This window comes from Balaenoptera acutorostrata, chromosome 13, assembly GCF_949987535.1.
Source record: "Balaenoptera acutorostrata chromosome 13, mBalAcu1.1, whole genome shotgun sequence".
Taxonomy (NCBI): Eukaryota; Metazoa; Chordata; class Mammalia; order Artiodactyla; family Balaenopteridae; genus Balaenoptera; species Balaenoptera acutorostrata.
Window position 1 is genome coordinate 45,212,151 of NC_080076.1, and position 283,884 is coordinate 45,496,034.

Sequence of the window (283,884 nt, forward strand, 5' to 3'; positions counted from 1 at the left end):
ATAATTCCTTTCAATCCTAAATGAAGGCCTTCTTTGTCATAAACAGGACATTCAAAAAAAGTCCCCAAAGTTGGGAAACATGTCTAATTTTTCTTTTTCTTACTTCTTAAAATTCTGCACCAGAAATGATCTCCTAATAGGGTATCTGTGACACTTTTCTATTCTTGCCATTTTAAACACTGGGATGATTCATTTGGTAGGGAATGCAAACATTATAGCACACAAACCAGGTACAGACCTGGCCCATACTAAGAAGACTCGAGAGTTTTAATTTAAGTAGTATCAAAAGAGATTAGTATATAATCTGAAACCTAAAAATCATGTGTCAAGTATCAAATGGTCAAGGAGTAACATTTTTAAGTGCATTGATGTCTTGGTAGATCCTGGCTTGGATCTAAGATGTGTGGTTTTCTACTGTTACTCCATGATTAAAATATGTTCCAACTGGATTATGACTATTCCCCTGATGCCTCCTAGTCTTTAATGGATCCCGACTCACCCACGCACTGTGCCAGAGGAATTATTCATTTCCAAGTAAAAGTTAAGTAACTAGTTTGACAAATCAGAGATCAAACATGTAAACTGTATGGAGCTTCTACTGAACCTTTCAAAATTCACGTATAATACAACAAAATTAACATTTCACAATTGTCTGAACAATCATGTTAATGTAGTTGACACTCAGATGTTTGTCCCTGTGCAAGGGTCGAGACAGGGATTGGGGCAGTTTAAAAACATCAGGAAACCATTCAAAAATATTTCTAATGCTTTGGCTAAACCCTGTGTTTTTCTGTAGAAACCCATCACTACTCGGGCTTATAGCAGAATGGTTAAAAGAACAGGCTTTGGAATCAAAAAAGACCTGGGTTTACTCTTTCATTTACTGTGACTTGGACCAATTATTTATGCTCTCTAAGTTTTAGTCTACTCATTTGTAGAAGGAAGATGTTAATCCCACCTTATAAAATTATTGTGATGGTTAAATGAAAAAATGTATGTTTGTAAAACATATTATTAATAATAATACCAACCACTCATGACACTCATCAATATATTCAAAAAATATTTAAGTAGGACCAAATATGTGCCAGGTACTGTCCTCCACCCTAGTGGTACTGAGAGGGTATCCTCTGACTCTGGAAGAAAATAAATTTTTTTTTTTTTTGGCTGCACCGTGCAGCTTGCAGGATCTTAGTTCCTCAACCAAGGATGGAACCCGTGCCCCCTGCAGTGGAAGTGCAGAGTCCTAACCACTGGACTGCCAGGGAATTCCCTAGAAGGAAATAAACTTTTAAGTAAATGGTGCAGTCAAGTATGCCAGGTTGTGTAAGTCTGTAATGGGTTCATTGAGGGCACCAAACTTTGATTCTACCCCAGGAGGCAATGTCATAAAGAGACAATTAGTCAGTGTCCCAGCAAGAGAGATGGCACACTCAAAGGCATAAAGGACAAGAGTTTACTGGAAGGACTATTTACAGAGTTGTGAGTAGGGTTAAGGGAACCAAAAGGAATAAGGAAGCCCTTGAGAATGAACAAGAGTGGGAAGAAGTTAACACTCATAGACTGGAAAGGATGGGAATGTTTGTTTCCTGTATCAAGTGACAGCTGTAGCCATGAGTGCTGTGATGTTGTTTGGAGGAAGAAAGCCACTGCCAAACCATAGTCCAGCAGGGATGAAAGCATGGGGAAGTGGAGGGGATAAATACCTAGACTCCTCTCTCCTCCTGCCCTCCAGTCTTTGCTGCTGCCTCCCATTGGCCAACCTCAACTGCAAGCCAACACTCAAGGGAACATGATGAGGAGACCCCCAACATCAGCCCGTGAGGCACAGAGCTAGGAGGGAAAGGGTGAGGAGTAGAGCTAGAAGGGCAAATGGAGACTGTCCAGCACACTGTCACTTGATATGAGGCAAGAAATGTGAGCAGGTATGACTCTGCTTAAGTGCGCTCTTAAGCACACAAAAACAAAAACACAGAGGTGTGAAAACTGAAAGAAACATGTCACATTAAGGGAACTGAAGTGTTGAGACGCAAGGCGGGAGATGACGTAGAAGTCCGATCATGGAGGGCCTAGTATATCATGCCAAGTCATTTAGGCCATATTCTTCATAACCAACAACAGCCCATGCCCCTCAGTGACCAAAGGAATCTGTTGAGTGGTTTAGAACAGATCATATTAAGAAACTAGGCTCTGTGTCTATTTCCTTTTTTAAGACTCTTCCAAACCAAGGCTGCTAATACCAATCGCATATGTTATGGAAGACACTGTATTCCTAATTATTTTAGGGTAATGTATTTAGTTACACAGTAAATTAACACTAATTGAAGTTGGAAGAGGTTCAGAAAGCTATTAAATATTACTTGGAATAGAGTGGCAGAGTAGGAAATGTTGTTCTCTCTGTACAAAATTTGTGTTGAATGATTGCACTGAGTTAAATTGACATTTTTTCCCCCTGAATTCCAGCAAGTAATTCAGTCTCCTTTATTTTTTCTAAATCACATGGAAATGAGAGAAAAAGATGCTAATGTTAAGTATATTTCCCTATTTAGATTTGCCCTTGCATTAGGTATTGAGACTAAAAGCCAAATTAATCTTATGGTGAAGCCTACAAACTCTAAGTCACATATAATGAATCATATGTTTTGCTTCTTTTCTCATCTTGTCCATGGAAATACAAGAGAGATACTCAGAAGCTTGTTCAAAGAGAAAATTGAAAAATAATTATTAAAAAGAGCTCTTATGCACAGTGCCTTTTTTTTGGTGGGGGGGTCCTGTTTACTTCTTATGTGTAAGACAGAGATATAGAAAATACACTAATTCTCTTTGTGTCCAGACATACATCTTATAATTTTTAAAATTTCTGTTCAGAGTCTAAGGCCACAGAGCAGCATTTAACCTTTAATTCCAGCTCCACTGGCTACTAAAATGTGAACTAAAAATTAAACCAATTTATGGCTGTTTCTATAAGTATATTATGTGTTATAGACTAGCTTAATTCATAGGAAATATGTGATGGTATGCAAAACTCTATTTGTTTAGCGTGTATAGATTCTGGAATTGGATAAAAATTAATCTTTAATTAATTTGTTGCATATTACAAAAAGTGTATGGCTGGAAACGCCAGTCTGGTAATTTACCTACTCAGAGATTTCTTGGTTTGGCTGGAATCTGCGGAATAATTAAGTTACTACAGTTCTCTGGGGTATAATGACGATTTGAAAATTCAGAGGAAGATTTGCTCCCTCTCGTGAGGGAGATTTTCTACAGGGAAAAGAAGTAAGAATTAATACTCAGAGAAAATGACTGCGGCAGAGGGGAGAAGGGAATACTTTACTTCAAAATGAGGATGATTTAGAAGAAGACCAGCTGCTCTGAAAACCCAAGAAAGAAGCCGATCATAGACATTGAAGAACTCATAGCACATTTTTTCAATATTAAAGGATTTAAACCAACAGTTACAAAGTCCTATCTCTTAAAGACTAGTAATTCTATTGAGAGACGTCAAATAAATAGTCTTAAAACGATGTGTTAATTTTAAAATAGAATTTGTATAAAATGCTGTGAGAACAAAGAACTGTGTGCTGGAAGTGGAGGAGGAAGTTTGCAGAGGAGGTGACCCTTGAGCTTGGTCTTGAATGAGGAGAAATAGTTCACAAAGCAGAGAAAGAATCAGCTATTTGTGGTTAAGAATCTCCTAAGGGGGAACTGTACCTTCAGTGTGTCTGGAAGGTAGAGTGTGTAGGGGAAAGTGGTGTCAGAATAGGCTGGACAGATGCAAGCTGTTATATACAGAATGGATAAACAACAAGGTCTTACTGTGTAGCACAGGGAAATATATTCAATATCCTGTAATAAACCATAATGGAAAAGAATTTTTAAAAAAAGAATGGGCTGGAGTGCGGTCCTTAGGCAGCATACCAAGGAATGTGAATGTCATTCTGTAGGTGACAGAGGGCCATTAGGATTTCAAGGAGGGAAGAGATTTGCTACAATTCACCTTTCAGAAATATCACCTGGAGTACCATGGCGGCTTGATTAAAGGGGGTGAGCCAGGAAGCATCTTAGTAAATGATACACAATAGTCATAAATGATATCAACTTAGAATATTCGCTATTAACTGATCACTATTAAGGAATAACTCCAAAGTTTTCAAACTTGAGAAAACCAGACTCAGAATACTTTTTTAAAAGAGAGAGGGGGTGAGGGTGGGGGGCACTGGATTTTATAAATTAGAGCTACAACATGAAACAGAAGGAGCATGCTAATTAGGATAATTCAAGGCAGGTTCAGCAAAAGGACTATTTACAAAGTCATGGGCAGCGCCTAGGAAAATAGAATGGGTAGCTCAGTACCCAAGGGCTAGTAACGGTGTAGCTGTTTCCACCCCTAGGCTGAAGGATGAAGGGAAAGAACATCATTTCTATGACATCAGGAGGCTAAAAAGATCAGGAGACGGTCTCTGCTTCCAATTTATCTCCTAACCTCTGCCAAGAGAATAAACTAAAAATCCTGACACATCCTGGCTAGAATGGGAGAGATTAGTCCAATTGTTATACTCCCATTTATTTTACCAGTTTGGCCGTTGGAAAAAATGTATAGATCATGGCAAATAATAGTGGACTAACACACACTTAACCAAGGGGAAACTCCAGTCTCAGCTCCTGATATTGAGTATATTAGAGAATGCATTCCTTTTAATATCCATAAGAAAGGAGAATCCAAAGCAATTCAAACTGAACTGGGATGGACAGTAGATTATATTCATGGTCTTGTCCTACAGCTCTCCTGTCCTTTATCATGATATGATTCAAGTGGACCTGGACCATCTGAACATTTCAGAGAATGTCACATTGGTCCACTATACTGTTTTTTTTAAATTGAAGTATAGTTGATTTACAATGTTGTGTTAGTTTCAGGTGTACAGATTCTTTTCCCTTGTAGGTTACTACAAGACATTGAATATAGTTCCCTCTGCTATACAGTAGTATGTCCTTGTTGTTTATCTATTTTATATGATAGTAGTGTGTATCTGTTAATTCTAAACTCCTAATTTAATCCTCCCCCGCTTCCCCTTTGGTAACCGTAAGTTTGTTTTCTGTGTCTGTGAGTCTATTTCTGTTTTGTAAATAAGTTCATTTGTATCATTTTTTTTAGATTCCCCATATAAGTGATATCATATGATATTTGTCTTTGTCTGACTTCAGTTAGTATGATAATCTCTAAGTTCATCCATGTTGCTGCAAATGGCATTATTTCATTCTTTTTTATAACTGAGTAATATTCCATTATATATATATAATGGAATATTACTCACATACCGCATCTTCTTTATCCATTCATCTGTCAATGGACATTTAGGTTGCTTCCATGCCTTGGTTATTGTAAATATTTCTGCTATGAACATTGGGATGCATGTATGTTTTCAAATTAGAGTTTTCTCCAGATATATTCCCAGTAGTGGGATTGCTGGATCATATGGTAACTCCATTTTTAGTTTTTTAAGGAACCTCCATCCTGTTCTCCACAGTGGCTGCACCAATTTACACTCCCACCAACAGTGTGGGAGGGTTCCCTTTTCTCCACACCCTCTCCAGCATTTATTGTTTGTAGACTTTTTGATGATGGCCATTCTGACTGGTGTGAGGTACACTATACTGTTGATATCATGTTAACCAAACCTGATGAGAAAGAAGCTAGGATGGCTTGGTGTGGTGGTTAATTTTATGTGCCAAGTTAACTGGGATAAGGGATGTCCAGAAAGCTGTTATACATTATTTCTGGGTGTGTCTGTGAGGTTGTTTCTGTAAGATATCAGTATTTAAATTGATGAACAAAGTAAAGTTGACGGCCAACCCCAGTGTTGGTGGGCATAATCCAATCCACTGAGAGCTTGAATAGAATAAAAAGGCAGAGGAAGGGCAAATTTGCTCTCAGTGCTCGAGCTGAGACCTCCATCTTCTCCAGTCCTGGAAGAGGATGTCAGAGCTCCTGGTTCTCAGGCCTTCAGACTCAGACTGAATTACAACACTGGCTTTTCTCGTTCTCTAGTTTGCAGATGGCAGATTGCGGACTTTTCAGCCTCCATACCCACGTGAGCTAATTTCTATAATTAATAGATAGATAGACAGATACATAGATAGATAGATAAAATAAGTATATTGGTTCTATTACTCTGGAGAACCCTGACTAATATCCATGGTAAGACACTGATGCTCCAAAAATATATGGGCTGCCACATAAGTGAGCTTTTCAGGGGTCCAATAGTCTGGGGCATGCCATGACATTGCCTCCAAGGTAAAGGGCAAGTTATTGCACTTAGCACCTTCCAACAATATGAAGCGTCGCACGATAGGCTTTTTCATGTTTGGGAGGCAACATACTACATTAGGCATACAGTTCCTATTCATTTGTCATGTGATGCAGAAGGTTGCCAGTTTTGAGATTGTCTGGTAGGATTGCAGTACAAGCACAATCCAGGTTGCCATACAAATAATTCTATTGCATACACCACATGACACGGCAGATCTCGTGGTACTAGAGGTATATGAGATAGTTAAAGAAACCATGAGGAGTATTTCTCAAGACAAAATAGGTAGTTGCCGCACAGCCCTCTAGGGTTCTGAATCAAGACCATGCACTTGTAGCACAAAACTATATACCATTCATATAATAACTCCTGACATGATACTGGGTCCTGGCACAAACCAAGCTGTGATCACAGGTCACCAAGGGGCTGTGTGACTAGAAGTACCCATTTTGAACTAGGTGCTGTCAGATCCACCAAGTCATACGATTGAGTAGGCCCACCAGCAATCCATCACACAATGGAAATAATACACCATGTATCAAGCTGAGGCAGATCCAGAGGACACAAGTAAGCTGCACAAATATGGCCCATGACCATTCCACCTACACCTTGCCCTCAGCTTATTCCTATGGCTTCAATGGAGTTCCCTAGAACAGCTGATGAAGGAGGAAAAACCCACAGCTGGTTTACTGATCGGATGGCTCGATGTTTTGGTATGAGCTAAAAATAGACTGCTATTATATACAGCCACACCAGGGGGGGATCCTACAAGACAGTGAAAAGAAGTCCTCCTGGTGGGTAGAGCTTTGGGTAGAGAGAGAAACGGCCAAACTAAGGATATATATGGACACAATGCCAGCACACCATGCAGAGTCTGAGCCCACATCTTTTTCTCTTCTGTTAACTCATCATAGAAAGAATTGAAGGAGAGAAGGGAAAGCAGCAGGAGAAGGCCCCATGGGATCCTGAGCCACTGGCTCTGTTTGGACAGTTTGCTGTGCCTTTTGGACCTTCTTGGGTCTGGTTACATATACACCAGGGGTTGGCAAGCCACAGCCCATGGGCCAAATCCAACCCACTACGTGTTTTGTAGCTTGCCTTCTTTGTAAGCTGAGAATGGTTTTCACATTTTTTTTCTTTTTTTTTTTTAATTTTTATTGGGGTATAGTTGATGTACAATGTTGTGTTAGTTTCAGGTGTACAGCAAAGTGAATCAGTTACACATATACATATATCCACTCTTTTTTAGATTCTTTTCCCATATAGGCCGTTATAGAGTATTGAGTAGAGTTCCCTGTGCTATACACTGGGTCCATATTAGTTATCTATTTTATATATAGTAGTGTGTATGTGTCAATCCCAATCTTCCACGTTATCCCTCCCTACATTTTTTAAAGATTGGAAAAAATCAAAATCAAAATAATATATACACATAAAGTGATATGAAATTCAAATTTCAGTGTTGATAAAGTTTTATTCGAACATAACCACACTTATGCACTTACATATTGCTTCTGACCACTTTTGAGCTATAGCAGTAGAGTTGAATGAAACCATACAGCTTGTAAAGTCTGAAATACTATCTGGCCCTTTATAGGTAAAGTTTGCTGACTTCCATTTTATAGTGGAATGCACTGTGCACATCCAATTTTATGGTTCAATGAATCAGAAAGCACAAGTTTGGCAATTTGGATATCCTATGGTCAAGAATTCAATCTGTCCCAAGACCAGCGGTCAGTTAGGATCTTCCTTTCTAATGAATAGTTGTTGGCAGAATAAGACATAGCCTTATTCCAAAGCTCTAGGGTGTCTGTTGTCATTCTACTGGGGCTTGGCAGATGCTGTATAGCATCTCTGCCACTGACAGGAAGAGCAGACCATTGATTTTGCTTGGTCACAGGGTCCCTGTGGCAGGATTGAACTGCAGCCTGAACTGTTTCAGAGCTCTTTGCTATTTCAGGTCCCACTAAAAACTGTCAGCTTATGGAGTTACCCGGTAAATGGGTTGGTACAGCACACCTAATTGTGGTACATATTGTCTCAAAAAACCCAAAGAGGACCACAAAACATGAGTGATAAAACGTACAACAGCTTCTCTCTCACTTCAGAAGGGATGTCCCAATATGCTCAGACCATTGGTTTCCTATAAACATCACTGATATTGTAGGGTCTTGAATGTTCAGAGAGTTTTTCTCTCACTCTTTGGCAAGCATATGTCTTATCCCTTCTATAGGTGTTGATCTCTAATAAACATCCTGAACACCAAACTCCTTCTCAGAGTGTGCTTCCTGGAGACCTCAACTTGTGACCTTCTAGAGCAAGGTTGAAATGGTGTACTGTTGTCCCTGCTATGTAAACGCAAGCTGTTTCTGATTTCACATACTGAAGAAAATAGAAAAGAAGGTATTTTCATACCAGGTGCTAGGAGATCTGTTGATTTGCTCCAAGAAAAATACCTTACCTGGAACCATACCTATGCTAGGTACCACCATGTAATTGAGTTGACAGCAATTTGCTGTCACTCTCCATACCTACCTTGTCTCTGCCCCAGCTAACAGGTGAGATATATGATATATAGTAGGAACCACAACCTCTGCATCTTTCAAGTATTTTATGATGGCACTAATATTTGGATGCAATATTTTCTCAAGATGCAATATTGCTTTAAGTTTACTATCTTGAAAGGTCAGTTCCAGGGTCTTCCTCTATTCCTAACATCAAAGCCCTCACTCCATGGGTCGGGGAATCAATGTGGGGCTTCTGTCATTTATTAAGTATACCTATTGGTGCTATATCCTCTAAGATTGGGGGGAAACCACATGATGGGTCTACAGTCCCACTATTAAACAAATTTGAGCCAAAACTCCATCTATCATTTAAAATCCATTAGTTTCCATCTCACTTGTGGGTCACGGTTGCATTTTGGGTCTCCAGGGATTAGTGATTAAGTTAAAATTTCTCAGGATCACCTATGTCTGACCAAATATTCCCATTTCTTGTCTGAAGATCTCATTTCTTCCCTACCATAAAATTTGAGAGCAAATTCTGTCATCTTGACTGCAGGTCTCTCTGGGTAAGTCTCAGGAGAAGATTCATGATATATATGTGTGGCCACAGAGCAGGGTTCTTCTTTTAAAGGAAACTGGGCTCCTCTCAGGCAATGAGTTCTGGGTGTATGAACTATCTTATGTATAGGAAATTGGTAGCTGTCTACAAAGACCTACCAGAGTGACTCAAAGTAGATTTCTGACTAGCGGTCTTAGAATTTTCTACCTAAATAGGTCAAGCAGCATCTGCCTATTTATTTCATTTCTAAGGACACTCCCTGAACAATTAGTCATTGTAACAAATCCCTGCAGCTCAAAACACTCTAAATATTATTCTGTCCCTTTATTTTATTGTGATAATTGTGCCTACCTTATCTCTGAGATTTAAGCTTGACCATCTGGCCTCTACTAACCCAGAATCCCATTGTTCCTAGTGATATCAGAGAACTCAATCTGTGTAACCCTTCACTATCTTCTCTGACCTGACAGAACAGCCTCCACGGAGCAATTCAAAGATAGTGATCCTCTTCAACAATGCATTTCATAATGACCCAATGAAGGGAATGATCACCCAGGGGATATAGTTAGGGAGTGGTTGATGAGCTCTATGCCAACATTCCCAGTTCCACGAGGCTTTAGACTCACTCCTTCCTCAATAGTATTCCAGAGAAGTTCTGAGAATTTTGACTTCATTAGCTATCGGGTATGGTTCAGTACAAACTTTAATTAACCAACCTAGACAATGATTATGCCACTTCCAGGTGCTCAAGATACATTAAGTCAAAATTCCTGGGTAGATAAATCCATCTCTCTTGGTCTAGCACTTCTGTATATTTTCCTCAAGCTTCTGCTGATTAGAAAGTTTTTGCGACTCTTTCAGTGTATCTTCTTTGAACGGCATTTTGCCTCTCCCTCCATGTTATGCTGGAATCTAACTCTCATTATGGGCTTAGAAGAAATGAGAAGAACTGACATCAATTTGTAAGTTTCAGGGTAATTTTAGGGATCAAAGTTCCCAGACCCAACCATGATGCTGATATGTCCATACTCTTTGTTTCCAAGTCTTGTTTCTTACCCAACAGTTACCTTATTATAATTGTAACCTAGGCTTGGTCCTCAACAATATCTATCATGTAACTACAAAGAAGACTGCCCTAAAGATGCCATGGGGAGTTTCTGTTTCTCCATACATATTCTTTATTGAATTTTCAAAGCTTTTAACTCCTCTTTTTCCCTATGTATGCTCTCTAGGGCCAGAAGAAGCCAAGTGACTCCACAATCTTTATGAGCACTACTGTTGCTATAGTAACTGCGTGTAACAGCCATTTGCTATCCTACAACCCTTGTCTTCCACTGCTCTTCATCCTCTGTCACTACCTGTAATAATTTGAACATAATCAAGACACCACATGCTATTGCTTACCCATATTCCATTTCTCCCTGGAAAAGTGTTTATTTCTGCACTCAAAGTTTTGAGAAACCACTCCCAGAATCCTATTTTGAGGGTCCAGATTCTTGGGTCATTTAAGGAACAAATTACTGTATCAGTCAAAGTCCAAGCAGGAAACAGGTGGCATACACAAATCAGGATAATTCTAGGAGAATTTAATAAAGAAACAAGACATGAAGGTGTGGGCAAGATGGAAGAAAACTACAAGGGATCATAGAACTTTGCCACAAAACTAATACAAGCTCTGGGCCCAAAAGGAAGCAGGGAGAGAGTATAGTTCCTGGAACCTAGAAAGAGTCATGTAGAGGGCGGCCTTGAGAGGAGAAAAGCAGTAATATTGTAAGTCTCTGTCCATTGGCTAATTGGAATATTTCTATTAACGATACTTTACTTCATCAACTATTTGATTACTCTAAGACGCACTTTGTATAAAAGAATAGGCAGTATAATGCCTGACATTTTTCTCTTTATTTACCAGTTTTAAAAACTTTAAATCGGCTCTCCGGTACCTTCTAATTGTCACCAATGAGTATGTTCATGAACTTACTTGATGTATTTCAATCCAGTTCAGATACTGATGTTCAAACTGGCCAGTGAGAGCCTACCAGGTTGGCTCCTGAGTCCTTCTGAAACATCCCTATTAGCCTTGGATTGCTTCCTTGCTTTCTGATATGACAAGATGTTCCAGGCTCATACTGTAAAATTCCTGCCCCAGACCTGTCATCACTCATTTCTTTAAGATATGACTCCTTCCTGTGGAAAGTTGTGCTTTAAGACCATAATCTGAGTGCTAAGGGTGCTGATTGCTACTGTGATTATTATTGTTTCTCAGCCTTTTCAGAGGACAGAGTTAGAAAAATGTATTTTTTTAAGTTCATATTGATACTTCCTATCAAAATCAGGACTACAGGGTTTTTATTTAACCTCTTTGATCTTCTGTATTTCCTTTTTCCCATGCCAAAAATACAAGTAATTAAAATAAGCCAGCATATGTATCTGATTTTTCCCATGATATGCATCAAAAGAATGGGAATAGCAACATCAACTTTTCATGGACACATTTAAAGTATACCTTGAGTACTTCCAGAAAGAACTTTTTGGGAAGTGTCTTTAGTAAGCTGAATATCCTGTCTGAGCTGGTGAAGGCAAGAACATGATATAGGAATTGTCAGATTAGATGTACCATAATTTGTACCCAAAATGTGGTGAGCCCCAGGATAAGCAGGTTATATATCCATTCAATATATTATAGGCCAAGGGCCTTTACCACATCAAGTTTCTATTTGAAAATGCAAACGGTAATAAACAAGCAATTTTCAAATATTTTTAAAGAATAAAATAAATTCATCAATTGAGGAGTTACTATAATATTCCTTTGCCTAATATATATATATATGTGTGTGTATATATATATATGTGTGTGTGTGTGTATATATATATATATATTTTTTTTTTTTTGGCCACACCAAACAGCATGTGGGATCTTAGTTCCCCAACCAGGGATTACACCCATGCCCCCTGCACTGAAAGCACAGAGTTCTAACCACTAGACTGCCAGGGAATTCCCCCAATAAATATAATTAATAAGACAAATCAGCTGCGTAATGTTTATTTTAAAAACATTAACATCGGTGAGCTATTTCTTTTGTGTTCCTAATATATAATTCTATACTCCAAAGTTAAATTATTGGTAGAAAGAGCAATACCATTTTACTAGGCGGCAGGGGAAAAAATGGCTGGCGGACCCAGGGGGAGAACTAATGTGTTTCTTTAGAGCTTGCCCCAAACTTCAATGATGACTATGATGCAAAAGGGATGATCATCAAGAGAAAAGGCAAGAACGCTGCCCAGGCAGTCCCTGTCTGACAGGGTACCCACAGAAGACAGGACTCCTCTCTACTGAAGGGATCTTTCTTCTGCAATGAACAGTGAAGGGGCTAATTCAGAATTCACTCATTTTAATCCCAAGATTTAGATGAATTTTTCTATCATCTTGCAAGCTGGTATCTAGTATGTGTAACTTACAAATTTTTATTGCTGTCTTTAAGCAATTAGCTCATGCCTTTTTTTTTTTTTTTTCCAGTACTTTTCCCTACAGGACTGAAGGTTCAGAAGTAATTTGCAAAGGAAAACATCCCCAGCCATGTGACTTAAAGGTTACCCCGACAATATTTGTCTTCATTAGTCTCCTTGAAAGGCCATGTTTTCTTAACTTTATATCATGCTCTTTCCCCCACTCACTAAATTTGGGCTGAGTCTGTATTAAGGGCTGCGTTGTTGTCTGCTAACTTCCAGAGAAACTGCTAAGCACCGAGAAAGAAAGCACTTAGCTGCTTTTAGTCATGATCAACGGTTTGCTCATAAGAGCCTAAAAGGATCAGAAGGGGTGGGGGGAAGGATATAGAAAACCTCTCATAGATCACCACAGAACTTTTGATTTTGTTTATAGAGACAACACCAGTAATAGTGACTGACAGGTAGTGCTCATAATTGATGTTGCTGTAATTCTAGATGGGGTGCAATTGTATGTATATTTAATGTACAATATATTTATGAAATTTATGTCACATCTGACTCTAATGCTCCTATAAACTGCTGCACAGGAACAGAAGGAAATGACATTTGTTCTGTGTAATCTCTGGGGCATTAACCTCTGCCTGAGGAACGTCTCTACCCATTTGTCTCTGTATTGGTTTGGGAGTAGTACCGAGACCAATAGGTGCTACTAAATAAATATGTATCAACTAGGGCATTTAACCCATATACACGAACCTAATTTACTTATTGTGGTTGGATAACATGCTTTCTGGGCTAATAATAACAATAATGGCTATCATTTATAAGATGGGCACTATCTTATTTAACCCCTAAGGTAGGTATCTTCACTCTTTGTTCACAGTTGAGGAAACTGTGGCCTGGGGAAATTAACTAAACTGCCCAAGGTCATTCAGCTAGTAAGGAATTAGAGCAAAGACTCAAGTTCAGGCATATCAGGCCACAAAGACAATACACGTGAAAAAAATTCTTCATCATCGTCGTCATGTACATCCACGTTCACTACTAACCTTGAATTTGCCTTCAATTCTCTCTTAGACTATAAGCATCTAGAGAGAGATTTGTAGCCCAAGTATCAACATCACGGAATGCTCTGGACAACTGATGGGAGGATCATTTAGTATAATGTGGCGTAATCCCTGCTTTCTAGGTGTTTGGATACTAGGAGGAATACTCATTCCCAGTGGTGAACATGTCTCAAGTAAAAACAATGGTGTACATTCTGAGGTAAACAGTATGATCCTAAAAAGACTCCAGTAACCAATAAGTAATATCCTAATTTCAACATGATGTGCTTTCAGAGGCTGTTGGTAAGTGACGTAGAACATATATAGACTTCATTACGAGTTCACTTTGGTTCTGGGGGTGAATGGGGGTAGCAAGGTTGGGTGAAAGGAGCACGTGAGTTAGTCCCAAATTCTTCATGTACCGATTGCCTGGCCTAGGATGACTGGCTTAACCTCTCTGCCTTTAGTTTTCTCAAACATTAAAAGGGATTAATAATACATACTTTATAGGATTATTATGAAAACCAAAGGGAAAACTTTAAATTTCCTTGCGATGGTCTAAAACATAGTAGATTTTCAACAAGTACTGGCACTTAATTTTTACTCTTTTAAAATCCAATTCAAGAAAGATTTGCTGAGCTTGTATTATATATTATGCAGCAACTGCAAAGCAGATTTAAAAAGTGATTAGGAAACAACACTCCATAAGCTAGAATGGGGACAGATGTGTAAATAGCTACCTGCAATGTGATATAAAAAGTGCTATCTTAACAGAAAGGACAAAGTGGGAACACACAGAAAGGAATGGTTAATTCTTTCTTTAGGATGTCAGAAATCGTTTGCAGAAATGGGGGAATTTCAATCTATATTTGAATGTAAGGAAAGAAATGATAAGAATTTGCAAAGTTTTGAGTGCCGGCAAGGTTATGTAATATTAATCTGCATGAGATTCATCCATCTATTCACTCAAACATTTACTGAAAGACTACTATGTGCCAGGCACTGTTACAACATGCTAGGGTACAAAAATGAGAAGACATGGTTTTTCCTTCAAGGAGCTCACAGTAGTGATTGATACAGAGGGATACTTTGCATTTTTACTCTGAAATTTCCTGTCATTTTTATAAAAACTATTAATAGTACTTAGGCATATTTGTAAAAATGGTCATTGAGGCCATAATTCAGATCAGTAGTAAAGTACAATAGAAATTCTAGCACTGTTGCCATTTTTTTATAATAATTTATGTCACAAGAGGAAAATTTGTAAATTTCCATTATTGGTTTGTTTGTTTTTTCCTTCTTCCCTCCACAAAATCAAGATTTCAGTCCAGGTCAACTTCTGAGCTTCAACTGTATGCACTGAACATATAATTTGCACAAGATACATCTGCCTTTGAAGAGTTTACAATTTAGTGAGGGTGTGAAATTCTCTCTTTGTAGAGATTATGGTAAAATTCCTTCTGAAGATTTATCTTCCATGAAAATTTAGAAGGAAGATAATAGAAAGCAAAGTAGAATTTATTAAATTGTTCTTTTAGAGTACCTGTAGAATCATTTCTATCCTAGTTTCTGCAGGTACACAAGAAAACCAAATTGTGTTGGATTTATTGCCTGCTTTGGGCATCTTGACAGACTACCACGTAAACTTAAGTCTCTGTTTCCTTGGAACTGTTGGACATAGGCATCTTGTATTTCTCACTGAGAAATTTTACACCAAAGAGACAAAGGAGATTAAGGCAATAAACAAATTGGAATGGCTTAAGGAGACCTGGCACTCTTCCATGATATGACAGCTCTCCTGTTTCTCAGACCAGATTGTATTTTTTGAAAATCCAGCTATACATTCTTTTAAGAGACATCCCTAAAACATAATGACACAGAAATATGTAAATAAAAGTAATGGAAAAAATATATTAGGCAAATACCACCCAAAAGAAAGCTGGTGTAGGATAAAAATATCAGAGAAAATAGAGAGTAAGGCAAATAGAGGTAAAGATGGCAACACAATAGAAAAAGGAACAAGCCACCAAAAAGATACGACAATCATAAACTTTTATGAGCCTAACAACAAAACCAAACCAAACCAATGCAGTGGCAAGTAGAAATTGACAAATCCACTATGATAGTAGGCAATTTTAACAATTCTCCATCTGAAACAGACATATCAAGTAGGATAGAGAATATTTCAACAGTAAAATTAACAAGCTTGTACAAATGGATGGGTCTAACACTCTGCACTGAACAAACAGAAATACATATATATTTTTTCAAACGTATTTTCAAGTACACATGAAACATTTACATAAATTGCTCACAAATGAGTCATAAAAGAAGTCCAATATATTTTGAAGAATTATCTACGAAACACATTTCTTCACAACCAAGCAACAAAGTTAGAAAGCAATAATTGAAAAAAAGGCTCCAGATTTTTAAAAAGTTTTAAATACATTCCTAATAAGTCATCAGTTAAAGAGGGACACACAACAGAATTTACAAAATATTTAGAACCAAATGATAACTAAGTGTTATGTATCAAAACGTGTGTGGCGAGGTCAGAGTGGATCTTAGAAGGGGATTCAGAGCCTGTAGATACATTTATTTTAAAAAAATAAAGAAAGAAGGATTGAAAGTAAATGAGTTGACAAATCAATTCAAGAGATTAGAAAAAGAACAGAGTAAACCTGAAGAGAGTAAAAGGTAAAGCAAATAACAGCAATTAATAAAATAGAAAATTAAGAAAAAGTAAATCAACCAAACCAAAAAAAACTGTTTTTTTCAAAACAACAACAGCAACTACCAAATTCATAACTCTCTAGCAAGACTTATCAAGAATTCAAAACAACCTAAAATGTCTGTCAACAGAGAATTATGGACTCTTCATGCAATGAAATGTATAAAAGTTATAATAGTTAGAAAGAAGATTAGAGATTAATGGTCAGCATGGATAAATCTTAAAAACATGTTTGGCCAAAAAAGCAACTTGCAGAATATGTATAAATATATCATTTTTGTAAATGTCAAAAGTGTGCAAATCAGGACTATATTCTATTTATGGGCACACACACACGTAGTAAAAATATGGAAACATTCATGGGGCTAACAAAAACCGAAATCGAGGTAAAGTTTACACCACAAGGGAAAGAGGGAACAAGGGAAACGGGATTGGAAACGGGGACAAGAGAGGGAAGCCTCGTCTGTATCCATAATGTTTTTTCTTTATACACATCTGAAGTAAATAAAGCAAAAAGTTAATATTTGCTTAAACTGGGTTGTGGGTAGACAGGTAGTCATTATAACATTCTCCATCGTTTTCTATGTATTTGAAACATAATAAAATTTTAGAAGTAAAAACTTAGTTAACTTACTTAATCTTTTGTTCTTTCTTAATTCTCTCTCCTATCCTTCTCCTCTCCTACCCCACAACTGTAACACAAAGGTCCCAGGTTTACCAGTTTATGTACCCATGAACTTACACAGATATTAATATATTTCACCTCCACCTGGATATCTGAAAAACCTCAAATCCTCTTCAGGTTTCTCAGGAACTCCCCAGAGATATTTTGCCTCCTTATTCAAGTCACTGCCACAAGCCTTTTAGGGGGGTTTACCCAGAACACCCAGCTCTGTAGGTGAACAAAGAGGTGGGCCAGAAGGTCCAAAGCCACCTTAGGAAGAAAGGGATTTCAGATTTTGATGAGTAAATGACAACCAGAGGTATCTTTCGCTTCAAATACCAAAGCACCATCTCATAGATAAACTCGTCTTATTTTTCTTTCTCTTAACCCACCCTACTCAAGGCACAGTGCAAACAAATCCCCCTGGGATCACTGCCATTGATTCTGCTTCTACCCAGTCTGCTCTCTGACCCACACCTGACCCACAGCCTACCGTTCCTCACCCCTACCCACACCCAACTCAGTCTTGCAGATAAGTAAGAAAAGCAGGAGATGATCTTTCCCCACTGTTCACGTGAAACAGGTATTTCTTCTGAGACAAATGTGGAGTTTCAATCCATCTGGATGCAAGTCATCTAAAATATGACAAAAACTACTACTAAACAATTATTTGCAAGTGGTTCAGATAAAACTCTCATAATTCTTAAAATGGTCATAAATTGTTCATGTTGAGAATTAAAGTTACCTTACACTGTCTTTGTAGAGTAAGGTACTTAACAGCTATACCAGTGCTTTTAATGACAACTTTACTGTATTAATTGCAGATACCTTTCATTGCTTTCTTGAATCTATGCTAAAACATAAAGCAAAGTAAAAACAAAAACAAAAACAAACAAGAATGAGGGCTCCATTCTTAAGCTACTACAAAAATCTTGCTTTAAATCATTATTTTAAGGCAATAGTGTGGTGCCTCTAGGGCACCAAAGGAGATACGAAGGCACATGTAGATTGACGATTAGGACTATTACTTGGATACAAAGGGACTACTCAGGCGAAATAGTATTGAAATGGTGGCTGTTTGGTGTGTTACTTTATCAAACCTTAAACAAATTATATTTCTGTAATCTCACCATTGTAACAAAAAAAAAAGCTAGAAGAATGATTGATTTTGAGATGACTTTTATAGTAACATAGGAAACTCTTAATGTTTTATAACAAAATGCTAACCCAATCGCTCACTGTATTGTCAGGTGTTGTACAATGCAGCCCATATTGTTGGACCAGTAAAAGCTTCCATTTGATACCAGTGGGAAAACATGAAATGTTGTACCTGAGTAATTAAAATGGAATATTTGTTGGCTTAAATTTACTTCTGTATATGTTTGAAGCAATATCCCCACTGGTATATATTACAGATGATTGAAATAAATTTGGCAGGAAGTCTCAGAAACCAATAATGGATTTCTCAGGACATAGGAAAATATTTGCATTCCTGTACCCACTTTCATGCCAGGAAAGGAAAATAAAACTTATTAACACAAATTTGATTTTATCTTACGATTTCCCTTCCCCTCTTCTTTCCCTCCCTCGCCTCCACTCACAAACCCCCCTCCCTCATTGTTTTCCCTTGAGGTTTTCTGCTTATCCCATAACGCCCAGCAATACAGTTCTTGCCCATTTCCATAGCTCAGTCGTTTCCAATAGGCTTTTCCTCAGGCACACACAGCTCTCCATCTTCTTTGTTCCACCTTTACCTTGCTTTCCCATTTTCCCATTTTCAGGTTTTGTCTCAGCTCCTACCCTGTTTCACCCTCTCTGTCTTTTTAGTCTGAAAGGTAATAAAGAGGATATTGTCATCTTTACTTCCCAGGGAGCCCGAGATGGATTCACCCCAGAAGATGGTAACCCTATTTCCTTTGTCAATTTCCATTGTCTATGTTAACCATATAAATGTAAAGAAAGCAGAAAAACCCAAACTGGCCAAATGCACTCTTCTGTGTTTCTTTAATCCTGAGCAAGGTGGCGTAAACTGCCCACCAAAGTTTCCCTGAAAATCAAGGGCACCAAAGCTCACATGTGTATCAATGAGACCCAAGAGCACATAGTTCAAATAAAAGCAAATTAAATATGTTAATGTATATCTTGGCATTAATGAGATTTACTAATAAGAAGAACCATATTAACTCTTTTTCTGGATGGAATTATAACTAATACAAAAAGGTCAAATGTTTTATTAAATTATTGCATCTTCCCTCCAGATGTGGGATTTGCTTTTTGACATGGTACAAGCCAAGTGGCAACACTTAGTTTAACGAAATTCTGAAAGCACTAAGTCTATTTCGACAGGGTTTTATGTTTTTTTTCATGAAATAATCCTTAAGCAAGTATTCTTGTGCTTTGCTTCTCACTTCCTGATTTCATCTGACCTTGTGACACTTTTTTGGCGGAATAATAGAACATAAAATGATAAGATCTCATTTGACCTAATGTCTTTGACTAATACAAATAATGTTGGATGATTCTATATCAAAATAAAAATTTTAAAGCAACTTTCTAGACCCTGAAACAATTTGGAAGTCAATACCTTCCCCCACTGTTAGAAATGTAAAATGTTTTAATATTGACTATGCATCCCCCAGAGAGTTTGATTTCTGGTGAATATGATTCTACTAAAAGATCAAGCCCCAAATAAATACGAGGAGCAATTGAAAACTTTATTACCTTTCCTTACAGAGAAGTATAGATCATATAACATAGACTAAATGAAATGGAAAAGACCTTGGGAAAGACATGGCACCAATATTTAAATTGTCTAGGAGTGGTGATAATTTATTCTTCTTAAAGATCTCCAAGGCAGAAAACTTGGCAATGTCTTTCCATGGTCTATACAGAGATTCACCACTTCATGGTAGAATTCCTTCTTAAGTTTAATAGAAATCTTTGAAATTTGTGCTATTACAAATACATTTCTGGGTTTAATATATCTGTGCATAAAACTTCCTTTCTGTAGTTAGGTTAATTTACTTAGGGCAGTTTCTCCAAATTTAATTGGCAAGTAGGCATTTAAAGCCTCATTGAAAATAGCCAAATGCATAAATAAAGAGTACACCAATTTACATTTCCACCACCAAGAGATGAAAAAGCCCATTTCATCATATCCTTGACATCCAAACTGCTCTTGATGTTTAAAAAAAATGCTTTGTGTAGGAGTAATCCACCAAGTTACTAGCGTTTAGCAGGAATGGGTGTTTTCATCTTCCTTTCTTCAGATGGTTTGGAGAGTACAAAACCGCTTATATTGTTACCAAGGAGCAGTGGAGGGCCAAAGAAGGGCAATGTACTTTGTAATTCTGCATCATTTGTATTATGTGATCCTCCATGTATTTCTATTTACTTAACGAATCTTTGTTTATCTATTGCTATGTTCTAGACTCTGTTTAAGACTCTGGAAGCAAAAATGATGAATACACATTGTTGTTCTCAAGGAGGTTACAGTTATAACTGAGCTGTTTGTCTAAATAGCATACAGTAGCAGTTAAAAGGAGTTTGTATACCAGCCTATTATAAACAATTCTAGGGAGAAGTCTACTAAATTATCTCTGTTGTTGATGTTACTTCTAAATCATATTTCAACAAATATTTATTAGTACCTGTCATATGCAAGACACTAACCTGGGAGATGCAATATGAACCTGAAAATATGTGAGACATTAAGTGTGCCCAAAGGTAGACAAATCTCCACGGGTCTCCAGTGTTTCTGCACATCTTGTGAGCAGAGGCATTGATAGCTTTTGTTCTGGAGCATCCTTTCAAGGATGTATGTATAGCGAACGGTCTTAGAAGGTAGAGGTAATGTCTCCCTGTGGAGCAGAGGACAGTTTCTGTAATGTCCAGTAATAAAAGTAACATCTCCTTCTGAAGAAAAGGTAGGTCAGGTTTGCCTGTTAAAGATTTGGTTCTCAGGGTGTCTTAGCTGTAACACAAATTCACTGTGCATGCAGAATCCACCTGGGCATTCTGAGTCATGCCACGGGACTTGGGGGACAAGGAAAACTGATGTGAACATGAAGTTCATGCTGCCTGATGAGCTAAGAGTAATAAATCCTTTGTCTCTGATCTGGGAGTCTCCTGTCTTCTGCCAGGATCCGCGAAACTGTGGCAGGCTAAATTGTTATTTCGAGAGTCAGTAAAATCTTGATAGTGCCAATCAAGAAGTTTACTATTTAATAAGGAGTTTAAGAAAAGCACACATATAACCATGGTATGTTACAATTGTGGTCATAGTTACCCAAAATACTATAGAGAAGGACAAAATTGGTTCTGACCAAGAGATAGTTTCATGTAGGAAGTTAAGGGAAGGAAAAGGAAAAGACTCAAAAAATTATCATTCTCTTCCTATTTCTCTGACTGGTCTTTCTCAGTATCTTTTGCTGGGTCTCCCTGTGTTGTAGGAACCCCTCAAGATTCTGTCATTGTCCCACTTCTCTTTGTATCTATGTCCTTTGGGAAATTTTATCCATACACATGACTGCAGCTGCCAAATATGCATCTTTGTCCTTAATTTCTTTCCCAACTCCAGCTCCCTGTTTCCAATTGTCTACGTCACATCTGGATATTTTACAGGTGACCCAAATTTAACATGTCCAGAATTGAACCTATTCTCTCATCTTCCGACATATTCACTAGTCTCTTCCTTCCTGCAACTGTTAAAGGAATCATCATTTCCAGGGCCTCACGCAAGAAATCCACAAGGAATTCTCATTGCTAGGCAGGCATGTCGTCAGAACAAAGTCAGTTTAATAGAATCAGCCTGAGGTAAACTATGCCACTAGAGTCTGTTAAGTATTGATACTGTCAATAAAGACTCATTTTGACCTGGGACTTGTCCTGTCTTTTCAAAGTGACTTTATCTCCAATCTGATCCATAATGGATTGACTTGATAGTTCCACGTTATTCTTATTGCAAAGTTCTTGTTGGCTCCTCATCCTTGTGCTTGTGTACAATGTCCTACCCATACTGGATTCTACACAGACCTGCTTGGTGTCCAAGGGATTCATGATCATTTTGGGAGAGTTGTTTTATCCCATGAAGTGAATTAATAAACAAGTTCTGAGGATATTACCTCCTTAATAAATATCCTATATCTGTTCCCTTATTTTCATGTCTAGAATACACTGTCCTGTTTCAACCCTTGATCAACCATCACCAGCTTCTTCTACTGTCTCCTATGTGTCTTCTATTTCTTTCTTTGAATCCATCTTGTATACACTTTCCAAAACATTCTTTTCAAAAATTCAAAGCTGATTAACAAATTCGGTGCTTAAGTCCTTGCAGTAGCTCCCGTAACTAACACCATAGGTCACCTACTACAGGTCCTTTATGATAAGGTTCAAGTTCCTTCACAGGACAGACAAATGTCTCCATGATCTGAATCCTATCGAACTCTCCAGCTTCATCTCAGCCACTCCTTCCTTCAAATCTCAAGATACAGCAAAATCACACTGATTATAGTTCTTCCCATGCAATATGCTGCTTCTCGCCTCCATGCTATTACTGACTTGGCTCCTTTTCTCTAGGGTTCACGTCCTAGTCTCTCCCTCTGTCCTGTCTTGACTTGGCTAATTTGTTCTGTTGCATGCTTCTCTAGTCGGCCATCTTCTCGAAGAAGTCTATGATTTTCTCATCCAATTCCTTGCCACGTAAGAGACTCCCTTCATAGTCTCAAAATATCACTACACATCTCTAACCCCTACCACACTGGATTGTAATTACCTTTATTTCCTGTGTTTCTGGCTCTCTTACTAGATTAAGAACCTTGAGAACAAGAACTATCTTTGCATCCCTATTGGCTTGTGTCTGGCATATAAGTATTCAATAAATATTTATTGAATGAGTGGATGGATAGATAGATAGGTGAAGAGTGGGAGATGAGCTATGAACATTTATGTAGCAATTTAGTCAAAGTACATTTAAAATTTTAATGAATGGAAAAATGGATAGACTATAGTATGGTGCTCTTTTGAAAGGGTATTAGTTACCACAATAAACATATCAGCGATAGAATAGATTTGGCTGCTGTTCCTAATTATTATGAATATTTTCTTTTTCTCCTGCTAAACTCCTGATAAGTTAGACATGTAATAGATAAACTGGAACACAGTCAATATTTTCAAATTGACGTAGTTAACCTTTCTTAAATGATAAATACAAAGCATTTATAATACTAGCATATATAAAGAGCAAAGTTAATATTAACATTGCATATGTTTGTCTTTCTTCTCTATCTTCTTCTCTTCTTCTTCTTTTTAGTGAATTCATTTCCATTTATATCAATTCCAAAATGTGACAAATGACTTGAATCTTTGGAAAAGACTGTGACTTTCAGGTGTTCAGGTATGACTCTGAAGCATGTGGTAAGGTAGAAAAAAGAAACTCCAGAGAATAGATAATATAGAATGATAAAATATTTGAAAATAGCAGGTAAGACTTTAACTTGTTGCTACAAACGAAGTAGTGGGAAAAAAAGGTATTTTAATCATCTGATATACAAAAATAATGCAAGATGAATACATTTCAAAATATAATTTCAATGAGAGTTTGAGAAGAAAAGCAGAGATGTTTTTTACAAGTACAGGGTCAGAACCTCTGAGGAGACTTACAGAGAGTCTGCATAATCATTCTAATGAGACCATCTTCCACTACATTAGTTTGAATAGTATAGAGCCAAGTGGAACTCAATGGTCTTACCCCTCATGAATCCCTAGTGCTTATTCAAATGTAGTGTGATTTCAAGGGTAGATCAACATAAGCTAGATATGTTTACCCCTCTATAGATTTAATGGTGAGGATTAAAAAAAATTAAAGGCATTTATTTATCTACAATAATAAAGTCAAGAAATGGAAAAAATTATAAGCTCAGAAAATACAAATAAAGGTCTTGAACAGAAGCATGAAAAGCATTATCTTCATAGTTATATACATAAATACTTGCCTACTAGTTCTTATTTTGACATTTGATGGACTTTTACTGTACTTCAGTATTTTGTCTGGTAATTGTCTTGTTAAATTTGACCTCCCCAAATATCTTCAAAATTTTTCTTATTCTTCTAGTTATAGGTGTTCTTACTAAATTTAGGAAGAATGATTTATCCAGGGTCTTGCATCTACTATTAAATATTCTGGCCCACTCATAGAATCACATGTAGTAATTGCTAACTACACTCTGTTTTTTTTACTTCTTAGTACTTGTTCAAATACTTTTAAAAGCTTTTGCCTTTAAAAATTGTAAAGGAAAAAAAGTTTTAAAAGGAAAAGATAATGTGGAATCTTCAGTATCCAAGTTGTGGGAGTGAAAATTCTTACATTTTGGGAAAGTAAATTGGCAATATGTATCAAAAGCCTTAAAAAATAAGTTTACACTTTCTAATACAACAATTCTCCCTTATAGGAATTTATATTAAGGAGGAAAATCATGAATATGCCCAAAGATTTACCTATAAGGATAGTCATGATGATGTTATTAATAATATAAAAATTACAAACAAGAAAAATGCCAAATCATAAAGAGTTGGATAAACTATCCAACTCTCTAAGCATGTTTCTTATGTGGAATACTATACAGTTGTTAATTTAAAAAATCACATTTTAGAATACATATCAACATGGTAAAATGAGTGAGAAAGGCAGACTACAAAATTACATTATAGGTTGATCCAAATTAAACAGATACACACACATACATATATACTATAAGTAGAAGAATATGCACCAAATATGAAGAGTGATAAATTGTTAGCAGGGTGATGGGATTATAGGTTGTATTCTTTCTTTTGGGGGATTTTCTATATTTTAAAAATTTTATAAAATAGATATTTAAACACCATTTTGGAGAATTTTAAATTTGTTTCTGAGGTGAAGGAAAGGCATAAACTCTTCAAGAAGTGGGTTTAAGAATGAGTAGAAAATCTACTAGAGAAGTTAAGCATGATCTCAAGCAATTCTACGTAAATGAAGGTGACACTCCAGCCTTCATAAACCAGGAACCTGAGTATGAGAGCAGTCAGGGAAGACAGATGCATCCAGCTTGGACCAGGGTGGTCGGGTGTCCAGGAGAGGTGTCCAGCATAACCCCACTTTCCCTGTCTTTCTCTTTTCACTGGTTACTTCAAAAGAGGGGTGGAAACATTTGATGGACTTTCTTTAGAGGATTTGTCAGCAGGGAGCTAAAATCGCATTATCTTTCAAGGGAGAGGCTTAAAAATGGAACTGCCTCTGACACTAAAACTCCTTTGAAGCTTCAAATCATCAGAACACCAACAACAAAGTTGTATACATCCTCTGAAGACTTTTGGCACTAAGAAATATTTACTAATAATTACTATTTGGGCACTAATAAAAATAAAATGAAAGGTTTTCTACCTGTGCTTTGTCACATTAAATACATTTATTAAGAAAATATAAATTATATCATGAACGATATACTTTTCTAGGTGGAAAGAATCTTAGCTTATCTACTTCTTAAGTGATACAGCCAATTAAGCTATCTATTTCTTTAACTAATATGTTAAATGTATGATTCAAAACAATTTATTAATATATGAAAAATAAATAATTAGTGATTAGTTAGTAATTGTGCTTTATTTTAGTAAAGTACTTCTTGAAACTGCAGAATTGGATAGCTAAACTATGAATCACTTAACCACTCCTTTGGAAAGCCTTTCACATAATTTATAAAAGCACACGGGAGTCAGGACCACTACTCATCACCAGCAGCTTCTCAGACTGACATCTTGTGCTTGTTTGGGAGGAAAAACACCATCTACAAAGAGCTTGCTTCTTCATAAGCCCAAACCTATAACCTATAAAGTTACACACATACACACACACATATACAATGATGATTTTGATAAATTCAATAATTAAATTATCATTTGCTTTTTATATTTCTGATTATTTTTGAATTTTAGAAGCTCCTACAACTTCAGCCCTAATGTTCCCTGCTTTGCTAAATTACAAACAATGCACAAAAAGAACTATTATTTAAAATGATGGTTTTAACACTGTAGCTTGTGTTATGGACTGTGAAATAAAATTAGTGGATCATGACTGATGTTGAAAAAATTAAACAGTAAAGAATAGATTAAAAGATCAGGATTCGGTACACATTAGAAGTACACAAAAAAGTATTATTTTGGAAAACTTTTATTTTGATAATACATGTATGTGTATTCTGGGTTGCAACGCGATACATATTTTTAAATGGGGATATGTTGTATATGGTTTCAAAAAGCGAACATGCCCACAAAAACCAATTTGCAACTTGGAATATTTTTCCTTAATATGGATATTTTCCCTTAATATTCCTATATTGACACTGTAATATACGTATTATTCAATGATCTACTTAAGAAAGGCACATCTTATACCAAAAGCAGGAAAGGAAGAGATGACAAAGTAAAATTCTGAATATGTTTTAAAATCCTTCCTGAAAGTACCCATATGGGATATGCTTCTTTATGGTATTTCGTTTACCCATTTATACATTCTCTTGATAGATAGATAGATAGATAGATAGATAGATAGATAGATGAAAGAGAGATAGATGGATAGATAGGTTGATCAATTTACCTATATAGAGAACTTACTATGCGACAAGTGCTGGGGATGCAAATGTAATAAAGCCAGTCTTTCTGACAGTAAAGTCCTGGCAAAGGAGACCACAAATAAGCTAACAAACAATAAACTAACAATATGCTAACAGTTTTAATGTGTTGTAACTGATGGTCTAGAAGTACATGTCTAGTTCAGTGACAAAATTGCAGAACTTGATTTTAATAAATAAAATTTAAATTTTCAGATGAATGAAAAGAATTGGGGGCCAATCTAATAGTAACCATTGTTGTATGGAATTAGAACCTTGAAAATTTCTAGACCTGATGAACGCTAATCATTTAAAATCCAGAGATGCAGTGTCCTGCTAAATAATACAGAGTGAGAGGATGACTCAGCCTATTGATTATTCAATTCAACATTAAATGAGCACTTTCCATGTGCCAGGCATGGTAACAAGAGCTGGAGAAACAAAGGTGAACAAAATACACTTTCAGTGGCCATGGTTAATTGTGGTCTAGTAGGGAAAGCCAACATAAAAACAGATAATAAGTCAGAGAGCAACTCGCACAATTAAAAGGGTTGGGGGTATTGCCAGGTACATGGTGACACAGGGAAAGGAGTGGTCAGCTCTTTGCAGGAGACAGGATTTCACGGAAGAGAAAGGAAGAAAGGCATTCCAAGCCAAGAGGACCACCTCTTGAAAGGGAAAAGAGCTTAGATACCTAGAAAACCACCGGGGCTGTGAACTTTGATATCACACTTGACCACTAGCATATCATGTGACCCAGGACATTCTGATACGAGGAAAACCAACATGTAATGTTTTTATCTTGCAAAGCTGATAATGCAGAGAATTAACGAGATATGTATGTATAAACAGAAGTTTCACAGTTAGGAAGTCGTGAAATGTCCCTCATAGGAGTCCTACAGTATCATATGCCTGATTCACTCCCGGGCTTATCAGCATCATTAGATCAGCATATGAAAAGTCATCATGGCCACTGCCTGGATCTGTTGGGTAGCAGGGCTGGCTTACTGTGGAATTAGTGTAGAATAACCCCATAGACTCTAGATTTAGGGACTCAGGTCCCACAGCTGGGAGCAGGCACCTGGGTTTCCTGTTTGAGGAATGATGTTCTCTACTCTTTGCCAGATGCAACTGTTCTTCCAAAATCAAATCATTTCCTCACAGCTCCATTTGCCTCTTCATTTCTTTTTAAAATTTTGCCCTTCAAAACCAATACTTCTTTTAATAATAACAGCAAACGCTTCCATAGCCCTTCCTATGTGTCAGGCCCTATTCTAAATGCTTAACATATATTAAAGGATTACATTTTCATATCAACCCTATGAGATGAGAACTATTATTGTTACCTTAGTCTATCTAGGCTGCTATAACAGAATATCATAGACTAGGGGGTTTATAAACAACAGAAATTTATTTTTCACATTGCTGGAGGCTGGGAAGTCCAAGATCAAGGCACTGGTAGATTCTGAGTCTGGTGAGGGCCTGTTTTCTTGTTCAAGACCTAATCACCTCCCAAAGGCACCACCTGGAGATTAGGTTTCAACATTAGAATTTTGGGGGTGCACAAACATTCAGTCTATAGCGATTATCCCCATTTTTCAGAGGAGGAAAGAGCAAGTTGCCCAAGATCCTGAATAGGAGCAGAGTTACTAATGAAACCCATGCCATCTGGCGCTGGAGTCAATATTTTTAATCACCATAAAATGCTGCCTCCCACAAACGTCAATTTAAAAAGGTATTTGGCAGGAACAAGGGAACAGCACATTGAATTCTGCTCTACAGAAAATTTTTCTTGGATGTTTCTTTTTCATAAACTGAAAAATCTCATAAGTTTTGCCCCTGTACCCAGTTGTTATGCTTTTATGTACGTGGTTTGCATTGGCCCAACAATCTTAAGAAACACGCCTCCCCGTATCATGTTTGGAAGTGTAGGTCAGCCAGGCTGAAAGATTACCCTTCTCAGCTGATTTATTTTCCCTACAGTTTAACCAAAGCTCTCTCTGTCTTACAAATAAGATCTTTCTGAAAGAGTTCTGCCACGACAGGAGACTTATATAAGAATTTGTAGCTCATTAAAATTTCTTTCCTCTAATACTCAAGATTGAAATGAAAACTTTTCTGCAAGGCCAGCATTAAGAGCAAATCTAATGTAAGTTCTTTATTGATAAAAAAAAAAAAAAAAAAAAAAAAAAAAAAAAAGGGCTTCCCTGATGGCGCAGTGGTTGAGAATCTGCCTGCCAATGCAGGGGACACGGGTTCGAGCCCTGGTCTGGGAAGATCCCACATGCCGCGGAGCAATTACGCCCGTGAGCCACAACTACTGAGCCTGCGCGTCTGGAGCCTGTGCTCCGCAACAAGAGAGGCCGCGATAGTGAGAGGCCCGCGCACCGCGATGAAGAGTGGCCCCCGCTTGCCACAACTAGAGAAAGCCCTCGCACAGAAACGAAGACCCAACTCAGCCATAAATAAATAAATAAATAAATAAATAAATAAATAAATAAAATTAAAAAAAAAAAAAGCTGATTGCATTAATCTTTTTACTTTTTATCTTGTCTTTCGGTCACAAGTCACCAATCCTTTCATGGGAGGGAACTACTTCTATTTCCTGGAGGTTTTAAAGAGGATATAATAGTCGCAGAAAGTTATTTTTTAAAATCAATCTACCATATAAGGTTTTAGGATCTACAAACTGGTTGAAGGACCCCTGACCCTATCCATTCTTAAATGTTTCTTATATCATTTTTGGACTCAGCTTTATTTCCAGAAATAATTAAATATTTAGATAGAAAAAAAATTAGCTGGCAGTTAGCTCCTTTAAGTTTTTAAAAATTCTTCTTTCTGTGGGCAAAACTTAGAACTTTATGGACCTGTGATTCTGAGTAAAATAGACACTAAAATCTTTCCCACTTTTTTTTCAAGATTTTTCCAAAAACTTAACATCAGTGACAGAAAGGTCAAAACTTTCAGCAGAAGACTTTTGTGAAAATTATCGCCCGTATTTCAAAGTGAGAGGACAGGGAAAGTGGGAGTAGAAGAATCTCCGTGTTTTTCTTCAATTGCTATGGAGAGGTTTATTCACTGGCACAGAACTAAGCCAGCCCACTGAAAGGCAGCGGATGTTTTCCAGTCCCTTTGGGCGGGCGAAGCAGGTGCTGTTTTGTCTTACATGAACTGAACACTGAATACATATTGAAAAATATAAAGAACTGATATGTAACCCTTTCACCTGGCCATCATTCACCTCTGCCGGTGTAAATTAATGCTAAAAAAAAGATTAGCACATAAAAGTCAGGATGTGCCTGAAGAAGCAGGAATCTTACAGCCACCTTTACATTCTGAGCTCTGTCCGCAGTGAGCAGGCCATACTCAATATTGGGGAAAACAGAGTGTTTGTCACGGAAAGCAGACTGTGGGTTTGTATTTCGGCAAGGCTATCTACAAGTGTGTAATCTTGCCAAACTAATGTCCTGGTACGCGTATCTAGAAAGCGGGAATTATTCCAACCTTTAAGCTTGGGAGAGAAATGAGTGAGAAAAGCATGTGAAAACAGCTGGCCCCAGTCGTCTCCCAGTAACCCTTGGCGTGTCCACGGCTGTTGTTGGCCTCATCCTCTGCGGTCTCCAGCAGCTTGTCCGTACAATGAAGGTACTAAACCGACAGTCACCTTCCCCTGCGTGGGTACTGATCATTCATTGCCTTTCTGCTTCTCGGTGCTTCGGCCTTTTTCATTCTGCCAAGCAGCCAAAGTCTAGACTGCTGGGGGTAATTTCCAGCTGCGTTTTTGGAGAATTGTAGGGTTGGCGGGGGCGGAGGTCGGGGTGCGGAGGACACGGCAGGGGATGCTCCCCGCCTGCCTTTCCCAGCTTCGTTTGCCTGTGGCACTCTCAAGAGATGGGCACCAAACAGGTCTCTTTTGTGTCCTGTAGTAGCAACTCCAGTGCTAACAGGGTCGGGGTAGACGGGCGAGTGCCCGACATGACGACTGAGAAAGATTCCTGAGCTCTCTGCGTTCCTCCAGGGCGCCCTTCGGGCAGGCCCTGGGCAGCGAAGGAGTGCGGGCGCGCGGTGGCGCCCGGGCGAGGATGCAGGGCCCCCGAACGGTCGGACGGGGGAGCGAGAGCTAAAGCTTGCGGAGCGCGCCGAGCCGCCTGCGCCGCGGCCAGACTGGGGAGCCGACGCCGAACGGAGCCAGCCGGGCTACAGGGGGCGGAGGCCGAGATGGAGGCGGGGCGGGGCGGGGCGGGTGGTGCAGGGGAGGCGGGGGCGGAGACGGGGGCGGTGTCTCCCCGAGCTGCGCAGGCGTCGCTCGCACCTTGTTGATTAGTCAGTGCTGGGAACGCTGCTATGGCGTTTTTCAGACCCGCGGCTCCTCCTCACACGCTCCAGGCGGAGGGAAGGAGGGGTAAAAGAAGGAGGAGGCGAGCGGGCGGCCGCCGCAGCTGCAGACCCGGGGCCAGAGGAGGAGGCGGAGCGGGAGCCGCCGCATACACCCCGGCCGCCGCCGCCCGCCGCCGCCGCCGCCGGGTTGCTGCGAGTCCTCTCCGGGCTTGAGGGCACGCGGGGCGCCCCGGCCATGTCCCGCAGCGGCAGCTGAGCCGGCCGCGGGCCCCCCTCCCTCCCCGCCGCCGCAGCCGCCGCGCCCCTGGGCTGCCCGCGGCCAGAGTGCCCGGCGCCTTCCGCGCGCCCCAGACCGCAAGTGCGAGCAGCGGCGGCCGCCGAGGCGCGGGTGGTGCAGGCGGCGGCGGCGGGAGCGCGGGGCCGGAGGAGGCGGGGAAGATGGACCCGGCGCCCTCGCTGGGCTGCAGCCTCAAGGATGTGAAGTGGAGCTCGGTGGCCGTTCCGCTGGACCTGCTGGTCAGCACTTACCGACTGCCCCAGATCGCGCGGCTGGACAGCGGTAAGTCCCCGCCCGCGGACCGCAGCCTCGGCGCGTCTCTGCACGCGTGTGCCCGGGAGGGTGGGACCCGGTGGGGAGTGGGCTGCCCGCCCCCCAGCGTTGGACTTGGCTCGAGCGGCTGCCGCAGCCCTGGCACGTCGCTCTCAACTCCCCCCAGCAGCAACTAGAGGTGTGAAAATCAGAGCCCCAGTAGTATAATTTAAAAGGACGCAAAAAAAAAAAAAAAATCAACATAAGGGAAGCCTCTGCAGATAGTAATCTTGGAGGCGAGCTGTCCCTCCTCACCCGCCTGTAAGAATTACTCAACCTGGGAAACCCTGTATGAGTTATCTTAGGCAACTTTCTTACAAAATAATTGTGCTTTGGGTGGCACCTTTATTTTGGATACTCTCCTACCCCTCCGCCACAAGAAGGAACAGATTTTAGGGGAAAGGCTCCTGGGTGACCAAAAGGGATCACATTTCTCGGAGACCTTTTATTACAGCTTGTCTGTTTTGTTTAACTGAAGAGAAAGTAATTTAGGGCTGTGTGTAGAAAATGTTTTTAGCAGAGGTGATGGTATGCTTAAGGTTAATTATTAGCTTAGCGCCTTTCTAGCCTGGAAAAAAATTGAAAATACACCAAAACCTGTATTGACTTGGAACGTGAGCTCGGAACTAAGAAATGCTTGTGTTTCCTGAAATTGACAACCAGAAACCAACCAAACGTCTCCCAGCTGTTTGTTCTGCAGGTTGACATCTGCAAACAAGTAGATGGATGTGCATACTGTCAAGCGAATAGATACCTTTCAGTTTGAGAGTTCTGACATGTAAGGTGGCAGTTTAGGTGTGTTTTGTCCTTTGTGTTTTGGTAATAACTTCAGTTGATTTTGGCTTCGTGCGATTTCAGGCTGTTTGCAGAAACAGGCTTGCTTCTGCTGTGGGGCTGCTAGAAGCACCTGGGCGCAGGCTGGCGGGCAAGGAGATAGAGCTGTGGTCACACAGGCCAAGTCAGAACAGCACTGAGCAGGAAGATGTCATTTCAAGTCACAAGGACTTGGGTTACTCCTTTTGTGGAGTACAGGAGTGAGTAACATGAGACGTATTATAAACGTCCAAAGGCATTTTTGTTCCCGTTCTTTTCTGCGGGGTTAGATCAGACATTTGAAGTAATGATGTGAAAAATAAAGGCAGGAAGGTTCATGAACGCTGGAAAACAGTCTTGGCGTGCGTGTTAGCCTTGTTTGATTGGTGGTGGTAGTGGTGGGCTTTGGGAATAAACTAAGAGTTTTAAAAGTAGTAATGAAGTGCACGTGAGTTCAGGGAGGGTCAGGTGGTGTATTGAGGCATTTCTGCTTAGAGTGGGCGTGCTTTAAATATGCGTCTATAGATCTGAATCAGAGAGAGAGAGAGAGAGAGAGAGAGAGTGTGTGTGTGTGTGTGTGTGTGTGTGCTGACAGTGTTTCATTTACTCTTACACCGTGCAAAACTGTGTATATTGGAAGGTTATGTGAGTCCTCAACTTTTCCTACCGTCTCTCATCTCTGCACACTCCCCCAAAACTTACTAGCTAGGTAGTGAACATTGGTGTGTGCGGTGTAAAAGTCACCCAAAAGTTTCATTAAACTGAAAGTTTAAAGAGGCTGAATACCAGTTGCAGACGTATTAGCTTTATTATCCACTTTCCTCTCTCCGCCATTCATAAAAAGGGTCTGAATCAGCAGTGTACTCATCCCACACTTCTTTTTAAAATTAGGACGTGGGTAGCAAGTCTTAACAGCGTGTCCTTTCAAGCTGTGGAATGGATTTTGATCACTACTTGTAATTCCAATTCTTTATTGTAAGTTTTCTCTTATTCCCGCTTGAGAATCACAGTGGCATACACAAATTTGGAATCATAGCCAAATACTGCTTTATACCTTGCTTCTTTCACTTAATCCCATCGTATTTAATTTTTTTTTTTTTTAAGCTGCATGATGTTCCATGGGAAGATGGCTGTATATCTAGTCCCCTGCAGTGGACATCAAGTGGCTTCATTTTTTACAACTATTAAGTTGTGATGTAATGAATACTCTTGTACATAAATCTGTTTGTTTGGGTTAGTATGTATTCCTTCCCTGCTGAGTAAGCATGTAGATCCGTTTTAAGTCCTTGATACACATTGTCAAATTGCTTTAGAGGTTGTACTCATTTATACACAAATGAGAATTGTGGGAGTACCAGTGTCCCTACAGCCTTAAAATAATAAGTATTTTACAAACAACCAAAAAAAAAAAAAAAAAACTCTGCTAATTTGAAGGGGGAAGTGTTAGATTACCAATTACATTTGGATAGATTTTAAAAGAACTGATGATAGATTCCATGCTTATGTTTTAAAATGTTTCACAACAATGCTTAGAACATGTTAAGGATATGCCACCATGGTATATGTGAAATTTGTGCAGTCATCATTCTGTGTATGTCCTTTTGCCGGTTTTAGTACTGCAGGTACAGTTTATACACGCACACCCTATACTTAGACATGAAAGGTAGTCATTTTCCAAATCACTTGTTTTCAAAGAGGTTAAAGAAATTGAAAAACATAACAGTAGTTGACATTATGTCAAGAGAAAACTGTTGGCTATTTTAAGCAATCATTAAAACCATTAAACATCTGATTTCATAACTATCGATTATTGAAGGCCTACTATGTGCTGGTACATTTCTAAGTGCTTGATGTATTTTGTCTCATCCTTAGCACCCCATTTTAAGGACTTTGCGAGCCTTGAGATTTAGAGAAATTGGGCGACATACCTAGTAAATGGTGGACTGATTTTCAGCTGACTTTCCGATTCTAAAGACGCCTTTTATCTCAAACAGTACTACCTCCTTCTACTAAATGGGAGTAGATTTAGAGTAGGTCTAATGTCTGCTCTAAATAGCCCCACTGTCTCTCTGAGAGCTTGAGGACAGGAAAGTCAATATTTTTAAAAGAGTGTAGACATCGAATTAAGCGCCGGCCTCATCCATCATATCTAGACGATTTTCTGCTTCCTAAAGGAGTGGCTGAAAAGAGGTAAGGGGCAGAGGAGAAAAGAGTACAGAATCTGAGAAAGAAGGAAAAAAGCGGAGTCTGAGGGCTTAGGGTACGTAGATGTGTCTGTTGACATTACTCCTTAGGACATTTGCCATGTTTAACATACTAACTACACAATAAGTAAGAGCTTTCCAGTTCTTTGCCTCATGCATGTCACTAATGAAATGCCAGTCAGACGCATTCAGTATTCCATCCCCAGTGGCAAAATTTGTCATCGTATAAGATAAATACAAAATTAGTGAGCCTTTATAGTATGGTCTCATGAGTCTTTCTGGAGACTAAAAGGAAAGTACTCCAGCGGTTCTCCTTAGGAGTGAGATACATCTCTTCAGCCAGTGTCTAATCCCCGTCAGCAATGCAGTTAAGATCGGATATCTAACTTCATCATCAATCTTAGAAACTTGGCTGCAGAACCAGGTTCAACAAATGTGTTTATGACCAAGAAGAGGGTGGAGAGAATGCTAATCCTCACCCCATCATCAACCCATCCTCGCTCAAAGCTAGGTAGGTGGGGAAATTGTTCTTTCTCTGTCTCTTCAATATTTTGTCTTGGAAGGGCTCTGAAGGGTTGTTCTACAGCAGTGTTCTTACAACTTTTTTGTTCTTGTAGTGCCTAAAAATTCTGTAAAACCCTGCACCCTAAGCACGTTTTTAAGTTCATTGCTAAAAGTTTTCATCCTAAGTTTAAATAGTTGCAAAGGATGTCATTTTTCAGCATACTGTGAATGTTGACTTTTAAAATTGTTACATCATTTAAAAAACTCTATAGTGGGATCTATATTTAATTCCCAGTATCATTCATTTTTAAGAATGCAGGAGTAAGTTCGTAACAGTAAAATTCTTACATCTTTCCTTTTTCTCCTTAAATTCATATTTCCATTTCCCTTCCCCTACAGAATTTTATCCCAATGTAATATAGTTTTTTTGTTTATTTGTTTGTTTTGGTAGAAGGAAGGATTTATTACTTGCGGTAAATAAAGAGAACACCGGAGATCTTTCCCAAAGCAGTGTCTCCCAATGTAATATAGTTTTATGCATGAAAGTGTCTTATTGATCACTCTGTCTTATGTAACAAAAAAGAATATAAGTTGAAATGTAGTATTTTGTATTTCTTTTGGCCTTAAGGCTCTTCTTATTTAAATATTTCAGGTTGTTTAAAACAAACAAGTAGAAATTACCTGTCTTAGAGAAGGAGTTACCCAAATGCTGGAGACTTGACTCCTCAACAGGCATCAGTGTTTTTATTTGTTCCTTTGTTAGTCGCCCTGAGCCCTGTGTTCATTACCCTGGGGTAATGAAGATTAGAAAGATCTGGTGAAGGTGATGTAGATGCATTGCTTTTGTAAAGTGGGAGAAGGACCTTTGCGAAGGGGGGGTGATGAAGGACAGCTTCCCTTCGTCAGGAGATAGATGTCCCTCCATCCCAGTCTTGGTTTCAGGCAGATCAGTTTTCAGACAAGAGAATATTTGGAAGTTGGGGATTTAGAAATTGACTCACTTATAGCTGTGATGGTAAACCCCTTGGGAAGTGTTGGCTTTGCTTCAGACACATATCCCAGTTCAAAGAATGCTGGTCTAGAGCAGTGAAAGGTGAGCTTATGGTCCTGTCTGCTGAAAGAAAGAAGAAGACCAAGGCTGCATGAACTGCCAGGGAGAGAGAGATAAAGATGGTGGGCGTTGGAGGCAGCTGCGTATAAATTAGCAGCAGTCTGTCCCTCCTAGCTTTGCGGAGGAATCAGAGTTGACTCTAAGCCCCAGGTGTGTTGGGACTGTGGGAGCTTTGGTATTTGCTTTCTGCTGAGCTGCTTCTCTAACTTTACCATGTAAGTGCCAGGGGGTCTGATGGTGCAGAAACAAGGTGGACACTCAGATGGCAGTGAGGGTCCACATGGCTGTTTGCAAATGTCAAAGGTGTTTATAGATTCAAGTTTTATCTTTGAAATTAATGTAAATTCCCAAAATCTGCTCCATGACTGGTGTTGCTTTAATATATATTAAAAAATTTTTTCTAAAGTAACTTAATCTAAGTCTTTTTCCGGGAAGATGTGCTATGCTAATCTTTGGTTTCATTTCCCTTGGCATTCTAAATTGTAAGAGGATACATATGCCCCAGGTGAGACAGTTGTTTAAAGGATACTGGATTTGGAGCCTAGAAACCTCCGTTCAGTTACATGCATTGCTGTTTCTTAGCCATGTGATCTTGGGCAGTCTCTTAATCCGTTTGATTGGTATTAAAGTTTTCTCATGCAGAAAAAAAAGTGTACATTATACTTGCCCATGAATCTCATAGTTATTCATTAATCTGTTTATTCAATAAGCTAATATTTATTAAGGCCCTACTATGTGTCAAACCCTGTTATAGGTATCGGGACAGTAGCACGGAACAAATCAGACAAAAACCTCTGTCCTCATGCAGCCTACAATCTTATGTATCTACTTACTGTGATAGTTAAATGCAATAATATATGTGAATACATGTGTATTTTATTATTTTTTTTAGTTAATTTATTGGTTTTTGGCCGCACCACGTGGCTTGCAGGATCTTAGTTCCCCCACCAGGGATCCAACCTGTGCCCCCTGTGGTGGAAGCTTGGAGTCTTAACCACTGGGCTGCCAGGGAATTCCCAATACATATGTATTTTAAAACAATGTATATGTAAGATTGACATAGTGCAGGCTCAGAGCAGTTGATGGGGAGGCTTCAGAAGCCTCCCCTTCTGTTGCCTATCATTTAGGCAACAGAAGTCCAGTGAATAATAAATAGATTTTGCTATCCTTACAGATAAAGAAGCTGAGGGAAACGTTCTGTGTGACTTTAGTCCATTTCCTTCTGAGTATTCCAGGTTATTGACTTAGTAATACACAGGTTATAAAAAGGTGGTGTAAGGTCTTTATCAGAGAGAAAGTCTTGTAAACTAACTCAACCAAGATTGGGTTTGGGAGAGACAGGAAATTAGTTTTAACTTTAGGTTTTAATTTAATCCAGAACCACCTGTGAGCCTGACCTAGTGATACTGAGACACTGGAATCTTTTTTTAGTACATTCTCATCGATGCTTTTATTGGATTGATGATGATTTTCAGAGCACCTATAGTCAGAGAACTGTTAGCAGGAAAGAAGTGCCTAGTATGATGTTATACACAAGGTGGGTTATGAAGAAAGTCTCTTGAATATTCTTTTATATACCATAAACTTTTACTTTCCTCTCGTTGTCATGTATTCTAGTTGGCCATGCCTAAAAATTATGAAATAAGAATAGGAGAGGACCTTGTGGAGGACAGTGGACGGAGGTAAACATTTAGACCCACAAGACGAGATTTGGACATGGCTCCTTGAATGCTCTTGCTTTTCAAGTAAGATGGCTGTTTTGAAAGTCTTAAATGAGTATCCACATGACCAGTAAAAAAAATCTTAAGATGCTCAGTTCATCTGTAAAAAGAAAACTGGTTTGACCATTGCGATCAACTGCAACATAGTTTAAAGAGAGAGTATTTTAGTCTCTTTACCTCATTTGGCTGCCTTGTTGAAATAGCAAGTTCTAGTAGACCAGCTTGTAAACTCGTTTATTTTTGTTTGAGATTCTTGAGGTGTCTGTCTTTTCACTTACTAAGCTGCAGTTCTAGGAAGACTCATAAACTCCCTCTCGTTTTCAGCAGGGCTATCAATCTTAAGAAGACCAGCTATTATATGCAACTTGAAAAATAACTTTTATTGCTGGTTTATGTATTATTTTGTCATACTTGACAAAATATACCTGCTAAAATATTTTTTAAATCTCATGGGATTAACTCCTCTTTTAGATGACATTTCCACATGAAGATGCTCCCCCCACATCTCAGCCTCCACCCCTGTTCCCAGTTTCACAAGATTGTTTACTCGAATTTCAGGTTAAAGGTATTTAGGGTAATTTTTACTGTTTCCCAGCTTCTAAGCACAATGCCTGGTACATAGGAGGCATTCAGTAAGAATGTAATAAATGAATAAGCAAATCTCAGTATTAAAATTTTTAAGGTCCAAATTATCGGTATTACTAAAGCTATGACCTCTGCTAGTCTGACATAGAATTTCACGCTTGCTCCACTTGAGATAAGGTGGTAGGTCCTAAAATTAGCAGTAGGAAAAATAGAGACTGGTAGAGCATCATGATGAAATAATGATTCTTAGGGTCATTAGTTATCAATATTGTAAATAAGTTATTTCTAGAAATTACAACTCATTTTTTCAGATTTTTTTGCTTTCTTACTAGTTCTTTCATTTTGAAATTAAGACACCTTCTTTACATACTACATGTAGCTATGTCATTGAATTTTTAATCTTATATCACCTAGAATACCATAAATCTTTGGAACTAGTCAACTCTTAAAACAATAAAGAAAAACCCGATTGGATAGTCAGCTAGCCATTTAACTATCCGTTGTCTCATCTTCTCAGGGCACCAGGGATTTTACTTCTAAGCAAAACAAGCCATTTGGTTTAAGTAGTGTTACAAAACTAAAACTGCTAATTTGGTACAGTTGTCATCTTCCTAGAATAGCCCCAAGATTGACTTGAAACCGTAGTGTCTTAATCCCAGACAATGAGTTTCCTTTTCTGCCATTGCAGGAGTATTACACAGTGGTAAAATAAAAAGGAAAAACCAATATTCCTGAGCCCTTTTCTAGTTCTGGGGATGAATTACTTTATATATACTTATAGGGCAAGTCATTTTAATTGATTCTGCTACTTCTTAAACCTACTTTGAAGTATTTAAATACCACTTGGGCTTTGATGACTTGAATGGTTGTTTAATAAATATCAAGTTATTGAATTCAAACTGCAATGTGAAGTCTTATAGTTATGAAGCTAGTTGTTATTCAGGCTAATATTTAACGTGTACAGTAAGTTACTACGATTAGCCCTGGTTATAGCTTAGAGAGGAATGTAATTGTGAGCAGTGCTTATGTTTGTATCCTTGTGAAGATTTAAAATAGGTTATGTTCTGTTGTTTTTTTCCACTCAGTAGAGAAAAATTTCCTTGGTCAGATGTTTTTTTTCAAGGTGACAATTTTCTCAATACCAGACTTTAAGATGTTAGAAATGAAAATTTGCTCTTGATAATTAGTTCACATTGACAGTATTTTCCTCCTAGCAGAGAACCAGATTCAAATATCCAAAAGTAACTGGAAAAGGGTAAATATTTACTTTTCTATTTTTAAACATATCTGTTACCTTGTAGGTAATTAGGAAGCACTGGTTATAAGAGATTTTTGTCATCCATTCAAAAAAACGTTAATGAAATGCCAGAGGAAGCTCACTTGAATAACTCCAGGCCATCCATCTATGCAGACGCTATACTCCGTGATTGATATTCACTTTGAATTGCCACTCTCTTCCTTTAGCAGCAATGGGCAAGTAGGAAATGGCTGGAATCAAGGACCTAACATCTATTCCATTGTCATTCCTGGTCCCCAGTAGCTTGTGCTATGAAATCTTCAGTTTGTTTCAGGTTAACATTTAATGTCATGCAGGATCCATTTTTGCCTTGGACCACTGACCCGCAAAATCAGTCAAGCACCAGACCCAAGTTAAAAACAATTCAATTAGTTATGCCTAAAGAGAGCGAGAGCTCTAGAAGGTTCAGATTACTTATTTAAAAATAATAAAGAACATAAAGCTTCATTAAGATATTCTGCTGTTATTTTTTCCTGTTTATTTTGGTCCAGTCTTTGGTCTGTTAAGAGGAAGAGAGCCACCGAGAGTAGACAGGGTCAAGAGAAAAATTTTCACAAGCTCAGCATGGCCAGGTACATCAGTTTAGGTTAATTTCAACTGTGTGTAACAGGGACCAAAAAAAAAAAAGTGGAGATTTCTTTTTCATATAACAAAAGTCTAAAGGAACATGGTCCAGGATGATAGGGCAGATCCACAGAGTCAAGGACCCAGGCTCCTCATGTCTTTCTGCTCTGTCATCCTCAAGAGGTAGTTTTGACTTTATGGTTCTCGGTGGCTGCTAGAGCTCCAGCGATCGTGTCTGCATCCCAGACAGGAGGAAGGGAAAAAGGGTATGTTTTACTGCACCGCACTTACATCTCATTGGTCAGGACTTACACACTCCTATATGGGCAGGAAGGCAAAGAACTGGAGTCTTAACTGGGCACAGTGCCCAGGGTTTTTTATTGCAGGAGAGGTGAGCAATGAATATTGGGAGCCGCCTAGCAGCTTTTGCCATTCAGATTTTTGCTTTGATGCCTTTTCTTTACTTTTTTCTTCCTATTCAAAACTTACTAAAATAGTCATGCCTTGTAAATAACTAGTAAGAACCTCCTGTATAGCACAGGGAACTCTACTCAATACTCTGTAATGACCTATATGGGAATAGAATGTAAAAAAGAGTGGATATATGTATATGTATAACTGATTGACTTTGCTGTACAACCGAAACTAACACAACATTGTAAATCAACTATACTCCAATAAAAATTAATTTTAAAGTAAATAAATAAAGGTACTGTGCATCTTAAGAAAAAAACAAAAGTCATGCTTTGGGCCCTAATTCCTTGACATCTCCTTGTTCAGGTTCTTCCTTAGCTTAGAGAGTAGGAACTTCTTGCTCCAACTTACTTTTCTCTCTTCATCCTTGAGCTAAAACCTTAAAGCGGTTCTATTTAAGAGGCCCCTTATTAGAGGTGGAAGTACTTTATCAGTAAGCCATGAAAAGTTTTATACTCTAAGAAATTTTTGTTAGAAGGCACTCTCACATTCTTTTTTGGTTTGTCTGCTTCTCAGGTTTTGCCCCTAACCTGATATACACAATGGGGATAGTTGTCCAACTTTTTTTTTTTTTTTTTTTGGTTGCATTGGGTGTTTGTTGCTGTGCGCGGGCTTTCTCTAGTTGCGGCGAGCGGGGGCTACCCTTCGTTGCGGTGCACGGACTTCTCATTGTGGTGGCTTCTCTTGTTGCGGAGCATGGGCTCTAGGCGCGCGGGCTTCAGTAGTTGTGGCTCGCAGGGTTCAGTAGCTGTGGCTTGCGGGCTCTAGAGCGCAGGCTCAGTAGTTATGGCGCATGGGCTTAGTTGCTCCGCGGCATGTGGGATCTTCCCGGACCAGGGCTCAAATCCATGTCCCCTGCATTGGCAGGCGGATTCTTAACCACTGCACTACCAGGGAAGCCGTGTCCAATTTTTTAAAGGTGCTTTTTTTTCCTGCTCTATTTCTTTTGCCAGAGGGGCTTGGCGGGTTTTTTTTTAAAACATACTTACTATTTCCCCCCTAGATATCATTGTTATAGAGAATTTGGAAAATGTAGACAGAAAATGACAGAAATGAATATCAGTGTTAATTCCAGAGGTTATATAATTTGTTATGTAACCTTTTTTTTTTAAATTTTATTTATTTATTTTGGGCCGCGTTGGGTCTTCGTTGCTGTGTGCAGGCTTTCTCTAGTTGCGGCAAGTGGGGGCTGCTTTTCGTTGCGGTGCCGGCTCGCGGGCTCTAGAGCGCGGGCTCAGTAGTTGTGGCGCACGGGCTTAGTTGCTCCGTGGCATGTGGTATCTTCCCGGACCAGGGCTCGAACCCGTGTCCCCTGCATTGGCAGGCGGATTCTTAACCACTGCGCCACCAGGAAAGTCCTGTAACCATTATTAACATTTTCCTATTATGCAGGCATGCCATGTAAATGGAGAATATATATAAAAGTGAGACCAAGCTATATGTAAAACTTATAAAATTTTGCATTATATGATGAGCATTTTCTTTCATTATTAATATTCTTTGAAAATAAAATTGTCATGACTGAATGTGATTCTTCTATTACCAATTAACCATTATTTATTTGACTATTTTCCACTTGTTAGACATTTAGTTGTTTTGAGTGTTATGTTTTTGAGGCTATCTTTATGCTTAAATTTGTCAGTTTTATACATCATTTCATTATTTGGGATTCCTGGAAGTGGGATTAAAAAATTTTTATTTTTTTAGATTGTTGATGTGTATTGCTAAATTGTATCCGGGAAAGTTTGTACCATTAGCAATGAATGAGTAATATCATTGTGCATCATTGAATATCATAGGTGTTTTTCAGTCTTTGCTAATTTAGATAATTTAAAAATTGACACTTTTTCTAATTTGTATTGGTTTGATGACTAGTAGAATAAATTCAATAATTTTATCATATTTGTGAATTTTGTGAGTTCTTTGTTTAGTTTTTTGGTAGAGTTTTTTTTAAAGCTTCTGTAATAAAAATGAAATCCTAGTGTCCTTAATTCTTGGTTTTTCTGCAGGATGTTTATAAATAATCTCCAGGTTTCAGGTGGGCTTAATCACTTTATAAACTTCTGTTCTATTTTTTCCAGTTAATGTTCATAAATAGGTATTCTCTTTCTGAAATTGAATAAGTGTGGTTAATTTACTTTTCTTCATCAAGTTGGATATTAGATTTAAATGTTATGTTCAGTGTTGCATTGTGGCCAGTCAATAATCTCATGAAAATCTTGATAAAACCATGTTGTGTGTTCGTAACTATAATTATACATACAGAATTTGAATTCATGTCATGGAGAGTTCCCACTGGTACGTCATTGTTGACAAATTCCTGTGCATTGCATAAAACTAAGCTGACAAACTAGGTTCATCACTATTCGGTTTTAAAGACTAAGAATGAATAGACAAGTTTATAAAAATATTTCATTATTTTTACATGTAATCTATAATGAACCCTGAAGTGCTGCATTTAGGGCAGTTAGAGTTTTCTATTCCATTTCCTATTCTCTCTCTTGTAAGCGTTGGGTTTTGGCAAATTGAGAGCCTGTTGAAGCTTAGAATCTGAGTGCTGATGTGAGAGAATAAATACTAGAGATTCACAGATAACTTCAAGACCAGGAGAGAAGCAAACGTGATAGTTTGAATGTCGTTTCGTTTCCTCTGTTGAATATCTGTGCAAATGTAGACTTTGATGTAGTAATGTTTAAGAAGAAGGGAACCGGAGATAAGAGAAGGAAAGCCCGGTTTAATTCTTTCTACGTATAGACAGTGGTTGATGGAGGAATAAAATACATATCCCACTGCCAACTTGGCACCTGAGGACTCTATAAATAGTTGTCTTTATCAGAGGCTTGAGGTGACAGTTGCTGAAAGCACAGTACAAGATGACTTTAAGAGAATCTTTTAGCGCCAGAGAAGAAGCCTCAAATTAACTTCACAGGGGATCAAGTGGCTTGTGAATTGTACTTGCCCCTCCCCCCAGTCTTCTGTCTTTTTTCTTGACTCTGTTGGGAAGATATCAATCTGAGCAGGTTATATACAGTTGAATACAGTAGCTATCTGAGGAGTTTCGTGCTAATGGACACTAGAGGGGGAGGGAAGAGGAGAAATATATGAACTAAGTTATAAATACCATGTATAGTCTATTTAGGTTTTTAAACCGTCACAATGAAACAAAACTTCATTTCTCCCAATTATAAACATCATGTATTCACAATTAAAAATTTGAGTGCATGGAAATATTCTAAAACTAAAGATAATCTGAGGTCCCACCATCCTAAGATAACTTGGTGACTGTCCTCTCTTGCATCCTCTATTCTCTTTCTCTCTTACACTCTTATAATTTTACAGAAACGAGGCATTTTATCTACCACTTTTGTTTTTTGTTTTTTTACTTTCTCCCTTCACATCAACCCCCATTCCTCCAATCCAACCCTGCCTACCCACACAATCCACTTTAATAATACAGGAGTATCTTTCACATTTCCTCTATGCTCATATAATTCTGCATTGACATTAGATATACAGTCCTCCCTCAGCATCTGCAGGGGATTGGTTCCAAAACCCCCACAGATACCAAAATCTGTGGATGCTCAAGTCCACATAGTAAAATGGCCGTAGTACAGTGGCCCTCTATATCCGTGGGTTCTGCATCCATGGATCCAACCAACCTTGATTCGAAGACAATACTGAAACAAAATTCTGTCATTGCTTTTTAAAAACAGGATTATATTATACATACTTGTATGTTATACATACTTCTTGGCTTCTTGTTTATGTCACTCATGGGAATCTTTCTAAATCATCTGGTGTAAAACAGATTCATTTTTGTTAACAGCTGCATAATAGTCCATGGTACGGGTATACTCATTCTTCTGTTGATTTGTGTTCAACTTGTTTCTAGTTATTGGTCTCTATTAATTATACTTCACTAAACCTCCATGTATATAATGTTGTTAATTTGTTCATTATTTCTATAAAAGTCTGTGGTTTCTCTCACATATCTTTTACTTCTCCCCCAAAACATCTTTGATGGCATTGTCTTCCTGATTCTCTTAATCTCACATGCAAGGACCAAAATGAAATCTTTTTAGAAAAAATTATTTAGGGAAAGTGCGTCTTCTATCCCAGTTTCAGAACCCAATTCACAGAAGTGGAACCGATTTAACAGCAGTTGCCCAAATGCTGTCCAAAAAGTCGGTAACAATTCTCATTTCCATCACTGATGTATGAGAATACCATTTCTCCAAATCTGTGACAACCATTAGATGTTATAAAGTTTAAAAGAAATATTTGCCAGCCTAATGGACATAAAATGAGATCTAACTGCTATGTTAATTTGCATTTGCCTGACCATTAGTGATTTTTGTGCCCTTTTAATATGTCTATCACGTAGACTCGCTCTTCTGCAAATTGACATATTTTTTGCTGCTTTTTCTGTTGTCATTTTATTCTTGCCAATTTCTAGGTGCTGTTTATAAATTATAGAGATTTTTTTAAATTTACATTTACCTTATCTGTTGACTTTGTTTATATTATATGTATCCATTCAAGAGTTTAAAATTTTTACTTAGACAAGTGTCTTCTTTTTTCCTTTTTAGAAATTTCATGTAATGTCTGAAACATTTATATTAACATAATTCCATACAAATAACCTAATGAAAGTTTAGTATTAGTTGTTTTCTTTGTTTGTTTGTTTTTTTATACTGCAGGTTCTTATTAGTCATCAATTTTATACACATCAGTGTATACATGTCAATCCCAATCGCCCAATTCATCACACCACCATCCCCACCCCACTGCGGTTTCCCCCCCTTGGTGTCCATACGTTTGTTCTCTACATCTGTGTCTCAACTTCTGCCCTGCAAACTGGCTCATCTGTACCATTTTTCTAGGTTCCACATACATGCATTAATATACGATATTTGTTTTTCTCTTTCTGACTTACTTCACTCTGTATGACAGTCTCTAGGTCCATCCACGTCTCAACAAAAGACTCAGTTTTGTTCCTTTTTATGGCTGAGTAATATTCCATTGTATATATGTACCACATCTTTTTTATCCATTCGTCTGTCGATGGGCATTTAGGTTGCCTCCATGACCTGGCTATTGTAAATAGTGCTGCAATGAACATTGGGGTTCATGTGTCTTTTTGAATTATGGTTTTCTCTGGGTATATGCCCAGTAGTGGGATTGCTGGATCATATGGTAATTCTATTTTTAGTTTTTTAAGGAACCTCCATACTGTTCTCCATAGTGGCTGTATCAATTTACATTCCCACCAACAGTGCAAGAGGGTTCCCTTTTCTCCACACCCCCTCCAACATTTGTTGTTTGTAGATTTTCTGATGATGCCCATTCTAACTGGTGTGAGGTGATACCTCATTGTGGTTTTGATTTGCATTTCTCTAATAATTAGTGATGTTGAGCAGCTTTTCATGTGCTTCTTGGCCATCTGTATGTCTTCTTTGGAGAAATGTCTCATTAGGTCTTCTGCGCATTTTTGGATTGGGTTGTTTGTTCTTTTACTATTGAGCTGCATGAGCTGTTTATATATTTTGGAGATTAATCCTTTGTCTGTTGATTCATTTGCAAATATTTTCTCCCATTCTGAGGGTTGTTTTTTTGTCTTGTTTATGGTTTCCTTTGCTGTGCAAAAGCTTTGAAGTTTCACTAGGTCCCATTTGTTTATTTTTGTTTTTATTTCCATTACTCTAGGAGGTGGATTTAAAAAGATCTTGCTGTGATTTATGTCAAAGAGTGTTCTTCCTATGTTTTCCTCTAAGAGTTTTATAGTGTCTGGTCTTACATTTAGGTCTCGAATCCATTTTGAGTTTATTTGTGTGTATGGTGTTAGGGAGTGTTCTAATTTCATTCTTTTACATGTAGCTGTCCATTTTTCCCAGCACCACTTACTGAAGAGACTCTCTTTTCTCCATTGTATATCTTTGCCTCCTTTGCCATAGATTAGTTGACCATAGGTGTGTGGGTTTATCTCTGGGCTTACTATCTTGTTCCATTGCTATATGTTTCTGTTTTGTGCCAGTACCATATTGTCTTGATTACTGTAGCTTTGTAGTATAGTCGGAAGTCAGGGAGTCTGATTCCTCCAGCTCCGTTTTTTTCCCTCAAGACTGCTTTGGCTATTTGGGGTCTTTTGTGTCTCCATACAAATTTTAAGATTTTTTGTTCTAGTTCTGTAAAAAATGCCATTGGTAATTTAATGGGGATTGCATTGAATCTATTGGATTTGATGGGGATTCCATTGAATCTATTGGATTGCAATAGATTACTTTGGGTAGTATAGTCATTTTCACAATGTTGATTCTTCCAATCCAAGAACATGGTATATCTCTCCATCTGTTGGTATCATCTTTAATTTCTTTCATCAGTGTCTTATAGTTTTCTGCATACAGGTCTTTTGTCTCCCTAGGTAGGTATATTCCTAGGTATTTTATTCTTTTTGTTGCAATGGTAAATGGGAGTGTTTCCATAATTTCTCTTTCAGATTTTTCATCATTAGTGTATAGGAGTGCAAGGGATTTCTGTGCATTATTTTTGTATCTTGCAACTTTACCATATTCATTAATTAGCTCTAGCAGTTTTCTGGTGGCATTTTTAGGATTCTCTATGTATAGTATCATGTCATCTGCAAACAGTGACAGTTTTTCTTCTTCTTTTCCAATTTGTATTTCTTTTATTTCTTTTTCTTCTCTGATTGCTGTGGCTAAAACTTCCAAAACTATGTTGAATAATAGTGGTGAGAGTGGACATCCTTGCCTTGTTCCTGATCGTAGAGGAAATGCTTTCAGTTTTTCACCATTGAGAATGATGTTTGCTGTGGGTTTGTCATATATGGCCTTTATTATGTTGAGGGAGGTTCCCTCTATGCCCACTTTCTGGAGAGTTTTTAACATAAATGGGTGTTGAATTTTGTCAAAAGCTTTTTCTGCATCTATTGAGATGATCATATGGTTTTTATTCTTCAATTTGTTAATATGGTGTATCACATTGATTGATTTGCATATATTGAAGAATCCTTACATCCCTGGGATAAATCCCACTTGATCATGGTGTATGATCCTTTTAATGTGTTGTTGGATTCTGTTTGTTAGTATTTTGTTGAGGATTTTTGCATCTATATTCATCAGTGATATTGGTCTGTAATTTTCTTTTTTTGTAGTATCTTTGTCTAGTTTTGTTATCAGGGTGATGGTGGCCTTGTAGAATGAGCTTGGGAGTGTTCCTTCCTCTGCAATTTTTTGGAAGGGTTTGAGAAGGATGGGTGTTAGCTCTTCTCTAAATGTTTGATAGAATTCACCTGTGTAGCCATCTGGTCCTGGACTTTTGTTTGTTGAAAGGTTTTTAATGACAGTTTCAATTTCAGTGCTTGTGATTGGTCTGTTCATATTTTCGATTTCTTCTTGGTTCAGTCTTGGAAGGTTATACCTTTCTAAGAATTTGTCCATTTTTTCCAGGTTGTCTATTTTATTGGCATCATAGATTTGCTTGTAGTAGTTTCTTAGGATGCTTTGTATTTCTGCAGTATCTGTTGTAACTTCTCCATTTTCGTTTCTAATTTTATTGATTTGAGTCCTCTCTCACTTTTTCTTGATGAGTCTGGCTAATGGTTTATCAATTTTGTTTATCTTCTCAAAGAACCAGCTTTTAGTTTTATTGATCTTTGCTATTGTTTTCCTTGTCTCTGTTTCATTTATTTCTGCTTTGATCTTTATGATTTCTTTCCTTCTACTAACTTCGGGTTTTGTTTGTTCTTCTTTCTCTAGTTCCTTTATATGTAAGGTTAGATTGTTTATTTGAGATTTTTCTTGTTTCTTGAGGTAGGCTTGTATAGCTATAAACTTCCCTCTTAGAACTGCTTTTGCTGCATCCTGTAAGTTTTGGATCATTGTGTTTTCATTGTCATTTGTCTGTAGGTATTTTTTTGATTTCCTCTTTGATTTCTTCAGTGAACTCTTGGTTATTTAGTAATGTACTGTTTAGCCTCCATGTGTCTGTGTTTTTAACATTTTTTTCCCTGTAATTGATTTCTAATCTCATAGTGTTGTGGTCAGAAAAGATGCTTGATATGATTTCAGTTTTCTTATATTTACTGAGGCTTGATTTTTGACCCAAGATGTGATCTATCCTGGGGAATGTTCCATGTGCACTTGAGAAGAAAGTGTAATCTGCTGTTTTTGGATGGAATGTTCCATAAATATCAGTTAAGTCTATCTTGTCTTTTGTGTCATTTAAAGCTTGTGTTTCCTTACTTATTTTCTGTTTGGGTGATCTGTCCCTTGGTGTAAGTGAGGTGTTAAAGTCCCCCACTATTATTGTGGTACTGTCAATTTCCTCTTTTATAGCTGTCAGCACTTGCCTTATGTATTGAGGTGCTCCTATGTTGGGTGCATATATATTGATAATTGTTATATCTTCTTCCTGGATTGATCCCTTGATCATTATGTAGTGTCCTTCCTTGTCTCTTGTAACCTTCTTTATTTTAAAGTCTATTTTATCTGATATGAGTATAGCTACTCCAGCTTTCTTTTGATTTCCATTTGCATGGAATATCTTTTTCCATCCCCTCACTTTCAGTCTCTATGTGTCCCTAGGTCTGAAGTGGGTCTCTTGTAGATAGCATATATATGGGTCTTGTTTTTGTATGCATTCAGCCAGCCTGTGTCTTTTGGTTGGAGCATTTAATCCATTCACGTTTAAGGTAATTATCAATATGTATCTTCCTATTACCATTTTCTTAATTGTTATGGGTCTATTTTTGTAGGTCCTTTTCTTGTCTTGTGTTTCCCACTTAGAGAAGTTCCTTTAGCATTTGTTGTAGAGCTGGTTTGGTGGTGCTGAATTCTCTTAGCTTTTGCTTGTCTGTAAAGCTTTTGATTTCTCCATTAAATCTGAATGAGATCCTTGCCGGGTAGAGTAATCTTGGTTGTAGTTTCTTCCCTTTCATCACTTTAAGTATATCATGCCACTCCCTTCTGGCTTGTAGAGTTTCTGCTGAGAAATCAGCTGTTAACCTTATGGGAGTTCCCTTGTATGTTATTTGTCATTTTTCCCTTGCTGCTTTCAATAATTTTTCTTTGTTTTTAATTTTTGGCAATTTGATTACTGTGTGTCTCGGCGTGTTTCTCCTTGGGTTTATTCTGTATGGGACTCTCTGCGCTTCCTGGACTTGGGTGGCTATTTCCTTTCCCATGTTAGGGAAGTTTTCAACTATAATCTCTTCAAATATTTTCTCTGATCCTATCTCTTTCTCTTCTCCTTCTGGGACCCCTATAATGCGAATGTTGTTGCGTTTAATGTTGTCCCAGAGGTCTCTTAGGCTGTCTTCATTTCTTTTCATTCTTTTTTCTTTATTCTGTTCTGCAGCAGTGAATTCCACCATTCTGTCTTCCAGGTCAGTGATCCGTTCTTCTGTCTCAGTTATTCTGCTATTGATTCCTTCTAGTGTAGTTTTCATTTCATTTATTGTATTGTTCATCTCTGTTTGTTTGTTCTTTAATTCTTCTAGGTCTTTGTTAAACATTTCTTGCATCTTCTCGATCTTTGCCTCCATTCTTTTTCTGAGGTCCTGGATTATCTTCACTATCATTATTCTGAATTCTTTTTCTGGAAGGTTGCCTATCTCCACTTCATTTAGTTATTTTTCTGGGGTTTTATCTTGTTCATTCATCTGGTATATAGCCCTCTGCCTTTTCATCTTGTCTGCCTTTCTGTGAATGTGGTTTTTGTTCTGCAGGCTGCAGGATTGTAGTTCTTCTTGCTTCTGCTGTCTGCCCACTGGTGGATGAGGCTATCTAAGAGGCTTGATGGGAGGGACTGGTGGTGGGTAGAGCTGCCTGTTGCTCTGGTGGGCAGAGCTCAGTAAAACTTTAATCCACTTGACTGTTGATGGGTGGGTCTGGGTTCCCTCCCTGTTGGTTGTTTGTCCTGAGTCAACTGAACAGTGGAGCCTACCTGGGCTCTTTGATGGGGCTGATGACATACTTTGGAGGGCCAAGGAGTACTTCCCAGAACTTCTGCTGCCAGTGTCCTTGTCCCCATGGTGAAACAGGGCCACCCCCTGCCTCTGCAGGAGACCCTCCAACACTAGCGGGTAGGTCTGGTTCAGTCTCCCCTGGGGTTACTGCTCCTTCCCCTGTGTCCCGATGTGCACACTGCTTTGTGTGTGCCCTCCAAGAGTGGGGTCTCTGTTTCCCCCAGTCCTGTCGAAGTCCTGCAATCAATTCCCACTAGGCTTTAAAGTCTGATTCTCTAGGAATTCTTCCTCCCGTTGCCGGACCCCCAGGTTGGGAAGCCTGACATGGGGCTCAGAACCTTCTCTCCGGTGGGTGGACTTCTGTGGTATAAGTGTTCTCCAGTCTGTGAGTCACCCACCCAGCAGTTATGGGATTTGATTTCACTGTGATTGCACCCCTCCTACCATCTCATTGTGGCTTCTCCTTTGTCTTTGGATGTGGGGTATCTTTTTTGGTGAGTTCCAGTGTCTTCCTGTCAATGATTGTCCAGCAGCTAGTTGTGATTCTGGTGTTCTCGCAAGAGGGAGTGAGAGCACGTCCTTCTACTCCGCCATCTTGTTTCCTCTTAGACAAGTGTCTTTTTCCTGTGTTTTCACTTTTGGCTGAGAAAGTGACTCCTAGATTGTATATGCATTTTCTTAGATATTTTAGGAAGATTTAAAAACAATTTTTTAAAATTTAAGTCTTTAGTCCATCTGGAATTAAATTTGCATATGACGTAAGATTTTTATTTTCTTTCAGACTGTTTTGCCAGCCCATTTATTCAAAAGTATGCTTACTAAATTGAATATCGTTGTCAAATTTTTGTTTTTTAACAGTAGAAAAAACACACTTCATCCACACCTGTCTTTTAGGGATTGCCTTGGGCTGTGATGTAAAAACATGTAGCTTAATGAAATCTGAAAACAGATTTTTTTTAAAATTCTTCTTTTTTTTAATTCTTTTTATTAAAAAGAAGTTGTGGCTAGAGCTGTCCCTAACCTTGATTTACTCTTCTTTTCCAATAGCTGTGGGAGGCCTGAGATTTTTTTCTAAAGAAAATTTTAATTCATTTTAAAGCCAGTGCTACCCTGTCGAGTCTGGGAAATGATAGTAACTTGTTAAGTGCCTTCTGGAAGCATAGTCCAGATGCTTTGGCAATAAGTTGTCTCCAGGGAAGAATTTGTTTTAAAATGATATTGTACTAAGCTGGTGTGTGTGTGTGTGTGTGTGTGTGTGTGTGTGTGTAAAAGAGAGAGTATGTGCCTTGCAAAATTTCAGAAGCATTTGCAAGTTGTGCTCATCTTTTTAACTATTTCATCAATTGAAAGTATATTTACCCCATTATTTTTTGGACAAGGAGCACACTTCACATACTATTCTTAATGTATATCTGTGTTTATTGCTTAAAAATCCCATTATGACCCATATCTGTTTATTTTTAAAGGCTTAAAGTAAATTTCTCTTAATGTTTTCCTTACCTCCCTGCAAATCTTGGTTGGCATTGTCTTCCTGATTCCTCTTAATTTCACATGCAAGGAGCAAAATTAAATCTTTTTAGGAAAAACGTAGGGAAATGTGGACCTGATATCTCAATGTCCCAGACTTTCTGCTTAAAAAAAGGAGAAATAAGTGTGAGAAGAGAACTCATACAGAGATCATTCTTTGAGACTTTTTCTACTGTAAGACCTTTGTGCAGAACGACAACAAAGTCTCAATCGTGCATTCCATAAAGTCCTCCAAACTTTATGAAGTTGAAGTTGGGTGTGTTTAAAAGTTTCATCACTTCTCTTTTTAGGTGTCTTTCTGAGCCATCTGAGAGCCAGGATCCTGTCTTCTCTTTCCATTGTACATTTCACAGGGTCTAGTAGGACCACCAGATGTCCACCAGATGGATCAGAAATCCTGTCGTGAGTGACTCTGCCACAGAGCTCTCTGGACACTCAAGCTTATCCCTAAAGTATTTGCAAGCTCCACCCCCGGACACACACAGGTGTACATACTCTGTTCTTCACCTTCTGACCTTTTAGCAAGTTCTGGGCATGGAAAGAAGTGGTAACTGGTTTGTTACCTTATTTGGAAAAGGGGGTTTTGCAGATGTAATTAACAGTTTTGAGATGAAATCTTCCTGGATTACACGAGTGTGCTCTAAGTTCACTGACACCTGTCATTCGAAGAGAAAGGCAGAGGGGGGTTTGAGACAGATGGAAGAGGAGGGAGAGATTAGAGTGATAGAGCCACAAGCCAGGGTGTTCCTGAAGCCGCCAGAAGCAGCAAGAGGCAGCGAACAGAATCTCCCCTAGAGCCTCCCAAGGAGGCGCAGGCTTGCCGACAGCTTGATTTTGGACTTTTGGCCTCCAGAGCTGTGAGAATAAATTTCTGTTGTTTTAAGGCACTCAATTTGTGGAAATTTATTATGGAAGCCAGAGGAAACTACATATATACATACACATGCACATAAGCACACATACATATGTAAACACACACTCACAAATTTTGCTGACCTATAGTTAAATAAAGTGTCAGATAATTTTTTTTTTTAATTAATTTTATTAATTAATTAATTTATTTTTGGCTGTGTTGGGTCTTCGTTTCTGTGCGAGAGCTTTCTCTACTTGCGCCGAGCGGGGGCCACTCTTCATCGCGGTGCGCGGGCCTCTCACTATCGCGGCCTCTCTTGTTGCGGAGCACAGGCTCCAGACGCGCAGGCTCAGTAGTTGTGGCTCACGGGCCTAGTTGCTCCGTGGCATGTGGGATCTTCCCAGACCAGGGCTCGAACCCGTGTCCCCTGCATTGGCAGGCAGATTCGCAACCACTGCGCCACCAGGGAAGCCCCCAGATAATTTTTTTAACATCAGAAGTTATAAATGTGTCATCTCCTTTTCTGGAGTTTCCCAGTGATAGAGTTTACCCTAACATCCCTCAGTAGGCTGATGGATAAGTGGGAATGTGGTTTTCACAGTGTGTTTGCTGAGCAGCTGTGGATCACACGCTCGCTGTCTTACAAGCACAGTACCAAGTGCCAGGAACGTGAAGGTGAGTACGTGCAGTCCTGACGCTCAAGGACTTCAGAGGCCCACTGGGCAGGTCGATTCTTAGAATTAACTATTATCGTGTAATAAGCGCGGAAATGCTTCATCCCAGAGGTCAGTTAATATTGCCAGGAGCTCTGGAGGCAGGTTTCACAGAAAACATTAATTGACTGCTGAGCTAGTCACTGACGAGTGAGTAGGGTTCCGGTGGGTTTAGAAGAGAGAGGATGCTATTCCTGACAGAGGTTAGGAACATCCTGAACAGAGGCGTGGAAGGGGGTGGGAGGAGGAGATGAGGCCCAAAAGGCAGTGGGGAGCAGATCTTGAAGAGCTGTCACATGTTGAGGTCGGACCTTTATCCTGTGGCTTAGCTGCTGGCTCTTAGCCTTTCCCCCACCTTCTAGGACACCAATAACACATGGTGTTATAACAGACACCACTGCAGCAGAATCCACTCAGGCCCCCAAATTTGATGCACTTCAGAATGAAACAGTAAATAACGAAGTAGAGTGAGATGTTTAGCCTACCTCTGCCAATTCTCAGACCAACAAGGAGTTTTTTCTCATAACACGTGAGCTACTAATATCAGGAGCAGTCTCTGGAGAGGCTCAGTATAGAATCTTGGGCCACGTGTACTTCCTTGCCCAGCTGATGATAAACTGCATCCCATTCTGTCTGAAGAAAACCTACTAGAGTCTGTGAGTCAAGTTTTCATAGAGAAACTTGAGTCCACTCCAGTTTTTACTTTAAGAATAAATTATCTCACAAACTTCATATTTCATCCAGTCCTAGCGTTGAGCAATACTTTCTACAGCCAGCTGTGTCACCGTATCACAATTGCAGATGAGTGTGTAGACGAAGGGCTCATCTTTGTTCCTGTGCTCCCTAGCACGGGCCCTGGTCACAGAAGTGCTCCTCCGATGTTTGTTAATACGAACCGAGGGGAAATGTTGGACGGCTTTCCATATGGGAAGGGCCCAATTATTTAGGCTTTAGAAGGATCGTTCTGGTGTCATTTAGAGCAGGAAAAATTTGGAATTATAGAATGACAATATTTGGAACCTATGGAGTTATAATCAGGGAGAAAGATGGCCTGCAGCCAAACCTAAAGTGGGAGTGGAGAGGAGAGGGTGATACCCTGGAAATATTTTCAAGGTGAGATTTCCAGGACTGATGATTGAATAGATGGGATATGGGGAGGAGAGAAGCACTCAGGAGTCCTGAGGCTCCTGGGGGGCTGATGTCCTTGTCAGAGGTAAGAACACAGATGAAGGAGCAGATTGCAGGTGAGTGCGTTAGTCAGGGTAGACCCGGTGAGGCTGCAGTAACCACTGCAAAATGTCAGTCTTTGAAAATAGCAGAGGTTTATTTCTTCCTTGTGCTACGTGTTTATCACAAGGTGGCCAAGGGCTCTCCTCTACGTCCTCATCCTCCCTGCAGGACCCGGGCCTAGAAGCCCGTGTTGCTTCCACACCTGTTGAGGCAGGAGACAGAATACAGCCTCTCACGCACTGGCCCCTTAAAGATTCTACCCAGAAGCGATGCCCCTCACGTCCCTCTTACATTTCATTGTTGGTGGCAAATCCCATGGCCACACCTAACGTTCAGGAGCGTGGAGATGTGCAGTCTTTCCATGGGCTGGGAATACGACTCCAGTGACTGTTGTGCTAATTGGTGGATATGTTGAGCTTGAGGTATTTATTTAAGGGAAATTCCCTTCAGAAAAAATTACAAAAAAATTACAAATCTTGGCTTGCATCTTGAGAGAGTTCAGGGCTAGAGAAATAGTGTTGGAAGATTTCAAAGTTGTGGTCATAAAACAGGCCACAGGAGTGAGTAACATTGATGAGGAGGGAATAGAACCTGTGCTCATGATGGTAAAAGATCAAGGTTAATAAGCTTGTGTTTCCAAATATTGCAACCCCAAAGCGTATTTTTTTTAGCAGTTTATTTTAACTTTTAAATAATTTTAAGTAACTGTTGACATAGGTGTTGAATTCATCACTTAAACAGAGTTTAGGGCTTCCCTGGTGGCGCAGTGGTTGAGAGTCTGCCTGCCAATGCAGGGGACACGGGTTCGAGCCCTGGTCTGGGAAGATCCCACGTGCCGCGGAGCAGCTGGGCCCGTGAGCCACAATTACTGAGCCTGCGCGTCTGGAGCCTGTGCTCCGCAACAAGAGAGGCCGCGATAGTGAGAGGCCCGTGCACCGCGATGAAGAGTGGCCCCCGCTCGCCGCAACTAGAGAAAGCCCTCGCGCAGAAACGAAGACCCAACACAGCCATAAATAAATAAATAAACAAATACTTAAAAAAAAAAAACAAAAAACAAAAACGGAGTTTAGCTTTTTCATACTCCAAAATCACTGACTTGCATTTAGTAATTTAAAAGGTGCCTTTAGATTTTGCAGTAGGATTTCGGCCAATTTTCTGACCCAGCAGGGAGGAAAAAGTATTGCCAAGGATAGCTACTGTAGTTCGAACTAAAGATCAGTTATAAGTTGATTGATACTAAGATTGCTGAGTCCTCAGAAAATTAGAATACCTTGTAAATTTTTCTAACTGGTTGTGCCTCAGACAGAAAGATACGGGCTTAACCTTGCTCTGATGATACTCTTTTTATAGCTCTGATTACTGGAAAAGGGAGTAGTTAATAGCACTTTTCCCCGGTGGCCGGTGTGCATACATAAGGAGACATGATGTTTCTCTTCTCCATTCTCTTAAAAGGTTCTTGTGCTTCTGCCTGCCTGACGTCCATCGAAGTCTACACCTAAGTTACTCACTTTTTAATCTTTTCGTGTAGACATATGTGATTACCACAAATAAACCCTCCTCCCTTCAAGACTATGCACTTAACAGGAAAGTGAAAAAGCAAACCTGGTTTAATGCATGTCACCATTATTTCTTTGAAGGAAACTGCAGAATTACAGTAGCAGTGATGGTAAAAATTCTGGTCTTCACAGCTGAGGTGAACGAGTATTTGTCAGGCTTCCACTTTTTGTTAGCACTGTATCATGAATGGTTGCAAAATAAAGAAGGAAGCTATACCTTTTACCTTCTTGTCACAGACACATAAAACTATTAAAAGCAACTCTTCCTTATTCCTCAATCAAGCAAAGCCATTGGTGTTTACTCCTGGATGATGATTATAATTAACATTTATTGAGGGTAATTACGGTGCTGGTTATGGTATAATACTTTATATACATTGTCCATTTAATTCTCATAATAGCTCTTTGACGTAAGGCTACCTACCAGGAACAAGAGGCTGAGAGAAAGGGAATAATATGCTCAAGGTCACACAGCTGGAAAGACGGGCAGCAAGCTGCCAGCCGGTTCTGGAGCCCTGCCTTCCCTCCTGTCGCCTGCCTCTCTCAGTTTTCCGACCAATGAGGAGTTTTTTTCCCCCACTCATATTGCACATTACAGAATAAGAGAATCTTCTGTCGATCATCTTTATTAAAAATTGAACCACTCATAGGCAGGGTACCAAGAGTAGGCCTGGGTGCACTAATTGAAGTAAAGAGAGCCACCAGGGCCCCGGAGAACTGTTAGTAGAAGATGGGAACTAAACTGGACACTGGGAATTACCAGCTGAGGGAGGTTTTCTGTTTTAAATGTTTGTTGTCTTCCTTCCCCGTCCTCCCCAACAAGAAAGACTCAGGGTAGAAGTTGACATGTCAAAACCAAGTAAGAACTGTCTTCATTTTTCCTTCTTGGCATCTAAAATGCTTTTTCCTTAATTGCCTTCCATGGTCTATGCAGACGTGTGTGTGCGTGTGTGTGTGTGTGTGTGTGTGTGTGTGTGTGTGTATTTCTATATGTAAACCCACATGTATAGTCAAAGCCTTCGCTTACCTTGGGGCGAGACTTGATGAAACTCCAGCCTTTCGAGAGAGGCTCTGCTCCTGATGTCCATCTGTCAGAAAGCCCACACTTGTAGTCAAATCCCTTCCCTTGAGTGAGGAGGAGTGTATTTTACGGTTACAGTGTGACACAACAAGCACTTTGGAAGCCAAGCAGAGACAGGTTGGTGCCATCAAAGGTGACAAGAAAGAACGTAAGAGATGCAGTCAGGGCCTGTGGTCACACTTAGGCTCCGACACCAACAGATAATCCGCTCCCCACTAATACATATCTCTACTGGGCAGTATTTTCACATTGTGTATTGATTAGGACAACTTTAGCGGTGGTTCTTGCCTAACTTCTTGGGGATCTGATGAAAGCTGCAAATCGACATGTGCACAAACACAAAGTTTTTCACATAATTTCACAGTGTTTGTTATCTGCCCACCTGTTGCCTGAAGCCAAGGGCTCAGAACCGTGAATTAGCGTGTCCTGTCACTGCACAGTATATGGCCACTGTACTGGGGCACAGTCACTGATGGCATTAGGAGGGGAAAGGCAACACCCCATCCTGGAAGTTTATTATTTTATCTTACAATCATCAGTTGACTAGGTAGCATGCTGCACGTTGGAATTTTCTCCGTGACGGAGGGGGTGGCAGGGCCCTGGGGTGGGAAGTGGTGAAGAAGGTTTCTCAGAAGTGGAACTCTGTGCCATTCACACAAATCTGATTTCGCTTTACTTGAGTTCCCCCCACCAGAGAGCACCAACTGTGGCCAGGTCTGGCCCGCTGCCTGTTTAGTAAACGGAGTTTTACCAGCCGCACTGTTCATTCACATACTGTCTCTGGCTGCTCCTGCACTTGAATAGCAGAGTTGAGTAGTTGCGTCAGAGATTGTGTAAGCCTACCATACCTAAAATTTTTTACTCTCTGGTGCTCGACAACCCTTGTCCTAAGCTATCTGTTCTTACCCAGTTTTCTTTGAGATTGGTGTTGTTTATTTACATAGATGAAAGTAAAAATGTCTATAGATTCTGGAAAACGAACTGATGTGGACAGACCAGGCTTATGTACACTCACATTTAACAGTGGTTTAATCAATGGTAGCTATCTCTTTGAAAACAAGGCAAGAGAGCTCTCTAGATAACCCCCTTTAGAAATACAGTAGAGCAGTTCTTGATTATTTGTAGCCTTATCTCTTTGTGAAATGGCTTAATGTTCATGCTAGGCTGGGTTCTCTGGTGCCCTCTCAGAGTATACTTGGTCAACACAAACTAAATTATTTAGTGTCACACTACATAACATAGAATCAGGAAAGCAAAACCACTTCAGTAATCACACACAATGAATTTCAACAACATAACTTCTAAATTCAATTGTGTGTCTCTTGGATTATCCGTAGTACCTCTTTTCATTAATGTCACTAAAAACTGTCTGCAGAAATAAAAATAGCAGTTGTAGAAACATGACTTTGATGGATAAAGCAAATGGAAAGAACAAACTATTATTGATACAAGGCCCCTGACCTCAAGAAATTTAAATTTGAGTACTTTGTCTTTTAGTACTAGCATTATATCAATTTTTACAACTATTCCAGTAGATTTGGATGATTTAAGAAAGAGAACTGAATCTATACCAATCCAGAGAAGTTGTTATTAATCATTTATTGCTTTCCTGTAAAACAAATATAGTTTTCTAGACTTCACCACTACACTGATATGATATGAGAAGAAATGAAAAAGTTACATTAATGTGTATATTTCCTCTTTTTAAAAGTTTGCTTTTCTGTGAAGGCAAAGAATTTTTTTTATAATATTGAGAGAAGGAGTGTATATCATAATACTGGTAGGACTATGACTTAGAAATTTATTTGGTTTTGTTTATTAAGCTTTTAAATATACAAAAGTAAAATTTGAAAATTGAGAATTTAGTTGAATGATAAACAGCTAAATTAACTTATTTCTTATTAGAGCTATACATCCAGCCAGAAAAAAATTGTCTTAAATTTGGTAATACGTATTCAGAGATTCTTTGGCCTAAAACATGGAGGAATAATTTGTGTAGTAAATGTAAATGAATTATCAGAAACCCACTCATAGCTCCCTACTGAATGTAAATGAGATGGTGACGGATACTGTTAATCCGTGTGAAACAGTTGTGACTGCTGTTTGTGCCTGCTTGTAACAGGGGCAGCATATATAGTTTTAAAAGCAGCAAAGTTGCATGTACTTAGTGCTCTCTATGTATTCAGTACAATCAGGGCCATTGATGGCTTGTGGCAGTTGAGCCTACTGGGATGATGTATACAGTAAACATCTCTTAATAAGATACTGCTGCGAAGTTACTGTTGTGAGATTGTGCTTGGTAACACTCACCAGGGCTAGATTTTTCTGTTTTCATTCTACACTTCATAGAGTTTCATCTTCCCAGAGTCTTGAAAATTTAACTTCCGCATTACTTACCTGGCATAATGATAGGAATTGCTAGGGGATTTGAGAAGGTGTTGGTGGAAGCAATAATAGTCAACGAAGGAAGCCTCATACAAGTCATGTTGATAAGCTCACAATTATAGCAGTATATCAAATAAAGAAGCACTGCTACTACATTCGTTGACTTCCTGCTGATTTTTGTATTTTGGTTTTTTTTCTTTTTGGAAATTGTTATTCTTTTGGTCTCCAGTCAGACATGGATTTCAACCCTAGTTCCCTCTTGACCCTGTGTGTGAATTTGAGAAATTAAGGAACTTTTCTGAATTTGTTTCCTATGTGGAAGATCCCGGCTTGCCCAGGATAGTCCCAGTTTGTGTCTCTTGTCCCAGAGTAATTATTAATAGTGCCCTCTCTAACTCTGTGAAGTGCCCTGGTTTGGACAGTAGATTACATGGACATCCTATTTATAGGTGAAGTGGAGGTAATACCTCCCCCCTAGTCTTGTGATATGTGGTGATTCTATGAAATAACGTGAAAATGAACAGCATGATTCTTTTGGTTTACAAAAAAATAAAATTTTTGTCACAGTAGATAACCTTGAATTCTAGAATAATGATGAATAGTTTTATTCATATACATCTTATACATACATACATATTATGGGGAATTTGCGACAGATAAATAGGTAGATGTCATATACATATATACATATATTAGTGAAACTGCTGTCTGAGAAATGGAGAGAATATTTTGGTGACCATTAACGGTGCATCAGGAATCAACACTCTCTGTATTTTGAAAGGAATAATTACTACTGTATTTGTATCATTAGAAATTTCTGCTGCACAGCTCTGTGTATCATTGTTTCAATGTCCCTGTCTGCTATTTGAATTAATTTGAAGGCTGTGGTACCCTTGTGGCAGAGCATGATTTAAAATTTAGAGCAATTCTTTTGATGAGCAGTGTGCATTTTACCTCAACACTACATTTCCTGGGATAACACGGTTTTGCAACTGAAATGATAATTTGTGAGAGTAATTTCTATCGTGCTACTATGATCTTATATTTTTTTGCTAGGAAAATGAATCTAGTTTTAAGACCATATGATTTGATTCTGGGATTATTAAATACGCTAATTTAATATTTGGGGTTTACTGTAGGGATTTTAAACTATTTTTAGAAGGTGGAAATAATTTGTTATGCAATAGTAAGATGATTGTGCGTTGGAATCTTACAAAGCAAACTACACATATTTCTCCATAGAACTTTGGCAGTTTTAACTAAGAGCCTTTAGCTTCAGCCATTGAGCTTGACTTAGTCATCTTTCACCGGAAGATTTCTGGTTTATATTCAAAAGCAAGAAATTATTCATGCATTCTAAGTTATACCATATGCAGTAATTTTGACAAGACTATTTATACTATTCCTTTCCTTTCCTTCCTTCCTTCCTTCCTTCAGTGTGGATGGTGCTCTGGGGGAAATATATGCCTCCATTTGAGGGGCAGACAGCTGTTAAGCATTTCTGATGAACTGTCTTACACATAGATCATAGGTAGTAAATTCTCTTCTGTTCCTAAAAGATGCTTAGAAAGATCTATAATAGTTCTTTGGCCTTTGTGTGTGTGTGTGATCCTGAATGAAAGCTATATATCTGTTTTAAACATTCTGTAATTCACCCTTCTTACTACTGAGTGTAGGTTTTTCCACTTGCATCCCATTAGTCTATATAGGTGGTGATGCCCTTCTCCGAAATGAGGACTATAACGGCAGGCTTGGGATGGGTAGTGGAGAGACTAGATGATGAGGTCAGGGGCTGGAGGTGCGGAGCTTGACTTGCTGATGGCACATGCAGGTGGAGATGTTGCCCAGGCAGTTGCTTGCTCCCATCCACGGGCACAGGTGTTCTGGGCTCACATACAGGCGTTGGGTCCAGATTGATGAGTGGGGAAGGGAGGCAGAATACGCTTCCAGGAGGAATTATTTCCTGTGCTAAATCTTGAAGGACAGATAGGGATTAGCCAGCTGAAGAGGGCTGCTCTGTTTTCCTTTACCTCTCAAACACTTCTTACCCGATGTGGCCTTCTATTAATCTTTGAAAGTTTTACCCTTTTAAATGTTTGTGATGTAAGCACATGCACATTCAATATAGAATTTTCTGAACCAGTCCATCTAGGAAAAGAGACAAAGAGAGTTTTCCCTTGCCAGCGTGAGGTTAATTCGTAAGGGCTGGTTGGAAAGAACTGGGGTGGGATCTGGCACTGTTGGGTGGTTAAAATTTCCAGGGGCAGCTTGGTTCAGCTGCTTTTACTGTTTCCTTTTTGTTTTTAGAAGTATTAACTCTCTTTACAGTTAATCCCTCATGTGATGACTATACCTTAACCAGGATAGAATGTGAAATTTCTGGTGACTCCTAAATATGCTCTGGGATTGTTGCTGTGTTTTGAGATCTGGCTTGATTGTAGGCTTACCTCTTTGAAGCCAGAGAGGGCCTTCTGTCTTAGCCCAGGCCAAGCAGTTAACACCGTTAGAAACTAAGGCTCACAGAGAAACCGGCATTTAACAAGCCTGCGGACATAAGCAGAGCAGGACTTGAGACCCCCTACCTCTGAACTCCATGCTATTTGCACAGAGTAGGTGGTTTTTTAAAAACGCTAACAGCTTTATTGATGCATAATTCACAGATCATAAAATTCACTCTTTTAAAGTGTACAATTCAGTGGTCTTTGGTATATTCAAGGAGTGGTATAACTACCACCACTATTTTATTGCTACCCAGGGAAACCTTGGACCCAGTAGCACTCACTTGTCACCCGCCCTCTCCCTAGCTGCCAGGAACTACCAGTCTTTCTGTCTGTATGGATTTGTCTGTCCTAGACGTTTTGTATACATGGAATCATATAGTATGTGGCCCTTTGTGACTGGCTTCTTTCACATAGCATCATGTTTTCAAACTTCATCCATGTTGTATGTATCTACACCTCATTCCTTTTTATGGTTAACTAATAGTCCGCTGCATGGATTTATCACATTTTATGTATCCATTCATCAGTTGGTGGCCGTTTGGGTTGTTTCTACTTTTGGCTCTTATGAATACTGCTGATATGAACGTTCAAATACAGTCTTTTGTGTGGACATATATTTTCATTTCTCTTGGATATATGCCTACAAGTAGAATTGCTGGGTCATATGGTAACTATATGTTTAATCAGTGGAGGAACTGCCAGACTCTTTTCCAAAATGTCTGCACCATTTTACCTTCCCACTAACAATGTATGAAGGTTCTAATTTCTGCACATCTTTATTGTCTGTCTTTTTTATTATAGCCATTCTAGAATGTGAAGCGGTGTCGCATTGTGGCTTTGATTTGCATTTCCCTAGTGACTAATGATGTTGAGCATCTTTTCATGCGCTTGTTGGCCACTTGTGTATCTTCTTTGGGGAGATGACTATTCAATTCTTTCCCATTTTTAAATTGGGAAATTGTTGTTGAATTACAAGAGTTCCTTATGTATTCTGGATACATGCCCTTTATCAGATATATGTTTTGCAAATATTGTCTCCCATTCTGTGGGTTATCTTTTTCACTTTCTTGATGGTGTTTTTAGAAGCATAAATGTTTTAAATTTTGATGATTTCCAGTTTATCAGTTTTTTTTTTATTTTTATTTATTTATTTATTTATTTATTTATTTATTTATGGCTGTGTTGGGTCTTCATTTCTGTATCTGTTTTTTATTGTCATGTGCTTTTGGTGTTACATATAAGAAATCATTGCTTAATCCAGGGGCACAAATATTTATTCCTATTGTGTTCTTCTAAAAGTTTTATAGTTTTAGCTCTTACATTCGGGTCTATTGAGTTGATCCGTTTTTCGTTGGTTTTTGTATAGATTACTTTCAAATGATGGCTTTTCTGTGCTTCCCAGCTATTTTATCTTTCAAGTATTTCTGGTGTTTCAATCCACATGAAATTACATGAAAAGTTTTAAGAAAAATTCTTTTTTTCACTCTTCTGTGTCTTATGTTTGGTCATTTGAGGGAATCTACTTACTGGCATACAGTGATTAATTTCGACTTTTTTTAACCTACTGCTATTGTGAGCTGAAGAATACACATGTTCTCTTTTACAGTAGCAAATACAAGTCAGCGTAGTACTGAAGACTCTTGCTCTGTTAACCTGAACAGTTGGTCTCTGTTCTAGAACAATATCTTCATTTTCTGAGAACATTTGTTTGGGATCTTTCAATGAAAGCATCTCTCTTTCCATCAGCCTCTTATCTGCACAATGAACAAAGCTACTGAGTAGAGGGCAAAAGCTTAAGACATGCAGGTGATTTGGAAACTGCCACATCCCATATGCTGTAAATGCTGAAAATTTACATCTAAATCAAAGTTGAGTTTGGAAACTTCACAGTCTATTCTACTCTTCAAGTAATATGCTACAAAGTTTTCTTATAATGTCTTTTATTATTTTTATTTTTCATTAAAACAGAATGTTTTTTAGTGCTTTAATATGCCTAGTTCAGCAAGCAGTGATACCGCTCGTTTTGTAAATAGCATGTTTTAAATTTAAGGGTGTCAGCGTCTCTTAAAATATCCTTTATATTTCAAAGAGCTTCAGCTACCTTCAAATATCACACATTGAATGAAAAGCTGCAATGGAATTTTTGTACTGAATTCACGTAAATTGGTTTCTATTCTTTGGTTATTATTTTGGTATACTTAGCTTTTCAGGTTGTTAAGAAAATCATTTTGTTCTAAATAGCTTAGCTTCATACTTTATGGTGATGAATATAAACATTGAGTATTACCTGTTAAATACTGTCGTTGTGATATAAAGGGTAACGGGCATTATATAAAGCCATAAAATAGTTTACTTAGCAGTATTAAATAGAACAACAGATTTTCAATACTGATTTTTATTTTTAAAAGATAGATCAATAATGGTTTTCATGCAGCAGTTCAGTAATTTAGTTTAGTAGTTGGCAAGGCTGCTTCTAGCCACTTCAGAGGGGTTTCTTCTGCAAAAAGAAATTACAGTTTGCACGTGCCGTGAAAATGGATAGAAGTGGGGTTCAGCCTCACGGGATTGCCTTCTGGGGCTAGTTTGTGAACTGCCCCCAGCGCTGTGACAGTGACCTTTCCAAGGAACTCGGTAGGCGGCAGCAGGGACAGGAAGTTTGCTATATTTTGGAATGCAAGCAAAAATATTGGTACATTGTCTCTCCAGATGACTCTCAGAGCACTTTTCTTTCTGTATGGGGTTGGGAGGGTGGGCTGTGTATGGAGAGATTTGCCATGTGGGTTGGCTTGTGTCCGAAGAAGGAACCCTTTCAGATTTGGGTCTGATTACAGAAACGGAGAAATAAAGCTGCAGTGGGGGCTGCTTTCATCTCTGGATATAAGGGAAGGCCTCTGTCTATTGAAACAGTTGCTTGTGTCTGGGTGAGCAGTCACTAAATAGAGAACACGACCACAGAAGTCTGGGTCAAGGTAGCAGCTTTCCTCATCTGCTTCTTCCATTTTTTTTCGAAGCTGTGTTTTCTTGACTGGTGACCATTAGTAGCAGCCTAACATTTATTGAGTGTTTACTCCGTACCAAGTGGTGTGCTTTTCTTTAGCTGGATTATTTAATCCTCACAGCAGCAGCGTGGAGTTAAACACTGTTATCCCCATTTTACAGAGGAGAATGGTGAATCACGGCTGTCTATGGAGTTGGGCTACCAGAGCCCAAACTCTTTTGCGAATTTCGGGAAAAAAATTTTAAAATAGTCTTAGTTACAGTAAATACTGCTTTCTGTATATTTAAATGCATACTATCTGAGATCTTGCTTCTGTACCTCTAGGCTTCCTCAGAGGATCCTTGTCTCTTTCAAAGATACTGTAGGAACTGGGGTCCTAATGTCTCTTAAGTCTTTGATACAGCTACTGCTAGTTATGATTACTAGTTCTGTATTTCATTGAATCTTACAAAATTATCAATTGTAAAAGGCACTATCACTTTATATATAGTTAAGAAAGAAAACAGATGCCAAATAAACTGTAACAGTGCTTTTTATCACCTACAGTTTTATTTTATACTTGTGAAATAAGCTCTTTGAGACTTACTTAGACATAGATTTTCCATTCTTGGGCCATAGAAACAAGAAAATATATGTGAAACAAATTTAGGTATTTCTCAGTCTTCTTTACAATCCAAGTTGAACTCTTCTGCTTTATCTTGCCACTCAGCTGTAGATGTCCATGCTTTTCCTACACAATATGGTCCTCTGTGCAATCAAGAGCATTGCTGAGACGGCATTTCTTAGGAATGCTCTACCGTTGTCTCCAGGATCTTCTTCCAAGCTACAAGTTCTAATGGGTATGCACAGGAAATGAGGATGCAGCAGGACCACCACCTAGCCAGCAGTGATTGTTAAGATGCAGCCCAAGTTTGGAGATGCGTCATAGAATCAAAATAGAGTACTGTGATACTAGAGGAAGAAACAGAATCAAAAGCCCAGACTTCTTAACTTCATCACCGTTACTGGGGCTCATCTTTTTATCTCTGGAATGTGCTTGTGCTAATTATGAGTAATGATAACAAGAATACAGGCAGTGTGCTATTTTCAGTATTACACGTGGCTGGTTGGTTAATTCACTCTGGACAGTTTAATAGCAAATAGCAACAGTCCTGGGATCTGAAGCTAAAACATCATGATGTGGAGAAGTGCCAGAAGCCGGTTGTAGTCATGTGGAAGCTGTGTGAGCTTAAGCAAGTTACTTCTCTGTGCCCCATTTTCTTCATCAAAAAAAAGATAGTTTCCACCTCAGATCCTTTTGCTTTAATGAATTAATTTCTATAGTGCCTTTAAAACATTGTCTTCTCTACCGGTAAGTGCTATTTATGTTAAATAAATTAGTGAATAAACAAATAAATGACTGGTATCATCAGGAAGTGTGGAGCAAGGTGTAAGCAGAGGCCAGCCAGCGAGAGAGGGGAAGGGAGCAGATGTGCAGAAGCTGCGGGAGGGGGCCCATGCTGGCCAGGCGCCTCCTGCCCTCCTGCAGGAACGTAGCGCTGGAATCCCCTGGGTAGGGCTGGGGGCTGGGCTCGCACCTTCGTTGTTTACTTCGTTGTTTATAGTACTTTCCCTGAGTGTAAATAAAGGTCGTATGTGCACGTGCGTGTGTGCGTGTGTGTGTGTGTGTGTGTGTGTGTGTGAGAGAGAGAGAGAGAGAGAATGGGTGCTAAGATGCTCCACCCAGCATGGCCCTCACTCAACTATCTCAACCACTGACGAGGAATCGTCTTACCAAAAATAACCCCACTTTTTAAAGTTTTTTAAAAATTATCATTATTAAAGATGGCTTGGTCATTCTGTGACTTTGCAACCAAAGCATTTTAACTGCTTCTTCAATATCTTTTTGGTCCAGAAATGACCCAGAATAAGACCCAGCCCACAGGTTGTAAATCTGTTGAGCCCTCTTCAGTTGGAGAGGTTTTTTAGGACCGGAGAAGCCGTCTGAAGCATCACCTTATCAGAAGTAAATTTTCCTAAGCAATCTCGGAGTTTCTCCTTTACAAATTTCCGTTTTGGGTTCTTGATGGGCGGGCCAATTCCAGGCTTATCTGATGTCAGCCTGGGGCAGAACCAAGGCTCTTATTCTCACAGAATTCTGCCTTCTTCCTCCATGTTCTTTTGGGGCAAGAACTCAACTTCGCTTCTTTACAACTCCTCACGTTAAATAACCAAACTTACCAGCACAGGGTGAAGAAAATGGGCCTTGGAATTCTGCAGCCTGCCTTCCAGTGCCTGTCAAGTCTTCACACCTCAGTTTTATTCTTTCTCAAATAGGGAGGCTGGTATTTACTCCAGAGAGCTATTGTAAGAACCCTCTGCAATGTTGTAGCTTCACCCCTTAGTCTTTCAAATAGTAGTGCCAGCTCAATAAAGTCAGTAAAACTCGGTCACAATATCCCACCTTTGTCTAAAGCAGGGGTGTGGATGGGGCTAGGGATCAGATGGGGACCTTTTCCAACAATATATACTCCCCACCAAGAGTCTTTACTGCAATGAGCCACTCTTACTCTTTGGGGCCGGGGCAGAAGTCAGAGACGAGGTGCTGCTTCTCTTTCCATCCTCCAACCTGGAAGCTCTTGCGTGGGGGACATCAGGCCCCTAAATTATTCACCTTGAGAAGATTTAACGCTTATTTTGATGATAATTCCTTTAAAATCTTTTTTGGCAGACATACATATCTTCAAAGCAACCTTGGAAGGTAGTATTGTTACAGTTTTCATCTTACAGATAAGAAAACTGAGATTCAGCAGTTAGGTAATTGCCCAAAGATACAAAGTAAAAGTTAAGTTCCATTGTAAACTTATAAATCAGCCAAAGTCAGTTCCTGGTTTTCATGTTTCAGTGTCATTTAACAGGATGAGGATTTGACAAGCTTTTGTTCTTGACACTCGTTTGTTCCAGGGGCAGGAAAGAATGGGGGTCTGTCTTCTGTTTCTGATCCCCCCTTTCTCAGCACAGTTTGTGAGATTCACAGCTCCCTGAGGGGAAGGGTCAGTTTGATAAGGGGTTCAGCTGCCTCTAGGGCTGAGGGGCCGTGTGGAGGAGTGCTAGCTGTCATCATGGGAGCGAGGCACCCGGCCAAGGTGAGGAAAGTGTGAGGGCTTAGTAGGACCTTGTGGAAGGAAGTTCACAGATTGAAGCCATAAATTCGCAGGGCTGGTGGCCATCCCAAGGCTGCTAGCTTGCATGTGAGCTGAGGCTTAGACCAGAGCAAACAGACTTTCTCTGCCAGATAAAGCCTGTTTATTTTTGTCTCTTATGTAGTTGTGTGTTGTAGGCCTTCTCCCTTCCTTATTTTTTGCTGAGAGTAGAAATGGCAGCTGAAGTTCATTCCTTTCCAAGTCAAAAAGATAGCTTTGCAGGGCAGAATTAGAGGCACAGATGTAGAGAACAAATGTATGGACACCAAGGGGGTAAAGCGGCGCAGGTGTGCTGGTGGTGGTGTGATGAATTGGGAGATTGGGGTTGACATGTGTACACTGATGTGGATAAAATGGATGACTAATAAGAACCTGCTGTATAAAAAAACAAATAAAATAAAATTCAAAAATTCAAAAAAACCCAATAAAGGTACGGTAAATTTATAAAGGATCCAAAAAAAAAAAAAAAAAGAATATAGAAACGGGGAAGGGGAGCGCTGTACATGTTTAGTTCCTCATATTTTTGGTGGGAACAGTAGTTCAATAAATTGTTTTATTCTAGGCTTTTTAAGAGTGTTGGGTTTTGGCTATTCTGAGCTATTGGCTATTAGTTTACCATTGTAAAGAGACCAGTCCAGTTGTTGTTAGATGAAATATGAGGGTCATAAACATTGCATAAAGGTAAGCTTGGTTTGCCTGATTTAATGATGTGAAGAGCACAGGAAGAGCGCAGAAATTTCCAAGTAAGTTAGACCTGAAACATTCTTTAAAGCATCTGTTTGAATTATCTGTATCGGATTTTTAAGGAAGTAGATACAGCGACTAAAGCATCATTCTTCGTCCCATTTTCTGGTGTTTGAAAGCCCCCTAGTTTCCACCTGTCTGTATCTGGAGGTAGAGTGGCCTTGACTCGGGGCCATTCAGCTTGGTACCCTGTTTCAACATGTCATCGTCATCCTTGACATTCATCATCCCCAGTGCTCACTTTCTTCTTTACCTCTGAAATACTCTAGAAAGTGAGTTTCTACCAGCATCTCTGGTTGTGGCATTTTAGACACCAGAGAGCTCAGGATCACAGTCGAATGCTTGCAGGCTGGAGTTGCTTTCACCTCCGTCCTTTCGATATAGAACTAATGGCAGGCAGTTTTTATCCCTTTACACATTTTCTCATTCAGCCCTTTCTCATGTCCCCGGTACCGGGTAGCAGAACCCGGGAGCTAGAAGGAAGCCCCAAGACAGTCCTACCCCGACCCCTTCCTGTGATGGAAGAGGCTGCAGGAGGAGGCAGGGGCTGGAAGTGACTTGTCTCCAGGTTGCTGGCTGAGTAATGGTCGAAATATAACTAAAGTTCACGTCTCCCAGCTCTGTCTGGTGCTGTTTCAACCATAGCATGTTACTTTGGTTGGTTGAATTTGTTTGTTGCCTAGCTGTCCCTATTGCCATTTTAATGATTCTATATCATTATAATGGTTTAAAATCTGTGTGTGACATGAACAGCCACGTGTTACTTTCTCTTAACCCATATATTAAGGGCTCCCTGTGTGCAGAGGCAGGGTTGGGAGCTAGACCTGGCATTTCTCGGTTAATTCCGTGGTAACTTTTACAGTAGGTGAGGGAGCTAGGATTTGAATCTGTTTCTCTGTCTTCAAAATCTCTGCCCTCTCAGTACCTCACAGTTACATATTCAGAATAAATAAACCTCTCGCACTTGAGGTTTTTTCAGTTTTAAATCAGAAAATATCTAATCAGAATAATGTGTTTTTCTTAAACTATTATCCTGCTTTGCTTTAATTTAGAAATAAAATTCAAGAGAAACTCTTGGAATGAACAGGGTGATGCATGTAAACAGTCCTAATAATGAAGCTGCTTGACGTTACAGAAATGACATCTGACTTAAGTGGCTTCATCAGGTTGGATAAGAAGGGACATTGATAATTGGCTACAAAAAAAGGCCTAGTTTTTACTCAAGAGTTTATGTTCCAGCTGTTCATTTGTAGTGTTTCTTTTAGGTTAGAAAGATCTAGAAAAAACACATGTCCTCTTCTTATTGTAATAGTTATTTTTCTTACTTGTGAATCTCTACATTTAAATCATTGAAAGTTTTACACACATTCATCTAAATGAGCAGTAGAGCAGTGCTACAGTGATTGCAAGAGTGTGAAGCTGCAGTGGCTCTATGTTCTGTGTTGTTCTGTGTAACTTCCTTGACCTTCAGAGGCACTCCAGAGAACAGCTCCGATAGGGGCTGGTTCTGTGCTGCAGCTCGTACATCCCTTCCCATCCCCCCCAGCCCTGAGGTTCTCATGTGGAGACCACTGATCTAAAACCTCTTCCACCAGTATTTTCCTTTCTCATTTGATGACTTAATTAGTTCTGCCTTCTTTATTCTCTTATCATACTCATTCCCTTTGGTGCCTTTCACTGTTCTTCTCACCCTTTATCTAAGGAGAATGACTCAGTTTTTGTTAGAGGCAGTAAATACAGAGAAAGAGACATTGAAATTAATCAGACCTGAGATTGAAACTCAGTTCTACTGCCTTAACTAGCTGTGAGACCTCACTGACATGTTTTCACTTGTAAAAACAGGGCTAGCAATACCTCCCTCACAAGGTAATAAGAAAGATTAACGAAGATCATGCATGAAAGCACCTAAAACCGTGCCTGGCACACTCTAGGAATTCAAACTCGAGTACTCCTCCCCCTGTTCTTCACCCTTTTCCAGGTTCCATTGCGAAATTAGGCATAATATCTCTAAAGTAATTTCGTGAAATTTTACATCTATAGCAGCATCTTTCTCCTTTTGAAATAGACTGCTTTTCCTCATATAACATTTTTAGACAACCAGATTTTTATTTTATGTCATTATTTTTGTTTAATTACTGCCATTATAACTACATTGATTTCTCCTGTTATGGAAAGAATCTCATTATTGGTTAAATAGACTTTGTGGGATATTCTGCAAACCTATCCACCATGTATAATGTTTCTACAGACAAAAATGACCTAGGTTTCAGACAACCAATTTAATAATGTTAGAAAACTTTTGCTTTGTTTTTTAACTTGGTATTTTGAAATAATTTTAGACTTACAGGAGTTACAAAAATAGTACAGTGAGTTCCCGTATACCCTTAACCCATCTTCCCCTAATAACTGTAGTAACAGTTATCAAAGTTAATATTGGTTCAATACTATTAATTAAAACAACAGACTGTATTTGGATTTCACCAGTTTTTTGGCTGTTGTCCTTTTTTATCCAAGATTTAATCCAGGATCCCACATTACATTCAGTTTTCCACCTCCTTAGGCTTCTCTGATTTGTCACAGTTCCTTGCTGTCTCTCCTTGTCTCTCATGATCTTGACACTTTTAAAAAGTGTTGGTCATTTATTGTGACTCAATTTGAGTTTGTCTGATGTCTTCTCTTGATTAGATTGAGGTAATTTGTTACCGCCAAGGATACTGCAGAGGTGATGTTCTCTTCTGAACACGTGATGGCCACATAGCTTTTTACAGGTCTAACATTAATCACTTGGATGAGGTGGTCTCTGCCAGGTTCTCCAGTGTAAAGTTACTGTTGATCCCTTTGTAATTAACTAATATTTGGGGGAGACACTTTGAGACCATGCATATATATATATACACATATATATATACACACACATATATACATACATACATATATATATATATATGTTTCTGCTTAGCTTTTGCCCACTCATTTTAACATTCATCGGTGGATCTTGCCTGCAGCAATGTTACAGTGGTATTCTAATGGTGATTTTCTTGTTCATTCATCCCATCTACATTTATGAATTGGAATTCTTCTGTAAGGAAGATTTATCTTCTCATATTTATTTTTTTATTATCATTCATTTATATCAGCATGGACTCATGGATATTTATTTTATCGTTGATAAAATTGTTACAGCTTTGGCTCTAAGGAGTTCTCATGGCGGTTTCTGTGTTCTTCTGTGTGCCTTCATCTTTTTTTTTAAAAGCACTTTCTTACTTTCTGACCCCACAAGATGTTCCAGGCTTATTTTCTATTTTCCCTACCTCAGCCCTCACTTCTCCAAGGAGCCCTGATTCCTTTTAATAAAGGTATGTTTATTGCTACTGGAGTGTCACTGCTTCTAGGCGTCTCTGCAGACAAAGTTAGGAAATATATGTATGTAAACTAACAAATGTCTACACACACGTATCTCTATGTATTTTCATATCCATCTACCTGTGTATGAACTGAGGGGGTTCATACTGTATAATCTCTGATTCATATCTAGCACAAGGTTCATTTTAACTTTTCTCTTTTGCTTATTTGTAACTTCTTTTTCCAGCAGTGAGAAGCTGGCTTTCAGTATCAAAAATCAACTGATGGTATCCGTGTGGATAAATTTTTGGATTCTCTATTCTGTTCCATTGATCTTTGTGTCTATCCATTTGCCCATACCACACAGTCTTGATTATAGTGAGTCTTAAAATCAGCCAGTGTGCGTCCTCTAATTTTCTTTCTCTTACTCAAATTGTATTGACTGTTCTAGTTCCTTTGCCTTTCCCTATGAGTATTAGAATCAGCTTGTCTATATTTACCAGTAAAACTCCTGCCAGGATTTTGATTGTAATTGTGTTAAATCTATAAATCATTTCGGGGAGAATTGATATTCCTAACTATAATGAGTCTTCAAATCCATGAACGTGCTATGTCTCTCCATTTATTTACATCTTCTTTTGATTTCTTTCAAAGGTTTTATAGTTTTCCCTGTATAGAAACATACCTGTACATGTTTGGTTAGATTTATACATAAGTATTTCTTTCTTTCTTTCTTTTTTTTTTTTTTTAACAAATATTGTAAATGGTATTATATTGGAAACAGACGAGTGGATATCCTTACCTTGTTCTCGATCTTAGGGGGAAAACTTTCATTCTTTTACCATGATGTGTGATGTTAGCTTTGGATTTTTTTTTTTTTTTGTAATGTCCTTATCAGATTAGAAAGTTTCTGTTCTCTTCCTACTTGCTGAAAGTTTTTATCATAAGTGGGTGTTGTATTTTGTGAAATGCTTTTTCTATATCAGTTGAAATGATCATGTGTGGGTTGTGTTTTTAGCCTGTTAATTTGGTGAATTAATTGGCTTGAAACATTAATCTCGCCATGAATTCTCAGGGTAAACTCCAGTTGAAAGTGGTATGTTACTATTAATGTTAATATTTTGTTGAGGCTTATGAGGGATATTGGTGTCATTTTCTTTTCTTGTGCTGTCTTTGTCTGGTTCTGCTATCATGGTGATTCTGACCCCAGGGGTGAGTTTGGAAGTATTCCCTTTTCTTTTATTTTCTAGAAGCAGTGTAGAATTGGTGTTATTTTTTCTTTAAATGTTTGGTAGAATTTGCCAATGATCTGGGCTTTGGGATTTCTTTTTTGAGAAGGTTTTCTAAGTACAAATTTCATTCCTTAATAGAAGACTGATCAGGTTATATATTTTTTCCTTCAGTGAGTTTTGATAGTTTGGGTTTTCAAGAAATTATTCTATTTCATCTAAATTGTTGAATTTATGTGTGTAGATTTGTTCTTATGTGCTTACTTTGTTTTCCTTTCCATGCCTGCTGGGTCTTATTGATAGCCAGATGTTGATAATTTTTTCTGACGTTGATAATTTTTCTGTCTCTTTTGTTCTTTGTCAGCCTGGCTAGAGATTTATTGATTTTACTGATTTTTTTCAAAGGGTTAAGCTTTAGCTTTGATTGATTTTTTTCTCTATTTTTCTGTTCTTAATTTCATTGATTTCTGCTTTCATTTCCTTCTTCTTCTTAACATTTCTTTGATTTCTGCTCTGTTCCTCCTGATTGCTTTGGGTTTATCTCTCTCTGCTTTTTCTAGATTCTTAAGGTTGGAGCTTAGATTGTTGATTTCAGACCTTTCTACTTTTATAGTACAAGCATTTCATGTTATAAGTATCCTTCTAATTGCTGGTTTATTAGCATCCCACGTACATTGAAAATCCCAAAAGACATTGTTTTAATTTTTGCTTTTAACCACCATACAAATTTTATAGAAATTAAGAGGAGAAGAATAGCATATTCTCTTTTCCCAGATATTTACCATTTCTGTTGCTTTTCTTTATTCCTGTTGTTTCTTTCTGGTACCATTTCTCTGTTTGAAGAACTGTCTTTAGCATTTTTTTTTTTTTTCCTAAGAGGAAATCTGGCAAACAAATTTTCTCTTAGTTTTTCTTCATCTGAGAGTGCCTTTATTTCACATTCATTTGTTAAGGGTATTTTCACTGGATGACAATTCTTTTCTTTCAGGACTTGGAAAATGTTCTACTTCTTTCTGGCCTCCATGATTTCTGACAAAAAGTCAGCAGTCATTTCATTGTTTTCCTAGGCCGTGGGTCCCTATAATCTTCTGCTTTCAGGATTTTTATCTTTGTCTTCAGTGTTCAGCAGTTTGATAGTATGTGTCAGGGCCTGGAATTCTTTGAGCTTATTCAGTGTGGTGTATGCTGAGACTTCTGAATCTGTAAGTTTATATCTACCAGGTTTCAAAGCTTTCAGTCATTTTTTCAAACATTTTTTTCAGCACATGTTCTTTCTCTTCTCCTTCTGGGACTCTGATGACATGAATATTAGACTTTTTGGTATATTCTCATGGGATTCTGAGGACCTGTTCAGGTTTTTTTTGTTTTTTGCTTTTTGGTTTTTTTCTTTCTGTTGGATAATTTCTATTGATTTATCTACAGATTTACTGACATTTTCCTCTATTATCTGCATTCTATTATAGAATCCATCAGTTAATATTTTAGTTACTATATTTTTCAGTTCTAATGTTTCCATTTGCTCCTTTATATTTTCTGGTTTTAGGGAGAGACTTTTTATCTATTTCATGAGTGTTCATTGTTACTTCTTAAACCATAGTTTTAACAGGTGCTTTAAAGTCTTTGTCTCATAATTTCAGTATTTGGATTGGTGTCTGTCTTTTCCCTTCCAAGTTAATGTTTTCCTGGTCATTTGTATGCCACATAATTTTGGTTTTTAAGCGGGACATGTTGAATGTCCTTTTATGGAATTCAGGGTCTTGAGGTCTTGTTTAAATTTTAAGCAGAAAATTGATTTGGGTTCTGCTTTGCGTTAGCAGACATTCAACAGGTTAGGTTCAGGTTACGAGTTTCCACCTGCCTTTTCAGGCTGTGGTTCCACTGACAGTTCAGTTTTCACAACCTTTGCAGTGCTAATTGGATCTGACTTCCTTGTGCCCCACCCTGTAGCCAGGCTGGGTCTGGGCATTGGTGTATGCTGCAGTTAGTGCTGTAGGCGTTTGGTAGGCTGTTGAAAGTCAGAACCATGCACAGCTCGGAGGTGAGCCCAGGAGTGCTGTACAACTTTGCAAAATTTCTCTGCTGAGCTTCCTTCTCTTTGTGATCCTGCTGGCATTTTCTGGCTCCTTGGGACCCGCTTCCCAGTCCTCTAGCCAAGAAGTCCAAGCTCTAGGTTTTCCTCTACCCTGCACTACCGGCAATTGCATTTGTGTCCAGGGGGTTGCTGCAAGAGGCCAGGGAAATAAAAAAGCAACAGTGATTTGCCCATCCTCTTGGGACCACCACTTCTCTGGTCAGAGAGGGTTCCTCTCCTGAGAGTTTTAGGGACCTGCCGGGCTCCTCTCTGCCCATAGACAAATTTAGCAATAGTGTACAGTATTTGTGTACAGGTCTTTGATTCTTTAACATGACAATAGCAAGTTAAAAACATGGTTTTCAAAGCTAGTAGGGTCAGCTCCTTCCATCCCCTTCAGTGTATTTATGTGTGCCATTCATTTGTAATATAGTCAGATTCATTTGGTAAGAATGTTTTAAAGGTTGGGTTTCACATTTTTAAGATACTCTGAGACACCAGCGCACCCTAACGTGACTGCCTTTGGTCTGTTTTCTGGGTCTGAACGCATGCAGAGTTGTGCTTCAGTGTCAGTTGTTTCTTCCAGTCACCAGCCTCCTCTCACTTTGATTTCACTCAGCAGTGCTATTGTCCATTCTCATGGCACTGCTACAGCACAGACTGATTTACAGTGTTCTAGGACTTGATTGGTGATTATGCCATGACAGTTATCCTGTAATGCGTTTGCTAACAGAAAAGGATAAGGCTTCTTTTTTTAAAAAAACATATTTATTTATTTATTTGGCTGTCCCAGGTCTTAGTTGCACATGCAGGATCTTTAGTTGCGGCATGCGGGATCTAGTTCCCTGACCAGGGATCAAACCTGGGCCCCCTGCATCGGGAGTGCAGAGTCTTAACCACTGGACCACCAGGGAAGTCCCAGACAAGTCTTCTTAAAACTTCCAGTGACATCCGTTGTGTTTCAGAATTCAAATGAAGTTACAATGCTGTGACATGCTGTTGGAAACCAAATTGTTACTGTATCAGGACTGGATATAGTAACATGTTACTGGATTTCTTGTTAGTGGATTGTCTATGACAAACCATGATTACTGGTCGTTTTTTGAATGTCTTCACCAATCTTTGTAGTACAGAAAGTGGCCAAGTATTTAGCTGTTTTTTTGCTTTTTTACTTGTATACTCTAGGTCAATAGCAATAAAGATTAAAGAATGTCATTCCTCCCCTGCACCAGGAAGGGGTGAGCTAGAAAGGCTCTCTGTTTAGAATTAAAGTTCACCTCTAGTTGGATCAGTGCTTTTCATTAAAGAAGTAAAGTGTTCTTTATCCACACAGATTAAAATGTTGTCAAGAACCCAGGCCGGAAACCCAGCCAGCGAACTGAAGTGCTCTCTGGCTTCTCTCAGCTTGAAATCGCTTTTAGAATTTGACAGTACTGTGTTGTGAGACTCACGGCAGCACCCGAATTCAGAATAGCATGCAGCCTCTCCTTCTGAGGTGACCATGGCTTCCTTTGCAGAAGGGCTTTGTCTTGTTATGAAAGGTTCAGGCTTGGTGATTTGAGTGCTGAGGACAGTGATTCTGGGAGGTGGACATCATTATCCAGAGTGCTGACGTTGTCTTATGAACTACATATATTTGATTCTTACGAGAGAAATAATCCTAAGTGGCAGATCATTGGTTTTAACGTCACTAAAATGATTTAGAATATCAGTGGGGGGGGGGGTGGAGAATATCAGTGGGAAGATTTAAGAGGAGTGGATTTCTAATAGCTAGTGTAGAATGATATATAGTTTGAATTAGCTTGTTACTGAGATACAAAAACCCTAACAGTGCATACAAATTTGAACTGGGGCATTTCCCTTTATTCTTTGATGGATATAATAAGCCATAATATGGGCAATAGATTCGAGATCTCCAACGTTGACCTTGTCCTTTTTATCCCCCAGTAGTAAAGGGAAGTAAGTGATCACCACAGTCTTCATTTTTAGAGAGTTATCTTTTCAGGGAAAGGGGCAGTACCCAGAGAAACATAAAATTCATTCCATAAATGCTTTTGAAAATGTAAACTTCTGCTAGGGCTTTGCAAATGATAAAAACAAACTCAAGCTGCTTAATCAGGAAAGAATACTGGAGTATCATGAAATCCAAGGGCAAGAATGCAGCAAAGGATGAAACAAGGAACTGAAAAGATGGAAAATGGTCTCATTGGCTCATCTTGGGTTCATGTGTCCTCGCTTGAGCCAATCAGCTGTGTCCGGGCAGTCGGGCATGTAGTCCAAATGTTCTATCTGGGGTTCCTTCTCTGTGGGGAAAGAGTGACATTTATTGGTGAAGGGTTAAACTAGACGGAACCCTCCAAAGTGATCTATTACAATACCATGTTTAAACTTGCCGGCCTATTATAATTAAAACCTCTAATGGTGTGTGGCCTTTAGGAAGGTTACACAATTTATCAAACTTGCAAATATAATAAGCTTTTCAAGCATTTCCCTTCACATGCTGTCATACTGTTCTAACAGTTTTCCTCCAGGTGGCTGCTCTGTATCTCAAAGATCACTGCATTGCTAATTATATATATTTTTTAAAAGTATAATGCCTTTCCACTTACATAATCCACCACCATTTTTAGAACTCTCTATAATGTACTTTTCCTCCACGTATAGTCATATCTGTCATGCAATTTTTCTTAAATTGCCCTGGACCCCTTTTTTGAGACCTAAGAAATTTAACTTTCAGATTTAGAAAATATAGCTTTAATATATTAGTAAATGATGTGGCATTTTTGAAAGGTCACTTTTTTTATGGTTGGAAGGAAAATAGGAAATATTTGTGAGTCATTTTAGCTGTCTCAGTGAATTTAATGCCAGTTTTTCTCTCTAAGGTTAGATGCTTAATTTCAACACAAAGTATCACTTTTCTCCATATGCCTGACTTTAATTTTTGTGACATGGCAGAATAGAGTGATACAGTCCTTTGGAGTAGAAGTTTGCATGTGTGGTAGTGGGTGGTAAGCATGTTGCTTTTACCAGCTTTGCTGTTCGTGCCTCTTACGGTATTGGTGTTACAACCAGACCACAACTACCTTAGATATCACCATGGTCAAGCACTATCGGTTCTCTCTCCAGCTCTGTCATTTATTAACAGAGTGATCTTGGGCTAATTATTTCACCTCTTGGAGCTGTTGTTTTTCTCATCCATACATTTGGAGAAAAGAGTTTTTAGAGCCATTGACTTTTAAAAACAATACTTAACACTGTTCCCGGAAATTCATCACGGCTAACTAAATGGTAGTTACTATTAATTTTTAGTAGATGACGTGTGTTTCTTGTAAAATGCAACTTCACTAGTGCAAAGCTCCTGTCTAGTTAAATTGACATCTGTTTTGTTGCTTTGCAGTGGTACGTGGCTGTCCTAAACTTGGAGCTCCCGGAAGCAATCGTGGGAAGTTGGGGCAATGAGGGAAATACAGACATAGGAGTGAACGGATAAAATAATCGGCAAACTCATTAGCTATTCAGGGAATGTTAAATTGATTGAGTCGATTACTTTGTGAAAGCTCTAAGTAGAATTAAAAAGAGGAATTTCTGTAGAATAAAGTAGTAACACATTGGAAGACTGAAACTCACACGAAGTAGAAAACAGAAATGGAAAGAACAAACCTGTATACAATAAAGTGAACTATAAATTGAAGCAAGAATTGCTGTCATGTGTGTATTTTACCTTACATCCTGAGATGCACATTTTAATATAAGGAAAAAAATATAATTTTTAAGAACAGTAAAACAATCCTGCTTTGCCCGCTGTTGGCCAGGCCATTAGCAGAACATTTTATTTTCTTTTGGGCTCTAGAACTAAAGAAAGAAAACTGGACAAGATCCAGAGAAGAGCGATAGCAGGAACCAAAGGACTATTAAAAAAATAAGGCCCATGAGGAAAGGGTGAAGGAGTTGTGAATCTTTCGTTTGAAGAGAAGTTCAAGAGGCCACTTAATAAGTCTTCGCATATGTGAAGGGTTGTCATGAGAAGGATACTGAGCAGTTGTTTCCTTTCTCACTAAGAACTGAAGAAAGGGGAATGGTGCCAGAGACGCGGGTTAGATAAAAAGAAATACTCCTTGCAGAGAGAGCAAGGCATGAAATCTGTAGTCAGATTAGCTGGTCCACATATCTTTGACTGGACTAGACAGCCTTGGTCCTTGACCGTTTGGCTGTATTCTTTTGAGGTTGGCTACACGCCTTCACTGAACGAACGCCTATGGACTTAAATCTTGGCCACAGAGGTGGCACTTCAAAATCTTGTACCACCTTGAATGTCTTGACTTTTTCATGCCTGTTTCTCTTCTTTATCTGCTCCAAATTACAAGGTGGTACAGAGCACAGAATGCATTCTTGTAGCCACTAAAAGAGACTCTTAGACCTGAATAATGAGTAGACTCGTGAGGCAGGTGTCCCCTCCACAATGTTTCTCATATATACTTGGAATCACTGTTTACCTCAAACAGTATTAAATGACATTTAGAAATAGAAACTCTTTTCCTACTCTTAGACCTGAATAATGAGTAGACTCGTGAGGCAGGTGTCCCCTCCACAATGTTTCTCATATATACTTGGAATCACTGTTTACCTCAAACAGTATTAAATGACATTTAGAAATAGAAACTCTTTTCCTAGGGAGATCTTCACGGTTGTTAATGGGAAAAGTCTCCAAATAAGATTTTGTACCACGATGACAATTTAGCCAATTGGTTAAATAGCTGTGTTTCCTATCACTAAATATGGAAAAGCTTCTTTTTTTTTTTTTTTTTAAGTGAGAGCTGCTGAGTTAATAGAGTTTAAAAGCGAAATGTATAGAAAATTCTAAGCACATTTGTCGTGGACTGTGTAAGTGAGTGGTAACTAACTGACGTATGCCAGCCCACTGGGGTGAAAATAGTGGAAGGGAGGAGCCGGGGGATGATTTGGTTGACATTTTACTCAATCACACAGACACTTAATTGGGACTGGTACAGAATTTTAAGTGCCTTTTTTGGGACTTACTGTTGTGATCTTTCTTTAGAACAGCCCTGATATACCCTTCAGAAGGCTGGCCTGGGAGGACGTTGTCTGTGCCAAATTACAACACAGAACAAGGGGCTGTTCTCTTTCATTTGCTGAGAATAGTGCTTAATAAGTACTATTTGACAACATGCTGAATTAAGAGAATGTTATAAGGATGTTTCACGAAGGAAAGTGGGTAAAACATCTGATGTTTACAAGTTCTATTTACATGTAAGTTGACAGCAGGATAAAGCCATGCTTAAAGCTTTATTTTAAAAATTTTATTCATTCGTTTGAATATATATGCTGAGAGAAAAGGCTTTTATCTGGTTCCAAATATACTTTATATATCTGTATAGTTAATGCCAATTTTTTTCCGTGTTGGTTTGAAATGTATCAGGCCCTGGTAAACTGCTTTATGTTAACCAAATTCATGCAATACTGATTTGTAGCCTGGGATGCATCCCTGATTATTTCCTGTTTCTTTTGACCTTGACTTTGGTCCCGTTCTGGTGTCTTAGTTTATAATCATAAGTAAAGGGAGAAAGAACTCAAAATTTTTAATAATATTTCTATGTATATTTCAGTGTCATAAGCTACCTATCTCAAGTTTAATGTTATCATAGATTGTAGCATATGAAAGTACTGCTGTGGGACACTCAAATGTAGTTCCATCTATTAATACACATCTATAATCTATAGTCAGGTATAACGTATGAAATAATTAACTTCTGTGTTGAAGTATAAAATAGTATAGTGATTTGTGACTTCTTTTCTAGTTAGGTCTCTCACTTAAATATGCTTTAAAAATGGGTTTAGATGACCCCCAGTGCCCCTTGCAACTTGAAGATTCTGTGCTTCCCTGATACTGAGCTTGTGTGAGGCCTGTAGCCTGTCTGAATATATGGGTAAGTAGCAATCTGTGTTATACAGTTGTAGGCTGATGATATACTCGTGACCTTATTTTAAAGAGAGATTTGTATTTTCTCACTGCAATAGAGCCTAAGGAAAAACTGAATTTTTGTGTATTCAAGTAATACCTCCCTTCCTTTTCTTTTCCTTACTTAGGATCTAGTGCAATTCTAATGAGCAGAACAAGTGCTGGAGTAAAAAGAAAGAGAGAGAAAGATATAAGGATAAACAGAACAATTAACTAGGGACTAGTTTTCAATGCTTAAAAAAAATACAGTGTATAGGGAGGGTGGGAGGGAGATGCAAGAGGGAGGGGATATGGGGATATATGTATAGATATAGCTGATTCACTTTGTTATACAGCAGAAACTGACACAACATTGTAAAGCAATTATACTCCATTAAAGATGTTTAAAAAATAAATAAAAGGATACTCTTTAACACTAAAAAAAAAAAAACCAGTGTAAACTAATACCTTACCTTACATTTTATTTTATTAATACCTGACAATTGTGTAGCATTTGTGATTCACAGAATGCACTCATCAACGTCCTCATTTAATCCTCACGACAATTTATGAAAGAGGCGCTGTTCTTTGCATTTCAATTAGAAAACTGCTTCCGAGATTATTGTGACTTAAGTGGGATCACGCAGCTAGTATTGGGTCAGAATTCAAACTTTGCACTCAGACTTAAGAACCAGCTGTCTTTCTTTTCTGTTCTTCACAATATTCATCCGGGCTGGGTTTGCTCTGAAGCTATACTGAGATATACAGTTTAGGTGCACTGCATATGTGCTCGTGTGAAATCTGGGTAAATCATTTATAGAACAGGCCATTTAGTTTTCCTTTTCATCTGGCTTAATGGGATTGCATGGTTTAAGACTAAGAAACAGGAAGTCTTCAGTTGCCACTAACTGACTGGGAACCTTGTGTCCATTTCTTCAAATATAAAATGAAGACAGGTGGCGTTTAGGTTCTCCAAGCTTCCCTCTAGCTCTGAAATTCTGTGATTCCAAATTTATATATTAAAATTTAATTTTTAAATTCATTTAATAATTAAATTTAAAATTCTGCTCCATTCAGAATTAAAAAAAAAAAAAATGTTGCCTCATATGATGAGCCCACCTTTTTACATTAACTTTCTCCTAACAGTCTATGCCAGGGATTGATAGGCTTTGTTTGAGTTTTAGATAATATAGTAGCAAAATCCCAGATTCTATTCTGTAAGAAACAGTTATCACATGGTGAGACTCTCATTCTGAATTTAAAGAGTGAAAAATGACTGCAGAACGCCAATTGTACAGGAGTTTACTCCCCAAATGTAAATTGAGACTTAGTATTAAGTACTTGGGCTGCCAAGACCTTGAGCTCCCAGCCTAGCACGGAAAGCCAGGCCCACAAATGTGAAATGTCATTACAGCTAGAAGGACCGTGGGAAGGATGCGTACAGAGTGCCAGGAGAGTAAGAGAAGGAAACAGTTCCATCCATGGGATGGAAAATGGAAGGGATGCACCAGTGAGGACTTCACCAAGAATGGGGTTTTACCAGATGGAGAAAGGACAGTAGACCATCCTAGGCCGAAGGAAGCATGTAAGAGAAGCAGATCCCTTAAGGAAACTACTTCAGAGAACCCCAGCTAGTTCTGTTTGTGTCACATGCTGGAGGACGACTTGCTGGGAAGGTAAGCTGCACCTAGCATGGGAAAGTCTTGTATGGACTTGAGACTATCCTAGGCATTAAGGAGACATTCGAAGAAAGGAAGGAAGAACTGATGTCTCGCAAAGATGACAGAGAAGGCAGTGTTAGACTCTGAAATTTCTAGCTTGAACAACTGTGGGGGAAGGGCATTCTAGGCAACAGGATGAGCGTGAGAAAAGCCCATGGACACCCGAGATAGATAGCACACAGGGCTGTGCTAGTCTCCATCTATGGGCCCTTCTTTGGCCCTCTCATGCCTCAGACCTTCCCCGTGTGATTGCTGTAGCCAGGTCAGGAAGGGTTCCATGCGGTACTCCATGGATTTTGGACTTTTTTCTCTTAACAGTGAAGAGCCATTGAAGGTTTCTAAGCAAAGTAATAATGAAAGTAGATTTGCATTTGAAAGACTCTAATAGCAGCAAAATGGAAGCTAGGTTAGAGGGATGCCACAATCTAGACGGAAACACCCTCACAATATTCCCGCTGAAAGCTGTTGGGAGCCTGCATTAAGTGAGAGCAGAGGGGATGTGTAGAAAGGGATGGAGCCCAGAGAGACTGAGCTAGAATAATGACAACAATAATATTAGCTGAGATTTATTGAGGGCTCACCTTGTACCACGTGCCTGGTGTAAATGCTGTATATTCACTAATCATGTAATCCTTACAACAGCCCTGTGAAGTAGACACTAGTATTCTTATCATCATCATCATCTACATTTTCCAGCTGAGAAGACTGAAGTACAGAGACATTAAATAACTTGCAGAGTTACCCAGCCCGCAAGTGGCAGTTTGGGGATGTGAACTGAAGCAAGCTGTTTCTAGAGTCCACACCCATAATGACTGCATTCTGTTGCCTCTGGATCAATAGGCACCCATGCGATTTGGTGAGGAGTTGGATGTAGGTGATGAGGGAAGAGGTACCATTGGCAGTGACTGCTTGGTTGACTGGGAGGGTAGAGCTACCCCACACAGAGATGGGAGGAGCCAGGGCTCTTGGAGGAAAGATCATCATTCTGAGATATATCAAGTTGTCAGGTTCTCATGGGGCATTCAGCTGGTGATATCCAGATGGCAATTGGATATATAGACCTGGAGCTCAGGATTGGCCTGTGCCTGACAGTTGCGTGTAATTCTACGTGCAACTGATATCAGGGCAAAGTAATGAACTGGCAAAGCTGAATATAGCTCAAACTATATTCATAATCGCCCTTTATCTGAAGGACTCTGGGTAGAACTTTATGCCCTTGCTGTATCTCCCCAGAAATATTTATAAATATTTCTCTACATAGGTCCATGCAGGTCCATGCAGTAGAAATACTGGGGAGGGAACTCCAGCGTCAGCGTAAGTGGGACTAATCTGGGGATTCTCTGTAGTGAAGACAGCTCCAAGGCAGAAAACGTTCCTGTGTATTGAACCAATGCAGTTAAATGCTGTGTAGCTCTCTTGCATCCAGCTTTGGATTCCATTCTTTACAATCTAAATGGAAAGTACCCTTTACAAACCTCCCAAAAGGTGTGTGGTTTCCTGGTGGTCCTTGGAACAGATGAGTGAGGTGGTGGTTTAATCCCAGCCAGGGTGGCAGTTCAGGGTCAGCATCATGAAATCCAAAAAGCAAAGGAGTCCTTTGGAGCCAGTGCCCAGCAGTAGTCGGATGCATTCAAGGAGGTACAGATGAATGGAGTTCAAGTGGTAGGCACATTTCTCTCCATGTCAGTGGCCTGTACTTGCTTTCCAGAAAAAAATGTTCTTTCCCTCTCTATTCTAGGGTCTAAACGTACAATCAAAGGAATGTAGCAAAGAAACCTTGGGACCTAAGCATCACATATAGAGTAATAATTTTGAAACTACTTAAAAGTTCTGATTATTATATCCAATTAATTTTAAAAAGCCAAGTGAAATTGTTGGATATTATTTTAAACTTTATTTTTAAATACAGACTAATAAGTTTTAGCTGCATTCATTTCTCAATTAAATTTATCTGATTGTTAGATTCTGTTTGTCTCCAGAATCTTAAGTGAACTGTGTTCTTTTGGCCTACTTGAGATGTTAAACGTAAGCAGAGCTGCACTTTTATTTGACTGTTCCACTCAGCTTGGGCAAGGTAACAGCAGTTTCGTATCCTAATATCTCAAAGTATAAATTGATTGTGATTACTTTTACCCATAAAGCCTCTTTGGAAGAGACAAAGTTTACCCATAATACTCTTGACTTAAATTATATCTGCTGTGTGCTGGAATGACCAGCTTTCTTCCTGTATCACTCTCTGTGGGAGGCAGAATTCTAAGGTGACCCCCTTGATGGCCATCCCCTGGTGTTATACCAGATTATGTTATATGGCAAAGGGAATTTTGCAGATGTAATTAAGGTCCCTAATCAATTGACTTTGAGATAGAGAGATTATCCTTAGTGGGCCCAACCTAATCAGGCAAGCCCTTCAAAATAGATAGTTTTCTCTGGCTGGTTACAGAAGAAGAGGTCAGAGATACTCAAAGCATGAGAGGGATTCAACATAAGGCAGGTTCTTGTACCTAAGATAGGGAGGGGGCCACAGGGCAAGGACTTGAGAGCAGCCTTTAAGAGTCCAGAGTAAGTAGTCCTCCAGCAAAAAGAAAACAACTGTAACTGAATTCTTCCAACAAAAAGAATGAGTTTAGAAGAGCACCCTGAGCTTCAGATGAGCACCCAGCCAGCCAGCATCTTGATTTCAGCCTGAGCAGAGAACTCAGCCATGCCGTGCCAGATTTCTGACCCATGTATAAGCTGCTAAGTTTGTGGTAGTTTGTTATGCAGCAATAGAAAACTGATACACTGTCCCTCGCTGCATTTCTCTCTATTAATGCTGGTTACTGGTCTTCAGAGTTGCAGTGTTACCATCTCTCAACTTAGTGTATTTTCCATCTGTTGCCCTAATAGCCACGACTGCATTAAGTTAAGGAGAATCCTATTTCTTTTCCCCTTTTCTCTTTTAAAACCCTGAGCCCAGTCTTACTGGTTCTATCTTACTGTGATTCTTCATCTAGGTTCCAGGCTTTGCAGGGAAATAGGGAAGGACTCACCCTCTTCATGTTGTTAACGTGTCATCATGCTGAAAGTGATTTCAGGATGTAGTCTCTGTTCCATTTCCCTTTATTGACTTAGTTCTTGGCGATGTTATATCCTGCTGTCGAAGATGTTTCTCATGTTATCCATTGGAGTGGGTCTGTTATCTCCATTTCACATGTAGAAAATAAGCTAAAGAGCAGTATGTGGCTATCCCATAGCAGAGGTGGGAGTGGGACCTAGAATAGAAATAAATGTGTGGGACGGGCTGGTGGATGTTTCTAGAACACAGCAACAAAGAGCAGTTGATCAGACATGGATATCAGAGAGTCCCACCAGTGCAATCTGTAAGCACGCTAAACAGAAAGTATCTCATTTTGACTGTCTGACTTGGGGGGAAAGAACGCAGGCTGTCAGTTTTATATGTGTGTGATTGTTCTATTTCAGTCTCCTTGGTTTTATTTAGACCCTCTACCTAGTATTTCTCTTGCATCTAGAAGAAAAATAAATTTTGAAATGGAAGAAAATAATCTCTCTTTTTATTAAGTTAATGGAATAACATTCTGGACACTGGTCCCCCGGATAATTTATAAAATGATTTCTTTATTTCTTAGAGGTGGAAGAGAGAATGGGATGGGGTAGAAAGTTTTCCGTATTCATTTTTATTATATCCACATCATTCAGGTAAATTTCTTTAATTAGCTTTGCCCTTGTCTGAAAAAAATTAAATATATTTATATATTATTAACTATATTCCAACTCTCTGCTATCTAACTCGGCAAGCTTAGAACATTCTGAGTGATTTGGTCACATTCACATAGTGACTCACTGATGGATCTTGGTGGGTGGAGCCCCTTCATTAATTGAGCCAGACTGCACTTTCCCTTATTTGTCAGTGTTTGCGAAACCCTTTCAGATGTTATTTAAATTTAACATAATGTAAACTTCACTAATAGTGACCTTTATGTATAATTGCCAACATAATTTTGATCAGTTAAAATAAATTTCTAATTTTAAAAAGTATATGCGTACATAATACGCTTGAGAACTCTTGGAACTGTATTTTGCCTTTGCTCAAGCCAGCCAAATATTCCATGTCTCAGATTACACATTTAGGAAATAACCCTGTGTACAGAGGAATAAATGTCAAAGTGATTTTTTTTTCGTTACATTTGCCTCAGAAAATTGTACTAATAATTTATCTGTAAGCAGTATATCAATAGTTGGCTAGGTGATGTAACTAACCAAATTAATTGATGATGTCTTTCCATCAATATCTGTAAACTCCTGGTTTTGCTGGGGGGGTGGGGTGGTTATTTTTTTAGATTTTTAGAAAGAAAGGATTTTTTTTGGTTTGTTTTGTTTTCCAGTTCTACTTTAGGAAGTTGCACCCCACTTATCAGAGACATTATGTACTTCTTTTAGGCCTACGATATCTTTATAGACTTGTCTTTAAAATTTGGTGATCTGATTTTTTTTTTAAGTTTCTGACTGTTTATTTCTACTATTTTAATATGGTGTTCTTTCATGTTGAACTTTTTTTTTTCAGTTTTATTTTATTTTTTAAATTTTTAAAATATTTTGGCTGCGCTGTGTGGCATGAGGGATCTTAGTTCCCCCACCAGAGATCAAACCCATACACCCAGCATTGGGAGCACGGAGTCTTAACCACTGGACCGCCAGGGAAGTCCCTGAACTTCTTTATTACATGTATTTTGAAGCCGTAGAGGTAAAGTGTTGTCTAGCTTCTGCCTTCAGGGCAACCCACCTGGAAAAATAGAAATCCAGGTGTTACTTGGCATCTGTATTTTTCATGTTACCCCTCTTTTATGTGTTCAGAAAATTTTTTTTTTTAATTCAGTGGTTTTGTGTGTTGACACTGGAAACATCATTAGATTTTCAACAGTGGCATATGTGTGAGTCTTTGTTTCTTTTTTTCAAAATCTTGTTTGGTTTTCTTTTGAAGGCCATGCAGAATTTTTGGAAATCAACTTAATGGGAGAAAAATTCTAAAAACTGTCATATATAATTCAAATATTTTACTAAGAATGTATCTTTTCATGTAACTTTTATAGCAGTAAATCATTTTTTTTAGTGTGATTCTTCAGTACTTTATATTTTATTTGTCACATAATAAAGCTCAAGGGACTCTAAACCACATTTGAAACTAAAAATGACAGTGAAAATCCTATAAGTTTGACTCATGGCTCAGTTTATCCTCTTGAAATAAAATTGTTGGTTTTTTTTTTTTTATAATTTATGTTCTTTTTTTTAAAAGTGTATTTATTTATTTATTTTTAATTTATTTTATTTTTGGCTGCGTTGGGTCTTTGTTGCTTCGTGCAGGCTTTCTCCAGTTGCAGCAAGCGGGGGCTACTCTCTGTTGCGGTGTGTGAGCTTCTCATTGCGGTGGCTTCTCTTGTTGCGGAGCATGGGCTCTAGGCAAGTGGACTTCAGTAGTTGTGGCACGCAGGCTCAGTAGTTGTGGCTTGTGGCTCTAGAGCACAGGCTCAGTAGTTGTGGCGCATGGGCTTAGTTGCTCTGCGGCATGTGGGATCTTCCTGAACCAGGGATCGAACCCGTGTCCCCTGCATTGGCAGGCAGATTCTTAACCAGTACGCCACCAGGGAAGTCCCAAATTGTTGGATTTAACATGACATTTACACCTGGTGAAAATCATCCCTTTATTTTAATAGTTGATGTGAAGCATACAGTGCAAATCATTGCACATTAATTATCAGAGCATTTTCTCATTGGAGAAAGAAACTGTTGTGTACCTGAGTCCAGCTGGTAAGAGAAAGGGAACTAATTGAGGAAGGAAATAAGTCAAAGTCATATTTTTCATGAGGCTTCTATCTGTACAATACTATCCTGATCCTTTATGTTTATCCTCATCCGCTCATCCCAACTTCCTTACAGTATTATCACCATCATTTTAAATGTGAGAATTCTGAGGCTCAAAGACGTTAAATAATTTGCCCAGAGTCATATAGTTAATAAATATTAGAATCTCAATTCAAACCTAAATCTGGCTCCAACTCTTAGGCTATTGAGATCCCAAACTGCCTTCCACCTAACATGTGGAATCATCATACATTCATTTGAATTAGTGAAAGCAAAGAGCTGGGGGCAGGGCAAGGAGGAGGGATCCTAGGAATGTGCCTGGTGATTTGGCCTTTGCCTGCCCTCCCTTTTCAGAGCTTGGTGTCTGGAGGAGGCTGGGATGATGCCTGCATGTTTCGATGCTTGGTCTCTGCGTGATTTTATGGTATAACATTGCCTCGCACCATGTGATAAATAACACATGTTGCACCAACCAAATGCATCATCTTACGTTCACTGTCCAACACTGGAGAACACACGGGCTGTATCAGACTTATGGAGAGAGGAATGTCTATATTCTGTCTTTTAATGGATTGGCAAAGTTTAATTTTCCTGTGTGAATCTGAGCCCCCTCCCTCGCCTGCCAGAAATGTGATTCCATGGTATGTGCCAGGCACTGTACTAAGAGATTTAGTATATTGTCAGTGTTTGTAGAAATACTGATACTGCAATTGCTCACCTGTTTTTCTAAAAATCACTTGACATAGAATTCTTATCTTTTAAATATTAGGTACAGTATAGTATTTCAGAGCAGAAAATTTCAGATTTGACTTAAGTAGGCATACTTCTGTTTCCTACAGCAGAAGCCTATTATTCCTGGTAAATCTACTGTTGAAAAGGGAGTCCTTTGTCCCAGGGTTCATTTGAAAAGAGGTAATCATATATCCTTAATCTCTCTCTTTTTTAAACATCTTTCTCTTTCGTTTTATACATTCCTTTTTGCTTAGATTTCACCATGAAGTTCTTTGACTCCCTTACCATTTAGTGTTTTGTCTAAATTCATCTCTTATTTCTTTCTCTTCTGGTTGGGATTTCACAGTAAACCGTAAAATGTAAAAACTCTTTCACTTGCTTAGAACCCAAGGTTGCAGTTTTTGGGCCTTTGAACAGAGTATTCATCTAAAGAAGGGATCTTAGTGTAGATTTGTGGATGTTTGTTTAGGGCGGGAAGAGATCAGTAGGTGATACTTGAAAAAACAGCCTTTCTAAATACTCTGCTTTCCTCGAGGGGCTTAAATATTGAATGAGACCGTAGTGCTTAATTTATACTTAGACTTATTTAATGTGAATGCTCACCCATTTCTACCCAAGATTGTTCATTCAGAAAGCGCTTATTATATACCTGTTCTACACCCGGTGGTCTTGTGGAATGCAAACGAGAGGAGAAATAGAAATGATGTTGGGCCTGAAGAGGTGATGATCTGGTTGAGGTGACAGGGTTCCTCGTTTCATGTCTGTGCACTCAAAGTAAGGACAGGTGCAGATTTAATAGTTCTTAGCATTTGTTTCATCTTTCTAAACTTTAGATACTTTTAGTCAATAGAAGAACTAGACATCACTTTTAGATTAGTCAGCATGCTATGACAGCAGATATTTGGCTTCACTTAATCAGAATATTTTACAAGAATAAAAATATCCTGGGGGCTTCAGTTGCTTTCTTTGACATTCTTACTCATTTTCAGAAAACAGGGACCTCTTAATCATGGGTTACACTAGAATTTCTGTGCTGCAGGTTCATGGCCAAAGTGAGATACAAGGGGAGGAGTTGAAGGTTAGTTACTGGGTCTTGATTCTTAGTAATTGGTCAAATGGATGCTTCACCCACAGGCTGTGGAGTGACTTTTCCTTTCTCTGGCACTCAGCAAGTGGTATCATTGAGGTACTTGACATTAAATTCTTCTGTTGATTGTAAATTCTAGGAAATTCTAGGAAAGCTGTTTCACTGTTTTTCTCAAGATTTCTTTTTGCCATTAATATAAGAACACTTACTATTTTTCTCTCTGCATTAGGAATACTTGATATTACCCCATTTAGAGCCATACCCCTGACTTAGATTCATAGATAACTTAGAGCCAAAGCTCATAATATACGTGAATTTAACTATCCAAATGTAAGTTAACATTTAACTCTTATCTGTAATTAGGTACAAGTAAAGAGTTCTATTAAATGTGTGACAATATTTTTAGCAATTTTTGAGTAATGTGCTGGTCTTTATGAAGTAAACTTGAGTTAGTAATAGTAATACAGTCTCTGTACCCACAAACCAGTTAGGAAGCTTGAAAGAAATTATCAAAAGCATAATATTGATGAATGCTGTTTCCTGCAAACTCCGGGGGATTATTTTGAAGTAAAAAATCATTAGATACCAGCCGTTGTTCAGATTTTACAACCGGGAGCTAGGCTTAGACAGTACTTCCTTAGATAGGCATCTTTAATACAATCGGTTTCTTAAAGATGAAAAATAAAAATTATTTTCTGTTTTGAAACTAGTTTACATATTTTTATTGTATAATGCAGGCACCACAATTCTTAATTTATTTTAATACTCCTGTATCATTTTAGGCTTGAGTTTGGCTGCACGTCACAGAGACCCAAAGACCAAAAGTTCAGGTTGGGATGTTGCCCAAGGTGACAGGGGCCTGTTTTTGTTATTGTTGTTGTTGTTTTTCAGTTGCTATGTCATGCACTCAATTTCAGCCCTAAGTTCCCTTCAAGGTCTGAGATGGTCACTACCATTCCAGTTCTAATAATCACCTCCATATTTCATCCATCAGGAAAAATAAAGAGGGAAAAGAAAGGCACATTCCCTCCAAAGAAACATCTTGATTGCCACTTAACGTTCAGTGTGGTACTGGAGATTCTAGCCAGAGGTATTAGGCAAGAAAAGAGGGGAAAAAATGGCATCCAGGTTGGAAAGGAAAAAGTATAACTATATCTATTTACAGATGACATGAACTTGTATATAGAATATCCTAAGGAATCTACCAAAGAAACTATTAGAACTAACAAGTTCAGCAAGATTTCAAGATATAATATCAGTATGCAAAAATCAATTGTTTCTCTACACTAGCAATGAACACTCCAAAAATGAAATTTTAAAATAATTCTATTTGTAATACCATCAAAAGAATAAAATACATAGGAATAAATTTAACAAAAACAGTGTAAGACTTGCACACTAAAAACTACAAAACATCACTGAAATAAAGATTTAAATAAATGGGAAGACATCCTATGTTCATGGATCAGAAACATTAATACTGTTAAGATGACAGACAGTTCTCCCCAAATTGATCTATAGATTGAACACAATCCCTATCACAATCCTAGCTTTTGAGACAAGAACTGGTAAGCCGATCCTAAAATTTACATAGAAATGCAAGGGACCCAGCAAAACCACAAGAGTCTTGAACAAAGTTGGAAGACTCACATTTCTCAATTTCAAAACTTATTACAAAGCTACAGTAATTAAGACAGTGTGGTTCTAGCATAAAGATAGATGTATAGGGCAATGGAATAGTATTGGGAAACCAGAAATAAACCCTTACATTTATGGTCAATTGGTTTTTGACAGGGAGGCAAGACAGTTCAATGAAGAAAGAGTAGTCTTATCAACTGGTGCTTGGATAACTGGATAGCCACATGAAAAAGAACAAAGTTGGACCCCTACTTACAGCATGCACAAAAGTTAATTCAAAATGGATCATAAACCTAAATATAAGAGCTAAAAGCTATAAAATGTTTTATAAAACATTTTAAATCTTCATGATGCATGGGTTATGCAGAAATTTTTCACATATAACACGCAAAGCACAAAATTAAAAATAAATTTGACTTCATCAAAATTAAAAAATTTTGTGGCTCAAAGGACACTATCAACAGAGTGAAAGTATAGTTCATGTAATGTGAGAAAATATTTTCAAATCGTATGTCTGATGAGGAACTTGTATCCAGAATGTTAAAAAAAAAAAAAAAAAAGACTCTTACAACTCGGCATTAAAGACAAGCAACCAAATTTAAAATTGGGCAAATGGGAGGGAGGAGATATGGGAACGTGTGTATATGTGTAGCTGATTCACTTTGTTATAAAGCAGAAACTAACACACCACTGTGAAGCAATTATACTTCAATAAAGATGTTTAAAAAATAAAAATAAAAAATAAAATAAAATTGGGCAAAGGATTTGAATAAACATTTCTCGAAAAAAGATACACGAATGGCCAACAAGCACATGAAAAGATGCTCAACATCACTAATCATTAGGTAAATACAAGTCAAAGCCACAGTGAGACACACTTCACACCCACTAAAATGCCTATAATTTAAAAGATGGATAATAGCAAGTGTTGGAGTATGTGGAGTCCCTGGAACTCTCATTCATTGCTAGTGGGAATGTAAAATGGTGTAGCCAATTTGGAAAAAATCAGGGAGTTCTCAGAAAGTTAAATATAGAGTTACCATATGACCCAGCAATTCTACCCCAGGTATATATCTGAGAGAAATGAAAACATATGTCCATACAAAAACTTGTATACTGATGTTCAAATCAGCAGTATTCAATAACTGCCAAGATTGTAAACAGTCCAACTGTCCATCCTCTGATGATTGGACAAATAAAACGTAGTATATCCATATAATCAGATATTATTTGGCCATTAAAATGAAGTACTGATGCATGCTACAACATAGATGAACCTTGAAAACATGCTAAATGAAAGAAGGCAGACAGAAAAGCTCAAATATTTTATACCTCCATTCATATGAAATTTTCAGAATAGGCAAATTTATAGATACAGAAAGTAGATTAGTGGTTGCCTAAGTCTGGGGTGGGGAGTAGGGAATAATTGTTAATGGGTTTGAGGTTTCTTTTGGGGTGATAGAAATGTTCTGTAATTCAACACTAGTGATGATTGCACAGCTCTGTGAATATACTAAAAGCATTGAATTATAAACTACAATCAGTTAACTTTCTGGTATATTAAAGATTTTAAATCTATATGTATATCTTGGAAGTTACATATACTACTTGCACTACATCCCATTGGCTATAACCTAGTTACTGTGTTACACCTACTTGTTATGGGTCCTGGGAACAGTATTCTGTATTCTGGGCAGCCATGTGCCCAGCTAATGTAAGAGGACTGTTACTGAGGACAAGGAGTGAGTGAGGTATTACTGGATGTCTAGCAATCTTTGCCACTTTTCCAAGTTAAAGGTGAATCATAACCAAAAAAAAACTGCTACAAGTTATTATGGTTAAGTCAAACAATCATGTTGATATAAAGCTTCCTATTAGCCTGAAATAATAACCTGTTTGTTTTTCTTTTTAAAGATTTTACATACAAAGAGGATGCAAAGGGCTCATGAGTACCAGTGATCCCCTGGTGGTGTCTTTATGAAACCTGTTCCTCCCAAAATTTATGGCTGTGGTAACCAAGTTGATCGTTACAGCCTCCTCTACTTTATTTATTGAAAAAGTTCTGACACTTTTAAGAATTTTTGAGAAGTCTATAAATGCCATTTCAGAACACACAGTGAAATCAATAATAATTCTTTTAATTATTGAGATATAATAAATGTCAAAAATAAGGAAAGCATATTGTTTTCTGTATAAAGGAATTAGTCTTTTCAAGTTGTTGTTTTTTTGTTTTTTTGTTTTGTTTGTTTTTTTAGCATTTAAAATTACTAAACCAGGATTAATGGGATGGATTATTTCAGCACCTAAGGAAAAAAACGGGAACATTTTTTAAGTTTCAGGGAATGGATTTCTCTTTTGAAATAGTTTATTGGCTCAAATGCTAAAAAGTTACTTTAGAAAATATTAAAATGAAAAAAATAATTTCATGTGTATGCTATAAAGCTTCATTATTTTCAATTGATTGGGAAATTTGGTAGGAGGCCAGAGAGAACTGGCAAAACATAACATTTTATTTTTTTTTATTGAAATATAGTTGATTTACAATGTTGTGTTAGTTTCAGGTGTAGTTACAATTACACATATGTATATATTACATGTATATGTAATTACAGTTACATGTATTCAGTTACATATATATTCTTTTTCAGATTCTTTTCCATTATAGGTTATTACAAGATGTTGAATATTGTTCCCTGTGCTGTTTTTCTATTTTATATATAGTAGTGTGTATCTGTTGATCCCAGACTCCTAATTTATCCCTCCCCCTCACCTTTCCCCTTTGGTAACCATAAGTTTGTTTTCTATGTCTGTGAGTCTCTTTCTGTTTTGGAAATAAGATCATTTGTATCATATTTTTATAGATTCCACGTGTGAGTGATATCATACGATAGTTGTCTTTCTCTGACTTACTTCACTCAGTATTATAATCTCTAGGTCCATCCATGTTGCTGCAAATGGCATTATTTCATTCTTTTTTATGGCTTAGTAATGTTCCATTGTATATATGGACCACATCTTCTTTATCCATTCCTCTGTTGATGGACATTTAGGTTGCTTCTATGTCTTGGCTATTTTAAACTGTGCTGCAGTGAACATTGGGGTGCGTGTATCTTTTCAAATTAGAGTTTTCATCATTTCCTGATACAAGCCCAGGAATGGGATTGCTGGATCATATGGTAACTCTATTTTCAGTTTTTAAAGTAAGCTCCATACTGTTCTCCATAGTGGCTGTATCAATTTACATTCCCACCAACGGTGTAGGAGGGCTCCATTTTCTCCACACCCTCTCCAGCATTTATTATTTGTAGACTGTTTCATGATGGCCATTCTGATTGGTGTGAGGTGATACTTCATTGTAGTTTTGATTTGCATTTCTCTAATAATTAGTGATGTTGAGCATCTTTTCATGTGCCTGTTGGCCATCTGTATGTCTTCTTTGGAGAAATGTCTATTTTGATCTTCTGCCCGTTTTTTGATTGGGTTGTTTGTTTTTTTGATGTTGAGCTGTGTGAGCTGTTTGTATATTTTTGAAATTAATCCCTTGTCAGTCACATTTTTTGTGAATATTTTTTCCTATTCTGTAGGTTGTCTTTTCATTTTCTTTATGGCTTCCTTTGCTGTGTAAAAGCTTTTGAGTTTGATTAGGTCCCATTTGTTTATTTTTGCTTTTATTTCCATTAGTCTAGGAAACGGATCCAAAAAAATATTGCTGCAATTTATGTCAAAAGTATTCTGCCTATGTTTTTCTCTAGGAGTTTGAGAGTATATGGTCTTACATTTAGGTCTCTAATCCATTTTGAGTTTGTTTTCGTATATGGTGTTAGAGAATGTTCTAATTTTATTCTTTTACATGTAGCTGTCCAGTTTTCCCAGCAACACTTGTTGTAGAGACTGTCTTTTCTGTATTGTATATTCTTGCCTCCTTTGTTGTAGATTAATTGACCATAAGTGCATGGGTTTATTTCTGGGCTTTCTATTCTGTTCCATTGATCTATGTGTCCATTTTTGTACCAGTACCATACTAAAACATATAAAATTTGAAAGGAGATATAGGCATTTAATCTCAAGTACTGTTTCAACAGAGAGATAAATTTATTATTTATTTTTGGTAGTTATGTTGTAGTGATTAAGAGCATAAGCTTTGGGGGAATTCCCTGGCAGTCCAGTGGTTGGGACTCTGCACTTTCACTGCCGAGGACCCAGGTTCCATCCCTGGTTGGGGAACTAGGATCCCGCAAGCTGCAAGGCATGGCCAAAAAAGAACATAGCTTTGGAATCCTTCTGACATAGTCCTGAATCCGCACTTTTCTGCTTATTAAATCTGTGAGCTTAGACTACACTTAGCATTCTGAACCTTAATTTTTCTTACCTGTAAAGAAGGAACAATACCTACCTCATAATGTTACTGTATTACATTGAAATAATATATGCAAAGTATTTAGTGTCCAATGTACTGTTGGCACTTAATAAATGTTTGTTTTATTATCATTGAAATATAATCATTAAGATAGAATGAGGTATTTGAAAATCTCTTTGCAAATAAGTGGGAAACATTTTTATGGAACCCTGTGTACAGTTGTCAACTTGGTATGAAATGCCTTTTTTTATTGGTAACTCAAAAGTGAACTTTATCTCATCTTGGGATGAACTATCAACTTCTCCATTAGTGAAGTTTTAACTAACGAAATTTTATTGCAGAGAATGGAGTAAACAGATGCTAATTCTAAGTTTCTTATATAAAATTTATTTTCTAGGAGAATGCATAGAAGGGCTGCGGGAAAATGACTACCTTCTGATTCATTCGTGCCGTCAGTGGACCACCATCACTGCCCATAGCTTGGAGGAGGGGCACTATGTCATTGGGCCAAAGATAGAGATTCCGGTACATTATGCAGGTAAAGCTCCTTTCAAGAGACAAGAAACAGCTAATGAAGGGTACTTGAATATGCTAATTTTCTCCTCCACAGTGAGAAAATAGGAATTGTCTATAAACTAGAGGGTATAATGACTTAGAAAAAGATGAACGAAACACTTTGGTTATTTTATCAGTGAAAGCTCAGATTCATTTTGTCATAGGCATTTCTAATTAATGCATGTAGTTAAGCGTGGATTCTTAAGCACAGATTCTTATTAGATATTTATAAAATGAAATTGGTACAAACACAAAGATCATCTCTGGAATGACAGTCCATATGCATAGCCAGCCTCTGAACACCAGTATCTCTGAATAAACCTGAGCACGATTTGTGATGTCATGGTTTCACAAGATACCATTTCACAAACAAGCATTGTGGTCTGGTTTTAAAAGTATTGGATTGAAAGGTCAGATACCTGAACATGTCCCTCTTTGCAAGGAAGCGTTTAGAATACAGGCAGCAGAGGTGACCTCACTGCTTAGTTAAATCAGGATAATAGCAACCTTCTTGCCTCAGTTGGAACTCCATTCAGTGTAACAGTGTCATTTAACTAATTTTTATTAAGGGCTTTCTAAGTACCAGAACTGTTCTAGGAGTTTATGATACATCTAGTAGCTTGAATCCACTTTCAATAGTGGCGGCTTACAAATGCAGTTTTTAAAAAACGTTATGTATATATATTTCCTATACTTTCTTCTGGTGCTTATAGTTCATTATGTGAAGGATCTTGACTTTTTCTCTACTGTTGTTAATTTTTCAAAAGTCTCTAGCAGGACACTGTAATGGATTAGCTATAAATTGTATAGCCCTAGACTGCCGTCATGTTTTTGAGTGACTCCTCTACATTGCCCAGAGAGTTGTCTGTTTGGAAAAGAGACCTTGCTCTATCCCCACTGTCTAGAACAGCAGCAAATGGTATGTGTTCAGTAAATATTTTTTGGATGAATGAATGGTTTGGTCCCCCTTTTATTCCTAGGAGTCTTCATTGCTAGATATGACCTAGAGATCACTAAACTTCTCAAAATCCTTCTTATTCCAGAAAAATTATAAGAAAGAATTTCTCTTGCCTGAAACCCTGTCCTGGAATTCTCTTACCCAGCTGTAGGAGTAGACTTCATAGAAAAAAGAGGAACATATAGCTACAGAAAGTATTAACGACTGTGAGATTGGGAGCCAGGCCAAAGGGGCAGAGAATGAGACAGACCCTCCACCTGCCCAGTCTCTCCTGCCAGTGGTCCCACAACAGGTGAGATCCATGCTAGTTTTAGCAGAACCCAAATTCTGTCCCTTGTGGAAAAACCGAGAAGGAAGGTGTAAGATTGTGATTCAAATATATGATTTTACCTAATCTGCTGTGTTCTTCTTTTAGTAGATTGAGTTTTAGTCTTTCCCCCAAACCCATTGCTCCGTGACATAGTTCGTCCCAAATGCATGCTGTCATTTGATCAGTTACTCAGATCTCTTTGGAGACTCCGTATGCCACTAGTCTCTTTGACTTACTTCTCAAAGCCCTCGTAGGGGCTGGTTCTAGTGCATTTCTTCAAACTTACCTTTTCTACTCTGAAGAGTGAGCCTTCCACTCTAGCTAGATTAGTCACCTCACTGTGTCCTGGATATCCTGAGTACTTTTCCATTTACACCATTCCCCGGCCGGAGTTGCCTTCCTTGGCCATGCTTTTATCAGAGCCTGTCATTGCGTCAGGAGGGTGCAGGTACCCCCGACTGTCGCCATATGGTCTTCGATGTACTTACCGTGTATCACATTCGTTTAGCACACGTCCTCAGGCTTCGTTCAGTTACCTTTTCCTACAAGCACACACATCTTCACTTGCCAGCTGCACTGTACACTTCCTTAACAAGTGAGACCAATTCTAAAAACCTTTGTGAGTCCTTAGGATCTGTACACAAAAGATACAGTTCTTTATGGCTGCAGATGCTTCACCTAGGGATCTCAAACTTGGCTGTACATTGGAATCACCTGGGGAGCTTTCAAAATGACTGATGCCCAGTTCCCACGTCCAAGGTTCTGGTAATTGGTTTTGAGTGTGGGCTGAGCATTAGGATTTTAATAGCTCCTCTTGTATGTAGTTAAATTATGCAGCCAAGGCTGGGAATCCTTTATTCTGGAATGGGCATTCACAGTGCCAGATGATAAGATTTCCCTAAACACCTGCAAATATTTGCAAATGTTTTATTGTTCTGAACATTTTTTTAAATAGACATTCACCTTCCACCGGGATAAAAGATATGGTATGTTCAACAGCTTACTCTTTATCTGCAGGGAGAATGATAGTACACTTAATTGGGAAACCCCAGGCCGTGTATTGCAAATGATACTTTTTTTTTTTAAAGTAAAATTGAGGTCCCAAGACTAAAAGGAAACATGAACACTAAGACTATACCACTTTACATGAAAAGAAAGAAAATATATTAAAGGAAGAAAAACTTGAAATAGAACTGTCTTAGTCAGTTCAAGCTGCTATAACAAGATACCATAGACTGGATAGATCATAAACAAAAGAAATTTATTTCTTGAGAAGTCCGAGATCAAGGTGCCAGTAGATCCGGTGTCTGGTGAGAACCCAATTTTCTGGTTTGCAGATGGTCATTTTCTTGCTGTGTCCTCACAAGTTAGAGAGAGAGAGAGAGAGAGAACAATCATCCTTCTCAAGTCTGTTCTTATAAGGGCACTAATATCATTCATGAGGACTCCACCCTCATGACCTAATTATTTCCTGAAGGCCGCACCTCCAAATTCCATTACATTGGGGATTTAGGCTTCAGCATCTGATTTTGGGAGGATGTAAACATTCAGTCCATAGCAAGCAACCAATGGTTTATGAGACATTTGATAAGATTATGTCAAAGAGCATCCTAGGGGATATTTTATTTCAAAGAATTTATTATCAGGTCCAGCCTTTGGAAGAAAGAGAGTATAAAGTAAATTGTGGAGACTAAAAATATCATTTATGTCTCTGGTTTATTAGTGTTCTAATTTTAATTCGTAGAAGAAACCCTTATTCATGCATGTTGTACTAATTTGTTGTAATTTCATTTAGGTTAAGAGTCATCACTCATTCTTTGAGGAAAATTAATAAATAATAATTAAATATGTTTAACATAGTAATAAACTCTACCAGCTTTGTAATCAGCCTAGTTGGATTCCTGGTTCTGCCACTTACTGTCTGTATTTGGGCAAGTTACTAAACCTCTCTGAATCTTAGTTTCCTCATCTGTAAAGTGGGGATAACTATAGTGCCTTTCTCTTCAGCTAGTTGTGAAGATTTAACGAGGTAATGCAAGTGAAGCACCTTTCTGAGCGCTTACTAATTCCAGGTGCTCCATAGTGTTAATGGTGGTGATTATGGTAATGATAGCAGTAAAATGTTTCTAAAGATTTAACTGTGTATTTTGAAGTACAGATTACAAGTTGAATTACTTTTCTGCTCATTAAAGCAGGCTGAATACTGATCCCCTCAATGTTGTTTTGGCTGCTGGGTTTTTTTGTTGTTGTTTTAAACTTTTTACTTTGAGGCTGCAATCGTATGATATATTCCTTTATACTATTTACCCATTTTTACCATCATTTGCCATGTTTGTTGTATTCTTTTTCTCCATCTCTTTCTCTGCACACACACACACACACACACACACACACACACACGCCCATATTATTTATTTATCCCGAATCATTGGAGAGCAGAGAGCACACATCCCCCTTAGACTTCATTATGTATTTCTTAAGAACAAGGATATCTTCTTTTTTTTTTATTTTATTTTATTTATTTATTTATGACTGTGTTGGGTCTCTTAGTTTTCGTGTGAGGGCTTTCTCTAGTTGCGGCAAGTGGGGGCCACTCTTCATCGCGGTGCGGGGACCGCTCTTCATCGCGGTGCGCGGGTCTCTCACTATCGCGGCCTCTCTTGTTGCGGAGCACAGGCTCCAGACGCGCAGGCTCAGTAGTTGTGGCTCATGGGCTTAGTTGCTCCGCGGCATGTGGGATCTTCCCAGACCAGGGCTCGAACCCGTGTCCCCTGCATTGGCAGGCGGATTCTCAACCACTGCGCCACCAGGGAAGCCCAGGATATCTTCTTATGTAACCACAGTACTGTTAACAAATTCAGGACATTTAATACTTTTATCTAATCTACGGTCCATGTTCCAGTTTTGTCACTTGTCCCAATAATATTTTTTCCCTCTAGGACAGCATCTAGTCTGGGACCCCTTATTGTATTTCCCTATCATGTCTCTTTAGTCTCCTTTAATCTGGGAAAGTTCCTTATCCTTCCCCTTATCCTTCCTTCCTTATGTGTTTTATGACTTTTTTTTTTGTTTTTTTTTGGCTGTGTTGGGTCTTCGTTGCTGTGCGCGGGCTTTCTCTAGTTGCAGCGAGTAGGGGCTACTCTTCGTCGTGGCACGCGGGCTTCTCATTGCGGTGGCTTCTCTTGTGGAGCACAGGCTCTAGGTGCGTGGGCTTCAGTAGTTGTGGCACACGGGCTCAGTGGTTGTGGCTCGCGGGCTCTAGAGCTCATGCTCAGTAGTTGTGGCACACGGGCTTAGTTGCTCTGCAGCATGTGGGATCTTCCGGACCAGGGCTCGAACCCGTGTCCCCTGCATTGGCAGACGGATTCTTAACCACTGCGCCACGAGGGAAGTCCCTATGACATTTTTGAAGAATATAGGCAAGTTGTTTTATAGAGTAGCCCTCAATTTGGGTTCCCCAGGCTGTTCATGATTAGATTGAGATTATGCACTTTGGGCTGGTTGTGTCCTCCTCAGGGAATCACATCTAGAGACACGGGATGTCCCTTTGCCCCTTATTGGTGACATTGATGTTGATCACTTGGTTAAGGTGTTGCCTGATTTCTCTGCTGTATAATTACCATGCTTTGTGTTACTGGGAAATTTGAAAGAAGGTTCTATGAGATTCTGTAGGTATCTTATTCCTTCTCTAACTCCCCCCCTTCTTTTGTTGAGCAGCTATTGATGTTTCCTGTCTGATTCAATTTTTACTTTGAAGGTGGCAAAACAGTGCATTTCTAACTTAACTCCATCATTCCTTCTTATATGTGTTGTCATTCTACTGTAAGGAAGAGCTGTTCCTTCCCTCCCATTGTTCAGTTAGTTACCTTTTATTATCAGCATGAAATTATGGATTCTTCCTTCAGGAAGGGGGTCGAAATATCTTCCTGTCCTTGTTTATTTTGATGCTCAAATTGTCTCATATTTTGCCATTTGGGTACAAGCTGGCCCATCTATCTTTATGGCATGCCCCCTTTTCCTTATTTTCTGGTATAGGTAGCAACCATTCTCAGTTAGTGTACCGTTTTCATCAGGGCCACTGCACTGTCCTATTCCAGGCAACGCTCCTTACTTTGTGGTCTCTGTAAATGGTGCCTCTTGGAGTTGTGCAGTGCACGGCCTAGGCAGTCGTACACAGCTCTATTCACATATATTCTGGAAAGTTGCGAAACTCAGCATTTTTAGAAAATCACAATTCAGAGTGCCTTTCCCATATTTTTTATCAGAGATTTTCATGAAATTCCTCATGTGAAAAGAAATAATTTCATAAAATTTTCAGAAAAGAGAAATATGACTTATGAAGTCCTTATCAGAATTATACTCTGATGTGGTGGTAATAAGAATCGCCTTACTCTGAATTCTGAAATTACTAGATGTGCTTTGAGAAAAAAAATAAAGACTTCACTCATTCTGACAAAGTAAGTTTTTTATTTGGGATAAAAGGAATTTTCTTGGTTTAACAAACAATTGATTCCAAGAGAGAGAATGTGTTCAGTCAGCATCAGCATCACATATTTTGCTAACAGCAGGGAAACCACTCAAGAAGAATTGGCATAGTGTTTAGAAAAATGCAGCTTTCAGACAACTTTTAGTCAAAAGGTATCACAGATCAGTTTTATCTAAACTCTGACTTCTTGTTGCTACCGAAAGGGCAAAGATTTCCTAAGGAATGTACAACACAGAATTCGGAATTTTTCTGCATTCTGTGTACTCAGACCATCTAAATTCCTGCCTGGCACTCCATCGGACACTGCTAACTCACCCTGCACGCTTCCTGACTTGTTAAACAAACAAACAAAAAAAAAAATCTATTTTTAAAAATTAGAAAAGGGAACCTAGTGCAACTTAATTATATCCAACAGTTTGTAAAGATGAACGATTTCCATTTTACAATTCACGTTTCTGTTCATCAAGTTCCTTGTGTCTCTGCAGCTCAGAGCGGTCAAGCTCGCGCATATCGCTTACACTAAAGCATGTGTCTCAGGGTTTATGCTGAACCCTTCTAGGGCCTTAAACCTAATTTGGTATTCACAATTTGACATTTTGTCCTTTAAAACTAATATAAACTTCAGGCTCCACAAAAAGCTGGATACGCCATTGCCTCTGGAATTTTATTTGCCCTTTTAAGCTCCAAGTTTCCAACCTATAAAATGAAGTTTTACCTTAGAAAATGTCGTGAAGATTCTCTGCGATCTAACTTGTGCAGCTGACTCAACACTGTCTCCGTCACAAGATGAGTACTAAATAATGTTACCTCCTCGTTATCACCTCTGTCGTGAAAACCAGAAAAAGCTCTCTCTAGAGACACAGCTCTGAGAAATCAAATGAATCAGAAGGAGAGGTGCCTGTACCCGTGATCCACCACTTGGGGAAGTAGTGGAATTCCGACCGGGTTTATGAAAATTTAAATCGGTTGACGGCGTGCATGGTGTTATCATCACCGAACAGATTGCTACTTGAATATAAGCATCTGAGATAAACTCCAGCCACGTTTGGCTTCTATTTTTAAATTCTCATCCTCCTGCAAATCTGGTGAATCTTTAACAAGCTAAAATGATCTCAGTACTGCCCTCCTAGCTACAGTATGTGCAGAAATAGGTAACAGTGGAGCCCAAGGTTGGTTAGAATTGCTTATGAAATCAGCAAGGCCCTTCTCAGCAAGCACCTGCATTTATATCAGCAGTACCTGTTTTTAAAAATGTAGGATGTGCAGTGTCTGTCTCTCGGGCAAAATTATAGTAATGTGGTATTCTAACATAACCTTGAATTGTAATTACTGAACAAAAGGAAATGTCGAAACAAGCTAATTTTATTCTCCTGGGTTGTGAGTTTAATTAGCGTGAATCATCTGTTTACAAAAGTAACTACTTTTGTAGAACATCTTGTGTACTTTCTCTATTACATGGGATAAAGCTTATGTGATAAAATGGAAAGTAACCAAATGGTCTTTTAAAAAGTCCTCAGGACCAATATAGTATGCCAAGGAACATTATCCCAACCAGTTTTGCCAGTAATAAATATTAGCTATCTAAGAAATAACCATTTTTTATAATTGAATCTTTAGGTCACAGATAGCAATAACTCAGATTTATGTAGTGCTTAGTATTCTCTTGTTAACTCAGCATTTTACTTGTGTACTTCTTCATGTAGCTTTCACAACAAACTCATGAGGCAGGTTCTGTTATTATCTGCATTTGTGCACAAGTGCAAACCAAGGTTCAAAGATGTTAAGGATCTTGTAATATTACACAGCTAATAGGTGTGATTTGAACCCAGGATATGCAACTCCAGAACCTGATTCCCTCACCACAATTCTCTGGAAAGTGCTAGAAGGCACTTTGCACAAGGAAGACATTCTAACCATCACACAGAAGAGAGATCTGTTAGAATTTGCTGGTAAATTGAGTAAAGCTTTTGCTTTTCTTTCCTTTCACGCACAGCTCCCCACTTGTAATCTGACTCTAGGGGAAAACTAAGGAAACATATATTTCTCTTGACCTTTTCCAGATTCATAAGTCGTCTGTGTACAGGTGACATTCCCATTTCTAAGTAAATTACAGGAAGGAGCAAAGACAGAAGAGCTTCCAGGAGAGCCTGTGGGAGATCGAGAGGATGCTGTGGGAACCTGGGGGCCTTCCTATCCAAGTCTGGAGGCCGGGGGAGAAGGTCTTTTAAGTGCAACTGAAGAAATTGGTGATATTCAAAAGGACAGACTCGGTGAATAAATGGCAGGAAAATTAGACTTCACCAGGGGATTAAAAATGAGTGGAAGGTGAGACAGCAACACAGATCAACTGTGTGTGTCAGTGTAGTAAAGAAAAGCTAAGGGAGAGGACATAGGAGTGAAAGGCTTCTAATATTCATTTTTTTAAGAATAATGGAGTCGGAAGCATCTTTCTCAGCCGGGGGGGATGACTCAGAAGAGAAAAGGGGGGAAACTAATTAAGTAACGTAATAGCCTGGTGTCTGGGAAATTGTCTCTGCCATTGATTTCCACCAGGGGCGTTGTTACCCTCTCCCTCTCTACTTCTTTGTTTCATGATGTAGTTGGTGTAGCTACTGTAACATAGTGTTTGTGGTCAGAGGTCCGGTGAATTGTATCTTTCACATTTGGGTATTCACCCAGATGTTTAAACTCAAAACAAAAGTAAAGAACTTATGTAAGCATCTACCTTTGATGGAAGAATGACTGGAGGACTGTCGCCAGCCTTTGGTATAGATTTCTAGTTTCACTTCTAAATGCTTAAGTATAATACCCCCAAGGAAATTTGAATATGAATGATATTCATGATGAGATGATTCTAGGGAATTATCTTGATTTTGTTAAGTATTGTTAGGTATGATACTAGTATTACAGTTTTGAAGGAAAACATCCTTATTTTTTAGAGACATAACTGAATTATTTAGGGGAGGGGAATATGATTATCATTTATAAAATACTTCAAAAACAAACAGATCAACATAGACAAATATTGGGCGGGCTGTTAAAGTTGTTCAGTCTAGGTGAAGGGTAGATGGTACAGTATTCATTTTCTGTATGTTTTGAAAATTTTTGTAATAAGGAAAAAAATTGACTCTCTGACGGCAACCAACAGCAAAGTTAATTGTCGTGTATAACTCTTCAGTGGTATTCTTACCAAAACCACTTCCGCCTCATTCCTTGAATCCTACTTATAGTCTTAGTAAGTTGTTCTGTTCCAGTGTCAAGTGTGGAAATAGCACAGTGAAAGGTGAACTCGGAAAGAAATGATTCTGTTTTCACCACATGGTGCAGCCATCCCAGCTTAGCAGCTACCTATGGAGACTTGATTGCTCCCAGCCTGGCCGGTTCCCAGGGGCTGACCCAGTTGGTGGTAGTGATTTAAGTATAAAGAGGGAAGGAGGTGTGTGGGTGTGTGATTTGGAAAGAAAGGAAATTCTTTTTTATTAGTTTCTCCTTAAAATAAGAGCTTTATGGGAGAAATGGAAAGGGGGAATATGAGTAAATACAGGGAAAGTTATTTGGTGTCACACTGTGGCTTTTCTTTTCTTTAAACATTAAAAAAATTTTATGTATGTATGTATGACTGTGTTGGGTCTTCGTTGCTCCACGCAGGCTTTCTCTGGTTGCAGCGAGTGGGGGCTACTCTTTGTTGCGGTGCGCAGGCTTCTCATTGCGGTGGCTTCTCTTGTTGCGGGGCACGGGCTCTAGGCGTGCGGCTTCAGTAGTTGCGGCACGCGGGCTCTAGAGCGCAGGCTCAGTAGTTGTGGCGCACGGGCTTAGTTGCTCCACGGCATGTGGGATCTTCCTGGACCAGGGCTCGAACCCGTGTCCCCTGCCTTGGCAGGCCGATTCTTAACCACTGCACCTGTGTGGCTTTTCTTGATCTATAAACGCTGGTAAAACAACGTTCATAAAAATTTGAGAATCCCTCGATTGCTGTTTTCACATTTTGGCCTGTTTACTCTCAGAATCCTTGAAAATCACACACTGCATCTACAACAGAAACTCTAGGATCCAAAACATAAAACAAAAACTCTGGTACGAAAACAGGGATGGTGTTTGGGGTTCAAAACTCCAAGGCTGTTGTTTTCTAATTTTTTTTTCTACTTCTCTGTCAGTACTGAATGGAAAGTTGGTACTTGAAAGGGATAACTCCAGCTTGAGTCTAATTTAACCTATGAGATAATGTGATTAACATCAGGTGGAAAGTTTAAACAAGCTGCCTGTAACCACGCTGTTAATGGGGTGTTTATAACATGGGTGGGGATGGGTTCGTCTCACTTCATAATTTGATTTCCATGTTGGATTTGTACCTACGAGAGGTGGTGTGACCTTTTAAAATGTTCCCTTTCAGCTTTTAGGGATTGCTTTGAGTTCTTTTTTCTTTGCGGAAAACAGACTTCTATGTTCCAAAACTGATCGCAATGCCGGTAAGTCTTCCTGAAGTCACTTCCCTCCATTTCTTAGAATTGGAATCACTTACCTTTATGACTCACCCTCCAGGGCAGTCGTATGCTGGTCTTCTGTTAAACCGCTTACCCAGCTGGGTAGTTGTCAGGAGGACTTGTCCACAGGAAAACGACAGACCACGTGTACCATGCGAACTTTTCTGACATTTAGGGCAAGAGGATAGATGATTCAGACACTCGCATGTGTGCTTTTCTGGAAGGTATACATTACCAAGGCCTCCAACCTGTTAGGACTGGTTTACAGAACATCATGGGGTTTGTCCCTAAGAGTGAGTCAAGCCAGTGAGTGAGTGTGAGACCAGCAAGAAACACAAAGCTTTTATCTTCTAGACGTTAAAAATCGTTGTAGGTAAATGAAATGCAGAGGTCGCATCAGTGTTTGAAATAGTCCATGTCTCCCCTCGTGTCATTTGCATCCCATGAGCTTAATACCCAGTGGCAGCTGTGTCTTTCCCTACAGCCCTTCACACCGTTTCATCACCCCAGCTTTCTTACTTGTAGTAATGAAGCCAGTCACCCAGGGAGGGAATTTCAGCCCTCCATCGCCTCATGCCCTTTCCTCTTTGCCCCTGAAAGTAATTGTGTGCCAAGTCTTATTGATGCCATCCCCACTGTCCCTGCCAGAGCTGCTTCCCCTTTCCAACCTGCTTTCACTGGGTCTCTGAAGACCCAAGTGCCTCCTTTCCAGCCCCCATCAGTCAGGTTATTTTTTCTCAACTAGAGCTGTTATTTCACCACCAGCTGGGACGTGTCAGAGGTGTCCTCCAGGTGGGTGCAGACTGTCGTCTAATCAGGGCCCTTCTGAGGGCTGACATCCATTCAACTATAAGAGCATGCTCTCCGGTACACACCCCTCTGGGCGCCAGCCCCACTGGCCTGTTTGTTGTTCCCCAGATGGGCCCCACCCACCCTGCCTCACTCTGTGCTGTTTCTAGTCCTTGGACGGCTCACACATCAGTCACCCCCCAGCTATGAGATCCTACCTCAAACACCACCTCCCCTCAAGAAGCTTTTCTCAATTTTCTACAATGTGTGTATAGATAAGGCCCTTCCTGTTTGGAATCCCTATAATAATTTGTGCTCAAGAGTGTTTATGTCTTGCTTTTATTCTCCTCCCTACTGAAGGCTCCTTGAGGACAGTCCTGTCTCTCACAGAATCTAGAACAGGCTTGGATAGTTTAAGAGCTCACTAAATATTTTTGAAGGAACTGAACCTGAGTCATCTTTAAAGAATGAACATTTTTTTTAGTCGGTTTACAAAGATGCCTGAGAATGCCTGGAGAACAGTCTGGTTCCCTTTTCCCTTGAAGCAGGCAAGTGTAGCTCTAAGCCCCTCCATGGATAGTAAGAGAGATAGATGATCATGATGCTGTGATAGAAGTGCAAACTGGTGAGTAAGGAGAGAGCAGTTCTGTCAGGGAGTGGGAGGTGAGGGTCCTCAGGTGACCATGGCAGGAAAGGGAGTCTAGACCAAGTGCCAGATTGAGCAAAGGTTTGGATTATGGGCAATAGTGAAGATAATTTAAATGGTTAGTGAGTTAGAGGGGGAAGGATGATTTAGGAAATAAGTTTCGAAAACCAGCTTGGAACAAATGTAAAGAGATTCAAATTCTAGGATGAATTATGGGAAGAGTAATCTCTATGCCTTGTGGGCATCCCTCCTAATCTGTGTCTCAAAAAGATTACAGGAGGCCACCACCTCCCATGCTGAGCCAGAATGGACGATGAGAAATCAGAGAAACAGGATAGGAAGTTGTTGAAATAACCTGATGAAAGATAATGAAGACCTGACCTAGGCTGGGGGAAGTGCTGATGAGGTAAAAGTTGATATCTAGATGCAGGGGACAAGGAAAAAGGAGAGAAAGATAATTCTGAGATTTTTTTTTTTTTTGGTCCAGTTTTTAAGGAAACAGACTTTTGTTTTTAACCTCCCAGACATAGGCCTTAGCTCATGGACTCTTTTTCCTAATGGCTTTCATTTATTTCTGCCATTTTCTTTTTTGCTAAAACATTCTTTGCCCTTAAAATAAATGTTGTCAACAAAATAAATGTCAACTTCTTCCTCGAAAGAAGTAGAGGAAAGAAGTAGAGTAGGAAAGTAAAGATTCAGATTTCTTTTAAAATGCTTTTGTGATCTTGTTGGGACACTCAGGGCCTTCCAGGAGAAGTTTCACATCATCTCAGGTACTTAGACTTCTTGATTGACAAGAATGTGCTTATCCTTTTAGTTCTTGAGCCTGCCAGGTACATCAGAGATAGGAGTTCCACAGAAAAAATGTGTTTGGAGTAAGGCATCAGGTGATAGGAGGGGAAAAAAAATATACAAAAATCTCAAGGACTAAAAGATTGATACCATAAAGATTTAACAGTTTTGCCTATATCTGGCAATTACTTATTTCCTACATCCAGTAGGAATTCTTTGTTCTATGTGTCAAACTAGGAAAGTTTGACGAATTGAATGAAATAGTCCAGTCGTATATTTTCAGTGCTTATGATAAAGACATTCCTCTGTGAAGAAGAACATGTGTGTTTTGGAGGTTGACTCGTTAAGATCAAAACATCTGTTATGGAATCTGTCACAATTCTTAATAACTCTGTTACTTTCTTTATTTAAGAAAAATAATGTTCGTTTTCTTTCACATAGACCAGTGGTTTTCAACCAAGTTTGAGCAAGCAAGTTGCTCAACCAAGTTGAGAGTTTGTACCCACCTCCCCTTCCCCAGCACATTTGGCAATACCGTGAGACGTTTTTGGCTGTTGCAACACGGGGAGGGGGGCTATTGTGACCCGGTGAGTAGAAACCAAGGATGCTGCTGACCATCCTATAATGCCTGGGACAGCCAGCACTACAGAGATGTCGGTGGTGCCGAGATGGAGAATCCCAGATAACAATAATAATGTTATTATTACGCTGTGTTATCAAAAAATATTTTATGCTGTGTTATCAAACAATCTCATTTTGCACAGAGGCTGCCAGGCAGACATTGTCTAGAAAAAAGTATCAGAGTTGATTTCTAAAACATAACAAGCTGTTGCCCAGACTGAAAAAAACATGTTAAACAGTTTGTGAACAGACATCACATTCTGCACACACTGCCTGAGACTGACAGCAACCATGTGTGTCATGGCAGAAAAATTCAGGGGGCAGCAAAGGAGCAATCCCCTTTCGTTGCAGAGCTTTGTTCATCCTCTAGGACTACCCTGGCCCCTTCCTTCTCCCTTTATCTTCTCCCTTTATATATACATTAAAAAAAGAAAAAGGTGTATGTATCTGTAAATGCCTAGAATAAACAGATTTTAAAAGAATTAAAACAACATTATAAAACCTGGTTTCCCTACTTCAGATTGAAGTATCTATCTACATAATGTATGGTTCTTCAGATACTGTTGAAATTGAGAATTTTACATGTTGTATCTGTGCGGGTCAAGATCTGCACCCCCCACCCCCCGCCCCACAATAGAAGTGTAGCATCATTTCTCTTTTATTGTCCTGTCTTCTCCTTTCCCATTTTAACAAAGTTCAGGTAACTGAATAGGGAGTCCAAATCTAGCAAGGAGAGGCTGCATTGAAGCAGTGCTGCTGCAGGTCTGCGGATCTGTTCAGACGCTGATTGAATAATGGAACACACACGAGACGCTGGGCAGTGGGCACAGAGGGTGGAGGGAGGAGGGCAGCGGAGGGAGTGGTAGCACGTAGGACCCACAACAGTGAGTAGCCGGGAGCACCTGCTGAGTGGGGGCCAGGCCTGTATCCCACAGAGCCATGATTTCATTTCATGGTAGAAACTGTCCCCTTCCAGATGAAGAAACCAAGGCTTTGGGATCTTAGCCAAGGTCCTCCCGTCAACAGGTAGGAGGAGTCAAGATTGAAACCCAGAGCCATCCAAGCGCAAAGCCTACCCACTCCGCCTGCAGCCTGCCTGCCTGCCATGGGGGCCAGATCACAAAGTTCTGATGGGCCTTCTGGATTTGGGTTGCACCTTGTCAGCATGAGCTCACTCCCATGAGTTTATATTTGTGTTTTAGAGATAACCCTTTGGTAGCAGGTGGGGACAGCCCTTGGCGACTAGCGTAAGTAAGGCGGAAGCAGCAAATGACACAGCCCATTGCTCCCAGGGCTGCTCTCGAGTCTTTCAGGGGCAGGCCAGTCTTTCAGGGGCAGGCCAGTCTTTCAGGGGCAGGCCGGGTGAATCATGAAGAGAAGGATATTATCTCAAGGATGAGAAAGCATTTCGATTGGGGCTGTAATTATTCATTCTGTTTTTCCACCTTTCCTTTACCTGGCGCCCTCTTGTCAGCCAGTATGCCCTGGCTGGTAATATTCTTCTGCCCATCTAGCTCCCATCCTTATGCTCATCTAGCAGGAAAAGCTCACAAATTCGAGGGCATTTTGTTCCTCCTCCCTGCAGAAAGGCCTTCTTTGTGTTCCCAAGGTATAAACGAGCTGGGGAAAGAGCAGTCCTTTGGAGCAACGCCCCCATGTCTGGATTAACAGGGCAGACAAGTAGGGAAACGTAAAAAATAAAGGCACTTAAACTGTACTACAGAATTCCTGGCATAGATCACTTCACTTCACCTCGGCCCCGCTCTCCTTAACACACACATATATGCACAGTGTTTCACAGCGAGTGTGTCTTTTTTGTGAGGTAGTGGAAGGAAGATCAGGTGATGCATTTTCCCTGTTGCAGGAACCATTAGGAAACTATATTCTCTTTGATGTTTGGTTCTGGTGCGTTGCTATGTGATGACTGTAGAGCATGTTGCTGTGTAGAGAGACGATGTCACTAGTGCCGCCGGTGTCCAATCATCTCCGTCCACTGTCTTCATGCTTGACCAGCTGGGCACTCTAGACCTTGAATGACATTGAGGTGGGAGGAGCCACCTTGGTCAGCTCTGTGGTTCCTGGCAGACTCAAGGTCATTGCCTCCTGCCTTATGGCCAAAACCAACAACAGTATAGAATCAGGAACACGATGAGGGTTCCTACTTTCACCTCTTCTCTTCTGTGGCTGTCTCAGTCCATTCGGGTCACTATAACAGAGTACCACACTGGGTGGCTTATGAACAGCAGAAATTTACTTCTCACAGTTGTGGAAATGGAGAAGTCCAAGGTCATTATGCCAGCATGGTTGGGTTCTGGGGAAGCCCGCTTCTGGGTTGCAGGCGGCTGACTTCTTGCTGTGTCCACTCGTGGTGGAAGGGGCTACAGAGCTCTGTGGGGTCTCTCTTATGAGAGCACTAATCTCATTCATGACGGTCCCCCTTCATGACCTAAGAGCCTCCCAGACGCCCCACCTCCTAATACCATCACACAGGCTTAGGATTTCAGCGTATAAATTGGGGAGGGGAGACACATTCAGTCCATAGCAGTGGCCTAACAACTTGAATTTTTCTCCCCAACTAGAGTTCGTACTCTACCAAAATGACAATGTAGAGAGGAAGTTCATTGATCTGGCTCAGCTTCTTAGGGGCTATGTGATCGTTTCTGTATGTTGCCTAACTTTCCTGTGCCTCAATTTCATCACTTATAAAATGGGGGAAATAATACCTATATATACTTGTTTTGAGGCTAAAATGAGCTTAGAACTCATGCTTAGAAGAGCATCTGGCGTATCCTAAGTACTGTATAAATGTTCTGTGCTGCTGTTACTGTGTAGTTGATGTAGTAAGACAAAAAAGGAAATGAGATTTCAGGCATTGGAAAGGAAGAGAAAAATATCATGATTGTCTTAGAAAATCCCAGTAAACCAACTGAACCAAAGATTATAATTAATATCAGCATTTAGTGGTCAGATACAAAGTTAGGTTATAAAATCAATAATGTTCTCTAATATACTAGAAATAACCAAGTAGAAAATGTAATTTTTACACAGTAGTACAGAGCAACATCCAGAACACATTCTTGTTTCCCTTGATCTAAATGAAGATAGTTAAGCCTTGAGATGTCAACATATCTATTATTCCATGAGACAAGTTCTTCTTTGTTGGCATGTGAAAACATGTTAAATGTTCTGTATAGATTTGTTTTAATACTTAAAAATGGTCCTCCTGCCTTTACATGGAGGATCTTATTTACAGATTTCCTCCAGAAATCTATTTTGGGATATCCTGAAGAGTTCAGACCGTACTTTTAATTCAGTCATTTGTCTGAACATAATGAGACAGTTTTCTTTTCTTTTTTTTTTTTTAATAAATTTATTTATTTATTTATCTATTTTTGGCTGCGTTGGGTCTTCCTCACTGTGCGCCGGCTTTCTCTAGTTGCCACGAGCTGAAGCTACTCTTGATTGCGGTGCATGGGCTTCTCACTGCGGTGATTTCTGTTGCGGAGCACGGGCTCTAGGCGCGCGGGCTTCAGTAGTTGTGGCTCACGGGCTCTAGAGCACAGGCTCAGTAGTTGTGGCACATGGGCTTAGTTACTCTGTGGCATGTGGGATCTTCCTGGACCAGGGCTCAAACCCGTGTCCCCTGCATTGGCAGGCAGATTCTCAACCACTGCGCCACCAGGGAAGTCCTGAGACAGTTTTCTTAAGATCATTGTCCAGATTTTTTTTTCAACTAAGTATATGCAAACCCCCTGTTAGCAAGTAAGGTTCCTGGAAGTAAGGTTCCTGGCATCTGTGTGTGACTGCACAGTGGCGATTATGGTAGTTCTTGCTCTGGAGTGGCCATATGAAGTCTTGACAAAAATCTGTTGATCACTGTACAGACAAAAGTAGGTATAAATTGGTTTGAAGAGCCAGGTATGTACCATTGTCTTTTTAAGTCTCTTCACTATTGGAATAATTTCCAAATCACTGGATCTAACTTCCAACCTTTGACTTTAATCAAATGATTTCCAGTTGGACTGCCTGTAGGGTGGGCAGGATATCTAGCGTGATATTGCTTTAGCTACATGAGACCTAATTCAAGGAAGAGATCACTCCAGTTGGCAGCTTTTGAATGGATTGGGTTTCTCAAGTGATTCTTGACTCAGTTTAATTGATCTGAATGAGTAAGATGCAAAGTCCCCCAAACTCAGATGAACCTGTGATAAAACCCACACAGCTTAGGAATTAGAATTGCATTTAGAATTGCTCTTTCAGGTATGCAGACTCTGAGGCAGCTGTGTGGGGTGGAATGGGTCTTAGACTTGGAGTCAGAAGTTGTAAATTCTGGTGTTGGCCTCTGCAATTTACATTATCAGCTCTGTAACCTCAAAAAGTGCCTTTATTCTTTCTCAGTTCCCAAGTTTTTAAAATAAGAATGTTTGTGAATATTAAATATATTGAATATAGAAGCTTTGTAAACTATAATGAACTATCCCCTTGCAAAGCATTACTTTTAGTAGATCAAAATTTTCCTGGTTCTTCGTATACTTAGTACCTTCTTTAAGAACAAGTGGGTGTCTTTTGTGCTTAGAATAAATGGTACCTGACCTTCAAGCCATTCTGAATCCTCTCACCTTAAACCCGACTGTTGGAAGTACTTTTTCTTCTTGTAAGTTTCATAGCACTTTATTGAAACCATGTCTGGCACTTGAGTATACATGGCCTTTACATGTATCTGCTACTTTATTTTAGCTCTTAAAAATGACATTGCAGTTATTTAATTATTTAATGCATTATTTATCTTTGCATTCTTCACAGTACCTTGAAGTGTGCCAGGTACGTAGAGATGCTTAAATGGTTGAACAGTTGGAGCTACAGTGTTTTGCTTGAATCTAAGGAAGGGTCTATCATCAGGTGCCTACTTGACTGTTATTATCAGTTTGGTTTAAGCTAGAGGTAAAACAGTATCGTATGGGCACATGCCATCAAGGAGGATATTACTTGCAAGGCAGGTGGAGAGTTAAGTCATGGAACCAAGAACACATAAACTTGCATCTAGAAAACCAACCTGCAAATTAAAGGAAGCACTCTAATTGTACAGAGCAAGAAATGGCATGATAAGTAATGACTGAACACAATGTACAAAACTGACCAACTGCCCAGAAAAGGAATTGATGACCATGTGATCTCACTTTACCTTCAGCCAAGCATCACCTTTCTAACATCTACTTGAATGTTCCTTATGCCTTTGAAGACCACGCTCGAAACATTTGATAAGAAATATGTAGCGTGAACCCTGGGTTCATATTCCTCAGTGGCAGCTGAAGCATTTCACATCAGGGAACTCAACCCAACCTTATCACCATTGTTTATGAAAGCTGCTGAAATCACACACTAGATTTTAAGCATCAAAGCTCCCAAACAGTGTATCGGCAAAAGGAATTCTGTTAAGTACATTCTTCATCAGTAAGAACTCTAGGTTTGCATAGTTTATTTGGGGTGGATATCAATGTGTTCATTTTGCCAGAAATTCTTATCTGTAGTTTTCTAAGGCCGTGAAGTCTAACGTGTGAAAATAATCGAACTTCCCATGACCAGACACCACTGATAGTAAATCTGGTTCACTTTAAAGCAGATGATGGAAAATTACCAGGTTCATATATCTCTGAAGGTTGAAAAACCAGTCAGGACTGACCTAGTGGTATTCTCATGGAAAGGCTGGTGGGCAGCTAGAGCACATCGTGTGACAGCTGTTCTGTTTTGGCATCTTCTCCCAGATGCCTTATTTTCAGGTGGCTTTGCTTGTAAGGATATGCCCTGAAGAGCTGAGAAATGCACTTGTTTTCACTGTTTCTTATCAGTCTTCTTGGGAAAATGTGCAGGAAGAGAAAATAGAGATTTCTTTTTTTCTTTTGTAATTTGACCAAACCAAAAAAATGATACCAAGTAGATTGTTATCCTAAGTCCTCTTTATGTTGTATACCATTTTCCACTTGTTTCTGTGAGTGAAAGTGGGTGAGGGCCACGGTGCCTGTGTGTTCTGTTGCTCCCTGGAGAACTCAGTCAGGGACACTAGGAAGCAGTGTGTCCAGCAGGAAGCACCCATTGTCGTCCCCTCTAATGCGTCCCCTGAAAAAGAACGTGTTGCTTTGGACTTGAGTTCTGCACAGTCTTGTTTAGTGCATCCCAGGATTCCGTTTATAACTGTGTCTGTTCCATGGTGTTAGAAAGACATCCCCTCTCCCCTCCACTCCCGCAAATGGAAGCTAATTTTTACCTAAGTGGATAATATTTCCTTTTATTAAAACGTGGCCAGAAAGAGTTCTGTTTTGACATTATAAACGAGAATTCGGATTATCTTCCAGGTGGATACGGCAATTGTGTGTGTCCCCTCCAGCTAGGCTATTTGACTGTTCAGGTTTTCATTCTCTAGTTAAAAATTAAAATTCAGATATTTATCTACTGTATCTAGAGAGATAGCATTAATGCTTTTAAATCTTTCTACTATATACAAGACTAGGGAGAGTGATTCATACAGAAAAGCTTTATCAAACATGTTCCTTCTGATAACTTCGAGGATAACTTCTATAGAAGGGAAATTGGCATCAGAACAGGGAGAGTCAGGGGTGAGGGTGAGAGGAGAGAGAGCTGTAACCCAATGAAGCTGCTTGGAAGCTGCGGTGTCTGGGTCCCTCCACTAAAAAGAACCTATACAGTACCCAGTTTTCTACAATAAAACCCTATGTCCTGCTCTCTTCTCTCGAAGTATTTAGGGGCTGCCTTTTCTGTGTTACAGTTCCAACCTCTTGCCCCATTTCCTAGTAGAGCGAACCCCAAGCCAAACCCAGTGGCCATTCGGCTGACTGGGCCAGTTTAACCAGTATTCCCAGCTCTGTTGACATTGCAGCACCACACTAGAGAGCTTTGTGTGTTGTTCCTTCCCTGGTGGTGAGACAGAAGACAGGTGTGGAAGCCTCACAGGGTGGAACTTGCCCCTCTGATGACTCACTGGGTGCCACTCTCTGGGTGTATATTGTCAATACCCCCTTGCTAGGAGGTTGTCTGACCTCAGGGGTGGAGCTTCTGGGGCTTTGCTCATAAGGTTGCATGTTTAACCCGCTGGAAACTTTCCAAGTGGGTAATTGCTCTCCACCTTCTAAAATCAATGGATTGGGTGTGTCTGTTTCCTAGGCTGACTGTTCTATGTTAAATTTCTCAGAAGTAAGAAAGAGATTTGTTTTGTCAAAGAGTAGTGTGTGTCACATGGAGATGGTGGGTTTTAATTTAGAAGAAGGACTGTGCTTCTTTTGTGAGTATGCTTGTGATTCTGATAACTTAAAGAGTGGCTTAGGTGTAAAGATACAACTTGTCTTATTAGTACATCATAATTTCATAGACAGTAAATGTTGTTCCTTGTGTCTGTTGTGTTATTAGGTATGTGTATTTATGTACAGGCATAAGTCATTTTATTGCACTTCGCAGATAGTGCATTTTTTACAAATTGAAGGTTTGTGGCAACCTTGCGTTGAGCTAGTCTGTCAACACCATTTTTCCAGCAGCATCCTTTTTAAATTAAGGTATGTACGTTGTTTTTTTAGACAATGCTAATGCACCCTTAATAGGTTGCAGTGTAGTGTAAAAATAACTTTTATATGCACTGGGAAACCAAAAAATGTGTGTGACTCTCTTTGTTGTGATATTTGCTTTATGGCAGTGGTCTACTATCTCCGAGGTATGTCTGTGTATATATGCCCCTGAGTGTGTGTGTGTGTGTGTGTGTGTGTTTACACAGACACACAGAGGAACGTGTGGAAAAAATGGTTACCAAAATGTCAGTGTTGGCTATCTCCAGGTGATTTAAACTGATTTAAAAAGCAAACCAACCCAAGGGCTTCCCTGGTGGCACAGTGGTTAAGAATCCGCCTGCCAGTGCAGGGGACACGGGTTCGAGCCCTGGCCCAGGAAGATCCCACATGCCGCGGAGCAGCTAAGCCCCTGTGCCACAACTACTGAGCCCACGTGCCACAACTACTGAAGCCCGCGCACCTAGAGCCCATGCTCCGCAGCAAGAGAAGCCACCGCAATGAGAAGCCTGCGCACCTCAACGAAGAGTAGCCACTGCTCGCCACAACTAGAGAGAGCCCGTGCGCAGCAACAAAGACCCAACACAGCCAAAAATAAATAAATTTTTTAAAATAAATAAATAAATAAATAAAAAACAAACCAACCCTAGATGCAAACTATTACATTTAGACTGGATAAACAACAAGGTCCTACTGTATAGCACAGGGAACTATATCCAATCTCCTGGGATAAACCTTATGGAGAAGATGATTTTTTTTAAAAAATGTCTATATGTATATAACTGAGTCACTGTGCTGTACAGCAGAGATTGGCACAGCATGGTAAATCAATTATACTTCAATAAAGAAACAAATAAATAACCAACCGAAACCCCACCCTGAACCCTGCTTCTCCATCTGACAGCTCCTCAACCAAGCTTCTCTGCTCCTCACCTCTCCTTTGCCTCATACCCTGCTGTGGTCTGACTTTCGTTCTCATAACTTGGCCGCCATAGCTTTTACTAAGGTCCTTAGTGCATCCTGCTTTCTCCATCTCATGGGCGTTTTCCAGCCCTTTCCTTGCTGGACCTTTCTACCACATGTGAGGCTATTGTTTGTTTTTCTCCTTGACATCGTGGACTGCCAGGACATCACCACTTGCTCCCGGTTCCGAGCTCTGTCTCTCTGTGTCACCCGCCCCTTGGCACTCGGTGTCACCCAGACTGCCATCCTTGGCCCACTCAGCTCAGTGGAGCTCACTCTAAAGCTACCACCTGCCCTTAAACCTGCTCTTCTTCCTGTATCCTGTTTGGTGCCATCACCACCCAAGCCAGAAATCTGGGACTCTTCCCACGACTTCATCCCCCACATCCTGTGATGAAAAGTTCACTGATTCCATCTCCTCTGCATATCAAATGTGTCCTTTTTTTGAGAACACATGTCTACTGCCCTAATTCAAACCCTCTTCATTTTTCATTTACAATGGCCTCTGAACTGCCTCCAGTTTTGTTCCCCTAAAATTCGCTACCCACACAGCAGCCAGAAAGGTCCTTGATATTTAAGACGCATAGGATTTTTAATTTACACACCTTACACCTTTGCTTTAAATCTTTTCATGGATCCCCAGGCCAACAAGAGAAAGTCACTATGACAAATTAAGAGACTCTGACACTTAGGTCCTGCCTGCCCAGTTCTGCATTTGTTTCGTTCCACACCTGCCATGTTCTTCCTTTAGTCAGGCTCTCCTCTCCACCTAGAATGGTCATCCGTCGTCCAGGAAGCCTCTGCTGGTCTTCTGGTGACCCTCTGTCTCTGACGTTGCATGACCACATTTATAATTGCCTTTCCCCCCCCCAGTAGATCCTGAGTTCTTTGAGGGCAAGTACAGATCTTCCTTTGTACCTCTAGTGCTTATCAGAAGATCTGGCGTGTAATAAGACAATAAATCTTCGGATTAATGATGTGCGTATGTAGTTTGAATTGTTGATACGAATTAGGATATATAAAGATTGTCAACAGCAGATAGTTCGTGCATAATCTTAGTGTTAGTGTTACCTTGGCTTCTATCAATGATCGCCAGCCTATGTGGTGAAGGTGAGGATAGTTGAGCTTGCGTGTTTTGAAGTGGCACACTTAATATTTAAGCTTCCCTTGTTGTATGTTTAATTTATTTTGAAATTTTGAATACAAGGGAAACAGAAATTTAGGAATCTTTAAAAAAGTGTGGCTTATAAATTGAGGAACATTGGCTTAAAGAAGTTCACAAAACATGACTGCAAATGTTGGGAGTCATGCCTGTAGTAAAAATTAGTCTTACACTTTTATAAGCATTGTCAATATAAACTAGTTACATTTACTTTAAAATTGCCACAGAGTAGTGTGTAAGCTGTCAGGCAGTGGAAACTTTCATAATTTTCTTCATCTAGAACGTAGATATAGATATAAATAGATACATATCAAATCTTGTCTTAAGTACTTTCTGATGATGCTTATAGCAACTTACAGCTCAAAGGGAAGGGTTATCTTATTCATCCCCTAAATTTCACAGTTGAAGGGAATGAAAGACACACACATCCATATCCAGAGGGAAAGACACCAAAATGATAACTGTGTCAGAGTGATGTTGGAAGAATTCACTGATGTTATAGTTGATTTATTTTTTATTTACAAGATGCCCCATGAAGTGGTTTAGTTAATCAGGAAGAAATTAAATACAAAGTCTTTACTTTAAATGATACCTGACTCAACCCCTGCCAAAAAAAAAAATCTTTGATGTTTTCAACTAAAAGTATTGTTTATTATCAACCATAGAAATCATTCTCATTTTTAAAAACTCCATGGGGGCTTGAGATGTGTGTGTGTGTGTGTCTGTGTCTGTGTCTGTGTGTATTTAACGTGCAACAAATAACATTATCAACAAAGTGTTTGTTAGTGCTGAAAGTAGAAGGAAAGGGTTACAGATTAGTAAGCTTTAAAAACCTCTCTACAAGGCTGATTTCTAACTATCTCTTCTCTAAAATATGCCAAGAAATGTATTTAACATAAGCAGACTTCCAGTCATTTGGATCATTGTTCAAATGATGTGAAAGTTATTGATGTGAAAGTTATTCTGCATCGTCTAAAAAGAAGCATATGGGCCCTGAAATGTGAATCCACATTTGGAATTCATTTTGTCTTTGACTCACTCATTCTCAGGATGTCTGATAACATGTAGTTGTGCCACAATATAGTCATCCTTAGAGCTTATGTGTGGGAAAGGCGGTACAATGAAAGTAACATTCGGATGCCGTTACAGTTCCGATCTGCCTTCACGAGGAACAATGGTGTAGGTGTACCATTCAGACCAAGTGCAGACTAATGGTCCACTTTCAAAAAGGACAATTATTACATTTCATGTTGACTTCCCAAAGTGGATTTTTCCTTGATTAGCGATATTTAAATGAAAGTGCTGAGCAGTAATGCCTTTTGTTTAATTTCACTGTTATTATTGATAGGGAACTGGATTTCTCAGATTCCTGATCAAAATGATGCAAAGTCTCGTTTTGAAAAGCCACATTTTTGTTGTATGTGTTTGGCGTGAGTGGAGGGGGAGGGAAAGGGGACGAGGAGAGGAAGAACCTGGGAATGAATGGGTCGGAGTGGCTGGGAGTGAGCTAGAAACATACCTAGGTCCAGGTTGTGAAGGGTCTTTATAGATCCACTTCCACTCACTAAACTTAATACTTTACCCACCTAGGACTTAGCACCAGGGTCTGCGGAGACTTTATGACCTTAATATATAAAAGATAGAGTTCCCGCAACCTAGAGGTTGTCAGTGAGGCAGTGGAACAGTGACGCAGAGTAGAAAAGGAGAATGCTGTTTTTACCAACTGAAGAAATATCGAGACCTCTCTTTCAATTCTACTGCGTGGCATTTTTGCCTGATTTTCCATGAAAATTACTTGACTGTCACCAACTGTGACACATTGCCAATGGATGTGAAGATCCCACAGATTCATAGAAGTTCTGTCAGGTTTTGAAATAATAAAGAGCTCAGTTTTGATCACTGGTCCTTATTGGCAAGCGACATTGACTAAGCATTTTTCTCCCTGCGGAGGGGCAAGCACTGGTGATACAGGCAGTGAAACTACTCAGAATGATACTGTCATGGTGGATACATGTCGCTACACATTTGCCCAAACCTCTACAATGTGCGCCACCAAGAGTGAACCCTAAGCTCTGGACTTCGGGTGATTATGATGTGTCGGTGTAGTTTCATCAGTTGTAATAAATGTCCCACTCTGGTGGGGATGTTGATAACGGGGGAGGCTGTCCTTGAGTGGGGGCAGGAGGTATTTGGGAAATCTCTCTGCTTCTCGGTTTTGCCGTGAACCTAAAACTGCTCTAGAAAAAAAAATACTTTAAAAAAAAATAGATGGATTTGTCAGGAGTGGGAGATTATCTTAAGAGTGAATACCTCATGTGTGTCATAGTCTTTGTGGCTCTGCTTTAAATCCCCCTTCCCTTCATTCCTCAAGCCCCAGATTAATGTCACCTCCCATGCACAACCTCGCCTGGCTCCCTGGGCAGTTAGTCATCCCTGCTGTGAGTGAGGTTGCTCTTCTCACTTCCACGTAGCCCTTCACTTTGAATGGTTATTCTGTTTCATCTGTGTCTCCCTGGCTTGCTCAGGAGTGGGACTAGACCCTGTTCATCATCCTTGTATCCCTAAAACCTAGGAGGGTGCCCAGCTTGGAAATGCTCAATAAAGAAAATAAAACAGAGCAAAATAAAATAAGAGTTGGACTTCGGCAATGAGGAACTTATTGAGAGCTTGTTCTTCTTGTGTTTGTTTTATCAGAGAGATAATCTGAAAACTAGGTGAAGAGTAAGAAGTGCCTCAAAGGAGAAGCATACATTCTGTAAATCATCGGAATTTGGGTTATCCCTAGATGTTATAAAATCAAATATCTTAGGAGAAGAAAAAGGCTTAGTCTGAGTCTTAGGATCAAAATGTAATCTTAGTCTAAAACAACCAGTTTATTGCCGCTGAATTTATAGTAGGGAAAAGCCTGCTCTTACCCATATCAGCTGGTATTATATGCATAAACATATCTACTAAGCAGTGTTCTTCTACCAGTCAGAAATCAGTATCTGATGTAAACCCTAAGCATTGTTGCTATTTGTTAAATTTTTTTTAATACGGTTTGAAAGCAGTAGTTGATCAGTTTATTTAAATAGAGGCGATTTTCTTGGGCTTTGCTGTGAGGAAGGGATTTACATAGATATACTTTAAAAGAAGTATAAAAAAGTATAAAAGAAGTATAAAAAGAAGTATAAAAGAAGAAGTATAAAAGAAGTGTTTACTGTTTTTGTTTTATGTGGGCTTTTTCTGTTGTTATTTCTGTTGGTTTTGTTTGACAGGAATCAGTTTGAAACTCTGAATGGCAAGGTTGTAAATTAAGAACGGTAGCACTGCTAGAAGGCATAAGGAAGGGCTTAGGGGAGATAAAGATGATGTTCTTGTAGATTCTCAACTTGCCCTTGTCCATGCAGCTTAGCATCAGTAACTCCTCTCCATTTAAAAAAAAAAAAAGTTTTCTTTTTAAATAAAAAGTACTATTAGCCTTCAGAGTAGTTTTTTTGTTCTTTTGTTTGTTTGTTTTTAATGCAGGGTGTTCATTGTGAAGCTCTTGACCCTAATATAGTGATATTTGGTTTCTCAACCTTACATTTCACCTGTTGGCAATAAAAGCTGTATTATTACTGAGGACCTAAATTCCACCCACTGGTTTTTCCAGAATATTTGTAGGACTTTCTCAACCACTAAGAGCTGCCAACCCAGCTTTGGTATGTAGACCTCCCAGCTAGCCGGAAGCAAAATATAATTTAAATCACTCTTCTTTGTTGCATAACTGCCGGTTGACTCTGGTACTTAGTTTTCGTTAATGGCTTTAATCAAACTTTATCTCATGTTATGATGTAGTCATTAGACTTTCTTGTAAAAGTGGATGAAGAAGATGATTCAAAAGCTGCATTGGCCCAGCTTCCTAGTCTCCGTCCCTTTAGGTGTTTGAACGGATGGATCTGAGTGAATAAGAATGTTTCTCTATTATATACAGGTCCCTTCCTATTAAATATATATACATGTAATACACTTTAAAGACTTTTCTCTTTCTTAATTTCTCCTGGGGCAGCCTTTGCCATAACTTTATTTATAAGTTCATTTGTGCAACACGCATTGGGCGAGAACTCTTCTATGCCAAGCAGTGTACCGGTCCCGGAAGCACAGGGGAACCATAAGCCTGCCTGGAAGGAGCTTGCTTACTGTGTTGCACTGTAGCTAAAAAGTAGCACTAAAGAGGGAAACCCGAGGGGCCTCATAATCTAGAAGGCGCTCCGAACTGAACTACGGTATAGTGGGTAGAACTACAGGGTGGTGTTCCTGCCGGGTCATGGGGTGGGGAGAGGAGAGAAGTGTTACAGACAGGGAGAGAGAGCAGAATATTGCACTGAAATAAAATTATACGTTTGAAATGACTGGAGCCAACAATTTGAAAAAGGGAAAACGGAGAGGTGACGCTGAGCTGGTAAACAGGAGCCCAATCTGGAGGACCATGTATCATTTACTAAGGACTTTAAGCAACACCTAAGGAATATTATTTGAAGAGGTTTTGGACACATTCCACCACCTCCATAAATCCTCCCCTACCTAACAGTGGAATTCCTCATTTAACTTTTACTTAACCAGTGCATTACCTCCAGAGATTTAGCTCCTACTGAAGAAAAAAAAAAAAAAAAAAGGCACACTTCTTTTGCATTATTTTAATGGCATTGCTTTCTTTCTAAGATTAGCGCTCAGAGGAAGGCCTTTTGATGAGGTGCTGGTGGCAGAGGGGGTAGATAACCAAGAAGTGATTGGAGCCTGAAGCGGGGGGATCCTAAATGAGACATGGGTAGGGTGAGGCTGGCCAGTGGGGGTGGGAACGAGTCAGGAAGTATGCGGTCACTGTCCTTAAGAGTTCTGATCAACCCCACCTCCTCTTCCATTTCCCCATCGTAATGAATAAAGGATATGTACCTGTTGTGTCCATATTTTTTGAACCAAAAATGGAAACCATGATCTTATAAAAGATTTTTGTACCACTGCCTGTGAGATACTTAGACTCCTTTATTGGATTTACAGGAAATCTCCATGTTCTGTTTGTATAATAAAGAGAATATTCGAAATCAGGATGGTTTCTGTTGCTTTAGTATAGCTGTGGGTGTGGAATAATGGTATTTCATGATGGTGTGGAATAATGGTATTTCATGATGCTATGAATGGCTAATATTTCTTTTCTGTTGAATAAACTAAACTATCTATCATTGCCAGAATAGAACATCAAAGTTAAAGGCAATTGGAGTGATGTTTATTATTTCCCAATAAAAATAATTCTGTATATATATGAAGGTTCTGGTCAATATTCTAAATTACTATTCTGAGCCAGCGTTCTTTGTGAAGTCTAGAAATGAAAATTCCATCTTAATGTCCTTTGCCCACTTTTAGAAGTTCCTGGAGGTGACCAGAGGCACAGGTTTTAAAGAGTCTTGGGTTTTAGTTTTTGCTTTGCCACTCACTACTCTGTGATTTCATTAAGTTAACACTCTGGAGATCAGTTCCCTCCTCAACTTACTTCTTGTGCTCTTACATGTGCCTGGTACATGGTATGCTCACATGTTTTACAACTTTGATCTGATTATCTTTATCTCATGTACTGGTGCACTTTTCCCACATTTTTCTACTGCTGTAACGTTTGCCTTATGTTTATAAAGTAATTTCCTGTACATCAGTCCTATGAGCTAGATTAGAGAATTTTATAAGTGTGTTTTACTAACATTAAGGCATTCACAAGATACAACGTGCTTTTGTTAACACTAGCACATCAGACTTTTATAAAATCAATGAATATAGTTCTTGCTTTTGGATTTTGCTTTTCTCCCACATTTGCTGTTTCTGTGTTGCATGCTCTGTGTGGGGGGAGGGAAGGGCAGGGGAGAACACTTATGGCCCTGAGATATTGAAATTATTCCTTTTATGGTTTCAGAAATCTGACCTTGACCAGAGTGTGCCTTAAAGTCAGATTGGTAAGGGCTTCTCCTGTGGTATTTCAGAAAGTTCCAGGAAGTTACCAAGCCTCTTTAGAACAACCCTCCCTTCTATGTGTTGATGACTGAAAATCTACAAAGGCTTTATCTCTTATGAAAGTTCAGAATGTTCCAGAGCTCCTAGAGTTAGGGGTACAGTGGGGGGGGGAGGGGATTGAGTTAGCTCATTAAGCCATTTCTAACACTTGCATAAAATTTTAAATCCTTTCGTGAAGCTTGATTTGTTAGGAAAGAAGCCTGCGACCTAGGCTTTCAGTGCCCAGATCAAAAGGGATCTCCCACCAAGAGGTGAAAATCTTACTCAATCAGAGAAATTCTTAAGAAATTTTATTTCAGTTTTACCAGCTATAAAAAACATGTAGATGATCATTGATAATTCTAACCAGGATGGTTAAGTGTACAATTATGACACTATATTCATTTTATAAAGAAACAGCGACGAGGTAACATCCAAAAAGTAAATTTACCTTTGCAGAGGAATGAAGCCATGATAAAGTTAATGGCTAGGCAATTGTTTTTGATTTCCTGAAAATAATTGGTGTTGTAAAGGTTTACTGTGTTCTTAAGTAAGATTTTTTTGGCCTTGAAACAGAAAAATATTTTTTCCCCTTAAGAAACATAGGTATGCTTTTGTAGTCATCACAAGGGATATTGTGGTATATCCAGTTTTTCAGGAATATTTCTGTTTTGGTTAAGTCAGGCTCATCAATTGGGACTCACAACCAAATCCCGCATATTCTTTATTGACAGAGCTGAATACTTACAAGCTACAACTGCAGTTTATTCTAATTTAAGCAAATTTGATATATGAATTTAGATATAAAGGTGTATAAATTAAGTGATTGTATACTTGACATTCTGTGTTTGCCATAGACTTTGCCTTGGAAGAACAATCTTAGCTAGTTAATATAAAATAATTCACTATAGATGAAAATGTACAGTTTTACAGAGAGGTACACAAATGGATAACTGTATAATCAGTGGTATATTACTGTTTTCAAAATGCAAACTCTGCTGATAAGCAGCTCGTCTTTCCTCAGTAGTGTACATTCTTTTGTTTTGATGTTTAAAATATCCCGAATTTTCCTCTTTTGAAACAAACTGGAAGGGCAGATTGTAGTATAAATAGATGAAGTTTTTTCTTTGACATCTTGCACAGTGTTAGGCATTTGATCCCAGCTTAGTTATCATTTGGTTAAACCATATACACTTACATCAGTTGCTTTATAGTTGAGGGTTTCATACTTCTCAATAATTTCTTTCTCTTTTCTGTAATTTGCCTTTACAACTGAAGTATGAAAAACTGAGAAAATCACACATTCCATTTGTCCATTACTGATTAGCTACATATATTTAGCAACTAAAGGAACATTATAATTTCAAATATTATTTATAACTTAAAGCACATTTAATTTAGGAATACAGTACGAGTTAGATCCTTATAAACCCACTAAAATTCTTTGAAAGGTTTTCACAAAGGACACGAAAAGGTCTGATCCTAGAAAATGACATGCTCCAGAGAGATCATTTGGGTACCTGAGGGTAAATGTACTAGAATGGAAAGGAAGTATGAGTAGTGAAGGTGATGCAAAGATGAGGAAACTGTATGCTGGAATAGGAATTCTGGGAGCTAGAACATCTAGTATGGGAAATACTGAAGACCATAGCTACTTAGTCCAAATACTGAGGATTTGCATGTTCAATTATGAACCCTCCTTGCCAGACCAGCTGTGATAGTTGCTAGTAGCTATTGAAGGTGGCAGAAATGGTTTATAAACTTTTATTTTTGTACAGTTGCTTGACAGTAGTCACTGTTAAGCAACACATGTAAATGATTCCACTTTAAATGGAGGTACACAATGATGTAAAAACATTCACTGTACTCAACATTTTAATTATTAACCTGGCACATAGGTCTTCAAAAGATGTTTGAATGACTGGTTTCCATTCCAATTTCCATTCCATTCCAGTTTCCATTCCAGTTTCCATTCCAGTTTCCATTCCAGTTTCTACCTATCGATTTAATAACTTAACTGATGCTGATTTTATATGGGGTAATCATAATATACTCTATAAACTCTACTAGGAAATATAACTGGTTTACATATTTTTCTAAAATAATTGTTTTAAACGGGATATTGGGAAATTATAAAATGCTGATGTAAAGTCTTTCATAGAATGTCTTAATTCCATTTGCTATTGATTGGGAGGGGGAGAATGGGATGTCAGATTTCCAAATACTTTGAAAATAATTTTCTATCTGAAATCAAAACTTAGAGAGTTAACTTGTGCACCCAAATGAATTTACACTTAATCATACTATCGAAGTTGTTAATAAGTAATATTTTGGTAGATTCTTCCTTCTTATTTCATTGAAGGGAAACAAATATCCAAAACTATTTTGATTTAATTTGGGGATATCATTATATTTTTGATTGATTTTTGCAGCCAATCAAAGATTTGCCTTCCTCATCATGCTTAACTCGTTCTAACATTAACAATAGCCAGAGTCCTTAGGCTCCTGCCAACAAAAAGTATTATGAGGAGGTGGTCAGGTGTGTGTGGTTATGGGCAGGGCAGGTGCAGGAGGTAAGGAGCCAGTCTCAGATTTCAGGATTATCTCTAGGTGATCCCGGAAGTGGATCGTTTGCATATGAATGTGTTCCTCTGTGGGGTGATGAAGGTGATGGTAGTGATGACAGAGAGGAAAGAAAACTCATGCACCTGAGACCTGATGGGAGTGTGCTTTGTTTTCTTACAGTTGCATGGTAGGATCTAAGGATTAGATAAAAATCAGAAGGCTGTCACCTGTAAGAATTTCAGTATTTTAAAAAGAATATTAAGTAGAAATGTATTTCCACCTAACTGGAAATGCTGCCATAATAACAGAATTTCTGTTTGAGGTCTGAAGCAAAGGGAGAACTCTGATTAAATGTGCCGATTCAACACAAATGTTGAGTGTTTGCTCTTTCCCAAAACCAAGAAAAAACTGAAGAAGCAAATAGGGGGTAGACCCTTAAGAACAAACAGAAGAAGAGAGGAGAGGACAGAGCATGAAAGATATTAAGTCTCTAGAATAAATAATGGAAATTTCACCCATAATCTTCAAATTTTCAGTAGAATGGAACCATAGGGAAGATGAGATGCCAGTATTAAAAACAGGAGTTCTGTGAAAGTCAGAACACCTGGTATAACCCCCAGAACGCTCCCTCACTTGGCTTTGGAGTGTTTGCTGGCCAGTGTAACTCATCCAGGTAGAAGGATTCTCTTTTGGAAAGGTGATCCGCCAGAAAAGGGTCTGTAGATACTAACATTTGGGGGTTCCCTAATGAAATAGTGTGCTCCCCAGCTGATCAGCCTATGGTGAAATTAACAAGTCGGCAAGTCCATTCACCTGCACAGAGCTTCCCATCCATCCAAATTTTAGTGCCTCCCTCTGAGGTGAGGCAACCAAGGAGCATCCGACTGTGGGGAGTGTCTGCAACAAGCCTGTCCAAGCAAACCACATACCAGGCAAAAGAAATCTTGGCACAAATGCCCTCCAAGAATCAGAAGAAAAGTTCCGTGATTGTCTGAAAGAGATCAAAGGATAGAAGATATTTTATTAAACAAAACCAAGGTTGTTATTTTAAAAAGAAACAGAATAAGCAAGCTCTTCTTTTAGAAATTAAAAATATTGCAGAAGTAAAGAAATTCAGTGGAATGATAGTATAACTAAAGATGAGGAACTCTCCCAGAAAGTAAAATTTTGTAAAGGAGAGGAGTATAGGAGAGGAAAGAAGAGAAACAAACTAGACAGCGTGAGGCTCAATGTTTGAATAATAGGTGTTCCAGAAAAGGAATGAATGGAGGTGATCATCAGCATCATTTTTTTTTTAAAAAAGAGAACCAATACCTGATGTGTTTGATCATGTGGAGAGGGTTTTTATGCTTTGGATTAACAAGAATTAGTTACTTAAAACACAAAGCAACCATACGGCAGTTATTTACCCCGGGGATGGGGATTAAATATTGCACAGGAAAGAATGTAATCCTTTTGGTTCTACTGTGACCTGTATCATATAATCACTGAATATTGATTCTAATCCCCAAATTAAACTGTCATGGAACCTAGTTGGGAGGATTGGGACAAGAGAGTGTAGAGTGAGTGTAGGTGGTGTCATAAGCCTCCTATGTGACAGGAAATCAACAGATGATATATACAAGTCATACCTATTTAGAAACGGGGACAGATATCAGAAGAAATGCTCAAAGAGGTAAAAATGAACAGCTCTGGGGAGCAGGCATCAGGTTGAAAGGTGTGAGGCCGGAGCTGTGGTTGCTCTTTTTATTATAACACACTTAGTGCCATTTGACTGTTAAAACTATGGAAATGTTTTACTTTGAAAATAAAAGCAGGAGACAATTTTTTGAACAAAGCCTACCGCGTGCAGTTTTGAAACAGCGTATGGATGTCACAGCAGGAGGGATGTGAACTGAGTGGACGGCTGGGCAGTTTGGGGAAGGTTCTCAGGTCCTCCCCCTTGGGTCTGGCATCCCCGGCTTGCGCAGGATGCGTCCTTGTCATCACAGAGGCCCCACGCCTGGCAGAATGCTCTGCCATCACTGTTTCAAAATTCTCAATAATTTAGGGACAAGGGGCCCCGCCTTTTCATTTTGCCCTGGGCTCTGTGAATTACGTAGCCAGACCTGCTTCTAATAGATACATTGTTTGAATTCCCGGCCTGGCTGAGGTTGCTACTACTTCCTTTGACTCTGACCTTCTAGCGGCCTGTTTTCACCACCCAGGCATTGCTATGGCCACAAGGGTTGGAGTAAACTGACATTCCTCGCAGACGAAGGGAGTTCAGAGAGAGTCTAGCAGTCGTGGATTACATGACCCCCTCCAGAAAACTGTTCTGGCATCTTCTATCAGTTAATTCTTTGTCTTTTTAAAGAAGACATCTGACACAGAAAGAAGTTGTGGTGATGGTGGTTGTTTAATAGACCTTGTTTTTTTTAGAGCAGTTTAGGTTCACAGCAAAATTGAGGGAAAGGTTCCAAGATTTTCCATATACTTCCTGCCCACACATACATGGCCTCCCCCATTATGAACATCCCCCCCGCAGAGTGGTATACTTGTTAAAACTGATGAACCTACACCGATCCATCTTCATCACCCAGAAGCCCTAGTTTACGTCAGGGTTCACACTTGATGTTTGTTGTAGTCTGTTCCGGTGGCTTATAAACAACAGAAATTCATTTCTCACAGTTTTGGACGCTGGGAAGTCCAAGATCAAGGCACAGGCCTGTGTCCTCACATGTGTGAAAGGGGGGAGGGAGCTCTGCAGGGTCTCTTTTATATGGGCACTAATCCCAGGCCCCATCTCCTAATACCATCACATTCAGGATTAGATTTCAGTGTACGAATTTGGGTGGATGGGGGCACAGATATTCAGTCAGTCTGTCTGTAGCAGTATTGTATATTCTATGGGGTTGACGACTTTATAATAATGTGTATCCATCATTTTAATATCATACGGAGTCATTTCACTGCCCTAAGAATCCTCTGTGCTCTGCCTATTCATCTCTCCCTGCCCCCAGGCCCTGGTTATTTTTAATTCTGAACTATGTACTGAGTTAAATGGTTTTCTTAGGAAAGAGTATCGGGGCTGCCCAACAGAGAAGTGGAAAGCTAAGCTCGCAGCCTCAGGAAGAAGTTGATGGTCCCCCTGAGGTGTGAAAGGATCTGCCTCAACCAAGGAGGACACAAGGCTAAAATCGGGCACCTTCTGGCCAACTGGGAGGTCTCACTTGACTTCCTGTAACGAGCAGCGCCCTCTGCAGGCAGTTCTTAGTTCCTGGACCGTCACCGCATGGCAGTTGGCATATCCCACCTGTGTTACTTCCAGGGCCCGTTTGGGAAGCACGCACGTCTGATACGCTCTCTGAAAGGGTCTCCTCTGTCCCTTCCTCCACGGGCTGACTGAACCTGTCAGATCTGCTGCAGCTCTCCTGGCCTGTGTGTGTCACTCGAGCTCAGTGGTGGGGGCTAAGCTGAGTATGTCGTGTGTGTATAAAGGAGGGGACAGACAGTGCCAACGGAAAGATGGTGGCTTGTCGCCATAAAGTGAGGAGGATGGTTTTCCTGTTTAGTTAGTAAATTCATTTCAGAGGCAGTTACCAAAGAGGAGCCTTAGAAATGCCTAGAGCAGTAGCAGTCACAGTGGTCTTTGTGCAGCCGCCCAGAATGATGTGTCTGAAATGCACTGCTAATATGGATATACGCCTTCTGCTGTATTTATGAAAAGTTATTTATAGTTATATCTCATTGATTCATTAAAATTATTTAAAATTGTAGTGTTCTAGAGATTACTGTTTAAGGAAATAGGTGTGACTTGTGACTTAGATGAAATTTTTTCCTCCCTCCCTCCCTCCTTCCCTCCTTTCCTCCTTTCCTCCTTCCTTCCTTCCTCCCTCCCTTCCTTCCTTCCTTCCTTCCTTCCTTCCTCCCTTCCTTCTTTCCTTCATTCCTTCCTTTCGATAAAACAGTTTTGTAAAGAGTGAAAGCTCCCATGCAGGTAACATTGCTTCTGGCATGCCTTAGAGTACCAGGTGGAGCTGATGAAACAGTTGGAGGCTGGCCTTTTTCCTGGTCTTTAGTGGCTCTTCTTGATGTCCATTCAGTTGACATGCCTGACACTGTGCTGGACACTGGAGGTGCAAGGTCAAACAAGATAAAGTCAGACACTGTCATCGGGGAGCTCTCGGTCCAGGGAGGAGAGGCGCTAATCAACTCCACATTGAGATAAAGGCTGTAAATGAAAAGGTCAACATGTCTTCAGAGCTGAAAAGGAGGAGCTACTTTAGGTTCAGTTCAGGAAAAGCCTTTTTGAGGAAATGACTTGTGACCTGAAACCTGAATGATACGTTAGGAAAAAAAGAGTATGGCTGGCACAGGGAACAGAGTGTGCAAAGGCCTTGAGGCAAGATACATGCTCTTTGTGTGAAAGAAATTCACAGAGGGTCAGTGTCCCTAGAGCTCAGAAAGGAAAGAGTAAGGTAGCACAGCACTGAACCCCCCAAGGCAGGGAGGGACCACACGGCCAGGACCCAAAACTCCATTAGAGTTTTTATTTTAAAATCATACATACAACAGAAGCCATTAGGGAAAGGTTTTAATAGCAAAACCATAAGTCTTAGATCTTCAAAATATCGTCATAGTAATGGTTCTCTTAGGAGGTAGCTTTCACACCTTACTGGAGACTTTTGACTTAGTCATATAAACCTGGGTTCAAATCCTGGTTTTGCTCTTTGCTAGCCATATGGCCTGGGGTATATGGCTTAATTTGGTGAACCTCAGTTCCTTACTTGTAAAATTGACATGGTAATACCATATACCATAGTAGAGATCGAAAGACATATATAAGGCACTTGTACAATAGCTGACATCTAATAAGTTCTCAATATGTGGTGGTAGTGGGAATAGTAGTTGTCATCTTTGTTGTTGTTGTTATGTTTTTGAGGAATTTAAACAAGTATAAGTGGGCAGAGGAGCAGAGTAGTAAATAAACTGGCCATTAAATAGGAAAGAGATAAATAGAAGAGCATGTTCTAAGAATCAAAGGAAGGAATGCCCAGAATTACATTTATGTAATTGTGATTGGAAAACTCAAAAAGCCCAGCAGTAAAATTCGAATAATTTCACTCTTTTCCTACTGGGCATTTTTCCTTTGTAGTATTATAAAGTTAAACAGCTTGTAAGAGTTTAGAAAGCAAACATGGGAGATTAATGTGAATGGTCATGAGACATATTCGAAAATCCCTGGTGTATCGTTATCAGTGCATTTTGAATTACTCATTTTCTCAAGGAAAAGTTTTTGGAGACCGTAACCTTTCTTGAAATAGGAAAAAATTGCTAACCTGACCTGCTTCATGGTGATTCATTCTTTTCCCATTTTGCCCCTTAAAACAAACCAAGAAGCCAGATGTTTGGTTGCCTAAGATGAAAGCCGTTTCCTTAGAAATCCTGAATGAAAGGAAAGTGCTTCTCTAGAATGGCAAGGTCTGTTTGGAGGTAATCACGACCTGATTCAGACCTGATTCAGGCAGTAGAATGTGGTTGTAAGAATGTTGCTCGTAGCAACAAAGAGCACTTGAAGATATATTCATTTTCTAAAATAAGCCTTCTCTAATAATAAGTGTGTATGGAATTTTCCTGAACTCTATTGAATGTTCTTTTTTTTCAACAATTGTGTAGACCTAAATCATATTCAGTTTGGTCCGCTTATAATTTTTTGATGACTTCTGTTTGCTTAAAAAGCCTCCATTTCTTTTATGGAATATTTCTTTACCTGCTAACACACTCTTCTTTGTTCTGTCTGTGAATGTAGATCAAACTTAAGGGTGTTAAAGGTATTAGGAAAAAAGCCCTTCATTCCCCTATATTTATAAATATCAGGATGAAACCAGTAATTTTTAGTTGTCATTATTTAAGAAGATAAAAATAAAATAAGAAATTTCCAGTGTGTTTGTATGTTTGTTGAATTTCTTCCCCCAACTCTTGTTAGTGACTGAAACATTGAGTTGTGAAGTTCTGAAACGCAAGTGGAAAGCTAGTAATTTTCCACTTTCCTCTCTGTTCTTGATTTCTTAAAGTAAAATATTGATATATGAATAATTATCATAAACAGAAATCCAGATAAAACAGCCATATCGAAAATGTATCTATTCCAAAGATACAAAATAAGAAAATTTTGTTTACTTATCTAAGTATACAATTCTAGGTAGTGTTATTTTGTTCTTCATCATAAGCTTCTTGTTTTGAGAGTCTTTTTAAAAAGGAATTAGATATAGATTTGTAAAATTGTATACCTGCTAGGTAGTTTTGAAAAAAACTTAGAATACCATCATTAGACATGAGCTCTTCAATATAGATAATGATCTTAGGGCTGTTTTCTCTTGAAATTTTTTTTCTTCTGTCTCTGCTCCAAATTTTCGTTCTTTTAATGCCCTATAAAGACAATTTGTTTGTGGAGTTTTCTGGAACAGAGTCCAGTGACACAGTGATCTCTATGGTAAATTTATCATCAGACAAACACACTAGCTTCTTCTGTCACTCACTCTTCACTTATCTTGCCCATGACATCTGCTTTCTCACAAAATATTTATTTAAACACGGTAAAGAGTAAAACACTGGAGGGAAGTCATAGGACTAGAATTCTAACTGCTCCTCTGCTCTGTTACCTCAAGCGAATCATTTAACCTCTCTGGGCCAAGTTTAATCAGTGAATCAAGGGAGTTGGCCTTTGCTCTGTGGTCTCTTCTAGCCCGTTCTGGGGTGATCAGAATGTCAATCCTGCTTTTGTGGAGGTTTAGAGAGAGTTATAGCTTGTTTCTCTCTTAGCTAAATGTATTAAAGTTTTAAATTTGCCTTGTAGATAGAAAAGAAACAAGTTCTTTTGTGCAGGTAGTGCTGGTGATTTTTAGAGTTAATTTTGGATTCTCCCAGATGAAAACTAAATTCTTCTAGCCATAGCTATCTCTCCTTTGCCTTAACGTTCATTTAGTAATGTAACAAATATTTGTTGACCTAATGTGCTGGGTACCAGGCACTCTTTTAGGCACTGAAATAGAATGTATTATATAATATAGTTGTCTCAAATTTGGCACATATATGTATTTTAATGTTTTTCTTTCATGCGCTCAGATGAAGCTATTAACATTTAGAAGTGCACACAAAATCTGTGAAACTCTTTCACATAATCCTTTGCTAATGTTGTTATTTTTGTATTGTTAAATAATATTTTCACCACTAAGAGGAATTTCAGTGTAAGGTACACAAAACATAAACATGGAGCAGAAAAGGCACAACCTCTGTACTAAATTATTACTTTATTTTTACTGTATCTTGATAGTGCTAATGAATTTGTTGGTTTAGATTATCAAGATGATTTATGCCTCATGTATGTTATCTGTGGTTCTTTGGCTTCCCTAATTAATATTTATCAGTTTCTTAACATAGACCCATCTAAGACATCTTGTATGAGTCATTGTATTATTTGTAATGATTCATTTCTAATTAGTCAATTTATTAATAGAAGACTTCATAATCTTTCTAATGACAAAACTTTGTTTCTTGACTTCTGAGAGTTTTAGTTCTCCCTTATTCCCCCTATCCATTTCCCCCTCCTCCTTTCTTCACAAGTTCTACTACTTCCCCTTCCCTATATTAACTACCCCAGCTCTGTAACAGTTCTAAATCAGAAAGGTCCAGGTTCCATTGACAAGTATTTCCACACACTCATAGGACAGCATGGACTCACGATCAGAAGGCATCTTATAATCCACTTGCCAAAGATGGTGTGATTTCAATGTAGTCAAAGTGATTAAATAGTCATGTCCTAGGGACTTCCCTGGTGGTGCACTGGTTAAGAATCTGCCTGCCAGTGCAGGGGACACAGTTCAATCCCTGGTCCGGGAAGATCCCACGTGCCGCGGAGCAGCTAAGCCTGTGTACCACAACTACTGAGCCTGTGCTTTAGAGCCTGTGAGCCACAACTACTGAAGCCCGCACACCTAGAGCCCGTGCTCCGCAACAAGAGAAACCACCACATTGAGAAGCCCGTGCACCTCAATGCAGAGTAGCCCCCACTTGCCGCAACTAGAGAAAGCCTGTGCACAGCAATGAAGACCCAATGCAGCCAAAAATAAATAAATAAAGTAGATAAATTTATTTTTAAAAAATAGTCATGTCCTAGACAAGTTTCTAGAAACATACAGCCCACAAAAACTGAATCAAGAAGAAACAGAATAGACCAGTCACTAGAACTGAAATAGAATCTGTAATTTTCAAAACTCCCTACAAACAAAAGTCCAGGACCAAATGGCTTCACTGGGGAATTCTACCAAACATGCAAAGAAGAACTTTTGTGGATCCTTCTCAAACTCTTCCAGAAGATTAAAGAAGAAGGAATCTCCCAAAGTCATTCTATGAAGCCACTGTTACCCTGATACCAAAACCAGACCAAGACAGTACCAAAAACGGAAATTACAGGCCAATAACTGATGAATATAGATGCAAAAATCCTCAACAAAATATTAGCAAACCAAATCCAACAATACATAAAAAGGATCATACACCATGATCCAGTTGGATTCATCCCGGGGTCATAAGGATGGTTCAACATATGCAAATCAATCAATGTGATACACCACATCAATAAAAGAAAAGACAAAAACCACATGATCATCTCAATAGATTCAGAAAAAGCATTTGATAAAATTCAACATTCATTCATGATAAAAACTCTCACCAAATAAAAATCTCAACATAATAAAAGACATTTTTGACAAACCCACAGCCAATATACTAAACAGTGAAAACCTGAAAACCTTCCCACTAAATTCTGGAATAAGACAAGGATGCCCAATCTCACCACTTCTCTTCAAAGTAGTATTGGAAGTCCTAGCCACAGCAGTCAGACAAGAAAAAGAAATAAAAGGTATCCAAATTGGAAGGGAAGAGGTAAAATTGTCACTATATGCAGATGACATGATACTATATATAGAAAACCCTAAGGACTCCACACAAAAACTATTAGATCTAATAAATGAATTCAGCAGAGTAGCAGGATATAAGATTAGCATTCAGAAATTGGTTGCATTCCTTTACACTAACAATGAAATATCAGAAAGGGAATGTAAAAAAATAATACCTTTTAAAATTACACCCCCCAAAAATAAAACACCTAGGAATAAACCTGACCAAGGAGGTGAAAAGCTTACGCTGAGAACTATAAAACATTAATAAAGGAAATAAAAGAGGATTCAAAGAAATGGAAAGATATCCCATGCTCTTGGATTGGAAGAATTAACGTTGTTAAAATGGCCATACTACCCAAAGCAATCTACAGATTTAATGTGCTCCCTATCAAAATGCCTATGACATTTTTCACAGAACTGGAATAAATAATCCAAAAATTTATATGGAACCATAAAAGACACAGAATTGCTAGAGCAATCCTGAGGAAAAAAACCAAAGCAGGAGGCATAACTCTCTGAGACTTCAGACAATACTGCAAAGCTACAGTAATCAAAACAGTGTGGTATTGGTACAAAAACAGGCATACGGATCCATAGAACAGAATAGAGAGTCCAGAAATAAACCCACACACCTATGCTCAATTAGTCTTCAACAAAGGAGGCAAGAATATAAAATGGGAAAAAGTCTTTTCAGCAAGTGGTGCTGGGAAAGTTGGACAGCTACATGTAAATCAATGAAGTTAGAATACACCCTGAAACCATGCACAAAAATAAACTCAAAATGGCGTAAAGACTTAAACATAAGACAGGATACCATAAAACTCATAGAGGAGAGCATAGGCAAACCATTCTCTGACATAAACCGTACCAGTGTTTTCTTAGATCAGTCTCCCAAGGCAATAGAAATAAAAACAAAAATAAACAAATGGGACCTAATCAAACTTACAAGCTTTTGTTGAGAAAAGGAAACCATTAAAAAAAAACCAAAAAGACAACCTATGGAATGGGAAAAAATATTTGCAAATGATGCAACAGACAAGGGCTTAATCTCCAAAATATACAAACAACTTATACAACTCAACAACAACAAAAAACAAACAACCCAATCGAAAAATGGGCAGAAGACCTAAATAGACATTTCTCCAAAGAAGACATACAGATGGCCAAGAGGCACATGAAAAGATGCTCAACATCACTAATTATTAGAGAAATGCTAATCAAAACTACAGTGAGGAACCACCTCACATCAGTCAGAATGCCCATCATTAAAAAGTCTACAAATAGCAAATGCTGGAGAGGATGTGGAGGAAAGGGAACCCTCCTACACTGTTGGTGGGAATTTAAACTGGAACAGCCACGATGGAAAACAGTATGGAGATTCCTTAAAAAACTAAAAATAGAATTACCATATGATCTAGCAATCCCATTCCTGGGAATATACCCAGACAAAACTATAATTCAAAAAGAAACATGCACCCCTAGGTTCATAGCAGCACTGTTCACAATAGCCAAAACATGGAAACAACCTAAATGTCCATTGACAGATGAATGGATAAAGAAGATGTGGTATGTATATGCAATGGAATACTACTCAGCCATAAAAAAGAATGAAATAATGCCATTTGCAGCAAAATGGATGCAACTAGAGATTATCATACTAAGTGAAGTAAGTCAGAAAGAGACAAATATCATATGATATCACTTATATGTGGAATCTGAAATATGGCACAAATGAGCCTGTCTACAAAATAGGAACAGTCTCATAGACATAGAGAACAGACATGTGGTTGCCAAGGGGAAGGGGGGGAGGGAGAGGGATGGACTGGGAATTTGGGGTTGGTAGATACAAACTATTACATTTAGGATGGACAGACAACAAGGTCCTAATGAATAGCACAGGGAACTGTATTGAATATCCTTTGATCAACCATAATGGAAAAGAATATTAAAAAAATGTCTCTGTGTATAACTCAGTCACTTTGCTGTACAGCAGAGATTGGACAACATTGTAAAACAACTGTACTTCAATTAGAAAAACAAAAGATATTTTTGACAAACCCACAGCCAATACAATACTCAACGTTGAAAAGCTGAAAACCTTCCCACTAAATTCTAGAGCAAGACAAGGATGCCCAATGTCGCTGCTTCTATTCAACATAGTATTGGAAGTCCTAGCCACAGCAATTGGACAAGAAAAAAATAAAAGGTATCCAAATTGAAAGGGAAGAGGTAAAATTTGTCATTATATGCAGATGACATGATACTCTATATAGAAAACTCTAAAGACTCCACACAAGGGCTTCCCTGGCGGTGCAGTGGTTGAGAATCTGCCTGCCAATGCAGGGGATGCGGGTTCGAGCCCTGGTCTGGGAAGATCCCACATGCCGCGGAGCACCTGGGCCCATGAGCCACAACTACTGAGCCTGCGCGTCTGGAGCCTGTGCTCCGCAACAAGAGAGGCCGCGACAGTGAGAGGCCCGCGCACCACGATGAAGAGTGGCCCCCGCTCGCCGCAACTAGAGAAAGCCCTCACACAGAAACGAAGACCCAACACAGCCAAAAATTAATTAATTAATTAATTAATTAATTAAAAATGCAACTGCGGGGGGAAAAAAAAAGACTCCACACAAAAACTATTAGAATTCATAAACAAAATCAGCAAGGTAGCAGGATACAAGATTAACATACAGAAATCTGCATTTCTTTACACTAACAATGAAATGTCAGAAATAAAAAGTTAGAAATACCTTTTAAAATCTCATCCAAAAAAATAAAATACCTAGTAATAAATCTGACCAAGGAAATAAAAGACTTATATGCTGAGAACTGTAAAACATTGATAAAGGAAATAGATGATTCAAAGAAATAAAAAGATATTCCCATGCTTTTGGGTTGGAAGAATTAATATTGTTAAAATGGCCATACTACCCAAAGCAATCTACAGATTTAATGCAATCCCTGTCAAATTACCCATGACGTTTTTCACAGAACTAGAACAAATAATCTTAAAATTTATGTGGAACCACAAAAGACCCAGAACTGCCAAAGCAATCCTGAAGAAAAAGAACAGAGCTGGAGGCATAACGCTCTCAGACTTTAGCTAATACTACAAAGCTACAGTAATCAAAACAATGTCATATTGGCAAAAAAACAGACATATGGATCGATGGAACAGAATAGAGAGCCCAGAAATAAACCCACACACCTACAGTCAATTAATCTTCAACAAAGAAAGCAAGGATGTACAATGGAGAAAAGACAGTCTCTTCGGCAAGTGGTGTTGGGAAAGCTGGGCAGCTGCATATAAATCAGTGAAGTTAGAACACACCCTCACACCATAAACAGAAGTAAACTCAAAATGGCTTAACGATTTAAATATAAGACACAACACCATAGAACTCCTAGAAGAGAACATAGCCAAAACATTATCTGACATAAATCATAGCAGTACTTTCTTAGATCAGTCTCCCAAGGTAAAAGAAGTAAAAGCAAAAATAAACAAATGGGACCTAATCAAACTTAAAAGCTTTTGCACAAAAAAGGAAACCATAAGCAAAATGAAAGATAACCTACAGACTGGGAAAAAATATTTGCAAACAACGCAACTGACAAGGAATTAAATTCTGAAATATACAAACAGCTCATACAACTCAATATCAGAAAAACAAACAACCCAATCAAAAATGGGCAGAAGACCTAAATAGACCTTTCTCCAAAGAAGACATGTAGATGGCCAATAGGCACATGAAAAGATGCTCAACATCACTAATTATTAGAGAAATGCAAATCAAAACTACAATGAAGTATCACCTCACACCAGTCAGAATGGCCATCATCAGAAAGTCTACAAATGGGACTTCCCTGGTGGCACAGTGGTTAAGAATCCGCCTGCCAATGCAGGGGACATGGGTTCGAGCCTTGGTCCAGGAAGATCCCACATGCCACGGAGCAACTAAGCCCATGTGCCACAACTACTGAGCCTGCGCTCTAGAACCCGCAAGCCACAATGACTGAGCCCACATGGCACAACTACTGAAGCCCCCGCGCCTAGAGCTCGTGCTCCTCAATAAGAGAAGCCACCACAATGAGAAACCCGTGCACTGCAACGAAGAGCAGCCCCTGCTCACCGCAACTAGAGAAGGCCCACGCGCAACAACAAAGACGCAACACAGCAAAAAATAAATAAATTTATATTTTTTTAAAAGTCTACAAATAATAAATGCTGGAGGGAGTGTGGAGAAAAGGGAACCCTCCTGTACTGTTAGTGGGAATGTAAATTGGTGCCGTCACTATGGGGAACAGTATGGAGGTTCCTTAAAAAACTAAAAATAGAATTACTGTATGATCCAGCAATTCCACTCCTGTGCATATATCCAGAAAAGATGGAAACTCTAGTTTGAAAAGGTACATGCACCCCAGTGTTCCTAGCAGCACTATTTATACTAGCCAAGACATAGAAGCAACCTAAGTGTCCATCCGCAGATGAATGGATAAAGATGTGGTATATATACACACAATGGAATATTACTCAGCCATAAGAAAAAATGAAATAATGCCATTTGCAGCAACATGGATAGACCTAGAGATTATCATACTAAATGAAGTAAATCAGATAGAGAAAGGTAAATATTTTATGATATCACTTTTATGTGGGATCTAAAAAAATGATACAGATGAACTTATTTACATAACTGAAACAGATTCACAGACATAGAAAACAAACTTATGGTTACCAAAGGGGAAAGGAGGGGGAGGAATAAATTAGGAGTTTGGGATTAAGATACACACTATTATACATAAAATAGATAAAAAACAAAGGCCTACTGTACAGCACAGGGAACTATATTCCATATCTTGTAATAACCTATAATGGAAAAGAATCTGAGAAAGAATATATATGTATAACTGAATCGCTTTGCTGTACACCTGAAACTAACACAACGTTGTAAATCAGCTGTACTTCAATTAAAAAAAAAAAAGAAAACAGAAAGAAATGGTTACTTCCCCTTCCATGACTCATCTTTGTCTTCTTGCTATCAGACTTCATTTGATTTTCAGTGTACTTTTGAAATGTTACCTAATGTAACTCAGAAGTTAGCCTATGGGTAAGGAAAATCCTTATATAATCAAAGCAAGAAGTTCAATAAATTAAGCCAGTTTAAGTGTGACAAATTCTTTTAGCCCTTATAGTTGGGCCAAGGTCAAAAAAGTTGGCCATACTCTAATGAAATAGCTATTATGTAAATAAATAGTGGTGCTCAAAGGCCAACTAGAAATTGAGAGGATACCTCCTTTATGTGGTAAAGTTGTCACTAAGAAATAAAGTAGCATTTTAGGACTTCTCTGACCCTACACTGCTGTATCATCCCCTACACTGAGAAAATACCTCACACATAACAGGTATTTATTGAAAAAAATAAATGCTTTCGATTTTATTAGCATCTGATTAGAACTTGTTTGTACATTTCTTTATATCCAGGACATTTAAAAATATTAATTTAACATAAATGGAATAAAAATCAGTGAAAAAAGATGTACATATAGGTTCTCATTCTAAATAAAAAATCAGTATAGCTTTTATTTCCATATTAACATCTGACTCTTCTAAAAACTCAGTGCTCTGTCAGAAGCAACAGATGATCTAGTTGGCATATGGAAATTTATAATTGAAAGATTTAGTGTGAGTTGGTCTTCTATTAATAAAAAAAAAATAATTGAACTCATTTGCTTTGTTATTTACATTCTCAGTCCCTTCGTGGTCTCAATTTATACCACGTACATATTAGCAGCAATTCCCAAAGGGAAGTAATTGAGAGTTCCTCTATCCCGTGGCCACAGCTAGAGTTTCTTCTTCTACAGATCCCAAATCAATGTGGAATTCTCCATCCTCCACTCTCATCCTTCTAAACCCATTTTCCATGGAGACTGTTGCCCTCCCTCATAATCACAGATGCTCACAGGTCTGGTCTTTTTAATCCTGGGGAAAGAGAAAGTTGATCCACAGAAAGGAGGGAGGTAAACTCTCGCTCATATCAGTCCTCACTAGCCTACCCCTACACCCTGCCCCCCCTCCTCTTTCTAGTGGGTTGGCCAAAAAGTTCGTTTGGGTTTTTCGTAACGGAAAAAAACCCGAACGAACTTTTTGCCCAACCAGTATTTCACTTTCTACTCCATCTCACCTCCCTACCCCTCGCCACCTCCTCCCACGCTCCCATTCAGCTTGTCATCCCCAAATGCCTGATTCTGCCCCTCATCTCCTGAAACTGTGGTCTCTTAGAGGCTACTCCCCAGCCTTGCCTTACGGAACATATACCCCCAAACCCTCTAATAGTGATTGGCACTGGCAGAGTTCTGGGCCCACGGTGAGAAGCACAGGATTCCCTACTCTCAGACCAGCAAGGCAGCACAAGAAGATGCACCCCAGGCCAACCCTAGAGCAGTGTTCTGTAGAACTCTTGGCCCTGTCTCAGTATTGTTATGTTTTAAATCAGGTTTTGTGTGCTGATCTGGCAACTTAATCCCCAATTTTCATCTTGTTTCTCTGGGAAGATGTTAAAGTTTTGCAGAACTGACTAGTAAATGAACTTTTGGAATAACCATACATTTGTAATTTGGTGCCTGCCTGTTTCTGATAAGAATGTATCCTGCAGCTGCTCAAAAGGGCTTTGTTTGGGATGGGGGTTGAGAAGGAAAAGAGTTACTGGTTTTGCTTTAAACTTTGAGAATTTTTAGCTCTAAAAGCACTTTTTAATCGTTTCAATTTGTAGTATTTTTCCGTTTAAATTTGGGCATATTAGACATAATGCGTTTGCACCAACATGTATTTCAGACACACAGAATTCCGTAAATCTGCATATCAACAGCTGTGTACCTACACTGAAGAAAAGATTCCCTTTCACAGGCATTTCTTTATGGCCTAGAAACTGGTATTTTAATCCATCTTTTCAAAGAATGTACTGAGAATTTTAATGTAGGGTAGCTGGTCAGACTTGAACTGTGGCATCGAGTCATGCCGAGCAAAATTTGGGTTTTTTAGGTTAGTGATGTTTTCTGTTCAAGTACGAGGCCTGAAAAAAAAAAACAAAAAAAAAAAGAGAAGGTATTGCTTTAGAAACACTTACATTTTCATTTTTCAGGATGTTACCTAGAATGTTTATTAACCAGGTTTCCAGGACACTGAATGTTTAAGGTCATCCTTGAACCTAATTATCTCCACACTTCTCAAGGTTAAACTCATGGCTAAATGAAGCATATGTTCGTGAACTTGGTTGAATTGTGTGAAACTTGTGTCATGCAGGCCCTTTAATCCCCACTGTAAAGCTTTTCTTGGAAAATGTCTGAACCTTTATTAATGTGTTATTTATATCAGAGTTAAATTAGGGCCTAGAACTGTAATTGTTGTTCTGCTTACATCAATAGTTTTACATAAGTCTTCTCTACTGATAAATTTGAGTCAGATTAATGAGTAATAAATCTAAAGATAACCTTTTCAAACCATTGGAGAGCCAAGAAAGTGAATATATAATTGTGATTAAAAAGAATATATGACTAAGGCACGCCAATGCATTTCATATGGTGCCTGAGTACTCCTTTCTGGCTTAACACAATTGAATGAAAATTACTTCCTAGTTATATTAAAATAGCATCATTGATTACTTTAAACTCTTTTTTTTTTAATGATGTAAGGAAATACAACAGTGCACTATAAAATTTAAATTTGAGGGGACAGAAGTACCAGAAGTTTAACTAAAAGACTAAGAAATTAAGATACAAGTTTCTAGAAAAATGCTGTGTCAACTTTCTCACAAACTCTTTTGCTAATGTTTGCTCTCTTTCCAGTTAAAAATAGGGATACCATTCAAAACCAAAGTACATTTATCAAAAAAGTAGGAACTTATCTAATAAATCGCAATTTTATTGAAACATCATGCTTTACATTCCTGATAGACCATAAAACTTAATGTGGAACAGAAATGTAAAACCTTGACCAGTGGGGTTTTATGTGTATTTTGAAACTAGAAGGCCATCACTTGGTTTGTTTCTCCAGTATGAACTTTGATGTTTTTAAAACTCACATTACCTTTTTATTGTATAAAGTAGAAATGAAAACTCTTCAATGTATAGTTTGCTAAAATAAAGGACAAACATCCAAATAAGAACTTTAAGAAGTGATTCACAAACTATAAGAGTTGATTTGACATGTAAAGCTATTTTTAAAACTGCATTTAAAAACTCTCTTCACATTTCTTAGAGAGAAGGGGTCTTATCTTTAGTTTGAAGCAGTAACAGCTAGACCTCATGTACTGGCAGAAATATTGACATCCACAAGTTTGAGTAGAAATGTTTATTCTTCCTTATACCAAATTTAAATGTCTTTGTGTCCATACTTACTATCTTAAAGACCCTGACTTAAAGCATTTGGGGCAAGAAGGTACTAATATTAGCCAAAAATCCTAATCAGGGTAGTTCTATTGAATTTGAACTGTTATGTGTTATTTTATTCTTACTTTCTGAATTGTAAAGTGGTTATATTACTTTCATAAATAGGCTTTTTTTAAGTCTCTGTGTGTATGTATATTTAGAGAGGAGAGACACTCTGAATGACTCATTCTGAAGGGGGGGGTCAGTTTTAAACTTTTCAAATAGCTTTCTTTTCTCCTTTTCCCATTTCTTTGCTGAAACTTACCAGTTACTGTACATAAAAAGTGTTCCCTTTCTTTTAACTATCTCTACTGGTTGCCAAGGTGTAAATCAGAAGGCCCAAGTTTTCTGTCTCCCACTTCATAAACAAGACTCAGTTCTGCTTCAGACACTTGGAGCCCTGCCAAAGTTGTCAGGATGATGTCAGTTTACCAAGAATGTTCACATTTCTCATGCTGTGTTCCACATTCCCTGGACTCGAGCAAATGTCCTTTTAGAGCTCATTGAAGTTTTAGGGTTGGATTAAAAAAGCATGCCTTGTTTTCAATACTTTATGCTACCTTTTCAAAATCAAGGATCCATTTTTAACACCATGATGGTTTACAAGCCCATGATTCATTTTGTATTTGTTGGTTAAGAAAATACAGAATGACCAAAAGTTTATCAGGTGGTGAAACCAATAAGATTTGCTAGTCTAGTAAATTGAAATTGTATTAATTTAGTATTCCCTCATTCATCAACTGCTTATTTCATATCTATATTTATAATCCAGTATATTTATTTTAATATAGTTCTTGATTTTCAAATTTTTACAAATAACAATGGCCTCTACCTGTATTTGGAAAGACATAGGTAGACGTTACTCAGTGTACAGAATTCTTAGATATCTTACAGTACTTCTTAGTTCTTGGCTAGATTGGAAATCTCTATGCTGTAGATGGTTATTTCTAGTTATTTAATAAGTGATTTTGGCCTGTAAGCCATAAACATTAGAAAAACCTGACAATTTTTAAAGATTATTTAGAGAAATGGCTGCATTTGAAGGGAGTAGTTTAACTTTATATATACCTGTCCTGGTAAACTTTATGGAGAAGTTATGAGGACCATGAAAGTTTCAGTCCTTCCAACATTTAAAATGTGTGTAAGTTCAGTTTTATGATAACGAGGGTTTAAAATAAAATCTGTTCTATTTTATATCTACTACATTTTGGACAGTTTATGTGTTAGGAAATGGACTAAATATGATAAATTCTGTGAAATATATTTGTCCTCACACAGAATTCTTTGTACACACCAAATAGATGATGTTTACATGGATTTCTTGCAGTTAATGTTCATTAATGACCTAATTAGCTGAAAAAATAAAGTACCAGCTAATAGTTATTTATATTGTAAATATATTTGATTCTTTGTATATCCTATTTGAGTTGGTAAATTACATATTTACAAAGTGGAAAGGAGGATTTTCCTTAATATTCATGTTTAAATTGAACTCTGGTTGACTTTCTAGGCTGAGGTTGCATGTTGCCTACTTTTCATTTCGTTTATGATAATGTGAAGTATAGATAGTTTTCTTGTCATCACCCAGTTTTGATTCATTCAAAAGAATGGGACTTCTTGAGACAGATCCACTAGCCAAATCTAAGACAAGTATTGTTAATCACAGGCAAAACCCTGGCCCTCTGCCTTTCTTTCTCATCGAGCAGCATAATGTAGCCTTTTGATAATTTCTAGAGCATTTCCTCATGGCTTTTTACAAAAGTTTCAAAACAAGTTTAAACTAGGCAAATTAAAATCTAGTTTGAATTCAAAGGTTTTTAAACCTCTATTTTAAGAAATAATTGCAGATTCCAAAAGTAGTTTTCAAATTAGCAAGGAGGCCTCAACCAGTGTTTCCTTCCTGTCGTAGAACTCCCTGTCATGTTCTCTGGAATGTCAGGAGTGAATTTGCAGAGCTAGAATGTCCTACTGGGTCAGAATTCCAGATCCTACCTTCCCGGAAGTTAATTCATGACAGTGATAGATCACAGTTAGTGAATTTTTTCAGGCATGTTTATGTAATGGAACATTGTCGAGGTTCAGACTAAGGAAATAGTTACCTGGCATGAAAGGAGCACCAGGATAAGTGTCTTCTAGCCCCAGGTTCGGTTGTGCTGTTTTCAAGATCACTGTTAACCTCTCTAGGGACAGAACCTCTCTCATAAACCCTGTTGTACACCTTTTTCCATTGTACTCATTTCCAATTTTATCCATTGCACAAAATACATAAATATTTTTTTAATTGACATCGATTTGGTCTTTTCCTGTGATTTCAGTTAAAGTAGTTGTTTGCTTTGTGCATCCTATGGCATTTTCTAAAGAAGAAAAGAGTCCCTCTCTTCCAGAAGTCCCTTCAAATTGACCCAAACTCATCCCCTATTATCCAGTGAGTACAGTTGCCTCCGTTCACCTTTGAAAAGATTGCTTTTCTAAGTTTGGTTCCATTTCATATTTCTCTTGTCTCCTTATTTCCGCCATGAGCTCCCTTTTGTTTCTTTGTTCACAAGCAGCTACCTGGAATCCTGAGAGGGTCTTGCTGCACAAGGACAGGCGGCTAGTTCCTTGGTTGCGGAGCAGTGCTTTCCACAGGCCAGAACCGCACTATGTGTGTTGGTTGGTTGTTTTTAATGTTCTTGCTACTAAACTTCAATCTTTTATTCTCTCAACAATTTCTTTTTATCTTGAACCGTCTTAAGGTCGCTGCTTTTTTTTTATTCTTGGATGCACACTGCTAGCAGTCTGGAGACACAATGTATGCATAGTTACATAAATTAAAGGCCTCAAACCTGGCTCTCGTAGCGGGGGTTTATATGCAGACTTCTCCAGATTCTCTCCAAACAGAAATGTAGCGTGAACGAAGCCAAGACCAGATTGAGCTGAACTAACTGAACTGAGATGGTGCTGACACCCTGTCTCTTGCCTTCTCTTTAACCCGGGTGATGACCTCCTTCCCTTTTGGGGGAAGTGCTTTTCAGACCTGCCGCCTTCTGCAAAGCTTGTTGTCCCCTGCAGTTCAACTCTGCTTTATCAACATTCTTCTAATGTTAAGTTTGTGTTTGGGGAACCTCGGTGAAAGTTCTTGAATCATATTCTGTTAAGTTCTCCAAAATCCAGTGATTCCACGTCTCTTTTCAACGTCTGAAACACAACCAGGGAGTAATCAGTCAATCATTTCTCTGATTCCCGTAACATTAATGCACTAAAAAAAATAAACAGAACAATAAACCATTTGTTCTCCTGACCCCAAAGGAAAGCCCAAACTCTTTGGGTGTATGGGAATTTTATTTTTATATGTGATCTGAAACAAAAGAACCATCAACCAGGGCTTGGATACATTTTCATGTACTAAGTTACCTCTAACAATATCTATCACTTTCTAAGAGGATTTGCTTTATATTGATGAAACATATGCAGAATACTTAAAGGAATTCTCATAAAAGGATGGTCCAGTTGTATTGGGAGTTTGTTTTTGTAGATCTAAACCAGTTAAGGTCAATGATTTTATTTTCCATAAGGGGGCCTCTATCTGTTGTTAATTTAAAATTCTATACTCGCTTGACTTATCTTCTTCAGTTATGTTTAAATTATGCAGTATGTTGATATTGATATGATTTTCAGCTTTTGGTAAACATTGCAATTTATGTGGGGATTCCCAGACTTTAACCCAACACAGAGTTAAAATGAAACCAACCCAGAGTATACTATAAAGTAGACAGTATAACCGTAGTGGAAAGGACATCTAACATTTAGACCAATTCTGTGCTCGTTGCCAATTTCACCAAATTAGCATTGCCTTATCAAGGTTGTAGTGAGAAGACGTGCTAAAGGCTTTCCTATTTTTGTAGTCTATTTTAAGAACTCAGTATTGATTAAAATGGAATTAATATGTCCTTTATCTTTTTTCATATCATAATTTTTTGTTCTAGTTTATCACTGAACGATATTTCTAATTAGCAGTTGAAAATTTTGCTAAATTTTAGTGTTGGTTTAGATTTCAACAATTAAATGAGATGAAATGTGATTGCCGGAGAGGACTTCCCATGCTGTGGTAGTAATACTGGATTCCTAACAATGGTCTTCTAGTACATAGACATTTCACTTATTTGTAGTCATTTTAACCTTGTCCAAATGCCATGACTTTGTAATTAATCTGTCCCTGGATAATCAAGAGTTGACTGTACTCTGTGCCTGTGTTTGACTTGCTCATACATTTTACTTTTCTGGTTTGCATATAAACTGTAGACTATTTTATTGTAGACTATTCATTAGCTCTCTGATCTGTTACTTCATTATTACAAATTTATATATAAGTATATGCATGTGTTTTATCATCTGGTAATGTCTTATTTTGAAAATAGTTTTTGTATCAGTAAGCCTTAAGCTTAATTTTTACCAGTATAATTTAATTTCTCAAAAATTATTCAAATAATTAGGCATTTCTAGATATAGTAAATTGCTGTTTACTCAGCATAGTGAGTAGTTACTTTTTTCCCCACTTAGTGTGATTAGACATAATCATTGATAATTTCTGTGAAGAAGCTAGCAGTACAGGACCAGGTTTCAACAAAAATGTAGCCTTTTCAATCTAAGTCCAGCTGGATGTCTGGGTCCAAAAAGAGATCAAAAGAAACAGGCTGACAGTTGGGGTCTGGAGGTGGGACAGGGGAGGCAGCACAGTTGTGTGAGTATAATGCAGAGGTGGTATTAACACCACTTACCAAGCTGGGCATTTCCAAGACTTCCTCCAGGGTAGATGTGAGAAGACCAGAGTAGGATGCACACAGGTCCCTGGAGGTCTGAGCCTTAGCAGAAACAGAACAGAATTGATACAGAGACCGCCAGTGTGACCAGGAGGGGTCACACTGTGACACACACTCCCCACCCTGGCCCGGCCCCACCCGAGTGCTTGGGTTGGAAGGGAATCAAGACACCAGCCCTGTGTATTCAAGCATTGGGCGGAAGAGCTGGGAGTGGGAGGTGCCTGTGAATATCCTGGACTGCTGCCCCTTGGCAGGCTGCTAGCGAGTGGGTGGCTTGCTGACACTTGGACATACATTCTAACTGCTCAGATGGCTCTAGACAGTGCTAAAGATGGCAACCACTGTTTCCTATGAAGATAAGTAAATGCTTGTTAGGTAAATGGTAATCTGTTACACTAAAATATATAATAACCTGGAACATATCAGATTGATTATATGAAGTACAGGTTTTGCTTTGTTTTCTTTTAACCAGCTTGTTTTTAAAGTGCTCTTGTGAAGAATTCTAAAATTCATATGGAACCACAAAGGACTGTACAAAGCCAAATCAAGCTTGAGAAGGAAGAACGAAGCTGGAGGCATCACAATTCCTGATTTCAAAATATATTACAAGGCTACAGTAATTAAAACAGTATGGTACTGGCATAAAGATAGACATATAAACCAATGGAACAGAATAAAGAGCCTAGAAATAAACCCATGCATATGCAATCAACTGACCTTTGACAAGAGTGCTAAGAATACACAATAGGAAAAGGATAGTTTCTTCAATAAATGGTGCTGGAAAACTAGATACCCACATGCAAATAAATGAAATTGGACCCTTATATTACACTACACACAAAATTCAACTCAAAGTGGATTAAAGGCTTAAACATAAGACCTGAAACTATAAATCTCCTAGAAAAAAAACATAGAGGAAGAGCTTCTGGACATTGGTCTTGTCAATGATTTCATTGATATGACACTAAAAGAACAACAAAGGCAAAAATAGACAAGTGGGACTACATCAAATTTAAAAGCTTCAACACAGCAAAGGAAACCATCAGCAGAGTGAAAAGGCAACCTATGGAATGGAGGAAAATATTTGCAAATCATATATCAGATATGGGGTTAATTTCCAAAATAGGCAAAGGATAAGGAACTCCTACAACTCCATAACAAAAAACCTGATTTTAAAATGGGCTAAATACTTGAATAGGCATTTCTCCAAAGAAGAAATACAAATGTCCAACAGGTATATGAGCAGATAGTGTCACTCATCTTTAGAGAAATACAAATCAAAACCACAATTAGAAATCACCTCATACCTGCTAGAATTGCTGTTATCAAGAAAATAATAGACAAGTGTTGGTGAGGATGTAGAGAAATTGGAACCTTGCACAATATTGACGGGAGTGCAAAATGGTACAGCTGCTATGGAAAACAGTATGGGGATTCCTCAAAAAATTAAAAATAGAACTACCATATGATCTAACAATCTCACTTCTGTGTATTTATCCAAAAGAATTGAGATCAGGATTTTGAAGAGTTACTAGCATGCCAGTGTTCATTGCAATATTCACAATAGGCAAGATTTGGAAACAACCTAAATGTCCATTGACAGATGAATGGATAAAGAAAATGTGGTCTCATATGCCCAAGGATTGCAGTAGGCTCCTAACAAGTTGCTTCTCCCCTCTACCCCTCCCTGCCCCACCCTATCCCTATCCTCCATTTGGGAGCCAGAGTGTGAGAACCTTTTTAAAATACAGTTGGGGTGGACTTCCCTGGCGGTCCAGTGGTTAAGACTGCACTTGGGTTCGATCCCTGGTCGGGGAACTAAGATCCCACATGCTGCACGGCATGGCCAAAAAATAAAATAAAATAAAATACAGTTGGGGTCAGGGGTGCCAAGCATCCATGGAGTGGAAAATCCACGTATAACTTTATAGTCAGCCCTTCATATCCGATGTTCTGCAGATTCAACCAACCGCGGATGTTGTAGTACGTATTTATTGAAAAAAAATCCATGTGTTAGTGGGCCCATGCATTTCAGACCTGTGTTGTTCAAGGTCCACTGTACAAATCTGATCGCCTTACTGCCATGTTAAACAAACTCAAGGGGCTTCTGTTTGCTTTTAAGAGAAATACCAAAATTTCCCTTTTGCAGGAAACAAATTCCAATATATGTCTGTTTTCTTTTATCTAGTTGATTTTACATATTTGAGCACAGAGAAACCTACACAAGGATATGTAAAACACTTTACATCAGTCCTTAATGGAGTAGGGTCGGAGGCAGGGCCGATTTGTGTCCTTAGCACAGTGGCTAAGAGCCGGATTCTAGGACTAGACTGCTTGGGTCCACATCCAGCACGCACTTGCTAACTCTGTGGCCTTGGGCAGGTAACTTAAGCTTCTATGTATTTTAGGGTTAATAGTAGCATGAAAGCATTTGGCAGGTGCCTAGCACCTAGTAAGTACTATATGTTTTCCTCTGTTAATTAACAGTTAATTTTCCTCTCTATTGTTGAGTTGCTATAATAAATATGCTTTACTTTTACAACACATAAATTTAGAAGAAAGTTTTAAAGAAAAGGGGGAAAAAAGATCCAAGGATATCTGGGGACAGTTCTTACTATTGCCTGCAAAGCACTGTATGACAGGCCCCTGTCTATTAGTAACTTCATCTTACGCTACTTTTCTTTACTTTGCTCTTCTGGACCCCAGTCACCCCAGTCTTCTCATTTCCTGCAGCCTGACCTCTGCTCATCTTTCAGGTCTCAGGTCGGAGTGATTTCTCAGGAAGTCCTTTCGTTGGCCCCTTAGACAAGGCCAGATCCCCTTGACCTCATAGAACTTTTTTTTTTTTAAACAGCATTTATCCAAGTTGTAATTACATATTTCTTTGAGTGTTTGCTTAGTGATTGACACCCCATCACTTGACGAGAACCTCTGAGAGGTTAAGACTGTCCATATCACCCACCATTCTATCCCCCGTGCCTAGCACAGCACTTGCCAAACTGAGAAGGAAAAGGGTGTTTCAGAAAACCCACCAGGTCTGTGTGGGGCGCCCCTAGGCTCTATGAGGACCTGGCAGCAGTGACGCTGGAAGGGAGGGGAGCTGCTGCATTTTTAAGGGCATTGTCCTTTCTGCCAAGGAGTTTTAGTTGTATCCAGATATCTTGGAGCCCCCAAAGATAGCTCCTCAAGCATTTTTTTATTTCAGAAGTTTTTCTTAGAGGCCTGCAGAGAAACTCTTACGTACAGAAATGTGAATCCTGCCCTCCAAGATCTGCCTGCAGCACTAGGACAGTGTTTTCACCTAGTAGGTGTGCAGGCATCATAGCAGGTATGCTTCTTTAACCATTCATCATGGGCTGCAGGACCAGCATTCACATCAGCAACTGGCGTGGAAGCAAAGGACATAATACATTTTCATGGTTTAGTGTTAAATAAAATTAAGAAGGGTGAAGCCTAGTATGTTAGTCACGCTTCTCCAGAGAAACAGAACCAATAAGGGGTGTGTGTGTGTGTGTGTGTGTGTGTATGTGTGTAAAATAGAGACTGGTTGGTTGATTGATTGTAAGAAATTGGTTCAGGCAGTTGTGGAGGCTGGCAAGTCCAAAAGCTGGAGGCTGGAGGCCCACGGAGGAGCTGCCTTTTGCTTCCAAAGGCAGATGGCTGGCAGAATCCCCCTTCTTTGGAAAACCTCTGTCTAGTTTCTCAAGGGATTGCGTGAGGCCCACCTGCATCATGGAGGGCAATCTACTTCACTCAGTCTGTTGATTTAACTGTTAATCCCATCCCCAAAAATGCCTTCACAGAAATATCTAGAATAGTGTTTGACCAAGCATCTGGGAACCGTGCCTGAGCCAAGTTGACACACACACGATCAACCATCATACCCAGTAAGCTGCCCTTGCCTGTGCTGTTAGCCTGCTCCAGGAGAGCTCTGAAGTGCTGCAGGTCTATAAAAGACAGCCTCTGCATGAGGTTCAGATTCTAGTCCGATCATCTGGAGCTTATATGTAAGGTGCCCAAAATATCCAAAAGAGCCTTAAAGAACCAGAGGTCTTTGTTACTTACATAAAGTTCAGGAGCTTTGCTGTTGTTTTAGAGGTATTTAAGCATCATGGTTTCCTTGTTTTGTTTTGTAGTTTGCATTGCCTTTCAAACACAAAGTGCATGCACTCACCCCCAGAAATCAGCATCTCATGTTTTTTTCCCATTTTATAGATGAGGAAACGGAGGCTCCTATATTAGCTTTTATGCCAGATTGATGGCCATTAAGTGGCTGGGTTGAACCTAGGTCTTCTCATTTTATATTGAGCCTTTCCCCTCTTTCCCTAACCCCTTGTTCCATAACATCTTATTTCTCAAGGAGGAGGTAGGGGAAAAGAGAGAGAATATGAATGAATATGAAAATGAATATTTACAGAACTCCTACCTGAATTCAGGGTAGGAGAAATAAAAAATTTTACCAGATTATATGCTTGCCTTGAGCCCTCTGGGGCTGTGGCTATTTCAAGCCAGAGGAATTTAGGTTTGCTGTCCATTCCTTTCTAGTTCTGCATTATGGGTGACTATATTTATGGACAAATAAATATTGAAACTCTAAAGAAATCAGCTCCTTCACTCTCTGGGTCACACTCCCTACCACCCTGTAGCATTTAAGAGTGTTTCCACAGTCATCACGTCTGCCAGGCTTGGGTCTTGCGTTACGCCTCCTTCCAGCTTGTTTGGTTAGTTAGCTAATGTGTTTTGCATTCAACCAAGGAAATTCAAAATACTGTCTCCAAGAGAGCCAGCTAGAGTAGAAGTGCTGTCCAACTTGAGAGTGGTAGGCCGGCTGAGTTCTCTGGGTGATGATTGAGCAAACCACCCGCTAATTTTAGGCTGGGAAAGGATGGGGCACAAATTGAGTTTTCAGTAGAAAAATAACGTCCTGCTAAGACATCCTATAACCTTGGAAGTATCTTCTGGCTCTCTAGCTCTTGGGCCATTTTGAAGGTTCATATCCCTACTCATTATCGGATTAAGTGTGGTGAAGACTTTAGTTTTGAAACTGTAACTTTTTACCTTAGATCACCTGGATCTGAAAGGTCATGAAAGCAAAGCTTGTCCTTCTTTCCTGTGACTAACGTAGGTGGGAAGCAGTGGGCCTCAGGCACCCGTAAGTGGATAAGCTGAGCCATGGCGTGCAGGGCTACAGAATTTTCCTGCATCACCACTTCCAAGCTTGTATACCAGATACTGAATTGTAGTGCAAAATGTGTATTAATTGCCCGTTCTTATATACATATTGTAACTTTTCAAAAAATTTTATTGTGAACACCATCTGCCTTGGTTTATGTGGATGAAGTTTAAGTTTATAGCCAAAGCTCCATTTGGTCCTGCACAACAAGATTGCATATGGCTTTGTTAGTCCCAATTCTGGCATCTTTTGCAGCTAAAAACAGGCCATTAAAAATAAAACATATGTTTTCCAGGGATTGATTTCCTAGAGACAGTGCGAAAGTATAATGTATCTTTGCCTTGAATATAGAGATGACATTTAATAGTTCCTAGTTTTGAACTTCCTAGATTATCTCACTGAATTTTCATGACAAATCTGTGCAGTAGGTAGAACAGTTGTTTTATAAAATAAGTGGAAACAGAGAAATAGTATTCACCTAAAGACCCCTGGGCTGCATATTTTTAGCAATTACCATTTTTGGTTGCCTACTTTGAGTCAAGGGACTGATTCTGGCTGGCTGTGTTACCTACATCTGCTAATATTATTTAATCCTCATAACAACCTGTGGAGTCGCTGGTAGGGTTCTCACTTTATAGATGAGGAGGGTAAGTTTCAGGGAAGTTAAATCATCTCTCTAAGGTCATGTTGCTGGTCAAGTAGAGCTCTTCTGGTCTGAAGTCCATGCTTTTTCTAGCCTTCAAGCTTCACCTCATTACAGTGTTCAGATTGATGGCATTAAGTTCTGTGGCCGTTTATGACCCATATTTGATTTTTAGTTCATCAGAGCATTTGAGTGGGGAATAGGTCAGAGCCAATGGAAATTTGACTTGTTGGATCCTATGGTTGCTATATGCTAACTTTTATAGTAATAAAATGCTATAAATCCCTGTGTTGCATTGTTTATGGCAATCAAGATGTTTCAACTTAAAAAAATGTATATTGTCAGGGGATTAAGATACTTAAATTCAAGAAGTATTTATAGAGCACCAGTAGTTGCTAGGTGCTGTGTGATTGGTAATTTCATGCATAGTATTTAATACGATTTTTACAATGTTCCAGCAGGCCTTAATTATTGCTTGTTTGCAGATAAGGAAACCTAGCCTCAAAAAGAATAAAATACTTGGGGAAGGATACACAACTAGTAAGTAGAGCTAGAGATGCACTGGGGTGTTTCACTTCACGTCCATTACTTTTAGTCCAGTGTTGATGTTCACAGCTTCCAACCTGCTCTGCTGCTACTGTGGTCACTCTGCCATTTCTCAACCCACCATCAGCCCAACCCATTCCTTGTCATTTGCATACCCTCCCTTGTGAATTTCAGATAATTTCATCATCAACCCAGGGAGCATTTCCTGAATTGTAACTAAAATTGTCTATGGGAGATCATGCATCTAAAGGAGGTACTATATTATGCAGCCAGTAGCATCTTGTTGAGGGACCTCTGCTTTTCAGAATTCATTTCACAGAAAGCAATGGAGTTATCTATCCAGCATTTCTGAGAAATGAAGACAAGTGATGGATACATGTGGTTCAAATCAGGACAGCTCATTACATCTGCAGTGGGTGTTTAAGGAGACCTGAGGTAATTGAACATGGTAATTGTGTTGCTGTATCTGAAGGGTTTCACTGACACTTGTTTTGTTTTGCCTGAGCCCATAATTGCAGAAATATTCTCCCATGGTGATTAGTTCCCAATTTAAAATTGACTGTTTCGGGCTTCCCTGGTGGCACAGTGGTTAAGAATCCACCCCCCAGTGCAGGGGACGCGGGTTCAAGCCCTGGTCCGGGAAGATCCCACATGCCGCGGAGCAACTAGGCCCACGCGCCACAACTACTGAGCCTGCGCTCTAGAGCCCATGAGCCACAACTACTGAGCCTGCGAGCCACAAGTACTGAGCCCGTGCACCACAACTACTGAAGCCCACCCACCTAGAGCCCATGCTTCGCAACAAGAGAAGCCATCCCAATGAGAAGCCCGCGCACCCCAACGAAGAGTAGCCCCCGCTCGCTGCAAGTAGAGAAAGCCCGCGTGCAGCAACGAAGACCCAACACAGGCAAAAATAAATAAATAAAATAAATTTTAAAAAATAAAAATAAAATTGACTTTCATTAAAGGTAACTCCATAATGAGACCAGTGAGGACCCAAGCTGTGTGCTTTAATGATAGTAATTCCCTCCTCACTTGCTGCTTGACCAAGTGCACAGAGAAGATGTAAGGCAAAGCCTTCCTCTTAAGTCCTGCTTGAATTGCAAGAAAAGAGGAGGTCGAATTACATTGCCTTTAAGGTCCCTTCCAGTGTTAGCATTCTGTGATTCTTTGGAATATTCACCAAATGGAAGTTCAAAAATTGATTCTGCTTTCACACTGAGAGGGAAGAATGCCCACAATTCAATACAAGATTAGAAGCTGCGGAGAGGAAATAGTTGTCTTGAGTGAGTTCTTTTATTGGAAATCAGCCTTGTACTACTGGACAGGAAATTAAGTGCTTGCCTGGGTCATTAATCATTGTGCCGATTTGAAAATTAGCAGTGGGGGGAGGTGGTTATATTTGAGGAGGAAGGAAGGAGTGGGTGGAAGGAGCGATTCTGAAAGCTCCCCCTTCGCAGTGGGCATTAGCTGGAGAAGATAGAGTGATACCAACCACCCCCATCTGGTGCAGGTGTCTCCGCTATCTCTGCCAAGTCTCCTGATTGTTCCCACACATCTCCTACCCCAAACTCTTTCCCATCTCTGCCAAGAGGAGGGAAAGAGAAAGAATTCTGGGATTTTCACTGAGAAAGGGCAGAGAAGTGATCATCTAATGGGGGTCATATTTCTCTGTTTAGCTCAAGAGGGATATTATAAGGGAAGAAGATAAGATTGGGATAGCCATAGTTCTTGTCAAAGTTACATTGAAAAGAGACAAAAAGAAAAAAAGAACCCACAGCAAAAATATGAGTAATAGGTTATATCATGTCAGGACAGCTTGTGTCCTTCAAAACAACTCCAACTTTTACTGTCTCTCTCTTCCCAAGTGGAACCCCACTCAGGAAATCGTCTGCTGCCACATAAAGTTGGAGCTTTTTTCTTCTGTTACTTGGGCTAGGAAAGTATCAGGACCATCCTTGCTTTCCTTTTCCATCCTCCCTCCCGCCCCCCCGGTATGTAACAGTTTTAGAGTGTGTGCACTTTTCTATGTATTTTTCCTTTAAGGTGAGAGGTTTTGGTAAATAAAAACTTGGCAGCAGATTTTATTTCCACAAAAATAACAATTCTGACATCTCCGGGTATCATCTCTCTCAAAGGTGTTCCCAGGGGAGTTGAAATATACCACTGGACTTTCTCATCACTCATCAGAACTGCCTCGGAAATTTGCACCCCTTGGGGTCTGATTGACTAAGCCTTCTATAACACTCTCTCTTCTCCTAGGGATTTTTCTGATGGGAAAGTGGCTAAATTAGGTTGGGAGTTGAAGCATTTGGCTCGGTTACAGTTTGTGTGGGGCTTTGTTCTTTCTCTGTCTCCAGACACTTGCTTCTTTCTGACTGTAATTTCACAGTGTTCTTAACTGCTGGGTGTTCAGTATGGTCCTTAACATCCCTGATGAATCCTGTCCTGAATCGTCCTTCCGAGCCCTGCAGGGCCTGTCCTGCGTGGTGCTCGCTCTCAGGCTTGGGTGGAACAGAAATAGACTTCTCCCTTCTCCCTACAGACCACACTCCAGCCTGCATAGAGATCGGCATCTTCTCTCCAAACTAGTCACAGCTGCTCCCCACCCTCACCCCCATTATTTACACCAATGATGCGTACCTAGAGATAATTTCCAAAATTTAAAAAAACAAAAAGAAATCAACACCAGGTGAAGCATCATTGTCGGCGCAGGAAGAGTATTTGGAGCAGCTAATGATGCAAAGGACGAGATCTGCTGCCATAAGCCAGCCGCCTCTTCACAGGAAGTCACACAGACTTGCAGTATTCGGGGCTCTTCTGAATGAAAAACAGTAGGCCAGGTTCCCACTTTGCTGGAGTTTAGCTAGCTAGCTCGAGAAGTAATGTCAGTTACTTGGGAACTCTTGAAGTCCTGACTTGGAGAACTGGATCCCAGCTGTGCCTTTAGGGGCCTTGGTCTTCTGAGCCTGCACTCCTGCCTCCTAAAACCTGGCTCTTGAAGTCATAATGACTTGTAATGGCCAGAGCCCTGGTCTTCTCCATTGATCTCTGTAACACCAGACACCAGCAGGAACTGTCCTTGAAACTCTACTTCCCACTGTCCGTGGCGGTCCACTCTCCCGGCTTCACTCCATCTTTTCAATTCCTTCTTTGTCTTCTTTGGTTCATCCCTGCTGTGTTGGCCTTAAGACTCTGCCTGTTTCTCTCTCTCTCCCTCTCTCTGTCTCCCTTCTCTTCGCGTCTCCCTCTCTTCATCTCCACAGAAAACCTGACCCTCCCAGCTTCCACTGTCACCTCCTGTAGGTGACTCTTTCCTCTTGGCCTCTCCCATTCCAGAGTTCCACTGACTGCTGAATACACTTCCACTTTTTCATCTCAGCTTCAGCTTATCTGAGGAAAAAAAAAAATGTCACCCCCTAAACCCTGCAGTGTCTGTTTTTGTCATCGTCATTTCAATCCATGTCATAGACCACCATGTTGCTCCCCATACTCTCTCTCCTCTGTGCCACTGTTCCCAGGAAAGGGCTCAAGCAGACTTCCAGGGACGTGTATGAGGTCGTTTCCACATGCGAAGCACTAAGTGCCAAGCGGCGCACTGAACTCTTTCCTGGGCCGATTCCACTTAGTCCTCACGGCTTCCTGTCAGGTGGTCAGTGGGAAGGGACCGTGCTCTCTCTACCCAGAGGTGGGAACAGGCATCACCCTTTCCCCTCCTCCCCTCCGGACATCCCAGGACTGACTGTGTACTTTAGAATAGGAAGAGGGTATGGGTTGTCAATCCAGGCCGCCCGTGAGGGCAGCTCCCTTGGGGGTTTTGTGGCTGGAGACTAAAGTGCCTTCCCTCCTTCTTTGCTCCCCCTTTTTGGAGATGCAGGACTTGGTTCTGGGGTGCCTCCCCTGTGCCGGGCTCCTTTGGCTCTGCCTGGGGGAGGAGAAAAATACATGGCTGGCGTAGGGTTTGGCGCTGAGTCTAAAAGAGGGCAAGAGAAGGAGCCGGGAGGAGTTCAGTGTGCCCTGACCGGTGGCAGCTTGGCTCTGACGTCCTGCCTTGCTGGCGCTCATTCATTCATTCAACCAGTCTGTCTGTGTGTGTATTGCAGAGGTACGCTGGGCAGCACGCTGGACACTCAGCCCCAGCTCTCCCCTGTGACCGGGAGAAATGCACTTTTTTTTTTTTTTAATTTTTATTTATTTATTTTATTTTATTTTTTTGGCTGTGTTGGGTCTTCGTTTCTGTGCGAGGGCTTTCTCTAGTTGCGGCAAGCGGGGGCCACTCTTCATCGCGGTGCGCGGGCCTCTCACTATTGCGGCCTCTCTTGTTGCGGAGCACAGGCTCCAGACGCGCAGGCTCAGTAGTTGTGGCTCACGGGCCTAGTTGCTCCGCGGCACGTGGGATCTTCCCAGACCAGGGCTCGAACCCGTGTCCCCTGCATTGGCAGGCGGATTCCCAACCACTGCGCCACCAGGGAAGCCCAGAAATGCACTTTTTACAGCTCGTTTTATAGTTGATTTAACTGGAACTGTGGTTAAGTGCCACAAGTGTGTGGCAGGCATTTGTTGGTCGGGGCTCTTCTCCACGCTGTCTCCTGGCTTTCCACGTGAGGAGTCACGGTGCAGGGTGGCCGCTGGGCGAGGCGCACACTCCGTGCGCCAGCGGGGCATCCTCTGCTCACAGCATGGCAGTAGGTGGAGCCCACCCACCTGTCGCCAAGCCCATCAGGCCCGCCCTGCGGCTTGTCATTCCCGCCCACGGCTCCACCTGCGCTCAGGTATTCTCACCACCTCCGGTTTTTTCTCCTCACTCTTCCACCTCCACGTCCTCGAATCACCCAAAGCCCAGCCCACCCTCAGGGCCTCCCTCGTGTCCCAGTTTCTCCTCTGTCCCAACAAGGCCATTGTGCTCTGTCCCTCCTCTAATATTATAGTTGATGCCTCTCCCGTGAGGAGTTGTTATGGGTTCTCACACTCCATATGGGCGCTGGCAGTGGCAACATCACCTGGAAACCTGTTAGGAATGCAGAGTCTCGGCCCGCCGGCCCCTACCGTCAGAATCGGAGCCGGCGGTGGGCCCAGCGGGCTGTGCTGTAACAAGCCCTCAGGTGATTTTGATATACACCAGTTTGAGAACCACTAGTGGTGTGTCTCCTTTAGAATTTAATGGTGTGTTACCTTATTTTCTTATTTCATATTTCATAGGTTACTATTTCGTTTCCACAACGAGATTGTAAGTCTACTATTTTGCCTACATTCGTCTTTTTACAGTGTTATTAACAGTTTAATATACATTTAGTTGCACCCCTGAAAGCTGTTCCAATCAATTTTCACCAATTTCCATATGGCTAGTAATTTCATCTTGGTCTGCTTAGGAATCCGTGGTATACGTAGAGCAATAGTAAATTCTTCACAATCTCTGAAACCAGTTGAGAAGCTCTTATTGGTATAGAGTGCATAACACAGGAAGGGCTGTAACCCGCAAACCATTCTTTATGGGTTTAAGTGTGGGAGAGAAATGTTCTTAAGATGATTAGATTTTGCTACCCACACAATGGATGGTAATAGAATTGAACAGGTGGGGGGAGTGGAGACTTGGTATGACATCAATTTGATGGAAATGATGAAACAAAAGAAGGAGGAACAGATTTTTTTGTGAGTTAAAGTACGTGGTTAGGTTGGAAGATATTTCCCATTCACTTCAAAGGCTAGGGTCTAGTTATGTCGGCATATATCTCTGGGGGGGGCCTGTGTGAATTTTGAGGAGAATGCTGGAAGGCACCTGTTGTTTCAAGGGAGAATCTTTTTAATGTGTTGATCAAACCCAATGCTTGACCTGTAAGACATTCAAATTTTTCCCTTCTTTTCTTCTTTCTTTTTTCCTTCCCTTCTTTCCTTTATTCTTTCCTTCCTGATATATTAAAGTGTTAAAGATACTAGTGATAGATTTTTCTCTAGAAATAACAGTCTGGAGGAAGAGTTTATTTATTCTATTTCATCATGATAGTCCTTTACCTTCCCACCCTCCCATATGCAACCATTTAAATGTGTTTCTTGTGCCTTTTTTCTTTGGATGTGTTTTTATGAAAGCACAATGGTTTGTGTGCAAGTACTTTAGATTTACATAAATTATACTGTGTTTTAAGTCTCATATTTTTTTTTTCCCGTTCAGCCCTGTGTTTTAAGGATCCACTATGGTTTTGTTTATTTTTTTTTAATTTATTTTATTGAAGTATAGTTGATTTACAATGTTGGGTTAATTTCTACTGTACAGCAAAGTGATTCAGTTATACGTGTATACACACATTCTTTTTCATATTCTTTTCCATTATGGTTTATCACAGTACATTGAGTATAGTTCCCTGTACTTTACAAGGATCCACTGTGTTTTTAAAATCCGTTCTCGCTTTACTGTGTGTTCATGCGCTCTCCCAAGAGCGGGCAGCAAAAATCACGCAGCTGTAAGCATCCTCATGCATTCTCCTTAGGCTCTTGTTTGAACATTTCTTCGGGACATGAACCCAGGAGTGGAATTGCTGGCCTTAGAAGTATGTAGAATTAATTTCACTACCCGGTGCCAGATCGCTCTCCAGAACGGCTGCCCCAGCCTCACGCCCATCACAGTCTAACAGGATTCCTTACCCACATCAGGCATTTACCATTTTTGTCTAATGAATGTGAAGTAATAGCTCTTAATTTGCATTTATTTGACTATTCAGCTTCTTGTCACCTCCTTGATACTCTTTTTTTTTTTTCCTCCCTGCTTGCTACTCTTTTTTTTTTTTTTTTTAAGAAATTCACGTTCTTTTGTTTATTTATTTATTTATTTATGACTGTGTTGAGTCTTCGTTTCTGTGCGAGGGCTTTCTCTAGTTGCGGCAAGTGGGGACCACTCTTCATCGCGGTGCGCGGGCCTCTTACCATCGTGGCCTCTCTTGTTGCGGAGCACAGGCTCCTGACGCGCAGGCCCAGTAATTGTGGCTCACGGGCCCAGTTGCTCCGTGGCATATGGGATCTTCCCAGACCAGGGCTTGAACCCGTGTCCCCTGCATTGGCAGGCAGATTCTCAACCACTACGCCACCAGGGAAGCCCCTTGCTACTCTTTAGGATAGCCTCCTTAGTAAATTGTCTGTTCATTTTCTGGCCTGCCATTGTGTTAGCGGTGGTGTCTTTTCTGGTGATTTGCAGCATTACATTGCGCAGTTCACATATCAATCTCTTTTCAGTTTTGGGCTTCGCAAGCATCATCTGTTCCATCATCGCTCTGTCAACTTTTCCCATGAAATCCTTTACTGAACAGAAATCCTTAATTTTAATGTAATCATTATTTGGCCCTGTAGTTTCTGCTTCTGAAGTCCTTCCTTGCCTGTAGGGGATGTCAGGTAAGGATTCATTTTTAGTTTTTCTCTGCACAGTGAGCCAGTTTTACCACACCGAAGTCTGGATATCTTTTCCAGTTCTCTTTGTCACATAATATAATGATGTCTTCCATTTTCCTAACCCTCTCGAAATTCATTCATTCCACAGAAGTGTTTGTATAAGTTGAAATGACTCAGAAGGCTAGAAGAATAAGCTTCCTCTCACTGACTAGTAAGAATAACACTCATGAAAACAATGTCAGCACACCCTTACTCTGGCCTTGGAAAGTTTCAGCTGGACTCCAGGTGGAAATAGAGTGTAATTACTGAAAGAAACTATCTGTTGACATTGTCTATTCTACTAACAGGGAGTTGATAATATCAGCCAGCATGAACTCAGGTCCTGTCCCACTGTATCCTATAGTGATTAGGTTTATCAACCATCTAATCATTTCAGATTTATGAATTATTTACAGGGCATGCTAAACATGCTACCCTAAATTATTCACATCTTAAAAACTGGATAGGCTTCCCTAGTGGCACAGTGGTTAAGAATCAGCCTGCCAAAGCAGGGGACACGGGTTCAAGCCCTGGTCCGGGAAGATCTCACATGCCGCGGAGAAACTAAGCCCGTGTGCCACAACTACTGAGCCTGCACTCTAGAGCCCGCGAGCCACAACTACTGAGCCTGCGTGCCACAACTACAGAAGCCCGCGTGCCTAGAGCCCGTGCTCTGCAGCAAGAGAAGCCACCGCAATGAGAAGCCCGCACACCACAACAAAGAGTAGCCCCCGCTCACCACAACTAGAGAAAGCCCGCATGCAGCAACAAAGACCCAATGCAGCCAAAAATAAAGAAATTAAATAAATTAAAAAAAAAAAACTGGATAGGCATTGGAAAAATTCAAATGTATGTAAATGAAAGAGAAGGAAACACAGAGACTTGTATTTTTTTTCCCAGTAATCTCTGTCTGAAATATCCTTAGCACTGCACGCTGCCTTGAACAGAGTACTAAGTAAATAAATCATATGCTTTGAACTGTTATATTAGTTTGACTAATAGTTAAAATAGGGAGGGAAAATGAACTCAGCCCTTATTTTCAGTTCTCTTATTGAATCCTGACAATAAGAAAACAATATTTATCATCTTACCATTAACCAAATGCATACTGCTCATTGCTGAGTATTCTTGTACATACATGGCCTAATTTAATCTTTGCAACAATCCCATGAAGTAGGTGTTAGTTTCAAGTACTGCAGTTCCTGTTTGTTTTCATTGATACCGGTTTTCTTCATTATAAGCTATCATCACCTTAGTATAGTGAATTTTCTATATATATTTGCATATATATTTTTTTGTATATATTTGCAAGGCCAAATACTACACTTTCATCCCTCTTCCTAGGAGCCAAATATTAATGAAGACAGTGTTAAGCCTCTGTATCAACATGGATATAATCTACCAATTTTTTGATGATTACTCCTAATTTGACAGCTTATTAGCCATGATTTCCATTCAGCATCTATATGGGTTCTCAAATGTTACAAATTCTTACAGTCGCCTTCTAACATCCCTGGCACGTTAAATGTTTTTGGTTTTTATTTTTAAAGAAATAAAATTCTACAACCAGAAAAGGAAAAAGTCAAATCCCCTTAGCACAGTTTCAGGAATCACAGTCACTGACTCACCCCTTATTGTTCTTTTTAAATTTCCCCCAGTGGTTTAGGTTTATTAAAAGCCTGATCTTACATTAGAAACAAGAGTATTTTTATTGAAATGTATCTCTGTGCCCTGACAAAGTCACTCCTCTCTGTAAGAGTCCTTCTTCTCTCCAGCCTTGTTTATCCCATCAGACATTCCTGCCAGAAGCAGCCCTGTTTACATAACTGCCCTCGTGGGATGGAATATTTTACTGAGCGCAGCCCTGCACTCACACCACAGCCTGTTTAACATGGAACAGGGACAGACCTGAAAGGCACTAGAGAATGCTCAATAAGCTCGATCTGCAGCGCATAAAAGTGGAGGCATTTGGATGAAAATGAAGCTTTGCAAGAAGGGAGCAAGAGCTGGGACGTGTTGTCAGCAAAGACCAAAGCAAACAAAAGAAGAGAGAGTAGTTCTTTGGTGAAGAGGTGGAGGGGGAAACCTTCCGATGGTCCTGGGGTGCCGGACATAGGTATATATTTACCGTCTGAAAGCATGCCATTCATGAAACCCTTGAACAGAAATGGAGCCCTAGGTCTCAGAGCCAGAGCATGGCTATTGCTTCTCCATTTCTTAATTAAAAGAAAAAGATTTAACAGCAATGATGGGCTCTTTGTCATGTAGGGCCTTTTCCTTTTACTAGAGTTTCTGTTTTTTACTGCAATTTTGACTGATTGCTAATAAGCATAGGACTCTCATCCACAGCACTGTGGTCACAAACAGAGTAATTGTGTTTTGAGTGTGAGACATTCTAACTGGAATTGCTCTGCATTGAGCAAAGGGTACAGTAGGCAGCTTGTCGTAGAGGAGATAACCTTGGCCATCTCCCATTCTTTGTCTTTCTCTCCCAGAACCAGGTGGCAGAGCTGGAGCAGCTAAGCCCTGAATCCACATCTTCCGCATTTCTTTCTCCTCTCTTCCTCCCAGCTACCTGGCTACCAATTGTGCCACTTCTTTAAATTTAGAATGCTTCGTAATGGCTCCTCCTCTTCTGGAGTTTTGCCCAGATTAATACAAGAAGGAGCTAACACTGTTCTCCTAACCAGTACCACGTTCCAAAGAGTATCGTGATGACATTCCTTTTCATTCGTGACAGGTACATCTTTGTCACATTTGACTTCTCTGTGGTGTTCAGTGAGCCCTTATCATGTGCCTCGCATCAAGTGAAGCCCTTTATGTAAGTGTAATCATCTCAGTAGCTGATGTTAGTGTTATTGCCCTTGCATTATGGAACTGGGAGACACACGGAGGTGTAGGAGGTTATGACTTAACCAAAGTTGCCCAGTGGGAGAGAGAGCCAGGATTTCAACTCCAGAAGTTCATATGCTTAACTGCCGTGTGAAGACGTAGAGGCAAAATGATAACCAATGAGTACGTGCTAAGCCATGAGAACAGAGCATGCCTGGCTCCAGGAGTGCCATACCTCAGCTCCGCTCTTGTATCGACTGCAAGTCTTTATAAAGAGTTGCCTTGCTGGTATGTGTGTCTATATGTATATATGCATGTATATGTGTGTGTATATATGCATATATGCATGTATATGTGTGTGTATATATGCATGTATATGTGTGTGTATATATGTATATATGTATGTATATGTATGTATATATGTATATATGCATGTATATGTGTGTGTATATATGTATATATGCATGTATATGTGTGTGTATATATGTATATATGCACGTATATGTGTGTATATATGTATATATGCATGTATATGTGTGTATATATGTATATATGCATGTATATGTGTATATATGTATATATGCATGTATATGTGTGTGTATATATGTATATATGCATGTATATGTGTATGTATGTATGTATTTATATACTCTTTATTTCAGAGTAGTTTTAGTTCCAGAGCAAAATTGAAGGGGAAAGTACAGAGATTTCCCATATACCCCCTCCCCCTACACAGACACAGCCTCCCCCATATCACCATCCCCCACCAGAGTGGTACCTTTGTTAAAACTGGTGAACCTCCATGGACACATCATTATCACCCAAAGGCCGTAGTTTACATAACAGTTCACTTTTGGTGTTGCACATTCTGTGTGTTCAGACAAGTGTATAATGACATGTAGCTACCATTATAGAATCATACACAATAGTTTCACTGCCCTAAAAATCCTCTGTTCTCTGCCTACTCATCTCTCCCTCTCCACTAATCCCTGAAAACCACTGATCTTTTTACTGTCTCCATAGTTTTGCCTTTTCCAGAGTGTCATATAGTTGGAATGATACAGTCTGGAGCCTTTTCAAATTGGCTTCTTTTGCTTAGTAATAAGCATTCAAGTTTCCTCTACATCTTTTTTATGGCTTGATTGCCTCGCTTTTTGTAGCTAAAGAATTTGATGAAAATGTACCCCTAACCCTTACAGAAATGCAATTTAGGACCTCTACAATATGTTTTCATTTAGTGTCTTTGCTAGCTTTTCCATCTTTAAGTCCATGCACTAAGCCAAGGTGGGTGTTAAAATTTGGATGGTTCTCCCCACCCCCCTTTGATTATGCCGAGTATGCTCTACATCAGAGTTTTAAGAAACCATTCGTGTTTCTCTACATGGAGTTTTAATCAGTTCAGTTTTGGCCTGAAGGTTCAAAACTAAATCCCTTATAATCAAGGCACTTTTTTTCCTAATGAAAACCACAGCTTGAGCAGCTGCTTGTATTATTGTCTCTCCTCTGTGGTCCCACTGGTGTGTGGGAGTTTACTGTTGGGCTGTGGAAAAGGGAGCAAATGAGAATCCAAGAAAGGGGTCATGTTTCAATAGAGGAATAATGGTGGAATGTTAAAATCCTTGAGTGTTTTCCTCACCCTCCCCACACTTTGGACATGCAGTTTGGCTCTCTTTTTCCTTTTTAAATACTTCCATAAGGCATGGAAGAGAAGCATATATCATATGAACCATAGTATTGAAAACTCTTAGACCTCAACTTTGATTCTATACAGAATACCTTCATTTTTGCCTGTAGTTGTAAAATGACAACATAGCTTTAAAGTCTGTCTGTGTCGTCTACGTCCATATTTTGTCCATCTGCGTTGGTGTGGTCTTCCTCTCCTTTGTCTGTGTTAAAATTGTGTTTATCTGTGTGTAATGTTTTTTTCTTGCCTCAATTTCTGTCTCGTTTTCTTTTTTAAATTTGTTTCCACGTCTCCTTTTCGCCTCATTGTCCCTGCTTCCCATTTTCTCTTAACCTTTGTTTTCCCCTTCATTTTTTTGTACTATGTGATTTTAAGTTCTACAAATAAAAATTGAAGTTTTGCTGTTTGTAACTTTTTATGTAACTTTTTTATGTAGATAAATAGATCATTTTCTATTTCTCCAAAAGGATCCTACCTCAAATAAAATTGCTTTTTACTTATTAGAACCTTGATTTTTTTTTTTTTTAATGTGGGTTTTTGATCCTTAATAAAAGCAGCTGCTTCATCCCAGCGACTAGTTCCAGTGCCAGAGATTAGAAAGACTAGCTGGGTTCTGTTCCCACCGAATGGGTGAATTATTGGTGACACTGTATACCTTCCATGCTCCAGTGACCCTAAGTTACCCTGAAGTGAAGACAGGTTTTATCGTATAACCAATTGCCAGGGTCATTGTGGGGATTAAACAAGACCATCTGAATAGCCCTCCACACTATCAAAGAAGAATTCGTTGCATATGTAAATAGTAAATGACCCTTCTTCCTACTAACTTTGGGGAATTTTTTCAGTAACCTACAAGGCACAGTCAGCTCCTCTCCCTGTCAACCTCATCTTGAGGAGGGAGGTATTCGTGGCTTGGGGAAGCAGCATAGTAAAAGTGGGCTTAGGATGAGAACGCATGAGTGACAGTCCTGGGCTTGCTATTGACTTGCTGTGACCAAAGACACATTCCTTAATCTCTGCCAGCTTCAGTTTCCTCGTGGGTAAAGTCTCTAATAATCCCCGTCCACCACTGTGGATTGTTGAGTGAGGTAATGTGTGTGTGAACACCTTTCGATTCAAAGCAGGCTCTCTGTGGAGTCATCCTGACATGGCTCTGATCCAGGGGCTCAGACTCCTTTTTCTTTTCTATTTTGTCTTTCCACATTCTATCGAGTCTCTTTCTTAAGAAGCTGGTCACTTGGTATGTGATTCTCTCTTCTAATTCTTTGTCAGTGCTGCCATTTAACATGTTCTGGCCTTCGGAGTCAGGCAAGACCTACCGTCATCCGTTACCACGTTTAGATGGAATACCTGTGGTAGAGGCCAGAAGTAGAGGGAGCTCGGCTATGTCCCGGCAGAAGGCTGTCAGCAGTGTAGGTCTTAAATGAGCTTGCTCATAAGCTTAGGCTAAAAGCTGTAAACGGAGGCCTCCCACTTAAAGTCATCCTTTCAATTTGAGGGAAAAGGAAGCACCCCAAGAGCCTAGACTTCCCACCTAAATTTCTCAAATATTTCCTGACTGATACCTGCCCACTCACATATGGCATCACGTCAATCAGTATTGTGGTAAGCCCTGTTCAAACCACAGCCACTCCCTCCTGTCTCGTAGAAACCCAGGGTAGTCCCTGGGTTAGAGGAGACTTTTTTATTTGAGTGAATCGTTACAAACTATTAATAATTAGATGCATTTACATTAAAAAAAATCCAGATTTCCTGCCTCTGGAAATCAGCAGGTGTGCTGGAGCTCTGAGGTGGCCATCTCCACCTTTTTACTAATTTTACTAATTTTACAGCTTCTCTGGTCATGTAAATATTTGATTTTGGTACTCTGGAAAAAATACATATGTATTATATATATTTACATACACATATATATATATGTATTTCTCCTGCTCTAAACGCCTGTTCTTCAAAGCAAGCATTTAGTAAGTTTCTAGTATGTACTCAAACTGAGCTGTCAGAGAAGCAGAAGACATGATTCCTGCTGTCAGGGTGCTTGTGGTCTAAGAGAACAATACAAAAACAGGTGAAATAAGTAAGGAATAGTTTAACAAACTCCGGTGATAAATATGAACAAAGATCAGCATGGGCTTAGGTTGTGAGGGAGAGCTTCATGGATGACATTGGACTTGAGCTCATACTTAAATTCATTCCCTCATTCAGCTGTTATTTATTAAGTACCTACTATGTGTCTTGCACAGTATTGGGCACCGGGAAGAAATAGGTGATTGACACACCCCCTGCTTTCTTTAGAGAGTGTACTGTTTAGTTTACAAAGACATGTAAACAAATGAGAATGATAAAATTTACATGCTTAGATAAAGATCTATAGACAATGAGATCACAAAAGAGTGCGGCCAGGTATAACCTGAGCTAAGAAGATTTTTTATAGAGTAGGTGAAGAGTGAATTGGTTTTGGATGAGTAGCTTGGCCAAACCTGGGAATAGAGAAAAGGCATTCCAGATCTTGAGTTCAGTATAAGAAGAAGTATAATTCACTGTGGATAGATCTAGATGGATTTTAGCATAATGAGAAGAAAGTAAGGGTCAGATCTTGGAGGACCTATATATTCTCTATAAAGTTAAATTTTACAGGAGGTGGAAGGCCTCCAAAGTCTTTTAATCAGAGGGTAGAAGGGCATACACTCCCACCCCCAGTCTGTCCTCCACTGCCTCCACCCTGCCCCTCCCCAGAGGCTGACCAGTAAGGCCAAATCAGCAGACTCTCATGCCCTTTGATTTCCAGCTAAGTTCAGCCATTGGATAGATAGCCCCAGCAGATGGGCGGGTCAAGAGAGGAAGCTGGTTATGGTCTTTATATTCTCCAGCTTCATGGCTCCCTTGAAGGATCGCCTGGGAACAGCTGCTTCTCCCCTTCTCAGTCAGGGCAGCTTTATTTACATAACGTTCTCCTTCCTGTAACTAGTCCCTCACCCTGGCACCACAGGCCTATGGTGGTGACCTCTTCTCTGATACTGTCCCTAGCTTCTCACTCTGCTTCCCCTGCAGCCCACCCACACCATCATCAATGACCCTGTTGTAAGTAAATCCTCTGCAAACTATCCTCATTTGAAATATGATTCAATTTTAATTTTAAGCACTAGTGGAAAGAATAGTTTTCTGGAATGCAAGTCAAGGGGTAAAGCAATCAACTGGTAAAACTGGCCAAAGTGAGAGATGTTGTAGTTTGTTCAGGAAAGGGAATAGAGTTGAATTGACACCAGTTGAACGTGAGGGATTAGGGAAAGGGAGGGGTCAAGGATGACCACCCGGGGTTCTGACTTGGGTGGCTGCTTGATTCAGAAAGTAGAAAGATGAGTTCGGTTTTGCACGTGTTGATTTTGAGAGAGATCTTTGTGGAAGAAGTGTTGGAGATATGCACCAGGTATTGGGTAGACCAATGTGGAATTCAGGAGAGATCTGGCTGGACGGAATGTTGGTGTGCTGTCAGCTTATAGGTGGTCCTTGAAGCCAAGGTGATAGAGGGGGTCCCCCAGGAGAGCTGAGAGAGTGGGAGAAGGAAGACAGTCATGCACAGAACTTACAGCGGCACTAAAAGGATCCAGAGTTTTGCACAAACTGAGAAAAGAACAGGAGCACAGGCAAAGGGGAGAGAAGGAGTTTGGTTGCACAGGTGGTGGGGGAAACGTTTACAGAAGCCGAGTGGAGCCAGATCATGGAGGGACGTGAAAGCTAAGGCAGAGCAGCCTGGGCTGGGTGGGTAGAAATTAAAGAGCTATTATACGTTCATCTATTTCTTCATTTATTCTACAAATGTGTATTGAACACTTAGGTTCTTGAGTGAAATGAAATCCATTCAGGTTGTGTTTCAAGTTGAGTAAAGTGTTGGTGGAAAGGCAGAGATGGAGAGAATCTTAAGCTCTGAAGCAGTAATATCTTTATGAAGTGATAAGGATTGAAACCAGAGTAGTAGCAGTGAGTGCTGAGGGCAAAGAGATTTCAAGGAAAGAAAGGGCAAGACATGGGGAAAATTGAGTATAGAAGAAGAAAGGTGATGACCCCGAGATTCCCACCATTACATGTTAGCTAGCATGTTCAAATCGGAAACCTTTTTAGGTTCCATCATGCTTATGATAATTGTGTCCCAGAAAATTTCTGATCATTCTGAAGAAGGAACTGACCAACTAAATGCAATGAAAAATGCAATTTTCCCATTTTTCAACAAGTAGGGAAACCATTTGCATGGTGTGAAATAGCTTGGCTGGTTAGAACATGTGTCCCAGAATGATTCAGTTTTAATCCAGGTCTAGTTAAGTTCAAGGATGGAGTTTCAGAATTGAAAGCAGTGGTCTGACCACATGTTTTATGGAGATGAGAAATAAATAGAAATACCCACAGATGGTTTATGATAGAATTCATTATTTTTTTGGTTAATGATTTCTTTCTGTTCTTTGGCTTTAATTCCTATTGTCTGTTGGTTATAAGTTTGGAGCCTTTGTGCTGAGATTTGTTCTTTACCTTTCTCTTTATCCCAATTTCACTTCCACTCCCCTCCCTCCCCCCCCCAAAAAAAATTATAATTTAGGAACTAACTAAAAGTGATACTGGGAATCAGACTGTAGAATAGGAAATGTAATTCCTATTTGTGTTTTTATTTTTTTAATTATGCTTAAGATCATTAGAAATTTCAAAAATTGGTAATAAGAAACTGAACAGAATATGAAATATAAATTACTTAATTATTATAAAAATAATTATATCTACATTTATAATAAGAAAAATGCAATTAAAATCTCAATGAAATACTGTTTTTACCTGTCAGATTGGCAATGATAATAGGAAATGAGGAAACACATTAGCAGTGGGAGTATAAGTGGACATATACTCTGTGAAGGTTAGTTTGGCAATATCTATCAAAAGTAAAAATGGACTTACCTTTTGGCCCAGCAGTTCCACACGTAGGTATTTTCCTGCCAATGTACTTGCATTAAGGACCCAAAGCCTTCAGTACAAGGTTATCAACTTCAGCATCAATGTGGTAAAAGATTGGAATAAATCCAAATGTCCATCAATAGGAGACTGGTTAAATTAGTTATGGTATTTGCACGGGGTAGAATATTGTGTACCTCTTAAAAAGAATGAGACAGATTTTTATGGAATGATAAAAGAACTGTACAGAATCCTACCATTTGTTTGGAAAAGAGTGGCATTATGTGTGCCGATGGACTGTATTAGATACCATCTCTGGACCCAGATGTACAGGAGAATGATAGCACTGTGTCTGGAAGGAGATCTGAGGATAAGATTGTGAAAGAGACTGACTTTTTACCCTATACCCTCTGGTACTGTTTGAATTTTTTGGCAATTACATATATTAAGTAAATCTTTAAAACTCTTCACATTACTCAAGAAAAGGGACGCTAGATGGTTCACCAACACCAATAGTATTGGTGAAAGGTTTAGGTAGGTGAGTTTTCATACGTTGTTGGTAGAAGTGTGAACATTTACATACACGTTTTAGAAGGCAGTATATTGGTTGGTGCAGTTCAAAATAACAAGATGCATCTCTTTTACCTGGCAATCCTACTTTTACATTTCAATCCTATAGAAACTCCAGCCTGCTTGCATCCATAAAGTTAAAAATACAAGAGCACTTGTAAAGTTAAATCTTGAGTGTAAGTGTAGATTCCTGCCCATGTTTATTTACTTCTTGAAAAATGGCAGTCGGTTTGTTGTTTCTGTCACTTGAGAATCCTCATTTATTCACATCTGGAAATGGCCCAGTGGTTTTAAGGTCCAGTTATTTAAACCATTTAGAATGTATTTCATTTGCACAACCGACTGGAAACCATCTAACTTTCATGTTGGTGGCCTGTCTCCAAAAAAGGTAAGAGAAGAAAAGTAAGCATTCATTCATTCATTCATTCATTCATAAGTGCCTGCTTGATGCCCTGTGTGATACAACACTGGGCACCACGCCGAATCACACCGTCCTGGTTGTGGCGTTTTCAACATTCTGGGATGCTTTTCTTAACCATTTTTGTTCATTTTAGCCATTCTTGGGTTGCTTTGGTGTTCCAGTGCCATTTTCGTTGCTTTCTTTTCTATTTTATAATCTTGCGCCGGTTTCTGCGACGTTTTCCTGCTCCCAGCAGGGAGGGAAATGCTGGTGGAATGTCGTCGTTCACTTGAGTTATGGGCCCACAGATCCTAGAGGTTTCGGCTCTTGTTTCGTTTTATTTACACGCAGAAAGTCAGCCACTGGGCTGAAGGGAAGGCGAACGGTAAAACCAGAGCTGTGAAAGGAGATTTACCACAGGCCGTGCTCATCACCAGGCGTGATAGGGACCAGGGAGGCATGAATCGTGGAGAGCCCCGCCTTCCCAGTAGCACGGGACTTAACTTCTCACTGCCTGTTGACCGTAACTTCCCAGCCAGTAGCAAACGGGACAGAACTGAATTTGACTACCTCTGACTCTCTCTGTTATCTCTACGCATCTCAGCATCGTTGCTCTCTCTTCTTAATTAGCAAAATTTGTTTCCGTTTTTCATTTCTGACAAGTGACCTTTCTTCCCTCTAAGTCAAGGAGAGTGTGTGGTCCTACGGTCAGTTCAGCATCATACAGGTGCTCGAAACTTAAGACGCCTCACGTAGGACTTCGGGCGTCTTAGCTGTCTGTGCTTCATGTATCATCTCTATCGAGGTGAATCACTGTGATTATCTTGAGGGACACACACCAAAAAATGGATATTTTCTGGATGACAGTTATTCCCTGTCAGCAGGTTAATTATGTAATATAGTTTTAGAAGCACATCGTGAAAACAGTGCAATAATAGTACCAATCTTTGCTTTTTACATATTACCTTCAATTTCTTTAACCTGTCATCGACGATCGTGGTGTTGGATTCGTTCCTGGGAATTTCAGGGTCCTGCTGACAGAACGGCTCTCACAGTGGAGATGGTTTATGAAATTAACAAAACCGTTGAAAGACAATGCAGTTTCCTCCCTCTCCGGGAACAGGGTTTTGACGGTAACATCTCAGAACAGATGTTTAGGCGATCTCCAAATGTTTTCACTTGGTGGCACAAAGACTCTGTTATTCATGAAATGGTCTGTTAAAAAAATTAGTTCCTCCGTGTGGGGATTGTGGGAAGATGTGTTGTGTAAATTGATTTCACATTTTGGCAGGAACCCGGCTCTTAACTCTTTAAATTGGCTCCAGGACTTGACTCTGACAAGTTCCGACTTCCAGGCTACAGCAGTCGCAGGGAACAGAGCAACACAGAGGCCTAGCATCTTTCCCAGAGAACTTCAACTTGACTCATCTGAGAGGGTCCTATTCTTTTATAGGAGAATAGAAGTCGTAAAATACAGTGAGAGGAGGTGGGCACGTTTGCTTTTCATTTGCATTATTCTCCTAATACAATCTGCATGTGCAGCTTAACACATCTTGATTTTAGACTCATTTAAAGGGAAAACTGCCATTCTAAGATGAACATGGGCCAGCTTAGGGTGTAGTTTCAACTACCTTACAAGAGACCTCAGGATAACTACTTAGGAGTGTTGGTCATTTTCATTTCTGATGTCCTGTCTGATGTCTTTCATTTCTTGATGTCTCCCTGCAGGACAGAGGTCAGCAAACTGCGTGGCCTCCGGGCCAAATCTGACCTGCTGCTTGTTTTTGTAAAGTTTGATTGGAACACAGATGTTGTAATTCGTTTACATATCGTCTGTGGCTGCTTTTGAGATACTTCGCTGGAGTTGAAGAGTTGTTAACAGAGGCCATTTAGCCCACGAAACCTAAAATATTTACAGAACAAGTTTGCCAACCCCTGAAATAGGAAGTTGCGTATATCCCATGACCTGGTATTTAAAACATTACATTAAAACATTTGATATATTTAGATTTTAAAGGTATTTGTGGGGTGTAAGAAGTATAAAATATTTATTTGGTTTTAGACCATTAAACATATGACAAGGAAATGTTTAAAATAATAATATATGTACACAAAGAAACATATGAACTGAAATCTTACAGGACAATATAAAGAAACTATATGGAAAAGAGGAGACAGAAGTTAACGGATGATATTGGATAGTCAATAAACAGTTAAAAGAATGAATGAGAGGAATCAATTTTTCTGATGTACAGTATGTTCAGATGTGAAAACATTTGGTCATATTTAGCTGCTACTTTGTTTTTATTCTTATTCTTTCATCTGTGTATGTTCATCATTCTGAGAATAGATTCTGGTCAGTGCTCCCATGCGCGTGCTTCTGAGGTCTTCCCTGTCCATCTTTCCTGAGATGACAAACACAGGTGAGACTAGAAGGTTAGAATTTGTACAGCTCTACTATTAACATCACAGCCACACCAGATAGGATTATTCATTTGGTTCATATGCCAGAATATATTTGAGGCTGCCAACAGTAAGAGATCTCAGACACAAGAGAAAAATAACTGAAGAATGCTTGAAGAACGAGCGCCCACATTGAAAGAGAAGAAAAACGGTGTTAAGGGGATAGAGGTGATTTATATCAAGAAACCCAGGCTCTGTTCTTTGAACCAGAATATCAGCGATCACGACAAACAGAGCAAGGAAAGGAAAATATAAGCGTTCTGAAGCTGTTATTTCATGAGATGAAACATCCTATTTTGTCAGGAGGTCTTCCATCACATGATCTTTTTTAAGGACGTGAACAGTACCTGCAGCCAGTCTTAAGAGAAGGCAGAGATGTTCTATACCCACATGGATATAGCAACCACTAGCCACGCGGGCTGTTGAGCGCTTGTAATGAGGGTAGTGTGAACAGAGGTGTGCCACAAGTGTAAAACCTACATGGGATTTAAAAGACTTAATGTGGAAAAAATTTAATTAATGATTCTTATATTGAATTTAGATGTATTGGTTTAGATAAAACCATATTATGACAATAAATTTAACCTCTTTTTACTTTTTTACTGTGGCCATCGTAAAACACATAATTGCATGTGTGGCTTGCATTGTATTTCTATGAGGCAGCACTATTCTGTAGGGTTATGTCTCATTTGATGTGAAAGTGTTAGGATTTGGTGACACATCCTTGACTTGTGAATGCCTTTCTGAAGGGACAGAATGGAATTTAGTATAGGCATGTAGCTTTCGGGTAATCTGTTAGCTCAGAGATTGTACATCTACAGACCACTTGGCATGCATATAGATCCCCCTGCCCCCTGCCTTAGGAAAATTTTTCTAAAATATTGATCAAAATTTTAAAATAAGTTAAACTATTTCATACTCGTGGAAAGATAATTTGTAGACTTTCATAAACTATACTTGGTTTAGTGATGGTAGCTTGACTTGGCTCAGGTTCCAAATCTACAATTTATTTTGTTATTCTGCTAACAAATTAGAAAATATAAATTACAGTTGCAGGTAATTGGAATTGTTGGCAAATATCTGATGTCTCTCTCAGATGATTCTGGGTATTCCCACCAAATGGACCTATAAATTTGAACTCTTGCTCACTGGTGACTACTTTTTTCCCCTTGTGTATTACATCCTGATGCTGAAAGATTGTTTCATCCTGGAAGATAGTTGCAGTTGCTTATCTAATCTATTCTTTGGTTGGATTGGTCCCTGAAAAATATGTCTTGAGGTTCTGTACATTATTCAGATTTGAATGATTTTTAAGTACACCATTGCTTTCTTTCTCTGTTGAGTGAAAACATTCATCTGTAGTTCAGAAACAAACCTTGTATATAGTAATGTAGTTCACCTTTTATTTATAACTTTGAAAACCTGCAATTACTTATGCATTGCTTCATTGTTTGCCACTTCCAGGACTATATTTAGTACACATTTATTAAGTACCTATTGCATGCAAGGCATTGTGCTTCCCTGACTTTAGACATGTTGAATTTGGTGCTAATGGGACTTCCAAGTATAAATATCCAACAGGCCCTTAGATGTCTCTAGAAGTGAAAAGAAATGTAGGCTATGTCAAATATATTTATTATATATTTGTACAGTCGTTTGTACAAGAAAAACTCAAATGTTTAACTTCACTGATCTTCAAAGAGATGCAGATTAATACAGGAAAGAGATGCTTTTTAATATGCATTGAATTGTCTAATTGAAAAAATACTCAGTGCTGGCAAGATTGTGCCCCAACTAGGAGGCATGTAGCCTATTCATAGAAATATAAATTAGTTCTGGTATTTTGGAAAAAAATATAGCCGTGCATGGTAAACATAAGGAATTGTGTATTATTCTTTGACTTAATAACCTCACGCTAGAAAATTTATCCCCAAAATGTGAGCCAGAAGACAAAAGAAAATCTCTTTGCATCTTGAGAAGAGGGAAGGGAGCCGAGAGTTGCTGAATGGCTACTTGTGCTGAGTACTTTGCATCAGCTCACTTAATCCCCACAGCAGCCCTATGAAGTGTCCCCACTTCACAGGCAAGGAAGCAAGGCTCAGACGGATTAGTAATTTGCCCGTATCATAAAATGTGTACATGGCAGAGTTCCCACTTACATTAGGCACCAGCCAAACTCAGACTGACCATGTAAGAATAGAAAAATAGTTAAATCCATTATTAAGTGCTTTGCAAGTATGCTAAGTGTCATCACGTGGGAAAATGTAGGAAAATACAGAAAGAAACAGAGTATAAAACTGTAGATAAACCATAGTTACTAAAAATTTGTACATAGACTAAGTAGAATAATGACAAATGAAAAGTTTAATTTGGCAGAATTTGTTTAAATAAGTAGTATTGAGATTGCCATAATCTTTTTGATTTTTTTAAAAATTGTTTTTTATGAAAAAGGTACAATCCAACGTATTTTGTATTTTCAAATGTGTTGTTCATCCCTCTACATTCTTCTAAAAGGTACAAGAGCTGTTATGTCTAGGTGCATCCTCTATTTTGTCCTCATCACCTACCCTTTAACTCTTGAAAACGCTTCCATCAAGGTTCATCACTAGCAAAATCCCTACATCCTTAAACCCTCCTCTGAAATTACTTTCATTTTGTTAAAACCCAAATCTGCACATGCCCTGAAAACACTGCTTCCCTGAAGGCCTCTCAGGTGGTAGCTCTACTTTTTTTTTTGCCCCGGAGTTGAGAGGATATAAGTGTCTCTATGGTCTTCTTTGCTACCCTGACCTTCACTGCTCCCTAAAAACTCAGCTGTAAATCTCTTGTCATCAGACAGCATCCCCTGCTCCCCCATCGTTGGTACATTCACCTACCAAGCCTAGGATTCCTCCCTCATTTCTCCATGATTCTCACTCCTGGCTCACTGCCTTTCTCCCCAGCAGTGCTTCTCTCCTCACCCTTGGAGATTTCAGTGCTTACCTGTATGATTCATTTGATACCCCTGGCTTCTCAGTTCCTTTAGCTTCTCACCACCACAATGCTTACCTCCCATGGTCGCCCCCTTGACCACAAACAACATCACCAATAGCTGCATCCCTCCGTGATCTCAGTCGCATACATACCACTCTCTGACCTCTCTCCTCTGCCTGGTTCTCGAGCTCACTCCTCCAGGGCACGGAAATCAACTCCTGCCATCCGTTGATCCCATGATTATTTTCATCCTCTTCCCTCCCTCCCAAGATGTTGGGTTCAGCTCAAGCACCATGAACTCCCTTGCATACATCCTGCCTGCTTTGTCCCTCTTTCACGTCTCATACTCACTTGGCAATTGGCTGAATCCAAATCTCTACCTGCTTCACGCCAGCCCCTGTGCGTCAGACATTGGCTAGAGGAAAACACACAACTAGACTGTTTGGTTTCACTTTCAAATGATGACCATTAACCTCAAGTGGGGACTTAGGGCTGCCCACCAGACATATTATGGTATTCATTCTCACTGGACTTTTTACAATCTTCTCCTCTTTCCTTAACCTCCAACACCTCTTCTCTCAACTTTATTCTCAAACTGATGCCTTCCTTCCCACTGTTGCTGGAAATACTGAAGCAATAAGAGGGAGCTTCCCCCAGCTCCCACTGAACCTGCCGCAGATGAACTCCTGTTGAAGGCCAGCGCCTCCACTCTGATGTCCCCCCATCTCCTCAAGGATGTGCTCCAGTAATCCTGCTTATCATCTGTGCGTCATTCCCATCAGCATCAAAGATGCTGGTACTTCTCCCATCATATTAAGGAAACAAAAGCACTCTCCAGGCCCCATCCCACTTCCTCCCTTTAGCTACTACTCAGTGTCTCTTCTCCCCTCATCACAGAACTCCCCGAAGCATCACCTGCTGTCCATTCTTGTTATTCCCAGCTCTCCTTTCTCAGGCTCTCAGGTTCAATCAAGCTTTGGCCCAGCTATTCCACTGCTCGTATCAAAATCCCCAGTGAAATACAAGCTGCTAAATCCAACAGTTCTCAGTCTCGTTTCACAGTCCTGTACGCAGCATTTGACATCACTCCCCCTCCTTCCCCTTGAGGCACTCGAATCACCTGGCTTCTAGAATGTAGCACTTCTGGATTTTTCTCTTATTTTCCTGGCCAGTCCTTAGTCTCCCAGAACTGAAACCTTGGACCTTTTCTCGGTCTACTCTTGAGACTGTGGTTGTCATCATTAAAGTGTCATGGCTTTAAATATCACCCATGTGCCAGTGGCGCCCAGAGTTATTATTTCCAGCCAGACCTTTCTCCTGACCTCCACACTTACGTATCCATCGAAGAGTTTTCGGGATATCTCCGTTTCTATGTCTAATAGACTTAACCTGTCCAGACTGAATTCCTGACCTTACCTCCTCATCTTACCCCTCCAGACCTGCCCATCTCAGTTAGTGGCAGCTCCATTCCTCAGCCGCTCAGGCCAGATTCCTCACTGCTTCCAAACCCCGGCCGTCTCATACCTGGATGATTGCAGGGCCCTCCTAACTGGTGTCTGGGCTTCTACGCCTGGCACCTTTACAGCGTGTCCTCAACACGGCAACTAGAATGATTCTTCTGTAACACTGGTTAAATCACCTCTTCTCCACTTAGACCCCCCAGGTAGCTCCCCATCGCACTCAGATGAAGAACCACAGTTCTGCAAAGCTGTGGCCAATCTAAACCACCTGTTATTTCTCTGACTTTCTTTCTCTTCCTTCTTAGTTTCTACTCACCCCACTCCAGCCACAGCATGCCAACCCATCTGCCTGAGGGTTTCTGTGTAGACTGTTGCGTGTGCTTAGAATTCTAAGAACTCACTGCCCAGCTACATCAAAGTCACTGTCTCAGCCATGCCTACTCTGGCCGCCCTGCACTCTCCAACCCCCCTCACCCTGTTTTTAATGGTACTTCTCACCTTCTGACATATATTCTACTGATTGATTGTATTTATCCTCTGTCTCCCACTTCAGCATAAGCTTCAGAAGGACAGAGGTTTTTATCTGGTCTCTTGATTGATTTATCTCCAGCATCTAGAATGATGCCTCCACCTAATAGATGCTTTAAGGCAAATGTGTTGAAAGTATGAAAAGTTTCCCTGTTTCTGCCTGACGGACGCCCCGTGGACGCATGCAGAGAGATCTGCCTCATAATAGCTTTTCATTCCTTTTCAAGTTTCTCAAGTGTTACATTGTAAACAGTGTTCAGAAAATGACCACGAAGAAACATGGCGTCATGGACTTGATTGTATATGGTCTTTTATTCTAAGCCGAAAGCAGCTCCTCTAGAATGTGGCAGCAGTATCACAAATACCAAAAACGTCCAAGCAGCACAATAGAGACTTGACATTTTTAGGAATATGTTCAGAGTTCTTCAGAAATCCCCCAAATTATGGATACTTTGGTAGTATATTCTACTCTCGTGAATTTCACACGTGGTAGTAAAAAGGAAAGATGGAAGCTACGTGCTGCTTCAGATGCCGAGTGGCTCACTCGCTGCAAGGGGGCTGCTCCCAGCCCCCGCCCCAGGCCCCTTGGTCTCAAGCCCCACGCGTGTGCCGCAGCCAAACTATATAATTACAAATTATAGCAGCTCCTGAGCCCTCAGCATCGCCCACGTACTGTTGAAACCAAGGATATCTGTGAAAGCTGAGGGTCCACGTATTATTTTATTCCATTGCACATTTAAAAAATACTAATTTAAAAAAAATCAGTTCCCCCAGGCCACTCGGCCTTGGTTTTAGAATATAATGTATGGGGGGGGGGCATTATTACAACTAAATGACAGCGTGACTTACTGTTACAAACAACATGAGCAACCATTTATATAACACATTAAGTTTTCAATGTCGAGTTTACATTACAAGTAAGCATCCATCAAATTTGTTATTGATCCTCTGGTAATAAACTCTGAAAGTAAGCAAAAAAAGAAAAAATATGTTTGCTTTCATTTTTAAGCTGATTTTTAAAGAAATATCCTAGTTCAAGAAAACCTTTTGCCACGGTAACTTTTTCTTTTTTTAAATGATAATGCTCAGAAAGCCTTTGACAGAGAAGAGTGGGAGTAAGGAAAGGGGATGCTGTCGCCACGGTGACAGCTGTCCAGCGTAAACATCTCATATCTCTTCCGTTTATCACGTATTTCAGGGCAATTCAAGCTGCTGGAACAAGACCGAGATATAAAGGAGCCAGTGCAATATTTCAACAGTGTGGAGGAGGTGGCTAAAGCATTTCCTGAACGCGTGTACGTCATGGAGGAAATAACATTCAACGTGAAGGTAGTTCTGAAAGAACCAAAGATTTATCCTCACTAAGATCATTTAGCTTTCAGGTTGCTGTGTACACAGTAAGTGCTCGTCTGTGCCTCTTAGGAGGTTCCATCTTCCTAATGAGTTGGTGTCAATGGCCAAAACTGGTCTTATAAGAACTGTGCTGTAGCTGAGCTGACCCCCACCCCAAAGGTTACTACACTTAGTTAGCATTATCTTTGGCTAGAATAACTGTGAAGGCAGATCAAAAGTTATTTTCCTTTTTTAAAATTTGGACTTTATTCCCTAAGATGTAACCATTTTTTGGCCACATCTTCTGTGAGGCTAGATGCTCTACTTGTAAGAGCAAGCAAAAGGCATATGGTAAATCTAATACCAAACACTTATTGAGAGAAAGAGGGACTTCCAGAGCATGCCCTGACATCAACATGTATTCATTCTGTCTATATCAGTCTACAAAGGAGGGAAAATTGATGTATCGAATATTGCCCAATAGGTACTTATTGAACCTTGTTCGTCAGAGGAAAGCTGAATAGTGTTTACTGTGCTGTGTTGGTTTTGCATTCTTAAAGGGACAGTTCTGTCCCCTCCTACACAGTGAATGAGCTCCTCGATGAGAGTCTGGTTAGAGGAGGGGCTAACCAGAGAAGCGATGCCACCAACCAGGTCCAGCCTCCTTTCAGCCTGCAAACCCACTGCACTTTCTTCAGCCACATCCACGATTACACTGACTCATTTGAGAAAGTGTTCACGTTGAAAGGATTTTCTGTTTAACCTCATTTCAGCAGGAAGTCCAACTGAGTCACTGTTCTCTGAATATTTCAAGATTTAGGGGGCAGATGCCGGTTTCCTGGAAATCCACTCTATGTGAAAAACAGACTACATGGTATCTTGGCCCAAGAACGCAAGTGTCTTTACAGGTGGGTCACTCCACCCACACTCCCAGGAAGGGGGGAGATGCCCAAGACAGCTTCCTTAGTGGAGAAGTGGCCCATTGAATTGGCTAAGTCATTCTTTCCTCCAGTTCTAAAACACAGCTGCCATAATCTACTTCCTTTAGTTTTATTATTAAAATGATTTTGTATTTAGTAAAGTTCTTTACTAACCAAATTATGCTTATGTTCAGAATATTTATAATTTTTAACTCCTTCAGTGGCCCGGGCTGTGAGTCATCAAGACAGCTTGTATTTGTTTACATTGAAGATTTGTGAGAAAGTGTTCATTTTTAAACTTTCCAAGATTCGTTGGCCAGAAGTTAATCAAATCCTATTTCATTAGTGTCTTGATTTAAATCTCTCCTTAAAACTTACGTTTAGAATTAACTAAATGAAAAAAATTTTGTTTAGAAAGCAAAGGTAATACTGCAGAACTCTCTTCTGAAACATTTCATTTGCTGATAAATGATGAGAAATCAAGCATAAAATTTTTTTATGATTTTTTAAATTTCCTCAAGTATTAAAATCTAATATTCAGTCTTTGGTGGCATATTGGTTACATGAAAGACTTTTAAAAGATGCCTCTAAGAGCTGTTTGTTTGTGAATTTGTATTGAACCAGCAATGAATGAAAAAATAATACTGAAACTAATACATTTTGATAGGGGTTTTTTTTCCCCACAGAATACCATGATTGGCTATATTGATTCAAATGTATATAATAGAGATGTCATTTAAAAGTTTAGCACAACAGTGTGAATGTACTTAACACTACTGACCTGTATACTTAAAAACGGTTAAGATGGTAAATTTCATGTTATGTATATTTTACCACAATTTTTTTAAAAAGCAAAATAAAAAAAGTCAGTTGGACTCCCCACTGAAATGAGGCCAAACAGAAAATCCTTTCAATCTGAACACTTTTTAAAATATGTCAGTGTAATTGTGGATATTACAGATAAGTGTATGGAGTAGAAGCTTATAGCATCCATAGAGCTGGTTGGATTTGGGTTGAGTTCTGTGCTATGCATACATAAATATTTAATACCTCTAGTCTATCACTCATAAAGTTGTAAGATGTCATCACGTCCAGCCTGCGCTAATCATTAAGACGTCTTTCAATTCTATTCTAAGAAGACTCGATAAAGGAACCTCAAGAAATTTACATAGAGATATACACAAAAGTCTGTGTGCTTAGTGAGTAAACACCCACGTAAATAAATAAAACTAAGGAGATTTGGGGGAAAGAGGCCTGGATTTTAAAAGAAAATGTTGGATGCCATGGTCTTCTTTAAAAATTGATTATAATGTGCGTGAACATATATGCAGAGCTTAATGTGAGACCTAACTGGGGGCAAGGAAGTGCTATGCTTGGTTATTACTTCTCCTGGAGAGGGAGAGAAAAAATGAAAAACAGTACAACCTATTTATAAATATAGCTGTTACAAATATTGTTAAATATAATGTAATATGAAATATTATATAAACATAACTATTATCCAGGAAGCAATTTTTTACAAAATAGGAGAATTCAAACCTCCTTGGAAAATTCATCCTCTTCTCTCTGCTTCAGATACAGTGTAAATTAGACCAAGAGGCTAAACAACTCTAGAAATGACTTACAGTTAAGAATTGGCAGCTAACTGGCATCATGATAGTCAAAAGGCACAATTATTATTTGAAATAAAGAAATATACATTTATGCACATATATTCATATATAGTTACAAGTGCAAATTGAAATGAAGCACGATAAGAATACAGAGTAAAACAAAAGTATTGAAAGAATTAGTTTTGTTATTTTCAAGACTATAGCAAAATTTTATGTAAAATTTAACGGATAGTATTAGTACTATTTACACATTTATTTCAAAATAATGTATTCCTTTTATCTTGATTTAAAGAAAATATGTCTTTAGAAGATGACTTGATGTGTTAAAAAATGATCTGCCAATTGTCCCATCATTGATTAACTGCGTGAAATGAGTTAATATATGGTAAATGTTTAATTCTTTAAGCAGCAAATATATTTTGAGCACCTACTACATGGCCCACCCTGTTCTAGGCACTGGGGGTAAATACTGAAGACTGGAGATTACATTCTATTGGGGAGGCAGGGAATAAATAAGCAAATACAAACACTACCTCCAAATAAAGCAATAGAGAAGACATTTGGATATACAAGTCCGGAGCTTGGGGCAGGGTCTGGCTTGGGGTATAATATATATTTGGGGCTTATCAGCTCCTAGGTGGCATTTGAAGTCACGGGGCTAGCTGAGTTCGCCTACATCTCAACCAAGGGTGATCCCCCCACCCCACCCCCCCCAGGGACATTTGACAATGTTTGGATACAATTTTGATTGTCACAGCTTGGGGAAGGGGTGGGTGCTACTGGTGTCTAGTGAATAGAGGACAGGGGTGCTGATAAACATCCTACAGTGCGCAGGACAGCCCCCCAGCAAAGCATTACCAAGTGAAAACGTCCAGAATGCCAAGGTTGAGAAACTCTAACCTAGCGTCTAGACTAAGAGAGGAGATCTGAGGACTGAGCCCTGGAGCATTCCAGCACTGGGGTCTAGAGGAGACAGACAGGAGTAGCAGATAGAAAGACAGCAGAGCACGTGGTATCCCCGCAGCCAAATGACAATAGCGTTTCAAAGAAGAATGGGCAATTGTGTCAAATGCTTAGTGATTGAGTTAGATAAGCACTGGGAACTAACCATTAAGTTTAGCAAAATGGGAGCCTTTAGAAGCTTTGAGAGGAAGGAAATAATAATCAGCTCAGAGACCCAGAAAACAGTTAACCAGGGAAGTATAGTAAGGTGGTCCCACGGTTTTGTCAAAGTAAATTTCAAGTGAGATTACTCAGCACTAACCTTTTTTTTCTTCCAGCCATCTTCAGCTGGAGAGTTGGGTATATAGTCAGAGTTGGGTTCTACCAGGGAGTGTAACAGAGATAAGCAGAGGCACAGATGAAGTGCCCTGGAGTGGCAGGTAGCAATGAGCCATGGATACAAGACGTGTAACCCCAATGAAAATTGGAGATCCTGACAGGGTTAAGGAACTTCTGATGTGAATTTGTTTAAGGAAGTGATGTGCAAAATAGGAGAGTGGTAGAGTGTGAAGTCCTTGAAATTAAACTTGAGGCAGTAATATAGGAAATGATAGGAGTAGCTGCTTTTCAAATCTAAATAGGCAACAACTGAGGTGGGAGGAACAGAAAATGGAAGACGAGAAGGTCAAGAAAATGAAAGAATATGTGGGCAGGTAACCTCTTGCTGATCATTTTGTCCATTTCCTCCAATCCCTCCTAAGCTGATGGCATTCGATGTTTTTAGAACAGCAGTCACCTGCCTCATTCACCACTTTTTCCCTCTGTTAATAACATCCAGTTTTTGGTTTCCATGGTAAGAATTTTGTTTTTGTTTACCTGCTTTCCTACCTATTTGTTTTCAACTGTAATAGGCATTTTCTCAATTACCTCTTTTAGATTTTTCATCAGCTATCTCTGCTCTCATGTTTACTTTCAAAGTCAGAAGATGTCTTAGTTCTGAATTGGTCATTCCAACCGAAGGCTCAGTCCTCTACCCTTTAATAAGAAAAATAGCTGCACCAACAGTTTTCAGTCCGACTTCTTTCTTTAAACAAGTCGCCGTTATCTAAAGAGCATGTCAGACTGTGTATCGTAGCTCAGGCTCTGGATTCAGAGTTGAGGTCAGACACCAGCTCCAGGCATTGACTGTGACCTTGGGCAGGTCATATGACCCCAGGTGTCTTCACCTGCAAAATGGACAAAATGCGAGTGATACTACCCACCTCGTAGATTTGTCATGAGAGTTAAATGAAGCAATGCATTCATGTGCTTTGCAAGTGTCTCATGTAGGGGCTGGCTAACTACAATCTTGGGGCAAGGCACCTGTCTTGCAAATAAGGTTTTATTGGAACACAGCCATCCCCCTACACTTAGTGTTGTCTGTGGCTGCTTTCATGATACAACGGCAGAGTCTGGTAGTTGCAAAAGAGACCATCTGGCCCACAAGCCTGAAATTATTACTCTCTGGCCCTGTAAGAAAAGGTTTGCCAACCCCTGATTCAAAACATAAAATCCAACTAAATGAAGTTTCACATTTTAAAAAAATTTCCCAGCACAGATGATTTCACTTACTCTTTATTTAGTACTTTATACTCTGTGACAGAATATTAGAACAGAGTACATATGTGTTGTTTCAGAATACCCTTTCACCTCAAATACTTTTTTGGAGACTTATTATGCCAGTACCTAGTGAATTATTTTACATGTCTTCCAGCCTCTCAAACCCAGCCCAGTAGTGATGAGAAGTGTTCCCACACGTGTATTTTCTGCCATCAAACTAACGACTAAAAAATTAAGTCTTGATGTAAGTCTGTCTCTCCTGTGACATTTGCGGAGAGAGCGGGAAGAAAGGGCAGCCTTGGATTTGGCACTGGGTAGCTTGCAGCTCTCGTAAAAAGTGGGGAGGAGGCTTCCTGCCTTCAGTGCCCTCACGCACAAGCTTTCTACATTAAAATGACCGCTCCCCAGTCCTAGGGAGCCCAAATGCACTAATCTGGATGCTATAACGTTGCTATTTTCGTTCCAGTTAGTGAGGTCCAAGCTTTCAGCTGTTCCAGCATAGATTTCCCCGGAGGCAGAATAACAAGTTTGCATTGTCTCAGCTGGGGAAAGTGCCCCACTCAGGAACTGTGAGATTTGGGCCAAATGTGGAATGTAGTCACCACTTCAGCCCACACAGACCTCGTAAGAACCATTACCCTGTGGCTGGGTCAGAGCTCAGCTGACAGTCCTGTCACCTGCGCATCGGCTCCTGCTAACTGGCTTTGGCGCCTGGGTTTGGCAGGGGTGGCAGTGTCTCACGGCAAAGCTGCTGGAGTGTAGGGCGAAGCATCTCAGGATCAACTTTTTATAATAGAGAAAAAAAATCGTGTAAGATTCAGAGAACTTGAGTGATAGCTGAGCTTCTCAATACTGAGAAACGTGACCAAGAATAAAGTGACAAGCTGTTATAAATAATCCAGCAGGACTAGGAAATTTATAGACTCTGAGTCTTGATAATCATCAAATGTTAGACCTGGAAAGGCCCTTACACATTGCCTCGTCCTACTCCTTCTCTTAATAAATAGGAAAACTAAGAAACAGATGTCAGCCGACTTCGTTGATACATACAAAACCACAAAACAACTTAGCTGCGAAGCCAGGTCCCCTAATTCAATCCAGTCATCCTTTTACTCCCTCATATTCTGTCTGTGGATTTGAGATAAGGCCCATGATTATGATTAGAAAATCCTTTCACATTGACACGATAGCTTGCATGGTAAACTCATTTTCTTTTTTAAAAAATCTAAATAAACATACTCAATAATTATTGCCTAGCCAAATCCTTCCGTCTTCCATATTTCTGAAATGCTTATGGTCTGACACACAGGATTTGGCAACTTCCTGAATGTTATATGTGCCGATTTTTAGATCTTACATCATTCCAGAGTATGTTGCCAATATTTCAGAAATAAAATCCTACAAGTTAACTTGATGTTTTCTATCAGCAGTGGTGCAGTTTCTAATTAGATAGCACATGTCAAAAATGAACCCCTTCAAAAATGCTACTGTAACATATTAACCCAGAATTTTTTTAAAGGATTAACCAGTATTCACAGAGAAACAAGATGGGTTGGTTCTTGCATTGTTGCTTGAAGCAGTGGTAAAGACACAAGGAAGTAGCCAAAATGCATCATTGAATAAATAACAAGAGTTCTAAAGTTTAATATGATTCCTGCAACTTGATGCTGAACTTTGGATTTTTTCCAGGGCTTCTAACTTACTGAGAATCAGCCAGCTTTTCCCCCAAGCCGTAGATTTGAGGCAATCTGTGTGCCTTTTGTCTTAATATATTCATTCCCCTTTTTAAAGCTGCCATCTGAAAATGTGCTGAAGAAAAAATAAAGATCTTCCCCCTCTGCCAGCCAGTTAGACTGTACTGTTTCCATACCTAAGATAGTTAACAAATTAAACATATGTCATGTTACTTCCTTGACTCATTTTAACAGAACACACTACAGACAAGGCCTTGGAGATACATTGATGGGAAGGGTTTGGGCTGCTCTTGATTCTAACTCTTGTCATATTATTTTACTCTCTGCCATCTTTCTGATCACGTTTGTCTTTTAAAAGGCAAAAACAGCGTATGACTAGACTTTATTCTGTGTGCATGGGCCATCCTATGTTCGTCCTGTAGAGTAATACAAAATAGTGGGACTGAGTTCTTTGGTTGTTTTGTTTTATTCTTATACTAAGAGTATAGTTGAGTCGCGGTGGTCACATCATTCCTAGTTTAAAATACCATTCCTGGTTTCTGTCTTGACCATTCAGAAAAGGAATCCTCATGCTGTTAAGTTTATAATGATGTCAGACAGGTGTTTTATTCTTCTGATTCTTCAAAATGGGATAAGGATCATTTGCTCTGGCATTTTCTACCTCTGTGGAGCCTTTAGAGCGTGAGTAGTTCTAGGTAGCCAGCTTTTGGGGTAGCTGTGAATTATAACAAAAATCCTGTCCAAAATGACTGTAATTTTCTTTCAGTTTCTTACAATGTATTGTACTTTCTATCATCCAAAAGAGAAGTACTGGAACAAAATTTAAACTCATCCTCATCTCCTGATGTGTATGACTTTTACCTTTATATGGGGAGACCCTACAACCCTGAGAATTATGTGCTTTATGGTCTCATTTAAATTGTTTGTTTGTTGCCTCTTATGTTTGTTAGAATACCTGCTTTAACAGTCCGTATTTCCAGTGTTGATTTCCACTTCTATTCAGCTGTGGGGTGGAAACTGGTAACCAAGCTGGATAGAGTTTTAGTTAGATGGGAGTAAGTACCCTTAAGGTCCTTAAAGGCTTTTCCATAAGCCCTACTGTCACATCTTTTTGGCTGCTCAGAGGCCTTTAGTTCACTACCTTGTTCTTGGCTACATTTCAGAGAGATCAGAAATTACCGATTCGTGCGCAACCTGAATTTTGTCAGATGTAAGAATGAATTTTAGAAATGAAGAGTGAATGAATTTAGAAGTAACCAGTTTTTATTTGTATTTTCCAGTTTTTAAAAATTTCATCTTTTCCTTACCATGAGTCAGATGTCATTTATTTTCAAGAGTCATTCAGAATGATAAAATTGGATACAGTGGTGAGGCTAATTATTTCAGTGTTTGAAGACAGCCCAGTGCTTTTTTCGTCATCTGAGGTTTCAAGACCTCCTCCGAAAAACTACCAGTTGGCAAGCCCTCGGCTGCGCCGTCACAAATTAAATCATGGCCGTTGTACTTGTCATCCTTGCCCTATTTCCTGTTTAAAAAAATAAAACACTCAGGATTGACATTTACCTTAACTCTTCATGCCCTTTCTCATTTTCTGCCATTTTCCCGAAAGAAAGAGTTACAAAAATCGAAGTTCGGGGGGAAATGGTCTAATATTAATCCAATATTGTCTATTTAACCAAATGTCAATCAGATCAATCCTGATTTTTTTTTTTCAAGAGTTGAGATTTTAACCTCTGTTACATGTTTCATCTTTAAAACAACTATTCTTATGGAATAGGTTGCCAGTCGCCAGGGACAGAGAGAAACAGAAGAGGTGGGGAGAGAGAATATGTGTGTGTGTGTAAAATTGTATGTCAGTGTTTTTAAATGTTGCTTGACCTTGGGGTATTAATTCTGAAAGCTATTATGAACAGTAAAACCCTGATAGTTTCCTGGATTAGACCTATTAGAGTTGTTTAGATAACACACTTTGAATGACTTCCTCTCAGGAAATATTGAAACTGGAAATGTTAACCAGGCACGCATAGCCAAGCACTTAGACAGAACACATTGTTTCTTTTGCTATTAAAAAATTTTTAAAGGAAAGAAATTATGCAAATAAATCACATCTGTAGAAACCAGAGGAGACTGGCTCAACCGTCAAAGGAAGAACACTTATTTATGAGCTTCTTCCTCTGTCACTGACAGTGACCGCAAGATTGGTAGGTACCTTAGTCTCCTAATATATGCAGAGCTAATTGTCAGCGTGAATGGTGACATCAGAGTTGGAAGCCTGGAACCACAGATTGTACGCACATATGTTATGCATTTTTATGTATGGGAGTAGGAGTAACTTCCTTTAGAAGTACAGACATACACGAAAATGTAGACAAAACTGTTGAGTGCGCCCAGAGAGTGACATTTACTGAAGATAATTTAGATCTGTTTAATCTGTGTGAATCGTGTCTCACAAACTATGTGGACATTCTCTTTCAGCTCATTTGGTGTGCAGTACTCACTAGACCTATAATTTCTTCATTCTGGAAGGTGTATGTTTATAAAAGTAAATAAGGAAAAATAGAATAAGTACCAATTTAAAGAAGCTAGAAAGAGACATTTCTTCTTGTTATTCCTTCGTGTTTGAGAAGCACTGTTGGCTCCCTGTATGTTCACTGGAAACAGTCTGTTGTGTGAGTGAACATGTGTGTGTTTCCTCAAATCTCATGAGAACCCTTTCTCAACATCCTTGTCTCCATTCTGGTCCAAATGGATGAACTGCCAACTTTTTTTATAAAGTTCCAATAAAAAGGAAGTATAGCAATGCATCTGAGCATTTTGGAGACCAGTTTATCCTAAAACAGTGTATTCTGAATCATTTCAATATGTTCACTTCCTTTGAGATATAACTGTAATGATATTTCAGTCCCTATTCTGACATTAAGTTTTATTCTGGGATAACACATTCAATAAAAACTTGAGCAATTCTTTAGTACAGAAGGAAGGATAATGCTTAAAGGTAGCGGTTTGGGCTTGAAAACAGTGGTGCATGAAAATAGAAAATAACATGAAAATACAGAGATGTGAAAGGTAATGTGAAGCAGAATTATAAGAATTAAAACTTTTTCAGAATTACTGTTAATAAAAGTAATAATAACGATCATGGTCTCCCCTTACTGGGGGCTTACCACTGTGGGAAGTTGTTTACCTACATTGGTTAAGCTTGAGAAGTAGCTGATGGTGTTCTCATTTTACAGATGAGGAAACTGAGGCTCAAAAAGGTAAAACACTTCATCTGAGGTCACCTAATAGTTAACAAGATTCAAGCTCAGCTTGTAGTTTAGTTATTAGTTATTAGTATTGTACCCTTAATAGTATTGTACCAATTAATTGCCAAAGAACATGGTTCTTTTTATTCATCTATACCAGGGGTCAGCAACCTTTTTCTGTAAAGGCGCACAAAGAGTAACTAGGTTAGAGTTTGCAGGCCTTACAGTCCCTGTTGCAGCTACTCAGCATGGCCAGTGGAGAGTGAAAGCAGCCACAGACCGTGCAGAAACAAATGGGCGTAGCAGCGTCCTAATAAAACTTTATTTACAAAGTCAGGTGGTGGGCCAGAATTGGACTATGGGCAGTAGTTTGCTCACCTCTGATCTGTGTTATTATAAGCTTAACTAGATGCCAGCTGGAAGTAAAAGGGATAAACCAAAAATTAAAATTAATAGCCAGTGAATCTTCATAAGGACCCTTGGTGACCAAAGTCAGGAGAATAAAATAACTGAAACCTTGAAGCTACAGGTCCTGTAGGAAAAGACAGTCAGCTTTAGTACGTGCCAAGTACTGTCATGTATAAATGATATATTAGCTTAAAAGAAAACCCTCTTCTATATTCTTCAAAACTGTCAAGGTCATAAAAAACAAGGCAAGATAAAGAAACTCACAGGACAGAGGACTAGAGGCAATGTGGTATCCTGGTTTGGTCCAGGAACAGAAAAAGGACATTCATGGAAAAATTTAGTGAAATCCAAATAAAGCTTATACTGTAGTTAATAGATTGTACCAATGTTCATTTCTTAGCTTTGATAATGTGCCGTGGTTTTGTAAGATGTTAACAGGAGAAGCTAGGTGAAGGGTATACAGGAATGCTCTGTACTGCCTTTGCAACTTTTCTACAAATCTGAAATTATTCCAAATAAAAAGTTAAATTTTATTTATTTAGTATTAATTAATTGATTTAAATTCCTAAACTTACTCCAATATAGAAGTCCAGGTGAATGCTGAGTCTGAGAATAAACACAGCTAAGTTGAGGTCTTGTTAAAAAATAATAATAATAACACTTATCTGAGTCCGCTGAAATGGATTTTAAACCTTAGGAGCCTGAACTGCTGTTAAAACAATATTGTGCTGCCATTTATGTACTGATAATGCCTCCTTCAGAGGGATTCCCTTCACTCCAGAGACAACAGAACTGTTTGTTTTTTATAGCACTGATGTTGATCGACAAACTCCTTTTCCCAAAGGTTAAAATTATATAGAGATGACCCAGAATGGGTAAGAAATTATTTACAAGGATTCTTACTATCTAGTTTTCTAAAGACATAATGATTCCTACTCAGTAAGCAATATAAACAATGTCAGTCACTTGACCCAAGATGCTTTTTTGTTAACATAAAAGAAAAACTCCATTTCAGGCTTAATGTAAGCCTAATACTAAAATGTGATAAAGATAACGTAATAATAAAACTGTAGACTAATCTCACCTGTGACTAAGATACCTCAATCATAGATCAAATGCTATCAAGGAGAATCATGCAGTATATTTTTTTAAGTGCACCATGATCACGTAGAGATTTTTTCGGGCATGTAGTGTTGTTTTACTATTTGGGAATCTACTATTACAATATAAAATACATACATCAAAATGAAAAATAAACACATGACTATCTTATTGGATACAGAAACAGCATTTGGTAAAAAAAAAATTAATTTCATTGTAGAAACTTTTAGAAAACTAGAATTGGAAAGACACATCACTAATACGATTTTTTAAAATATCCATTTCAAACCAACAAATTTCTCATAGTTGATATTAAAACACAGATGATATTCACATTAAAATGTGAAACCACACTCTCGCCACCACCACTCTATTGTGGGGAGAAAGGATGAAAACTTTAAAAATGAAAACAAATTTTTCGACTGCATAAGACATAATTACCTAGGAATCCCAAGAGAATCAACTGGGAAAAACTATTACAATAAGATTACTGGACACACAGAATAGCAACAAAGTATATTCAACAAGACAGTAAACAGTAATGTTCAGGGATTGATAACAAAGGCAAGTTTAAATACTAATAAGGGAAATAAAAGATATGAATAAATGGTGAGAGTTTTCATGTGCCTATTTGGAAATACTAATATAATGATATTACTTCTTGTCAAAACACCATATAGGTGTACTTCCGGTAAAATTACCAATGCAAACCATGGACAGGATGATTCTAAAGTTCATCTGGAAAAATAGGCAAAAATATCTAAAATTTCCTATTGTCATGTTTTCTTTTAAGTTTTTATTTTTAAATAATTTCAATCTTAAAGAACTGTTGCAAGAATAATATAACATCTCCCTAACCACTTTAGATTCACCAACTGTTAACATTTTGCACATTTGTTTTATCATCCTCTACGCCTGCATGTGCATATACGTACATATGTATAACTTATTTATGTTTTTCTAAACCATTCAAGAGTCAATTGCATACATTATGCCCTTTGTCCCTTAATAATCAGTGTATATTTCCTAAGAATAAGGATATTTTCTTATGTAACCACGGTACGTTGATAACAGTACTTTTATTTACAGTCTGTATTCTAACTTTGCCAAGTGTCCCAATGTCGTACTTTATAGCATTTTTGTTTCTTCCAGTACAGAATCCATTCCAGAATCACGTATGGCATTTACTTTTCATTTCTCTTTATTTCACTTTAATCTGGAACAGTTCTTCAACCTTTCTTTGTCTTTCATCACATGGATGTTTTTCAAGAATACATACCAGATATTTTATAGACTATTTCTCAGTTTGGGTTTTTCTGATATTTCCTCATGATTAGATTCTAGTAATGAATGCACTTTTAAGGTGGAATGTTATGTGATTGAGGTCCTGAACTTCTCAGGGAATCACAACCAGAGGTGCGTGTCGTGAACATGCTTCTCTTTGGTAATATTAAGTTTTATCACTTGGTCAAGATGTGTCCAGTTTCTACCCTCTACAATTACTTTTCCTCCCCTGGTAATTAATTAGCTTCTGGGGGATGACATTTTAAGACCTTGCACATTATCTATTACCTTAATCAAACTTCTCCTATAAATTCAGTATTAATTAATGATTCTAGTGTATAATCTTTACTGTAATAGATGATACAAAATTATGATTTTTTCAATTCTACCACTTCTTTACATGTCAGCTTTTCCCCCATTCATTTTTTTCATTCATTCATCTTTTTGTTAACAATATGGACTTAGACATTCCTGTTTTATTCAATAGATAATTCATTACAGTCTTCATTTACTGTGGTACTCAAACTGTCCCAGATTTAGCCAGTGGGGGCTAGTTCAGGCTGGCTCCTTTGTCTTTTTGACATGATCCCGTCACCTTATGAGCACTTCTTTACTCTCTGGCACAACAGAATGTTCCAAGCTAATCTTGTATCTTTCCTGCCCTAGCCCTAGAATCAGTCATTTGTCCCAGGAGCCCTAGTTCCTTTTAATGGGGAATGAGTTGGACACTAAGTATAGTTGGTGATAGTTGGAATCTTTGCTTCTGGTCCCTTGGAAAGAACAAAGCTAAGTAGTATGTGTGTGTGTGGTTTCTTCAAATTATGAGTTGGTACTAATACCTCCAATTCCAATCCAACCCTGTGGAGTTCTTGCTTGCTTTCCCAATTCCATACTTCTGTCTCCCCTGCCGCAGTGAAAACTGGCTCCCAAAATATCGACACATTTACTCATTTGTTCAGTCCTACAATACACATAGAGTTGTTTGAGAATCACTGTACCTATACCCCTATACAAAACAAATCTACTAAAAAGAACACAATCTTGGTTGGTCTTTTCTTTTCCCTACTGGTAGTATATAGTCAGTGTTCCACAGTTACTTGGATTATTTCTCTGTCCCCAGAGCTGTTAGTTTGTTCATTTGAAATACAGTTGGGTTCATCTGTTTCCATTTGCATTCAGCTTTTTCTTTTTTTAATTTCTTGTTAACTTTTATTTTACTTTTTGAATATATAGACCATTAGCATACTTCCTAAAAGACAAAACTCTATAGCAAGGTTTACTCACAGAGGTGTCACTCTCCCCCATGTCCCTTCCTCCCTCCCCTCCCTCCTGTAAGTGACCAATTTTATTGTTTTCCGGTTTATTTTTCTTGTGTTCCTTAAAAAAAAATAAGCAGAAATATATATATATACACACACACATACACACACACACACACACACACACACAAACTTTTCCTTCTTTCTTAAACAAAAAGGCAATATACCATATAAATTTTCATGTGCTTTGCTTTTTTTTTAACTTAGTATATCCTGGAATTTATTTCATACCAATTCATTGAACTAACAGTACTCATTCGTTTTCACATAATATCATTTCGTGTGTGTACCATAGTTTATTCAATCAATTGTCGATGTTTGGGCATTGAAATAGGTTCCAGTATTTTACAAATACAAATTATGCTACAACGAATAACCTTGTACATGGGTATTTTCATACGGTTGGAGAAATGTCTTCAGGGTAAATTCCTAAAAGTAGCATTGCTGGGTGGAGGGATAAATGCATGAATAGTTTGGTTAGATATTGCCAAATTCCCTGCCACCGGGCTTGTACTATTTGCATTTCCACCAGCTATGAACAAGAGTGCCTGTTTCCCCATAGCTTTACCAACTGAGGGCAGTGTCAAGCTTTTAAATATTTATCAGTGTTCTAGGTGAGAAATGGTATCTCGGTATAATTATAGTTTACGTTTCTGTTAGTATAAGAAAAGTTGAACATCTTTTCATAGATGCATCTTTTTAGTGGATTGATTTTTCATGGCTTTTCTGTTTTTCTGGAGGTTTGGGGGTCTTTTTTAAAAACTGCTTATGTATTAGGGATGTTAGGTCTTTTTCTGTCATATACACTGGAAATATTTTCTGTCAGTCTGTTATTTGACTTTTGACTTTGCTTCTCTTGTTTCTTTGCATCTAAAAACTTTGAGTCAGAATAACCACAAGTGAGGGCTTTTGTTATCAGATCTCAAAATGTATGATAAAGATATAGGAATTAAAACAGTATTGTTATGATAGGAAAATAGGCAGAAAGGTCATAAGGATAAAATGGCCCCTGAATAAATACTAATATATGTATATATTTGAGTTTATGTGTTTTATAAATTTAATATATAATAAAAGTGGCACTTCAAATCAGTGATGAAAGGGATGGTTATTTGGAAATGTACTGGACACTCAGTTAACTATTTAAAAAACTGAAGTTAGATCCCTACCTTAAATAATCCACCAAAAAAATTTGAATAAGTTAAATATTTAATAAATGAAACCATCAAAATGCCAGAAGAAAATATTGGTTAATGATATCAACATTTCTCAACCTGAGCACCAGTGAAAATTGGACTGGATAAATCTTTGCTGTAGGACTGTCCTGTGCCTTGTAACATGTTTAGCACCATTCTTTGTTTGTACCCACTAGGTGTAAGCACCCTCCCAGTCATGGCCATCAAAAATGTCTCAAGACACTGTCAGATGTCCCCTGGCGGGGGGGGCAAAACCACTCCTAGATCAGAACCTTGATCTATATCTTCTCAACAAGTAGACACATAACACCCAAGAATGAAATCACAAAGGAAATGTTTGAAAATGCTGCATAGAAAAAAACTTTAATACTTAAAGAAGCCATAAAATTGAAATTCAAGCAACAAATTGGAAAATGTATAGCATAAATGACATTCACATTGCATAAATAGTAATCAATAAGATAGCCATCACAACAGAAAAATGGGTGAGGGACACAAGTAGACAATTCACAGAGGAAAAACTCTAAATAGCTTGATAAATAAATACCAAAAAATATTCACAATACTAATATTCAAGCATATTCAACATAAAACATATATAAATGCAGGATGCATGCTTTACTTTTAATATTGGTAAACATTAAATTTATTCAGCATGGGTATGGGGAAACATAACTTCATAGAGTAGAAATATGTCTGTGTATAACATTGATGAAGTACAATGGGTAACACATATTAGAACTTTCACACGTATATACAGCTTTGTCCATGCAATTCTACTTCTGAGACTTTATCCTAAGGAAATAATTGAAGTGTAAAACAGTTTGCTGCACTACTATTTATACTTGCTAAAAATTGGGAAATCCCATCTGTCTAACAATAAGGAACTGGTCAAATGAATTAAGGCATATCCATATATAATGGAATATGTTAGGTTAGTATTACAATTGATGGAGTATATGCACAGGAAAATGGATAAATTACAGTGAGAAGCAGAGCAATAAAACTGTATGTGTATTTATATATCTGAGATACACTGATACACTCATTTCTTTTTTTCTTTTTTTTTATTTCATTGTTTTTAATTGCTGAGTAGTATTCCAATGTATATATGTACCACCTCTTCTTTATCTGTTCATCTGTCAATGGACATTTAAGTTGCTTCCATGTCTTGCCTATTGTGAACAACGCTGCGGTGAACATTGGGATGCATGTATCCTTTCAAACCATGATTTTCTCTGGATGTATGCCCAGGAGTGGGATTGGTGGATCATATGGTAGCTCCATTTTTAGTTTCTTAAGGAACCTCCATACTGTTCTCCATAGTGGCTGCACCAATTTACATTCCCACCAATGGTGCAGGAGGGTTCCCTTTTCTCCACACCCTCTCCAGCATTTATTGTTTGTAGACTTTTTGACGACGGCCATTCTGAGTGGTGTGAGGTGGTTCCTCATTGTAGTTTTGACTTGCATCTCTCTAATAATTAGCGATATTGAGCATCTTTTCATGTGCCTCTTGGCCATCTATATATCTTCTTTGGGGAAATGTCTATGTCTTCTGCCCATTTTTTGATTCGGTTGTTTTGTTTTGTTTTTTATGTCACGCCGCATGAGCTGTTTGTAAAATTTGGAGACTAATCCCTTGTCGCTCTCATTGTTTGCAAATATTTTCTTCCATTCTGTAGGTTGTTTTCTCATTTTGTTTATGGTTTCCTTTGCTGTGCAAAAGCTTTTGAGTTTAATTAGGTCCCAGTTGTTTATTTTTGTTTTTATTTCCAGTACTCTAGGAGGCGGATCATAAAAGATATTGCTGAGATTTATGTCAAAGAGTGTTCTGCCTATGTTTTCCTCTAAGAGTTTTGTAGTATCTGCTCTTACATTTAGGCCTTTAATCCATTTTGAGCTTATTTTTGTATATGTTGTTAAAGGATGTTCTAATTTCATTTTTTTACATGTAGCTGTCCAATTTTCCCAGCACCATTTATTGAAGAAACCATCTTTCCTCCATTGTATAGCCTTGCTTTCTTTGTCATAGATTAATTGACCATAGGTACATGGGTTTATTTCTGGGCTTTCCACCCTGTTTCATTAATCTATATTTCTGTTTTTCTGCCAGTACAGTACTGTTTTGATGACTGTAGCTTTGTAGTATAGAATGAAGTCAGGGAGCCTGATTCTTCCAGCTCCATTTTTCTGTCTCAAGATTGCTTTGGCTATCTGGGTTATTTTGTGTCTCCATACAAATTTTAAGATTTTTTTGTTTCAGTTCTGTGAAAAATGCCACTGGTAAATTGATAGGGATTGCATTGAATCTGTAGATTGCCTTGGGTGGTATGGCCATTTTAACAATATTGATTCTTCCAATCCAAGAACCTGGTATACCTTTTCATCTGTTTGTATCATCTTCACTTTCTTTCATCAGTGTCTTACAGTTTCAGAGTACAGGTCTTTTGCCTTCTTAGATAGGTTTATTCCTAGGTATTTTATTCTTTTTGCTACAATGGTAAATGGGATTGTTTCTTTAATTTCTTTTTCTGATCTTTTGTTATTAGTGTATAGAAATGCAACAGATTTATGTGTATTAATTTTGTATCCTGTAACTTTACCTAATTCACTGATGATCTCTAGTAGTCTTCTGGTAGCATCTTTAGGATTTTTTATGTATACTATCATGTCATCTGCAAACAGTGACAGTTTTCCTTCTTCTTTTCCAATTTGGATTCCTTTTATTTTTTTTCCTTCTCTGATTGCCATAGCTAGGGACTTCCAAAACTATGTTGAATAAAAGTGGCGAGAGTGGACATCCTTGTCTTGTTCCTGATCTTTTCCCCATTTGAGTATGATGCTAGCTCTAGCTTTATCATATATGGCCTTTATTATCTTGAGTTATATTCCCTCTATACCCAGTTTCTGGAGAGTTTTATGATAAATGGGTGTTGAATTTTGTCAAAAGCTTTTTCTGCATCTATTGAGATGATCACATGGGTTTTGGGGGGGTTTTTTGAATTTTATTTTATTTTTTTATACAGCAGGTTCTTATTAGTCATCCATTTTATACACATCAGTGTATACATGTGAATCCCAATCTCCCAATTCATCACACCACCACCACCACCCCCTGTTGCTTTCTCCCCTTGGTGTCCATACATTTGTTCTCTACATCTGTGTCTCTTATTTCTGCCCTGCAAACCGGTTCATCTGTACCATTTTTCTAGGTTCCACATATATGCATTAATATACAATATTTGTTTTTCTCTTTCTGACTTACTTCACTCTGTATGACAGTCTCTAGATTCATCCACGTCTCTACAAATGACCCAATTTCATTCCTTTTTATGGCTGAGTAATATTCCATTGTATATATGTACCATATCTTCTTTATCCGTTTGTCTGTTGATGGGCATTTAGGTTGCTTCCATGACCTGGATATTGTAAATAGCGCAGCAATGAACATTGGGGTGCATGTGTCTTTTTGAATTATAGTTTTCTCTGGGTATATGCCCAGTAGTGGGATTGCTGGGTCATATGGTAATTCTATTTTTAGTTTTTTAAGGAACCTCCATACTGTTCTCCATAGTGGCTGTATCAATTTACATTCCCACCAACAGTGCAAGAGGGTTCCCTTTTCTCCACACCCCCTCCAGCGTTTGTTGTTTGTAGATTTTCTGATGATGCCCATTCTAACTGGTGTGAGGTGATACCTCATTGTAGTTTTGATTTGCATTTCTCTAATAATTAGTGATGTTGAGCAGCTTTTCATGTGCTTCTTGGCCATCTGTATCTCCTCTTTGGAGAAATGTCTATTTAGGTCTTCTGCCCATTTTTGGATTGGGTTGTTTGTTTTTCTAATATTGAGCTGCATGAGTTGTTTATATATTTTGGAGATTAATCCTTTGTCTGTTGACTCATTTGCAAACATTTTCTCCCATTCTGAGGGTTGTCTTTTCGTCTTGTTTGTAGTTTCCTTTGCTTTGCAAAAGCTTTTACGTTTCATTAGGTACCATTTGTTTATTTGTGTTTTTATTTCCATTACTCTAGTAGATGGATCAAAAAGGATCTTGCTGTGATTTATGTCAAAGAGTGTTCTTCCTATGTTTTCCTCTAAGAGTTTTATAGTGTCCGGTCTTACATTTAGGTCTCTAATCCATTTTGAGTTTATTTTTGTGTATGGTGTTAGGGAGTGTTCTAATTTCATTCTTTTACATGTAGCTGTCCAGTTTTCCCAGCGCCACTTATTGAAGAGACTGTCTTTTCTCCACTGTATATCCTTGCCTCCTTTGTCATACATTAGTTGACCATAGGTGCGTTGGTTTATCTCTGGGCTTTCTATCCTGTTCCATTGATCTATATTTCTGTTTTTGTGCCAGTACCATATTGTCTTGATTACTGTAGCTTTGTAGTATAGTCTGAAGTCAGGGAGTCTGATTCCTCCAGCTCTGGTTTTTTCCCTCAAGACTGCTTTGGCTATTTGGGGTCTTTTGTGTCTCCATACAAATTTTAAGATTTTTTTGTTCTAGTTCTGTAAAAAAATGCCATTGGTAATTTGATGGGGATTCCATTGAATCTATTGGATTGCAATAGATTGCTTTGGGTAGTATAGTCATTTTCACAATGTTGATTCTTCTAGTCCAAGAACATGGTATATCTCTCCATCTGTTGGTATCATCTTTAATTTCTTTCACAGTGTCTTATAGCTTTCTGCATATAGGTCTTTTATCTCCCTAGGTAGGTTTATTCCTAGATATATTATTCTTCTTCTTGCAGTGGTAAATGGGACTGTTTCCTTACTTTCTCTTTCAGATTTTTCATCATTAGCGTATAGGAATGCAAGAGATTTCTGTGCATTAATTTTGTATCCTGCTACTTTACCGAACTCATTGATTAGCTCTAGAGTTTTCTGGTGGCATCTTTAGGATTCTCTATGTATAGTATCATGTCATCTGCAAACAGTGACAGTTTTTCTTCTTCTTTTCCAATTTGGATTCCTTTTATTTCTTTTTCTTCTCTGATTGCCATGGCTAGGACTTCCAAAACTATGTTGAATAATAGTGGCGAGAGTGGACATCCTTCTCTTGTTTCTGATCTTAGAGGAAATGCTTTCAGTTTTTCACCATTGAGAATGATGTTTGCTGTGGGTTTGTCGTATTTGGCCTTTATTATGTTGAGGTAGGTTCCCTCTATGCCCACTTCCTGGAGAGTTTTTATCATAAATGGGTGTTGAATTTTGTCAAAAGCTTTTTCTGCATGTATTGAGATGATCATATGGTTTTTATTCTTCAATTTGTTAATATGGTGTACCACATTGATTGATTTATGTATCTTGAAGAATCCTTGCATCCCTGGGATAAATCCCACTTGATGATGGTGTATGATCCTTTAAATGTGTTGTTGGATTCTGTTTGCTAGTATTTTGTGGAGGATTTTTGCATCTATATTCATCAGTGATACTGGTCTGTAATTTTGTTTTTTTGTAGTGTCTTTGTCTGGTTTTGGTATCAGGGTGATGGTGGCCTCATAGAATGAGTTTGGGAGTGTTCCTTCCTCTGCAATTTTTTGGAAGAGTTTGAGAAGGATGGGTGTTAGCTCTTCTCTAAATGTTTGATAGAATTCACCTGTGAAGCCATCTGGACCTGGACTTTTGTTTGTTGGAAGATTTTTAATCACAGTTTCAATTTCATTACTTGTGATTGGTGTGTTCATATTTTCTATTTCTTCCTGGTTCAGTCTTGGAAGGTTAGACCTTTCTAAGAATTTGTCCATTTCTTCCAGGTTGTCCATTTTATTGGCATAGAGTTGCTTGTAGTAGTCTCTTAGGATGCTTTGTATTTCTGTGGTGTCTGTTGTAACTTCTCCTCTTTCATTTATAATTTTATTGATTTGAGTCCTCTCCCTCTTTTTCTTGATGAGTCTGGCTAATGGTTTTTCAACTTTCTTTATCTTCTCAAAGAACCAGCTTTTAGTTTTATTGATCTTTGCTACTGTTTTCTTCGTTTCTATTTCATTTAATTCTGCTCTGATCTTTATGATTTCTTTCCTTTTGCTATCTTTGAGTTTTGTTTGTTCTTCTTTCCCTAGTTCTTTAGGTGTAAGGTTAGATTGTTTATTTGAGATTTTTCTTGTTTCTTGAGGTAGGCTTGTATTGCTATAAACTCCCCTCTTAGAACTGCTTTTGCTGCATCCCATAGGTTTTGGATCGTTGTGTTTTCATTGTCATTTGTCCCTAGGTATTTTTTTATTTCCTCTTTGATTTCTTCAGTGATCTCTTGGTTATTTAGTAATGTACTGTTTAGCCTCCATGTGTTTGTGTTTTTTACATTTTTTTCCCTGTAATTGATTTCTAGTCTCATAGCATTGTGGTCAGAAAAGATGCTTGATCTGATTTCAATTTTCTTAAATTTACTGAGGCTTGATTTGTGACCCAAGATGTGATCTATCCTGGAGAATGTTCCATGCGCACTTGAGAAGAAAGTGTAATCTGCTGTTTTTGGATGGAATGTCCTATAAATATCAATTAAATCTATCTGGTCTATTGTGCGATGTAAAACTTGTGTTTCCTTGTTAATTTTCTGTTTGGATGATCTGTCCATTGGTGTAAGTGAGGTGTTAAGGTCCCCCACTATTATTGTGTTACTGTCGATTTCCTCTTTTATAGCTGTTACCAGTTGCCTTATGTATTGAGGTGCTTCTATGTTGGGTGCATATATATTTATAATTGTTATATCTTCTTCTTGGGTTGATGCCTTGATCATTATGTAGTGTCCTTCCTTGTCTCTTGTAACTTTCTTTATTTTAAAGTCTATTTTATCTGATATGAGTATTGCTACTCCAGCTTTCTTTTGATTTCCATTTGCATGAAGTCTTTTTCCATCCCCTCACTTTCAGTCTGTATGTGTCCCTAGGTCTGACGTGGATGTCTTGTAGACAGCATATATATGGGTCTTGTTTTTGTATCCATTCAGCAAGCCTGTGTCTTTTGGTTGGAGCATTTAATCCATTCACGTTTAAGGTAATTATTGATATGTATGTTCCTATGACCATTTTCTTAATTGTTTTGGGTTTGTTTTTGTAGGTCCTTTTCTTCTCTTGTGTTTCCCACTTAGAGAAGTTCCTTTAGCATTTGTTGTAGAGCTGGTTTGGTGGTGCTGAATTCTCTTAGCTTTTGCTTGTCTGTAAAGCTTTTGATTTCTCCATCAAATCTGAATGAGATCCTTGCCGGGTAGAGTAATCTTGGTTGTAGGTTCTTCCCTTTCATCACTTTAAGTATATCGTGCCACTCCCTTCTGGCTTGTAGAGCTTCTGCTGAGAAATCAGCTGTTAACCTTGTGGGAGTACCCGTGTATGTTATTTGTCATTTTTCCCTTGCTACTTTCAATAATTTTTCTTTGTCCTTAATTTTTGCCAGCTTGATTACTGTGTGTCTTGGTGTGTTTCTCCTTGGGTTTATCCTGTATGGGACTCTCTGCTCTTCCTGGACTTGGGTGGCTATTTCCTTTCCCATTTTAGGGAAGTTTTCAACTATAATCTCTTCAAATATTTTCTTGGGTCCTTTCTCTCGCTCTCTCTTCTCCTTCTGGGACCTCTATAATGCAAATGTTGTTGCATTTAATATGTCCCAGAGGTCTCTTAAGCTGTCTTCATTTCTTTTCATTCTTTTTTCTTTATTCTGTTCCATAGCAGTGAATTCCACCATTCTGTCTTCCAGGTCACTTACCCGTTCTTCTGCCTCAGTTATTCTGCTATTGATTCCTTCTAGTGTATTTTTCATTTCAGTATTGTGTTGTTCATCTCTGTTTGTTTGTTCTTTAATTCTTCTAGATCTTTGTTAAACATTTCTTGCATCTTCTCGATCTTTGCCTCCATTCTTTTTCCGAGGTCCTGGATCATCTTCACTGTCATTTTTCTGAATTCTTTTTCTGGAAGGTTGCCTATCTCCACTTCATTAAGTTTTTTTCCTGGGGTTTTATCTTGTTCCTTCATCTGGTACATAGCCCTCTGCCTTTTCATCTTGTCTATCTTCCTGTGAATGTGGTTTTTGCTCCACAGGCTGCAGGATTGTAGTTCTTCTTGCTTCTGCTCTCTGCCCTCTGGTGGATGAGGCTATTATCTAAGAGGCTTGTGCAAATTTCCTGATGGGAGGGACTGGTGGTGGGTAAAGCTGGCTGTTGCTTTGGTGGGCAGAGCTCAGTAAAACTTTAATCCATTTGTCTGCTGATGGGTGGGGCTGGGTTCCCTCCCTGTTGGTTGTTTGGCCTGAGGCAACCCAGCACTGCAGCCTACCCGGGTGTTTTGTTGGGGCTAATGGCAGACTCTGGGAGGGCTCACGCCAAGGAGTACTTCCCAGAATTTCTGCTGCCAGTGTCCTTGTCCTCACAGTGACACATAGCCACCCCCTGCCGCTGCAGGAGACCCTCCAACACTAGCAGGTAGGTCTGGTTCAGTCTCCTATCGGGTCACTGCTCCTTCCCCTGGGTCCCGATGAGCACACTACTTTGTGTGTGCCCTCCAAGAGTGGAGTCTCTGTTTCCCCCAGTCCTGTCAAAGTCCTGCAGTCAAATTCTGCTTGCCTTCAAAGTCTGATTCTCTAGGAATTCCTCCTCCCATTGCCGAACCCCCAGATTGGGAAGCCTGACCTGGGGCTCAGAACTTTCACTCCTGTGGGTGGACTTCTGTGGTATAAGTGTTCTCCAGTTTGTGAGTCACCCACCCAGCAGTTATGGGATTTGATTTTATTGTGATTGCGCCCCTCCTACCGTCCCATTGTGGCTTCTCCTTTGTCTTTGGATCACATGGTTTTTATTCTTCAATTTGATGACGTGGTGTATCACACTGCTTGATTTGCGGATATTGAAAAATTCTTGCATCCCTGGGATAAATCCCACTTGATCATGGTGTGTGATCCGTTTAAAGTATTGTTGGAAACAACCCAATTAAAAAATGGGTGGAAGACCTAAATAGGCATTTCACCAAAGAAGACATAGAGATGGCCAAGAGGCACATGAAAAGATGCTCAACATCACTAATTGTTAGATAAATGCAAATCAAAACTACAGTGAGGTATCACCTCACACCTGACAGAATGGCCGTTTTCAAAAATTGAAACAATAAATGCTGGAAAGGGTGTAGTGAAAGGGAACCCTCCTGCACTGTTGGTGGGAATGTAAATTGATACAACCACTATGGAGAACAGTATGGTGGTTCCTTAAAAAACTAAAAAATTGAACTACCACATGACCCAGCAATCCCACTACTCAGCACATACCCTGAGAAAACCGTAATTCAAAAAGAGACATGTACCACAATGTTCATTGCAGCTCTATTTACAATAGCCAGGACATGGAAGCAACCTAAATGTCCATCGACAGATGAATGGATAAAGAAGATGTGGCACATATATATAATGCAATATTACTCAGCCATAAAACGAAACGAAATTGGGTTATTTGTAGTGAGGTGGATGGACCTAGAGCCTGTCATAGAGAGTGAAGGAAGTCAGAAAGAGAAAAACAAATACCATATGCTAACACATATATATGGAATCTAAAAAAAAAAAAAAAATGGTACTGATGAATCTAGGGGCAGGGCAGGAATAAAGATGTAGACATAGAAAATGGACTTGAGGACATGGGGGAGGGGGAAGCTGCGGTGAAGTGAGAGTAGCATCGACATATATACACTACCAAATGTAAAGTAGATAGCTAGTGGGAAGCATCAGCATAGCACAGGGAGATCAGCTTGGTGCTTTGCAATGACCTAGAGGGGTGGGATAGGGAGGGTGGGAGGGAGGCTCAAGAGGGAGGGCATATGGGGATATATGTATGCACATGGCTGATTCACTTTGTTGTACAACAGAAACTAAAATAGCATTGTGAAGCAATTATACTCCAATAAAGAAGTATTAAAAAAAAAAAAAACTTTAGTTCTGAAAGCCTTCCAAAAAAAAAAAAAAGTATTGTTGGATTTGGTTTGCTAGTATTTTGCTGAGTGTTTTTGCAACTGTTCATCAGTGATATTGGCCTGTAATTTTCTTTTTTTTGGGTATCTTTGTCTGATTTTGGTGTCAGGGTGATAGTGGCCTCAGAGAATGAGTTGGGAGTGTTCCTTCCTCTGCAATTTTTGCAGTACTTTCAGAAAGATAGGTGTTAACTCTTCTCTGAATGTTTGATAGAATTTACCTGTGAAGTCATCTGGTCCTGGACTTTTGTTTGTTGGGAGTTCTTTAATCACAGTTTCAATTTGCGTACTTGTGATTGGTCTGTTCATATTTTCTATTTCTTCCTGGTTCAGTCTTGGGAGATTGTACCTTTCAAAGAACTTGTCCATTTCTTCTAGGTTGACCATTTTATTGGCATATCTCGTAGTCTCTCATGATCCTTTGTATTTCTGTGGTGTCAGTTGTGACTTCTCCTTTGTCATACCTAATTTTATTGATTTGAGTCCTCTCCCCTTTTTTCTTGATGAGTGTGGCTAAAGGTTTATCAGTTTTGTTTATCTTTTCAAAGAACCAGCTTTTAGTTTCATTGATCTTTTCTGCTTTTTCTTCATCCTTACTTCTGCTCTGATCTTTATGATTTCTTTCCATCTACTAACTTTGGATTTTGTTTGTTCTTCTTTTTCTAGTTGCTTTAGGTGTAAGGTTAGATTGTTTATTTGAGATTTTTCTTGTTTCCTGAGATAAGATTATATTGCAGTAAACTTCCCTCTCAGAACTGCTTTTGCTGAGTCCCATAGGTTTTGGATCATCACGCTTTTGTTTTCATTTGTCTTTAGGTATTTTTTGATTTCCTCTTTAACTTCTTCAGTGATCCATTGGTTGTTTAGTAGCATATGGTTTAGCCTCCATCTGTTTGTGTTTTTACAGTATTTTTCTTGTAGTTGATTTCTAATCTCATAGTGTTGTGGTCGTAAAAGATGCTTAATATGATTTCAATTTTCTTAAATTTACTGAGGCTCACTTTGTGGCCCAGCACGTGATTAGTCCTGGAGAATGTTCCATGTGCACTTGAGAAGAATTTGTATTCTGCTGCTTTTGGATGGAATGCTCTATAAATATCAATTAAGTCCATCTAGTCTAATGTGTCATTTAAGGCCTGTGTTTCCGTATTGATTTTCTGTCTGGATGATCTGTCCATTGATGAAAGTGGTGTGTTAAAGTCCTCCACTATGTATTACTGTCTATTACTCCTTTTATGTCTGTTAGTATTTGCCTTATATATGGAGGTGCTCCTATGTTGGGTGCATATATATTTACAGTTGTTATATCTTCTTGGATTGATTCCCTTGATCATTATGTAGTGTCCTCCTTTGTCTCTTGTAACAGTCTTTATTTTAAAGTCTGTTTTGTCTGATATGAGTATTGTTACTCCAGCTTTCTTTTGATTTCCATTTGTGTGGAATACCTTTTTCCATCCCATCACTTTCAGTCTGTGTGTGTCCCTAGATCTGAAGTGAGTCTCTTGTATACACCATATATATGGGTCTTGTTTTTGTATCCATTTAGCCAGTCTGTGTCTTTTGGTTGGAGCATTTAATCCATTTACATTTAAGGTAATTATCAATATGTATGTTCTTACTGCCATTTTGTTAATTGTTTTTTATTTGTTTTTATAGGTGTTTTTTCTTCCCTTCCTCTTTTGTTCTCTTGTGATTTGATGACTAACTTTAGTGTTGTGTTTGGATTCCTTATTCTTTTTTGTGTGTGTATCTATTTGTAGATTTTTGGTTTGCTGTTACTATGAGGTTTTGATATAGCAGTCTATATATAAACAAGATTGTTTTAAGTTGCTGGTCTTTTCATTTCAAATGCATTTCTAATATCCTGCATTATGCTCTCCTCTTCTCATGATTGCTGGGGTTTTTTTAAATATTTATTTATTTATTTATTTATTTATTTGGTTGCTCCGGGTCTTAGTTGCAGCACGTGGGCTTCTTAGTTGCAGCTCACAGGACCCTTAGTTGCGGCTTGCAGGCTTCTTAGCTGCAGCGCACAGGCTCCTTAGTTGTGGCATGCAAACTCTTAGTTGCAGCACGCATGTGGGATCTAGTTCCCCGACCAGGGATCGAACCTGGCCCCCTGCATTGAGAGCACGGAGTCTTATCCACTGCGCCACCAGGGAAGTCCCCCTGGTTTTGATATCTTATTTGTGTGTGGATGATTTCCTACCTTTACTTTATGTTTGCCTTTACCATTGAGCTTTTCCATTCATAATTTTCTTATTTGTAGTTGTGGCCTTTTCTGCCTAGAGAAGTTCTTTTAGCATTTGTTGCAAAGCTGGTCTGGTGGTGCTGAATTTGAATTCTCTTAGCTTTTTCTTGTCTGTAAAGCTTTTGATTTCTCTGTCAAATCTGAATGAGAGCCTTGCTGGGTAGAGTATTCTTGGTTGTAGGTTCTTCCCTTTCATTACTTTAAATATATCATGCCTCTCCCTTCTGGCCTGCAGAGTTTCTGCTGCGAAATCTGCTGATAACCTTATGGGAGTTCCCGTCTATGTTATTTGTTGCTTTTTTCCCTTGTTGCTTTTAGTATTTTTTCTTTGTCTTTAATTTTTGTCAGTTTGATTACTGTGTGTCTCGGCATGTTCTTCCTTGGGTTTATCCTGCCTGGGACTCTCTGCACTTCCTCTACCTGGCTAACTGTTTCCTTTCCCATGTTAGGGAAGTTTTCAGCTATTATCTCTTCAAATATTTTCTCAGGTTTTTTCTCTCTCTCTTCTCCTTCTGGGACCTCTATAATGCGAATATTGGTGCATTTAATGTTGTCTCAGAGGTCTCTTTGGCTGTCCTCATTTCTTTTCATTTTTTTTTCTTTATTCTGTTCTGCAGCAGTGATTTCCACCATTCTGTCTTCCAGCTCACTTATCCATTCTTCTGCCTCAGTTTTTCTGCTAATGATTCCTTCCAGTGTATTTTTCATTTCAGTTTTTGTATTGTTCATCTCAGTTTGTTTGGTCTTTAGTTCTTCTAGGTCTTTGTCTGAGATCTTGGATCATCTTTACTATCATTGCTCTAAATCCTTTTTTGGGTAGATTGCCTATCTCCACTTCACTTAGTTGTTCTCTGGGGTTTTATCTTGTTCCTTCATCTGGGACATATTCCTCTGCCATCTCATTTTGTCTAACTTTCTGTGATTGTGGTTTCCTTACCACAGGCTGCAGGGTTGTAGTTCTTCTTGCTTCTGCTGTCTGCCCCCTGGTGGATGAGGCTGTCTAAGAGTCTTGTGCAGGCTTCCTGGTGGGAGGGACTGGTTCCTCCCCACTGGTGGGTGCAGCTGGGTCTTGTTTGTCTGTTGGGCAGGGCTGTGTCAAGGGGCATGTTTAGTGGGCAGCTGTATGCTCAGGAAGACTTTAAGCAGCCTGTCTCTTGATGGATGGGGCTGTGTTCCCACCCTGTTGGTTGTTTGGCCTGAGGTGTCCCAGCACTAGAGCCTACAGGCTGTTGAGTGGGTCCAGGTCTTGGTGAGAAAATGGCCGCCTCCTGTAGGGCTCACACCAATGAGTACTCCCCAGAACTACTGCCACCAGTGTCTTTGTCGTCGCAGTGAGCCAAAGCTGCCCCCATCTCTGCAGGAGACCCTCCAGTACTAGCAGGTAGATTTGGCCCAGGTTCTTATGAGGTCACTGCTTTTTTTCCTGGGTCCTGGTGCACATGAGACTTTGTGTGCACTCTCCAAGAGTGGAGTCTCTGTTTCCCCCAGTCCTGTGGAATTCCTGCGATCAAACCCTGCTGGCCTTCAAAGCCAGATGCTTTGGGGGCTCCTCCTCCTGTTGCCAGACCCCCAGGCTGGGGAGCCTGACGTGGGGCTGAGAACTTTCACTCCTGTGGGAGAACTTCTGTGGTATAATTTTCCAGTTTGTGGGTCACCCACCCAGCAGGTACGGGATTTGATTTTATTGCAGTTGTGCCCCCTCCTACCATCTCATTGTGGCTTCTTCTTTCTCTTTGGATGTAGGATATCTTTTTTGGTAGATTCCAGTGGTTTTGTCGATGGTTGTTCATCAGTTGTGATTTTGCTGTTTTTGTAAGGAGAAGTGAGCTCACATCTTGTACTCCACCGTCTTATCTCTGTCTTTTCTTTCCGTTTATATAAAATTGTTAACAGGTTATCTTTAGTGGGCAAGTTGTGTAGAAATTATTCATTTTTATATCTGTATTTTCTAATATTTCTTCCAATGAATATGAATAGTTTGCATAATAAAAGAATGGGGAGAAAGAAGACATTTTTTTAAATCCTTTGTCCCAATTTTAGAAAATTTAATAAAATTAGCATATTTTTAAAGGTAAAAAATTAGTAGAATTTTAATAGTTTAAAAAGAATTTTCTACAGTGATACTCATGAAAGCATTTTTATAACTGAAAATGATACAATGATAATATTAATGTCCCAAAATAATTATCCATATGGTAGAATACATAGGAAAAGAAACTAGAAGGATGTTTATCAAACCATTAACCATGGCTGTCTCTGCATCAGGTTTGTGGGTGTTATTTTTTGTGTGTGTTTTTCTTCTGTATTTCCCAAAATGTTACAAATGAATACAGGGTACCTTCTTCTTCAGAAAAAAAAAAATGCTTTTAAAAGTCTAAACTAACATCATCTTGTTATTGTTAACCACATAAATACTATAGGAGAAATGGATTGTCTAAATTTAGTATTAAAATAAAACAGCATTTTCCTTTGTGTATGCATGTGTGTCTTAATAGCATGTTCGCTACTTCTCTGTGTGAATAAACTGAAGACAACTACCCTAAAATTTGATTTATCCTATTGTAGGTTGCTTCAGGTGAATGCAATGAAGACACCGAAGTTTACAACATCACCCTTTGTACGGGGGATGAACTCACTCTAATGGGCCAGGCAGAAATCCTTTATGCAAAGACTTTCAAGGAGAAGTCACGACTCAACACCATCTTCAAAAAGATTGGGAAGCTCAATTCCATCAGCAAGCTGGGAAAAGGCAAAATGCCGTGCCTCATTTGCATGAATCACCGGACCAACGAGAGCATCAGCCTCCCATTCCAGTGCAAGGGCAGGTTCAGCACCCGAAGCCCCCTGGAACTTCAGATGCAGGAGGGCGAGCACACCATCCGCAACATCGTGGAGAAAACCAGACTTCCCGTGAACGTGACCGTGCCCAGCCCTCCACCGAGGAACCCGTACGACCTCCACTTCATCCGTGAGGGGCACCGCTACAAGTTCGTGAACATCCAGACCAAGACAGTGGTGGTCTGCTGTGTGTTGCGGAACAACAAGATCCTCCCCATGCACTTCCCTTTGCACTTGACTGTCCCCAAGTTTAGCCTCCCAGAACACCTGGTGAAGGGGGAAGTATGGCCTGAAACCCTGGTCCATCACTGGCTGGGTATCTGCCAAGAACAGTTCGACATCGATGAGTATTCACGGGCGGTCCGCGATGTGAAGACCGACTGGAACGAGGACTGTAAGAGCCCCAAGAAGGGCCGATGCACTGGCCACAACCATGTGCCCAATTCCCTTAGCTACGCTCGCGATGAGCTCACCCAGTCCTTCCACCGGCTCTCGGTCTGTGTGTATGGCAACAATCTCCATGGCAACAGTGAGGTGAACCTCCACGGCTGCAGGGACCTCGGGGGAGAGTGGGCCCCCTTTCCTCATGACATGCTGCCCTATCAGGACTCGGGTGATAGTGGGAGCGACTACCTTTTCCCAGAAGCTAGTGAAGAATCAGTGGGCATCACAGGGAAGTCAGAACTTCCTTACGAAGAGCTGTGGCTGGAAGAAGGCAAGCCCAGCCATCAGCCTCTCACTCGCTCCCGGAGCGAGAAGAGCAGATGTGATCAGTTTCGAGGTTCTGTCCGGTCCAAATGTGCACCTTCTCCTCTTCCTGTCCCCGGAACTCTGGGAGCAGCAATGAAGTCTTCAGAGATTGCCCTACCTCCACCTCCAGTGCCTCCCAAATCTGAAGCCGTAAGTCCTTTCTGGTTTGGGGTGATGTGCCGGTCCTTCCGTCTCTCTGCTCAGTCATCTGCTAATTTATTTTCTTTCTTAAAGAAAACTCCCCAATGGAAGATTATCAGAATGAGCAACTTGCTTAATTTGGAGTGAAATAGAAATATTTGCTGGATTATTTTTACCATTTGGGAGTGAGTTAGAGTTTTACTCTACATTTGATGAGAAATTCTTGGAGAGTTTTTCTTAGGAGAGGTTTAAACATGCTGCCTAGAGAGCGGATAACAGTGAGGGGACAGCAGAAGGCGGAGACCAGATAAGAGGTATGAATATGGTAACAGGTATGAAACGATGACACCCTGAACCACAGCAGCTGGTAGCAGCGGGTGGCAGGGAGAAATGAGCTGCTTCGGATCATGTTTCAGAGGTGGAACCAACAGTATTTACTGATTAAATTGGATGTGGGTAGTGAAGGAAAGAGAGAAATCAGGAGAAACTCCTAGATTTGTAGCCTGAGCAGCAGGGTGGATATTAGTGCCACTTACCACCGATGCGGACTGCAGGAGGAGTGGATTTATTTGGGGGAAGGAGAGATCAAGAGACATCAGCATCATTTGTAACTCTCTCCTCACAGTCACGTTGAGATCAAAGCATCATGGGGATGCTCACTTACACACCACACATACACACGCAGAGCAGAGCCAGGTGCCAGCCCGGTTTTGCTTACCACCTCAAACATAACTCACTCAGAGCTGAGGAGGCGTCTATCAGATTTTAATGTAAAAAGGTCATACAGGACAGGAGAAAGAGCCCTCTGTTTCGACCGTGTTCTTTGATTGACAGGCACTCTGAACCTTCACGACTCATTTTTGATCATTGGATTTCATTATATCTGAAGGGAGAAAGCGCTTGAGGCACACATAGGGTGTAATTCTGTTCATTTATTTGACAGTATCTATGGCAGTGGTTTCCTTTTTTTCTATCTATCTCTAGCAGAATCCTTTAAAAGAAAAAAAAAAGAAAAACTTATACAGATCACAATAAATAGAAGAATTACAATCAAAACCCATCTGACTAAAGGACAGACTGGAGGGAGGGGGTCTCCCCTTGGCCCTGTCCACTCTGCCCCCACCAGGTGGTCTCAGGACACCTCTCTGGAACCACGGGGCTGTGTAGAGCCTCGTATCAAAACCATGGGCTAGATGCTAGAAAAACCACCATCAGTGACCCCTGAAATCATGACTCTGGACTCTAGTAACTTCCCCTTTTGTAGGGAAGGTAACGGATGAAAAGAGAGGACTACTATACAAGTTAAAATGTGGGAGGTATACATAGGTCATGTGTGGGGGGAGTTCAGAGGAGAAAAGAACTTCTAGTTGGGCAAGAGAAGCCTTCATGGAGATGATGACATTTCAAATGAGCCGAGAGTGTATACATGAATGGAAAGAGCAGAGAGATGGGAAAGAAGGGCGTACCAGACAGAATGGCTTGAGCAAAGGCAAGGGCAGATGAGGGAAAATGCAGAGTTTTGCTGGGCGAGTGGAATAGGGCTGAAGAGGGAGTATGAAGGGCAGTGGTGTCTTCAAGGCGGGAACCAGGTCACGGACAGCTCTGGACACCAGGCAGCACTTTGTGCCGGGCGTCACACATAGCTGTGCATGCAGAGCCCTCATTGCTGCAAAGCTTTCCTGAGAGCAGACCCACCTCCAGCTGTTTATTCCAGGACAGAAAAACTCCCCAGAAATTGCAGGTCTCTACTTTCCCCTGCTCCTTACAAGATCTACCAGGGATCTTAAGGCACAAGCCCAGAGATCCCCGTATCCAGTAGGGGTTGTGGAATATTTGGGGGAAGTCTTGGTGGAGTCAGAGACCTTGGTTCTTTTATTCATTCATGTCAGATGGTGTTCCCCAAAAAACAGGTAAAAGGTAAGGGGACACTCCTAGTAAGTACTTTAGGCAATTTTAGGGATGTCTCAACTTACCTGTGTATGTGGTGTGGCTTGAAGCTTGGAGCCTTCTCTTCAATAGGAATGTGACCACATGAGCTTTTCCTATAGAACTCTGGTCCCACCTGGCACATAATGGGGACTCCTGTTTGTTGACTGATTGATTGATTGACTCATCCAAGGTGGTCACACCCAGTTATTTACGTAACCAAGTCTTGAGGTAGGAAACTGGCAGTGATTGTTTTCACTGAGGCTAGTGAAAGATGAGTAAGAACATAAATATTAAGAGGCCCTATCTTGACCTTGGTACTAAAAGAAAAATGTTAGAGTTAAATTTGAAACTAAAAGCAAATCTCACAGCAGAAGAAAAGGTTTGGGCCTCCAGTCTAAGCCGTAATTTCTTATGACATAAGAGAACCTTCTCAGAGCATATTCGGTGTTTATAGAAGGCCCTAATCATAAAGACTTTTTATAAACACCTGAAATTACTTAATTTTCTTTTTTTAAGAATTAGGCATTTCAAATGAAGTCATGTTTTTTATTGGTTCTGTGACCATGAAACAAATTTTCCAGTTTTAGGATGTGCGTGGGTTCCGGAGAACGTCATAATTGTTAGATGTGGCTTCAGCTTGTAGCTTTCAAAAGGGAACTTTAATGGGGCATAAATTCAAGTGCTCCCACAGAATTAAATAAAACTTCTTTGGATAGTGACAGTGGGGTGGGTCCTGGGAAAAAGATGGGCCGTAGAAAGGGAAGCAGAGCTGATAACTGGCAAATGAACTCTGCTTTGCCACAGTCCGTGGCCCAGTCATGTTAATATCTAGAGGGGCAGTGGCTTCACTGCAGTGTATGTCAGCCTGTGCCTTTTCTTCTTACTCTATTCTTCACTCCTTACTTCAGGGTCCTAAGTTACAGCAAATATCTGTGCTCTTTCTCCAGCAGATTTTGACAGTCTTTGTTTCTGTAAATGAGATAAAAATCTTTCTCCTTCAACAGTAATTCTTGCTATGTTTCCAGCAGTGTGCTGCAGTTCCAGCATCATCTGGATAATGCTTGACCACTGTCCTACCCATATCCTAAAATGGAAAACTAGGCTATGGGGCCAAACAGAAAATCCTCAGTGGAGGAGTGATCAGTTTAGCCCTGTTAATATACTTTGTACTTGAGGCGGCTACTTAGAATTATGCTCTAGTCTGTACCTTTGTAAAGATCGTTAAATACAAAGGTTTTTTTCTTTAAACACAAAACACTGCCACTTACCTTTCCCAAGAATAAGAGGCTATTCCCTCCCTAACTGGAACATCCCAGGGAAGAGTAAACAGCTCCTGGTTCCAGGCACAGAAGAGAAATTGTTGCAGATGAGCCCAAGCTGGGGAGCTGCCCAGCTCACTGAGTGGTGACATTTTCATTTTTTAAAATTGTGCAAAGTGCCCTCGAATCAGAATGACCTGACAGCTCCTCTTCAGTGGGTTATCCTTAATTGGTTCATATGTTCCAAACACATCCTCTATTTCGTAACATTGTGGGCCTCATTCCATAATTTTAATTTTCTGGCTGTTGGCTGATAATGTCTGAAATATTTACCCAGATACACTCTACAAGTGACAGTCTTCAAGAGCTGTCTTTTTTTGGTGGTTTTTTTTTTTTTTTTTTCCTCTTTGGAAGATGCCATTTTGGAGAGCAGTGACGGGAAGGCTTGATATTGCATGAAATTCTATAAATAGAATGTTTGACTCTCAGACTATTCTGGTCAATGCAGTAAATTACGAATCAGTATCAAAACTACTGGATCACAACTCTTCTATAGCTATGTGTGCAGTAGTATCAAACCTGAGGACCCCAGAACCCAGGGATTAATTAATGTCCTCTGTCTGTCTTTAGTAACAGAAAAAAAAAAAGTGCATTCACTCTTGGTTGGATGTTAACGTGGCAGCGATTCCTGAGATTCATGAAAGAAAAATCATAAAAGGAGCTCTAGGTTGAAACCACTGGTTTAAAGCAAGTTTTACTGCAGTATGGATGAAGAATTTGTTAACCTTTGGGATTGACAGGATGCCCCCTGACAGTGACAATATGAGAAGCAGGGTTTAGGGACTGAATTGTAAGATGGATTGGTAGCATACGTTCATTGTTATAAGACTGAAGTCCATCATAAATAAAGTTCCTGTAATGGAGCACACTGTCTTATTGATGTTTGAGAAAAATAAGACATAAAGGGCAAATTTAATCCAGATCCACACTGCACCTAGTTCAGTAGGTGCCTGAAAAGACTGCACTCTACAGAAGTCTGAATCTGCAGACTGAGCAGCTGATGAAAAAATGGAAGGGGACACCAAGCATCCTGAGAGTCTTCATTTCCCTCCTCAGTGGAATTTCACCGGGAGCAGAGAGGAGTGATCTGCCACACTATGTGATGGATAATTAGAGGCACAAAACCTCATGTCTAAGAGCCACACGTGGATTTGCATTCTCACTCTGCCACTTAGTAGCTTCATAGCTTCACACCTTGGGCAAACTATTTAACTTTCTGAGTCAGTTCCTGTGGGAATTAATAACAGCGTCTTCATTGCATTATTGTATTGTACAAAGTACTTGGCAGTTTTCCCTGGCACTTGGTAAGCATTCAATAAATAGTAGCAGTAACTTAATATGGGATGCATTCTTTTTTAGGGTTAGACAGAAAATAATTTTTTGGAGGTTATTTCCCCTGTCCTTCCTTGCCTAAGGTATAAGGCCTCTCCAGAGAGTCGTGGAAGCTGATGGGGACTAGGACACCTACCTCCACAGACAGACCAGCAGAGAGCCCTGGCACACAGGCAGGGGACAGTCATCCCTGCATTCCAAAAGTGCATCCTAACAGGCTTGAAAAGTAGCAAAACATTCTTTTCATCTGACTTTTAAAATGTCTGCTTGATAAGCTAGGTGTTGTGTGTTATAGTTACCTACCTGTGGAGCCAAAACTGTAATCATGATAAACCAAGAAAAGAGCTACAGAAATGCTCAGCATCCTGTGGGCCCCAATAATATATAATCCTTTCATGGGGGATTTGGGGGTTTTGTAGAACTATAGAGTACCTATGAAAAAGCCACATGTGGTTCTAAGGCTGCAAATATGTGTCAAGAAACTGAAATTCCTAGGAAAACCTCTCTAGAAATATTAAAGCTGAGAAGTTGCCTTGGCTAATTCCATTAGGCATGGCAAGGCTAGGTCATGGTGCTACCAGGTGTCACACCTGGATGTGTCCACCCTACAGAATGAGGGCCCTCACAAGACTACCCAAATTAAGAAAAAGTCATAAAAATGTGCTATTTAAAAACTGAGAGAAGTGATTTTTAAGAACTGAGCTATAAGAATTAATTCTACTCTACAGCCAGCAAACACTGAGGAAAGAGGCGGCAGGACATGCATACTAAAAACAGCCCTTGCACCAAAAATATTAAACCAACCGAGGCTACACAGGATGCTCCCACATAAAAATAGCCCTCCAAGACCACAGTAGATAATTGTTTCTCCTAAATTCATAGAGTAAGAGAAATATAAGTAAAATAAAGAAGCAGAGGAAACACTCCCAATTAAAAGATGAAGAGAATTCCCTTGAAAGAACAAACAAACAGACCTCTTCAGTCTAATAGACACCAAGTTAAAAAGGAGATAATGAAAATACTGAAGGAATTAAGAAGGGCTATCAATGGGAATGCAGATTACTGTAAAAAGGAACTAGAAACTATAAAAGAGGAGCCAGGAAAAATTAGAAAACTCATTTGCTGAGATGAAAACTGACTGAGCTAAAGGGAATGAATAGCAGATTGAATAATGCAGAAGAACGAATAAGTGTTCTGGAAGATAGAATAATGGAAGTCATCCAATCAGAACACAGAAAGCCAAATTGGAAAAAAAAAAAAAAAAGCAAAATAAGAAACCTATGGGATAATATAAAGCATGCCAATCTACACATAATAGGGATCCCAGAAGGAGAAGAAAGAGAAAAGGGGTTCAAAAATGTGTTTGAAGAAATTATGGCTGAAAACTTCCCAAACCTAAAGAAGGAAACAGATATCCAGGTACAGGAAGCACAGAAGGTCCCAAACAAGATGAACCCAAACAGACCTACACCAAGCCATATTATAATAGAAATGGCAAAAGTTAAAGAGAGGATTCTAAAGGCAGCAACAGAAAAACAAAGAGTTAATTACAAGGGAACCCCCATAAGGCTATCAGCTAATTTCTCAATAGAAACGTTGGCAGGACAGAAGGGAATGGCAAGATATAGTCAAAGTCCTAAAAGAGAAAAATCTGCAACCTAGGATATGCTACCCAGCAAGATTATCATTTAGAATAGAAGGAGAGAGAAACAATTTCTCAGACAAGCAAAAACTAAAAGAATACAGTAATACTAAACCTATCGTAAAAAAAATATTGAAAGGTCTTCTCTAAATAGAAGAGAAGCAAGAAGGTATAGGAAAGAGAAAATCACAATTGGAAAGTAAATCACTTAATAAGCCAGTAGACAGATTTTTTTAAAAATCAAAAAGATTTTTGTGAAAGCGATGACAACCACGATGAACAGCAGAAGGATAAATATGAAGATGTAAAAGAGGACATCAAAATCATAAAATGTGGGCGAGGAGAGTAATAAAATGTAGACTTTTTTGTTTGTTTTCTTTAAGAATGTATTTGAGCCTATATGACTACCAGTCTAAAAGCAAGTAGCTAGGAAGGGGTTAAAATACTTGAAAAACAAGGTAACCACGAATCAACACATAAAATTGACTTACAAAAACCAAAAAGAAGAGAACACAAGCATAATATAATGGGAAATCATAAACCACAAAAAGAAAAAGAAAGGGACAAAGAAGAAATACAAAATCAACTGGAAAACAAACAAGGTTTAAAATGGCAATAAATAGATATCTATCAATAATTACTTTAAGTGTCAGTAGACTAAATGCTCCAATCAAAAGACAGGGGAATGGCAGATTGGATTAAAAAACAAGAGCCTATAATATGCTGCTTATTGTAGGCAACACATAAAAAAGAGACCCACTTTAAGGCAAAGGACACACGTAGATTGAAAGGGGATGGAAAAAGATACCTCATGCAAATGGAAATGACAGAAAAGTGGGGGTCGCACTACTCATGTCAGACAAAATAGACTTTAAAACAAAGGCCATAAAGATAAAGAAGGACACTATATAGTGATAAAGGAATCAAGACAGGAAGAGGATATTACATCCTCAAAATATATGCACCCAATATAGGAGCATCCAAATATGTAAAACAAATACCAATAGACATAAAGGGAGAAATTGATGGGAATACAATAATAGTAGGAGACTTTAACACCCCACTCACATCAATAGACACATCTTCTAGACAGAAATCAGTAAAGCAGCAGAGATCCTAAAGGATACAATAGAACAGTTACACTTAACTGATATTTTTCAGGACATTACATCCAAAAAAAAACCAGAATACGCATTCTTTTCAAGTGCACACAGAACATTTTCTAGGATTGACCGCATACAAGGGCACAAAACAAGCCTCAACAAATTTAAGAGTGTAGAAATTATTTCAAGCTTCTTTTCTGACCACAATGGCATGAAACTAGAAATCAACCACAGAAAAAGAAATAAGAAAAAAAATGATTACATGGAGACTGAACAACATGGTACTAAAAAACCAGTGGGTGAACAACAAAATGAAAGAGGAAATCAAAAAATACTTTGAGACAAATGACAATAAAAACACAACCATACAAAATCTATGGGATGCAGCAAAAGCAATTCTTAGAGAGAAGTTCATAGTGATACATGCCTTCCACAAAGAACAGGAAAAATCTCAAACAACCTAACCTACCACCTAAAAGAATTAGAAAAAGAAAAAGAAAATCTAAAGTGAGCAGAAAGAAGGAAATAATAAACATCAGAGAGGACATAAATAAAATAGATTTTAAAAAAATAGAAAAAAAATCAAAAAAAAAACAAGAGCTGGTTCTTTAAAGGGTAAATAAAATTGACAAACCTCTGGCTAGGCTCACCAAGGAGAAAAGAAAGAGGACCCAAATATACAAAATAAGAAATGAAAAAGGAGAAATAATTGATACTGCAGAAATACAAAAAAAATAAAATAAAATAATAGAATACTATGAACAATTATATGCCAACAAATTCAACAACCTAGAAGAAATGGGCAAGTTTCTAGAAACATACAGCCCACCAAAACTGAATCAAGAAGAAATAGATAATTTGAACAGACAGATCACTAGAAGTGAAATAGTGTCCATAATTTTAAAAACTCCCTACAAACAAAAGTCCAGGACCAGATGGTTTCACAGGTGAATTCTACCAAACATAGAAAAAGAACTTATACTGATCCTTCTCAAACTCTTCCAGAAGATTGAAGAGGAAGGAAGGAATGTATGTCCAAAGACATTCCATGAAGCCACCATCACCCTGATACCAAAGTCAGACCAAGACAGTACCAAAAAAGAAAATTACAGGCCACTATCTTTGATGAATATAGATGCAAAAATTCTCAACAAAATATTTGCAAACCAAATCCAACAACACATAAAAAAGATCTTACACCACAACCAAGTTGGATTCATCCCAGGGTCACAAGGATGGGTCAACATAGCAAATTAATCAATGTGATACACCACATCAACAAAAGAAAAGACAAAAACCACATGAACACTCAGTAGATCCAGAAAAAGCATCCATTCATGATAAAAACTCTTACCAAAGTGGGTATAGAGAGAACATATCTCAACATAGTAAAAGCTATTTACCACAAACCCACCAGCAGTATAATACTCAACAGTGAACAGCTGAAAGCCTTCCCACTAAATTCTGGAACAAGACAAGGATGCCTACTCTCACCACTTCTATTCAACATAGTATTGGAAGTCCTAGCCACAGCAGTCAGACAAGAAAAAGAAATAAAAGTTATCCAAATTGGAAGAGAAAAGGTAAAACTGTCATTATATGCAGATGACATGATACTATATATAGAAAACCCTAAAGACTCCACACAAAAACTACTAGACTGATACACAAATTCAGCAAGTTAGCAGGATATAAGATTAACATACAGAAATCTGTTGCATTTCTTTACACTAACAATGAAATATCAGAAAGGGAATGTAAAAAAAAAAAACCCTTCTAATCACATCAAAAAAAAATAGGAATAAACCTGACCAGGACTTCCCTGGTGGTCCAGTAGAAGAATCCGTCTTCAATGCAAGGGACGCCAGTTCGATCCCTGGTCAGAGAACTAAGATCCCACATGCTGCGGGGCAACTAAGCCCACGCGCCACAATGAAAAGACCCCATATGCCACAAGTAAGACCCAACGCAGCCAAAAAATTAATTAATTAATTAATTGTTTTAAAAAGTCAATCTTAAAAAAAAAACCCAACCAAGGAGGTGAAAGACCTGTATGCTGAGAACTATAAAACATTAATAAAGGAAATTGAAGATGATTCAAAGAAATGGAAAGATATTCCCATGCTCTTGGATTGGAAAAATTAATATTGTTAAAATGAACATACTTCCCGAAGCAACCTACCCATGTAATGGATATCCCTATCAAATTACCCATGACATTTTCCACAGAACTAGAACAAATAATCTTAAAATTTATATGGAATCACAAAAGACCCAGAATCGCCAAAGAAATCCTGAGGAAAAACAACAAAGTTGCAGGCATAACCCTCCCAGACTTCAGACAATACTGCAAAGCTACAGTAATCAAAACAGTGTGGTACTGGCACAAAAACAGACATATGGATCAATGGAACAGAATAGAGAGCCCAGAATTAAACCCACACCCCTACAGTCAATCTTTGACAAAGGAGGCAAGAATATAACACGGGAAAAAAAGTCTCTTCAGCACGTGGTGTTGGGAAAGTTGAACAGCCGCATGTAAATCAATGAAGTTAGAACACACCCTCACACCATACACGAAAATAAACTCAAAATAGCTTAAAGACTTAAATATAAGACATGACACCATAAAACTCCTAGGAGAGAACATAGGCAAAACATTCTCTGACATAAATCGTACCAGTGTTTTCTTGGGTCAGCCTTCCAAGGCAGTAGAAATAAAGCAAAAATAAACAAGTGGGACCTAATCAAATTTACAAGCTTTTGTACAACAAGAGAAACTGTAAAATGAAAAGACAACCTACAGACTGGGAGAAACTATTTGCACATGATGTGACTGACAAGAGCTTAATTTTCAAAATATACAAACGGCTAATACAACTCAACAACAAAAAAGCGAACAACCCAATCGAAAAATGGGCTGAAGACCTAAGTAGACATTTCTCCAAAGAAGACATACAGATGGCCAACAGGCACATGAAAAGATGCTCTAGATCGCTAATTATTAGAGAAATGCAAATCAAAACTACAATGAGGTATCACCTCACACTCGTCAGAATGGCCATCATTTAAAAATCTACAAACAAATGCTGGAAGGGTGTGGAGAAAAGGGAGCCCTCCTGCATTGTTGGTGGGAATGTAAATTGGTGCAGCCTCTATGGAAAACAATATGGAGTTTCCTCAAAAAACTAAAAATAGAGTTGCCATATGATCCAGCAATCCCACTCCGGGGCCTATATCCAGACAAAGCTATAATTCAAAAAGATACGTGTCCCCCTATGTTCATAGCAGCACTGTTCACAATAGCTAGGATACAGAGACAACCTAAACGTCCATTGTCAGATGAATGGATAAAAACGATGTGGTACGTATATACAATGGAATACTATTCAGTTATTAAAAAGAAAAAAATGAAATAATGCCATTTGCAGCAACATGGATGGACCTAGAGATGATCATCCTAAGTGTGAAGTAAGACAGAAAGGGAAAGACAAATACCATATGATATCACTTATATGTGGAATCTAAAATATGACACAAATGAACTTATCTACAAAACAGAAGCAGACTCACAGACAGGGAACAGACTTGTGGTTTCCAAGGGGGAGGGAGGGGGAGGGAGAGACGGATTGAGAGTTTGGGATTAGCAGATGCAAACTATTATGTATAGAATAAACAATAAGGTCCTACTTTATGCACAGGGAACTATATTCAATATCCTGAGATAACCATAATGGAAAAGAATATGAAAAAGAATGTGTGCATATATGTATAACTGAATCACTTTGCTACCCAAGCAGAAATTAACACAGCATTGTAAATCAACTATACTTCAATCAAATAAATTTTTTAAAAAAGAATTGATTCTACTCTGAATTTTTATTTTGTCTTTGGGCTTTCTCCTACTGACTATTAATATTAGAGAACACAAGGGGGGAGGGATAAATTCGGAGCTTGGGATTAACATACACACACTACTATATCTAAAATAGGTATAGTATATCTACACTCCAGTAAAAAAAATTTTTAAGTGATATAAATTAAAGCTAAAAAAAATATATCAGAGAAGGCACTAAAGGAGAGATCTTCTTAAATAAACCTGGTGGATTGATAGTCAAATTTAGGTAATAAAAAGATTAATCTGGAAGTGATTATTTACTTTTCAAAATAATTGCTCTACAAAAGGATTCACTCAGGATTCCACTAATTAATGCGGTCTCCTAAGGCATTTGACATTTAATTAATTTTAATTACAGCTTTTGAGGAGTACTCTGTAAGCAAGCCATACCTACGTTTCCCATTTGTTAATTGAAATAAGGACTGAATTATTATTGTGTTTTGGTAATTTTGAAACTAACTGCCTTTGGTTTTGTGTAGGTTATTTATTTTTAAATGAAACCTTCTAGGCCAACAAATTTTCTCCTGTGTCTGCCGAAAGTCTCAATGATTAGAATGTTAATAAAGTCATTGTAATATTCTATGGGATAGCCCTTGATTCAAATCTGCACTCTTGGGTTTACCATTTGCACAAAATCACATTAATGGGAAAGTTATATACTATTTAAATAGATCTATCATGCATTCTACTCCTTGCTCAGAAAAGGTCTTTATTCTCTGCCCCAATGGCATAGTCTTTCTTTGGAGTCTAGGGAAGCACCCTGGAACTTAAACAAGTATTCTTTTCAGAACTGCGTGCCCTTCTTGTTTCCCAGTAGCGGCCTGCCGTGCCCTCCGCCTTGACTCCCTTGCCTGAGGCCTGGAGGTTGGAGGCCATTGCAGACCCAGGCCTGCCTTAGGTCCTTATCATCCGCATACACAATGGGAAAAAGAAACGCACACATCTGAGAATCAGGATTTCAACTGTAAATCACATCTGCCCTGGCGTAATTCATCAGATAGATGTTCATTTATTGCCATGTTGTCATTGTAAAACTTTAATTTCTGTTTGGCTGAAAATACCCCTGATGGGTATGTGACAGGGTTGTGAACTCTTTGTATAAAAGCCTCTTTATAAATAAGATTTCTTAAGGCTGTAATGATTTTGTTATCTGGGAGAGGGAGTGTGGGAAGAAATGTAAAATACAGGGCAGAGGGCATGCAGTGAAGGCAAAGTTACAAAGTTCAGGGAAGCATGGTTACAAAACTCCTTTCTTTGCAACACTGGCATTATCCCGAAGTCAGCTTTTTAGAGAAGAAAACTCATGGTAAAGGTGAGTCCAGTTTTAGATCAAGCTCACCTATAGTGTGTGTGTTTTCTGAATTAGTGTCAACATAGAAACAAAATGATCCTTAGTCCGCCTAAGGATGGCCGAAGCCCGTTAGTGACTGCCCACAGTTCCAAGCAGTGTGGTCTTTGAGCCGAGATTTTCACCCACAGGTATGTGATGGCAGACTTTAGACTGTAGACAAGGAAATGTGAGGCCTCGTTGGCAAGTGTCTCCAGATCCATTGCCTTGTATTTAAAAGTTGAATAATTGCTGCTATGAAATTGATTTTTTTTCCCCAAAAAATGTTCAGCAAAGAACATTTCATAGTAAGTTTTCTGTTTTCCTAAGCTGTCTCTTTGGTCCAGTTAGTGAAGGGGTGTGAAAGTGTCATTTCTTCCATAGAAGACGAGTAGGGAGTTCTGAGAAACTAAGACTTTCCAAGAAACATCATCATACCAAAAAGCCCCCATTCCTACACTGTGCAGTTTCATAAGCACGTTGTGTGTCTTTTGTTTGTTGTATTCTTTTAATCCCTAGGAAGTGTCAGGGAAAGATAATGTCACAGAAGAAAGTAGTTCATACGTGTATAAAATACTCCAGTTGTATGTAATGTGTGAATTTTTGTCTTCTAAACATCATTTAACCCTGTTTCCAGCCATGCAATAATGAGCTTTGTATTTGTAATAAATTCTCATGGCGTTATCTTTAACATGTGGCTATTTAGGGAGAAGACCTTGTTTTCCATTTTTCACAAATTATTGGTCCTTCACCCCGGGCTCAGTTTCCTCCTACTAAACAGACTTATAGCTGTGAGGAGTGGGGAGGGGAAAGGATGCTTAAATACCTATTCCAGGAGTCAGGAAATCAAGTTACACTTTCTGGAGAGTATTCAGAAAATAAATAGTCCCATTCCGTGACGCACGAGATTCTGACCACAGGTTGGAGTTGGGTTTTGACTTTGTCAACCACCTTCACATAGTAACACGAAGCTTTCCAAAGCCATTTATTTTATTGGGTGTGTCCATCTTTGCTTTCACTGTTAGATAATAAGCTGCCATTGATTATTTTTCTGGTTTTACGTGGCCAGTGCTGGCATGGTGAAGGCAGAGAGCAGTGGGGTAATGTGTTCTCCTCTCCGTCCCAGAAGTCAGTGTGCACTTAACCTCCAGTTTACATGCGTGCATGTACCTACCCAGGCACGTTTTCAAGTTTCTTCCAAGTTAAAAAGAAAAAAGCCATTTCTCCTTCAATCCACTAGCCCTTTCTAATAGCTGTCTCCCCCTTCCTTCCCAGCCCCTTCCTTCCTTCTTGAAAAGAGTGGTCTGTCCTCACTAACTCCACCCTCGCCTCCTGTTCTGGCTTTGACTCCCTGGAATCTGCTTCTGGTCCCCTCACTCAACTCAAGCTTCATTCACTAAGATCCCCAGGGACCTGCTAACTGTCACACATCTTCCCGACCTGCCTTGACTTCCTGCCGTCGTTCCATCTTCACACCATCCCTCTCCTGAGCCGTCCTCCCCACCATCTGCTTCGTTGACACCACTGGGGACTGTTCTCTGCCGTGAGCGGTGAGATGCGGTCCCTTGTGTTTCTCCCGCCTTGGTCTCCTCCTCTACTGGCGCCTTAGGGGTTCAGCCCTCTTCCCTTCTCATCTGGGATCTCAGTGCCACCAGGACTTCAGATTCTATCCGTAGAGCATTGAGCTTGAACTCTTTTCAACACTGAACCCCTTGGTTTCTCCCAAGCTCTGTTCTTCCTTCTAAGTGTCTGTCTGATAAGTGGCACCAGGATTTGTCTCTCCTTCTAAGCCCCCAGTCCAGGGCATCGTTCTGGTGGTTTATTCCTGCCCATGTACCTTTTGTACACTCAAGATTCCTTCCTCCTCCAGACTTTCTCAGTATAATTTCCTATGAGTTTGTTCTTCCCCTGCCCTCCTGAATCATTCATGGTGCTCCCACTGACCTTCATTCCACCTTCTATTATTATAGGACCGATTTTTATCTCAGTCGTGTGTTGGTCTCCCTCCCTCCCTCCCAGCTAATTCCAGGGGCTACTTACTCTTGTCTGCTTTACTCAACACCAGCTCAGTGAGCGTGTGATGGGCACTCAGCATATAATTGAACAAGTCAGTAGTAAATGGAACTAATGTCGTTTGTAGGAAAAGGGAAAGTGACACAATGTTCTTCAGACTTTTAGGGGCAGTAGATGGTGCGTGTGATCCCGGCCATTAGCCCTCAGGACGGACACCTTCCACAGCTTACTTCAAACCCCACTAGTACATTTTGTGTGTTAGATGACAGTCAGTCACTTAAATATGCCTCCCTGAGAATATGCCTCGTAGACTAAAGAGAAGTGATGGTTCTGGAAAGAGCAGAACTCCCCAATTCCACCTCGCAATAAATTAGCTTTCTGTTTAGCTCTGGGTTCATAGTCTGCTGCTTGAACACTGGGGAGAGGCGTCTTACTCCTGGGTAGCGGTATCTTATCTCTGATAAGACTGAATCATTGAGCATTTCTTTAGAAAAGGGAAAGACTTGTTGGGGAGAGGCAAGGATGAGAGGATTGTGCTGGAAGTAAAACCACTTCCAAGAAAGGCTTTAGACCAGAGAACTGCTTGTGAAGCCAGGCTCTGGGTACGGATGGGAGTCCGCTCTCCCTGAATCCACTTTGTGGTCATTGACCCTGTCGTAACCAGTAGGTGCCAGGAGCTCGGCCGCAAACACTCAAGCTGCTCATCGCCAGAAATTACCTACCAGCAGGCAGAAGTCACCCATGATCCGCGATGGGTAGTAACACCTGCCTCAGACAGAACGCCATCCCCTCCCTTAGCAGCAGGGTTCGAGGTTTATTCCTGATAATCCAAGTACCTCACCCTCGCCCTGCACTGCTCCTTGAAGTTTAGTCTTAAATGCTGCACTGAAGGGCAGAGAAGGGCTCTAGTCCGTCAGGCATGGTGTGTCGGGCACGGTGTGTTCTGTGACATCCTCACTGAGAACAGTAGTTACAGGGCGGTGGGATGGGGTGCTGACAATGAAGCCACAACCTTTCCCGGTTCAGAAATACTGTCATTTTCACTCTGCCACCACGTCCAGTGTCGTGGTGGCAGAGTTGATGGCGGTCCTAGGGGCCAGGTCTGCTGGCACCTTTTTCTCCCCTAGATGGACACCAATGTGAAGACAAAAAAATTAACATGCAGCCCAGATGACTTCTCAGTAACAGTCTCCACATTAAAATATAAAAGGCATTCTTTTGGTATAAGTTTGAAAATAAAAGTGCCTTGTTGTACTTGTTTTGTGACATCCGATAACCTCCACCTGGCATTCTGTGCACCATATTTGCGCCAGAGGTGACAAATCCCCAAACTCTGCCACCCACAGAGCAGTAAGAACAATGACGACAGCCCCTACCATTCCCACTTCCGGGCTAATTGAATACACAGGGGAAGTAAGTAAACATAAACAGTCTGTTGGCAGAGTTCAGAAGCAATGACAAGTACTGGTGGCTACTTGTGATGGTCCCAAACCGCGCCTGTAACAGAGCTGGGCCGGAGGGGATGGGCAGTAAGAACTCAAGCAGAGCGAGAGGCAGGAAAGCACAGGGTGTGTTTAGGTGACACGGAATCTGCCCCATTGGACGGACCCATGTGTTCATATAGAGGAGTAGGGAGGGAAGTAACTAGAAAGATGGAATCAAATGGGATAATTTCTTCTAGCGAGAAGAAATCACTAGAAAGACTGCAGCAGGCCTCCGTGGGAGACAGGAGAAGCTGGACTTTGTCCAGGAGTCAAGGGGGGCCACTGGAGATGGGAAGTAACAAGATGAAAGCCACATGCTGAGACTTTTAGAAGGAATGTGCTGAAAATGTAGCACTTAAATGTGAAATTGAATATGAGGGAAAACTGGAAATAGGGTGATTGGCCATCTGGTCTTATAAATTGCCTTTTATTGTCAGATAAAATTCATTTCAAGCCACAGCTACATTTCTCTTGGATATAAATGTCCCATGATGAATCAAATCAAGAAGCAAAGAGAAAGTAGAATAATTACTGTTAAAAGGATGTAAGAGATAGGAAGTAAGATGGCCCAATAAACCCTCACAGTGTGTTGGTGTGTCACTTCTGAACCCCAAAATGTATACATTCCCCCAAAGCGTATATAGTTTTCCCATAAAACGCACTGCAGCACGACCTCACTTGAGCGTCCACATCTGCAGCACCAAAAGTAACACGTGGAGACGCGTCTGCAGGGTCGTCAGCCGTGCTCACCCCGAGAGGGCCGCCCTCCCGCACCTGCCCGGTGTAGCACTCGCTAGTTTTGTTCCTCCACATTGTTACAGCTGAATTCTTGTCACCCACGGGGTCCCACTGAAGTCGGGTTTTGTTTTGTTTTTAACTACCTTTTCTCCAAAATGGGTTTCAAATAAGCCTAGTTCTTTCCCATTGAAGTCACACAATTACACCCAAACTGCCCCCTCATCACAAGGGAAGAAATCTTTCTTTGGTCTCATGTTAGTATCTCCTCACTGACAACATCACACACACACTCACACACACACACACACACACCTTTGTTCTTTAACTCCTTTCAGGAGTCACGTGGCCATTTCAGAAGCTTTCCATATTTCAAATGCTGTTTGGAGTGTAGCTGGAAATGTTCCGGTCAGCCGAGCTCACCTCGCCAGGCCCTGTGACCTATAAATGCTGCTTTTTACTGCTGCCTCCCCCGTCCCCTCCTGTCACCGGGAAACCTATGGGGAAGCTATTTAGGACTGTCCAGTTATGGAAGGAGGGGGCAGAACCAGATGTCAGGAACCTTGAGAGTCTGGGGTTATAAGAAGAGAAGAGAGGACTTCCCAGAGGTCAAAGTCAACTACAAGTGGCTGCTTTTCTGTGTTCCGAGACCTAGGTCAGCTGATGATCCTCAATTACAATGCATAGTGTAGTCGACATCTCAGCATATCATAATTGACATCTAGGTAAGTGGTCCCTAATGAAATGTATTCAATGACTAATTCCAAAATTTAGAAATTTCTAAATCAAATTCAGCCTTAACCCTGTTTTCCTCATGCCTCTCTCTAATCCCATGTTGAGAAGCGATTGTTTATTTCTAAAATGGAAAAGTTAACTGACGGACTCCTTATCTTCTTACGTTTTCCATGATTCCTGTTATTCTAAGCATAGACAGAACCAAGCACATCTATAAAAGCCGCACCCATCCATCCCAGATTCTAAAGACATTCCCTAAGAAAGAAAAACACAGTTGGCTACTACACAATTCGCTAACAAGACAGAAGGAAGATGACACAATATCTTACTTATTTTGTAACCAGTATATGCTCCCAAAAGCCAGGGAGTGGAGTGAGCCAGCCAGAACTTTTCAGTGTCCTAGTTGGTTCCCAGCTTCTTAAGAAGACCCCAAAGTGAGGCAAGAGTCCCCCTGGGCCAGCTTACAAGCAAGCCTCCCTCTTCCTTATCCAAACTTCATTTCCTCCTCCTCCACCACCTTTTGAAAAGCTCAGAAAGAGAACGCCCGCAGCTGTTGGAGAAGAGAATCTGCTGCTCTCAATGTTTTGTTTTAGCCTAAAGGGCTGCTGCAGAAGAAAAACTGTATCCAGTGGGTCCCAACAACCAGGGTGGTGGGTCCTCTGGGTGTGAGCTGTGATTCCCAGACCCAGGGAGAAATGCAACGGATGAGACTTTAAATGGCTTCTGTTTCGCTGAGAATTGAGGTTTGCCGGGTCACCCCGGGGTCACATGACTTTTTTAACATCTGGTTTTCTCCAGCAAGTGAATCAGGCCTCAGAAGCCAGTTAGAGGGCCGGGGTGCAGCGTAGGTGGTAGACTATGCAGTGTAACGTGAGCCCATTTCATTTGGTCTTAAGCAAACTCCAAACCAAAGCTAACAGGAGCTCCGTTTCATTGTCTTCATTACCCAGAGCCCCTGGGACAGAGGAATCGAAGGCAAAGGTGAAAAAAAAATGGGTGGGAACACAGCCTAAAAGCAAGCAAGGGTGTTTTTTTTACAAAGTCTGAATTGGCTTTGTTTTTACCTATGTAGTTAAGGGTAGACTAGCTGAACCAGGTATAAACTGCCCCCTGCTGTCTGACACAGAGAAGTACATAAAAATATCTGCCTCATTAAAAAGAACCATATTCTGAAGGCCGGCCGTGAATGGAAAACAAGCTGGGGCGAAGGCAGGCAAGGGATGGCACAGGTCACCTGCCTCCCTCTCCTGTGTGAAGATGAAGGGAGGGTGAGAGAGGTGGAGGCGGCTCTTATAAACGACTATTTTTCGGATTTGGAGAGCTGCCTCATTACGCCATCTGCCGCCTTGTTTCTCAGAGTATGGCCCGTGGTCCAGCAGTGTCCGCATCACCTGGGAGCCTGTTAGAGATGCAGAGTCTCAGGCCCCACCCTTGGTCTACTGAGTCAGAATGTGCATGAAACAAGATCCCCAGGGGATTCATGTGCACAGTTACCTGTGAGAAGCCCCGACCGTAACTTCAGAAGGAGCCTTTACACTAGACAAAGTCCACTGTTGCCTAAGGTTTGTAGCAAATCAAATTCAGTTTGAACAGTGAAGAAATACAACTCACTAGGAGAATGGAATCCTTTATTAATATCGTGATCACTTACGCTCTTATTTTCATCCTATTCCTGTTTCCTGTGTCCTCACGTATCACCGGCTCTTTACCGTGCTGTCCTTCCCATGACTTGCTACATTTCTGCAGCATCTGCCAAACCGTTTCTTTCAAAATCGCTCCATCTCTGGCAGCCTCCTGTTTCCCACAGTCCTTGCTTGCTCAGGTCTCCTCTCCCCTTCTTCCACCCCTGCTGGTGTCACGTAAGAGCAGCCACTGGGCCCTCCGGGAGGGAGCTGGCCCTGCGCGTAGTCCGAGTGTCGCTAACCCCGCGTGTTCTCTTCTGCGCCAGGTCAGGGAAGAATGCCGGCTCCTGAACGCCCCGCCTGTCCCGCCCCGCAGCGCAAAGCCTCAGTCCACCAGCCCCTCGGTCCCTCCTCGCACAGCCAAGCCGGCGCGGCAGCAGACTCGCTCTCCCAGCCCCACCTTGTCCTACTATTCTTCAGGGCTGCACGACATGTAAGTCCTATGCCAGGGCCCACTTCCACATGGTTCCCTCATCAACCAGGTCCCCAGTCCTTGAGAACCGTGTCAAGGAGCCATCCCCTGGGCAGGGTGGTAGGAGAGGAAGTTTTCTTTTAAAAAAAGAAAAAAAAAAATTTTTTTTTTTTTAACTGGATGAGCATGATGGGGCCCTGTTGGTTCCGAGCTAGGATGGAAGAGCCAGTGACCTAGCAAGATGCAGAGTCTGTGAGGGGTTCAGTGGTTAAGGCTGGCATCGACTTGTCTCCGCTTTGACTTCAACACATGCAGACAGCACCCTCAAGGAGGACCCGGAATGGCAGGGGTCCTGTCGGATGTCTGCTCTGAATTCCCACCCGGTGCTGGAGTCCCTTCCTGACCATCGCTGTCAGGCAGTCTTCCACTTCCATCTGCGTCCTCCCAGTGCCGTGAGCTCATTCTTTTGCACTGCAGCTCATTCCATGGTTGGCACATGCCAATAACTTTTTTTAGAGATCTTTCATTATATCCAGTTGAAATCTATCTCCATGTAACTTTCAACTGTTTCTTAGGTCTAAAGAAACAAATGTAGGTCCACCCCGCCTCTCTTGATCAGGCTGCGAAACCGTGAGGTCAGCCGCGATGTAAGTCTCCTCCAAGAGGCAGCCTCAGTCCCACCTGCTGTCCCCCCATCACCCACCTCTGAGCACACTCTGGTTTCACGGTCACTCTTAAGATAGGGCCCCAGAGCTGAGTGTGATCACATGTGACAGGTTAAAGTAGCTCTCCTTGGCAGGTATTTTTTTGTTCCCTGGACATTTAAATCTTTATGCTGATGTTACGCAATTGTGCGGAAACCAAGGCAAGAATAAGCATTTTATTCGAAACATTTCTTCCAGCCTCAGACTCTTGGATGGATATAGGGTCATCGGTGGTGGTGATGTAGTCCTGTCACTGTAGCCCAAGGATGACAAGCATGAAACCCTCATTTACTGCTCTCTCACTCCACCCTTGCCCACTGCAGACATCACTAATCAATCACAGCACCTGTTGGTGATAAGCCCAAACAAGGCTAAAGATTTTTCTCATCACAAAGATCCAGGCACCCACTAACAATGATTTTCTTGTTAAAAAAATTATATATTTGCCATCTCTGCTATAGCATATATTAAATCAGTATCTTCATATCCATAGTTACCGATGTATTGTAGTAATTTAAAGATTCTTTAAAAAAAAACAAAACCAGTGAGGTTAAGCAGGTACTTTATGATAAGAAATATAATATTTGTTGCCTAACTACATTTTTCTATTCAGAAGTGACATCGATGGGATAGGATAGGCTGGATATTTTACTTTTTTTTTTTCCACTCATCTCTCTCTCTCTGTGTTTGGCTTTTAAGCAGCGTTACTAAAAGTGACACGAGTCCTGAAAGCGCTCCCGTTTCCTGCTACCCGTGTACCCGAGTGAAAGCAGATTCCATGGACCCCAAGTCCCCGTTCGGCAGTCCCACTGCTGAAGCTCTGTCCTCCAGGCTCTCGTGGCCTAATCATTATTCGGGAGCGTCAGAGACCCAGACGAGGAGCGACTTCCTGCTGGATCCGAGCAGGAGTTACAGTTACCCCCGACAGAAGACGCCGGGCACGCCCAAGAGAAACTGCCCGGCAGCCTTCGACCTCGACGGCCACGAGCTGGCGGCCAGCCCACCCGGGCCCAGGCCCACGGAGCCCAGCGGTAGTGCCCCGGGGTGTCCCAAGTCAGCCAGCTACTCTCTGGAGAGCACGGGCGGGAAGACCCTGACTGCCGGCCCCGCCAAGCAGAGCATCTCGTGCCCGGCCTTGCCTCCCAGGGCCCCGAGGCCAGTGGAAGAGAAAGCCGCCCTCGACACCCTACCTTTGCCTCTGCAAATTGATGGTGCTGAGGAAGACCCCGAGCCTGGGTCGCCGGACCTCTCCGAGGACCCGTACTTTGTTCAGAAGGGCACACAGGACATCTTCTCCGTGTCTTACCCCTTCTCATCACCCCTCCACCTCCAGCTGGCCCCCCGCTCCTGTGGTGACGGGTCCCCGTGGCAGCCACCTGCCGACCTGTCGGGACTCTCCGTAGAGGAAGTGTCCAAGTCCTTGCGGTTCATAGGGTTGTCCGAAGACGTCATAGCATTCTTTGTGACCGAAAAGATTGACGGAAACTTGCTTGTTCAGCTCACGGAAGAAATCCTCTCCGAGGATTTCAAACTGAGCAAACTGCAGGTGAAGAAAATCCTGCAGTTCATTAACGGCTGGAGGCCCAAAATATAGCCAAATAACCCCAGGTAGCATTGAACAAAACAGATAAATGTGTGTTCTAGAAGGGGAGGGCTGGGACACAGTTTCACATTTTTTTGCACTAAAAACTTTCTCTGTAAATAGGGATAAGAGAAAACTCTTACTATGCAGATTATGATTTTGAATGGTGAACAGGCTATTTTGTACATCAATAAAAATGCTGTACAGAACACTTAGAGGTGTGCCTTGTACATCACTCAACACTCAACAGCTGCTAAAAGACAAAAGGCATGTTCAGAGAAATAATTGTTACCCAAGTAGGTTTATGTGAGAAGTTGTGATATTTATTTACAAAATAGCCAAAGCTGAAAGACAGAAGAATCTTTAAAAAAAAAACACACAAAAAACAAAAAAAAACACTTTTGAACAATTCCCTCCTTTGGGAGAATCAACTTTAGACAATTTATTCTGTGCTCTGTTGTTCGGATTGCTCAATGCTAATTGTTTTACTCTCGTGCCTGAAAATGTTAGTGATATGAAATGACACTGCAATGTTATGTGCTTGGTGGGGATCTTTTTATCAAAAGGCATTTTACAAAAGTCATGTGCTAGTAGAGAGGATCTATGATGTCCTTAGAAATAATAAATCATGACCACAATAATTTATCTGTAACTGCTGCTAATTTTACTGAGCAGAGATTAAAAAAGACCAGAATATATACGTATATGTATATTTACACAATACAAATGTATGTTTTCAACATCAGTATGAGTCTGATCTTTTAGATAATAATCTGTTCACTTTCAAATATCCATTGAAGTTTGGGGCCGTTAATTAAGTCGCCTCTCTTAGGAAATGGGACAGAATGATTCCAAAGATTCTCAGAACCCTGTCCCTCGAAGCTGAGTCTTATCAGGCTGCATCACAGAAAACTTGGAACAAATCAGTAGAGAGTCTGTATTGAAGAATTAAGTTTGATTTTAAACCTATTACAGGCTGGGTTTTACATAGAATACTCCCGTGCTGATCAGTGTCTGGGGAAATGACCATTTCTGTCGAGTGATCATTCTTCCCGGGTTTGAGGGTCTTATTCTCCTGGTATGTGGTGATGAAGGGTCTGGAGAGCATTTCTCAGAGCGTGTCAGGTGTTCTCAACATGCTTTGTGCTTTAGGAGAGCTCAGCAATCAGACCTACCATCCTCTACTTTGATATGTGCAACATCTGTTGCATCATTTTTTAAAGTATCAGTAAGAGTACTTGTTTAGTTCAGAAATCTCTTCTTTCCTCTCTTCCAAAGAAAATACATGATTACCATACTTTCATTCCAACAACCCCAGGACCCAGTCTGACAGTTTTTGCCAAACGTGAATAAATACTCCAAAATATAATGGCATCCACATAATTCTTGACTTTTTGAAGGAATATAAATCTTAGAAAAGTTTTTGTTCTCCGAGCAGCATATCGTCCCTAGCCCTGTCTCCCCCAGAGTCTGTCCCCACATTCTAGATGGACAGAGAGCCACCCAGGTGTCAGTGTGACTTGCAGGATTGGCTTGTATGTTATTATCCGCTCTTCTTGCTCATCAGGATAAATACACAAATGGAAAGACAAGACCCACCAGTCTAGTTTTGCAGACCTGTTCAATATATGGCTTCATTTCTTGGCATTCAAGATATTTTTAATCCATCTCATTGTTTAGAATTGGGGTGAATTGATACCTTTTCTCATTTTCCATCTTAAATCTCTTTTTTTTAAAAAAAAAAAGCATTTTCCCCCCAACATGTCTCCCAAAATGCAAATACTGTAGGTTAAAAGTGCCCCATAAAAGAGTACCCTGTAGAATCTATCAAACTGTAGCACCTCTTCAAAAGTAACTGACAAGTTTATATAGAAGCTTCTAGTACTGCACTCAGATGACATGCAGCCCCTCCATGACTTTCACGTTGAGAAAGCATCCTTCTGTGTGACGGGCAACTCCCTAGGTAAAGTTAACCTCTCAGAACTTTCCTTTAAAATAAAAACAGAAAGGATGACGTTGAAAAGTTGCAAGTTTTCTTTGGCAAAACCTTGCTGAATCCGTTCGTGAATCCTTAGCACCTGGACGCTGTTCTCGATTCAAGAGGGAGGAATGAGTGGGTTTGAGTTTACCATGACAGTTGCCGCACATAAACAACTGGTTCCTTTTATCTATTTTTTCTTTTTGTTTGTTTTTTTCTTTTGCAAAACCTCGACACAAAGTCCTTTTTGTTTTTTGTCTTGGCATATGTACGTTGAGTTTATATCGACGGCAACATAGAGACTCCTTGAGGGCAGGGAGTATGGCCTTTCATTGACATATTCAAAATTCACTGAGCATCATGTGTGTGCCGGGCACTAGGCTCGTATGACTTGACAGGCTGATAAAAAGACAGTTCCCGCCCTCTTGGAACTCATAAGGTTTATGTTTAAAACCACAGTTGTTGAGACTGGGTATGTGCAAGAGAGACATGAACTCTCCTGGCAGTTGGATGTATGGAGAGTTAAGTGTGCCCTGTCCCTCAAGAACCCACAGAAGGAAGAAATGGCAGCCTCTATTAACGGGGTATAAAAGAAAAACTACAAGACCATTAAAACTTGGAAAGCATTGGAGACAGCAAGTATCTCTGACTCCCACTGACTAGTGTTCTTTTCTACTGATTGGAATTTTTTTTAAAATTGGTAGTAAGTATCTTCTGGTATCGCAAAGCCACATGGCGCCCTTACTAGACAAGGCATGCATAGCCAGAGAAAATCAAGACAAGGAACGCAGAACAGGGGTAGGAAGGAAACAGCCCTTCCCTTCTGAGCTGCGAGTTTTGCAGTGAAAAGCAGTGTATAGAGATCCCCACATGCAGAACCTTTTCTAACCAACCAGGTCAAGACTGAGGACATCTTCTGGCAGGTTCCCTGCAATCTGTGCACTGACCCCTGTGCTTGGGGGAGAGTGTCCAAACGGGACTCTTTCTTGGATACCTTAAATGCATGGCCAAAACCATCGTGACCCCCTTAAGAAATTCAACAATAAACCAAACCAAGCAGCTAAAATGTAAAATGTGGGCCTGATTCCTGTTGGGACGGAGCGCTCAAACACAGATCAATTCCTTCTCAGAGTCTCGTAAACGCCTGCACGTTCTCTCTCTTTTAAGTTGAGCTGCTCAACTTTACGAACTGTGAAATTTACATTTAGACCCTTTCAACCCACATAGACCGTTCACATTTATGGAGTTGCAGCGAGCTGCCCATTCGACTAAATTGCAGTGTTTATTCTTGTTTCACATAGAAATAAAACCATCTTACGGGGAAACATTATGACTGTCCATTCCAACTGTTTTCAGACGTGGGTAAATACCCTCTGCCGACATTCCAGAACCACCTTACACATCGTGCACACAACTCCTCGAGAAGTTCAGGGGGCGGGTGTGGATGAATAGAGGGCTCTTCATTTTCCAAACACACTGTATCACAAGTCACTACTCATCATGCCTAAAGAGTATGAGGTTAACATTTTGAATAACAAACTGAAAAAAACCCACAGTTCTCCAAAGACCACTGTGAACTGTTCAAAGAAAATTTCAACTTCAGTCCACCAGAAAAGTGAAATCTGCTGTTGGACACACAAGACTTTCAGAAACTATGACCATTAATCCCAATTCCCGCTATTTTTCTAGGAATACAATGGCACCAGGATGCTAGGGCAAGAAAAGTCAGATGCCCAGAGTGCAAATGATGATGGAAAGTAGGATTTTTATACTGTGGGACTGTAATTCTTATGACCACTTCTTGTCCAATCACATCGTTTAGTCTTCAGAACTTGGTGTTTTAAAATTTGTCTCATTGTGAAAGCTAGAAACAAAGGGTCAACGTGATTTCTGTTAAAAGTATATACAAGTATCTTCTGTAATTTTGCTGCTCTGTCTAATTTTTAGGCTATGAGTTTTGTAATGAGCTTATCAGATGATGAATTTCCTTTGTTTACAATCTCATGTAGTAGGGCTCAGATTATCATTTCTTAGCTATAAACCTCTTCTCCCATTTTCATATTAAGCTCCATTTAAAATATTGCTTAAGCTAAGCCTAAAAGTTGAATTCAATTAGTCAAAAATTTGGGAGTTTTCCTCGACTTAAATGAAAATGGTATATTCTTTTCGAAGACTTTTGTAACCATCTTTACAGTTTCTTTGCTTGGAAAACTGGGGTTGTTAACTACCAGTTAACAGTTGCATTATTTCCAGAGCATTGTCTATGGGCCCAATGTGTACCTCAAGATAAACATGGTATGTTTTGTCTAAAAAAATTCGTTGTTGATTTAAATGGTTCGGAAATGTCTATAAATAAAGAAATTTTAAAAGTTGCTCTTCTTGCAATCGTTCCTCAGTGAGTTGGACCCCTGTGTGGTTTTCTAGAACCTCTCTTTCCCACCCTCATGGAGGAGAAGAGAACTTGTCTGAAGGGTTTCTGAAGACTGCAAGCTCACCCCATGTTAACAAGAGATTGAAGACTATGGCTATCGAAAGTGGAAGAAGCTGGGAACCAGGTAACCTGGTGGCAACCAAAGAGAATTTAGTACCTGTGTGGTCAGGAGTTAGGACAAAAGACAAATACAGATGGACTAGTGAGCTTTAAAAAAAATAATAATGGGGGAGGGTATAAATGAGGAGGTTGGGATTAACATATACACACTACTATATATAAAATAAACAAGAACCTACAGTATAGCACAGGTTAACCACGTTCAATATCTTGTAATAACCTATAATGGAAAAGAATCTGAAAAAATATAGATAGGTAGATAGATAACTGAATCACTTTACTGTATACCTGAAACTAATGCAACATTGTAAATCAACTATACTTCAATAAAAAAAATTAAAATAGGGCTTCCCTGGTGGCACAGTGGTTGAGAGTCTGCCTGCCAATGCAGGGGACACGGGTTCAAGCCCTGGTCTGGGAAGATCCCACATGCCGCGGAGCAACTAGGCCCGTGAGCCACAATTACTGAGCCTGCGCATCTGGAGCCTGGGCTCCACAACAGGAGAGGCCGCGATAGTGAGCGGCCCGCGCACCGCGATGATGAGTGGCCCCCACTTGCCGCAACTGGAGAAAGCCCTCGCACAGAAACGAAGACCCAACACAGCCATAAATAAATAAATAAATAAATAAATATTTTTTTAAAAAAAAATTTAAAAATTTTTAATAAAAATAATACATGTTCATACAGAGGAAAAAAGACAATAGAAATTCATATCTCTTTGGCTTATATATAGTTTAATTTCTATAATTACAATTAGCGTAACAGTGAGTAGATGTGGTAGAGGGTTTTAGAGAAAGTCATGAGCATTCAGCACGCTGCAGCATCTACCAGTAAGTTTTACAGAGAAGTTGGCAAGTGGAGGCTGGTTAAGCTTTTATTGTACTCAAAATAGCATGAAATAGCTTCAGACTATCTTCCTGAGCGGTTCAGGGGAGGGTTGAAGGGCAGGGGGGCAATGAGATCTTAAGTCCTTGCCTGGCTAGGATCTCCCCAGCTTCACAACCACCAAAAAATCTTCCTGCCTTCTTTTGCTAGACAGAGCATCCCTAAATCATTCATTCCATGTTACACTTAAACCTTCAACCCTTCTGCCCTATTTCACAGGGATAAAACCTGTGACTATACCCATAGGTGGCCACTTTCCTGATTTCAGGGATGTGCACTGGACAAAACTATAGGGTTGATGTGACTGGGCTAAAACGTCCAAGGACCTACCGCAAGGTTCTAGAAGTACTTACATCAGATACACACTAGGACATATGACTCCCCCAAATTGGATATTGCCAAGTAAATTTGAGTTTAGAAATATATTGGGTTAGAAGATTCACAGACATAGAGAACAGACTTGTGGTTGCCAAGAGTAGGGGGAAGGGGTGGATTGGGAGTTTGGGATTAGCAGATGCAAACTATTATATAGAGAATGGATAAACAACAAGGTCCTGTTGTATAGTACAGGGAACTATATTCAATATCCTAATAAACCATAATGGAAAATATGAAAAAATGTATATATACGTATAACTGAATCACTCTGCTGTACAGCAGAAATAAATACATTGTAAATCAAGTATACTTTCATAAAACTAATTTAAAATAAATAAAAAATTTTTAAAGAAATACATAGAATCAAATATCCTCCAAATCCTACCTATCTGAGGTTAGAAAAGCCAAACCATTGAAAACAGTGAGTAGGTGCTGGGTAAATTTCACTGAAATGAATTTTCCCTTAAGCAGTCCCCTCTCCCACCTCAGTCTCTCCGTGCTTAGGTACTCATATGCATCCTTCAGGATTTACCAAGTGTCATCCCCCAAGCTGATTTGGTTTCACGCCTCTGTGCTGACAGCTTTCTGGCTACCCTTGTAAGCTATAAGTCTTTGGTATCAGGGCTTATGTCTTCGCTGTCATATCTTCAAAAGTAATGCTACTTAAGATTCCACTGAATGATGGCATGATGCCATCACGTTCCTGATGGCGGCCAGTCTTCGTGCCATCAAGATCAAGACCCTGCAGCTGCATGATAACAATGGAGTAAAGTCAAAAGAATGACAAATGAAACCTATATTCATCATAAAATATCTAAGACTAAAAGAGAGTAAGATATGAACCTGTTTAGAGATTCCAGATTGAGTTTGCAACATTTGCCAATGAATAAATTTTTCTTCTACCAGTTTAATGAAGGCAATGAGTTCAGTTCTCTAATGAATATAAAGTGAACTAGAAAAGATCAGTGAGTTTCCGTAGGTTGACTCAAATATTGGCTCTAAAAGACACAGGCAATTGAAGACTAGTAGATATGGTTGAATGACCTAAGCTAAGAGTGATCTCAGGACCAGAAGCAGTGATGGGTAAAGATAAGAAACAGTTTGCATGCTCAGAAGCACAGCTGGCAAGGAGATATTGTGCAGGGCATAAGAAATAGCATCCATGGGCAGATCACAGAAGTTTAGAGCCAGAGGGAACCCTGGAAATGATCCAGTCCAACCTCTTAACTTTATTGGAATGAAACCCATGGAGGTTAAATGACCTCCCTGGGATCACACAAAGTTTGTGACAGAACCAGAGCTAGAAATAAAATCTCCTGTTTCCCCATTTTGTACTCGTTCCACGACAACCTTGTCTCCCAATTTCCTCAACTTTTAACTTTTAAAATAACATTTAAGGACTTCTCTGGTGGTGCAGTGGTTAAGACTCTGTGCTCCCAATGCAGGGGACCGGGGTTCAATCCCTGGTCAGGGAACTAGATCCCACATGCATGCTGCAAGTAAGAGTTCACATGTCGCAACTAAGGAGCCCGCCTGCCACAACTAAGACCCAGCGCAAATAAATAAATAAATATTTAAAAAATAATAAAGAGCAAAAGTTTTTTTAAAAATAAAATAATTGGGGCTTCCCTGGTGAAGCAGTAGTTGAGAATCTGCCCGCCAATGCAGGGGACACGGGTTCGAGCCCTGGTCTGGGAAGATCCCACATGCCGCGGAGCAACTGGGCCCATGAGGCACAACTACTGAGCCTGCGCGTCTGGAGCCTGTGCTCCGCAACAAGAAAGGCCGCGATAGCGAGAGGCCCGCGCACCGCAATTAAGAGTGGTCCCCGCTCACCGCAACTGGAAAAAGCCCTCGCACAGAAACGAAGACCCAACGCAGCCAAAAAATAATTAACTAAAAAACTGAATAAATAAAATAATTAAAATTTTAAAAAATAACAATAACATTTAATGGGTTTTTTTTAAGCCCATGGAATGCCCTACCCTGGTCCTCCAACTTCTCTTTCTTCTAAGCCTAAAAATAGGAGCTGATGTTCCCCAGTCAGTGTTAGCTGGAAAGAAAAGGAACCTCTCCTGCTTGTAAAATGGATGCTCTGTGCATGTCTCCTGCTTTTTGATCAAAAACTATGACTCAGTGGAGATACTGAGACAGGTGTAAGATGAAAAAAAAGTAAAAGAAAAATAAAAATCCAAAACTAAATGCCCATCAACAGATGAATGGATAAAGAAGATGTGGTACAAATATACAATGGTATATTACTCAGCCTTAACAAAGAATGAAATAATGCCATTTGCAGCAGCATGATGGATCTAGATCATCATACTAAGTGAAGTCAGTCAGACAGAGAAAGACAAACATCATATGATATCACTTATATGTGGAACCAAAAAAAATGATACAAATGAACTTATTTACAAAACACAAACAGACTCACAGATATAGAAAACAAACAATGGTTACCAAAGGGGAGAGGGGGCAGGAGGAGAATAAATGATGAATTTGGGATTAACAGATATACACTACTATATATAAAATAAATAACACAGACCCACTGTATAGCACAGAGAATTATATTCAATATCTTGTAATAACCTTTAATGGAAAAGAATCTGAGAAACACACACACACACATATATATATAACGTATATATATATATCACTGAATCACTTTGCTGTACACATGAAACATTGTAAATCAACTATACTTCAATTTTTTAAAATCCCCCCCCCCAAAAAATCCACGCATAGCATACACGCCTTTCATCCCACTGTATCCAGGGTAGCCCCTAGGAAGAGTACAAACTGGGGCACCTTGGGAGAGAAGCAGCTGTAGTACTAAACATGGCCACAGGGTGCCAGGCTTTTCCAACCAGCTAATAACTACCCAAGTAAAATTTTAAATCCAGCTGTACTGGGGGTCTCTATATTCCCATCAGTCACTTTTCCACTTTCCTTAGTTAGCCAAAGGCATTCAAATCCTGAAGTTATATAAACAGAAAGAAGTGGCTCAAAAAAGGTAAGGGATTTGAAAGTGGGGCACTGTACAATTTTTTCAAGCCACATTTCCACTGGAAGAGGGCAAAGGAATTTTCAAAGTGCAAAACTGACCTGTCAGAAACCTCGCTCCTTCTTGGCCCTGAGTCTCTAGAATTTTGAAAGTGAATGGTGCAAATCAGAAGCTCTTGCACAAAGAAAGTTGTACTTCATTTTTTTTTTCCATTGATCGGTTTTGAGCAACAAAAAACCCTCAACCAAAACCAAAATCTATCAAGTATCATTACACTAAAGTTGACTTTCAAGTGAGGGTTGAGAAAGTACATCTCCTTCAAGCCCCCTTCACCTTAACAATAAAACCATGAACCTACCTAATTGATCCTGAAGAACAAAGGAAAGATGAATTCTAACGAACAGAATTATCAGACTTCGGTTTGGGCATAAACATGTTCATGCTTCATTCTCTGTGCTTTTTAGTACTTTCAGTGTAGCATAATTATTGACAAAGGAAAGGAAGTCTCTTTTTCAATTCAGCTTTTAAGGAGATGACTGATTTTACAAATCCAGTAAACTACCAGTAATTTCAGTTTTAGTTTAAGTTGCCATCTTGAAACAGTGTAATTGCCAATTAGAGTTTTCCCACAGCCACGCTTACCTGTTTCTATCGCATTTCAATGATTAGTGAATCCTGTGGAGAAATGGGACTTCTTCACATTGTAAAAGGCTTGGCTATTCTGTCTCCATGTTTCTGTCTAGGTTACCCTGTCCTAAACACAAAGGCCCTCACTTTTGGTTCCTTGTCTCTGTGAAGACCGTAGAATATGCTGGTTCTGCATATGCATCCTATCTACCCCCCTCTAAAGTTGGAAAAATCTAGCCATGTAAATTATCATTGAAGCAAAACCTGAAAGCAGGATAGACAACCATTTCACAAGGTGCAGAATGTGTTCGTGCAACCTGGGGTCCACTCTTTGTACAATCCCATTTTTTCACGGGTCTCACTAATCACTGAGATCGGATAAAAACAGGTAAGTATGGTACATGCTGTGTACACCAGTGATCTGGGGCACATTGTGAAGAAGTAAGATTTCTGTATGTTAATCATCCTGGATGATAGAAAGGTGTGGGAGTTTTTTGTGTCGGCAGAAGGAAAAGGCAACCTGCAGAGACACCACTACTACAGAAACTCATAAAGTACTGGGGTCCATGGATCAGTTAATAATTGATAGTTTATTTGGAAGGTTGAGATAACTTATCTTTCACAGATACTAATTGCAAAAGAACATTTTGAAATATGGCCTGGAAAAATGAAGTACACATTTCCTTCTTCAGTTAACTATTAGGAATGCTATTATTTAACCCTGGACAACTTCTTTGAGAGAGGTCTCGTTTATTTTTGTTATTTTTTTGCCTTAACATGTTGCCAGTATTTGGCCATTTCTAGAGTATCCATCTTCCATCCGTAGGCTTTGTCCCCTCCTGACTGTCACCCAGTGTCAGGGTGACATTTGGGGGCAGGAAGTTTATAAGGAAATCAGTAGCTGTTGCTAGAGTTGAGGATTTGACACCAGCATGCCCTCAGCAATCCCAATACTCAAGTTCCAGGCTGTGGATTATCCCACTACCAGACTCGTTCATCCCCTAACTCAGCTGCAGTCCTCACCAACCACTGTAGGTCTCAGTATTCCCAGTAGGGACCCCGCCTCCTGTCTCCCCCCCAGTCTGGGTTTCTTCTCGCACCTCTTTCCCTGAGACTTCTTAGATCTTAACCCAGACTTAGCCTAAATTTCACATTTCCCTGAACCCTCTTTTTGCTCTGTCTCCAGTTAGCTCGTTATGATGCCTGAAAACATTCTCTAACCTGAGTTTCATAAATGTGTCCTTGTGAACAGCCAAAGTGATCCAGCAGGCAAACAACACTGGAGAGACTGGACTGATGTCACAGGCAGATGGAAGAAGGCAGGACGGCTGGTGTGCAGTTGTCTGGGTTCATCAACTGAAGTAATTTGGGCGACGTACCTCCCATCATTCCCAAACAGTAACAATCTGCCTTTCCAATCCTGGCTGTGTGCATGCTAAAGACGGGTTTGAACTTACTTTTAGTGTCAATAAAATGTTGATCAGCCAGCCCCTCACCCTCTGGCATGTCCCCAAGTGATATTCCCAGTCTGTTTAGAGGGAAGTGTGTCTCATGTGCTCCAAGGTTGACCAACACCCGGTTATTCTCTGATTCTCAGCCCTGGCACCGCACCCAGCTGGCCATGGCCACAGGGTCACTTCCTGCTTCTCAGCGCGACATGGAGCTCCTGGACTCTCTGATTATACAGCCAGTCCTGCAAAGAGGCTGCTCTTGAGACGTGCGTTTAGGCTTTTCCAGCCCTTCTGCAGAGGTTCTGTGTGCAGCTGCTCCATCGACCTGAGCTGCAGATGTACCTGCTTACAATGCAGGTATCCAGCAGGGTACCCGGCATCCAGGTATACACACACCCACAGACCCCAACCCCTATGCCTTGAACAAACACCCTCTCAAAGACTCACAGTCTCAGCCCATGAGGACATGGGCCCAATCATGAGCCACAGACCTCTTCATCACTGCACCCGAGGCTACACAGATGCCCAGCAGAAGCTTAGAAACGCCACCCATACGGGCATGATTGGCCTCCCGCACGTGTGTCCATCCTGCTCTTCAGGATAGAACCTGAGGGAGGGTTTCTTTTTCTGGTGACAAATATTGAACACCTTTGGAGTCAGCCAGTCCCGCATTTGAGTCAGAGTTCGGCTCTTTATTATTGCTGTGGCTATGACGTCATTTTCTTACCTATAAAGTAAGAATGACAACTACCTCTTAGAGTGGTTACAAAAATTAAATGAGTTGACATATGTGAAGCTCTTGACGGACCACTTAGTTCAAAAAAAAGACTCAATTCTGTTTTGAAATAGAATTAAACCCCTTTAAAAATGAGGGATAAGGCAGTGTGGGAGTAACACACATTCCTTCTAACCATTAGCCAGTGCTTTTTGAGCATATATTACATTTTCTGCTCAGACCAGGTACTAAAGCTGTTCTGAGTGAAGACACAAGCTGATGATTTACAGACAGTTAGCACAATAATAAAATCATTCATTGAGTAATTACTGTGTTCCCTTCATTGAAACACAGGAAATCACATGCACTATCTCACTTAACTTACACGGAAGCAGTAAGAGGTAACTACTACTGTTATTCCCGTTTTTATCTATTTATTTATTTATTTATTTATTTTGGCCACACCATGCGGCTTGTGGGACCTTAGTTCCCCGACCAGGGATCGAACCTGGGCCCTTGGCAGTGAAAGCGCAGAGACCTAACCACCGGACCACCAGGGAATTCCTTATTCCCGTTTTTATAGATAAGGAAACTGAGTCTAAAAGGGTAACATCCAAGATCACACAGCAAAGTAAATGGTCAACCTGGATTCAAATCCAAGTCTTTCTGACTCAGAGGCCGTGCTCTGATGAGGGGACACGTGCTCTGGGAGTCCACAGGGCAGAAGGTCACTGTGACTTGAAGCTCGGAGATGACCTCCTACAGGAAGTGGCTCCTAAACAAGAATCTGGAGGATGAGTAAGAATTAGGAAACAAAGGGGAGCAGGGAGAAGGTGAAGACGTGAGAGGGGAGAAAGCAGTATTGGCAAGGTCTTGGAGATGCAAGAGAGCATAGCGTCACTGACATAAATTGTTCAGTGGGACCGCAGTGTAGCGAGTAAAGAACGTCGGTGAGAACTGAAGCGGTACGAAGAGGCCTTTCCATGAAGGCCATTGCATTGAAGGCAAGGGAGGCTGGTCTTCAAGCAGTGGAGAAACTCCGTCATTGGAAGTAGGGAGTGACAGGAGCCGATAAGATCGCTGGGAATGCAGTGAGGGAAATGGGTTGAAAGGAAGAAAACCTGGGTGCGGGAGAGCCATTAGAAGCAATGAGGAAGCACATAATTCATGCAAGTGTTGAGGTGTCCTGGGTGGAGTAGCACCAGTGGGGATGTAGAGAAATGGACCGACTAGAACAGAGTTGAGGAGGTAAAACAAAAGGACTTGGTAATCGATCCAACGTGGCAGCTACTACTTGGAAGCAAGCGCCTAAAGCCCCAGGTGCCTATGACTCTCAAACTTCCGCCACTCCCCCTCCTAATACAATATGGGACCTGAAAGTAAAAGATTGATATTATGATAGTGTTTCAGGGTCTCCTAGATATGAGAAGGAACAATAGAATATGAATTTAATGATAAATGATGGTGCCTAATCGAGAATCTCCACTGGACCCTATCCTGGTTGGAAGGATGAAACAGGAGTTCAGTCACAAAGCATCCCTCAGCAGAGCTGGGCGGGGATCTAGCAAGGGGGCGATCCCTAACCGGGGTACCCTCCTATCTGTCGCCAGCCACACTGGCCTCTGAAACTACAATGAGCCTGGGACCTCCTCAAAGTCAGAGGCTGCACAGCTTGCTCCCCAGGGGCGCTAGAGGCTGCGCTTCCGCTGGGCAGGGCTGTGGAGCAGAAAGCTGTACCCAGAGGACCTTCAGCAGCACCAGTGGAACAGGGGTCACGGCTCCTGGGAGTAGAGGCGAGGAGGGATTGAGGATGGCATCCAGGTTGTCCACCTGGGCAACTGGATAGAAAAGAAACTGAGGAGCAGGGTGGGAAGGGGCTGCTGCTTCAGCTTTCGGTGTGCTGCATTTCAGGCCGTCCACCAGGTGGGGTTCTGTTTGTCTGCACAGAATGAAAACCCAACTACAGCCGCTTAGTCGAAAAGGGGTTCGTTTTCCTCGGTAACAAGAAGCCCAAAGGAGGCATTTAGGGCTTGTGCAGCTGCTCAAGGAGGCCATCCCGGAACCAGGATCGTTCAGGTCTCCTGCTGCACTACCCCGGTGGCTTTCGTCCTCATGATTATAAGTTGGATCCTGTAGTCACAAGCATTTTTCCTGACTTCCAAGCAGAAAGCAAGCTTGGAAATGTAAAGAGCAAAAGACACATGCCACTGACTCTGTCCTTTTTAAATCCCTATAGATTTCCACTTGGCCAAAATGAGGTCACATGACCACCCCAGGGGCAAATGTCACTTAGGTGAGTATTTTCAACCCTGAGCAAATCAGGATTATGAGCAAAGAAGAAGAGACACTGGATAAACAACCAGCAGTGTCTTCACGGGCACTTATGCAATATATATTCATTGCCCCAGTGTTGACCATAGGAATGCAGGCCATCCTGCTGAAGATATTTTTGATACATGAGTCAGAAGTTGAGGACAGAACTGAGCTCTAGAACAAGTTAGGTCATAAACTCTCTGGAATCACATCCTTATTCTTGCCTGTATTTTCAGTTGCCTCAAACCCATCAAAAATGTGAGAAATGCTGCATATTATATTGTACCTCCTGAAAATGCATAATGCATATTAGTATATTAAAGGCTCTGAGAAATTCTCAGTAAGAACCTGTTTGGGGGCTTCCCTGGTGGCGCAGCGGTTGAGAGTCTGCCTGCCAATGCAGGGGACATGGGTTCAAGCCCTGGTTTGGGAGGATCCCACATGCCGCGGAGCAACTAGGCCCGTGAGCCACAACTACTGAGCCTGCGCGTCTGGAGCCTGTGCTCCGCAACAAGAGGGGCCGCGAAGGTGAAAGGTCCGCGCACCGCGATGAAGAGTGGCCCCCACTTGCCGCAACTAGAGAAAGCCCTAGCACGGAAACGAAGACCCAACACAGTCAAAAATAGATAAATAAATAAATAAATAAAATTTAAAAAAGAAAAAGAAAAAAAGAACCTGTTTGACTATATTTAACCTAATATCTCTCCAACATTTCCCAGATCTTGCTTTGGAAAGCTGATGGAGGCTACTACCTTGAGATCATCTAGTTTAGTTCTTCATGGCCATGTGGCTCACTAAAAATTAAGCTGTTGGCAGGGTATAAGAAATGTGGGATCTCCATGCCATATAATAGTAAGTACAAGACCGGTTTCCTGGGCAAGCAACTTATGCAGTCACACAACTCTAAGCACTTAATCCCATTCCCCATCCCAGGGGCTTCTAGGGCCCTACCTGCCCCTCAGGTCCTGACCATGGGTTCCTGTTGACCAATCAGAGGTCTTGGTAGCAGGAACCATTATTGTCCTAAGCTCTGAATGGACCAATCAGAAGGCTAAGTGATAGTGACTCATTGATGTTGGGTCCTGAGTGGACCAATTGGGAGCCTAAGTAACAATGACTCTTTGATGTCCAGGAGCCTGAGTAAACCAATCAGAGAACTAAGTGACAATAACCCTTTCGTGGCCTCTGTCCTGGGTGAACCAGGTAACAATGACCCATTGGTCTTTTAGATCTTGAAAAGAACAATCCAGAAGTCTGAGATACAGTGGCCTCTTTTTAATCTGGGTCTGACTGGACCAGCTAGGGGTCCAGATTTCTGTCAAAAAATAAGGGTCCAAATACCAAAGACACCCTTTCTCCACAGTCCAGTGGGCCACTCAGTGGCTGCGGGGACTTCTGTAGCCAAGAGCCCCACCCTTCACTGATCACAGCACTGGCCCAGGGTTGATGGTGGGCATAGCTTGGGAGGGGGATTGTGTCCCTCCTGGGCTGCCAGTGTTTGCTGCACCACCCTCAGCCTTGCCCATGCCCAGCTATTTTTTTATTTAGTGTCACATGGTTGGAGTAGGGCCTGGGCCTTCCACCTCCACCCCTGCTGTAACCAGTCTTCCCTACTTTATTAAGTACCAGAGGGAATAAAAAAAAAAATGCCCCAAACTTGGGTTAATGCTATGCTGTTGCCGTCTTGAGATTAATTTCCACAAGGGGCTCCAAATTTTCATTTTGCACTGAGCCTGGCAAACTACATAGCCAGTCTCAGGCAAACAGGATAAAGAACAGATAGACATGATTCATATTTTTAGCCTTTTCCTATTTCAGAAGAAGGAGTTGCCTGCTGGTTGAAATACATTTGCCCTTCTTGCTGACATATATCAACATATATGAAAATATTAAAACATAGAACTGTTCTCTCATTCCTGTTAACACCCTTCCCCTACTCCTTTTTTTTCTTTCGGGGGGCGGGGGATGGATATGTCAAGTTTGTATTAAACGTAGTGAAAAAAGAAATTAGCCTCACTTTATCATAAAGGGATATGAATGGGAATTTAAAACAAACTTTTTTTTAAACTGTAAAACAAAGGCACTAGTCTTTGCATTGGGGAAGGGAGTCATATTTTATTGATTATGTTCAACATGAAGTACAGTACATGGCCTATAGTGGATGCCCAGTTGGCTGATGGATTGAAATAGAGCTTGATGAGTGAATGGATTTGACAAGGCCCATCCAGAGATTAGAGAAACTCTCTAGACAGCCAGAGCCGAGACTCAGGCACCTCCTGCAGACTCTGGTGAAGGCCAGGATCTGTTTTCTACCTTGAAGCAATCCTTTTGTGTAGTTTGTTTGGGGTTCTGGAATTTAAACTTATTCCAGAGTAGCAGCTATCTCGTGACCATGAAGGCCCCCCTTCCCCAGTACATAAAAGCCACAACCACAAATCAAACTGGTCCTCCACGTTGAAGGAAATACCTAAAAACAGGAACAAAACTGGTATAATTAGAACTGGATTGGAGTTCCTCTCCATCAGGAATTTCTTTTGAAACCTCTGAATGTTGACAAGAAAGATAAGATGGTAGAAAGAGACTTACCCACAAGTCAACCAAGAAATAATTTTTTTAAAAGCTGATTTCTTTATCCTTAGCTCCAGACAAATATGTATAGTTTTTTAAATTTATTTTCCCCTGTTCTGCCACTTGCAGCCTAAAATGTATTTATACCAACAGCCCCCATCACCACAACCCCCATGAATGGAATGCAACAAGGTGTTACAGGAAAAACAAAGTGTTATCTTCCACAAAGGATGGTTGATGAGTCAGTATACTGCTCCGTCTAGGACAATCCACATCTAACTTTCTTTGACTTTGCAAAGCTTAAATAGAGCCTTGGGAGCAGTACAGAAGGAATAAAATTGCCTTTAGGAAGCAAGAACCACACTTTCATTTCTTTGAAACCGGAAAGTTAATCCCAACAGAAAAACAAAAAAAGCAACAAAACTCATATATTAGCAGAAAGAGGGAGATTCTTTGTTATTATTTGTCATGTGAAATGAGAAGATAATGAACCATCAGGGATTGACCTTTTCACTGGAAGAAAGGGCTGATATTTCGATTCCTTTTCTGAGTCAGGAACTGGGTCTCCTCCGTGGCAACCACCATAGCCATTTGTTGGTAGTGGGTGTTCGGTACTATCTGTTGGTTGTTTGACGGGTGAGTGGGTGAGTGAGTGCATCGGTTGGTTGGTGGATTTTAATTCAGCAAATCCTCTTCTTCTCTGATGTTATAGCAGCCTTTTTCTCATTTTCCTGGTCTTTGTTCTGTGATGCCTTAGGCTGGCTCTATCCTCAACACTGTTTGAACCAGCATGCAAGTCCCCATATGAGGACCGTAAGAGCCATTCTCCTCCAGAAGGTGATCTGGGGTCTAAGCTTCTTGTTTTGTCTCTAGATTATAAGCTCTCATGTCTTACTTTAGTCCTGGTCCCAAGACTGCCCCACCTGCCCCTCAGCCTGTCCCACCCTAGTCAGGTTCAAAAAATATTTCTTTTGTTGGACTGGTGAATATAAACAAATTAACCATTCCCATTCTGCTTTTGAAAACAGACTCTTCAAGTAGTGAATTTTTAGAAAAGATATGTCTTGAGATAGCCATATTTACCTATTTAAATCTTTTTCTTAAATTGACAACTGAAGTCTACATTGAGTCTTACAACTGAAGCCTACAGTTAGTTTTCAGTCCAGTGAAATAACGTCATGGCTTAAAAAAATACAGGGCACACCATTTTCCTAGCTTTTTAGTTTTTCTTTTTCTTTTCTCATTGAAAAAGTCTGCAACTTAATATGTAATTCTTGCTAAATTATAATATGATTTTCTTTCTATGGTTTGAAACATTTGCCTCTATTAGATTTCCTTCTCTCTCTGTGTGAACAACCGGATGTATTGTGCCAGATTCATCTCAAAGCAGATAGGACATCAGTAGTCACTTGGAGCATCTCCCACAGGCTATTTCAGAGAAGATCTCTTTACCAGTTCCTTCTTTCAAAAGTTTTTAGAGAGCACAAGTCTTAAAAAAAAAAAAAAAAAAAAAAAAGCACACACAGTATAGTGTTCTGCCTGGGATTTAGAGCAGATAGGCAAAGGTTAACAAAATTAGAAAGAAATTTAACTCATCCCATTTTATTGAAAGCAATTTCCAAGTAGCTTATTTGTTATGAAGATAACTTCATCCAAGCATTTATTTAATAGTTAATTAGCAGCATCTCCTAAAAGATTTCTGCAGCCTAGAAAACACAAGACCATAATCCCCACTAATAATATCAACTGATGAACAAGGACGCAGCACCTACGTTTTCAGCTGATGATGTGGCAAAGATCATGAAATCCTGCAAAACTCAATTTAAAATGAGCTATAAATCGTACAAATACCAGCTAACGGATAATGAGATTCTGTTCTAATGTTGATAATGTGCAATGTAAGTGTTTTCTGTTTCTTAAATAGGATATCTTTGACCATTTAAACAAGTCTTTAGCACCAAGCATCCACAGGCAAGAGTATATTAAAAAAGCCATTTTGTGTATGCCACTTGGAGGTAATGAGAAAATGCTTTGCAATGGGACACGCATAAGAGGAGACATCAATGTCATATTAATAGGTAAGAGCACGCTGAGTTAATAGTGCATTGATAACTTATTTTTATTGTACCCTCCTCACCACGCTTGTGTGACTCAGTGATGTAATATTAGCAAGAAAACAAAAAGCCAAACTAGCACAATTACTGTGTCATCATTTTCTTGCATAAAAAATGTGCTTGCCTTTTATTGAAAACATTTTTTATCCTTGAGAACGTCATATGACCTTTTCAGAAATATCCTGTGTCCAATACATCAACCCCTGACCCCAAATTCCCCACATATTTCCATACTACCCCTCCTTTTATCCAGCCCTAAATCCCAATTTTGATCTACTCAGAAATCCAATAAACACCCTAAAAAACCTGACTATTGTCTAAATCTCCCTCTAACCTAGGCTATTCCCCCATCTTTCCATTTTACCCTTTGAGGAAAGTCTCAAAGACCATTAGGAATTTGAGCAAAGACTTCAAGGTGCTTTTATACAAGAACCTCCAATTGGCAAAGCTTTATCCACCACTTTCTCTGTCCCTCTTGATGCCAGGCACTCAGGGGGATACAAAAATACATGTGATGCAATATCCGCCTTTCTGTCTAGTTGTGGAGATGAGACAAATAAATTCACTGAACTTGCATTTATTAAATACTTACTCCATGCCAGGAATTGCCAGCCACAGACAAAAAAAAAAAAAGGAAGATGCAAAGATTGTCCTTAAGGCGCTTACAGGAGAAAACAAGAGGAGAGACATGTAAAGAAATTATCAGTACATCAAAGTGTTTTAGGCTCTGTGATAGACGCATAAGCAGAATGTTAGAGGGCAATGGTGGAAAAGTTTCCAAGAGAAGGATTTCAGCTTTCAACACTTCCCTTGAACGGCCATTTTAAGAACTCATTAGAAAATGTTCCTGAAGAATACCTCAGTATCTTCCATGTTCAGTGTTATAAATTACTCCGATTTCCACTTGATTGTCACCTTCAAGAGACATGACCAGACTTCCCAGAATAGCGTAGCCACACAATCACAATCTTGTACTTAAGCTGATTTGTAATCCTTTGCCTAACATTTTTTCTTATGGTTTTATTTTTTTATATTTTATTTTTTTATTTTATTTATATTTATTTTTGGCTGTGTTGGGTCTTCATTTCTGTGCGAGGGTTTTCTCTAGTTGCGGCAAGTAGGGGCCACTCTTCATCGCGGTGCGGGGGCCTCTCACTGTCACGGCCTCTCTTGTTGCGGAGCACAGGCTCCAGACGCGCAGGCTCAGTAGTTGTGGCACACGGGCCTAGTTGCTCCGCGGCATGTGGGATCCTCCCAGACCAGAGCTCGAACCCGTGTCCCCTGCATTGGCAGGCAGATTCTCAACCGCTGCGCCACCAGGGAAGCCCTCTTATGGTTTTATTGATTGCATGTAAAGTCAAAGAGAGCTGGAACTTTGTTCTGTCACCTGCTGTATCCCCAGAGCCTAAAATGGAGCCTGCCACAAGGAAGGTGCTCAGTAGTATTTATGAAGGGGTGAATGGTAAACGCACAGGATTTTCTCAAATTGGCCTTGTGGCCAGCCCATTTTCCCTTTCTCAAATCTTCATATTTCACCCACCTTCCTTCCATCCATATCAGCCCTGACTCAATATCCAGTATTGTTCCACAGGGAAAGGTTTTACAGAATGCTCATCACACCCTCACTGAGACCCTCTCAACAGGCCCTGATGCTTTAGACTGGGTCACAGTTAGAACCAAGGCCTGTGACAACTGCAAAACTATTTGTGCTAAGTCTACACAAATATCCAATTGTAATACAATTTTTTAAGTTTTTTATTTTACACAGCTTTACAGTTTACAAAATATTGGCTATATTCCCTCTGTTGTACAATACATCCTTGAGCCTGTCTTACACCCAATAGTTTGTGCTGTAATATAATTTTTAAGCAAGAAATAGTATAAACTATGTAAGAAAATAAATTCTGGATAATAGAGGTTTTGTCTTTTTGCTATAAGTTTATAGTCTTTTAGTTCAAATTTCACAAGAATTTGGAATTTGGGGTGATGGGTTTTGTTCATTGCCTAACATTATATGTCAAACAGAATGACTGCCATTCTGAGAAGAGGGAGAATGACACAATTATATTTGATAGGCAAGTGAAAAATGTACCCTGAATATTATTTAGGCCTAACCAGCTATTAATAATGATCCAAACAAGATATTGTCTGTTTTAAAGCTTCTTTCTGAAAACTAATTCTTTGAAATGTGTTATTTACCAGGGCTTTGATTATGCTAATCTATTCAATTCAATTCTATGAATATTAACTGAGTACTTTCAAGCATGTGGAGCGGGGGAGGGGTAGAGAGATGAGGGGAAGTCTAGGAATGTTGTAAAGATGAATAGGAACCCCAAGAGTCCTATAACCTAGTATCTTACCATGTGTTATAGAATAGTTTTATATAGACATTCTATATTTTAAAAGAGCATGCCTCTCTTCACTTTGTGTTTTCAGTATTCAAAATGGGAAAGAGGTCAGAGAAAGCTTCCCCCTGTCCCAGAAGCACCTCTACCGATGCAGGTTCACCCAGCCCCCCAAACTGTCATGGTTCTAGTTTTCCTGGTCACCTTCTCTATGGGAAGATAAGCAGAGCATCTGTTGCACTGAGCTCAGAAACAAACGTCCTCTGCTGCTCTTGGAGATAACATCCACAGAAGGCTGAAAATTAAAATAAAATAAACAGGGCTGCAGATTGTTCAAATTAGGCTACATGAAAGCCAGAGGAACAGTCTGTCATTTAGCTGTTAAATTAGACCACGGCTGCTGCTGATTTGAGAGCAGATGAATGAATGACAAGTGTTAATAAACCCGGGAAAAGGTGCAAAGTAAGCCACAGGGAAGCAAGGAATGCAGAGCAGATGGACAGTTGGATTTGAACAGAAGGAGAAAAATGGAATTTTTAGGTTGAGGTTTTTTTTAAAAGATAGCAATAACCTATATTTCTACAGACGGACTTCTTTGCTTTCTGAAAGATTTTGAAAGTTCATCTCTTTCCATTTGCTGTCAGAGAAGGAGGGCTAGGGGATGCTAGTAAAAAGATACAGATACGAATTCCATGGGTAAGAGTACTGGATGTTTTCCATAAATTTCAAAGAGCATTTATCACTTTGTACACTGAGTTATAATACATCAGCATTTTGTAAGACTCGAAACACAAATACAGGTCAATGAAATTAATCAATTAACTGTCTACCTCCAGTATGTTGAAATACAAAAGAACTATTCATTCGCTGCCATTTGGCAATGAACTGTAGGTGATAAATCTCGCTATTTTAAGAACCAAAACTTTTTCATTTGAAACTATTTGTTGAATGAATGAATGAATGGATGGATGAAATGGATTGTACAGTTGCATTCAGTAGCATTGAAAATAATTTCTGGTGAACTTGTAAGCAGAAGTTACGCTGCAATACCATCATACAATGACACCCTTGGGCGCTGAAGTGTGAGTTGGAATCACAGCTTTACTTAGGCGGTCCTCACCTGGAGGGTTGAACATTATGAATCAAGTCTAGAGGGCAGTGGGATTGGTCAACCAAGAGACTGTCATAAATGGTCACTGGGCACCTGCTCTGAGAGGACCCTAAAGGGTAAGTGATCAGACCCCATGATTGGCTTAAAAAAAAGCAGTACCAGGTTTCTGATAGGTGAGGTAGAATTGAGTTCTGCACATCCTTAGTAAGTCCAATATTTTCCCTCTGGGAAGCTCTCATGAACTCACATCAAAGTCCTAGGGAACAGGAATAAAGACGCAGACGTAGAGAATGGACTTGAGGACATGGGGAGGGGGAAGGGTAAGCTGGGACAAAGTGAGAGAGTGGCATGGACATATATACATTACCAAATGTAAAATAGATAGCTTGTGTCCACCTAGAGGGGTGGGATAGGGAGGGTGGGAGGGAGACACAAGAGGGAGGAGATATGGGGATATAGGTATATGTATAGGTGATTCACTTTGTTATACAGCAGAAACTAATACACCATTGTAAAGCAATTTTACTCCAAGAAAGATGTTAAAAAAAAAAAAAAAAGCAAAGTCTTAGGGAAATGGTGAAAGGCAAAGGAAAAACCAAAACAATTATCGTTATATAAGATCCTGGGCTTCCCTGGTGGCATAGTGGTTGAGAGTCCACCTGCCAATGCAGGGGACACAGGTTCGAGCCCTGGTCCGGGAAGACCCCACGTGCCGCGGAGCAACTAAGCGCATGTGCCACAACTACTGAGCCCGTGTGCCACAACTGCTGAAGCCTGTGCACCTAGAGCCCGTGCTCCACAAGAGAAGCCACCGCAATAAGAAGCCCACGCACTGCAACGAAGAGTAGCTCCCACTCGCCACAACTAGAGAAAGCCCACACACAGCAATGAAGACCCAACACAGCCAAAAATAAATAATAAAAATATAAAATATAAAAAAGATTCTTATGCAGCACTGGTAACACCGCCACACACTCTAGCATGGTTTCAGAGAACACAGGACAGCTCCAGCACATCAGCAGCAGTAGCAACCTTCCATGAAAGGACACCTTCAGGACAGCCATGTCCCAGCCTGGCATCATGGCTTAGCCACCGTGACACAGCTGCACCACCACCAGAGTCTATGGGCACTCGCAATCAGTGATATTGAGCATCTTTTCATGTACTTACTGGCAATTTGTATGTCTTATTTGGAAAAATGTCTATTCAGGTCCTCTGCCCATTTTTAAATACGACTGGTTTTTTGCTATTGGGTTGTATGAGTTCCTTAACCCGTTATCAGATAGATAGTTTGCATATATTTTCCCCCATTCTCTATGTTGCCTTTCACTTTGTTAATGATTTATCTTGCTGTGCAGAATCTTTTTAGTTTGATGTTGTCCAATCATTTATTTTTGCATTTGTTGGTTGGGCTTTTGGTGTCATATCCAAAAATTCATTGCCAAGACCAATGTCAATGAGGATTTTTCCTATGTTTTCTACTAGGAGTTTTACAGTTTCAGGTCTTATGTTTAAGCCTTCAATAGACTCATTTCGAGTTAATTTTTGTGAGTGGTGAAAGATAGGAATCCAGTTTCATTCTTTTCCATGTGAATATCCAGCTTTCTCAATACCATTTATTGAAGGGACTATCCTTTCCCCACTGAGTATTCTTGGCCCTCTATGAGGGCTTATTTCTGGGCTCTCTATTCTGTTCCATTGATCTATGTGTCTGTTTTGATGAAAGTACCATACTGTGTTGATTACTAGAGCTCTGTAGTATAGTTGGAAATCAGGTAGTGTGATGCTTCCAGCTTTGTTCTTTTCAGGATTGCTTTTTATAGGATTAAGTATAAGAAATTCAAATGTTATTTGTGTTACCAAGTCCAAGCCTGTACTGCTTGCTGCATAACAGGCAATAAATGGAGAGACAGGTTGTTGGGGCAAGGAATAGCAACTTTATTCTGAAAGCCAGCAGACCAAAAAGATGGTGGACTCGTGTCCCAAAGAACCATCTTGCCTGACTTAGAATTCAGGCTTCTTTTATACTAAAGGGGAGGGAGTAAAGCCAAGTACTTCCTGATTCTGGTCAGCCTCAGGAGGGGATGTGATGATTTCTATCTCACTGCAGTTATTCACAAGTGGGCCTGGTCAGGATGTTTCTTATGAAGCTGACAAAGGTATTTTAGCTTAATGTTCATTACCTGGGAGGCAGGCTTCCCAGAGATGGGCCATTATGTATAATTTAAGCTTATAGGCAACATCCCTTTAGGGATTAACTTGTAATAGAATACAAAGGTTCTTCCCTATTACTACAATTCCCCACTGTCAATGTCCATTCCATAATCTTGTGGGAAAAGGGACAAAGACCACTCTGACTACTTCCAGAAGCTACAAATATTCCTTAGAATCTTTAGTCAGTCCTTTATCTACAACTATTTGAACGTGATGAACCCCCTTAGCACTTTGTTCATTTGTAATTCAACTTGGGGTTTTGGTTCCAGTTCCCAATACATGTACTAAATTCCTGTGTTGTTTATTTGGACAAAATTACACAAATTGGTTGATGCTTCTCCAGCTCCAGTGAAAAAACCATCTACTTCAGTTGGATGGGCAGACCTGTTGGAGGCAAATGCGTGAACAGAGGTTGGTATAGAGCCCAAAGTTTTAACAAGTTGGCAACTGCTAGTTCTTTTAGAGCATTTACAGATTCTCTCACCTGGGCAGACACCTGGAATGGCCTACCATACAATATTTCAAAGGGGCTTAATTTAAGCCTGCTTCTGGGAGCCACTGATCCAGAGCAAGGCAACTGGCAAGGCCTTATCCCAAGTTAAGTTGGTATTCATTTTCTCAGTTTTTCCTGTTGATTGTGGTCTCCAGGATGAATGTAGTCCCAATGCCTTAATCCAGATCAGGGGATAATTTCCTTAAGAAGGTCTTTAACCAATTAAAAAGTACTGATTTTTAAAAATAACTTAGAAGACACTGGGACAACCAAAAGGCACAGGAAAAGACGTTCAACATCACTAATCATTAGACAAATGCAAATCAAAACTACAATGAGGTATCACCTCACACCAGTCAGAATGACCATCGTCAAAAGTCTACAAACAGGGACTTCCCTGGTGGTCCAGTGTCTAGGACTCTGTGCTCCCAATGCAGGGGGCCTGGGTTTGATCCCTGGTCAGGGAACTAGATCCCACATACCGCAACTAAAGACCCCGCGTGCTGTAATGAAGATCCCACGTGCCACAACTAAAAGAAGATTCTGCATGCTGCAGTGAGGATCCCGCAGGCGGCAGTGAAGATCCCGCCTGCCACAACTAAGACCCGGTGCAGCCAAATAAATAAATAAATAAAATTTAAAAAAAAAAAAAAAAAAGTCTACAAACAATAAATGATGGAGAGGGTGTGAAGAAAAGGGAACCCTCCTACACTGTTGGTAAGAATGTAAATTGGTGCAGCCATTATGGAAAACTGTATAGAGGTTCCCTAAAAAATTAAAAATAGAGCTACCCTATGATCTAGCAATCCTACTCCTGGGAATATATCTGGAGAAAACCATAATTTGAAAATATATATGCACCCCGATGCTCACTGCAGCACTATTTACAATGGCTAAGGCACGGAAGCAACCTAAATGTCCATCAACAGAGGAATGGATAAAGAAGATGTGGTACATACATACAATGGAATATTACTCAGCCATAAAAAAAGAATGAAATAATGCTATTTACAGCAACATGGATGGAACTAGAGATTATCACACTAAGTGAAGTAAGCCAAAGACAAATATCATGATATCGCTTATATGTGGAATCTAAAAAGATGATACAAATGAACTTATTTACAAAAAAGAAATAGGCCCACAGACATAGGAAAAAACTTATGGTTACCAAAGGGGAAAGGGACAGGGGGAGGGATAAATTAGGAGTTTGGGATTGCCATATACACACTACTATATATAAAATAGATAAACAAGGACCTACTGTATGGCACAGGGAACTGTACTCAATATTTTGTAATAACCTATGGGGGAAAAGAATCTAAAGAAGGATATATATATGTATAACTGAATCACTTTGCTGTACACCTGAAACACAACATTGTAAGTCAACTACATTTCAATTTAAAATTTTTTAATAATTAAAAAAATAAAAATAACTTAAAACTGCTACACACAAAACAAATTGTTCACAAAATATTCTCCTTTCCTTCTGAAGGTTTTACGATGCATTGTTATCATTAATCAGTCTTTTGCTATTAAACTTAAATGGCCAATTGAGACAATTCTGAGACCATTCTTCCACCACTGATTAAGACTGGCATAACGGCCAGAGCAGCTGGGACAGCTAGGTCAAAGGGAGGGGTTAAGGTTTGAAGCAACATATCATCACTCTCATTCCCTTCCTTTTCTTATTTTCCCTGATGTAATAGCACAAATGCTTGCACATAAGAATTTCATCATTCTTCCCTGCTCTTCACAAAATAGCTAAAGAGTCATTCAAACGCCACTGTAAAACCATAAATAGCAGTTGATCACCTCTAACCATTAAAAGGTTGCCTTTTTGCTTTGGCATCAACCAACTGGGATTACAATGCAATTGAAAAGAAACTTGGTTACTGCTGTGACATAACAACAATTTAAGATAATTACTAAAACTATGACTGATGGGACTTCCCTGGTGGTCCAGTGGTTAAAAGACTCCGTGCTTCCAGTGCAGGGGGCACAGGTTTGATCCTTGGTCAGGGAACTAAGATCTCACATGCTGCACAGTGTGGCCAAAAGATAAAATAAAAATTAAAAAAATTTTAATAAAATAAAATTATGACTGCTATCGTTTACCAAGATATACTAGAACTTTAGGAGTTCCATATGATTTCCAGAATGTGTACATTAATAGCATTTACCCACATGATACAAGAAGTTTTATCACCACTTATTTGATGATGCTGCCCACATAATTTAACATATCAAATAAGCCTAATTAGTTTAATACTTCTCTCTCTGAGATGGAGAGAAAATAATTTGAGTTGTTCCAGGGACCCTTTGGAAAACCTCAAAGTTAGCTAGAGGTCAAGTGAACTTCATTTAGAATTTGATCTTTGGGAAGTTTGTCAGAAATATCAAAAAGTTTTAACCACCGATAATAAAAGAGCTCAAAGGCAAGCACAGATCACTTAAACAAAGAAACTCGCAATCTATTACCAAAAGCAGTTCAATATTTTAAGAAAACTTTGTCCTCTTAGAGAACCAAATTCAGGTTTTGTGCCACTTTACCTTTAAAATTCATTTTCTTAAGTTCAATCTTAGCCAATCCTGACTATGCACAGAACTCTTTCAGTGTTCCTCCTCCACAAACTTTCTGTATCCATATTACTCTGTCCCTCACTTTCTTTTCCATTCAGAAACAACCAGCTCTAGGACAAAACCACCTTTTTCCCTTTTACAAAATGCATTTTCATTCCTCATACCTTCTCTGCTGAAGACACACATCCTACATCTTTGCATACTGAAATGTTTCCCTTATAATTCTTAACCTTAAAACCTTAATCTCTAGTGAAAACCAAGAAGCAAGTACTTGTAAACTGTCATACCAGCATTTCCTGATTGACAAACTCTCTGGAGAAGGCAAAGATAGGCAAATTTAGATATGCCCAGCAAATAATGTTCTAATAGTTTATCCTATTTGAAATGACCCAGATAGTCAACGAATTCTCTTCATTTAATTTAGTTTAGTTTCAAAATACAAAATCTTGAGACTATTTTACATAGACATTCCCAAAACGTAATTATTTCTATAGAGTTTACCTAAAACTCTTAACTCATTTACCTCTATTTTATTTACTCAAAAGCTTTATCATATTATTTTTCTTGCTGACATATTTTGTAACAAGAATAATAAGGTCTTATTTAATTTCTAGTAAACCTAAGTACAATAAAAGTATTATGCTTAACGTTGATGACTCAAAAGACATGTCTGTATTAATCAAGCCAACAAGCTTAAGTTAACTCTGATACCAGATATTAATTCAATACCGAATATTTCCTAGATCATGTGAAACCAAAATTCATTCTGGCCAGTTTTTTATATGAGTATATATATAAGCACTTAATTTCCTTTAAGACAATTAATTTTGGAAATGCCACACAATTATTAACACGCGTACAAACACACAAAAAAACACAGGGACCTCACAGTTCCCGTTCCAAAACTTCAGCCATGAATTGTGTACAACAATGTAAAACCCACCAGTTACAAAAGAGGTTGGAGTCAAATTGGGTTTCTGGTAGATGGGACAAATCAAGGTCAGCTGTCTAGATGGCTAAACACTTTTTACTAGTATTTATGGAAAAGACACTTATTTCTATGTGTAGATTTTGGTGATTTTAGGAACCAAGTAGAACGTTTCTCTTCTTCCTGGGAATGTCTCACTCTTGGACAAGAACAGACAGGTTTTTTGTTCTTTCCCTGTTCCTTTCCTCCATTAGTAAAAGTTTTAAATATCACAAAACCGATTTGGCTGTAAATGGAGAAACAGAACCAAACAAAATGAAACAAAAAACCTAAAGGACAAACAGAAAATTCTAAATAAACCCTCAAGTTCAGTCTTGGGGTTTTACATATACCTGTGACACAGGAGACCATAAACGATGTAATTAACACAGCAAGGGTAGCAGTACATGGTACACAGAGTCCCAAGATAACCCTGCCTAAACCCCTTGTGGAGATCCTCACAGGTACAGTGGCCACACAATGTAACAATAAAATATCATCCTCTTCTCACCCATGGGTTCATAGCTGTAATCAGATCACTTATCCAAAATGCGCCTCAGAGCACTTTCTTTAGGGATAGTCGAAACAGTCCCTATTTTTAAAGACATAAATTCAAGCCAGAAAACCACAAACGACACACACAAATGCTAGCGTCCAAAGAAACCACAAACCGGTTCACAAACTGGGTAAAAGTCCAACAGCTCTTTCCTCTCTCCAACAGGGTACCCCACTCAAATACAAAAGAAATTGGTTTATTCTGGAAAAAAAGCCCCAAACAGAGAGGAAATAAAGCTCCCGGCTGTACACACCAGAGCCACTTACCCTACTGTATGAAGCCCCTCGGTTCCCAAGTGTCGATTCTTCGCTCCAACTGCCAAGCCCTGGAGGAGCCGGTGCCACTTTGGGGAATTTTGAAGAGAAGATCCTTAGAACAAGTGGTCCCGGCAGCTGCTCGGGCCCAACTGGGGTTGGCCAGCCACAAGCAACAAGGCTCCTGGCTGGCTGGGCCAAAATGTGTTACTGAGTCCAAGCTCGTGCTACTTGCCTCACGGCAGGCCAATAAACGGAGTGATGAGTTGTAGGGGCAAAAGAATAGCAACTTTATTCAGAAAGCCCGCAGACCGAGAAGATGATAGACTCGTGTCCCAAAAAACCATCTTGCCTGAGTGAGAATTCAGGCTTCTTTTATACTAAAGGGGAGGGAGAAAAGCCAAACACTTCCTGGCTTTGGTCAGCTTCCGGAGGGGATGTGATGATTTCTATCTCCCTGCAGGTATTCACAGGTGGGCCTGGTCAGGATGTTTCTTGTGAAACTGACAAAGGTATTTGAGCTTAATGCTCATTACCTGGGGAGGCCGGCTTCCCAGAGATGGGCCATTAGGTATAATTAAAGCTTATAGGCAACATCCCTTTAACGATTAATTTGTAACAGAATACACAGTTTCTTCCCTATTATATTTGGGGTCTTCTGTGGTTTCATATGAATTTTAGGATTTTCTATTTTTATAAAAAATGGGATTGGAATTTTGATAGGGATTGCATTGAATCTATAGATGGCTTTGGGCAATGTGGACGTTTTAACAATATTAAATCTTCTGATCCATGAATACATGACATCTTTCCATTTACTTGTGTCTTCCTCAGTTTCTTCTATCAGTCTTATAGTTTTCAGTGTACAAATCTTTCACCTCTTTGGTTAAATTTATTCCCAAATGTTTTATTGTTTGTTTGTTTTGTTTTGTTTTATTGGGGTATAGTTGCTTTACAATGTGGTGTTAGTTTCTGCTGTACAACAAAGTGAATCTATTACAAACAGGGTAGTTTTCTTTGTTTCTCTTTCAGATATTTCACTGTTAGTGCATAGAACTCAATTGATTTCTGTATGTTAATTTTATATCCTGCAACTTTACTGAATTTGTTTATTAGTTCCTTGGTGGTGTCTTTCGGATATTCTTTTTTTTTTTTTTTTTTAAAGACTGTGGGGCTTTTTTTTTTTTTTAATTTATTTTTTGGCTGTGTTGGGTCTTCGTTTCTGTGCAAGGGCTTTCTCTAGTTGCGGCAAGCGGGGGCCACTCTTCATCGCGGTGCGCGGGCCTCTCACTATCGCGGCCTCTCTTTTGGGGAGCACAGGCTCCAGACACGCAGGCTCAGTAGTTGTGGCTCATGGGCCTAGTTGCTCTGCGGCATGTGGGATCTTCCCAGACCAGGGCTCGAACCCGTGTCACCTGCATTGGCAGGCAGATTCTCAACCACTGCACCACCAGGGAAGCCCTAGGATATTCTTTAAATAGCATCACATCATCTGCAAACATAGACAATTTTACATCTTCCTTTCCAGTTTGAATGCCCTTTATTTCTTTCTCTTGCCTGATTGCTCTAGCTGTGACTTCCAGCACTATGTTGAGTAGGAGTGGCTAGAGTGGGCATCCTTGTCTTTTTGCTGATATTAAAGAAAAAGCTTTCAACCTTTCACCATTGAGTATGACCTTAGCTGTGGACTTGTCATATATGGTTTTTATTATGTTGAGGTTACTGTTAACAATAACTTAATTTTACTGCCCAGGCTAGGGAAACGTATGCTATCCTGTTTTCCTCCAGTTTTTCATATACTTTTTAATGTTTAAGCCTCTGAACAGTTTCAAATTCATTGCAGTATATAAACTAAGTATAAATCTAAATTAATTTTCCCTATCCTGCTATCCAGTTACCACAATAATCTTAGTAATGACTTAGGAAGAATTTATAGTGAGTTTATATTGTGTTATAGTCAGGGAAGCAGGAATTCGCAAATCCACCTCTGTCAGCCATATCCATCCAAGCCTTCCCTCAGGCTTCCCAAAAATTTGCTATAAGAAAGAGCAAAGAAGAAGGTATCACTTTGATAGAACTGAGCTAGTGTCTAATACTCCCAGTGTATCCCTGTGATGAAACTGGGCTGGAGCATGCCACTGGGACCTCTCAACTAATGCCTGCACCAAAAGCCTGAGATAATGCCAGATGCAAGGTACAGCAGCATGGTGATCTGCACCTTTAGATGTGTATGTAGAGAAGAGGGAGACCTGGCAGGCCCTGAGTCCAGTTAGCCAAGTACATGGAAGATACTCAGCCCTGGAAACAAGGAGGCAGAGAGGCAAGCTGGGGGCAGAATTACCCTCTGGTTGCCATATTGCTCCTGTTCTGTCATACATTAATTTTATAATATATGAGCAATGGAATAGAATCCTTTGGACAATTCTTCTTCTTTTAACTCAGTACTATAATGTTTTGGTTTTCATTACTTTCTAAAATGTTTCAAATATGATCAATTTAATGTAAATATGTACACATTTATAAATTCATATTGAGTCCTTTTAGTGCTCTTGGTGACTATCAGATTGTCAAGTTCTATTTTCTATTCTGTTATAACTTCCCTTGATAATGCATCCGTGATGCATAAACCTATGTATTATATTTAGTTAGGATTATTGTCTCCTTCATTTAAAATTCTCAACTGGGAATATTATGTATCTGTCCATTTATTCTTGTCCTCTTTTATTTTTCATGTTAAGCTTTTTATGATTTTCTTAACTGTTGTGTGTCCTGAGTTAACTCTCAGTAATTCAATATTTGCACAAAGGAAAAAAAAAAGAATCTTTCATTATCATTGTATATTTTAGCATTATGGCACATACACACAGTAATAAATCTTCAATATTTACGTTACATATACAATTAGGAGAACTTATTACCTCTGGCAATTTTTTCTAGATTCTTTTGAATTTTGCAATAACTGACTAATAATTACAAAATTAAAACGTTTATTTCTTTATTCCCATTATTTACAATTAGTGTGTCCTTTTTAACTATCATCAGAATTTTTAGATGGTAACTAAGGCCTTTTTTTTTTTTTGTCTAATAAGACTATCTCTAGTGCTAGACTAAGCAATGTTTTTATTTCTACAAATCTTAACATATGCAATTTTTAAAACCAAATGGAAAGAAACATGATTAAGTATAAGAAATTCAAATGCTAAATAGAGTGGCAGTCTTTCATTCCTTTTAATGAATGAGAAAAAGATCTCTAAAGAATAACTATGCGGGATGTATCTCATAATCACCAACTTTGGGGGACCATTAACTACTTTCTTTTTCCCTGAAGTCTTCCAGAATAATGCAGCCTATGAATGGGGGTGGGGAGCAGGGGAGGAAGGCAGGACATGGTGGGAAGGGGGTTCTGATACCAGGGTTGATTGTGTCTTGCAGAAGAATATGTAGCAGGAAATCACCCCCCAACTCCCTCCCCAGTACCTGTGTTTTTTGTCTTTTTTCTTTTTTTTAAGTGTATAATTTGATATATTTTTAAGGGTTTTTTTTAAAAGTATAATTGACATATAATGTTATATTAGTGGTTTGTCAAATAAAGAAGAGGATAATTAATGAGTCTAATTGCACGGTCATCTGGTTAAGGAATCAAACCTGGCCTGTGGCATAACTGTATAAAACACAATCTTACCCTTTCTTTAAATTTTTTAAAATTTTTGTTAAATTTTTTGGTCATTCCAACATCAGTTACCTATAGCAGGCACAAAATAGAGTGGGCATCCAATCCACAGTGATTTCCCAGCATCCGTTCCATCCCGTTCCTTTGCCACAAGTGTGTGCACTGAACCAGACTGGGCTGAACAGGGCACCTTACCCCTGGCCGCAAGAAACTGGCACATACGCTAAGCCATGGCAATCAAAACCCTTCCTCAGGATACTGCAGAATGGGGCTGGAGGCAGAAAGCACCACATCCTGTCTGCGGCAGAGCCGTTAGGCCCTGAGTCTGGCAGCACCAACACCCCGTCCCCTACCACAGAGGAGCTGGTTTGGTAGAACAAAGCCAGCACACACAAAGAGGTGGAACTGAGACGGCTGAGAACGAGACTCGACTCGGTAGCACACATGTTCCTGATTCCGTTCATTCCTGGGGCCAGCTCGAACCCAGCCTTCCCAAGGTCAGAATTTGCAAGCCAATACAGTTCCCATTTGCTTAAGCAAACTTATCACTTCTTCACTTAGAAGCCAAGGAGTCCTGAATTATACAACCAAAAGTCAAAGTTCAACTCAGCTGTTTCTAGAATTTATCTTTCTTACTTCTCTGGAATTCCACTGGGATGTCTGTGACTAAAGAGCAGTTGTGCTTCCTTAAAGACAGCTACACTTTCTTTCTCATTTCTCATAGACTCTGCCAGGGAGCAGTGGTTAAATGCCTGGACTCTTAAGTCAGAAGGTCCTGGTCAAATTGTTACCCAAAAATTGGGTTCTCCTCTTGGTGGGTGTCGAGCCAAAAGACGTAACCAAATCAAAGAGCAGGAGAAGGAAGGATTTATTTCTTGCAGCAAGTAGGGAGAACACCAGGGATCTTTCCCAGAGCAGTGCCTCCCCAAACAGCAAAACTGGGGAAATCTCAAGCTAAAGGTATATGCATATTCATGAAGGGGTTTGGGTGGTATATGCATATTCATGAAGGGGCTTGAGCAGAAGAGAATTCAGCATAGAACTGGGGCAAAGTTTACCAGCATCCAAGCTTCAGCTGATAGAAGTCAAGAGGGTCAGAAAAGGTTAAGATCATCATCCCTTAAGTTCCAACCAGTCTGGGGTCTCAGCAGGTCATTACCATCCTCCACCTGGATGGGGGGACCTTAGTTCCTGCAGAACTCAGATATGTATCAGATTGGTATGATATCCCTTGAGGAGGAATCAGGACCTTGTTTTATTGCTGACCTATTGTTTCTTGACTGCTTTTCCCTTGTTCCTGAATTGCCTCACTTCCCTTAAGATCATTAATTACTGAGACCTGTTCAAGGTCAGGCATGAATGTGGCCAGGCTTAGATCACAAAATGCCTTAGGCCAAAAATGGCTTCTCCTATGTCAGGAGAGCCATGCCTGGTTCTCTTTCTCCAGGGACCCCCTACCCTATCTGTTTATAAAATCTCAGCTCGAGGATTTACTAGCTGAGAGATCAAAGCCCAGGGGTGACACCTGCAGGAAGTGGTCTGTTTAAATGGGTTCTATTTAACGGGGAGTCTTTTTTGTGGGCTACTTGTCGATTGGCATATCACATAGTTTATGAATGCCACTAGTCAGTGGACTCTGATAGAATTCTCTCGAGAAAACATTCCCATCTGTCACTCAGGGCCATCATTCTTTAGCTTTCCCTTCCTTCCTTGTTCCTTCTTATATTGTTACTATAAGTGATCCAAGAAATTCTAACCAGAGGCAGCGGCAGCCAAAAGAAGACACAAATTGGAGGCAGATTAAGAGGATTAAGAATAGAAAATAGATAAATTTCTTGGGATTGTTAGAGCTTCCAAGGAGAGAAGTGTATTCAGTTCTTTTCTGATATTAACTACCTTTTTTATAGTTATCTTAATATTAGCTTAGGAGGTTTCAGGCTATGAAAGTTAATTCATGAAATACTGCTGAACTATGGAAGCAGAGAACACCCTTGTGAGTCGGATGAGGGGTCTGGCTAAGGTTTACAGATAAGCAAGGGTTTGTTGTACATTGATGACAGTGCAGTTGCCTTATCAGTTACTGCATTATCACACCATCCTGACAACCCCACGTGCTCCTTACATGGGATAGTTTTCCAAGGCTGCATCTAAAAGGAAATGTTGCATAATCCTAGCTGCTTTGGAGGATACCAAATCGCTCTCATTAAGGTTTATGAAGACTGAGTCATTCCCCAGAAAGGGGACGCCTTTGATCTAAAGCTACTCATTCAGAAAGGTAGTCCTTAAGGACCTGGGGATGACTTTGTTTTTGTTGGTTATACAGTTATCAGAAAATGACGACAAAAACTTAAATCTTTTTATTGTGACCATTAGAGTAAGAACACAAGTCAACCCCAAAAAAACATGTAATATTTGAAAATACTTGGAAAAGGAAAACAAAAAACAAAAAAACCGGGACTTCCCTGGTGGCGCAATGGTTAAGAATCCGCCTGCCAATTCAGTGGACATGGGTTCGAGTCCTGGTCCTGGAAGATCCCACATGCCACGAAGCAACTATGCCCTTGCACCACAACTACTGAGCCTGTGCTCTAGATCCCTCGAGCCACAATTACTGAGCCTGCGTGCCACAACTACTGAAGCCTGCACACCTAGAGCCCGTGCTCTGCAACAAGAGAAGCCACCGCAATGAGAAGCCCTCACACCGCAACAAAGAGTAGCCCCCGCTCGCCACAACCAGAGAAAGCCCGTGCACGGTAATGAAGACCCAATGCAGACAAAACTAAATAAATAAATAAATTTATTAAAAAAAAAAAACCCAGATAGCTAACTCAACACATTATCTGAACTATATACACTTGAGGTAGTTATATGAAAGATGTACAAATAAGATTCCTTTTTAAAATATTCTCCTCACAGTTTAGATGTCCTAATGTAGTGATTGGGAACCTGCAAACAATTTAATCACTTACAAAATTAAAAATATCTAACCTTTTCCCTCTTCCCCCTGCGTCTGCCCGTGTATGACTTTTCCAAGCCTCTGGAAGACCTATTTCTGTGGGGTCCGCGTGTGGCTAGACAGGGAGCGGGGAGGGGAGCTCAAGATATTCTCGCAACCTGTTCTAGCCATCAGCTCTGGAACAGAAGGGCCTACTGAATGGCAGAAACCGGAATCCAGGCCTTACATCTTCAGGAGGCCAAGAGCAGTTAAAAGCAGAGATGAGGAGAGCCTTAAGTCTGAGGCTTAGTCCTTGGATTGGCAGGTCAAATAATAAATTCCTTGGTAAAGCAAACTCTTCAGTCTGAGCAACTCCTCTGTAGTCTCAGTCACACTGTTAGATTTCTACCTCACATTCCCACACTGATGATTCTGCTCCCAATTCCGAGGTCAGGAGTGGGCGTGCGGGCAGGAGGGGCAGGCGTTCCCCACACCGCCAAGGAATTCTCCTTCACCAGCTGGCTGTCTTACAATTCAACTCCGCTCTGACACTATCTACCCGGAAATAGCATCAGACGCCACAAATTAAGGACTTAGTCCTTCCTCAGATGTCAGTTGCAAATCCAGGTCGCCACCCACACTTCTGATCCAATGACCCCCTCCTTGGGTTGGATTAATTTGCAAGAGGAGCTCACAGAACTCAGAGAAACATTTTTCTTACTAGATTGCTGTCTTATTATAAAAGGATATAACTCAGGAATAGCTAGATGAAAGAGATGTGTAGGGCAAGGTATGGGGGAAGGTAGTGGAGCTTCCACACTCCCTAAGCAGCCCACTCTTCCCATCCTGCCATGTGTTCACCAACCCGGTTGTCCAAACCACAGCCTTTTGGGGTTCAATGGAAATTTCATTATATAGGCACAATTGATTAAGTCATTGGCCATTGGTGATTGATTCCACCTCCAGTCCCACCTTTCCCTGGAAATCAGGGGGTGGGATGAAAGTTACAACCCTTTAATCTTGGTCAGTTCCCCTGGCAACCAGCCCCCATCCTTAGATGAGTTCCAAAAGTCACCTCACTAACATAAGACACCTTTACAGTTCTCATCACTTAGGAAATTCCAAGGTTTTTAGGAGCACTGTGGCAGGAACAGGAAGACCAAATATATATTTCTTACTAGAAATCACATGATCACACATACTTACCAGAACAATTTCTTTTCTGTTTGTTTCACAAGTAGAGGTTTGGTTTAGTTTGGCTTTGCTTGATAATTTTCTCCTTAAAGATTTAACGTATGTTCTGTATAGGTAGTACTTAAAGGGCAGATCAGATGTATCATCTCCCACTCCTGAGGTATGGCTGGCTCCACAGCGGAGTGTGTTAAAAAAGAGACAGCAGGGGGCTTCCCTGGTGGCGCAGTGGTTGAGAATCTGCCTGCCAATGCAGGGGACACGGGTTCGAGCCCTGGTCTGGGAGGATCCCACATGCCGCGGAGCAGCTGGGCCCGTGAGCCACAATTACTGAGCCTGCGTGTCTGGAGCCTGTGCTCCGCAACAAGAGAGGCCGCGATAGTGAGAGGCCCGTGCACCGCGATGAAGAGTGGCCCCCGCTCACCACAACTGGAGAGAGCCCTCGCGCAGAAAAGAAGACCCAACACAGCCATAAATAAATAAATAAATAAATAAATAAATAAATAAATAAAAAGAGATTAAACCCCTTTAAAAAAAAAAGAGAGAGACAGCAGGCCCCAAATGGAGTCACTTGTGCTAAACTTGCATCAGCAAACCAAGACTTAATACCTAACTTAATTGCAGTTTCAACCCCTCCGCTCCCCTGCCCGCCCCACCCCGCCAGAAAGGTAACCTTTAACCAGTCAACCTGGAATCACCTGGTTAGCATTGGTGAGGTCATCTGCCCCTTCCGTTCCCTTTAGGAAGGTGACCGTGCCTAAAACAATGCATTCTTTGCTAATAATTTTCTTCTTCTGCCCCTTTCACCTTTAAAACCCTTCCCTTTTCTACAGCTTGGTGGAATTCCTTTCAATTTGCCAGATGGGATGCTGTCCAATTCATGAATCGTTTAATAAAGCCAATCTGAGCTTTAAATTTACTCCGTTGAATTTCTATTGTCGAACAGGTGGCACACCCTGCCTACAGCACCACACGTACATAGCAGAGTTGGAAAAAGCACAAGCTGAAGGCCAGATTGACCTAATTCTAAACATAATATTTTTCACCTGCCAAATAAGGATAATATCACAAAGGACTGTTGTGAGAATTAAATATATAAAATGCCTTGCAAAGTCTAAAATTGAGTACGGGGCCCTCGGAAAATATTAGTTCCCTTCTCCTGACCAGGAAGAAGGTTAGTTCTCTTCTTCTTCTGATCTTGCTAATCTCCAAAATCTCAAAAGAGATTTATGAACTGTCCACCTCCAGGGGCCTGTTTCCACCTGCTAGGTTGGTTTGAAATTGGTGTTTAACTGGCCAGTGATTGTTTCCATAACAGCGTTTCCCAGCCATCTAAGTAAGAGCTCTGATGAAGATTTCCTATAATCGGTAACTCTAATGATGGCAAGCACTTTGTCTCTGATGTAAACTACATCTGAGCACTGGAGTCAATGTTCTAGAAGGTTTCTAGTCTAATGGCTTTAGCAGTCAGCACGACTTCAGTGGTGAACTTTGGATATATGGTAAAATTCTAGACGCCGAAGTATAATTGTTTGTACTTTCTGCAGTCCATGTTCTTATTTAAATATGATATTAAAGATAAACTCAATAAACTTTTTATAAAATAAAAAATTTTTTTTAATTTTTAATAATTTTTTTAAGAAAGAGAGATTTCCTAGAAGAAAGCAATGCCACAAGCTCATCATGCCAAAGGAGAACATTTGATATAAGTTTATAATTTTCACAGAAATTTCTTGTCCTCAATATAGTCTTTCAGGGGTCAAGGCTGGAGTCTCACTTTTAAAGATCTCAGGTTCTAACTGGTATGTGCCGCAGAGGGCTCTAGAACCCTGATGGGAACGAAGTTTCTATGAGCACAAGCTTGACACATGTGTATGTGTGTGTATGTAAGTGTGTGTTGGGTGGAAACATTTAATAGGAATGTTCTAAAACAAACAATAGGACAGTAGAAAAAACAAAATAAAAATTTATATACAGATGTATGGGCTTTAAAAACTAAAAAATAAAAATTTAATAAATAAAGATAATCTGAATGGAACCATTCTTTCCAGGCCCTAAGCAGTGGTGTCCATAGAAATAGAGGGATTTTAATGTCATTTTGAGCCCTAAGATTAAATGATGTTCACTCTCTCCCAGGTATTTAAAAGAACTGATTAACTCACCAAAATCCCCAGGTACCAAAAGGCCCAAAAGAGTGAATGAAAGAGCAAATGTGAGTGTTTAACAACATGGGCATGGTTTTGCCTATGAAATAAGGTGTAATTAAATTCTATGCAAAATGTGAAATTCTTAATTTGGAATAGCACAGTATTAAATGTCTTAATAAAGAATCTCTGGGGACTTCCCTGGTGGTCCAGCGATTAAGACTCCGTGCTTCCAAGGCAGGGGGCATGGGTTCCATCCCTGGTCGGGGAGCTAAGATCCCACATGCCGTGCTGCATGGCTGAAAAAAAAAAAAAAAGTCTGTCTCTCTCTCTCTCTGTGCAAAATTAAAATAATGTGAAACATCTTAAATTTAAAATTCTTTAAGAATCTCATAATTTTAAAGCTAGCGGCCCACAAGAATTGAAAACTGTGATTATGCTCTAACCATAGGGCAGTGCCACTTTAGCTGGTTTCCAGAAATACCCATCATCCCTTGCCAGTCAAAACTGGTAGAAACAAATGGTATCACCAACGTGCAATCAAAGGCCTCACAAGTCTGACTTGACAACTGTGCTGAACGGTGGACATGGAACCACAGAATGATGCTTGCACGGGAAAAGGTCTTTGGATGATCAAATCCAATTCCCTCACTTTATAGGATTGCAACGTTCCATTAAAGGGACCTACTCTCTGCTTTTTTTTGGCTGCGCCTGGTGGCATGTGGGATCTTAGTTCCCCCACCAGGGATCAAACCTGTGCCCCCTGCAGTGGAAGCATGGAGTCTTAACCACTGGACCGCCAGGGAAGTCCCCCTACTCCCTGCCTTGAAACGATGATGAAAATTCTTGAACTCCCCCCACTGGAGAAGTACTTAGTTATTTAATACCTCAGACCATGTATCTTAAATAATCACAGGATACAGGGACGATGGAAAAAGTAGTTAAAGAAAAATATCCTGGTGTGAGAATCATGGCAGGTCCTGGATCACAACAGACTGAGACGGCTCCCTTTCCCCTCTTTAAAGAAAACTGGGTGTGGGATGGGAGTCTTTGTATAATTGAAAAAGAAGAAACATTTATGTAAACTGTTATATGCTCCAGTTATAACCTTTGGAAACCACTGTAAAAATAAAAATCCATATACTATTAAAAAGCTTAAAGCCTGAGACTAACAGGTAACTCGAATTTGAACCCAATATGGCTACATGATATTAATAAATGGCATTTTGCTAAAGTGTATACATACCTACTCACTCCCTTGTCCTCATGATATCTTCATATACTACATATGAGTAATATGACTATATTCATATATAAGAAATTGGAGAGGTTTTCATCTATTGCTCCTAGAATTGAAAATACAAACTTCTCAAAAATTTATCTCATTCTCAAGTAGGGAATTCCTGATTATGGAATAATAACAGCTTGCCCATAACTTGGCAGTGTTAATCATCCAAGAACCAAACAATGGGAGACAAATAATGTTTGCAGCACAAATGGTCATGACCCTGCATAGAAAAAAACAATGATGAGATCAACTTTTGAGGGGCCGAATTCTCTTATCCAGGGTTTTAATTGTAAACTGCCATGAACATGTGTTGTGAGGAGAGGCACATATACAATTATTTTAAAAAACTACTTTTAACTAAAAAAAAAAATCACTGAGAATAATCCATTATCATCCAAGATTCTCCCTCCTGCTTTCTTACCCTCCCTTTCATCATCCCTTTGTATTTCCTTTTCTGACAATAGCAGTTCTTTCCTACATAGTGGTTGTGATGTGCTAGGTGCTGTTCTTAGCACTTTACATATATTATGTCGTTTATCCTCGCAACAACGTTATGAGCTAAATAATATTACTACTCAGTATAGAGATGAGGAAATTAAGGCATAGCGAGATTAAATAACTGTCCCAGGTCACACAGCAAGTGTGTAGTGAGATTTTTTCTTTTTATATATTTTTTTTAATTAATTAATTTATTTTTGGCTACATTGGGTCTTCGTTGCTGCGCGCGGGCTTTCTCTAGTTGCGGCGAGCGGGGGCTACTCTTCATTGCGGTGCGCGGGCTTCTCATCGTGGTGACTTCTCTTGTTGCGCAGCACGAGCTCCAGGCGCGCGGGCTCAGTAGTTGTGGCTCACAGGCTCTAGAGCTCAGGCTCAGTAGTTGTGGCGCACAGCTTAGTTGCTCCGCGGCATGTGCGATCCTTCCCCGACCACGGCTCGAACCTGTGTCCCCTGCACTGGCAGGTGGATTCTTAACCACTGCGCCACCAGGGAAGCCCCATGTTGTGAGATTTGGACCTAAGCAGACTGGCTTCAGAGTGTACACTCTTAACCACCAGAGTGTGGGCAACAATTTCTCTTTTGTCGCTACAGTGACTTCCTACAACTTCCTTTGATTAGTGGTATATTCATACAATGGAATATTATTCATCTGTGAAAAGGAATGATGTACTGATGTATGATACAATGTAGATGAACCTTGAAAATCTTATGCTAAATGAAAGAAACCAGACATAAAAGGTTACATATTATGTGATTCTAGTTATACAAAATGTCCAGAATAGGTGAATCCATAAAGACAGAAAGCAAATTAGTGGTTGCCAGGGGCTTCAAGGTGGGGAGGGGAGTAACTGCTTAATGGATACAGAATGTTCTTTAGGGTGATGAAAATAATCTAGCACTGGATAGTGCTGGTGATTATACAACATTGTGATGTACTAAATGCCACTTTAAAATGGTTAAAATGGTGAATTTTATAGTTTAAAAAATTTTAACACAATAAAAAAATTGGAAAATAAAAAGTAATGATGGATAGAACTGCTGGTATCTTAGCACAGATCAAGGCAGTGGTACCAAACTGAACTAATAGTCATTGTAATCTTCACTGTTACACACTTGCAGTAAATAAATAAATGAGTAAATAATTTTAAAGCCAATTTTACTTAAGAATATCCTTAATGAAGCAGTAACCGTTATTAACTGTACAAAATCTCAAACCTTGAGCATACATCTTTTTTATAATCTGCGTGATAAAATGGAACGTACTAATAAAGCACTTCTGCCGCATAATGAAGTACAATGATTATCTTAAGGAAAAGCACCTGTAAGATTTTTGAGTTAGATGAATTAGCCACTTTTTTCATAGAATACCATTTTTACTTCAAAAAACACTTAAAGGATAAATAATGGTCATTCAGACTTAGTTATTTGGCAGATTTTTTTTCAAAATTGAATGAAGACTATGATTTTATATTCATATGTAATGTAATATATAACATATATATAGTTTAATACATTATATATGATTTTTAGTGTCCCTTTGCACAGCTTTTATAGTGGTTCTCTAGGTACTACATTAGATATATAATTATAAGTTAAAAATTGTTACATTATATATAAATTATTTATAATTATATATATATAAAATGTAATACAATTCAATAGAGGAACTATAGTCTTTTCAACAAACAATGCCTAGAGCAATCGAACATCCATAGCCAAAAAATTAACTTCAACCTAAACCTCACACCTTTTATAAAAATTAACTCAAAATGTATCACTGAGTTAAATATAAAACAAAAAAATATATATAAAACATCTTTTTAAATCGGAGAAAATATTCAGGATCCAGGGCTAGACAAAGAGTTCTGAGACTTGGGAATACCAAAAACACAATCCACTAAAAGGAAAAACTGATAAATTGGACTTTATCAAAATTAAAAACTTTTGCTCTGCAAAATATCCTTTTAGGAGAATGAAAAGACACGCTGCAGAGTGGGAAAATATGTTTCCAAACCATACATTCAACAAAGGGACAGATCTAGAATATATTAAAAAGTCTCAAAACGCAATGGTATAAGAGCAAAAAATCCCTTTAGAGCATGAGTAAAAGATGTAAAGAGGGCTTCCCTGGTGGCGCAGTGGTTAAGAACCTGCCTGCCAATGCAGAGGACACGGGTTCGAGCCCTGGTCTGGGAAGATCCCATATGCCACGGAGCAACTAGGCCCGTGAGCCACAATTGCTGAGCCTGCGCGTCTGGAGCCTGTGCTCCGCAGCAAGAGAGGCCGCGATAGTGAAAGGCCCGCTCACCGCGATGAAGAGTGGCCCCCACTCGCCGCAACTGGAGAAAGCCCTCGCACATAAACGAAGACCCAACACAGCCAAAAATAAATAAATAAATAAATAATAAATAAATTTATAAAAAAAAATTGTAAAGAGATAGTCCACGGAAGATGATATAGAGATGGCAAATAAGTACATGAAAAGATGTTCAGTATCATGCGTCACTAGGGAAGTGCAGACTAAAACCACAATGAGATATCACTACACACTTAATCAGAATGGCTAAAATAAAAAAATAGTGACAAGGGTCTTGCCTGGCTGTCCAGTGGTTAGGACTCGGCGCTTTCACTGCTGAGGCCCGGGTTCAATCCCTGGTCAGGGAACTAAAATCTAAGATCTCACAAGCCATGCAGTGCAGCCAAAAAAAAAAAATAGTGACAAGTGAAAGAAGCCAATCTGAAAAGGTGACTTACTGTATGATTCCAACTAAATGATGTTCTGGAAAAGGCAAAACCATGGAGACAGTACAAAGATTAGTGGTTGTGGGGAGGGGCGGGTAGAGAGAGGGATGAATAGGCAGAGCACAGAGGATATTTTAGGGCAGTGAAACTATTCTACAGGACACTGTTGTAGTGGATACATGTCATTATTCACCTGTCAAAACCCATAGAATGTAGAACACCAAGAGTGAATCCTAATGTAAACTATGGACTTTCAGTGATAATAATGTATCAATGTAGAGTCATCAATTATAACAAATTTATCTGGTGGGGATATTGATGGTGGGAGAAGCTTGTGTGTATGTGGGCACAAGGGGTATAGGGGATATCTCTCTAAGTTCTGCTCAGTTTTGCTGTGACTCTAAAACTACTCTAAATAATAGAGTCTATCAGGAAAAAAAAAGTGATAACACTGAAGTTGGTAAGGATCAGAGAAACTGCATCACCACTGCTGGTGGGAATGTAAAATGGTATAGGCACAATGCAAATCAGCAGCAGTTTCTTAAAAAACTAAACATGCAACTACCATATGACCCAGCAATGCTCTCCTGGGCATGTATCCCAGAAAAATGCAGAGTTATATCTATATGAAAACCAGTACATGAATATTTAGAGCAGCTTTATTTGCAATAACCAAAATCTGGAAATAACCCAAATGTCCTGCAACAAGTGGATGATTAAACAAACTGTGGTGCATCCATAGCATGAAATTCTATTCAGCCATCAGAAAGGAACAAATTATTGTACACACGACAACCTGGATGAATTACAGAGAATTATGCTGAGTTAAAAAAAAAAAAATCCCGAAAAGTTCTATACTGCATGGTTTCATTAATATAACATTTTAAAATGACAAAACTATAAAAATAGAGAACAGATTAATGATTGCCAAGGGCTTTTTTTTTTTCCCCCGCCGCCCCACTCCCTTGGCATGCGGGATCTTAGTTCCCCAACCAGGGATCCAACCCGCGCCCCCTGCAGTGGAAGCATGGTCTTAACCACTGGACCGCCAGGGAAGTCCCAGATTGCCATGGTTTAAACAGGAGGTGGGAACGAGAGGGAAAGGGACTTGGTTATATGAAGGCAATTTGATGGATTTTTGTGGTAATGAAACTGTTCTGTAGTTTGTATCAATATCAACATCCTGGTTGTGACACTGCACTAAAGTTTTGCAAGTTGTCACCATAGAGGGAAACTAAGCGAAGGGTACACAGGGATCTCTGTATTATTTCTAACAACTGCATGTAAATCTACAATGATCTCAGAATAAGACTTGAATTTTAAAAATTCAATGAAGTCACGTACCTGTCATTACAAGGAGGATAGTACTTATTACCAATGATAAACTTTAAGCTTTCAAGCAAAAATTAGCATTTTGGAAAATTTGTTTCTGACAGCATGAGCATCAACTTCTAAGACTTAAAGACTTTTTTAATGAGACGAGTGGTGACATTAATGTTATGTTTTGATACTGTGTGATGAAATGTACCAAAAGTTGTAAGAGCTACATAAGTCAGTGAACCAATATTTTCTAAATAATCAAGGCACGATATGACAAAATCATGCATAGATGAAAGATCCATTCAAAATATGAGATAGACCAATAGATTTACTGGATGGAGTACCAAAATTCATTGACATGTTTTCAGATTCCAATTGTATCTAACCTTTAATAAATTACCATTTGTCCACTTTTAACAAAGGATATTCAAAAAGAATATCCACAATGACTTGGAAAGCTATTCAAATATGCCTCCTTTTTCCAACTATATATCTGTGTAAGTTTAGATTTTCTTTATATTCTTCTACAAAAATAATATATTGCAACAGACTGAATGCAGACACTTATGTAAGAATTCAGCTGTTTTCTATTAAGCCAGATATTAGAGATTTGCAAAAAATGTAAAACAACACCCACTCTTCTTGCTAAATTTTCTTTTGTTTTGGAAAATACAGTTATTTTTCAAGAAAATAGTATTTATGTTAACACGTATGGGCTTGTTATTTTTCAAGGATTAATAAAGACATCGTTTTAAATTTTCCTGGTTTGAATGTCTAGTATGGGAAGAACTGATAAATGGAATGTTCATATGCAAAAGCTCTTTGGGGCCCTCAATAATTTCTAAAAGTATAAAGGCTCCTGAAACCCAAAACTTTGAGAACTGTTCTAGGAGTTTAAAGTGTCCTTATTGATTGTAGTTGTATGTTCAAACAGATTCTAAACCAGACTCACATACTACGAGGCTTAAGTCAGAAAACAAGA

At 39.7% G+C, this 283,884-nt stretch overlaps 1 protein-coding gene and 1 non-coding gene across 4 annotated transcripts; one reads left to right on the forward strand and one right to left on the reverse strand.

Annotated features, from left to right (window-relative positions):
* The first annotated feature begins 31,240 nt into the window (after positions 1 to 31,240).
* Positions 31,241 to 242,347, forward strand: GAREM1 (GRB2 associated regulator of MAPK1 subtype 1). Of its 3 annotated transcripts, none has more exons than XM_007167049.2 (6): positions 31,241 to 31,800; positions 98,245 to 98,385; positions 184,715 to 184,845; positions 214,937 to 216,109; positions 235,566 to 235,732; positions 237,115 to 242,347. In XM_007167049.2, exons 1-6 carry the CDS (start codon positions 31,680 to 31,682, stop codon positions 238,007 to 238,009), a joined length of 2,628 nt encoding a protein of 875 aa, XP_007167111.2. In that variant the 5' UTR covers positions 31,241 to 31,679; the 3' UTR covers positions 238,010 to 242,347. The 3 variants fall into 3 exon arrangements, with proteins under 3 accessions (XP_007167111.2, XP_007167112.2, XP_007167113.2); XM_007167050.3 differs by having other exon boundaries at positions 237,118 to 242,347; XM_007167051.2 differs by lacking the exon at positions 98,245 to 98,385.
* Positions 77,342 to 77,414, reverse strand: TRNAG-CCC (transfer RNA glycine (anticodon CCC)). Its single transcript has one exon. It is a non-coding gene; the product is annotated as a tRNA-Gly (tRNA).
* Positions 242,348 to 283,884: the final 41,537 nt, after the last annotated feature.

Excerpts from the sequence above, each read along its gene's own strand:
- GAREM1 (XM_007167049.2), top strand. The coding sequence starts at position 31,680 with ATGGACCCGGCGCCCTCGCTGGGCTGCAGCCTCAAGGATGTGAAGTGG. Across the intron at positions 31,801-98,244 it reads GATCGCGCGGCTGGACAGCG|GAGAATGCATAGAAGGGCTG; the intron begins GTAAGTCCCCGC and ends TTTATTTTCTAG. Across the intron at positions 98,386-184,714 it reads GATTCCGGTACATTATGCAG|GGCAATTCAAGCTGCTGGAA; the intron begins GTAAAGCTCCTT and ends CACGTATTTCAG.